Source organism: Prinia subflava, chromosome 16 (genome assembly GCF_021018805.1).
Source record: "Prinia subflava isolate CZ2003 ecotype Zambia chromosome 16, Cam_Psub_1.2, whole genome shotgun sequence".
Classification (NCBI taxonomy): domain Eukaryota; kingdom Metazoa; phylum Chordata; class Aves; order Passeriformes; family Cisticolidae; genus Prinia; species Prinia subflava.
Window position 1 is genome coordinate 11,618,266 of NC_086262.1, and position 276,453 is coordinate 11,894,718.

Genomic DNA, 276,453 nt, shown 5'->3' on the forward strand with positions numbered 1-276,453 from the left:
GGGGTACCTGTAGACTCATTGCTTGGAGAGGCTGTAGCTGGATAACAGAAGCTTCACCCTGAAACAGCAGAATTTGAGATAGCTCAGCTGATGTTGAACTTCCCCATCAGCCCCAGCTCTGAGCCTAGTCCTGTCCCTCTGTGCAGTGTGAACAGCAGGAGCATCCCCTTGGCATGGCACCAGGCTGGGCAGTGCCAGCACATACCCTGCCCAGGACTGGCATGGGGCTGTGGGATGCTGCTCTCCTGGAAGGGATGCTCTGCACCAGAGTATGGAGCTGCCAGCTTGGGTTCAGGTGCTGCAGGACATCCTTCAGCACCCAAAAGAGTCCTGGACCTCCTGATTTATAGGTTTTCCCAAATAACTCCCCTTGCTGCCAACAGAACCTGTTGCTCATGTAAAATTGCTTATTTCTGTCTTTGCAGGTTTGAGCTGCAAATGCAGATTTCGGAGCCGAAGGAGGAGTGGCACTATTTTTCCACGCTCTGCACTAATCCATCAATCCAAGAAGAAAATTCTAATACAGATGGGGATGTCCTTGTCATGGCCGTTTCACTTTCTGGGACATCAACTACAAAGTCTAAAACTAGCAGAGAGTGGCAGTCATTTCCCAGTGAACACGTCTCCCTTCTGGGGATTGAAAACTCACACCCGAGCGTCCCCTGGTCTCGGATTCCTGTTTCAGTGCTCCTGGCATCTCCTTCCTTTCAGCACTCACTTCAGCTGGCAATGTAATGTTTTTCTTTCTTTTTTTAGCATATCCCTCTCGGGAGGCTCCAAGCTCTGGGCTGGGAACGCTGTGTTTGGAGAGTTTGATTATGCACTGGGGAGGTGAAGGATAACAGGGATTGAGAAGGGTTTGACTCAAAGCACATGGATTAGGTCCAAAACTCTTCATCATTCTCTGCTCCGTGCAGTAAATGTGTATTCTTGGAGATGGGTGTCAGAGGAGCTGTTTGGCCTTGCAGGAGGAGGGGGATGAAGTGGGCAGTGCAGTGGGTCTGGCTGCTGGGGAGCTTCCCTGGGGTGTCAGCAAAACACGAGGGGAAGGGGAAGCAACTGCTGGTCCCAGTGTCAGTCCCTTGTGTCGGCTCTCCAGATGCAGGCAGGGAAATTCCACAGGGGACAAGAAGCTTTGCATTTTGATTTCCCTGTATCACTTTGGTTTGAATGCAAATGCACTCTGAGGACTTTGATTCCTCTGGATCCTGCGCTCCTGGAGTCTCTCCTGGAGGGTCCTGTGGCTCTCCCTGAGCAGTGCCCAGCTCAGGAGAGGGACAGAGGGGTGAATTGGGGTTGATCTTTTCCATGTGCTGACCTGGACAAGCCCCAGGTGAAGGACTCTATCGGGGTGAGGATGGGGTAGCTTGAAGCCAGCCCTCCCCACTGCCCTTGGCATCTCTGGTCAGGAAGGAGTGGGGTGCTGCTGGTCCAGGAGAAATCCCCAGGCTCCCCATGTCCCCAAAAGCAGGCTGAATCCCAGGAGGCTTTTCTTCTGTGGGGTCCTGCCAGCTCTTTCCTGCACTGAGACCAGGAGGGGGAAGGAGTGGAAAGGGATTGCTGTAAACAGAAATAAAAGAGTGAAAGAAGAAGGGATGAGGTAAAGCAGCATCACTGCTAATGGATATTACACTTCCCTCCGTGACCTCAGCTGCAGGGACATGATTTAGAGGCCTCGGTTAGAAAGGCGAGCAGGAAATGAAGCAATGCTCTGAGATATGGTATCTTTGGATAAATAGCTGCAGGAGGAAGGTGACCAGAGGTGGCCATTATTTGCCAATCTTTTCTTCCCAGTCCCAAATGATATTGCTGTTTTGCTAAAGCCAGAGCCTTCACGGCTTTGGAGCCTCTGAAGTTGTCTGACTATGAACTGGCAGCCAGGTCCAGGTAAAAGCCCTGTAGAGATGGCAAGAGGTGTTGAGCAGGTTCAAACCACCCTAATCATGCCATGAAAGGACCCAGGTGAAGTGAGGGCAGCAGTCTGAAGGTTTGTGTCATTTTTCCCCTCATGTATCCAGGAGAAGGTCTGGTGATCAGCATGGACAAATCCATCTCCTACTACATGAAGGGAGGGAAAAAAGGTCTGAAACAGGCAAAGGAGGGTGAACATGGTCTAATCATGGGGGTTTTTTCCCCCAGGGAAGCGCAAATAACTCAATCTCAGGGGACCAGTTTCATATGCCACTGAACTTCTCAGCCCAGTCTCCCTCCCCAGGACTCCTTGTGTGAACCATCATGAGCAGGCCTGTCAGGCAGTCTGTCCTGCCCTGTGAGATTCTCCATGCCACCCCTCTGGGCAGCCAAGAATCCATCACATTTGCATTCCACCAGCATCCTTCAGCTCCCCACACCCAGGCGCCAAAACCAGGAGATTTCTGCAAATATTAACATTTCTGGCTGCCTCTTGTTTGCCTGTTTACTCTGAGCTGTGCATGAAACCTCTCTGATACTCCACACGCAGCATGGGCTTGGCCAGAACAGCTTTGTCCTCTCAGCCTGCCCTGTGATGGGTTGTGTGTCAGCCCCCAGCCCACGCACTGGTCACTGCATGCAGGATGCCCAGAATGCTCTTCTCCTTCACTTGGATCTCTGTTTCAGGGTGCTGAGCATTCATAGATGTGCTAAGCTGCCCCTTCAGAGCCTGAAGCATTTGCAGGTTTTGATTTTTAATGGGTTTTTTTACGTTTCTGACCTCAGCTCTCTATAGGAGGGGTGTGGGAAAGGTCTTCGTGACCTCATCTTACAAAAGCAGGCTGGGAAGGCTTGGCTGCTCAGGATGCTGGAGTCTTGTCCATTAGCATCCACATTCCAGGGTCAGAACACAGTAGCCATGAAATCCACGCCTGTGGTCACATCACATACCCAGATTGTTTTCTCCTGGGCTGAGGCTGTTTGCTGTATTCATTACTTGCTTTAGAGACATTTACAGAGCCCAGTTCTCTCCCCGATGTCATATAGGAAAGTCTTCAGTCCATTCAGTGGAAACAGAGAGAATTTATTTACCATCACACAGACTTCAAAAGCCAAGGGACGTTTCTGCAGAAGATTTCACAAGAACAGTATTTCTCAGTCGAGCATTTCACACACAGCACCGGTTATTGGCATAAATGTCCCCCCTTGCTATTTATTTTGCATTTTTCTATCTGAGAAAGATGCAGATGTGCTCCAAAATCTCATTCATTTTGGAGAAACTCTGACTCCACACTGCCTGCAGCTCAGCAACCTCAGCCTGGAGGCACCTCCTGTGTTCTCGAGAGGATTTAAAAACAGCTTTTTACAACCTGGCTCTACTTCTCCCCCTTCCACTTTCTTACAGCTACTCACGGAAAGCCAGAGCCTGAGAATCACCAAAGTGGTCACCAGAAACAAAAGAAATTCAGTTGCTGTTGAACGAGACAACTGACTCCCTTAAAGAAAATAATTAAAGTGTCTGTACCTGAGTTAAAAAATCTGAAAGATCTTCAAAAAGATTTTCCTTCTGGAGCTGTCACCATAACAACGAATGTTTGCAAAGGATGCAATGGGGAGGGAGCAGGGAGAGATGTGCCCTTGGTAAGAACAGAGTGCCCTGCTTGGCCACGCAGCTGATGGCTGCAGGTGATGCCAAGGATGAGGGATAGGTCAAACCAATGTAGTCCTGGGAATGCTGCAAAAACCTGAGCTGTTCCCAGTGTTTGTACTGGTGAGGTTGTGGCAGTGCTTGGTTGGGCAGCTCATTCCCCCTCAAACCATGTGTCAGAGCTGCCCTGAACAGTCCTGGGGCCAGGGCTGCCACAGGAGCCAGGGGTAGGTGGTGGCCTTCAGGAGGCTGCAGCTCCTGCCTCTGGTTTTGGCAGTACAGTAAATGCTGAGAGAGATGATCTTACCACAGGAATGAATTGATCTTTTTCAGAGTCCTGCCCTTTGCTTCTCATCCGAAGCTCACAAATGGATTTATTTCTAATAGGAAATGAGGAGGCTCCTTCCTACTCCTTTTTCGGGGCAATAAGCTTGGGTACTGCCTTGCCCAGAACAGTTATCAAAAGAAGGAATAACCAAATAACTCCATCCTGGAGACACAGCACTAGGGCCCCTGCTACCTTTCCCCTTTCTCCAGCTACTTGGGCTGGCTGTGCTCCTCTGCTTTACTCTGCAAAATAACAGTGCACACTCTCTGGTCCTGCATCTTATGCCCAGAGTGAATGTCACCCTGAAGGAGCATGGTTTTCCCCACGGGAAGCTGAGCATTACAAGCAGCACCATTCAAAGGCACTGAGTGCTCCCAGAGGTAATGCTGTGCAAAGCCGTATTTCCCCTGATACCTTAAATGTCTTAAATGCCTGGGGAGAAGTAAGTCTCTTCTCTCTTCAGCACAAAATGGTTTTCCAAGTAGATTTGCAGGCTCCAGACTCACCTCCCTCGTGTCTGGTGTGAGCTCTTCAGTGAAGGCAGAGAGGAAACTGCTCATCGAATAATAAATTGCAGGCACGCGCTCCCCCGAGCAGTTGTTTGGAAAGTGTCCCATATGCCTTGTGCCAAATTTTCTGGCCAGGGAAGCTCAGTGGTATTAGCATGTTCCAGCTAATTAGGGCTGCGAGTCGTCCTTTTCATCGCCTGAAGAGCTGAGAGAAGGACAAAGGCAGAGCACTGCCTTTATAAGGCTTTGTGCTTTCCAGCAAGGTCTCTGCTCAGCTCTGGCGCGCTCTGCTCATACCCTGGGGACACAGCTTTTCCCCATGGGGCACTCGGTGTCATACCCATCTCTCAGTGTCAGACACAGGCTTGTGAGTCATTTTTCTGGGGAACAGAATCAAATCGATTTTCAGCCAAATCCCTGGGTTTATCTCAGGAGTGGATCTGACCCTCCTGTGCTCAGACACTGCTGTCAGCCCAGCACTGAGCAGGGCATGAGTAACCTGCTCCCTGCCCACAGCTGATGTGGGTCCCCACAGGATCAGAAAAGATGGAATGAGGCAGTGAAACAGCAAACATGATCCTGCTGCTACTACAGTGGTGCTGAGCACTGGATCCCAGCTCCTGGATACCTGGTGCCTTTTGGCAACACGCAGCCCATAGAAGACAAATCATGCTCATTTTCCAGCCACTTGCATCACTTTCAGTCTTGACACTTTGGAAGAGTTTAGGCTGGGGCTGCCATCAGCCCATCCAGCTCTGCCTGTTCTCATCACACAATCCAGCATTTGTAGAGCTGTTTGTCATCTCAGGAGTGACAGCTTGGGGAAAAATTTCTTTGTGGGCCTGTGAAGCAGGAGTATCCAGTCTGGGAGAGCAAGACCCTGATGACAGAACACGCTGCCTCAATGAGATGGGCAACTTAGAAAGAAATCCCATAGGGCAAAGTGGGAAAGCAGCTGCCACTGCTGCACATCCAAGCACCAGGTCCTCTGCTCCAGGGGTAAGTTTGCCAGAGTGAAGCATTTTTATCACCTTTTTTATGTACAGAGAACTGAGATACATCAAATGATTTGCCCAAAGGCAGACAGGGAGTCTGTGATAGATGGGAGAAACATGTTCCAACCCAAAAACTCATCCATGTTTCTATTTTACCCAGACAACTGCTGGTCTACATCATATTGTATTTTTGCAATCCCAGCTCTGAAGAGCTTATCTGACTGCAATTATCCTCTTATGCAGAAGCTGTTTTCTACCTGGTTCAGTACATAAACAACAAGCAACCCTCTAATAAATTAACAAAGCTTTGAGTGCAGTGACTTGCAGAAATGGCAGCTAAATGCTGGGGCCAGTTGTGGGCTCAGCAGTGCTGATGTCTGCCTGGAGATACTGCCTGGAGTCCTTCTGTCCAGATGTGAGGATAATCAAGGGGATTTTGTGTGTCAGAGTGAGATCCATGGGTGGGAAGGGGATGGAAGGGGTAAACCTTCCTAGGCATTAATTGACTTAAAGGAGCCCAGTGGGTTTGCGTCTAGTGGGACAGGAGCTGAAGAGTGGTGATGTGTTCAGGAGAACAAATCCCATTAATCTTTTTCTATATGATCATCTCCTTCCTGAGTCACTGACCCTCATCCTGCAGACATATTCAGCATCCCTGACTCCTGCCTGCCCTGAAGGTGAGCAGAGCTGTGGCAGACCCAGGTCAATCCCAGGCCAGCCCACAGTTCACCTCTCCTCCTGTTTCTCCAGTGCCTCTCACTGACACTCGCTATTAGTGTCAGATAGTTCAGATATTTTAGTCAAACCTTGTCCTTAATGGTTGCTCTGCTCCTTCACTAATTCTGGGAATGTTCACATGGGGACAAAAAGCTGTTACGAAATGAGAATCTGTTTTTAAATTCAGAGAGGGTACAGACAGCTTTCTATCCGCCCTCCCACCCCTGAGTCTCTTTGTGGCTAATTTAGTTCCCAGATGCATCAGACTCCCAAATCCACTGCATCCGTGAACTCCGGGGTTCAAATGGAAAAGGGGCTTTTGTGTTACCAAAACTTGCTGATGCTATGGAGGCTGCTCAGGAAAACACAGGCATAACACCTCAGGAAGGAGCAGTGGAAATATTTTGGTTACATGCAGGTGGAATTAAACAGATGTTTAAAAAAATGAAAAGCTGCATTTAAAAGTATGTTACTGTTTCTGCTCCAGATGAAGCACGATGAACTGGAGCATCTGGAAGCCTTGGTAACAGTTTTCTTAGAGATTCCTCCCAGGGAGTGAACAGATCATCCACCTTCCTTTTTCTGACAGAAGTTAAGCTACAGCAGATGGCTTACAGCTGCAACATGGTCAGACTGAGGACTTGCCTGCTCACTGAGGCAGAGCAGATTACAGGCCAAAAGACAGCCCTCTTCTCCACCCCATTTCTCAGCCTTTTGACATCATTTTTGCTGCCTGCAGTACAAAATTCATTGTTGTATTTCTCAGAAGCACGGGTGAGCAGACTCGCTTTTGCCTAATGAAAGCCCAACCACTGGGAAAGGCTTTTGAGCTGCAAAGATCCTTTGAATGATCCCATCATGTCTGGAAGGACATGAGGCTCCTGGGACACCTGTGCAGGTGTGGGTATCCAGGTTGTGTGTGAAAATACCCCAGGCCTGAGGTTACAACAGGGCATGCCATGGGCCCTGGCATCTCTGCTCAGGGCTGCACAGCCTTCCACACCCCAGGACAATGCAAGGCACCATCTTTGTATTCACCCATCCCCTCCTTCAGAGTGTTGCTGGTTGGGGCTTGGAAGACCCTCAGCTGCTTTGGGATCTGTAAGCTGTGTGGGGAGGTTGTTTTGCACCTTGGTGTTCTGGCTGCTGCAGTTTGTGCCACGACTGCTCCTCTGAACCCACCAGGAGTGTGAGGGGTCTGGCACTGCAGCCCCCAGGTGCCCCTTCCCTGGGAGAAGCCAATGCTGCTCCTGCTGCTGGCTGTAATTCTGGTGTAGCTGGGTGAGATTAGGCAGACTGGTGGGCAGCCCGTGTCTGTGGCACTGTGAGAAGAGTCTGACCCTCAGGGACAGGGCTGGGGAGCACCCAGGGGACCAAACTCCAGATTTGGGGGTGCCATTTGGGATGACAGTCCAGGGGTGCTGAGAGCTCAACTGCACCTTTTTGCACTGCTGTGTCTGGTCAAAGAGCTGAGGTGATGTTTTGGAACACAGCAGGTTTTGGTGCTCCACTAGACCCCTTAGACCATGGGAGAGGACATGTTGGGGACTTGCACTGACTAATCCATGATTTAAGAGTTTTCATTTTCAGCAAAAACCATGTGCCAAAAATGTCTGGAATTCACCCCATGGTCCTGATGAAGGTTCACAGCTTCAGGCTGCACAAATTTCTCTCCTGTCAATCACTGCCTTCTCCCCAGGCATCTTATTTCAGCTCTGGGAAGAGAAGAGTGGGGAGTGATAGCAGAGGAATCCGGGGAGGAAGCAAGAAAAATCTCACACAGAAGAGAAAGGAGGAAAAACATAATCTTGAGCTGAAATCAGCTATCCACTGCTGAGGACCCTGGAGAGGAGGAGCATCCATCCACTGGGAACAGGGAGAATAACATGCACCACTCACTTCACCTTAGCTGCTCTTTGCCTCTCTCTGCAAACCACTGGGAGACAGCAATGGCTCCTTCCAAGCAGTTTTGTCTTGTCCTGCTTCCCTCCACTCCCAGTTTTCCTGAGCAGCTAAATCAACAGCCTTGGGGAAAATGAAGGGGGAGAAGACATGAAACTCCCACAAAAAGTCAAGTTAGCACAGCTGGTGGATTTTTTGCCTAGTCCTTTCCTTTTTGAAGGGGAGACAGAGAGAGGAGGGGGAAGGATGGGACTTATGAGGACTCTTGTCCAAGTCTTGGGTTCAAGTGTCACTTTCCATGTGATTTCAGGAATGTTCTCATTCCTCTTTTTCTGCTGAGCCATTAGAGTGTTTTCTTTTTCCTGATGTATTATGACTTTTTTGCACAAAGGAGTGGTTGAAAAGTCTCCCTGTTTCCTTTCTCACAAAGAAAAGGAGACCAAAGTTTACTGTGGGGGTAAAGAGAAAGACTTCTCTGATAAAATTCCAACTGTAGATACTCAAAGTCAAGGATAGGTGTCCTCCCTCTCGGCCTGTGGGAGCATCTCCTGGCCCAGGTGAGCTGCAAATTCACACACAAATTGCTTGAGTTGCAAATCCTACATTAAGAATACACGACTTCTCCTTGAGGGCAAAATCTTTGAACAGGTAGTGCTTATCTGTGCTTATCTGCTTCCTTGTGTTGCCTTTAGAGTGCTTTCCTGGGCTCCAGCAAGCTTGGATTTTGCAGATTTGGACATAAGGGTGCTGCTTTTCTGTCTCTCCCTCTTTCTTGCTTCAGGTGTGTGGACAGTGCTGAGCATCCTAAAATTGAAAGTCACTCAGTTTCCATGTCCACAATGAATCTAGCTCTGGAGCAGACCACACCACTGCCAAGTGGCTAAACCTTTTCAGCATAACTTCTGTTTGTATCTCAGGAGTCCCTGAAGTCCCGTGCCACAGCTGCAGATTGCTCTGTGCACTGTGCAAACACTGAGACAGAGGAGGGTGGAGGCAGGTCTGTGAAAGCTCTGCTGAGCTGCAGGACCTGCAGAGCTCTTGCTGCAGGGGAGATCCCCCTCTGGACATGACTGTGCCAGTCCCAATGAGTTTAAAGGAGATGGGAGAGCTGTGGAGTGAGGGCAGATAACACTTGCCCACGTCTGTGGTATGGACAGGGAGCCTGCAGAGCTCCAGCTACCAGCACTTCTCCCTGGAGAGGAAACTGGATGTGGTAGAAAAGCTTCTCTCTGCTCGATGCAAGAAGCCCCTCAGTGGCTGAACACTGTATAAACAGCAGCAGCAGCAGGCTCCCCCCCTTTCCATTTCTGTTTGTTAAACACATGCTCTCTGCCTTTCTCTCATTCAGGAGCAAAGACAGCATCCAGCTTCGTGAGACAGGGCTGTCAGCCACCCTGTGAGAGGGGGCTCTCCGGGTGCTCAGGGAGGGGTTCCAGAGCTACTCCTGGTGATGAAACACTCTCCAGCAGCCCAGATCCTCACCTGACTTCCTCTCTTCTCCGAGGACAGTTGCAGAAAAGTGCTTTCCACTCCTTTGCCACAGGTTGACTTCCAGAGAGTGGAGAGGACCAAGCGCTCCGTCCTGGGCAGCGATGAGACAGTGACTGGAGGTGAGTGGCTCGGTTCCTGGAGCAGGAGGATGCTCTGGCCTTTGCAGGTGGGTCAGGGAGGGCTCATCTGAGCAGCAGGGCTGAGATGGGGCCAGGTCTTGTCCATGCCACATGGTTCAGGCAAAAAAAGGTCCAAGCATCTTTGGGAAACTGGATTTGGGGACTGACAGCCCTGAGAGCTGGAATAGAGAAAGCAAACGAGATCCTGTCAGGAGAGTTTGGAAAGGTCCCTGAGCAGAAGCAGGGAGTGTGGGAAGCAGCATGCTGAGTGAGAGCAGTCGGGAGAGCAGGTTGCTCCAGGGTGTTGCAGAACCCGGGCACATACAGCTCCAGAGGTGCAGGTGTGGGGCTAAGGTACGCAGCTGTCTGAGAAATCCTGATCTCTCCTGCAGTCTGCCTCCCCGTGGCTTGGTACAAACCTCCATCAGCTCCTCTGTGCTGGGAGCACACACTGCTGGCACTCAGCTCTCTGCCACAGATCAGTGTCCTCGCAGAGGGAGAGGGATATGGGATACAGGAGGAAAATCAGTACTTGCTTTCTCTTAGCACCCAACTGCATGTTAGCCCTTGAACAGAGAAATCCTCTTACAGTCCTGCTGCAGATGCATTTCACCTACAGAGTTTCTGGTCTGTCCCAAAGCAGGATACTGCATTTTCTCCCTGTTTGTTCTGTCAGTGAGTTGTTGTTTCCCTCTGCTCCTCTGTCTCACCTATCCCAGACTCCGTAAATTTCAGGAGGTAACAGATTCCCCAGGTTAACCAGGATCCATCCACCACACTGTCTCTTCCTTTCTGCAGCCCCAGCAACTGGTGACCCATTGATCCTTATGTCCCAGCCAGCCTTGCTGTGCTCCCATGGCACATCCCACAGGGCAGAGGGCCCTGCACTGCTCCCCCCTGCTCTCTGTAGGATAAATTCCCATGACAAAGCATGTATCCTTGCCAAAGAGATCTCTTCTCACCACCTCCTTTTTCATCCTGTCCTGAGCTGGGTGATTACAGCACCCTCATTGCCTCATCTCCTTCAGAGTCTTCCATGGCTCCAGCCTAGGCAGGGACACAAAAATATTTAGTGTGAGAAACCATAAGAAATCCCTGGTGAATCTCCTCATCCTTGTGTTTTGTCTCCCAGTGCTAGTTCTATGCTGGGGTCCCCCAGGAGCAGTGTTAGGTGGCAATGAGTGTCTGGTGCCATGAGGTTTCTGCACCAGTGGCCCTGGGCTGGATAGATAACTTACACTGCAGCTGCAGCAGATGGTGGGCAGGTCAGAGGGTCTTTGCTTTTGCTGCAGTATCATAGCAAGGCAATCACCCCTTCACTGGAGATGGAAGGAGCTGGGATAATTTCTGTCTGTTCTTTGGCTTCAGGAAATCATTGAGAGCTGATGTTTGTCCTGAAACCTGCCCCTTGCACAGAGAAGACAAAATTTGTTCCCCACCATCAGTCAACATTTTGAATTTTCATGCAGTTCCTGAGATCTGTGTTCAGGTTTGGTGCTGAGATGCAGAGTCCTTTCTGGTGGTGCATACATGAGGCTGGAGTTAGAGAACTTGGGCTCTGCCCAAGCCCTGCCATGGATGTGCTGTGTGGTCTCTGGCAGGCTGGTTAACCTCCACATCCCCGTTTATTCTGTTGTCCTCCCTTAAGTGCTGTGCTGTGGGGTGCAGGGACAGTGAACGCTGCTGCCTCTTGAGTGTTGGAAGGGAACATGAAGGTGGTAGAAGGTGGGTTGTCCCAGGGTGACCACCAGCCTCTTGTGATGAGGGATGGTCTCAGACCTCCTTGTCATGGACATCTGTCTGGATATGGGTCTGGGGATGAGATGAGTCAGTGCTCCTAACTGGGCTGCTGGAGATTAAGGGATTTGGTGGAGTTGAGCTGCTTTGGAGGAAGAACAAGCATGGAATAAATCAGTGAGCCAAGCCATGGAAATATCCATCAGCCTCAGCCCTCACACTCCAGCACTGCTGTAGAAAGAGTTTGTCATTAACCAAAGAGCAGAGACTGGCACAAGTCCCTTCACTGCCTCCTTTTGATTCCATGGACTCCAGTCTCACTGCTTGGACAAAAAGACAAATTCCAATTAACAAGCTCTGTTTTCTCCAGCCCTCTGCCCACCCCTCCAGCCCTGCTTTCTGAACCCTGCCAGGCTTTACAGATTTCTCTTCCAGGTCTGGATGTGCCTCTTCCAGTCTGGCTGAATGCCTGGGGCTGCAGCAGGGACATGGAGGGAGCTGGGGCACCCCAGGAAGCAGAGGTGGATGAGTCCCAGGGCACCTGGCCTAGGCCCTCTGTAGGAATGGATTTTGGAGCTGTCACTTTGGTCACTGTCCCAGTCATTGTCAGCAGTGTGCTGAGTGAAGAGCTCCTCTGTGCTTCCCCACTTCCCAAACGCTGAAGCCTGCTGGCACAGGCTGGGAGCCATCCCTGGGTCCCAGCCCTGCCTCAGGCTGAACCTCAGCTGGAACAGAGGGTGAGGTTTGTTTTATCTTGACACAAGCATTGCACCATTTCTGCATCCCTTCATGACAACTCAGCACAGAGGAAAGGACCTGGATAGTATTTCTCCCTCCTCCTGATCTCTCCTGCTGCTTTCTTGTCCCAAAAGCAGTTGGCTCTCAGCTCCAAGGATTTTTTCAATCTAGTCTGGCAGGCCCGTTAGGCACGGGGCCTGACAGCAGCCTACACATATGCCAGCACTTCCATTACTTGCTGGAACAGACCTTAGTCCACTTCTAGCAGCATCCCAGCGACCTCCAGGGAGCCCCTGGAGTGGGAACATTTATTATAATAATTTTGTCTCTTAATTAAAATGTCTTAATTGATTTGTAATTGTTCCTCTTTGGAGAAAAAACAAAACAAACAAAATCAAATAGTAACTCCATTAAGGCCATTTTGTTAGGAAGTGGATCAGCTCCAGTAACCATGATGTTCCTGGCTCCTCTCAGATGGTGGGTAGCTGCCAGTCTCCAGCAAAAGGAAACAGGCTGAGATGTGAGCATGGCAACTGGCAGCCAGTTGTTGGATGAGATGGAGAAAAAGAGAAGGGAGTGTCCACTGGTGTGGTGCCAGGACTTGGATACTGAAGATAAATGGAACAGGCAAGCCACAGAAAACACGATAAACAGTGATAAAGTAATGCTGGACAATCCAGAAGGTTTAAATCCCAGATGGGTGGCAAGCAGGGAAAGTACAGTCACTGAGAGTGTCCCTAGCACTTGCTCTGTTTCCTTGGCTGACCTTGCTCTCCTGGCAGTGGGGTTTGCTCAGGGCCAGCTGCAGCACAGGTGCCTGCCAGGGGGTCAGGCTCTGCCAAAGAGGCTGTGGCTGTGCCACCTTCCCAGGGCCCTGCCTGTCCCCCTGCTCTGCTTTCCACTGCACCCACTCTATGGCATGGCTCTGAGCTCCTCTCTCCCATCTTAGAAACTGGAGCTTCTCCTTGGCTGGGGCAGGGGTGTTGTGGAGGTCTGAGATCTCCCTTAAACAAACCCTGACCCTAGCAGATCCACCTATTTTTTCCTCTGCTTCCTACCCTTCTAGCAGTAGCTGCATGGTGTCCACTAGCTCACAGTGTCTGAGCTCAACAACCTCATTTACAGGAACCACTGACATAAATCAGTCTGCAGAGTGAGATGTTACACAGGCAATTGGACGTGGAGAGGGAAAGAGAAAGGGTTCCAGCAAGGGTGGTTTTACTGCAGCCAGCTCTTCTGCTGGGCCTCTGCAGGGTCCTGGCTTTGCAGCCAGCCAGGCAGATTCCTGGGAGCAGCTCCTGGGGGGGAATCACAACCCTTGCTCTGAAGAAGGAATGACAGGACAAGCAGCCATTTTCGTTTAGGTTGCAATATAATTGTAATTGTAATATAACTGTAATTCCCCCTTCCCAGAGGAGAGGCTGTCCTTAAACCTTTGGCTTGCATGGGATTTGCAGGGAGTCCCCCAGCACCCAGTCAGCAGTGCTCACATCTTTTCTGGGGCAAACCTAGTTCCTTCCCCGAGGAGCCTGGGAAGATACCAAGCAGCCTGCCTCTAATTCCCACTTCATTTCAGCCCTTTGCCTCCCTCCCTTAGTGAAAGGGCATTTCCCCCCCTCCCTGCAGGTCAGAGAAAACAGTGCTTTGCAGACCTCCCTGCCTGGGCAGTGATGGCTTTTGCTCACTTATTTAAGTCTGCAGTGGGAGAGGGGATATGTGAGGGACCGTGTCCACCCCTCTCCACATAGCCCACAGCAATTCTGAGCCACGGAGGCTGAGGAGGAGCCAGTGACAGAGCTGGCTTTTCTCCTGCCGTGTTTGGATTCAGTGAAAACCCTGCTGTGACAACACTCTGCTGTTCCAGTGGCACCGAATGCCAGCCAGGGGTTCCAGGCTGCGTCAGCTCTGGCCTCTCGGGGTCCCTGCTCCCAAAACCATCCCACGCAGGCATTTGAGCACCACAGCAGGAGGAGGATGGATACTGGGGCTCTGGCTCTCAGCCTGTCTGTGCCTGGATGCTCAGCAGCAGCTCCATGTTCACAGCTTCAGTGGTTTGTGCCCTGCACATGCATGTCCCTGTAGGAGCTCCCTCCTCTGCTAAGCCGGCAGATGTCTGGGTGTCACCAACACTGAGAGGACAGAGAGGTTCTTTTAGGGATCCTTGGCAGAATGAAGATGGCACTAAATCATGGTGACAGTTAAAGCTTTGTTTCTTTATCAGGGTATTATGATTAGTGTAAAACAGAATGTATGATAGAAACAGCACAGGACTTCTACAAGCAGAATCAACATAGTATAATCTACAAACAGCAAAATACAGAAGTTATAAATAATTTATGATTTCTAATCACTTAAGCAATACAGAATTTATAATACAACTTAAAATTTATAATCACCTGGACCCTCTTCAGATTGGGCCACATCCTAATACAAGGTTTGTTGTATCATTGTAACAATCATAATCTAGACTCAAAAATCCTATAAAAGAAAATGAGCCACTCACTGAATTCTTGGAGAAGGCAGAGGATTGTGGAGGTGTCTCCTGGTCATAGGGTTCATGGGTCTCACTGTTCAATAGTTCCTTACTTGGGACTAGTGACTGTGCTCTGTGTGCTGTCACACTTCCCTCTCCTGTGATGGGGACACAACACCTGCCTGGCTGAGTGCCTGTGACCTTCAAAGCCACCAGCTGCCTGATACCTGGGAACCCTGAGACTGGCAGGGGAAGGAAGAAGAAAACTGGTTTGTCTGGTTGGTTCACAGGACCTTGAGGGCCTGATAATGAGGGCCAGGGAATGACTATACAACCCATTTGATCAAAGAGAGTGGCTCATAAAATGGCATTAGTTGTGCTACCCACATTACTGGGAGGGAGAGCAGACAGCACTGGGTGGAATGGGTGGTAGCATCACTAGCAGGAGCAGTGGCAGAGACTTATGCAGGGACAGGGGAACAGAAATTTTCACCTGGAGAGGTGAAAAATAAGAAACAGAAAAAACCTGGTGCACAATCTGGAAATAAATAAATAAATTGTTTTGGGGAGGTGGAGAAGACCTTGAACACTATGACAGTGCCTTGTTTCTCTCCTTTCCTAGTTCTTAAGGTGTTAGGTAATTTTTATAGGTGAGTAAATCTCATCAAAGATGAGTGTAACCTGTGCTCTCACTTCTGCTATGTCTGTGTTCCAGACTTCCTTCTCCTCCTTATCCAAAGTCTCAGACCAGACATGGGACCATTGGAGGGAGCCAACAGCACATTCACTGTGGAGAAGAAGGCATTAGATGAGAAGCTGCCACACAGCTGGCATGCCAAGGACTTTGTCACTCCTACTCAGGATTTCTCTGGGTCCCACAGTGTCATGATGGACAGCACCAAGATCTTGGGGGTCCAGGTCATCCTGATTGCTGCCTACTCCCTCATCATCCTGCTGGGCTTCATTGGAAACTCCCTGGTCATCTACATCATAGTGAAGTACAAGACCATGAGGACTGTCACCAACTTCTTCATAGCTAACCTGGCTCTGGCAGACCTGATGGTGGACACACTCTGTCTGCCTTTCACCCTAGTGTACACCCTGCTGGACGAGTGGAAGTTTGGAGCTGTCCTTTGTCACCTGGTTCCTTATGCTCAAGCTCTGAGTGTCCACGTGTCCACTCTCACCCTGACTGTGATTGCCCTGGACAGGTACCGCTGTATTGTTTTCCACCTGGACAGCAGGATTTCTAAGAGGCTCAGCTTCACCATCATAGCTGTCATGTGGCTGGCAGCAGCTGTCCTGGCAGGGCCTCTGGCCATCTTCAGGGAGTACCGATACGAGGAAATCCCATCCATCAACCTCAAAATGGCTGTTTGCTCAGAAAAATGGCCCTCTGCTAACAACAGAGATGCCACCATCTACAGTCTGTCCATGCTCCTCCTGCAGTATGTTCTTCCTCTTGCAATTATTTGTTATGCCTACACCAGGATCTGGTTCAAGCTGAAAAACCATGTCAGTCCCACTTCTAGGAACGAAAACCAGTACCGGAGGAGGAAGACAACCAAAATGCTTGTGATGGTAGTTGTGGTATTTGCAGTCTGTTGGCTCCCCTTCCACATATTCCAGCTTGCCATTGATCTTGATCTGGTCCTTATCTTCCATGAGTACAAACTCCTGTACACTGTCTTCCATGTCGGGGCCATGTGCTCCACATTTGTCAACCCCCTGCTCTACGGATGGATGAACAAGAACTACAGGAATGGCTTCCTTATGTTCTTCCGTTGCCAGAACAAGCCCGAAAGCATCCACACTGAAGGCTCAGTTCGAGGGAGGTCTTACATCTTCAGGGCCAACACCCTAAATGGAAGCATCAAGCAGACTCCTGGCAATGGAGCACTGCCCACGGAGGTTTAGGGATGGGACATCCACCTCCAGGATTGAGGCTGGCTGGGCCCAGAGACATTCTTGGGCAAATGCCTTTTTTTGACAGAACATTGTGCTGCCAATTATAGCTACAGCAGCCATGCAGAAATACAAAATACCCCCTGTATCGTTCAGAAACAATAAATCTGGTGTATTTTTTGTGTGACCAAAGAAATTAATTTTTCCTTTTGCTGCATTCAAGTTATGCATAGAACATGACACATCAAAAACATAACACACAGAGAAGGCTTTAATTTAGCCAGAAAAATACACCCTTCTAGCTATTTCCATTTGCCAAAGTGGGTTGCTCAATCTTTTACCCCCTGACACATTTCACATTACAAATATGGAGCTGTGTATGATTGTTTATCTGTATGTCTCCTACCCCAAAGCCTTAATGATCCATCTTTAGCTAATGCTTCCAAGGGAAGGGAGACCTGCCCTTTGCTCTGCAAACACCTGCTTGTTAGTGCCATCACTCCTCTGACGTGGGGAGAGAGCGGGCTGGCACAGATTGAAGCTGGGCAATCCATGATCTCTTGCCCAACATTTGCATAAATCTGCATTTGCAACCCACGGGATGTGCTCGGGTCCTCAGAAAGCCCAGGAGGTGGCAGTGGCACCACTTACCACAGTCTGCTTTACAAATGCAGAAGCAGGGCTTTGGGAATGCCTCAATAGCCAGGACTTGTGTGCTAGCACCCTGGAATTAGCAGGGAGGAGAGGAGGAAGGGAAGCAGACAGGTTCAGTTTCAGTCCTGTTGATCAGCTGCCCCCAGCTCTTTCCTTTCCTAAGGGATTGGCAAAGGCAAGCTGCTAAAGACCCTAAGATGTGGCTCCTGCCATGCAATACCTTGACATATGCCAACATGACCAGAGGGGCAAAAAACTGCCAATGAAACCATTCTCCAAGGCACTCTGAGGGTTTAAAGCTTTCCCCTTGCTGGGGCTGCAGGTACTATGGGTCTGTATATGGGTGCTTCATTTCAGAAGACAGCTGTAACCTGCTTGCATGGTTGTCACAGATGAGGTGTCCTCTCAGAGAAGACATGGAGACTAAGGAAGATGTGTTCTGTCCTCTCAGAGAAGACATGGAGACTAAGGAAGATGAACTCTTTCAAATCAAACTCTATGTTCTCCTCCTGAAGGCTTGTGTCAGCTGGGGAGCATATTTTTAGCTCTGCCATCAAAGAAGCCTTGATTGCTACTGTGATCTTGGTGTCATCTCTAAAAGTCTGTGTTAAAACTCAGATTGGAAAGTAACTCCCAGATGCAGGAAAGAGACTCAACAGACCACTTAATTAAAAATAAAATGAAAAGAAAAACTTAGATTTGTAGGTCTTCACAGAAGAAAGGGCAAGAGGTAAGAGGACCTGCAGTGCTGAGTACACTGGCCTGGATCAGGATGCTGGGCTGTCAAGGATCTCAAGATCAAGGTCCTCAAGAGATCAATTGCCAAAGGGCTTATTTGAAATTCTGCCTCCTCTCCAGCTTGAGCTGCCTCTGGCCCTCATTCTCCAACTCAGCTTCTAACTCCCACACTGAATTTTAGGCTCTTTGTTTATTTCTGCTCTCTGATCTTCCATTTTCCTAAATAAGTATGAGAAAGTTGTTTCTGGTTCCTTCCCAAGAGACATCAGAACCGGGCAGGGGCTGCAGACCACACTTCACACTTGGAAACATGGGCCTGTTGATGCCTAATAACCTCCTCAGCACCTGATCCTGCAGATCACAGCCTGGATTTCTATCCAGGGAGATTCAGGGTCTAATGAAGATCCTGTCAGGAAGTCACTGGTGTTCCAGTAAATGGATTATCTGCTTCCTGACAGGCCAGGACATGATGGGAGAACAAGACACAAGTTAACCTTCCTCATGTGAGTCCTGTGGAGAGGCAGTGGGAGTTTGCTGTTTCATCCTGATGGAAGGAGGAGAATATTCTCCTCCACAGCACAAGTAAATTCTGTCCCTACTTAATGAGCTGGTCATTTCTACAATTCATCCTCCTGAGGAACTCTCCCCACCTTTCCATCATGTTCCAAGATACAAGGAAATGTTTATGTTTCAAAAGTAGCTCAAATGGGTGGAAAGAATTCAACTATTACCAATAAACATTTCAGAAAGTGATTTAACACTCAATAATATAAGTCAGAGTAAAATAACAAACTTAGCAGTGCAAGCTTGGAAGCCAATTGTGCTGCCAGGCAAGATGGATGAGGAGCTAAATTGCTCTTCTAGAGGCCTTGCCAAAGGTTTTGTCCTGTGACACCACACACGGCATCTAACTGCAGAGCAAGGCAGATAATGACATTATGAATGGCTGTTTAATTTTGAGCCCAGACTTTTAAACTAAATATGGATAAATAAATAAATAGATCCAAGTCCTTCAAAAATAAATACTGCCAGTGGCATGTACAGGGCAGAGGGATTTTTATGCTGGAGCAAACTGAGAAAGGGAAACTATTTACTTGAAAGGTAAAAAGCAAAGTTCTTGTATGCTCTGTTTAGTACACTTGTGCAGCTTCACTGATAGATTTGTGCCAGTGAGCTCGCTGTTTTTTCCTTGCCATTTGAAAATGTTACAACCTTCCATACCCACTGCTGGCAAGGAAACCAGCTCTCAGCTGTGTATACATGTTCCCATGGAGAACTATGATGCCTCTATTGAGGGAAAATGGCCTTAGTGTCCAAAATCAAACAGAACAAGAGCAGGTGGGGAGAAAGGAAGCAAAGCTTCTTAACAAAGGGTGATTAAAGAAGATAAAGAGTATGTTTTGACTATTGTGACTGCATAGAAGACAAGAATTAATTTCCACAGAACAGAACTCTCTTGGAGATGAAGGTTCCCCAAATATTAACACTCTGCTAAAGATGCCCTTACTGCCATGATCAGCTCTGTGAAACCAAAGACCAGCAGCTTTTTAAGCTTTTGAGCTATTTAGAGCTCAGGACAGGGTATGAACCTGCTCTGTGGGTGTCTAAAAGGGCATATCTTATAGTAGTTACAAATAATCTTGGAGTCATCTTCCCACTGCCTATTCCCTGCCAAAGGCACACCTGTGACTGCCTGACCAGCCAGGTTCCTCTCTGCAGGGCTGGCCCTGGTGTTACTGATGCAGGATGGAATCACTCCTGTCACTGGCACAACAGCTGAGAGGAATGAGGGATTCCATTACAGAGCTGGAAGCATGGTGACAGAAATGAAAATGAGCAAGTGTTTCATCAAAGCTTTCTGGAAGACAGTGTTGTACCTGGTGGCCAAACAAATTTCCTCTAAGGCTCTTCCTGGTTCTCACTCACATCCTTCTCAATATGCTGCTTCTCTGAACTGACCTGAGGATATTTCACAGCTTTTATGAGAGAGGTTCTGAATTTCTTTAGAAACATCCTATTTCTTATGCCAGGATGCTCCTTCTGGTCACATCATACAAATCTTGTATTATAAAATGTACCACTGAACAGTTCTTAATTGCCTAGAAAATTATTAACTTTGAATAGACACAACAGGTGGCAATGCCTCTAGCTATTCCATGCAACCATTCCTCACATGCCAGTCAAATCCAAGAACAACTGAGATGTGACAACTTCTTAGTTTAAAACCAGCAGCATCAATAATTGTTGTTCCCTAGAACAGGATGCTCTAAGAGCTCTTGAGAACCAGAGTCTCTCATCAAACTTCCAGCCTTGACAAAGCACATGGAAATTTGCAGAGCAAGGCTGTGCTTTGGACACAGGAGCCTTTCTGAACACTAGAAATTTTGCCTCTAAAACACTTAGCTTGTTCTGAAAATCCCTTCCCATTTAATTTCCAAAGCATACACGTCTGTAACGAGGTAATGCATGTACAGAGAGCAAAGGTTTGGGCTTTTTACTTTTCTTTGTCTTAAGGCAATATATACAGCTGGCACTTCAATCAATGCAGGGTGAGCTGGGTTCTTTGGTTAGGGCTCTCTCAGAGTCAAAAATGTGACGTGCTCCCACATTTGCCTGTGCTTCCTCCTGCTCCTGGAAAGGCCAGATTCAGCCTCTCATGGCCCTATGCCCTTCAGTAGTAGGTGCCCTCTCCCATTTTCCATGGAAGCCCAAGCAAACAATGTCAAATGGCACATGTTTTATTCAACATACCCACAAATATATCAGCAGACACACCGCTCTATGCTTTGCACAAAGACTCTATAGGGAAATACATACTAGTCCTGGAAAGAGGTGATCCCTCTTACATATGCTAATATGCCAGAGGGGTTGGACCGAGTTCTGTTCTGCTGGAGGAGGTCTCAGACAGTTCAGCCTTTCCCTTGATATCAGGTGTTAATCTTATCATTGTTACAGCTAACATGGTCCAAAACCAAATTAGCCTTTGGGCAGGAGCTGGGGAGTTGGCGCTGTCTTCTCATGCCTTTGTCTTTCAGTTCTGCTATTGTGTGATTCCACCAGGGTCTTTGAATGTGCTGGGGTTTTGATAAGGCCCCATAATCAGCTACTCTAGTGAAATCAGGGAATTACTGCAATAACCTGGAAAAAAAGACAGGATTCCGGATTCATATGGGTGAGCAGAATTTGGTCCCTTGCATTTGAAAAATCCAGAGCTTTGTTTTCCTTTCAGTTTTCCCTTATCTAGTTTGAGATTCTTCATCTGCCAAAAATAATATTGCATATTACTGCCAGAACATTTATCTTCGTTTTGAGCACATTTCAGAGACAGGACTTGTTCAGAAGAGCCTGGGAGGGGACAAAGGCTAGGGTTTTAAAGCTCATCCTTATCTCTAGTCTCAGTGTTTTTTAAGTGAAAAGACAAATCAGAAAAAGACAAAGTCACTCACACCGAGGGAGGTACAAATTTATCTTCAGACAACACAACCTCTATTTAATTTTCCATCCAGACACCCCATCACCCTTTGCCAAAGTGTTGTATGTGCATGGGGCTGGATGAGGTTGGGGGAGGAAAGCATTTATCTGCTGCTAATAGCAATACCTTAGTGTCACTCATGATTTATAGCCAGCAAAGAATGCGTTTTCTGATCTATGTTCTGTTCACTGTAATGAGTTCAGAAGGAATAGTGCAGATGCCTCATGGAGCTCACAGGAGGAAATCTTCATTAGTCCAGTCCTCTCCAGTGTGGTAGCAAGGACTGGGAACATTAGAGGAGAAACCCTCTTGTTTATAACTAGCTTATTGAAGTGCACAGGCATGGAATTGTCACTGTGTTGCTCTGCTAATGTGTCACAAACTTTCAGACACTGCTCATCTTCAAGATTCACCAGCAGCTCAGCCACATGGTGCTTCTTGCTGGTGTGTGGAAGGAAGAAGGAAATCAGGGGACAGAACAAGATTTCAAGATATTAAAGAGAAGATGAACCCTTGGATGAAATCTGGAGGTTATATGGTTCTTATGTAACCTGGAGATTCTTGGCTCTGCTAGGAGCAGGATCAATGGGGAATGAACTCTGCCATGGTGCAGGAAGAACAGAGACTCAATCAAACTAGAGACAAGTAAGAAATAACAGCAAACCTGGATCCATCATGTCCAGTACTCTGTTGTAGATTGAGGCAATAAAAGATGCTATTTAAGGAAAGCACACTTGCTTGGCCACTTTAGTGGTCCATTCCCTCATTCCTCTAACAACAGCCACAATGGTTGTATCAGCTATGTTAAAGTGGACATCCCTGCCTAGGCCATTTAGTGTCCATGTCTAGACCTTTTGTTTGTGCTTTTATCTAATTGCTGCCTGATTCTGACAATTCTGTCTGCTTCCCAGGACAGCCAGTTCCAGAAGTTCGCTTGCACAGTGTAAAAAAGCACTTCCTTTTATCTGTTAAAACCAACCCCTTATTAGATTCAGCAAACCCTCGCTGGTTCTAGAACTTCCTGAACAGCAGCTGAACCAGAGCTTACTAGGGATTTCGTCATTTTAGAAATCTTGGTGCTGTCCTCATTTTTCAGCATTCTTCTCTCCCGGTTCAATTCACGTCTCCTAAGACAGTTTCCTCATCCCTCATCACCTTGTTTGCCCTTCTGTGGACCTCCTTTAGTCCCACAAATACTACAATGAGCTGAATTCTGCTCCTAATTCCTGTGTAGTGGGATGGATCAGCTTTGTTCTGACCTTGCTTGGGATCAACCATGAGTGCTTTTCAGTAGGTGAGGAGGAAGGACACTGCTTGAAAAAAATGTCAAGCTGCCTCTCCTTGGCTGCAGTGTCACTGTATTCTTAATGAAATCTCATTATACTGGTCCCAGAATCAGTTCAGTGAATCGTGAAATGCATCCCCAGTTTTGTTTTTGAAGATGAGAGACAAAAGGGCAGTCAGATCCCTTCCTCGCCCTGAACTCTGTATCCAATAGATTTATCCAGCAGCAAGACTGGAGTGGAAATGATCCTGATGCTGAACAAGTGTCATGGATCACAGCTTCATCTGTCCATTCCACGAAACTAAGAAATGAGGAATTATGTATTTCAGGAAAAGAGTGATGAGGTTTTGTTACTTGGCAACTGTAGCTCCCACATATTTTGGAAAAAACTGAGAACATCCTGTACCTCATAGAAATCAACCAGCTTAGGTGAGGAGGAAGGGAGCTGGCAGCAGATCTCCAAAACTTTGAGCTGGAAAGATCTCGTGGGGCTTGTGGAAGCAAAAATTGCTTTATGTCTTCATGCTCCTCAGCTTGTCTCCTCAACGTGACTGTCTGCATCAGTTTCTGGGCTCTTCATGGTGAAATAATCCATTGTTCTGCCATTCCTGTCTCGCAGAGGAATTTCACAGCCATTTGAACGGGCTCTAATCCACCTGCCAGCTGCAATCAGCACACAGCATGGCTGCACTCCTGTCAGCCAAGATTTGAGCACCAGAAACAAAAATCTTCAAAAGAGGAATCAGCAAGAGATGTGCATGTGAAAACTGGGGAGGGGGCAATCAAACCTGAGGGCCTGGTGAGTGTACACACAGGGATAGCAAGCCCAGGCAATGAGGCCAGGATAAAGTTTGACTTGCCCTCTGCAGTGGCAGTTGACTTCAGACAAGAATTCAGACATGATTATTAAAATAATAATTTTAGGGCTTCAGTTGCTGGAAGCCAATCTCCAAGGCTGTGCTCAGCAGACGGGTGTGTTGCTGGACACCAGATAATGCATTTATGCATTTTTGGTCCAGTTTTGTTACTGACTACTTTGCTGTGTGAAATCCTATTTCTCTTTCCTAGGTTGCATATAAGAATCCAGTGGTTTCAAAGAGCTGATCTTAAGTCTCCAAGACAACCCCGCAATAACCAATTAGGTAAAAGTAAGATAACAAAACTACCATGGCAAGAACAGATTGAAACGGTCTGCTGCTTCAAGGAGCACAGAAACACAAGATTGCTACAGTGGCAAAGATGTCTTATTGTGGTCTTTGTAAGGTCTGCCTGACACTGCAGTCTGTTATGTGAAATTCCAGTTGGCTTCATGTAAAACCAATGATAGTTGGGTTGTTAATAACCAATAGTTCATTTGGAATCCTTGTTTTCTAATTATGTCATTAAAAGGAAATGAGCTAATTTCACTGCAACCTAAGCAGCTAGAACAGCCTGGCAAGAGCCTGTCTCTGAGACACAGCTATTAAAGCATTGCTCACAGGTCTCCCAGAGAGTGGGGAGAGGTTCTGGGGTATTTTCATCATGTGCATAGTGTAGGAAAAGATCATACGAAATAAATGTGAGGGAGATGGAACTTCTTTGGCTAAACCATTCCTGATCACAGGGTGTCTCACCTCTTCCAAAGCTCCTGTGGTGGTGGTTTCATCTCCTCCCCACACAGTCTAATGTAAGCCCTTCCTAATTGTAATAAATCTCCCTTACTGCAACCTATCACTTCTTGTCTTCTGGCAGACACAGATAATAGTTTATTACCTTCTATACTGCACTGTTACCTATTTGAGGGGTATTATCATGAATCTCTTCCACTTCCCCCAGACTAAATCAAGTAATTTTTTTCTGTACCACCTTGCAGGGGTCATTTGCTGTACCTCTGTTTGTTCTTGCTGCTGTCCTCTGGACTCTCTGTGTTCAATAGCCAGAAGTCAGGGGCCAGGCAGTGTGCTGCCACAAGGAGCACAGAGAAAGGGGATGTGCAGGTACTGCGTGCAGAGTTTGTGTTGGGAGACACACAAGTGTCTGTTTTCACAGGATTTGCCTACCAGCAAATCCTCCACCATCTTCCAGCACTACCAGAAGGGACAGTGTGCACACAGTGCTTGGTACAGGTGTGATCTGGTGAGGCAGCTCACAGCCCCGGGGTGAGCCCCAGCCACTGTGCAGCCCTGGCAGTTCCCAACAGCCCCCGAGCGTGGTCCCACCACCACACAGAGCAAGCAGAGTAAGAGGATGCTCAGGGACAGAAATCTGTGTGTCTTGGCTGAAGAGCAGCAGAAGTCCAGTGCCCTCAGAGTTGTGCTGTGCTGCACTGACAAAAATAACAGTCTAGAAGTGAAGCCCCATTACTACTTGGAAGCAATGTGCAGTGGACTGGAAGATCTGTTTGCTGGGAGCTCCTGTGGTGACAGGGAGAGCTGTGTCCATACATGGTGGAGGGAATGTGGCAATTGGGAGAGTGCTGCCTGTACCTCCACGAGGTCATGGGTGAGATATGTGGGCTGCAAGTGCTTCACCCTTTCAACCAAGAACAGAGGAAGGCTCTCAAGATGATGTGCATGGCAATATTTGAGCTTGATATGGAGAAGGCCTTTGCTTTCCAGGCCAGTCAGGTCAAGGTGTGCAGCATCTGTATTGTGCTGTGTGAGAAACCACCAGCCTCTGAGAGAAGGATTTGGATCCTTTCCAACTGCAACTACACATACTTCTTGTCCTGCATCTGGCACTGGAGATATGCCAAGTAGTTCAAGAAATCCATCATCAAGTCCTGTCCAGAGTGCCAAATAATATTCAGCTTTGTCATTCCCAATGTGTACTGGGTAAAAAAGCAGAAGAAAAATGAGCTGATTAAAGAATTTTAGCAGAGTGAGGAAAAAGCGCTGCAAGTATTTTGAAAAAGGGAAAGTAATGTGCCAGTTTGGATGAAAGTGTCTTTGGAAGGAAGTTTTGCAGGGAACAAAAGAGCTGAAGGAGGTAACAAGGCTATGTTAGGTTCCCTGAGCAATTGCTCTGAATACTGGAATGCACAATGGGGAACTACTCTTTTCCAAGCACACTGACTGCCTCTACACTATGGCAGGAGACCAGGGTCTTTGTTTCCCTGTCAGCTGAGCTATTTCCATGTTCTGACTCATCCACGGCTCTTTCTACACTGGTAAAAGCAGCAGCATTTGCAGCATTGTTTCACTCACAGGTGAAAACAATTATGAGGCAAAAGTTTCCCTACAAGTTGCATCAGCCATGTGGAGTTTTTCACTTTTCCTTTTGTGGGTGTTGTCTCATGTGTGCAGCTGGGTATGTTCACAGCATGACCATGGTTCTCTAGGACAGAGGGACACAAGTGACAGGAGGCCACAGTGATCATGTCCAAACCTGCCTTTCCTTAGGAACCTGGTGCCTCACAAATTGTCTCTGAGTCAGCCTCAGGACTATTTCTTGTGCTGCCTTCACCTTTCTGCACTCCCTGTCCCTGTTGTGAGTGCAGCAGTCACTTCTTTCTTACTGTCCTCTGTAGCTCCAGTTCAGGCAACCTTTAATTGCTACTTCTTTCACCTTCCCTTGAAGAACAGCACTTACATTATATTTCTGTGTGGATAGAAAGTATAATTGTTTTCAGCTAGTTCTCTCTTTCAGTTTAGTTAAATCCCTGATGAGTTGATCTTAGACGGCTGAACCTTGCTTTCCTCTTCTATGAGACAGGACAAGTGCAGCACCCAGAGGCTTTTAAATCCTGTCATCTGTGCTGCTGCAGCAAAAAGCATTGTCACTGAACACATCTTACAATGATTGTGTTGCCATCAGCTGGGGATCTAGGAGGCAGATCTTACTGAAAGTGCTGCTAAATACCCAGAGAAAAGCAAATTTTGAATTCTCAGAGGTAAATATTTATTCCAGACTCTCAAAAAAGCAATGATTTGTGAATACAGGTGTGGGAGGGTTTTTAGTGATGACAGTGCCTGGAATTTTTCAGCAGCTTTTTTTTCTCTTGTTGAGACTTCTCATTAACAAGCACTAATGGTCATGGCAGCAGCTACACGGGTGTCCTATTAAACAGAAGAGCTGGGGCAGAAAATCTTTGTGCCCTCCAGTGCACTCATTACTGTTTTGTCTCTTCAGGTTCTGTTTCATGTCATGGATTCCTCTTGGATCCTTATGGGACCATTTCATGGATGAATGAGCAGCTGCTTTCTGATTCTCAGCACATATTTCCCCTTTGTTACAGTGTTCTCATCAGGTCTGGTCACACTCCCACGTATTCTGATATTTCTGGTACCCTGCACCATCTTAGGAGAAATAAATGAATAAACTTCCTTGCATGCACACCTTTTCCTGTGCCCACTTAAAAATCAGTCCTGTGGCAAAAATTCTTCAGTTCTGCATTCAGATAACTGGTGATCTATGAAAGCAAGTTACAAATGAGGTTCCTAAACAGAATTTAATATAACATTGTTGTTGCAGTGACTGTAAAGCAGTGCAGATTTGATGTTTTCAATCCAGAGTTACAAGGGCATGCACTCTTATCAGTCTATTTGATTATAAAATCCTTATCTCTGTTGTACTGTAGGCATTTGTGGGGTAGCTCAATTTTCTGGTTAATAAACTCTCTTGGATGTCTATAGCCCTTTTATAACCTCTAGGACTTCTTGAGTTTCATGGTTACCACAATGCTATATAGAGCTCATTCCTTCTATTCACAGGACATTGTGCTAATAAATATGAGATAGATGCCTTTGGGCATTAAAAAACAGGTGCAGCCCTACAGTGTGACAAGGAAATTATTTTGGCTGGGACTTTCCAACAGTATATTATCAGAGGGGACTGAATAAACAAGTCAGTGCTTGTTGGAAGGAAGCACAGGTATGGGACTTCATTCCTGGCTGTCATCCTACTTCACCATCCACAAAACCTCTCTAAGACAGTGCATCTCTGGAGGCTGAGGCAGCTTGCCTGTGTCTCTCTGTGCAAACTGTGCTACTGAGGGTCTGTTCAGGGACCCTCCAGAGTGATGAATATGCCAAGTCACTCCAAGGTATTATATGAAAAGAGACCCTGGCACCAAGTTCTGCTTGCAGAGACTTGCAGACATTTAGAAATGCCGTCATGCAAGCCAAGATACAGCTCCAAGTTCTTTTAATTCCTGCAATGATCAGACAACTGCTGAATGTGATAAGGCAGGGATTTCAGCTCAAAATGGACTAGGGAACAGGGAGGGGAGAGGAGAGAGTCAGTAGACAGATACCAGGTAGGAGGTGCAGATGTTAAATCTTTGATGTTCTCCCCTTCAGCGGAAAGAGTGGAGCCAAGATTAGCAGCATTGTGCTCAGTCATGGCATTATCCTGCTCAAAACACTGGGAGATGCAGTTGTTCTGAATGTCACTGTGTCAGGGTTCTTGATCCTCCACTTGGTTTGCTCTTTTTAAAACCAGATTAATATCTGAGACCAGGATTTCACCTTTTATACTTGACAGTTGGAGCTCATTATTGTTTTCAAGCAAAATGCCTCCTTGCTGGAGTGGCATTCCAGTACTTGTTCCAGAGCAGTAGTGTGGTGTAAGCCAGCAGCTTCCACTGAAAGAGAAGCTGGACCATTTATCTCCTACCTGTGCTCTGACAGCCCTGGTGCAACACTGTCAGCATTCCAGATATACCTCAGATGGTACTGGGCACCACATCTGAGCCTCCTTGTTTTCATGGACACGGCAGAGCAGGAGAATGAGCAAGACTCTGGAGGGACTCAGATGTGTTCTGTATATCCCAGACCAGCTCTAGTGGTATATGAGCTCTTCCCAACATAGCACTCAGTGATTCACATCTCTCCTGTTGCTCATTGCATCTCCAGGGGAAGATGTTACTGCAAGGAGGGGCTTGTTCTGGTGGCTATCTCTAAAAAATATGTATTTAATTATCTTGTAGAAGGCAAGATTGAAAAAACAGTCTCACTGCTCTGGGACCAGAAATCAGTGGAATTTATGATGGATCCCAGGTCCTAGGATCCTGTTCATTTTGCATTTTGAGATAGCTTTGAGAAGACAGCAGTCTTCTTAAGGATGACTACCCAGTCATACTCTACCATTATTGTGACAGTGAGCTGTGCTGTGCCAGGACAGAAGCTATTGACTCTTGCTTTCACCCCTTGCACTGTGCTGCCCTTTGCTGCTGCCCTAAGTTTGTGTCCATAACTTCTGCCAGCCTTTTGAGGAAGCTTTAATCAGGGAGGGGTGAGGACCAGCACTGCTGGGATGTGGTGAGGCTCAGCCTTCCTGAGGAACCTTATCCTGTTCTCCCAGAGGTTCTTGTGCTGCAGCTACACAGTGACCAAATCCCTACCTGTGCCAGGTAATGTACAGCCGTGTGTGTGATGTGTGGGCCTCCTGTGTGCACTGTAGGGCAGAGACTTCACATAGTGTCAGCCAGAGAATATGGGCTGAGACCTTGACTTGAAGATTCCCTTTCCTTGCTGGCTCTACATTCCTGAGAAAAAATTAAGTTATGGTGTGGGGTCACCTTGGAACCCTGCTGTTTTGGTGACAGCTGTGGGGCAGCTGTGCTGGAAGATGAAGTTTCAGAGCGACAGGAATAGATGTTTATCTCAATCCAGTTCACTGGTCTTGGGTTGAAAATATTCTAGGGCACCCCAGAAGTCATGCCTGAGTGTTCTGAATTTTCAGAGACACTGAGCAGTGAGTGACTCTACTGGGTTTGGGAGATATCCATCCTTAGGTATTCTTTTTAATCTCTTTATACCTCATTTTTTTAATCATTCAGGTGAGGAGTGAGAAGTAGCCTTTACCTGCCTCCCATCACATAACATATGAACTGTTGTTGAGGAGGCTTCACTGCTGCTGCTGCAGTCTCAGATCAGAGCTGCATCCTCAACTGCCAGAGCTTTGTGTAGCTTTTCCTTCACAAACCACATAGATCAAATCAGGCTTGTCATAGTGAACAGGCTCAGCACAAAGCTCACTCTAATTCCATCTGGTGATGCCTTCATAAGGGGCAGCTCCTTATTAGTGAATGAATTTCCCATTCAGTGAAACATTTCTATACTTCACAAGTTGTAAAGGGATCTGAGGAAACACACTGTACTGGAAACAGCGAAAAACACCCCACATGGATCAAAAGCACCAACATGCTCATCAAAGGAAAGAGGGATTTATCATGACAGACCATGCTCAGGGCTCCACAGGGGTTTGTGCAAGTAAATAGAGAACACAACTTACAAACAGTGGGAGAAAATCAGAATCTGTTTCTTGAGGCAAGACCATTTTTCTGGCTCACTGGGGAGAGCTCCAGCTTCACTGGGGATAATGACACATTATTCCTGATGTTCCTGAGGAAAGAAATGAGTAGGAGTGAAATATATTAGTTAAACAAAATATATTCCGGATCCTATGAAGAGTCAGACTTCATCAAGACTTTGCCTTTAACAGCCACCAGCACTGTATCCAATCCTAATACACTCTTAGGGCCTTGGGGAACTTTTCCTGGTCTTTTAAACAGTGATGAATTTATTCTTTAGATGGGAAGTTGTTCAGCTTCTATGTTTTTTTTTTTAATCTTGACACAGTTTTTTAGATGGGTACATGATCCATGGGAAGTTTTAGTGGGTTTTGAATAGTTGTGGAAATCCTATGCTGCTCTGTGATCAACTGGCAGTAAAGCTGGAGGTATTTCTTCCTCTGAGCTTTGAATGGTTATGTTTCCATTTCATTTTCCAAATCTGAACAAAATTAGAATTTCCAGTTTCAAAAGCTCTCCCCTTTCCTTTATCAGCAATAAAGAAGAAACAGGAACACTTGCCTGGCCTGTTCTGCACTGCTCATTATTTTACACAAATGTATCACTAGGTTTCTCTTCTTCATAAAGTCTCTACAGACAGGCTTTTAAACTGTGCTTCTTGTGGTAGCTTTCATTATTTTCAACACCTAACATATAATACTTTTATGTCTCATTTAGTAGAAAACTATAAAGATCAAATTTCCGTTTAAAATATGAAGCCTTGTTAACAGTTTTTTTGAAACAACCAAAATAGAGAAGTCATATGAATCATTGCTTCTCTTTTATTACTTAGGGGAAAAAAAAGAATAAATGTCTAGAAAATGTTTTCTGTAACCTTTTTGAAACAAACATATTTCATTGACTGTAAAATATGTGCTTGTTTGCCTGCTGAGGAAAAGATTGGTTGGATGGTGACTCAGGAGCCAAAGCAATTTCAAAGAAGAGAGGTGGGTTCTGTTGTATAAACACAGAAATCCCAAGTGCTGTGTGTGACTAGAACCGTCTCACAGAGAAATTGAAATTTTTATGATCCTAGAAGATTAAATGAGAGATTGGTGCAATAATTCTATTGATTTAATGTATGCTTTGTTTTGGACAACATAGGAAGAGATCTTTTCGTGCCTAAATAGAATGTAATACTTTTGGTCCCTTTTCTTGCTGATTTTGTGCTGTGAGTTGAGTAACAGCCTAAGTTTTGTTTTGTTACTCCCACCCTCCCCCAAACCTGTGTATATAACCAGAAACTCTGAAAATGTTAACATTTCTGAGATCCTTAATGTTTGTTCTTGCAAAGAGCTCCCAAACAGACCAGAATTCATCAGAAATACAACAAAACCCTTTGTTGCTTTTCCACTGGTGCCATTTTAAAAATAGTAACATCTTTATTGCAACACTTGTGAGGGAAAGGGGCTCCTTTACCCTTCAGCAGTCAGACAGACGCTCCTTCTGTGTCTCCAGTCCTTTGGCTGCTGCTCTCACACCGTGCAGTCACTGTCAGCACAAAGCCCAAGGATAGCATGATGACATGGGAGCTCTAGCAGATGTGTGCATAGAGAGAAGGACAGGTTCTGTGGGGTTTTACTCTCAAAGGAAAGTCCCCACAGTCACCAGTGCAGTGTCAGAGCAAGTCTCAGGGAGGTTTAAAGCAGCTTAGGACTCAAAGAAACTGTTCCTGGTGACTACAGCTGCCAGCAGCTCCTGGTACTCCTCAATCCCCTACCACACCCCCTTTACCACAGCAGGTCCCATGGGGGTTTAAGCTCTCCACTTCCACGGGGAACATGATCCCCCAAAGCCCTTGGCAGTGTTTTTCTCCTTGCTGCCAAGCTGTCTCGATCTCATTTGGCTTTTGTTTCAGGGGATGGGGTCATGAAAGCCTCCTGGAAACTGGTGCTGTTCGAGGGCTGACACAGAGATTATGTCAAATCATGCTCCTAAGAGGATGCCTCTGCCCCGCAGCACTCACACAGCAACATTGTGGAGACTGAACTGGAGCAGGGATGGAGCCTTGGAAGGCTTGCAGGGGGAACTGGTGCTGGACGACCTATTACTGATAGCTGAATAATCTGTTACAATTTCTCGTCTATTTAATCAGACCCTGAAGTCACCTCTTCAGAAGTAAAGGCTGGTACCTGCTGCAGTTCTGTGTGCTTGCCTGTCTTTTGAACTCCTTCAAAGAGGCTCTTGTCCTTTGTCAGGAAAATGAAGAGGGAGATTCCTGTGTAATCTCCATCAATACCTTTCATTTCCCGAGATAATGATGCATGAAGTGTCCTGGGGAGAGAGGCCTTTCCCCTCCTGACACAGCGGGGGCTCCACCCCAACACAGCTGCTTCCCCTGCTCCTCCAAGTGCTATCACAGTGTAGTTAAAATAATTTATGTGTTGTTAATGTATTTTTTTTCTGAGATATAGCCACGCAAATGCCCATGGAAGAGTCAAAATGCCCAATTTAGGAAAGACTTTGAGTTTCTACTGCCATTGACAGCATGCACGTTGTCAGAACTCCTCCATGAGCAATGACAGAAACACAGCTGCATTCCTTCAAGTGGTTTTCTTTTAAATTATGACTTTCATTTGTTCATTAGTCCTATAAAAGTCAACCAGCCATTTTGTTCCAAATATTTGGCTAGGTAATAATTCCAAGAAAATTCTAGTCGTGTATTGATCCAAATAAAAGTATGGAGCTTTGGAAAAGTAGAGGGGTTGGATGGAGTGTTTGATGCAGAACAGACAGCTTGCCTGCAATTATCACAAATAAACACTAACAGAGCACAGAAACGGCTGTAGGACTTCAGGAGAATATATAACCATTTGCAGATTGAATACTGGCTGTGGTATCACTGCCTTGTGGGGTTTATTAATGACTGGCTCGGCGAGAAGAGCCCTTTTTCTGCTCCTCCACAATCAGAGGAGGCACGAGATAGATGTGGTTTACATTCATCCAAAGTTAGAAGTCATGATGTAAACCGCAGAAATAGACATGAATACAGAAAAAATCAAAAATGTGTAATTTGAAAAACGTGTTCCATCACTGGCTGTGCGATATCCCACTTCCCAAAAGGTTCAAAGAGGGGTATGGGTAGAGAGCATAACGGGGCTGTTTGTTTCCTGGGGAGCAAAGGACTAAGTTTTAATGTTCATAAAACTGAGAAGACAATTACTTTGTTGTGTATGGAAACTTCTAGCCTTCAGAATTCAGAGAGAGATGCTGACTCTGGGCCCCTCAGTTCAAGAAGGACATGAGGGGCTGGAGCATATCTGGAAAAGGGAATGGAGCTGAGGAATGGTCTGGAGCACAGGTCCTGTTAGGAAGCACAGGCAGCACAGGTCCTGTTAGGAGCAACTGAGGGAGCTGGGTGTGTTTAGTCCAGAAAAAAGGAGGCTTGGGGTGACCTTATCTCTGCAAGTCCCTGAAAAAAGGCTGTAGCCAGGTGGGGGGGTCAGCCTCTGTTCCCAGGTAACTGTTGGAAATGATGGAACCAATTAATTGTTTTGATTAAGTTCTCTTATTTATTTTTAAAATCACACATATATACTATAAATTATGTAAATTTTATAATAATTTTAAATAATTATTTATAAATATTACAGTCATTTAAAAAGAATTATTTAAAAAATTACATATATATGTATTACAGTGACATCATCAGCAACGCGATAAAAGGACTTAGTCTTAAGCTGCACCAGGGGAGGTTTAGGTTGAAAAACAAGAGGAATTTCTTCACAAATTTAGCAGTTAATTCTTCTCACCCTTTTCTAGCTTCTAATTTTTAAGTTTATTGTTTCTGCCTTACCAGTAAGGTTTCAGCTGTATTCTTACTGGTTCTGCTGCTTTTGATTTCCCTGGAAAACTATTTTATGAATAGCTCTGAGATCTTACTACCCTGTATTGATTAGTATGTGGCTTCTTTACCAGTAGGAGTATTATACTGTGACACACATTCCCATAGTGATCCATGTTGAATAAGTTATTTTCATTAAAAAAGGTGATTAGACATTGGAATGGGCAGCTCAAGGTGGTGTCACAGTCCCCAGAGGTGTTTAAGGAAAGACTGGACGTGGCATGCGGGAAGTTTGAGATGGTGGTGTTGGGTCATAAGTTGGACTCGATGATCTCAGAGGTCTATTCCAACCTACATGATTCTGTGATTGCTGGGTCGACACTGTTATAAATGCCACTACGATATTCCAATTAAAATAATGATTTGGTTTATTAATAAAGATCGAATTACAGAATTTCAATAACCCACCAACAGCGGAGAAACTTGACAGTTTTCCCGGGAAATGCCAAGGGTGAACCGTGAGATACAGGGTCTGGCAGCCTGCTATCTTCCCCAATGGTTCACAAATTCGCCCGGTTCGGGGCTTGGGTTTTATACACTCTATTCTGCCCTCGGCAATATTTCCCCATATTTCCCATTGTTTCCCGACTAGCTATACAAATTCAGGAGTTTCCCTGACCAGGCAGAAAAGAGTTCTTTTCTCAGTTCATATGTTAATGTCCAATTTCTATAGATCCTTATGGTTGATGAATGATCGAGATATAGATGATGTTGCTTGAGGATCTGTGAAGGTGGCACCCAAGGTGTGAGTTGCTGTGCCACCTTATCTTGATAGGTCTCCTCCCGGTACTTGAGAAGGCTGCAAGCTTTCCCGGAAAATCCTTTGTTCTTTTCTGAATGGAGGGTTGTTAGTTTCACCATCTACTGCAAGGTCTCCTAAAACATAGACTTTTACCCAATACAACTTTATACAATTTTATAGTTTTCCAGTTTACCATAAGAACATGAATTAATCATTTCACATTTTTCACAACACCACCACCGGAGCCTGGAGCAGCGCTCTGCCCCGGCGCTGCTGTGGGGAAGGGCCAGGCCTGGACCGCTGCTCCAAGGCGCGCAGGAGGGAGGAACGCGTGAACGCAGCACACGCACTGATGAACCGCAGAACTCGATGCTGTTCGTGCCGAACGCACTCGCACTGCCGCGACCCGAGCCCTTTGCTAACTAAGCGCTAATTAAGCACAAACTGCGCCGCCACTGCCCTGCCCCATCCTCGCGCGCCGCCCTCACGAAAAACGGCGGGAACGTCGTTTCTTTCCTGGCCGCGCACGCGCGAGTCCTGACCCTTCCCGGCCACCGTCCCGCCCCGCCGTGCCCCGGACGCCGTCGCCGCGGTCACTTCCGGCGGCGGCCCCGGCGCGGAGGTGCCGGTGCAGCCCCGCTCCGCCCGGGCCCGGCCCGCAGCCGGCGCAGCATGCCGGGGCGGCCCGCCCCGCACAGCCCGCCCGCCCCGCTCCGCCCGCACGCACGCTCCCCACTGCGCGGCCGGCCCGTGGCCCCGGTGCTGCCTCCTCCACGCCGCCGCTCCCCCGCGGGGACGTGACCACAGCTCGCTGCCTGTCCGCCCGCGCGGCCGCGGAGCTGTCCGGTGAGTGGGGACACCTGGGAGAGGGCCGCGGAAGCGTTTAGCAGGACCGGAGAGTGTCGCGCTGCTCCTCTTGGCCTCGGGCGGTGTGCAGGAGACGGGGCGCGGGGTAATGGCCCGGGGCTCGCCCGGGATCACCGAGGTGCGGGCCGTGCCGGGGCCGCGCCTGCCGTAGGTCGTGCTGCCTTTATCTCGTGTGTCCTCCCCGCCTCCCAGCGCCCCGGGGACTGGGGCCGTCCGTCATCGCCTCCCAGCGCCCCGGGGGCTGGGGCCGTCCGTCATCGCCTCCCAGAGCCCCGGAGAGCAGGCGGTGGGTGAGGGGATTTAGAGGCTTCCTGCTTGCTCAGACTCTGGTCCCGCTGTCGTAGCGGGTTGCGATATGACAGCCTGTCGCCAGACAGCTGCTGGCTGAGAGTACGGCTCCCTCTGGGTCACCAAACTTACCCCAGAGCTCCCCGTGGAATTGCAGCTCTGGAAACGCGGATGCAGTGTATCTGCACTGAACCGGTGGTATTGAGGTTATAGAAATAGAAGTTTCCTTCTAAAACTAGATAGAGCTCACATAGTCATCTTGATTTAATTAGAGTCAAACTTAGGTGCCAACAGTCCTGTCAGTTTAATAAAGTGATTGAAAGTGCTATTTGTTGGAAGAAACCTTGTATAACTTAGAGCATAACACACAATGTGTGTTTTAGCCATGGAGGCTCCCTTTGAAGGCACTGAGGTAACTGTGGTGATGGAGGAGATAGAGAGCACTTACACTTACACGTCACCGGTGCCATCCAAGAAGAAGAAAAAACATAAAAGTACTGCTGATCATGGAGAAAAAGCCAAGAAACCTCGGTAAGTTCTTTCTGCCTTCACTGAGTTCCTTTGTAGGGTGTGGGAGCAGTTTTCCTTGTTTCTGACATGAGTGAACTCTGCAGTGCACTTGGAATACTTTATAGTGTAAAACATTGTGTATGAAATATCAGCTTGACACTTTGGGCCTGCTCAGACATTCTTTACAGGTGCCACTGTTGTTTAGTTTAGAGTTTGTTTACTCCAGAATAATTTGCCTTAGGCTGTTCCCCAGAGGTTCTCTTTTTTCTTCAAATGTTCTGCATTTACAATTAAAATTTAATGTAACTTGCTTGTCACATGACCTTGGGAAAAACCTAAACCTTGTGGATTTATTTTTCCCCAAGGAATTTACGTAGAATGACCTCAATGTTTCAATTTCTGGTTGTGTTTCAGATCTGCTTACCTTCTCTACTATTATGATATTTACTTGAAAGTACAGCAAGAGCTTCCACACCTCCCTCAATCTGAAATCAACAAAAAGATCAGCGAGAGCTGGAGGTTGCTTAGTGTGACTGAAAAGAGCTACTACTTGGAGAAAGCCAAGCTAGAGAAAGAGGGTCTGGACCCGGTGAGTTGTCTTTCTGCAAGTTCTTCGGCTGCTGAAGAGAGAGGCAGTTACCTGCTCACATAGCACTGTGTGGGAGAGTTGTTTAATTGGAGATTTCAGTGTGTATCCTTGCTCAGGGCAGCCTTTAAAGAAGCGGGGTGAGGCCACTACCCTTTGCCTTTGCCTTCTGTTCAGTCAAGGAAGGATGTTTTGTTATCTAAGGTGGATATGTCTGGTACCTGATCACAGCAGTTATTTTTGTGTCCTCTCATCAGAGTGAGTGTTGGTAAAGTAGGTGATAAAACCAGGACTGAGAGGGATTCTGTAGGCTCTGTCATATGGAGAAATTCCCAGCAAAATACTTCAGGAAACTGTTTGAACCTTAGGCACTAAAATAGCAGGACTGAGAACTGAATCTCTTCCTTTTCTCATAATCATTTATTCCATCCTTTGGTTTTGCCCACAGAACTCCAAGGCATCCACTCGAGCTGCAGTAGTCCCTGACATTCCAGGCTTTCGGAAGATCCTTCCTCGCTCCGATTATATAATTATTCCCAAAACCACTCTTCAGGAAGACAGGAGCAGGCAGTCTCTGGAGCTGTGTGTGACACAGAGCCCGGCAGCACCCGAGGGCTTGGCAGCTCCCAGGAATGTCACCGGCGTGTCCCGTGAGGCCGTGCAGAACGTCCTCTCCCTGGACTCGGGCCAGGCTGGCGGCTCGGAGCACTGCATTGCCATCGAGGGGCTGCCAGAGGACACGGCAGCCTTTGCACAGCCCGAGGCTGCTGAGGAAGCAGTTGCCTCAGAGGTTCTCTCTCATTATGTTGGGCCTGTGACAGAGAAAGTGGCTGGAGATATCCTCTTGGATGAGGCTTCTTTGGAAATAGAGGGACAGCCATACCAGACAGCCCGTGTGGTTATTGAGGAGACTCTGGTTAGCAGCTCCACAGACATCCCCAACGGCAGCGTCGCCGTGGCCCGTCCCCAGGTGCCTGAGGGAGTGTCCGTGGTCACTGTGGTGACTGGGAGGGTAAGTTCTTCCAGTGACACTCAGACTCCTGCCAGATCTCACCTGAAACATCTGAGTGCTGTTTTACCCATTTTACCTGGGATCCTCCGTGGGTGCAGGAGATCTGATTGCCCACTGATGCTCAGTGCTGGGAGAAACAGAAACTGTTGTAATCAATGGTACAAAAGTAACTCCTTGACTAAGTTGTGTCTGGTTGCAGATTGACTTAGCCATGTGCTGGTATCAATTGTGTCTTAATATGGCTGAGTTCATTTAATTGTTTGTTATAACAATATTTGAGAGGATTGCAGTGCCAGTAATTGGGTCCTGCAGTTGCAGTGCAAGATTGGGTTCTGCAGTTGCAGGGCAAGAAAAAATGCTACTGCTGTGCTCCTGATAGGTGTTTTCCGGGTTGCAGAGAGGTAGAAGGGAGTCCTCTTAAGCTGTCATAGAAAACCTTAGTCTGTGAAGAGTTGGATTCTCTGTTTTTAAAGTGTGTGGAGTTTGGTAATTTCCAGAGTACATCTGGTAAGGCCATTGCTTTTGAAATGGTATTCGGATCTCATCAGTCCTTTAAACACATTAATGTTCCTGAGAGGGAGGGGTATGATCACCATGTCTTTTGTTTTCTGCATGTATTTTCCCATTGGCTTCATTTTAGGATACTGAAGAGAGTAGCTCCTCCACACCTGCAACGCAGTTTATCATGTTACCTTTGCCAGCTCATTCTGTTGTGGAGAACCCAGCATCAATTAAATTGGTAAGAAATTCAGAGTCTTGTATGGTATGTTAAGGTTGGGATGTATTGTCATAGATTTGTCTTAAAGGTGTTAGATTGGGAGGGATTTGCTCACAGTTCAGTTTTTAAAGATAATCCAACTTGGAGTTGCTGTATCAGTTGATGTATTTTCTGTTCCTTGTGTTATGTCTTGCATAGGCTAAGAGGGTCTCTGACTTCCTACAGTGTCTTACAGGGCCCATTTCTTCTGCCTTCTTCCTCAGGGAATTCTTGGAAACAGATGGAGTAGATAAAGCTATCTGGCCAACAGCAATTTCTGTGTAACCATCTACATCCACTACTTGGATGCATATTTCTCTTCATAAAAAGCCAGTGTCCATCCCTTTAAGGGCAAGGATCTGCTCCTATGACAGGAAAACATGAACTCCAAAGCTCTTGCTTTGGCCACATGGCAGGAGGGGAGCAATGACCTGAGGTTTAGAGAAGCCATATAAAAGGCTGTGTGGCGTGTTGCATGAGGAAGAATTGCTAATCTAACCACTCCAGCCACCTGTGTTTTTGTAGCCATTTTGGGAGTTCATCGTACAGTCAGTACTGCAGCTCCTTCTGTTATATAAGCTAGCATCAAATCCTGTTTTCCAGGTTCTCTGTTCTTCCAGCTGATGGAACTGCAGATATTTATAGTGGTGCACAGTGTGATGCTCTTCCAGTTGTCTCAGGGAGAATGGAAATACCTCAGGTTTTTGTTCCTGAGAAGGATCTGGTTTAAATTGACTCATTTCTTTGACAGCAGCACTTGCATTTCTAGAAAAAAATCTCTACCTAGTTAGGGAGTTACAGTGCAACAGCTCCCTGAAGAGTGTTGAGAACAGGATATTGGGAAGTGCTGTGCTGACAAAAACTCAAATGTGTGGATGCAGTTGTCCTGGCAAAGATGACAAGTTCTAATTTGGCTGTTGGTATAAATAGTGCCTGGTGCTGCTGCTCGTGTTTCAGTAGTTCATAGCAAGTTACAGTGAAGGACCAGGGAACACTTGACCATCCCATACAGCAACAAATTACTCACAAAACTTTGCATCATGAGTGCTTGTCTTCAAGTCTTTTTGCTGTGTTGTTATGAGTGTTAATCACATCTTGTCTTACTGTGGATTGCTGTTAGAAGCATTTTAATGCCATCTTACTATGACTTTTTCATGTTCAAAAAGAACTGTTACATCACTGTAAATGCACGATTAGCTTCTCCAGGAGATTATGTGCATTGTTCATCTCTGCTCTGCAGGTTGATCTAAATTCTGGTAATAGCAGAGGCTGTTTTGTAGACTGAGCATTTAGACTCGCAGTAGTTATGGTGCTGACTCACCCTGACCCAGCTGTGTGGCTTTTGTTCAGTAAAATGAATAATAGTGGAAGGCTGGTGATTTGCCAGTTAACATTTGTAAAATGCTTATGAGGAAAAAAGGAAGTGATCAGCATAGCTTTGTGGTTTTCAGGTCTGTAGACAAATTCTTGACAATTCTTGTTTCAGACAACCACCTATACTCGCAGGGGGCATGGAAACTGCACCAATCCTGGCTGTTCCTTCACTTATGTCACCAGGCATAAACCACCAAAATGCCCAACGTGTGGGAACTTCCTGGGAGGGAAATGGATCCCAAAGGTAAAGTTGTCTTTCCTTTCCTGACTTTGAGACAAAAAATGCTGGTTTTGTGAATGCCTGTGATACTTCTAGACCTGTACATTTAGCACAGGAGGTCAGATACACCAGAAATGATCCCTGCACTTGTGTTCCTGTGCATGTGCTGGAGCAAGTCACCATTGTAAGGACACTTGGCCAGGGTGAGACCTGGAACCACCACACCTTAGGTAAAGATGCTGCTGTATCTGTTAGAATAGATAGGGCTGCATTTGCTAACTCTCATTGAGAGGATACACATTCTTCTGGCCCTCTGCTTGCACAGTTCCTGTGACTGGAGGGCATTGCCTGTTCTCCCTCTGCTACAGCTCCAACTAAGCTCGGGAAGTTGTTTTGTGGTAATTAATATCAGCATTTGAAGTTCTTCTACTAATTCAATTTTTTGTGGTCTTTCAACATTGTTTTTCAACAAAGAGGAGGAACAACTCTCAACTATAGGAGGTGTATGATCCTTTAGGAGCTTGTTAATAAAGTTGATCTTGTGGAAGCTGAAGTGCTGTTGGGTATTGTTGTCTCATGGCCATGTGTCTGATCATGATGTTCTGACCTCTGACTGGAAAGAAATTTCCAGGTCTTGGTGGAGTTGTGAAGCTTATGTGAGTGGAAAAGTCTTTCTCCATATGATGCCTACTCTGCTTAAGTTATTGGCATCTCTACTAGCTGTGTACAGAAAAACCCTCTTGATCATTAAACCTTGGCACTATGCTGGTAATTCACAGCTCTGAACAGATGTGCATTTCTGTCTGAAGCAAGACTCCTCAGGCACAATTTAAAGGACTCCTCAGTGTGAAAATTGGCATTGACATTCAGTGGCTTTGTATGGATTTGTTCTGATCCTCCTTTGTTTTGTGTCTGGATGCATTAAACATTCAGGAATGAGAACTCTTTGGGCAGCTTGCAGCCTCTGCGGTGTCTGAGCAGAAGGCTGAGCTTCCTGTGTGGTAGGGTACAAATAGTGATGGTGACATCTTCGCTTTTGTTTGGTAAACTTGCTGAGGTGGAGACATGGCTGAATGCAAAAAGTATTTCTGGATTCTGCCTGAATATAGCATGTCTGCTGCTGTTCAATCCTACCCTGGTTAGGACTGAAAGGTTTTAGAGGAAGTTTTCCTTTTTGTCTTTCAGACTTACTCTGATCTACTGGATTCCATTTCTGATATATTTTTCCATATTCCAATTCAGTGTTCGTTGTACCTTTGTTGACTCCAGTACAATGATTTCTGTAGCCTTAGTCTTGGAAGTAACATTTTTCTTAAAGTCAAAAAAATCTTCCTAAGTAATCCTGTTTTCTGGTTGGCTCACATGCTTGCTTTTCTGAAAGGATGTATCCAAAAGATGCAAATTCTGTCTAAACTCCCTTTGATTGCTCAATGATGTGGAAGAACAGACAGCATCAGAGAGGGGAAGCCATGAAAGAGGAGTGTAGGAAGTGGGCTCTTGCTACAGAGAGTGCTGGGTGACTTTGTGGTGTTGATGCTAATGGTGATATTTAAGGGGGTTTAAGAAAAATTGATTCATCAAAGTAAACAGTGTCTAAAAATAATACATGAAGGGCCAAGAAGCCAGATACAGTGTTAGCAGGGCCTTGGCTGTTGTAGGAGATGCTGTCTGTTTACTCCCATAACATTCACTGCTTAAACACTTAGGATTTTGCTGTTTTGATCCAGCATTAAATAGGCCAAGGGAAACATGGCCTATGTGCAGGGGTCTTGCTTATCTGTGAAACCCAGAAGCTCTGAAATGTGACTCTCTCCTTGTTTCCAGGAAAAGCAACCAAAAAGCAAATCTGAGCCAAATTCAGGCACTTCTCTTAAACCTCCAGCAGCTAAAAGAGGTCAGCAGTCAGCCCTCCCAGAACCCACGGCCGCCAGCGAGGGTTCCTCCAGGTCTGCCTTGGAGAGCTCCGAGGCTGTCAGCCAGCTGCTGAATGCTGTGCCTGTCGGAGGGCAGCTGCCTGAGATGGAGTGGGAGGAAGTGATCATCTCTGAGGCCCACTTTCTCCCAAATGATGTGCTTGCTGAAGACAGGAGTGCTGCTGGAGTGGTGCTGGGCCAAGAGAGCCAGCGGCAAGCAGACACATCGGAGCAGGCAGAGAAAGGAAGCGTAGGGCTGGGGATGTCGACGTCTTCTGAAGTGTTGAGTCCAAATGCCTCTGTGAAAAAGCCAGTGGTGGGGTGAGTCAGTTTTCCATGTGTTATGGGAGCATATGATGTCTATTGTGTGCTCATGGGACTAGTCCAAGAAGTTGAAGGCTGTTGGCAGTGCTTCCTGTAAGACTTACTGTGTTTGCTGTCCATTTTGTGCCAGTTCAGGATTGTTCCTTTGAGTCTTTGTCCACCAGAACTAATATTTTTTTAAGTGACAGATTGTAGTCACGGTGCAGATGCAGCCTAAGCACTGTCTCTCTTCAATAGCTGTGATTAGTGTGCTATCAAAGCACAATTCAGAGAAAAGAGGAAAATTGAAGCTGAGGGGAAATCAATGGAATATTTTTCCACTTGTAGCTCTTGTTTTTCAGAACTGATGCAACAGCTGCTGCACACAAGGGACAAGAAGTAAAAAGTAAACCAAGACCCAAGCCCTCCTTGCTGGCTGCAGCCAGACCCATGCGAGCCATTCTGCCTGCTCCAGCCAGCATGGGGAGAGAAGGCAGCGCAGAGCAGCCCAGCAGCAGGCAGGCCTTTGCAAGTACTGGTAAAAGCAGCATTTTCTGTGTGCTTTGGGAGCTGTTGTCTCTCCTCACCATGCTCGTGTGGTGTCTGCCAATAATAAGATAGGTTTCAAGGGAGGTTTGTCTCTGCCTGAGTGCAGTAAGTGGGCCATGGAACACCTGCTTGGGTTATTTCAAGCTCAGAGGAAAGATCTCACATGATTTTTACCAAAGTGACATTTACCAAAGATGTCAGAAAGAAGCAGAACCTGTTTTCTCACATTTAACCTGGTGCATCTCTTTCCTCCTTCTAGAGCATTCTCCTGTGAGAACATCAGGCTTGAAGCCCAGTACACTGAAACAGTTGGGGCAGTCAGTTCTGCAGCCACCAGCTGCTGAGGAGCGAAAGGTTGTTCTTCAAATGCAAATTATTTTCCTTGATTTTTTGGGGGGAGGGTTTTGTTTGTGGTTTTGGTTTGGTTGTTGGGGTTTTTTTTGCCTCCCAGGTGAGTGCTATGACCTGAATGAGAAATAGAACAAAAAATGCAGCAGCCTTCTGATGAAAGATCTGTGACTGGCTGTTTTTATTATTTGGCTCAGTAGCAGAATGATTGCTTGGTGGTTGAGTGTGGGAACTGAGCTGAGAGGTGCTGTTGGGCAGTCCTGCTGTTGGTTACTTTGGGAACCTCCCAGCTACTTCCAGAAGATGTTTTAAGGACCTGCTGGTGCTTTGATAATCTGACATGCAATATTGAATACTGAGCTTTTCACCTGTAAAATATGACTGAGTATGCCAAGGTGCTGAAATGAATCTGTGAACTGTAATGCCTTTACATGCAAAATAGTGTCTTATGGTATTATGGATATTAAATGAACATTAATTAATCTCTTGGAGGCAGGAATGCTAATAGATACTGATTACTGATGCATGTATGTATTTAGTAGTGGATGTCTGATGGGTATTGTTTTTTCTGCTTTCAATCTCTAGCTCCACAGTTCTGTGACAAGCAAGGCATCTCAGGTTAAAGTTGTGGAGGTGAAACCAGACATATTCCCATCCTACAAGTACAGTTGCACCGTAACTTTGGTGAGAATTTTTCAAATAGTGTGACTTCTGCCATGGGGAGTGTCCTCTGTGGCATGAGAATGTTCTGGGACTTCTGTTTTACTGACTTGCACAAATACATCTCATTTTTAACGTGAAATAATCTGTACTTTGTGTCATCTCTAGACCTAGGGTGACCATGCTCTGCTTTGCAGTTATGTTTGGGGCCTTGTTAAGAAATGGATTTTCACTCATGTCCCCATGCATAATCCCCATCCCCTCCTCAAGTTCAGCAGGGAGGATCAGGGGTTTCTGAATGAATTTAATGTACTTCTGGTCTGGAGAACTGGCCCAGAGTGTTCAAGTGCCACTTGAAGGATTCTGTGCAAAGTGACAGGGCTTGCTATTGATGTTTAAACAAGATGTTATAAAGTGGAGATAAAACATACAGTAATTTTTTTTAGAATCTGGTTGGCTTAGAATTCAGGCTGGGAAAGACCTTTAAGATTATGGAGTCCAACTATTAAAAGTGAAGGTCAGCCGACATCTCTTTTGTGTCATTCAGGATTTGGGATTAGCAACATCACGTGGCAGAGGGAAATGCAAGAACCCCTCCTGCAGTTACGTGTATACAAACAGGCACAAGCCACGCGTCTGTCCAAGCTGTGGATACAACCTTGCCAAAGACAGGACTGAGAAAACAGCAAAATCCCTGGTAAGGTTCAAGCTGGCTTGTTTTGTCTATTGTGAGCTGTGCAGAGAAGTTTAGTTTGCAAGTCCCTGTGGAAACATGGTTTGAGGGTTTTCTTTTCATTGTGATAACTTTTCTGTCAGGATGGTTCCTGTTTAAAATATCTGTGATGATGTTTGTTGAACTGTTGCAGAGGTGCTTCAGGCTGAGGGTGAGTCTGAGCACACCCAGTGCTACCACTGGGTGTCTCCTCAACTTAAAAATGCTTCTGTTGTGTCAGTACATGCTGGGAAAATCCACCCTGCAGTCACAGCATTGCTGTGTCAGCTTTGTTGAACTTCAGACTTCATCAAGAAACTCCCAAGTATGCTCTGCTTTGTGAGCAGTTTGGGGCTAGTGTCAGTTAAGTTAGTACATCTTGTATTAGAGCTTCCTGTTTTTAAGGGTTTGTAGAGCAACTTTACTTCCAACCTGAATTTATTTCTGGATGTAGGGGTTTTTTTCTGATGCATAAATATGTTTTCAGCTGTCTGCTGTTCTATGTGGATGTAATTAATTCTGGAGTTGGGGGTTTTTTGTCTTTGCAGTCTCAAAGGTTAGCTTTTTGCATACTGAATAACAATACTGAAAAACAATAAAGGAAAAAAGGAGCTTTTCTGCTCTTGGCTGAAATGCCTACTCAGCAAATAGACAGAATTTTAGTCTGTGTAGTAATGACTCATCCACTTACCTTTTTTTTTCTTTATTTTGAAGAACGTAACTTTGTTTAGTGGTTTTGTTTTTTCTTTAAAAACACAAACAAACAGAGATGGCCTGTGTGAAACACACAAACAGCTGTGTAAGGAACAGCAGTGTGCTTAGCTCAGCTTGCATTCTGAGAGGCATGTGGCTTGTCTCTTCCTCATTTCGTTTTTTTTCTTTTTTTTCTGGTTGTAGATCTGTTTAACATTCCTGTCACACAGTTCATTGTTGTCTCTGGGCTTTTGACTGATCATTTATCTTATTGCTAGACTAGTCAGAAAACCAGATTGAAATGTTGACAGAAGAATTTCAGTGATTAAACAGATCAGCCTGTTTGTGTTCTCTCTATTCTCCTGGGACAACCTGGAGTTTGGTTCTACTGTGTTTGTGCATTTTGTTGAGATGGTATTTGTGTGTTGGAGAAGGGTAGACTGTAGCTGATCAATTGTTATTGATTAGTGTGTTCTGTATATGAGGGAGTTTTTTGTTAGTGCTTGGTTCCTCCAGCTTCTGGAGAGCTGTGCAAGCTGCCCTGAGCCTGTGCCTGGTAACCTGTGGAGAAAGACACTGGTGCTTGGGGGTTCATCTGATGAGGGTTATTGAAGTGTTTATGTATCTGTTGGTGGTTATCTTCACCTTCTGGGTCCCCAATCCCTGCACTTAACAGTTTAATGGCCAATCTGTGATGGTCTGGCAGTGCAGGAGCTCCTGAGGGGCTGGGATGTAATAAACTCTTCTTGTTAAAGCAGTTTGGGCTTGAAGCTCCTGTGTGGAGTCAATGGTTCAGCAGTAGAGTAGGTGTCAAGTTTACTGAGTGCAAAGGTTACTGTGTTTCTGCTGCCTTTTATGACATTTTTGGGTTTAATATTTCATCCCCATGCTTGCCTAGTTGGATGTGTTGCTTTCTAGGAGGTGAGTCCAGGTCAGTCGGACGTGCTGAACCCCAGCGAGCCGCTGACGCCGTCGCAGAGGGAAACCCAGCGTCAGTCCACGCTGCAGCTGCTGCGCAAGGTGATGCAGATCCCCGAGAACGAGTCGGAGCTGGCAGAGATCTTCACCCTCATCCACGAGCTCAACAGCTCCCGCCTCATCCTGTCCAACGTGAGCGAGGAGACCGTGACCATCGAGCAGACCTCCTGGTCCAACTACTACGAGTCTCCGTGTGTGCAGTGCCTCCTCTGTAACAGCCCCTTGTTCAAAGGGGGACACAAGTAAGATTCTGCTTTGCATTTTGACTCTTTCAAGCTCATGCTAATTTTTCTTTGTTCTGAGTCTGCCTGAAATAATATTTGCTTTAGCCCCTGGTAGTGAAGCTGGTGAAAGTGGCACTGAATAAGCTAAATGTGTGTGGAAGGGGTTTAGCAGAATCAAAGAGTGACTGCAAAGTCTAGCTGTAACATTTTTCTTACCAAAACAGAGTATTTTCATTAGTCATCCCCTCTTCATTTTGCATTCTGATGCTTTGAGGCTGAGAGAGGAAAACTTTTGTGTTTACAGATGTGAATTGTGTGATTTCCTTTTTCTCTCTCTCCCTAATCTGAATGTTTCCTATGTGGATCTTTTTGCTTATGATATTTTCATTCCTTTCATTTGTTAGTGTGTGCTTGAGTGAATGCTTTTTTGGAACAAATAGCCAAATTGAAACCTGGAGGACTTTCAGAAACTTTAGTACATAGGCTAGAGTGCCTTAACTAGATTTGTATGAAAGCCTGTAGGATATTTCCTCCCTGAGTCTGCCAGACATCCTCCTGTTTCTGAAAATGTGATCTAAAATTTTTCCTACAGCATAATGTCACGACATTTAATGTTGTGTTTCTTTCTTCCACAAAAAAATTCTTCATCCAGGTGATGGGTATTTGCTTTGGTCAGGCTAACACTGAGATCTTACCAGAAGAGATACTTTTTATGCTCTGTATTTTTTTCAGAACAAAGCAATCTCACACCCTGTCCCTCACCTTGGGTCTTACCAACCTGTGCATTGGAAATCCTTGTCTATGCCTGGCTGCTTTGCAATGCCCTGCATGTGGGACCCGCCCATGTGCCTGCACAGCCTCTAATTGAAGCCCTGCCAGTGGGAAGGAGGTGACTTTGGCTTTGATTGCTGTTTTCTCAGGTGGACAGCAGTATTTCAGCCACTGTCACTCTCCTGTCTGAACTTCCCCCTTGGCAGTTACACTGTAGAGGAGCAGACCTTTCTGAATCTCTGTGCAGGGAGAGGCTGTTGGGTGGAATGTGTTGCTCATCACCACAGCTATGGTACAGACACTTCTCCCAGGGCAGCTGGGGCCAGAGGTTTTTTCCACTTCTCCAATAGTAGGTGCCCAATGTATGAAGCCCAAGGTATGCTCTAGTGCTGTTCAAAAGAATGTGAGCAGTGACCTGACTCTGCCTGGGAAATCTTTTAAAATGTAACTTTTCTTGATGCGATATGCTGTGGTGAGCTGGTTTAGATTTACATAATAATGAACTCTTATCAACTAGAATGTCAGAAGTTACTGCAGGGCTGGACTAAGAGACCCATTGGCTTCACTCAGAGTGGTTTTTCTGTTGTGTGTTGCAGTTCCCTTGCTGGTCCTCAGGAGTGCTGGCTTCTGACAGCCAATCGGTTACAGGTGGTTACAGCTCAGGTCAAAGTGTGCTTGAACCTGCAGTGTCTGGCCCTCCATAGCTTCACTGACATCTACACAGGTAGGAAAGATGTGAGCATATAGCACGACTACAGTCTGAACCCTTTGGAAGCCTTGGGATTGTATCAGGACATTGTCCAGGCACAGAAAAGCTTGTTCCCTTCCCCAGTGTACTAAATTTGAATTATTTTTTAATTGCTTCTGCATATTCTGCAAGTAAATCTAAATTTTGATCCAAAACACATAAATGTTCTGGTGAGGAAGACCTTGCCTTGATTCACTGATGTAGATCTTGGTATGAATGTTGAGTTCTGCAAGGCAACCCCCATAGTCAGAGACATCTCTGGAGAGTGCTGTTTCATGACATTGGCTAGTGAGATGGATTGGCAGCTGTTCCTTGTAGCTTTTTAAACCAATAGACAAGTCTGTGAAAGGAGCTAACTTTTCAGCAGGGAACTCTGCATTTCAGAGGTGCAGAAGCACTGTTTGTGTTTCCATTATCCTCTGAACTGTACTCATGTGAGTGCATTGTGTATCAGTAAGGAATATATTTCTTTCTGAGGAAGATCTGGAACCCTGCAGGCAATAACTGTCTTGTTTTAACTGCAGGCCTTTTCAATGTGGGTAACAAATTGTTGGTGAGCTTGGATCTTCTGTTTGCAATCCGAAACCACATTAAACTTGGAGAGGATCCCAGAGTGGCTGTTGGCAATATCCTTGACTCTGTTCAGGAGCAAACTGGTGGGTTTTCCTTCTTGCTTTTTACCATAACATACCAAACGTGACCTGATGATGATTGTTAGGTTATAAAAAGGCAAACCTCATCTATTTTAGTATGGTGTGTTTTATTAAATCACTTCCTAAACCAAACAGTACCTCAATTACCAGTTTTTTGTGACAATTCTCTGGAGGGCAGGTTTGGGTTTATCCTGCTTAGGAGAGCCCTACTACCACTCCACTGGCTTCAGGATGTGAAAACTGTAACAGTGGCATGTTCTCTTTTCAGACAAAAGCCTGAGCCCTGATGAGCAGGGTCAGCTCCAGGAGCTGCTGTGCAATGGCTACTGGGCTTTTGAATGTCTGACAGTCCGGGATTACAATGATATGATCTGTGGAATCTGTGGCATAACCCCCAAGGTGGAAATAGCCCAGAGGAATACAGAAAATGTCCTAGCACTGAAAAATATAGAGGTAGGTTTTTCCCACAGCTTACATCCTGTTCGTGTTCAAAGCAGACCATAACAATTTTTTGCTGACTCCGGTCTTCATGATGCACAATAAATACACAAGACCTTTGTGAGTGGTTTTCTGCTGATGCCTGACAAGAGGATGTGGCTGGAGCAGCAATGCCTGTGCTTCCTCTTAGAGGTGTTGATGTGTAGTTCAGGGAAAACAAGATCCTTTGTCCCTGGACCACAGCTTTTGTCCCGCAGCCTTGGGCAGTAGGAACCTTGGATGGAAGTTGTTGAATTTGATCTTCTTCTTTTGACATGAACACAATCTTTTTTTCCTCAAGTTTCCCTAGGGCGCTGTCTTTAATGGGGAAAAAAGCCCTAGTAGGAGAAGGTAGCATGTCTGGCTTTAATGTCAAATATGTCAAATTTTGAGTCTTACCCAATGCAAAGTGGTTGTGAGAAGCTTTAGGAGACTGATCTTATTATATTTGGGCTGAGTACTCTCCTGGATAGTCCTCATGCCATGAGTGAGAGTGACACAAAACTGTCAAATGAACTGTGGTTATTTGTATTTCAGCAGTGTTTCTTTCTCTCTGTAGTTTACTTGGCCAGAATACTTGCCATCAAGTGAAGTGAATGTAGAAGACTTTTGGTCCACGATGGAGACGGAGGTGATTGAGCAGGTGGCTTTTCCTTCTAGCATCCCCATCACAAAGTTTGATGCCTCTATTGTTGCTCCTTTCTTCCCTCCACTCATGAGAGGAGCAGTGGTGATCAATACAGAGAAGGACAAGAACCTGCATGCACAGCCAGTGCCAGGTAATGGCTCAGGTTGTGCTTATTAAGGGAGTGCTTCATGTGTTGGTGACTTCAGTCCTGGTAATGTTTAGCATTAAGAATTGCTGATTGCATGACACTTGAAAAGTTATGTGTGCTGAGAAAAGACAGGAGCATTGGGGTGATTTCAGCTGTTCTCAGGCTACCTTGCTGCTTGAGGCTTGGCTTTTCCTGTGAAGTTTTGATGCACTGGTGGGCTCTGATTTGAGACATGGGGGACATGAGAGCATTGACCCCAGGTGAGATAGTCTGATTGCAGAGGGATGCATGCACATCTTGAATCCCAGTCAGTGTTTATTTCATGTTAGACTGGTACTTGGAGTGTGGAAGTTACAGGTAGTGCTTGGTATCTCAGTGTTACAATCTCAATAAAGGGTGAATAAGATTTTACAGAACTTGTGAAAAAAATAGGAGAGTGGTGTGCTAGTCTTGATCAGAGTTGCCAACATTCAGTACACCCACTGCATATTGACTGCATGGAACAAGAAACAGTGAGAGGAATAATCTCAGATCTGACAGCTAAGATCCGTTAGCACACTGTTCCCCTAAGAATTTAGGTATTGGGTATAAGAAGGAAAACTGACTTTGTAAGCTTAACAAGTGTGTGAGTTGGTTTTGCAGAAAGGGCTACAGCTGCTTCAGAGTTGAGCTGCAGAAGAGCTGTGTGGGCTTTTGTGGAAGTGGAGCTCCAGAGAAAGAACCAGGGAGATGTGAAGGCTGAGCCTGGAGCTGTTCAGTCCAAAGGCTGCAGTAACATTTATCTCTGCTCCTTTTCACTTGGTTATCCTCACATCAGTCATTTAAAGGTTACAAATGACAGGATAGATATGTGTTTATGGAGTCTGCAGCTATGCTGGGCTCAGCCTGGTGACCTCAGCAGTGAAGGGCTCAAGACAAGTGTGGGCTGTGACATGCTTTGCAAGTAGGATTGTTCACAGCTTTCTCTTGCTGGCTGTGGGTTGTACAATCTCTGCTTCCGTAGTCTTCGTAAGAAATTATTTTGGTAAGTTCCCTTCCTGAGAATGAGTGCTGAGAGCTGTTTCCTGCCTTTGCAGGTAATGGGAGTGCCTTGGTGAGGCTCCTTCAGGAAGAGGTCTTCAGGCCTGAGCTGATAAACTCTTACAGTGAGGAAGAGCTGCAGAGCTTTCTGACACAGTGTGGCATCCCCTGGGAGGCATCACATACAAAGGTAATGGCTTGTTTGCCCACACACAACCCTACAGAAGTGGAGCTGTTCTTCACTGTCTTCTCCTCATCCACTCTTGCCATCCTAGACAATTAATTTCTCATCTGACTGCACTAAGGGCAGGGATGGGTGCCAGCAGGTTATAGGATAATTTACACATGGTGAAATAAATTGAACCTTTGTGGGCTAGAAGAAAGGAAGCCTGTAATTACCTTGTCACCGGCTCAGCATTGTGTAATTGCTTGTCATCCTCACAGTGCTGAGTGTGGGATTAGGAAGTTGTTGGATGAAGTGCAAATCAGGATTTGGGAGGCCTTGCATGCTGCCTTTTCCCTCTCTGCAGGAGTCTTTACAGGAGTCTGAAATCTCACTTTCTCTGTGGCCCATCTTTTCTAGGATGAGCTCTGCTACTCTCTCCTGGCTCTCTATGAGTTTGTACAGAATGGGACAAGCATTGCACCACCTTCTGCTCATCACACAGGAGGGAAAGTTTACAAAGTGTGTCCACATCAGGTAAGGAACACTGGAGCCACAATACTTTTTTTCTTCCTTGGCTAGTCATTATTTGACTTTACAGCATGGAGCTTCCTTACTGAATAAAAGCAATGGGATGAGCTTCTCTGAGCCTTGGGAATGAAACACATTCCTCAGGGCGTGGAAAATTCCCCAAAACAAGGTGAATGTGTATGAGGAGGAAACCAAGTATCTTTAGAGAAAGTAGCTGTCTGGTTACTGTATAGTCTGGAATACCTGAAAGGAAGCTGAATTTTTTGTAAGACCTGATTTTTTTCTGTAAGTTTTCAGTTTTATTGTTCTGCTGATGTTAATCCTTTTTTCTAGGTTGTGTGTGGCTCGAAGTACATAGTAAGAGGAGAAAATGCTCGGGATCATGTGGACTTGTTGGTATCCTCACGTCACTGGCCTCCAGTTTATGTTGTTGATACAGCCTCTTCAGTGGCACTATGTGCAGACCTCTGCTGGCCTGACCTAACTTCCCAGATGTGGGGGAAGAACCAGGGCTGCTTCTCTGACCCCATGGAACCTCCAACGGTTAGTTGTGTCTTTGCTCTCCGCTTTGCCAGGCCAGCATGGAAAAATTGCAAGGGAGATTAAAATTAACTCCCTGCCCATATGTAACCTGCATTGTGGCTCAAGATAATTTCATAGAATCACAGAATGGTTGGGTTGGAAGGGACATTAAAGCTGATCCAGTTCACCCCCCTGCCTCAGGCAGGGTCACCTTCCACTAGGCCAGGTTGCTGCTCACAGCCCCATCCAGCCTGGTCTTGAACACTGCCAGGGGTGAATTTGACCTGATTAATATCTCCTGATTTAAGCTTTGCCAGTGCAGCACTCCTAAGCATAGCAGAATGTATTAGGTGTTGCCTGGGGATTGTGTCTAATTAATTGTCCTTAATAGGAAGAGCTGTGCTGGGAGTGCATTGTAACAGTTCAGATCATGAACTTTTGACACAGCAAGTCACTTCTTTCAAACTACTGCTATTCCTTGAGAAGTGGAAGAGGAAGAGGGTTCCTAGTGCCTTGGGACTATCTGAGGGCATGCAAGTGAGGAGGGAGTGTACACGCCATCTTTGTGGCGTGTAGGGGAAGCCTGGATCATTTAGCTCTCCCTCTCTCCTGGGTTGTAGTGCTGGTTGGAGTTTGGTCAGCCTGTAATTTTGTCTTCTCAGCCGTGGGGAAGTTATTTGTTGTTCTACCTGGTGTTGGGTCTCTCTCCCCCAGTACGTGTCCTGCCCTGAACTGCTGGACCAGCACTACAGCGTGGACATGACGGTGTCTGAGCACTCCCTCCAGCACCCCATCACCAAGTCCTCGGCACGCCGGGTGGTGCACACGGGCTCGGAGCAGAGCAGCCCCTGGGAGCCCACGGCTCGGCACCGCTGCATCTCCCTGTGCCGCGAGCTGGAGCCGTATGGTGCCATCATCACCGCCATCAACGACAGCAGAACCAGCAACGTGCGCCAAAGGCCCATCACCTTCGAGAACCCCACGCACTATTACCTCTACAACCGCCTCATGGACTTCCTCACCAGCAGGGAAATCGTCAACAGGCAGATCCAGGAGGTCGTGCAGAGCTGCCAGCCGGGGGAGGTGGTGATCCGGGACGCACTCTACCGGCTCGGCGTGGCCCAGATCAAAACAGAAACAGAAGAGGATGAAGAGGGGAAGCAGGAGGAGGATAGAGGTTGCTGAGTAACAAAACAGCTGGTTGGTTTCTCTCGCTGGTCGCATGGATGGGTGGGCTGAGCCAGCTTTTGCAGCTGTCTGGCTTGAGAGTTTATTTTTACAGGTTGGAGATGTGATGCTGGTGGCTTTGACTGCTACTGACCAAAGAGCTCTGTGCTTCCATAGCATCGTGATAGCTGCTGCGAGCATGGGTCTGTCACCCCCTTGCAGAAGGCTGCAACTGCCTCCAAGGCATGTGATGGATTTGCTGTTCAGGGCTGTGGGATGTTGCCCTCCCTGCAGCTGGAGAGGAGAGAGGAGTTGCTGGTAGCAGGGAGTGTGCGTGGTCAAGCACACACAGTTTTTTTAATTCTGAATCTTGCTTGCTGGCTTCTTTGTGCTTATTGGTGGCAGGGCTGGGGATGTGGGACCAGGCATAAAAGGCAGATGGCTACAACGATTTCCCCCAAAATATTCTGAATAGGTGAATTCAAGATACTGACTCCTGCTTGGTCATCTTGCAGGGCTCTCATTGGCATTGGCTGCAAGGAGTCTTGAGGAGGAGGAGCTGTACTGCTTTAACGTGCTGTATCTGGGGAGCCTCCCTGGAGGCTGCACTCCTGGTCCAGGATTGTGGGTGCTTTGGCTGCAGGGAGTTTCTAGAATTGTTTGTCCCTTCACATGAGCACTAATAACTTAGAAGCCAAAAGGTGCAGTGAGAGGAGTGTGTTCTGTATGGTAAGGTTAAGAACCGAGCCCCAGGGCAGCCAAGGGGTTGGAGGATGGTTTAAATGCTGTGCAAGGGGTGGCTGTGGAGAGGGGAGGGACACTCAAGCACTGTCTATGGGATCAAGGAGGAATGATGAATGCAGTGTCACCAGAGCGAGCAGGGTTCTGTATTCCACCCTTGTGGACTGGGAGAGCTGCACCCATGTGTGCAACCTCATCACTTTGTCAGGAGTCACACCTGCCCTGCCCATGTTCTCATAGTGCTTGGGGGGTTAGAGGAGTCCCCTGCTGCCCAGGTTGCTTTGTCAGCCCCTTGAGAGGAATCAGGATAAGGCCTCTGCCTCTGCAGCACACCTGGAGAGCACCTGGGGCTGTGGGTGCAAAGCTGTGCTGTCATTGCTGCAGCTCTTTGGCCACGTCTGGTGGTGAAGGTGTTTGGTGTTTGCTGTGGCCTGCAGAGGAGACAAGCAGGATGCCAGACTGCTAGGTTGCCATCTTGGGGGTTTATTTTGTCTGAGTGAGCAGTGGGGAAGATTCTGAGGCTTGCAGTGTTGTTGAAAACTCCCTTCTGTGAAGGGGAACCTATTGAGTACCGTACTGTTAAAGTAAATGTATTAAGTCTGAGCAAATGCAGTAATCATGGCTTGGGGTTTTTCTGTTAAGAACATTAACTTATTATAAGAGACATTAGTGACTTTTTTCAGTCAGTGATAAAGTTTAATAAATTATCTCCAATTTTGGGGGTGAAACTGTGGTCAAGTTACTTGGGTTTGGTTGGTTTTTTTGTATACAAGACCTGAATGGCTTCAGGAGAAAGGCACAAACCCTGCTGGATCTCTTCTGCACTTGCCCCAGAGACTGCTGCCATGTGCCACATGGTGACTTGTCAGATGAACCATCATCACAATTGAAATTATATTCCATTATATCCATGCACAGGAACTACTTCAGAGTTTTAAAACCTTGCTTTTAATAAGTTCTTGCATTACACAAGAATGAGTGGTTTTGAGAACTGGTACTGAGGAACAGAGTTGCAGGGTGAGTGGGTAGGGCAGTGCATCACCCATGCTCTGAGCTGTTCCCCTCTGAGAACAGTCCTTAGAGCCCTAGAAGAGACTCATTTTGTTAAACATCTTATTTTATTTTTTATAATGCTGACAGACTGAGTTACATTAGCTTTTCATTTAGTAAGGAGGAATGAATCACTTGGTGTTAGCATAAAACTGAGTCTAATAGAAACAGAAGTGGCCCACAATAAAATTGCTCAGAGTGTGACAAAGGCCACCCTCAGTGCAGCTGTAGTTTGCCTGAGCCCTGTCAGTTGCAGTTTGCCTGTACCTGGAATAGAGATCCTTTACCCACCAAGTCAGGTGGAGCTAAGAAGGTTCTTTAGCTACTTCTGATAGGTACACAGGACTGAGGGGCCGGGGCAGTGGTAACCCTGAGCAAGAGCTAGCTGAGAATAGAGAAGGGCATTAGACCCTAGCTTATGAAAAAAATCACCTGAGTTGCACTATTAAAAGTACATTTAGAAAATTTAGTACAAGTCTGTAATAGTAACAAAGGCAGTGATTGCTACATGCTCAGTAACTCACAAGTTCTGTAGGATATGTGTAATGTTGATAATTTTTAGACCTCTTTAAGCTGCCATTCTTTCCTGGATTTGGGTTGTGTTCAGTGCTCTCATGGAAGAGCACTGTTTTCTGCTGTGTTTTACCTGAGAAAGAACTGTCCCTCTGTCCTGTTAGTGAGGCACAAGTTCACATAACCCTGGGGTTGGCTCTGTGGCTCACTTCACCCAAACACTCCCTGTAGAAGCATCAGCTGCAAAGAGGTGGATTGTACGAGGAAGTGCAGAGGTTAATGCACATTTAATGCTATGTGGAAGCTTTATCTATGTCTAAACACTGCAATGTCCAGGGTCAGACTGACAAAGGGAAAAGAGCAGGACATCAAGAGAGTGTGTGGAGTAGTTCCAGTGCCAAGACATATTTCAAGATGTGCTTATAAAACACAAGCGTTCAGTAATGTGAGTGACACTTGGAAATGTCTTACTTGGCTGTGACTAGTATTTTTTAAAAAACTTACAAACCTGAACTCCCACAGCCTTCTCTGGGGCATGGGGAGGGAGGTGATGGGGACCTCTGTGTACCTTGTAGAAATGGAGCCTTTTACCACCCCAAGAGCTCTATGCTATGTGTGAGGTAAGATTTCAGAGACCCCACGGTGACTCCTTCGCTCTCCTTCTGGTGAGAGAGTCCGTAACGCACTTCAGAGAGCACAGAGAAGGCCAAAGCAGAAGGTCTCTGTCCTAGGCTGAGCTCTGTGGAGCCAGGACAAGGATCAACCCCAGGGTGAAGGTCCCACCTAACAGAACTGGTAGTTGTTGCCCTTGAGAAGGGGCTGCCCACTCTCCTCTTGCTCGCAGGACTCCTCACAGCAGCCGGTGTCACAGCCACTGTCTTCCTCAGCACTGGAGGGGAGGTTGGTGTAGTCCTTGAAAGAAAAGGAAGAAATGTGTTTTGGTCCCTTTGACTGTGTGTGACACCTGTTCCCGTGTGGGTGATGTGCTCACTCCACATTACCACCCTTTGCTGTGCCCACAGGGCATGACTAACAGGCAGGGCAGGCGTGTGCCTGTGCTTTTGTGGACACCTAGTCCAGAGAGAATGCACAGTAAGTCCAGGGGAATGGGCAGGGTGCTGTGCTGGGAGTGTGTGACTGCCTGTCACAGAGAGGTTTCTGCCAAGAAGCTGTGCTCCCTTGTACAGCCCTCTTTGGCCATGGTGGGGAATGACCTAACCCTTCAGCTGGATGCTTCTCTGCACTTCCCACCAACACTGCACTGCTCCCTTCAGCTATTGGTAAGGCATATCACAGAAAACGTGTCCAGAAGCTGTGTTCATGTAGGGGGAAAGACATCCTCCCCCTTCTCTCCAGAGGTCCTCACCTGTTCCTTGTGCACCTCCAGCTCTTTTTGGATGAAGCAGCCAATCTGGTCGAAGGTGGGTCTCCGTGTGGGCTCCAGGCTCCAGCACGCCTGCATGATGCTGTACCTGCAGGGCCAGACAGGGACAGGGAGGTTGCATGGTGCTGCTGGAGGGTCTGCAGCCCCAGGTTCTTCCCTGCAGCACTCTATGTCAGGGACTCCGCACTGAGCAGCCCCTTGCCTTCCATAAAACCCATGGTGAGTGCATGGGCAGTGCTCCAGGGAATGGTGAGCACTGGAGTGGATGGAGCAAACTTCAACGAGAAGATTTATGCCACCAAGACTTCAGGCTTACATTCATTACCCTCCTGTAGCCCAGTCAGGCTTGTCTTCTCATAATCATAGTCAAAAGAAGCTAACTAAAAAAAGAGAAAACCCCACCAAGTTCAGGAATGTAGACATGTAATGTGAGTGTTCTCATCCTCCTGTCCCTAAACAGGAAATGCTGCATAGACTACCCCAGGCCTTGTTTTCCTGCAGGGCCAAGGAGCAGCCTGGTAGGATCCATCCTTAACCTCGAGGCAGACACCTGGGAGCAGCAGGCAGAGCTGTGGACAAGGTCTCTGTGCCATGTCCCTGCCTGTTGCCATGAGGCAGCTCCAGCCCTCCTGTGGCTGCTGTGTGAATCTCAGTGCATCCACTCACATTTCCAAGGGAGCAAAGTCAGGCCTGGCCATCTGGTATCCCTGCTTCACCATGCTGTAGAACTTGCTGTTCACCACCATGCCGGGATAGGGGCTCTTCCCTGTGACAATAAAAGGAGCAGAGGTGGCCCTCAGACCAGAGTGTTCAATACTCCAGCCTTGAGGGATGGGAAGAGGCAGCCTGGAGCATTGCCTGAGCCAGTGCTACCCAGGGAGGTCAGAGTTAGAGAAAATGATGTGAAATTCTTTGGTTTGAATGGTTCTTCTGGGAAATAACACAGTGTTTTATAGCCCTGATAAACCTAGATTTTTGTCAACCTTCCTCCTTTCTTGGAAATTTTTCTGCAGATACATAAGGTTAGTAGTGAGCCATGGAAAACAAAAGAGGTTTGCAAGCTTGCTTCTTTCTTACCAAGGGAGAAGATCTCCCAGAGCAGGATGCCATAAGACCACACATCACTCTGCACTGTGTAAATACAGTCAAAGATGCTCTCTGGGGCCATCCATTTCACGGGCAGGCGGGCCTGGAAGAGCAGAGAGTCCTGCAGACTGGGACAAGCTGGCAGCTTGTGCTACACCCTGTCTGTCCATGCTCCAGCCCCACCCTACCCTTGTGCCTTCTCTTGTGCCCACTTCTATTACTTACATTGCCTTTCACAACATAATTGGAGTCATTCATGATGTCCCGGGCCAGGCCGAAGTCGCAGATCTTGGCTACCCGTCCATCTGATATGAGCACATTCCTGGCTGCTAAGTCACGGTGGATGCACTGGGGAGAGGAGACCACAACTGAGACCCACTCACTGACTCCCAGCAGTCCCAAAAATTCCTACAGCCTAGGCCTGCCACAAAACAATGCTTGTAGGGGCAAGGGAAACGTGCATGAAGAGCCCCTGTCTGAGGCACCATGTCATGTACAAACTACATTTGTGGCTCTCTTTCAAGCACTTCATTTGCAATGTTAAGACACCGTGGCATTTCATGCTCTGTTCTTTAACCACTCATGGGGCTGTCATCTTCCCCACAGGGGGAGGCTCAGAACCAGGGGCTCTTAACACTGTCCTCATCTCTGAAACAGTCACAGGGTGACTCTGACACTTGGAGCCAGCTCTGGCAGTCAGCTCAACAGCCACTTTCAGTTCCCTGTCCCTGGAGTAGTAGAGACGTTGCCAAAGTGAAAAAGCTTCACAACAAAGTTCCTGACCTTGTGCAAAAACGGGAGAAAATGTTGAGACCAGCATGATGCACGGCCCTGGGTTCCCCCTGTCACTGCTCTGCCATGATGGCCATGGGAGACAAAGGCTCTGGAGGGAACACCAGGGCCCAGCCTGTCTGAACCCAGCAGACAGAGCAGAGAGGCTCATTGCCAGCAGCAGCTCCCTTGAGCTAGGCTACCCCATCCAAAGACACCCCAAGCCTCCTGCAGCCAGGATGGGTGGCTCCTGCTTGGCTGGACTTGGTTTCCCACTCGGTGTGCTGGGAGCAGTGGTCCCATTGGCACTCACGTTCTTTGATGCGAGGAATGCCATGCCCTGGGCCACCTGGCTGGAGAACTGTAGCAGGTCAGAGAGATTGAGGGGACGTAGATCCTCCCTGGCTTCACCTTCTTCCTCCAGGCTTCTCCCTGAAATTAAGAGATTTAGATTTGCTGTAAAGCTGGTGAGTAACTCAAACTGTGGCATGTTGTGGTTCCCAGAGTTAAACCAGACAGGATGGGCAAAAGAAAGAAATCACGAAATCACAGAAAGGAGCCTTTGACTCACCCCTGACTTGCCCAGAATCTGATGCTGCTGAAGATGATGATGACGACACAGGCCTCATTTCAACATATGTTTCCAAACCCTGGCTTGAAAAGCCACTGTCACTGAGTAAGAAGCAACAGAGGGGGGGGATGCTGTTAGAACCCTCCAGCAGTACCTTCTGCCCTGTTCCATATCCACCAAGAGGAGAAACCACATGCCTGCCTGCAGAATGTGACTTAGAGAAAGGCAAAGGCAAACTTGAAGCTGATTCAGAAGAGAGACCTGGGCCATCTGTGTTGTGGGGCTCCAGGAACTGTTCTCCCTTCTTTAAGCTCTTGGCTGATGGGGAGAAGTCAGCTTCATCCTACCAAACCCAGGTGTCCAATAGTGCAGGAAGCCAGAAAGTTTTGTTTCTGAATTATGGAAGGACAGAGAGGGCTGGAACCTGGATTTATTGTGGGATATTCAATGACTGCTCTCAAAGTCTTTGAAAAACTTGGAACTATGACCAGGTCTAAACACATCCAACCCCGGTGGCTTTTCCATCCTGGTATCCTGCCAGTCCCCAGCCCTTTGACCCTGATCCCTCTCCAGCACAGTGCTCTTCACACTCCTCCCAATGAGCACCCAGGCCCTGCACTGCTCAGCCCTGCAGCCACCCCAGCTCTGCTCCTACCTGCGGATGTATTTTTTCTCTAGCTCAATGTTTTTGTAATCAGCAGCACTGTCTAAAGAGGTGTCCAGGGCAGAATCCTGGATAATGATGGATTCAGCCTTCTTCCGCAGGAAGTTCAGCAGATCTCCATAGCGACAGTACTCAGTGATGACAAGGATTGGGCCTGGGGGAGCAGAGAAAAGCTTCATTAAGGAATGAGGTTGCTGTGACCTGCCCTGAGGATTGCTTTCCCTGAGAGGGCAGCAGAATCCACACAGCCCATCAGCTCATGCTGTGCCTCACAGGAGGGGCTCTGCCAGGGTCTGTGGGGGCAGTAGGGCTGGGGGTCCTACCTCCACAGGTACATGCCCCCAGCAGGTTGACAATGTTCTCGTGGTGCCCCAAGTGACTCAGGATCTTCAGCTCAGACATGAGAGCCTCCTGCTCATCCGTGTCTGCTGATGCTGTGAGGTCAGAGAAGCACTGCGTGAAGGAGTGAGGGAGGGACAAGGGGGAGATTAAGGAGAGGACAGAAAAAGGTGTTGACAGTTATGGAATAAAAGGAGGAGACACACTCAGAGTGAAAACTGTGTCCTCTAACTGTGCCTCTGGCCTGCCCTGTCCACAAAAAAGGCAGTAGTGTGATTCCAGCATCTGGTACTTGGCACAGAAACAACTTTTAAAAGTAGATCTTGCAGCCTGTGAGCACCAACATCTGGTGAACACACACTGCATCCTACCCAAAGGAGCTTGGAGGATTTCAGCCCTTGCAAGTTGCTCTGTGCTCACCCTTTAGCATCTTCACAGCCACTTTGAGCACCGAATCTTCTTTGCCCAGCCCAAAAGCTGTGGCTTCTACCACTTTTCCAAAGGCTCCTGCTCCAAGAGTTTTTCCTGCAGAGAGAAAAAAAATGAACTTTTAAGACATTTTATGGAGAAAAATTGAGCACTTGTCCTGCACACAGCCTTGAGGAGGATGTCTGGTGGATGAGGATTCCTGCTGGGCTCACACAAGATGATACATCCCTTAGTCAGGAGCTGGAAAACATCTGTGGGGAACTCTACTGTGAGCAAAGATGGTGTGAAAGAGGCCATTTCCAAACTGTGCCTTAGGAATGACCTCACATGCAAGAGGAGGGATGTTATCCCTGCAGTCTTCCTTGGAGCCAAGCAGGGAGGGGAGGTTGCACCCTACCTCTTCCCACCCTGTGTGGAAGAGAGCAGCAAGGCGTGGTTAAGGATGCTGCTGGAATGTCTGGATGCAGCTTTGGGTATCACCCATAGCTTTGGCTCTGACTCTTGGAACATTTCAGCTCTCTGATGAGCATCATGCCACCAGGCAAGTAGCAGGGAAGGTTTCTTACCAAACTGGAGGTTGTTCCTTGGAAACTCCCATTTCTCATTGTATGGCAGCTGAGTGGGGTCGATAAAGATGTAATTATTGCCTTCACAGGCCTCAATGATCTTCCACCGCACCTGGTACTTGGGTTTCTGTAAGGAAGAGACTCCAGTTGCTCAGAGATTCCCAGGCTGGGAGGGTTCCCCAGCCTCAGCACCCACTCAAGCTCACTCTGCAGGTGCAGAGGGAAGATACAGATTTCAGCCCATCAAATATCTTCTGAACCTGGACTGAGAGAGGTTTTTTCTGGACAGCCTGGGCTCTTTGCAGTTATGAAGTCCCCCCAAGTCATCACCTGTGACTGAGAGAGGCTCTATTGCCACTGGAAGCAGCCTGTTGCCATCACTTGGGATGGCAGAGCTGGGACATCCAGCGTGTCCCACCAGAGCAGGGGCTGACAGTGCCCAGCTGGTGCTGGAGGGAGATGTCCCCTCTGTGTCTCCTTCCTTGGACCCCTGGTTGCTGAGCACAGCAGAACAGTGGAGCCAGCCCAGCCCCACTTCCCTTACAAGGGTAAAATAAAAAAGGAGAAAGAGAAGTAAGAATTTCTCTTTTCCAAGAATGTCATGGCAGAAGTAACCAGGCAGGGCAGAGAAGCAATGCTGGAGCCTTGAGCAGAGAAGGCTGGTACCTGTCTGAGATAGGTAACCACTTATTTATAGACACATCCTGCTTCTCTTGGGCTGGCAAGCCCTTCCAAAAAGCTGTGTATTTCAGATCTGTGCTTACACATTGATCCATCTTTCTCTTTCTCTGGACTACTGTTCAAAGGCAGCTCTGCCTGCTAAGCTGTAGGTGCTTGTCTGAGAGAGGGCTCTGATGGATCTTCTGACAACCAGCACCAGAACTTTGCTGCAAAATTTTTAGCCTTGATGTGCTGTCAAAGGAAGGGTGTCAAAAGGAAGAGATGAAAACCAGGAGATTTTCACCCACTGATGAAGCAGAGGTGGCTACTGATTGGTTCAGTTTGTGGAAAAAACAGAGAAGGAATCCAAATGCTGGAAATGAGCCTTGCAAAGAAAATGGGGCAAGTTCTTATATAAAAATAGTGACCAAGCCTTCCTGGAAACAATCTTCTTTTAACATCATCCTGTTTCTCCACAAAAACAGTTTTTTATAAAGCAGTGAGCAGAATAAAAAGTAGATGCAAAGTGCAAACCTCTTTTTTTTTTCTCCCTTAATTCAGTCCAAGGATTTATGGGGACCAGAGCAAAACCAGGGGCAACTGACAGCACAGAGTGAGCACCTTTGTCTAACACCAAACAATAACCACACAGACCTCTGGGCTACAAGACTGAAGGACCAGGGCAGGGGAGGGATTAATACACTGGGTTGGGTGCATGAGCTTTGTCCTGCAGCAGAAAACTCCAGGGGGAAGCTGAGAGGCAGGGGAGGGGAAGGAGGCAGCATCCTGGTACCTCCAAGCTGAATGGTCCCTCCCTGGCTGCCAGCAGAGGCTCTGTGGCCTCTGAGTGTGGGCAGCCCTCGCAGCCCTTGCCCTGGAACAGGGATTCTGACCTGGTTGTACTTGTAGAGCAGGAAGAGGAGGAGGAGCAGCAGCAGCACCAATGCCCCTATGCAGGAGGAGAGGACAGGGCTGAAGAGCTTGTTTGGAAGGGCCATGACGCTCCCTGGAAGAGGAAAAAAAGGAGAATGAGTCAACACTCTTCTTTCAATCCCAACTCTGGGAGCATTTTGCCCAGCTATTCACTTTGGATTCCTCTGTATGCCACACACCCAGCACTGCTCTCAGTGCCCCCTTTTGGGAGCTGCTGGGAGCTGAGGGAAGGTCTTGATGCCAAACTCTAGGGTGCAATGGTTCTCCTCATGCCCCCCTATTTCCACACAAACAGCACGAGGTGCAGGTCAGACTGACTGGGGACCAAGATCTGTGTGGCGAGAACAGCCCCACCAAAAGATGGAGCCCCAGTATTTTTGTGGGCTGAGAAAATGCTGGATGCACCATGCCCTGGAGCTGAGTCCTGCAGATGTAAGATGCTCATGGTGTGGCTCAGCCTTTCAGGCTATAACCCAGCCAGAAATTCCCACAGAGCTCTTGGGACTGGCAAACACCAAAGTCTCACACATGTGAGGGTAAAGGGCTTGTGGAATCTGCTCCAGCTCTCTTGCAAGACAGTGGGGATATACATAAAGGATGTAATCTCAAAGCCCCCAGATTCCCTCCCACTCTACCAAGCTGATGGTTTGTATCTTACTGGTGATGGTGAGCGAGTGGAACATGTCAGAGGCATTCCCTTCCCCATTAATGGCCACGCAGCAGAAGGTGAAATTGTCACCCAGCTCCTGGAAGAGGATGATGCTCTCCACCTCCACCTCTTGGAAGGGTAACATATTCACCACCTGGGGTCTGGAGTCATTCTGTATCAGTCTGTAGTCCTCACTGTACCTGCAGGGATGGCAAGAGGAGACAGTGAGTGCTCTGCAGCTCACAGCTGAGTGTGGGCCTGTGTCAGACTAGAGATGAGACAAAGGGAATTAGGGTTGCAGCTCTATGAGATGTGTTACTCTATGCTCAGTTAAAGACCTCTCCCTGAACACCAGAGCCCTGTATAGACAGAGCTATGACTGCCTTATGTGGCTCAGCACACATAATTAACACTTTTTGTGTTCTGCCATCAGTCCCTTCAGTGGGGCTGGTCCTGAGACACAACAGCTCTCTCCAGGCAGCTGCAGTTTCTTCCCTGTAGCTCAGTAAACCCATGACTGTGTAGCTCAGTAAACCCATGCTCTACAGAGCCTCAGACCCGTGGAAGTCCCAAAAAGATGACTGGGCCAGCCAGGATGTACCTCTACAGCAACATACACCAGGGCACTTCCCCAAGGGATCCATGTGTTCCTTGAAAAAGCATGGGGAGAACGTGAATCACAGGTGGACAATCTCTTCAAGCTCAGGACTTTAGGAATAGAAAGTGCCCCCTCTTCTCAGGCAGACCCCAAGAACCTCTTTTTCCAGCAGAGCAACATCCCTGTTGCTGTTACTGGACAGGCTCTGCTGTGTTGCCTGCCCGGGGGCCCAGCTGGTGCTGCTCAGAGAATTCCAGCATGGCAAGGGCAGGGCAGTCCCTGGGCAGTCCCTGGGCAGTCCCTACCTGTCCGAGTGCAGGGGGCACTGGTACCACTCGATGCGGGGGGCAGGGTACCCGATGGCCGTGCACTGAAGGATGTTGGGGTCATCCGCTGGCACCTTGATTTTGCAGACCCTTGGAGAAGCTGTTGGGGAAGTCACATAGACAGTGAATGCTGTGACCAGAGGAAAAGCACATTCCCCATACCCTGGTTTCCTTTCCATGTGTGCAATAAACCAGAAGGAACCCCTGTGCTACACAGAGGCAGGTTTGGGCTGGGTCTGTGTGTCGTGTGGGTGCTGAGCTGGAAGCAACCTGGTACCCCAGTCAACTTTCTTTCTAACTAGGAAGCAGTCCCACGGGCAAGCAGGGTGAAAGAATGGACAAGCACTTACATTTCAGAGAGATACTGAAGGTAACTGAAGCATTGGTCACATTGTTGAGGGCATAAAACATGTAGAAGCCTCCCTCTCCTTCCTGCAGGCGGTTCAGGACGAGTGTGTTGTTGTACCTGCTCACAGAGAGAAAAACACTGTCAGGAGCACAGGCCTTGCTCAGTGAGATGCTGCTGTTTCCTGTGCTCTGGAGCAGGGAACACTTCCAGCATTAATCCCTGCCTGTTGCTTCTTTGGGGGAAGTAGGGAAGGACTGATCTTCCTTAGAGCAAATACCTTCTGCCACAAAGTGCACTTCAACACTTCTGAAAGGCTACAGGTGGGTGAAGGCTCAGAAATAATTTAACATCCAAATCTTGCCTTTCAAGGGTCATGGGATGCTGGTCCTCTTGCCTTTGGCAGAATGAGTTTCTCCATGAAGTTGTGCTCCCTAGGTGCCCACTCCCCTCTGCTCCTAGCTCATTTCTCAGCCCCCAGTGCAAGAAAGAGTTCACCCTAAATTTTTGCCAAGTGGTAAAGTTCCTCTTGTGGATTGTTTTTTGTTTCTAAGAAAAAGAAAGGGGAATTGCCCAAAACCCCAACAAATGGAATGATTTTCTGTCAGTCTCCCCTTGGTCTCAGTTGGCTGTAGGCTTTGGAAGAGCAGACCTGTGCTCTCTGTTAGATCATATTCACATAACAATGTTTGTGACTTCTCTTGACACTGGGCTCTCAGTGCACACTCTTTTGACCTCAGAGCAGGGGATGGGTCCAAGGACCAGTGAGGGAATTAAGCTTTTTATTCTATTCATCCACTCCTGCAATTTCTTCTGGCAAGGAGAACGCAGAACTGAACAAGCAGATCACAAACGTGATACTGACTTCCACAAGGCTTTCTAAAGAGAAGGCTGCCAATTTAGAGAAGGGTGGTGTCCTCCTTGATCTGATCATACTGTGGCTTGCTAATAATACTGGAGAGAGAAAACAGAAATGCAGAACAGTTTCCCTCTTTAAAACCAGAGAGTTTTCTGTAGAATGGGGCCTGCCTGTCTCAAGGAAAGCTCTTTTGGAAACATGCCATAGCCAGTGCAGAAGACAAAGAGCACGTACCAGTTGTTCCCAGAGATCATTTGGCCCTCGAATGTGGTGGTTTTAGAGTTCCTTAAGGGATTCGTGTGTTCCCAGGCCCACTGGAGAAGTTCTGGGTAAGCCTTAATGTGGACCTGCAGCTTCACACTCTCTCCCAGAGCAACCTCCTGGCTGGTGGCTTGCCCTGGGGTCAGGTGCACGTAACCTCTCTCTGCAGAGTGGAGGAGAGCACGACTGTCAGCAGGCATGTCCAGAGACCTGGAATAACCCTTACACCAGCTCCATAAATGGATCATTATTGGAAAGAGCAGCCTCAGCTGGGAGACTGCAGGAGGGAATGAAACATTACACAGGTATGTTGCCAAAAGAGTGCTCTTAAATTACTTCTTTGTCATGGCACCTTGGACTACACTGCCTGAGGAGAGCTAGAAAATCTTAGTGAAGTCTCATGCGGAAAGGAGCTTTACATGCTGTATCCTAAGAAGTGATGAGGCTAAAACAGTATCTCATAATTGTTTGTAGAAGCTCTTTAGCTAAAATCTTGGCTTCTCACTAGGAAATTACTCAGATTGAGCCTTCTTTCTGAGCTGTGGTATGCAGCAGCTTTGGATCATCCAGCCTGTGAGCTGTGAGGATGAATTTTCCATCTTGATATACAAACAAGTGTGTAACAGACCTGAACCCCCTTGTGTGGATCTGTGACTGGAAGAGACAAAGATCCATACTCTGCTCATATGGCTCACCCTTCCTTCTAACCAGCCTTTCCTGGTCTTCCAGCACTACCTCACCCCATTCCCTTTTTACTGTTTCAAAGCTGTTTATGAATGCACAGAGACTGAGAAGAGCACTCCAATGTTTCATCCAGAGCCCAAGACATGCCCTCTGTCCCCTCAAGATACAAAGGGAACACCAGTTCCTTTCCTAACAGCTCCGTAGCTCTCACATAAGCCCTCAGGCACAAGTGAGAATTATGTTTTCAGCAACAAATCTAGGAAGAGAATGGAGGCAGAAGCAGCTCATACTCAAGGCTACACATGATTCAGCCCTACTGGCTTTTTGGGGAAGTACTCACCTACGACCTGAAGCATTGTTGAGGCATTCCTGAATCCTACTGAATTGTTAGCTATACAGATGTACTTCCCACTGTCTTCCATGGTCACTGCTGCAACGGACAGGGTGTCATTGATGAAGTAGTTACCATTTTCAAAGTCAGCTTTGTTAGTGTTCATGACCTGTCAGGCAGAGAGGGAACAGCACACATAGGAAGGGCAGAGCAAACACACCTCGCCTGCTCTGGGCTAGAGAGCTCATCACAGAGAGCAGCCTGTGTGGAGACCCAGAGACACAGTAAACCCCAGGATCCAGGGCAGATATTCCACAGCAGTTAGGTTATAGCTATTGTCAGCCTTCTGACTGCAACCTGGCCTTACACTGTGTGATCCCAACATACTTTGTGTGTTGTTTCATCTCCTTAACAAAGGCATCAGTAATAAGGATTTCTAGCAAACCTCATCTAACCATCTATCAGTTAGAAGTCAGCATCACAGAGATTTTGAAATGTATTCCTTTTCTTCACACATATCTTTTCTCTGGAGAACTCTGTCCTGAAAATATTTGCTGCTTTATAAGCCCTGGCAAGGCTAGGTGGAGAAATGTTGTTTTAATAGGTACTGTGGCTCCTGTCCAATAAACTCAGCTGAAACAACACACTCTTCCCTCTTGCAGCATGATTCTGAAAATAGGCAGGTGTTTTTTAATCCTATGTCATCCCAAAGAAAGGATATTCAAATTTCTCCAGCTTGAACAGGTGCTTTGGTTGGGTAGTTCAAGGCTTTGCTGTGGGTCTGGGCAGTTGTTCCTACCCTGTGTCCCCCAGTTTCCAGGAATGCCTCACACCCCAACTTACTGTCTTTGCTGCTGTCACCCATCTGATGTCGTACTTGTGGGAAGGAGCAATCACTCTGCAGGTGACTTGGAAAGGTTCTCCCACGATTCGCACATGCTCTGCAGGGTCCATCATCACCGACACAGGTTTCTCCAGTGCTGCACAAAGGCAAGCAGGGAAAGATCCAGGGTCAGCCTGTCCAGGGAGTCCATGAGCTTTGGAGACACCCCAGGACCTGGCTACCTTGGCTGGTGAGGCACTGGCACAGGTTGCCCAGAGAAGTTGTGGATGCCCCATCCTGAAGTGTTCAAGGCCAGGTTAGGTGGGGCCTGAACAACCTGACCCAGCAAGTAGCATCCCTGCCTGTGGCAGTGAGCTTGGAACGAGATGATTTTCAAGTCTCTTCCCACCCAAACTATTCTGTGACTCCATTCTATGATTCTACCTCCTCCTTGCCATCCTCTTTAGCCTCTTGACCCCTGCCTTCCCCTTCCCTATTGATCACCAGTCCCTTTTGAGCACATGTCTGTGGGAAGCAGTACAGGGGGGAGAACACAGCAGTCGGGACTGTGGGTTGAAAGGGAAGGAGAAGCTTCTGCCCTGGCTACAGATGGAGATCAGGGACCAAGGACTTGCAGAACATTGGAGAGATTGGTGGACACTTTCCTGTGGTCTGTGACAGTGCCTGCAAAGATTTGAAGACTGCTGAACCCATGCAAACTTATCTGAAGGAACCAATTTGCCAGAGGCTGATGGAATTTGGCCTTCATTAAATAACCTTAAGAAACTGCAGGTTCAGAAGGTTTTTCCTCCCACTGGCAAGGAGCTTTTCCTTGATTATCTACTATGGCCAGCTTAGCTATTTGTGGCCCTTAGGACAGCAACAACTCCAGTTCTTTACCTTCTTCTATAACCAGTCTTATTCTTGATGAACTCTTTATTTTTCCATTTATCTGTGCTTGGCATCGGTAAAAACCTTTATGCTTGCTTTGCACATTGTACAATCTTATTCCTTTCTCAGGACTGAAGGAGTAGTTGGTCCCAGGTGGGAGAGGAGAGGCATCATCCATTATCAGAGTCACGTTGGATCCGTACTCCGGGGCCGTGATGAGACAGGGGAGATCGGCATTCCCACCTTCGACTCCCCGGGTCCGGAAATAGGGGATGTACCACACGTTATCAGGGTCTGCAGAGGAGGCAGGACAGCTAGTGAGGGGGGTGAGAAAATGCACTGAGGCTGAGAAACACATTCCAGCAAAGGCAGGTCTCCAGCACTGCTGCCCAGAGGGAGTTCGGTGCTGGGGCAGCCCTGCTCAGCCCGCCTGACTCAGCCTCCAAACACTCACATGACAGACCCAGTTCCAGCTAAGGCATTTGAGGGGATCACAGCAACCAGCTCACAAATGTCCACGGATAAGGGAGGCTGGAAAGGATGCATACCTCTAATTACATTTTTCATGGTGGCGCTAGTTTTACTTGTGAGACCTCAGCTTCCCTGCTCAGGGCAGCACCTCTGGTACAAGGGAAGGGGTGAAGGCAAGTGGTAGAGCTACCACAGCACAGCTCCTTTTGGGATAAAAGAATATTTGGGGTTCATGTTGTGAGGATGTAATTCACTCCCTTATCTGAGGTACTGGCAATACAGTTCTCTGATTTGCAAATCTCAGCACTCATTACAACATAAACAGACTTACATCCCTGTTTTTTCAAGAAGGGAAGCCACAGAGGAAGGAGGGAGAGATCCAGGAGAGATCCACACATATATGAGATGTAGCTCTGTAGTTTATCCCAGTGCTTTAACCACGGGCTCGATTTTATGTGGACTCACACTGTTGTGGCTCCACCAGGAGCCTGCAGTGCTCCCCAAGCACACACACAAGAACAGCACAGCAGAAAGGACCTGCCAGTGGCTCCCTGGAAGGAGGCACACACACACAAGCACAGCACAGCAGAAAGGACCTGTCAGGGCTCCCTGGAAGGAGGCTGTTCTGTCAGTGGCTGTAGGAAGAGAGAAGCAGGGTTACCTCTCACAAACAGGTGGATGGCTGCCGTGCCCTTGTTGCTGCTGTTGACATAAGCACAAGTATAGGTGCCTGTATTCCTGTAAATGGCCTTGGGAATACTGAGCGTGCTGATGGTGTGGTTACTGAAGACATTCTTTTTGCTATTCCATGCAACCTCAGACTCTCCTGAGCACTGCAAGAGGACTGGATCACCAGTGTTGACAACCAGAGCAGGGAGGTCAGGGCTGATCACTGGAGATGCTGAGCCTGCAAGGGAAAGAGAGAGTGAGAATGCAGAAATGATCCCTAGAGAGTCTCTGTTGGAGTTCACACTGCTGAGAATAGAGTAGCTCAGCATTAGGAAAAGGCTGAGCTTGGGATTCAGACTGGATTTTTGGCTCACATCACTCCACCCATTCTTTGTCCCACCAGACCCTTATGGCCTGATACTCCAAAGAATGAATTTCAGGGAAGCAACACCACTCCTCCACAAATCCCTCTTCCCTGTCATTTGAACAAATAGAGCACTGGGACAGGAAAAACAATCATCTGGAGCTGATTAGGGCAAATGCCAGCTTGGCAATTGTTCCTGCTGATTTTTGCCTCTTCTTACAGCAGTTTTCCTTTTGTGGCAGAGCTGGAGCTGCTCTATGAGCTGGGTTAGCCCATAGCAACATTTGGTGGAGTTTAAGCCAAGTTTGGTGCATGGGGCTCTGTGTTGCATTGGTGCTGAGATGAGCTAGAACAGACCTGGAAGGTTCCTGCAGAGCAGGAGGTCAGTGCATATAAATTTGGGAAGACTGGCTTTTTGTTACCAAATACTGGATTTTGAAGGACACCTCCTCATGGGTATTGTGGAGTCACACACTGCATTCTCCTCACAGACACCAGCAAAACATTATTAAATGAGACAGCATTGTTATTCCTATTTGGGAGAGGAAGCTGAGGCATGAAAAAGCTAAACAGCTCATGAAAGCCCTTAGCTGCAGTTGTTCACAGAACACATCAGTCCTGCAGACACTGGCATCACAACCAGCCAGAGTTCTGATACATCTCTGCTTTGAAGATGCCTGCTCTGCTGGCTGAATAAAGGGGAACCAGGGTCCTACTCCAGCCTTAGTGTCAGAGGGAAATATTTTTCCCTTTTTTGCCCTGTCAGCGAGTTCTTTGAGTTACCACCTATATTTAGTGTGGGGGGAAGTGCAAAATGAATCAGTGCCACGGGGTTGGGGAAGAAGTGGTGCAGCCACCCCACGCCAGCCCCTCAGGGAGGACAGGAAACACATTGCAAATGGCTATCTGTGCCTGAGGGGCTCTGCACCCCCTTCCAGCCCCTATCCAGGGCTATTCTCCCACTTCTGCTTTCCTTCCCAGTCGCTAACCCAACCTCACATCTTAAGGGGACACACACCCTCATTCAAATAATACTAATCACAGAGGGAGCTGTGCAATTTATCAGTTCATTGCTGTGCAGGCAGTGATCCTCCTGCCATGGATACTGTCCCTGGAACAGCCAGCAGAAATGCATCCCCATCCTCATCCAGCCCTGATCTCAGCTGTTTTGGGGAGGAAAAGTACCTGGTGCCTAAGGTACAACTGTGTGTCCTGGGCTACCAGCTGTGCTCAGGGCTGTGCCATCCAAAGAGCAGCATTTGAGCCATCTTGGGCTGATGACTCCTTCATGCAACAAAGGGCTGAGAATATGAGACTCAAAACTCTGGAGAGCATTGCTGGTGTGTGTCAATGGCACAGCTGCCATGGGGGAAGCTCAGACAAGGCCTAGATCAAACTCACTGGTCCTGCGGGTAGAAGCAGAGGACAAGGATCTTTGGAGCATGGAATATTTGACATTTTATCTCCCTGATCTACTTCCTTTTTTTTTTTTTTTTTTTAATGCTTTTATCTTCCTGTGGAAAGAGGAGGAGCCCAGAGCAGAGAAAAACATATCCCAGAATAATCTACAAAGCTACATTTTCCACATATCTGAGGCAAAACATTCCTGCCTTTTTGCTAGGCTGTGCTTTCTAGTGGGGCTTGATATTTCTGTTGCTTTAACTCTTTGTCACTGGATCCTTTTCCCTCACCTACTCTTTGCTTTGGCTGTCCATCCACATCCAGGGCTTTGGCACTGTTTCATGGGGAGCCAAGTTCTTTTGACTCAGAGTTGTATTCAAACTAGTTCAGAGAAAGACCATGTTGTCACTTGTCCTTGGTTTGACCACAGCAGGAGGACAAGGAAAGAAAACAAAACAAACAGGAGTGATCTCACTGTGCATCTTTCTTGTCACCAGCTTACAGGTACTACTGAGATGGCCAGAAAAGGCTCTGGATAGCTGCTCTCCAGAACAGGGAGGGAAAAACCCTTCAGGCTGTCTCTAGAGACTCACATCAACAATATAAGCACCACACAAGTGGAGTGAGGACAGACAAGACAGACACTAAATGCAGGACAAGACTAGGCGAAGGTCACCCAAGCACCCATTCCTTCATGTGTGCTGGGGGATGAGTCAGAGCAGTGGGTCCTTTTCCAGAATGGGGAAGCAGGGCTGCTGGGGAGGCTCTCTGCCTGCTGACCACTGTGCAATCTTGCACGAAGCCCAAGGATGTCTCTCTTCTGCTCTCCAGCAGCTTCCGCAGCACTGCCAGTAACTGCTGGCCAGAGGTTTTGCCACACTTGGGTTGTGTAACCATGACCTCTCCTTACAGCTGCACACTCTGTCCCTGCCTCTCCTCTGCCAGCCAAAACACTGCTTTCCTCTGCTGAGCATTTGGTGAGTAAGGAGAAGTGAAGGCTGGTGTGACAGAAGTGCCCAAGATCCTTACAGAAGCCACCAGGATCTTGAGTTAGTCCTGGGGAGTAACTAGGATAAGGTCTGACCATACCAGACCTGAGCTCCCTTTGTCCCACCCTCAGTGATAGCAGGGGAAAGTTTAATTTCTGACGACCCCTTTCCCAGAGTCACCTACAGTATTTGGGTACTGGGGATGGAGAAAAGTGTGCTCATGGCAGCTCTGCTTGGGACTTCGACCTTAGAGGTTTAGATTACCCACAATAAGAAAACAAAACCCCCAGGAATACACCTCAAGATGGCCAAGATGCAAGATTTAAAACATTTTCTTTGCTTGGCCTGAGCTCCTTACTCTCCCTCAGCAAGAGCCCAGATCACAACAATCACATCAGCCCTGGTCCTCATGGAAGATGCACGTGCAATCCAAGAGGTAGGAGAAGGAAATCAGGCTCCAGCTGAAGGCTATGACTTTGTAGAACTTTGGCATGGTGCAGCTTTGTGCTGCAAATGGCCAGCAGTGCTGGTACTCACACAAATGTGTGTTCTACAGCCTGACATGGCAGACAGTGCCTCATGAAATGTCACAGCTGGTGATCTGCACTGGCCAGTGGCTCAGGAACCTTTGGAGAGATCCTGAGAGCTATTGTTATGATCTCTCACAGACCTGTATTACTCCTGCCTAGTCCCTCTTATGGTAGAAAACCACAAGAAATTAAAAACCCTGCAGCCTTCACAGTCCAGTTCCCAGCACAGCAGACCTAGAAAATTCTGCCTAACATGTTGTAAATTTCACTTAAAGTGAAAAACAAGTGAGAGGGATGCAAATCTCCTGGGCTGAAAACACAAGCACTGCAGTGGCCCAAGAAGGATTTGCTGCCTACCTGCCACATGCTAATAAATGCTTTCCCCACAGGCTGTCCCCTTACAAGGATGACTTCACACCACAGTGTCACTGTGTCCTCAAGCAAGCTCAAGAGGAATATTAAGGTGAGTGCCACACAGGACCTGAGAGGTTCCCAGCACTTTAAATTGCAAGAGTAGTAATGCTGGTTTCCACCTCTTTGGTTGTAAACCTCAAAACAGGCTTAGTGACTCTTTTTTGAGGTTGGTGGATTATCACCTCCTGGCCATCTCTGCAGCCTTAAAAAAACAGGCGTTTTCACCTTTCCCTCCTTGGCTGGCTGAGTTCTGTTTCCATCACATCCTGGCTCTACAGCCCTGTTGTGTGTGCCACCACCACCAGAAACCAGCAATCCTCAGACACTCCAGCTGGGCATGAGGTGCTTTGGAAGGTGCCAATGCAGCTGATTTTCCTGACTCCTTCACCTACAGACCAAACATCTCCAACTCCTTCCCTATTTGAGCAAATTGTTACTTCGGGAAGAGCTTCCCTCAGGACACAGTTGCTGCTGAACCATTCCTTCATCTTAAACCCTGTCCAGACCCATAGAGAGGGAAGTTTTCCTCTCCTACCTGCCCCCAGCCAAGGCTCTGCACATGCACCTCTCCATCCTCCTTGGCCTCACCTTGGCAGGGCTGCAGGTATCCAGGAGCAAGCCAGGCTCCAGAGCCAACACAGAGCAGCAACACACCCTCTTTCCACCACTGCCCTCCCTCTCTAATTGCAGCCAGCTCTGGATGACCTTCAGGAAGCTGCTACAGCCAAGTCTGCACTGAATTCCAGCGCTGGTGTCTCTTCCCTGCAGTGCCACATTCCACCTGCCCATGCCAAGGATCCCTGAACCTGCTCACAGCAGTGTCCCCTTCTGCAGCAGCCCCCAGAAACAGGGACCATCCCAGCCCACAGCAGCTTTTTGGGACACATGACTGGGAGCCCAGCTTCACCCTCCACCTGCAGGAATGCAGCACTCACACCTGACACCCAGGAAACCCTCACCACATCCCAAAACTCCCCTGGAGTGACGTGAGGCTTTGGGAGTCAGTGCACTTACCTTGCCAGAAGGCAGCTGTGGTGAGCAGCAGGAGGAGAGCAGGACCCATGTCCCCAGGGACCGTGGTGTCCCCAGCGTGGAGCCAATGCTGCTGAAGGATCCTCTCAAGCAGTGGGTGCCTCTTCTCGTGGGCACCGTCCCCAGCGCTCCCTTGTTGGGAGCTTCTCCTTTCTGAGCTGACCACAAGTTAACAAATTCCCTATTTTGTTTGTTTTTGAAACAGGGGAAAAAAAACCCAGGCCGTGCTTTGTCACGTCACCAGTGACAAAGCCCACGGCAGAGGTGGGGCCACGTGCACGCCCTGCTGCAGGGTCCCCCTGCTGTTGGGGGTCCCCCTTAGGTCTCAGAGAGGAGTCCACCCCCAGGGCTGGCAGGGGCCACTGCACCATGCTGGGGTTTGGGATAATCCTGATGTTCTTTGGCTTCTGCCACTCCAGTCCCCAGGGACATTTGCACACTTTTGCCTTTCATAGGGACATAAAGTGTCCCTACACTTGCAGGCAGCAGATTCCATTTTATTTCAGCAGGACAAGTTTCACCTCAGTCCCAGTGGCTCTTGCTGGCTTTGGGACCTGAGGACCTTCACAGGACATGGCAAGCTCCCTCACAAAGCCAATTCAGCCTGGGGCAGCTCCCAGGTGGGCAAAAGCCTGTGAAGATGCCAAATTATTTTTTGTTAAGCAGAAGTGTGATTCCTGGTGCAGAGAGGCGTCCTGTGGCCACACAGGATCACCCCCAAGCCCCATGCCAGCTTCACCACCCTCCCTGGCAGGGAGACGTGCTGGAGTCCAGCATGCAGACCCCTTCTGGCTCCTGGCTGGGTTGGGGGGCACAGGGCCCCCCTGCTCTTTCCTGTCCCAGTACCTCCCAGCCTGGGGCTCAGGGTGCCTGTCACCACCAGGCAGCTGCAGGGCTCAAGCACAGACCCTTCCTCCCTGCCTGCCTGCTGGGGAGGCTGTTTACAGCTGTTCTGTAATTGACAACCTGGCAGGCACCTTGAAGCACTAATTAAATAGTTAGCTAATTAGCAGTGTTAGTAATTAATAAATCAGACACTTTGTTAACCCTCCATTGGACTGTGGGTCTTCCAAAACAGGTGTGAGGGAAGGTTTGAAGTAAGGCAGCTCTCCCAGGGACACCCAAGTCAGCAGGATTGGTGGATCCTGTCAGACACGGGGTGTCTCTTGCCCTCTGCTCTGTCTCTGGGTAACCTCACATTGCAGCAGAAGTTCAGAACTGTTCACAGCAGCTCTGGGGTGGGAAGTGACAGCCACCACCTCCAGTGCTGGGAAGGAAGCACAGGGGAGGAAGGTCCAGCCAGGGGCTCTGCCAGCTGCCCCAGCTGCAGCCCCAACAGCAGAGGGGTGACAGGAACACCACGACAAACCATGGGCAGAAAGGGAAGAGCTGTCCAAAATATCTGCACAGAGGTGGCTGTTGAATCTGCACCTGCAGTGCCCTGAAAGCCTCCACAGCCTGGAGGGGAATGGGCTTCTCCAGAGGGGGCAGTTAGAGAGGTACCAGAAAGAAAAGCTCCTGGGGCCAAGAGATGAGAGCACGGCTGACTGTGCTGGAGATGACTAAGAGTCATGGGAACATGGAGAGCTCTTGGTTTTGGCCAGAAGGATGGCTGGACAGAGTGAAGGAGTCCAGAGAGAAGGAAAGGCAGCTTTTGGCCAAAGAACGTTTCCCCTCAGCAGATTTTCCTGGCAGGGTGCAGGGAAGAAGAACCTGAATTAGAGGCAGCCTGGTGCTCTGGGGGACTCCTGCCCAGAGCTGGAGAGGCTGTCAAGCAGCTGGGCCACAGGAGATGTCTGCTTGATTATTCTTTCCTCCTTTTGAGCCAAAGGGGCTTTTTAAAGGATGTTTGTTTCCCTCCTTCTTCTTTTTAAGTCTTTTTTTTTTTCCAGGAGTGAATGCCAGCTCAGAGAGAACTGACTCACCAATGTGAATAAGTATTAAACCAGACAGGTTTAACAGAGAGAAGGGAAACAATCTCTCAGCCTTCCTTCTTCTGTGAGGGGGCCCCTTGCAGAGCATCTCTGATGGCAGGGATCCCCAGGTGACAGCCTGGACACAGGAGTCCCCAGCCTGGACCTGGGGATGCTCACTGGGACAAGCTTGGGCTCCCTCCCTCTTTTGTGTCCCTCTCTTCCCCCTGCAGGCTGCACCCCAAATCTTATGTGCAAGCAGCAGCTCAGCCCCAGGAGTGCTGCTGGAACTGACGTGCCCAGGCAGCTCTGAACACAGGGCAGGGATGCTGTCAGAGCAGCTGCAACCTTGCTTTGAACAACGTGAAGGCCAGGAATATCTGTGGAGGCCCTGATGGTTGTGGAAGATGGGATGAGACCTGCTCAGGGCGTGATAGGCTGGCTGTGGAAGGGGGAATGGAGGCTGCTGTGAGCCCTGGTTGGGAGCACTGGGAGCTCAGGCTTGTTTCCCAGGCTGGGAGCCCTGTGGGACCCCAGCATTGGGCACAGCTGGCCTTGGTGCCATGCCTGCCTGAACTGCCCTGCAGCAGCCTGGGGACACACGTGCAACACCTGTGTCCTGTTGGTACTGAGCTGTTGGTACCCCCACAGCTACAAGGTTTGTCACTGCAGCCTCTCTGCTTCCCTGAGCTCTTCCATGGGGTGTCTATCTCATCACTGGAGAGGACACTTGTTTTGGGGTGGGGAAAATGCCCTTCTGGGGGTCCCTTTCTGGAGGCCTACACATTTTCAGTCCCATGACCCATCTCCAGGAGATCCTGACATGCAAAAGATCTGCTAGGTAGGGAGCAGTGGGAGCCTGCAGGGTTCAGGGCTGAGGTCTGTCAATTGCCCCTCTCTGCTTCCCCCCAAGCCTTTGATGCAGCCTCTCTGGACAAAAGGGGATTTTTTTTTTTTCCTCCCTGCTGATTCAGCTTCTGGAGAAAAATGCCCTGACTGAGCTGTGCCAGGTGACTCAGAGCATATCTGGGGACAATCAGCCTGAGCTGGTCAGGGAGACTGCAAACCTCCACCCTGGAAAAATGAGCAAAGGCAGGAACCCAGGACAGGCTGTGCTGGAAAGGGGAGCCTTGCTGGAACCTGGACCTGCTTGTTGCTGCCCTCCATGCCTTGGACCTCTGGGAACACAGGGAGCTTCCAGGACCTGAGGAAGGCACAACTGTTGCCAGTGGGGGCTGCATCATGCAGCAGAAAACAGGGTCAACACTGATATGTTTGAACCAAAAACTCCTCTTTGCAGCCACCCCGGGCTTTCCAAGCACCTGGCTCAGAGCAGATGCAAACATCTCTGCTTTGCAGCTTGAGATGGATTTTGGAGGAGCAGTTAAATTTGAGCTAGGAAAGGGAGAAAACTTTGGGCAAGACTCACAAGGTGCCTGTCTCTCATGTGTCTGGGGGACCTCAGAGCCTCTGGAGAGGTGATTGGGGAAAGGTGAGAGGAGCAGAGTGACCTGTGGATCTGAGGGAGTGGTGGTGTGGGGAGCCAGGATTTTGGAGCTGCATCTTTTGAGGGTATCAGCAAATTCCTCATCCTAGAGGGAAGGGAGGAGAGCTGCACATGGGGAGCCCCATGTGCTGCAGTGGGGCTCCTGCCCTATTGCTGTCTCCAGGCCCTTCCACTGCCTTGACCTATTAAACTATGTGGAAAAATAAGTGCTGTGGTATCTGTCACCTCCTTCCACCTAGCCCCTGCTCAGCCTGTCATTTCTCCTGCATCCCCACCCTGACCTAAGCACAGACCCAACCCAGGGAGCCAAGTCCTCAGCTGGGACTGCTGGCCCAAACCCCAGGCAGTGGGGAGACACATGGGAACAATTCCTGGTTATCCTCCCCTCTACCCACCTGCCACATGGCCCACAGGCTGCACAGCTACCAGAGAGATGGGGCAGATCCTGCCCCTTTTCCTTACCCTGTCTCTGGGCTCAGCTGCTCCTTGTAGTGCCTCTCCCTGCCTGGCTCCCAGCTTGGCTCTCACTAAGCACTGGGGTCATGCACAGAGTATTAACATGCTTAGCCTTCACCCACCACAGGGTTAAGCTGTATTCCCAGCCCCATCTGAGTGGGAGCAACCAAAAGCGGGAAAATAAAGGAAGAGATGGGACTCTGCAAAATGAAAAACACCTTTATTTTTAAACTCTTTCTTTAAAAATGTATTTGTAAAAGTTTACAGCATAAAAATAATATCTCATGGCTATAAATGTGACATAGTACAAATCCTACAAATACAACTGTAAACCTAGAAAAATGTTAACTCTTTGGTACCTTAGTCTGAACTCTGTTTTTTCCTTCACCCCCATGCTGATTTTGACAGAGAGCATGGAGATAGGTGCTGCTGCTGCTCAGAAAGGCTGCAGAGGAACAGTGTGATGTCAGCACAGCAGGATGGGGAGAGGGCACACTTTGGGCAAGGTTTGCAGCTCTGCTGCAATCAGTCCATGAAGGAGGAAAGAAGAGGAATGATGGGACACTGAAGGTTTCCCAGCACAAGCTGGCTTCCCTGTCTCCTCCCACCTCAGGCAAGAGTCATCTCTCCAAAGTGCTGCTGGAGCAGTTCCCCTGCCTTTGCCAAAGCCAGCTAGACCCACCTTGGCATTTCCCAGAGGCCTCAGGTCTCCGGGTGAAACATAGGAGCTGTGCTGGTGGCCCAGCAAGCCGTGTGCTGGCCTATGAAAAATTATTCTTAGCAATATCTGCCCTGCTTTGGGCAAGTCCTGCAGATGACACGGTGCCTCCACTGTCACAGCCAGCACTGGGCACTCAGCACCAGGCAGGGCTGCAGGAATCACCTGTGGGGCCCTGCAGCTGCCCTGGCTGCTCTCTGCCTGGGCAACCACCCCAGGCAAAGGATGCCAAAAGGTTATTGAGGACCACCCAAGGGCAACCTTTGTGTTCTCCAAGTGGGAGCACAACCAGGCTGCATCCAGGCTCCCTGCTCATCCTGGAAGCACTGAGGCCAGCCAGGAATCTTCCTTGCACTTGTGCGTTGGAACAGGGGGGCTGTCTCCTTAGCACCCTGTGAAATCCCCTTCTCCAGATCTGCCAGCTTTGCACAGACCTTGGGCTTCCTCACAGGCAAACCATAAGTGCTGGTGCCCTTTATTTGTGGTGCTGTCTCCCCCTCAGCCCAGAGCCCTGACTGGGAAGAAAGAGAAGAGAAGAGCTGCTTCTCCCTTCTGGCTGACTTCCCCTGGCTGCACATCTGCCCCCGTGGGACCCTGCACAGTCCTCTTGGCAGGTGAACAGAGACAATTTAGTCACAAGTAAAGTCCGCTGTGCTCTAGATTTCTTAACACAACACAAACAAACACTAAACGTGACACTCGCACTTAAGAAAATAACACACTCAAACTGAGAAGGACAAAAGGATTAAACACCTGTGCACACATCAGTCTGAGGAACACCTTAAATGTGGAAAGAGACACCAGAGTGCTGCATTAGTTTCTGGGATACATGTATGAAATAGTGACTGGCAGTAGGATTATGCATATACTGGTTCTGATAACAATGTAACGGCTGTAGAGTAAAATATAATCTACAAATAAAAAGATATTGCACTAGAGATGGGCCCAAGCTGTGGCATGTGTTCCTTCATGAGAGGCTCAGTTTGGGCCCACCTCTAAACACAAAAACACACCCAAACAAAAACACTGATCATCAAAAGAGAAAACCCAGTGGGACCAGTTCCCTTCAGAGTCTCACTGGAGAAATGATGGCTACAAAACCGAGGGCCCAGAACAGCCAAACATTTCTCCTGGCCCTCACCTGCCAGGCCACGCAGGGACTGGAATGGTGGCAGCAGAGAGAGGGGCTGGATCTGTCATTCCCAGCTCTGCCAAGCCCTCTCTTTGAGGGACGCTTAGCAAAATATGTTGGCTTTGTCCAGCTGCCAGCTTGTCCCTGGCTGAGAAGGTCTGGTCACTGCAACTTGCTAAAGGTGCTGTGAAAGGTTGAGTAAGGACAGGAAAATACCACAAAGTGCAAGACTCAGCCCTTAAAATTACAAGGCCAAGGGCAAGTATTTGGCCATATTCCTCTGGAGTGCAGAATGGTACCATTTTGCAGAGTCTGGTGTACCTACTTTAAGAAAAAATAGGGAGGTGGGGATAGCATCCCATCAGCAGCCAGAACAGATTTTGATGCAAATAATAATTGCAGTAAATCTACAAATGGAACAAAAATGCAATAGGCATTCAAATGTAGCAAATGCCCAGCTAATAGGACAGGATACCTGAACTTCCTCAGCAGGGAGATCTCCCCTTTCAGGACTGTGGAAACTATTTGATAGTGGGAAATTAGTAAGCTCATTAGCAATTAAATCTGTACAAGATGAAGTTTAGAATGGGAGTTTTGAAATAAGCAGATGGCCAAAGGGAAAGTGAGAAGATGTTAACTGATGGGGAAATCTTTGGGCTGGAGGGAGGTAGTAAAAGTAGCTCTCTCAGATTGTTCTTGTTGCGAGAAGTATCTAATATTTTTATTAGTCAGTCCAGCTCAAAAATAACAGTTTGTTAACGAAATTGCTGATGACCCAATGTCTGGAACAGCAGGGAGTAGCTTGGTTAGAAATGCTGGAAGTGTAGAAAGACGTAGGTGCCTAGACTGGTCAGATGATGACTCCAAGCTCTCAGTATGTTGTGGCTGGGAAAAAGCCAATATTATCCAAAGCTACACTAGGCAAGTTGAGACCAGCACAGACCAGAACTATTAATGCCCTATGTGAGGTCTAGGTTTGACCTCACCTGGAGTACTGGGTATTTCTGGTCACCTTTGACAGATGAGATTGAATTAAAAATGGAGCTGGTGCAGACAGGGGCTATTAGGATAATCTGATGTGCCATCCCATGGGCTCAAGTTGCAGTGACACAGATCCTACCAAGCACCTTACACGTTAAAAAAAAAATCAAGTGATCTGTCCCAAAGGATCTCATAAATTGCAGCTTCTCTGCAGTGAGGATCATTTAATGAACTGTGGCCATAGGAGACGTCTCCCTCATTACAAGCAGGAGGAACAGAGGATGGAAAAACAGTTGTCATTCACAGTATGTTTCCTATGGATGGTGGGGAATCTGACCACATAGGCTGAAAATATCCTTTGCTGGCTGCCAATAAAAGTGCTATTTCTTATGTTCACATTTTACCAAGGACATCAGCCCACAAAACACCTACTCCTCCTTTAGCCTCATAAATGGCAGCACTGGAATGGTAGAAAACTTAAAACAGAAGCTGTTTTGCTGGAGATTTCTGGCAGAAGTTTCATATTTTGAAAAAAAAAAATGAAATTCTTAGTGGCTCTGAGGTGGCAGAAGCCTTGCAAGACGCTGATTTGAATTTCTGGTTTTGTAAATGTGCCTGTGCAGTTCCTGTAGGATGCACAGAGAGATGTGCATGAGTAGGACAATGAAGAGTTAACAGGAGCAGGGGACAGGCAGTGAACAGAGCTCTGTGTGAAGTGAAACTCATTTCAGAGAAAAATCTGCTGTCTTCTGTGGTGTCAGACCTGTGATTTTGGGGGTCCAGCTTTCATCTCTGCAGAGGTGGGGTTCACAACTGGTTTCCAAAGCCTGCTGTTCCTCCTGCTTTGAGCCTGCTCATCCAAGTGCCAGCAGAGAGCACAAGAAGCCCCTGACCCATCTCTGAGGAGTGGGGAAGGAAGTGAGAAACAGGGGGAAGGTCTGGGCCCATTTAGTTTTTAAAATACTCTCCAAGAGAGAGGAATCCTCCCTGATTCCTCTTGCCCTGCTTGGCTCCCTGTGATATTTCACAGCCCTGGCAGGCTGAAGTGGCTCTGCCTGACCCCAGAAGGTGGCAGGGTGTGAGATACAGTTCAACTGGGACCAAGGAGCTTCCCAGCCTCTCTCCCTCTCTTTCTTTGGACCTACCCCTGGGTTGGTGGTCTGGCATCCTTATTTCTGCCCATAATCTTGCTGTGACTCAGGAGGGATCAGTGAGCCCTCCCATCCCGAGAAAGGGTGTTTGGGTGAACAGTTTTTCAAAGGTGAGCCTTTGCTTCCCAAAGGAAAGGCACAAGGATTCTGCAGCTGGCGTGGTTATATGATTTCCCAGCAGAGGAGCTGGGTGTAGTGGCAGTAGATTAATGAATAACCATATTGCTTCCTTATACTGGCCCTGGCTAGTGGATTAATATATTTGTTCCCTTTAAATCTTCAATGGAGAATAATTAGCTTAGTGTCCACACAGACAACATGAACAACAGTGGCTGCCCTCTTTGCTTCTATAAACAAGTCTTTGTGAGGGCATTTGGAGCTCCTGGCACGCCCCTGGGGCTCCTGGTGCCATGCTGGGCGCAAAAGGGTGTGACAGCCTCTGACAGGTGGATGCAGAGCTGTGTCCCAGAGCTGTGAATACCTGTAGTGCTTGTGATGCTCTATCCACCTCAGAACGCTGTCAAGTGAGGAAAATGGTGATTCCATACCTCCCAGACACTGGCTGGCCTCTTCAGGACTTGACTGTGCTTGGAGGAGAATCCAATGTACTCCTGACCTCCAGCAGCTGAAGGTTGGTGTTGCAGGTTCTCCACATCCCAGCAAGGGGCTCCAGGTGGATTATCTGTCCCAGTGGCTTTTCACAGAACCATGGTGTGGCTGATGCTGAGACCATCAGAGAAGTGCTGGTGCAGAGAAGATGAAGCTCCTTGCCATGGGGGAGGGAGAGGCTGGAGTATCATCCTAGCAATGCAGAAAGTGGCGTCTCGTGGAGATCCAACCCACGTCTTCCACTTGTGAAGATGAGGGTCTGTGAGATGTCTCCCTCCTGCAGTGGTTTGATCACTGAGGAGGACGTGGCAGTGATCTAGAGGGCTTCTGGCACTGAGTCACCTCTTTTTAAGGGAGAAGGGGATGGCAATGGGGAAAAGTCTTTAATTCCCCACCCAGAGACACGAGTGAAGGAGAAATGCTGGGACAGGAGGGGATGTCCTGATGTACAAGGGCAAGCACGGCTCTCTGTGACATCTGGGTCAGCCCCTCAGCTGGCCTCTCCATAAGGAGATGCAAAGTCAGCCCAGCTCTGACTACAGGAAACTCTCCTCCACCTCTTGGTGTCCTGTGGTTGGCTCCTGGCAGCCTGGTTGTGGGTCGGATTCCTGCTCCTCGTCCTGCCGGAGGCCCAGAGGGCTGTCACAGGATATTGTGGATGATGTGTTGGCCTCGTTCAGCATAGAGCTGAAGGGAGACAAGAGGGAGAGAGAAATGAGTGTCTTGTCCCAGGTCTCCTGGTGGGAGAGGCTTTCCAGAAACTGAGAAGTGTGTTGAGTTCCCAGCAGCCCCATGCTATCTGAGCAGCTCCCCACTGTGGAACAGACCATGGCAGGCAGGTCTATCCAGCCTTCAAACACAACACACGGCTGCTTGGGTTCTACAGAACAGGGTTCCCTATGTGCTCTCCTTCCTGTGAGTGGGGTTGCTTGTCCTCAGCTGAGCTGGCTGACGTGCAGGGCTGTGACATTGTGTCCTATCTTAGCTCATATCCCAGCTCCTCTGGTTCATCTCCATCCCTGTGGGCTCATGGAGGTCACAGCACCTCAGATGAGGCGACACTGCCCTCCTTCTTTCCCAGTACACCCACCCCTAGTCTGTGCCTCAACAGAGCATCCCCACTTTCTCTTGAGGTCCCTGTTTCAGATTTGGACAGCTGAGGGAAACACCAACACTCAGAAGCAACGTTTTTACCTGGCCCTGCTGATGGAGGCCTCCTGAGGGAGGTCACAGTTCCCCTCAGGTTTGGGGTCGGGGAGAGGGATGATGTAGTCGTTCTCGCCCCCGCCCTGGTGCACGGCAGTGTAGAGGATGCTGCTGGGGGAGCTGGCAGCAAGGCGGGCGTTGTTCAGCACAGGAATCGTGGGCCTTGTGCGGACAACAGCAGGGTGGTCACTCTTCATGAACTCCTCATCCACCTGCTGGTACCTCTGCTCTCACAGGGCAGGGTACCAAAGAAAGGGAAAGGTCTTGTGAGTGGGGAGAATGCACTTGTGTCATGTTTCCTTTTCCTGCCTGCCAGGGTTTTCCTAGAGGGGCTGGCATCTTCTACTGGGTTCAGCTGCCTTTACTCCAACAAAGATAGGCCATGAACCTTTCCTAAGGGAGAGATCAGTGGCACAACTACACAGCTCCAACATACCAAACAGTTGGAGGCAGGATTTTGATCTCCTGCCAGTTCTGATTCCTGCAGTTGCTGAGATGCCAGCTGCCTGTCTGGCGATGCAGTTGCCTCTGCAAAGTTCCTGGGATGTCCAAACCACATTCACTGGCTGCTCCAACTAATGCAGCCTTGGTCACAGCAAAATCCTCTGGCACTGCAGCACTGAACGCTGGTCTCCAAACCCCGACTGAAGGCCCTCAGCAAGGCACTGACCCTCTTTTGGACATACCTTTCTGTAGCAATCCACCAGGAGGTCTCCCATAAGCACCACCAGCTGTGAGAAGGATGGCCTGATCTCAAACTTCTCCTCCCAGCACTTCTGCATGATGTTGTAGCTGCCAAGAGGGAAGGGAGAGCACTGAGTGAGCAGGGAAGGAAAACAGGTAGAAATGCTTCTGAAGTGTGTAGAGCACATCCAGGGCAAGCACACGTTGACAGCACTTACATTTCATCAGAGGCATGGGTGGGTTTGGACATCCGATAGCCACGTTTGATGGCGTTGTAGAACTGCTCATTCATGGGCAGCTCAGGGTATGGAGTCCCTCCTGGGGGTACAGGGAGAGCAGGAATTAGGCTGGAGGATTACCTGCCACCCTCCAGCCAACAAGGTTTTCTTGTTTCTTTACCTTTCCTGTTTCATTTCACTTCCAAATGCAACGTGAGCATGGGGAAGAAGGAGACAGGGAATTAAGTGCTCTGACTGGTAAAGTAGGGATTTGGGGGTTACAACTGCATTTTTTGTTGTTTTTGAAGGGATCCTGCTAACATGTTATCAGAACTACAGACACCATCATGATCTCCAGGGTACTTACCTAGAGTGAAAATCTCCCAAAGAAGAATCCCAAAAGACCACACATCACTCAGGGTGGTGTAGAGGTTGTTGAAGATGCTCTCTGGAGCCATCCACTTAAGGGGCAAGAAGGTCTAAGAGAGAATCAAAAATTAAACAAGAAGAGAGTCAGCTGTACCCACAGCACTTGTTTCAACAGATAAGAGCCTGACACCCAAATTACAAGCAAAGACCTTTCAGATCTGCCTGTGAGTCCAACACATCTGTTGACATCTGCTGTCAGTCGGTTCTGGGAGGGACCAGTTGCCTCTTTCCTTGTGCAGAACAGACCCAGCAGGCAGGAGGAAAGAATGAGTATGCTGTATCCATTTCCATCACAGCCTGCCATGATGAATGCACACACGTCACAGTGTGTGTTCTCTGTTCCCTTGCTCTTGAGGAAGCCACTGACTTGCACACCCTGACCAAAGACTCCCGAAGAAAGTCCAGGCCTATCTGACTTTGGAAACATGAGACCAGGCTGGAGGAGGCTAAGGGATGACCAGAAAGGAGCCAAAGGATACATCCAGCCTTTTTTCTGTTCTTACTTATGCGAAGTAATAAAAAAGAAAGCCTCATTTGACCAGCTTGTAGGCACCACTGGCTATGCTGCTCCTGGGATTTGCTTGCACAATGAATACCAAAATAATCTCCAGGAAGGATTGCAAAGGGGCTCAGTTTCATTTCCCATTTTGGACAGGAAACCAGCTATGTCAAGGCTGGACTGAAAACCCCAACCCTTCTGGGAGAGGGTCCCCCTGACCAAGCTCTGAGTACCTGTTTGACAGCACATAGGAGAAAGCGTGAGAGAAGTAGTTTGTAAATTAGATAAAGATTGGGGTTTAAGGCGTCTGTCTCTATTCTCAGCTCCTCCAGCCTCAGTTTCTCTGGAATTATGTGGCCTGCTTTGCTTGGGATTGGAGATTCACCAATGCCTCAGGGTTGGAGTGGATAAGTTGTTGTTGAAATCACAGGGAAATGCTTTCTGGCAAAGCTCAATTACAGCCTTATCCTGTCCTGCCTGAAAGATTTGAGACATTTCTCTGGAAAGGAGCTGCTTGCAAGGAGACACTTCTTAACTTGTGGTCTAGTGGTCAGAGCAGAATCCTGTGAATCTCTTCCCAGAGTGGTCAGTGAGTCACTACAGCCCTGCCGAGCTGCCCAACCTTGCCCTCCTCCTGCCTGAAGCTCAGGACCACACACTGCAGGCAGGATGCAGCACTGCTGCCGTGATGAGGACAGTCCTGAGTTTTGCTACTGCTCAGGTTCTTCTGTAAAGAGCCAGGAGATGTGGGCATGCAATTCTGCTACTTCACAGTGTGCAGAGCAAAGTGAAGGATGGTTGGCTGTTGACATCATCTCCTGGGAATCCTGCCCTGTCACCACCTCTGGACACTGATGGACCCACAGAGGGCTATGTAGGGGGCTGCCAGGCCCACAGCCCTGGGAAGAGGGAGCTTGCAAGGCTGCTGGTACTCACACTGCCTTTGGAGATATAGTTGGAATCCCTCATGATGTCCCTTGCCAGGCCAAAGTCACAGATCTTCACCAGCTTCCCCTCACAGATGAGGACATTCCTGGCAGCCAGGTCACGGTGCACACACTGCAGGGGGGAGACAGAGCACTGTCACTGTGAGAGGCCTTCAGACAGCCTGAGAACACAGCTCCAGCACTAACCCACTCCTGGGGCTGCAGGAGTCACCTCACATCATTTCAGGCATCTCCTTCACCTCTAGGGACAATCGTGGCTCAACCACTAGCAGAGCTGCCACATTTTTGCTTTTTGCCTGGACTGCTTCCTCCGGGACAGCAACAGCCACACAGATCCAGCAGGGGATTCTGAACAACCCAGCAGAGAGGGAACTGCCAGGGCTGGACCAAGCGAGGGGACTTGGTGGGATGGAAGGAGGGGGCGTCTCCAGCTCTCTTTGGACAAGCCAACCCAGCAGCCTGAAGAATCAGAGTTACACCAGCCTGGCTTGTGTCTCCTAGTTTGCCAGCATGTTGGATGTTTTCTGTATTAACAACCCTGACATTTGCTGCGAGAGCACTGACCATGCACTTTCAGAGATCAGACTGTCTGGCTGGGGACAGAGAGCCAGGAATTTCTCTCTGCATTGATGCCATTGACGCCTTCTGTTAGCCCTGCCCTGTGTGATACTTCACACAATCCAGCTATATTACTGCCTGCCCTGGGCTAAGCCAGACTTTAGGAAATCCCAGAGCCTAGTCCTCCATAGTAGATTAATTTCCACTAAACAAGCACTTCTGATGAGTCCTGGGGTGCTCAGAGCAGGCAGTGCAAGAAGGGTGTCTAGGAAGAGGAGGTGCTCTGCTGCAGTGCCTTGTGCTTTACTGCCTGTACACTGTTTGGTCATCCCAGTAAATAGAGATGATATAATGCCACAGCTGTGCTGAACACAGCTCAGGAGGAGCACAGAGTCAGGGAATTTGAGGTCTGAAGCTCAGTGTGAGCCAGGGTTAGCTGTCACATGCAAATATAGTCATGCTGATCTCCAGGACTGTGTTTGCAAAGGGAAGTGGTCAGAATCTCTTCAATTGCACGGCCACCTATCCCACAAGGAGTTTGGCACAGACAGAGGGACAGTGGGAGGACGCTGACCACAGGACATGGCAGAAAACTCACTGCTGGCCACCACCACTACAGACTCCACAGACCAGCCAGCATACGTACATTTTTGGAAGCCAGGAACTCCATCCCATTGGCCACCTGGAAGCTGAAGCCCACCAAGTCCATGTAGCTGAGGAGTGGAGACTCATTTATCAGTGTCACCCGGTCTGTCCTTTCAGGAGCTGGAGGATAAGCAGAGATGGATGTTGGTGTTACCCAGCACACTGATGAGCCTCCCACTATGGAAGGACACACTGGGGAATGCTCTGCCTCCAGCAACAGAGGGACAGAGCTGAGAGCTCTCATTGTGAGGACATCTAGCACTGCTGCTGGACGAGTCCCAGGAGTGACCTTTGCAAGCAAAGACATCCAGCACCCAAAGTACAAGCACCTCTCCCTCCTGCTGTGTCCAAGCTGTTACCTGATGGGGAGTAGCTGTCCAGCTCATAGGGGGTGCCATAGTTAGAGGACTCGATGTCAGCGTACTTGACTTCACCCTTCATGTCAGACATGGGCACGTAGTCCAGGGAGTCATCCTTGCTCATGTCCATGTAGCCCCCATCACTCTCGACAGACATGGAGAGGTGGCTGTGGGGGGAAGAGAAGAGGCTGCTCAGACCCAGAGGAGAGCAGGAGACATGAGGGCTGGGGGAGATGATTTGTGAGTCTGAAATTCCCAAACCCTCAGCCCCAGCACTGCAATGTCCCACACAGCCATGAAACAAGCCCTGAATCATGGATTAAGTGGTGTGCAAAAGGCACAGTGCTTAGGAAGATCCCAGCTGCCTTCAGACAGAAAGGGCAGGAGGGAGCTGTAACACTGCTCTATTTTACTATTGTTTTGGCGTGCTGGAAGGAAATGCTGCTTTCTAACTTCCCAGGGGACCATTTCTCTGTGCTGCTGTGCCTGCATCCCTTACAGCTGGCAACCAGATAAAAGATCATTTCCCTTTCCTTGTGCACCTCTTGTGCAATTGCCCTCCTTGTAGCACTTCTCCCTTAGGCTCAGTAGCAACTCAACCTGCCCTGGAAATGCAGAGCTGAGATCTCCAGTGGTTATGACATACTGGAAAACCCTGTGCCTCTGTACTCAGTGCATGGCTATGGTTATGCATGCAAATAAGGTTAACGATGCCAGGAAATATTCCCAACTGGCATGGAGCAGCTGGCATGTGTGCCAGCAAACCCAGGCTCCAGGACACAGAGTTTGCTAACTCCTCGCTGTCAGGAGCTGCTTGGAGGCCACTGGTTGGCACATGGGCTGGTCTCACCAGGTAACAGAGGAGCCAGCTGTGTCCCAGTGCCGGGCCAGTGTTTATTTCACTGCCTCGAGAAATGTAAGATCCTTCCTGGGAGTACCAGCCTCCCTCCCTGACGGGGCTGGGATGGGGCAGGCAGCAGGGAGGAGGAGGAGGGAGCTGCTCTCCCGGTACCTGTGCAGATGCTCCTCCTTGGGGGTGTTCCCGTAGAGCTCCGCCTCTCGCCGCGCCTTGTCCCCGCAGGACTGCAGGAAGGTGTGCTTGTTGCGGTGCAGGTAATCCACCAGGTCCCCGTAGCGGCAGTACTCGGTGATGATGTAGATGGGTCCTGGTGGCACACAACACCCGCATCAGCCCTGCCTTGGCCACCGTGGCCGTGAATTTCATCGCACAAGGATATTAGCAGATCACAGGAAGTCCAAGCAGGACCAAAGGGAAAAGCTGCCTTCCTGGCACTGAGCATTTTTTGGCATTTGGAATTTGTGTTTGTGAAGGGAGGTGGGGGTTAACAGACACGTGCCTTCCCAGTTTCAATCAGGTTGGAAGAAAGGTGTTCAGAGTCCCACAAGGCCTTCTTAGGAGAAGGTTGAATCATTTGGAACCAGAAAACAGGAATTATCCTATCTAAGGACAGTTGTCCACCCAAGCACAGCCCAGGGAAGCAGAGAGAGGAGACAGAGTGCTCAGGGCTCATCTACCTCCTTTGGTGCAGGCCCCCAGCAAGTTGACGATGTTGAGGTGAGGTCCCAGGTGGCTCATGATCTTCAGCTCGGACATGAGGGCTTGCTTCTCACTACTGCGGGCTGTGGCTGTTGGGAGAGCCAGTGTGAGCAGCAGGGCAAGGAGGGGAGAGTGTGGCACTCACTGGTCTTGTGGCTTCAGAGTGGGGAAAGGGGCAGAACTCACACTTGAGCATTTTGACTGCCACTTTCATGGTGGAGCGTGAATGGCTCAGGCCGTGGGCTGTTGCCTCCACCACACGACCAAAGGCACCGGAGCCGAGAGTGCGTCCTGCAAAGAAACAGCCAGGAGGGAAAGTTGGCAGTGCTCCAGAGGAGAGGTGGGGAGAGGAGCCTGGAAAATACAAGCTGCTCCTCTGAAACCACACCAGCCTTGCTGCAGTCACTCGGGTGGGCATGGACATGGCCATGAGCTATGATGTTTGGGGTTGGGGCTGGTTTACAGAACTGCCAGCTACAAGGTGGGGATAGCCAGGAATAACACAGTGCTTAATGCCAAAGGGGGCAGCTGGCCTCCCACCATGGTCCTAGATGATTCCCTGTTCCAGGATCATATCTCCAGGGAGATATGTGTCTGTTCTGGGTTGGTCTCTTTTGGAGATCTCAGCCCCAAACTTATCCCCCCCCAGACAGCCAGGACCTCAGGAATCCATCAGTAGGACCTGCAGAGCCTTTACCTAACACCAGCTTGTCCCTGGGCACCTCCCAGGTGGAGTCATAAGGCAGCTGCATGGGATCCACATAGATGTACTCGTGCCCATCAGAGCTTACTGACTCAATCACCTTCCAGCGGATTTCATAACGAGGTTTCTGGAAAAGGGAGCAGAGGGAAAAGAGACATCTGAGAGGCTGGGAGTCAGAGAGGGTGTGGGGGATGTGTCCAGACTTTGGTCCCTACAGGGGAGCCTTTGGTCCCTACAGCCATTGTCTCATTCCCCATCTCCCCAGTGATGCCAGGGGCATGCAGGAGCTGATGGAGGCTCACAGATCCTGGTGCAGCTGGGATATCATCAGACCCCACCACCCTAACCTGGGGTACCCCTGTGTCAGCCTGGGAACACTCCCCTCTTTTACCTTCTGCCACAGCACGATCAGGATGATCAGGGAGATCACAGTGAGGACCAGCAAGGCCAGGATGACAGAAATGATGACCACCTTGAACGGCAAGGCTACAAAGATAACAGGGACAGCAGTCAGACCTCTACACCACTGCACAGCCTGAGCACCCAGGGAAAGGAGGTGAGAGCAGTGCAGAGAGGTCCCCACACACTCCTCCCCTAGACATTGACCCTGAGCTGTTCTCTGGGTAGGGACAGTCTTGTCCTGGGCAGATTTTCCCAGCACTTGCAGAGCCAGCCCCCAGGGATGAAGGGCTGATGGGCTGTTAATGGCTTCTGCCTCAGGAAAGGTTTGGCCACAGGAGGATGAAAAGATCTAGAGGGGCTGTTTTTCTTGGGGGAGAGCTGGCAGCCCTGGGCCTGCGCTTAGACCATCCGTCCTCATATTTGGGATGTTCAGCATATGGATGTTCAAGTCCGTGGCACCATCTAGTGACCCATGGGCTAACAACAAGACACTGGGGACCCGCTCAGGCACTCTTGTCTTGCCTCCCTGGAGGGCTGACCCTGCCAGTAGTGGGAAGAGCATATCCACGGCCACTGGACATAAGGGCTCCACACTCCAACTGGAACAATCTTTTCTGTGCAACCCAAAGAAAGCTTCATTTGGGGCAGAAACACCCAGGCTGGAGACATAGAAAGGTCTCTCTCCCCACTGCTGGCTCAAAACTTATCTCAGCCCTCACCATGCGGGACCAGAGTGATGTCCTGTGAGTTGGTGCCCAGGAAGTTGTGCACGGTGCACCTGAGGAGCAGGGGCTCGTGCAGCCTGTGCAGCTGCAGGGTGCTGTTGACGCGGTACAGCTGCCGCTCGGCGTGGTACGAGGCGTTGGTCTGCACGCCCATCTCGGCAGACTCGTTCCCCAGCAGCCGCCTGGGCTGTCCCTTGGTGCTGCACCTGGGAGGAGAGGACAAAGGCACCTGAGAGGCAGCGGGGACCACGCGCCACCGTGGGATGCCCAGGGGTGTGTGTCAGCAGAATAAAATTAAATAACAGCCTGTTACTGTAATAAATAGAAGTCCAGGTGTTCTCATGGCCTCCATCCCTCCACTCACCATTTGATGTCGCTGCAAGTAGACCAGCTGATCTCGGGCTGGGGCATGCCTTCAGCAGAGCATGTCACAGTCTGCTCCCCGCTGCTGGCACTGCTGTTCTCCTTGAGATCCACCACCTTAGCTGGCACTGAAACCAAAAGACAGTGATGGGAATTAATCTCCCTCTCTGACTGCAGGATGGAAGGGGAACATGATTCCTCAGGGGAATGTGAGTCTACTGTATCCCTACCTAGCCTAGGGATGAGGTAGGACTCACTATGTCCATTGTGTTTTATTTTTGAAAGGGAACAGCAAAAAGAGTAAGGTTTGAGGGGGTTATGGAGGACATCTGCCCCCATGTAGCTTGACTGGAGAGCAGGGTGAGCATAGGGGAAAGTCCTGGGCATCACAACTGTACAATAATGTCTACATCTACCACCTTGGGCCAAGCTGATGGTGTCTGTGCTGCCTCCCTGTCCCTCATGCTCTGAGGCCAAGAGTGAGATACTTCCCCCAAGTGTGTTTCTTGCTTGAATGCTGTTTCCTTAAGCAAGACCACTCTGGAGCTGTGGCCATAGGAGTAAGGGCTTCATTCTGAGGGTTCTGCAGCAAAGGATGGTGCCACCCCCTTGAGGCCACTCCTGCTCTCTTCAGCCATGTGTGTGCATGCCCATCCTCACCATTTATCTGCAGATGGAAGGAGATCTCCTGCTCATCATCCTCATTGGAAGCCCGAATGGTGTAAAATCCTCCTTCTTCCTGCTTCACCCGCACCAGCACCAGAGCTGTCTGGTACCTGGGGGAGACACAGTCCCAGAGTCATGGCTGTGGGAAGGTACCCAGGGACTGATAATGCTTGATAATCCAGCTCCCACCCACCTGAGGAGCGCTCAAAATCCACTCACAGAAAACTATTCAATCCACCAACTATGCCCAGCCAGCAAATTGGAGATTCCTTTGTGAATTACCCCCTCTCTGCACCTTAGTGAGGAAAGATGGGCCCATACCTGGTTTCTGATAGGTTCCTGGTGGTGATGGTGAACTCACTGCTGCTCTCCATGGTCAATGTCTTGTTATTCTTCAGCCACACAATGCTGGGTTGGGGATAAGCCTCCACTTCCACCTGGATAGTGTGGCTCTTGTGGACCTCGGCATACACGGTGCTGGGCAGGTGGGTGTGGAAGTGCACAAAGCCACGCTCTGAGGCAAGAGGAAGAGGGGGGTCAGAGAGGGTAACAACCCTCTCCCTGGACCTTTAGATAAACTTGGATCTGGAACAAAACTCTCTGAACACCCAGAAGTGGTGGGGCAGCTCCAGATCCATCCCTCAAGACCTCAGGCTTGTGTCTGAGGGGAGAGTGGATGCAGAGCCACACTGGAGCAGGGGAGCTCACAGGGCAGACATGTGTGGCTGTTATCATGTGGAGATAATGGAGATGGGGCAGTTTCCCTCAAATTACATGAAAGAACATCAGATGCAGATGGAAGAACATGTCTTCACATTCCCTTGGCACTGCACAGTGCAGAGGAGCTCTTACCAATACCCTCAATAGTCTTAAAGGGTCACAAAAGCCATGAAGGGAAATTTGGGATGTTTTGAAGCCAAGAAGCGGGCAGGGGTGACATGGGGTGAGGTTTGGCTCATTGTCATGGTTACTTAGAGCACAAGTGAGGAGGAGAAAAGCTGCAGGCTGTGAGAGAGAAGTCACTCTGGGACATCCTGCCTGGACGCCCACACGGTTTGCTGGCTCTGGGTGTGTGGGCAGCAACTCACCAATCACTTGGATGGTGATGTCCTTGAGGTCTGTTTTCTCATGGTAGCCCTCAGAGACATTGCAGACATAGGTGCCACTGTCCTCCAGCTCTGCATTCTGGATGATGAGGATGGAGCGGATCTCATGACTGGATCCAGGGAGGAAGTCAGTCACTGGCTCCACAGCCTTCCCTGCCTGCAAAACGGGGACAGGAGGCACGGTCTCAGGAACCAAAAACACATTCTGCCATTGGGCTCACAGGGAGGGGGGAGAGGATCCCAGTCTGGCTGCCACAGGACAGGGAACACACACTGATCAGAGACCCCAGAGACAGACAGTCTCAATCCAAGCATTTCCCCATCAGACCTCCCTCTGTGCCAGCAGCATCCCATAACTTCTGCCATGGGATATTGATGAGTGATTGCTATGGCACATCTGGGCAGAGGCTGGAGTTGCTGCCCAGAGCCTGTGGGTGTGGAACACTCACCTGCTTGCGGGGATAATCCCAGTTGAAGTTGACCAGCTCGTTGCCGCTCACGGTGCACATCACGGTGACGTTTTCTCCCTGGCGCACCATGGTCTGCACTGCGCTGATGGAGACGTTCACAGATGACACTGTGGGAAAGGTGGAAGAAAGGAATGAATTATGGAGGGGTAAGTCCATTTACCCTGGGTGGACTGATCCACTGGAAACTGTCTTCCCTAAGGGATGGAGCTGACTTGTAGGAAAAACCCATTCTTTAATGGAGATGGGACTAAATCCAGCCTCCAAATTGATCATCACTGAGGAGACAGGGAGAGCTTTGGTGTCTCCTGCCACAGCAGGTGTACAGGTGTGCTAAGACAATGTCAGCTCACCCTGGATCCTGTAGACGTAGAAAGTGTCTGAATCCACCTCCTGGTCATCCACAAATGTCCGGCAGAAATAGGTCTTATCCTCAAAGAAGCCTCTAAATCCCTGTTGTGGATCATATGGAGCTGGGATGGGGTTCTCCACCTTCTTCTCATAGAGGGTGACCTGCATCTGTGGGTTGGTCACACGGCACGGGATGACAGCCTCTGTGTAGCCCGTGATGAAGATGAAGACCTCTTCAGAGGTGACTGCAGGGAGGAAAACCAGGGAGGGATCTGTGGGAGAGAGGGAACATTGCTTAGAGAAAGCTGCTTGGAAGTTTAACCAGGGCAACTTTGTGCTCCTCCAGGAATACTCCACCACAGGGCCCTGACTCCATGTTAGTGGGATGCTTCCTCCCATACCTCCCTTGGGACAGTAGAGCTGCATGTCCTGTGCTTGTCAAATGTCTCCTGGGACAGTGAGAGAGACCCAGCACCACCAAGCACCACTGCTCCCCCACCACTCTCCCAGCACACCACACTCTCCATAAGCTGGCACACCAGAGACATGCCACAGCCAGAGAGACCTGCCATGAGGGCTCTCCTGCTATTGCAGAAGGGATCTGAGGAGGCCAGGTTCTTGGAGACAGAACAATAAGTCAAAGCCCTCTTTTTTCTGGTTGCTAAACCCCATGGAAACCCCCAGGCAAGGACATGCTGTCCCCTACCTGGAACGTAGATGTAGAGGGCTCTCCTCTCTGCTGGCTCTGCAGCCTGCTCGGGGCTGTAGGTGCACATGTACTCCCCGGTGTGATGGCCTGTCACGTTCCTGAGGGTGAGATTGCTGACAAAGGCGCCGTCCCTGTGCTCCAGCGAGGCAGCCAGGGGCTGCCCCTCCCGCTCCCAGACCAGCTCCCTGTCCCCATAGCACAGCAGGGAGAAGGTGCTGTGGAGGCTGAGGACAAGCTCAGGGTCTCTGGGTTCGATGTGCAGCCTGCTGTCCCCAAACGTTGCCTCCAGCAGACCTGAGAGAGGAGTGACATGAGACCAAACTGAATTCCTCTGAAATCCACAGAGGAGCACAACTCATGGCAATGTGTTTGCTTTGTAGTGTCAGCCTTTACATTGAAAAACAATTTCCCTGGGTTTGCCTTCCCTAGTGCAAGTACCACTGACAAATCCATGGTCTTCTTAAAAATGTCCTGCCAGTCCAGACCTTGGTGGGTCACCCTTCATTCCCTGTACCTCCTGCACCCCTTACTGGAGACCAAATCAGACATCACAGGATTTAGCAGTGTTCAATGCAGCTCGTGCTGTCTATGGCAATATTGGGTAGAGAACCCCCAAGGAGGATAGCAGGCAATTCCTGCTCTTCTGTGGGCTGCCTGTCCACATGGACAGTGTCACACAGGACACAGACGAGGCTGAAACAATGTCAGTTTACAAGAAAGTGAAAAAGGAATGAAAGCAAAACCTTGCAGGAAATCCTTTGGAAGCAATAGAGCAGGCAAGGTCTTCCTGAATGGCTCCCCATGTCTCTCCCAGCTTCCCTGCTTCACCATTTGCCCAGATGTCCCAACGGGACTGTGACATGCTCCTCTCTGGTGTCCCCACAGGTGGGCAGGACAGCTGGCAACAGCTCCAGGGGCTTGCAGCAGTGCTGTGAACAGCCCAGGTGCAGCCAGGAGCCCTGGTGCCTTGCTGAGGGAGGTTGTAGGATATATGGGATCTCAGCAAATCCCTCCTGCTGTGGGGTGTCCAGCTAATGTGGGTTCTAGGGTGTCTGCCAAGGAAGGTCTGAGCACCCCTGGCACTGCTGCCTATGGAAAGGTGTCCCTCTCCCACCGTGCTGTGCATCACCACAGAGCAGGTGGGGACTTTACACCCACCCTGCCACAGGACTGAGGATCTGAGCAGGGATGGAAGTGCCTGGAGCAGGCTGTGCACCCCAGTGCTTCCCCACAGCACTGCCCCTGTCCTCCCCTCCCCTGCCCCGGGATCACACACCCCTGCCCAGCCACAGCACTCACCGGTGAGGATGAGGAGCCAGAGACACTTCTTGAGAGTGGGGCACAGCATGCTGGGCTCTGGGCTGGGAGTCTGAGGCCTGCCAAGAGCAAAGTGACATGAGCATAGCCCTCAGCAGAGGAGGGGTCCCTCAGCTGCCCTGGGCAGGGGTCCCTGAGCCCCCACCCAAGTCCTGGCCTCACTTCTCCGCCTCAGGAATCTTCTATCTATCCAGTTTTCTGCCTTTCCCTCCTGGGGGAGTGGTGCTTCCCCTCATGCTGGATCTGCAGTTTCTAAAACTTCTCCCAGTGGTAAACAAGGATTTTGCTGCAGGCTCCAGCAGTTGTGTCAACTTTTGCTCATCTCAGCTGGAAATTCCTCTCCCCCCTTGGCAGAGCCCTGCCTTCCTCCCTCCCTCCCTCTGCTTTACCACTTGCCTTTTTTCCTTAGTTTTTCTTCCCTCAGTCACAGTGAGATAAAACTTGCTAGAAAACAGATCCCCCTCCAACCCTCCCACATTGTTTGCTCTTTCCAATGAAATAAAAGAAGCCTTCTCATGGCACTTGGTTGCTGGCTGGGGTTAAACCACAACAAGCCTGAAGAAACTCCACCAAAAAAGAGTTTCTTGTATTTAACTTTTAAATACATAAATTTAAGAGAACATCTAAGAGAGTTTTTTAGTTTAAAATCCTTCTGATCAACATCTCTTGAGAAATCTTTTCCACAAAGGTTTTTTAGCTGTCCCTGGTGCAAACCAGGAGCCAAAGGAGATGAGGCCAGAGATCCCTAAGAGCAGACAGGTACCTCCCCCCTCCCATGGTGCCTGCAGGGGTGGGAACCAGGATTTCTGAAAAGCAAAATGAACACACCTACAAGAGGAAGAGCAAGGGAAAAGGCTTTCTCTGTGCCTGGGCAAAGCCTGGGGGAAATGAATTCACTGGGGAACTTGGGGATGCTCCTGCACAGAGCTGAACCTCACAGCTCAGCCAGGCTGCAGCCCGGGGCTGAGCTCCTGCCCTGCCCCTGGGCCATCTCCCAGGGCACACCCCGAGGAGAAGCCCCTGTGATGCTGGCAGTGCTCTGGGAAGTTCTGGCCAGGCTCAAGGGGGGCTAGTGGCAATCTGGAGTTGCTGACCCAGCCCCAAGCCCTGTCTCTTACTGAGCTCTCCACTGCCTCTGGCCCCGGAGCGGCCTCCCGGTCTGCTTGATGTTAAGGAGGAAATGGTTTTTAAATGACGTGCTCTTGTCAGATGTTTTTATTATTCTCTTGCTTTGGCTCAACAGAAGTCTGATCTACCACAAATCCTTCCAGGTCTCCAGCTTATTCAGCAGCATCCATCTCCCTCCTCCCGGAAAAAAATCTCTATAACTCTTTCTCTCTCTTCGCTTGCCAGAGGGGATAAGAGCACTTAGGGCAAGAGATGGGGGTGGGTAGGATGAAAGGACCGAGGTGAAATTCAGGCTGTAAATGAATGTGACCTCCCTGCACCCACCCTCAGAGCTGCAGGAGAGAGAAGGAAGGACAACCAAATCTCTGCCCCTCAAGGCACTGCCATGAGAACAATTACCTTGGCTTCCCCATTCTCCTTTACAGAGGTGTGTGATTCATCCATTATTCAATGTTCAAGGTTGCAAGGACAGCTGAGATCCTCTCACCCCTCCCTGCCTGCTTGCACAAGCCAGGTTGCATTCAGCACCCCAGCCCCCCAGGTACCTGCCTGGAAGCGGCCAAGATGCTCCTGCATTCACGGCCAGCTTTTATCTGCCTGCCCAGCTCCATGGCTGTCACTGCCAGCCCTGCTGCAGCCCAGATCTTACCTTCTGTCCCCACAGACAGCTCCCTGACCCCAGCAGCGATCTCTGCAGGGTCACTGATGGGCAAAGCCCTGCCCTGCCAGGTCAGGGAGCCGGGCACGGGTTTGTGCCGGCGCTGGGGTAGCAGGGGTGCTGCTGCAGCGAGAGCCCCACAGCCCCCGCCTGCCGCCTGCGCTGCGTTCAGAGCTGGTTTTAATAAAGCTGCTGGTTTTGCAGAAAGGCATTTCTCTTGGACATGCTTCCCAAGCAGAGGGGGAGGGTGGCAGCGTCTCGCAAAGTGGTGACCTCTCCCTTGTTTGTCTGCTCTGGCCGGGCAAGAGGCACGCTCAGAGAGGCTGAGCTCTGCCCGTCCTGGGGAGGCACAGGGACACGTGTGCTTGCACATGTGGGTGTGCACAGGCATTTCACAGGGGATGCAAATGCACTCAGCTCACTGCCAGCCTTCAGAGCGCTTGTTTCTCTCCTCAGTCCCAGCTTTTGCTCTTAGCAGGAACTGTGAGTGCCACTGAGAGTGCCAGACGAGGAGGAGCGAGCCCACTCAGGGATACAAAAGCAGGCACCCAGACGTCATCCCACCCAGGGACCCAAACACAGGCACCTACACGATGCTCAGCTGCCTTGGATGATCTCCTCTCATCCCTGTGGGTTAGCAGGGTGCCACACACCCCTCAGACTCCTACATCCTTCCCACAAGCCAGGACCTGAGTATTTTCAAGCCATCCAAGATCATTTGCATTCACCCATCCAGGAGCAGTGATGGAGGCCAGGGAGCTCCTGCACCCTTCACTCAGCCCTGCAGCTCCGTGGCAGCCTCCCACCCTGCAGCCACCAAGGTGCTGTCCCAGCTCTCCACCCCCATGTCACACCCTCATCATTCCCTCCCCGCCAGCACCGGTACAGACCTTCCCTCTGCCCCTCTCCAGCTCCTCGATGGGAAGGCAAACCAGTCCTGGCCAGGCAGGGAAAGGAGCTTTTCTCTTGAGCCACACTGTTTGTTATTCTAAAGGAGGAATTTGGCTGGGAGAGGAGACAGAAGGTCGGCTGGCTCGCAGGGCAGCGGCGCTGGCTGGGTGACACAGCCCCACTCCACATTCAGCCCCACATGCTTTTAGGGTGGCTGTGCTCCCCAGGGGCTCAGGTCCTGGGAGGGCTCAGGTCCTGGGGGCCACGCTGGGGCTTGGCCAAATGCTGTGGGGGAGGCTGGTCCCCAAGAGTTGGCACGTCCCTGCTCACCCCCACACTACACCCAGTGAGGCCAGAGCTGGGCACTGCTGGACTGAGAGTGTCTGGGAGGGTCTGGAGTCCAAACAAGACAGATACAGGCAACTGTCCCTGACTGGTGACACAGACACTGCATGTCCTTATCTCCCCTCTGTAATCACAGCAGCCTGGCAGAGCAGAGAGCGGAGTTTGCAGCAGAGATGAGGAGAGCTGAGCCAGCCCTGGGGTTGCTGGCTTTCCCAGCTAGCAAAGGAGAGTGCCTCAGGGCTGGCTGAGGTCAGGCACCACTGGAATCCTGTTTGAGCATCTCAAGCTCTGAGCTCTTGCAGGGGGTTTCTGAGGGACAGAATAAAAAGGGTCACCCCAACATCCCAGCTGCAGCACTGAGCACAGGGCTCTGGTGGCCTGTGATCCCACAGACAGGACCCAGCCTGTGATCCCACAGACAGGACCCGGGCCAGAGGGCCAGAGCAGAGGTCACACAGCACGGCCAGGGCCACGGCTGCGCCAGGACCGGGATTCCAGTCTCATGATTCCCCATCTCATGACTGCACAGCCTTTCCAGAGCAGCCTGCTCCCATTTCTCCTGCATCCCAAATCTGCTGACAGCTGGGCTTCCTCCTGCGCTGCTCTCCCACTCCCTCGCACGAGCGGCCGGGGGCTGATGCCTCTGTGGCTGATGAACTTGGACAGGAATTTCTGCAGCAGGAGCAGGACAACACCCAGGAGTTTGGGCACAAGGAAGAGCTGTATCCAGCCTCTGCTGGGGACAGTACCACCTTAACTTACAGAGCCACCTGTACTACTCCTTGCACCTCAGAGTGCCTTGCTGAGCAGCTCAAGCATCACCAAACCTTACTGATTCATTAATGTTCCCCCACTCCAGACCTCTCTCTTGTTTAAGAATGCTAGTAAGCCTAAGATGCCTTTGCTAATGCCCAAAATATGCTGTGTGGGTTCAGTCTTCACTCTTCTTGGGTAACAAGGCAAGAATTCCCTCTGATTTTGCTCTGTGTGCCCTGCCATACCCCAAGCCCCCTTCCCTCTGCACTTGCTCCCTGCATCCTGGCAGAACACACATGGCAGCCACTGCTGGCACGGACACTGCATGGCACTGCCCATCCCCAGACATGGATCATGAGGGACAGGGTCATTTCCAGCCCTGGAAACATCAGAAACCATGGGAGAGGATGGGTTAGGAACACCAAGGACGTCCTCCCAATCCACTGCCCTCCTCCCAGCCTGCCTAGACCATGTTTCTTGCCTCTCCACAACCAGTGCCCTCTGCAGAACCAGTGTGTGGGTTCCACAAGCAACCCCAGAGCTGTGGGAGCTAATAACCAGCCTGCAGAAGTGGTGCACAGGGAGGGGGATGCTGGGGAGTGGGAGAGCAGCCACAGCCACCCTGACAGCCACCTTGGCAGGAGCTCTGGTCCCTACAGACCATTAAGGGAATGCACGGTTCACTGGAAATCGAGGTGCACAGCCCTCTCTCAGCAAATGCTGTTTTATATTTCCAGGGGCAATTCCTGCATCCATTGCCCACATTGCTCTTCTCTCTGGCCATGCTCTCCTTGCCCTCATCACTGCTCCTGTGGTGTTGGGCAGAGGTGCTGGATGCTGGCCCTGCCCACGAGGGCATCTCATCTGACTGGAAAGGAGCTCTCACACAGCTGCCAATCCTTTCCCTTTCTCTGGATTTCTATTTCTAGCCCTTTTTCTTGCCGGGCTGTGCTTTCAGGCGCTCCCACAATGCTTGATGGGCAAGGCAAGGGACATCTGGTGCAAATTAGCGGGAAGTCAAATATACTTTATTTCTTCTTTGTCTAAGTGCATCTGAGTCATTAAGTGAGATCATGGGTGCCCATATGCAATAGAAAATTCCCTGTATGGATCCCATGATCAATACTGCTCACAGCCAGGGAGCAAAGGCATTCCTGGCAGGGGGAGGAGGACACCATCCCTCGCTTTTGAAGGCAAAAGACTCCCCGAGCAAAGGCTGGTGACCCCTGAAACCCAAACCTTGCTTGTCCAGCAGTGAAACTCCTTGGCTTGTCCTGTTTTCCTCTGCCACTCTCCCTCTGGCTTCTGCAACTGCTTCTTTCCCACCCTTTAATCTAAATAAAACTGAGTGGTTTTTTGGTTGGTTATTTTTTTTCTTTCTCTTGGCTCGAATTGTCCGGAGTTGCAACATCTCTCCTCTGGGGTCCCTTGGCTCCCATGACACCGTGTTTACTCACAGGCCAGATTATCATCACAGAGCCCTTTTTCTTTTTCCCAGCAAAAGGCTAGAATTAAGCAGGGCACACACATGGGGAGCTTGTCATTCCAAGGCCCATAAACGGCTGCTGATAAAACACAGAGGTAGGAAATCTGAAACCAGCCTGAGGAGCAGCCGGGCTGGGCAGTCCCTGTGTCCCACAGACCATCCCTGCCCCGAGATGAACACCTGGGTGCAAAGCCCTCCTCACCTGGCCATCTGCCAGTGCCAAGGGGGTCCCCAAGCTTTACCCAGACACTGTGAGACCGGGGGACACTGAGAGCCTGGGTACCTGTTGGCAATGTGCTGAATCTGGGGGTGTTTCAGTCTGGGAGAGGTGAAGTTTTGCAAGCACAGGCGGTGTCATTAATGCCAAAACCCTCTGAGTGGTTTTGTGAGAGCTTCTTGGCTGTGAAGATGTGACCAAAGCCACAGCCTTGGTATGGACTGAGCTCTCTAGGAGACGAGAAAAGCATGGGCAGATGCCACCTCTGGGGGTGAGCCAAGGGATAAGCCCAGGAACACTGTGCCCACAGGAGGGGACGGCTCTCCTGCCGACCTCTGCATCAGGGAACAGATCTGACATGACCAAAGCCCCTGCCCAGGACTCCAGATTCTGGTCCCCAGCCCCAGTGGCACCTGGAGAATGTGTGGTCATGAGGGTCCTGCAGTAGATGTCACACGAGGTGGCACACCCAGCCTCCTCTAGGCCAGCCTGCCACAGGCTTTGACAGCATCCAACAGGAAGCTGAAAATGAGGACTGTGACCCTGAAGCAGGGGAGGGAGACTGCCAGGGGAGATGACAAGTCCACACTGAGCCCCAGCAGTGTGATTCAGCTGCCCTGGGGTCAGCCACGAGAGGAATGGGGTGGGGAGGCGAGCCCCACACAGCCCTGTCTGACCATGGCCACCCTCCCTCTCCGAGCAAGGGGGAAGCTCAGTCTCCACACACAGACTCCAGCAAATCTCCAGCCACAGCTCTCCACAGCACATCGCCATGAGGAGCCAGCACAGAGGGACGTGGGACCAGGGCGAGCCCTGCACTCTCACCCACATCCCCTCCTCTTTCCCCCTCTGTTTTAAGCCCATGGGATACAGGGGAAACGAGTGACCCATTTAGTGCAAGTTCAGAATAAAAAGAAACATCTGTTTGGAGAGGTGCCAGTGTTATAAATAATCCCCCAGCCCCGAGTGATGGTATTCATGGCCCTTTCGGCTGCGCATGCTCCCCTGCTTCCGCTTCCCGAGGAAAGGCCAGACCCTGCAGGCGCTCCCCGGAGCCTGCAAGCTTGGCCTGGACTGTGGGAAAACCCTGGGTGAGGACCAGGGTTCACCTGGGCCTGGGGAAGGAGGGAGGGGGTGTTGGGAGGAACGGCTGCCACGTGCCGGGCGATGCCTGCTGCTTCCCCTGCTTCTGGCCCTGGTCAAATCCTGCCCATCTCGGTCTCCCTGGGGCACACAATGTGTGCCAGGGCCATGGTGGTGCTGGGACTGGTCTGGGGTGGTGCTGGAGGCTGGCCAGCGTTTTGGAGCACAGCCCTAAGTCTGGCATTGTGCATGTGTCACCGGGAGTGGGGAACAGCCCTGTGCAGACTCAGGGCTCGCCCCTTGCAGTGCAGTGACCCCCCCAGGGAGGCACAGATGTGCCCCTTGGGAGTATTTCAGCCTTCCCAGTGCTCTTTTCCAATAGGATGCTCTAAAATATCCAACACAGCCCAGCCAGGGCCATTCATGACTGTCCCCTAATTTCTCCATTACCCCTGACAGCAAAGGCGTTTTGGGGAGAAAAGCATGTGAGCAATAATGCCAATTATGAACATGGCTGCAGGGACCCAAACCAGGACCCACACACCTCCCTGCATCCCACTGGCCCCTCCAGCTGGGTAGCAAAGCCTTGGAGCTGGCTGTGTGTCTCAGAGCTCTCCTACCCCTCCTCCCCAAACTGGCAAATTTAGGGGTCCCAGCTCCTGGGCATGTCAGAGTGGATGGGGATTGCCTACCCTGAGCAGAGTCCACCTGCTTACCTGCTGTTCTCCCCACCAGAGCAGAGAATGAGGGAAGCAGGGGACATGGAACCAAGATCAGGACTATCTTGGCTTCTCATCCCTTGTCCTGGCATCTCCAGGGCTTTCCTCATTCTTGTTCCAGGGCCAGAAAGCCATGCCTGCCTTCCCATGGTGATTCAAGGGAAGCTCTCTGCTGATGTCTGCACAGGGAGGAGAACAAGTCAGCACCTCCATCACCTGCTCACAGCCATTGATCCAGGGGAGCTGCTCTGGTGGGGCCAGGGCTGGAGCCAAAGGTCCTAGCCGGCTCTAATTAACTACTAATAAGCAGTGAGGGGAGGGCAATGGAGGCAGGATAAGAAAAAAGAACCATCCTAACTCCCAGTAGGATGCAGGGGCTTTGCAAAGCCCCAGGAGCAGGCAGAATGTTGTGGTCTTAACCAGTCCAACATCCCAGCAAAGGCTGAGCAACCTGATCTTCTTGTGAGCATTTCCCTGAGATCTGCGGAGGAGGGGGAGATAATCTCCCTGGATGCATCAACTCCTCTCAGCTGCCTCTCAGGGACACGAGCTTAATTGTTTTGTTCTGGGGTTTTAGGCTCTCGTGGCTGGGATTAGGCACTCACCATCTCTGTGGTCAGGGCACCCTTTGCCTATCTGCAGGAACTGGAGAGGAGCCTGGCACTGTGGCCAGGGTGGGAGAGGATGGAGCCAGCCAGTGCTGGGTGTGAAGGGCAGAGGCTGCCTTCAGAGGGGTTGTTTGGCCCTATTACTTCTGGATTTCTGAGAGGGATCAAAATGCAACTTCGGGTGCAACTGTTGGTGCTGTGAGCTGATTCTGCCCCCTCCTGCATAGGCTCATGTGGGGCAGAAGACCAGGATGGTAGCACTTGGCACCAGGACTGCAGAGATGGATAATCTCCTCCTGCATGCTCTGCCCAGGCAGCATAAGCCATTCTTGCCAGCCTCCACGCAGGGCTCTTTATAACTTCTCCTCTCAGTCACAAATCAGAAATCAGCTCCCCTCTGCACCCATGCTCTGCAAACAGCCCCTACCCCAAAACCTGACAGAACCTCCAGAGGAGAAGCTGAGGCAGGACTTGGCACCAGCAGCTGCCAGCAACCCCTGCCCTCCCCCTGAGTGCAGCTTATAAATGGGCACTGAGTCCTGTTCCTGAATCAGACCATATTCTCCCAAACAGCTCCCAGGCTGCAGAAGGAAACTTGGCAGCTGCCTGCGGGGAGAGAAGAGGGGACCCCTCCCGTGGTGCCTGCAGCGCCTGGCCCCGAGGAAAGCAGTGTTCTGTTCTGCCACCATTGCTTGGCAGAGGCTGAAACCAAGGTGACTTCCAGTTTGGAAGAGGAGAACGAGCTTGCAGAGCACAGGGCTTGAAATGGTGTATTTTCTGCTGGCACCGGTTCAGACAAACCCACAAGCAAACATATTTTTTGTATAAATAAGACAGTGTGTCTCGCCAGTTAAAGCAATTCAAACATGAATGTAGCAATTTAATTGGTGCCAATTGCTGGGTCTTGGTAGCATTAAGATTTCAGTCACAGACTCTTTTGCATGGTAGCTGGGCCGGAAGAGGGGAGGCAGAGGGCCTGGCAGGATGGGGCTGAGGAGCAGGATTGCCCATCTCCTGCTGCTTCAGGAGCATCACCCCTGTGCTGCCCATGGAGACCTGCCAACCAGCCCCTTCCACAGCAGGGAGAAGGTGCTCCATCTGTCTCCTGGTGGATTTCCAGGGGTTGGCAATCAGTGCAGTGCCCTGATATATCCCTGCATTCTCCAACCCTTCCCTGCTCCTGTTCCTGCACCCCACAGCTTCCCACCAGCTCTGTCACACACTGGCTCTTAGTGGGCCCAAGGAAGAGTGTAAGGATGGGTGAATTCCTGGATGGATAAGCAGGTGCCCCTGCAGGCATGGCCTGGAGAGGATGAGTCCATCCAGGGGTGCAGGATAAACACCACACACTGCACCACCCTGGCTCTCCTGACACCAGCCTTTCCGTGGAGTTTTGTGAGCTCCCTGCTCCCTGCATAGGCTCCAACACCACGGTCCTCTGCTTCTGCAGGTTGCTGGTTGCCAGGGAAGGTTACACACGCAGACCAGGGTATGCCACAGCCTGGGATACTGGAAAAGCAGGGTGTGAGGGGCAGTACATCACTGTACAGCTCCTGTTGCCAGTCTGGGGGACAATGGACCCCTGGAACCCCCTTGCTCAGCACATGACCCATGCCAGCACCCCTCTGTGCATCCCCAGCAAGTGTTGTGACAGCTGTGTCCCTGTCACAACTGGGTCAGCTCTGTGTTCCCCGTGGTGCTGGAACGTGCTGCCCTTCCAGGAGGAGGTGTCTCAGTGGCAGCAGAACAGGACAGAGGTGAGCTTAGCTTGGGAACCCTAATTAGGCAATGGGGGAGAGGAGGAGGGGGAACAACCACCCCTCAAACAAGCCTCGTTATGTCCAATTTGCCTGGTGGAGCGGAAGGAGCCTCCTGGAGCTGCTCCAGCCCCTCAGGAAACAATACCCAGCCTATGCCCTCCCCCTGCAGCTCCTCTCCAGGGGATTTCTTTCCCTTGGTTAAAGTACAAACAAACAAACTCCAATGAGGTTCAGCTCCAATCCTCCCTTGCAGGGATAGGATACATCCAGCCAAGCCCACATGGTCCCCAGCTCCTTCCAGCTCTGGGCCAAAGGCAGCCCCAGCTGCCAGCGCCGGCGGCTCCCACAGGATTCAGCCACCACACGGCTCCTCTGCTCCTGCCCTTTGCCACTCCATCCCAGCAAGATGCTTTGCTGGAGCCTGACACTATGGACAGCACTGCAATCCCATCCCACTTCCCATCAGACACTGAGGCCAAAGGAACCTTGAGGACCAGGCAGATAAGTCCCTGCCTGGAGCCTCTGGCAGCAGCTGGACATTTGGCCAAAGCCACATCCAGCCAATGTGGTCTCTTTTTGCACAGCATCACTCCCACAGCTAGAGAGCATTTCTTAATCTCAGCTTTCCTCTGAGACAATCCTGTCTTGCTCTCCTCCTGCAGACAGGCCCAGTGCTCTCCTCTCCCTGAGAGTTATTCTGAATGCCTTGGAAATCCTGTCACAGACCCATCAAAAATGAGCCTGAAAGAGATCATGGCATCATTGTCCTTCCCAGCTAGAGCTTTCCCTGACATGTACTTTGAGACTTGTGAGGCTGAAGGAACTCAGCCTTCTGTCTTTAGGCCTACAGATATTTTCCCTAAAAGCTCTTCTCGCTCTGTGATGACTTTTCCTATGCGTGACAACTGTGTGTCACCTACCCATAACACCCAGTGACCAACAAGTGACACATCAATCCCTCTCCCAGTCCTTTGCAGCTTCTTCTGGACTTCTCATTATCCTCACTGCTGTCCCTGAGCCTCTCCACTCCGTGTCTGTCCCTGCTGAAGCACCGTGTCACCTGCTGGGGAGGACCCCTTCCCTCCACCCTGCCTCTCTGAGCTGCCTCCAGCTATGCATCTTTCAGCACATCCCTCAGGAAGAGCTGGGGTTTCCTGGCACCATGCTGCAATCTGGTTTGTGTCCTTTATAGCCACTCTGGTTGGGTCTGGACTCTGCTGGAGCTCCTGGGATGCTCCCACACTCCCATGCACACTGGCTGCCCACCCAGCTTGGTGCCATCCCAGGGTGCAGGATGTGTGCTCAGCCACCTCCCAGCTGGGGATTGCAGAGGATCAAGCCCAGGCCACAGCCCTGCAGCACACCACAAGATATGCCCAGGACTGTGGACAATAAGCCATGGCTAACTTCTCCCTGACTGCAGACCTGCAGCTGGCCATGCTTGTGCTCACACTGACCACAGGAAACACTACACTCCCAGTCCTGTGCAGGGATGCAGGAGGTGATCCAGGGACAGGGAATTGAGTGGCTGTTGTCTCCTTGCCTGCTCCCTCTGTGAGGACCCTCCATGCTCTTGAGCTGGAGGAAGAGACAGCCAGCTTTAGGAAGAGAGAAAAGCCCCGTGCAATTGGGTTGCTGTGACTTGGTGCTTGCCCAAAACACCAATCCCTCCTGAAGCACAAGCTGATCTAGGGGTGTTTCCTGGGCTCAGGGACATTGCCCAGGGTTGGTGGCTGCCACAGCAGCCAGAGCACATCCAAGCTTGGGTGACATCCCTGTCAAGGAGTTATTCCAAGCCTCATGTCAGACCTTGGCCAGGGATGCCAACCAGGGCAGTGCCTGGCAGCTCCCCCTCCAAGCCAGCCTGGCCTGTGCCCTCTGCCAGGCAGAGCCATGTCCTTGACACTGGCTCACGGTGACCACACAAAACTCACTCAACTCCTTTCCCAAGAGCATGGCAGGCACAGGCACCTTGTCCTGCAGGGTGCTGAGGGGGAAATGATCCTCCCACCCACCCCTCCATAGTCCCTGGGAAGCACTGAGTCTCAACGTTGCTAATCCTTGTCATCAATGGGAGACCCTCTGAAAAGATTTGGGAATGCCAAGCCTCTGCCAACACAGGGTTTGCACACCAGACCAACTACTCCAAGCTATTTGCCCCATGCTTCAGCATAAACCCCACTTGCTCTGGGACCAGGATAGAGGAGCACAACATCCCTTTCCACCACAAATCCTGTTCTGAATGACTCCCAGTTGGCAGGTGAGTGCAGGAGCTGGATACTCTGAGCCACAGAGGTGCCACTGTGAGCACCAAAGCCCCTCAGGTCATGCTAACCCCCGGGCTGTCAGAGCTTCACTCCAGCTCTGCCCTGCTGGAGGCCCTCAGCTCTCATGCTTTCAGGACAGCAGAGTAGCTGCTCACATCGTGCCTAGCAGGGTTTTACCAAGCTCTGCCCTCTCCAGCACTCCCAGGCACAGACCCTGGGCAGGGCTTGCAGATGTCCCTCTCCATGGCCCACAGGCACAGGAGCCCTGCCATGGCCACAGACAGAGGTGACACAGTCCTTGGAGCAGCCACAGACAGAGGTGACAAAGTCCTTAGAGCAGTCTGCATTTAGGGGGGGGGCATGGATGTGTTTGGGGAGGCTGGCAGGGGGGTGACACTGCTGTGCAGCAGGGCACACACACCTAAAGTACATCTTGCTGGGCATGGTGAGAGCTCATTCTCCAGCCCTCCCACAGCCACCAGCCTGCAGAGCCAGGGCAAGCCCCCGATCCCGGGAGAAGCAGAGAACTCCTGGGCCCTATTCCTGCTGCAGGGGGGTCCCCCCTTCCTGTCCTACAAACACAGCATCCCCTTGGCTCCTCTCAGCCATCCCAGTCCAGGACCTGCTCAGAGCTGATGGGGTGGTTTTTCCAGGGGATGCCACAGAATTCGGCTGCTTTCCACCAAACACCACCTCCCCGGAGCTTGGTGGGGCGTTTTGGGCTGCCAACGCCTCGGAAGGGAGCAAAGCCCCTTTCAGAGCAACCGGGCTGGCTGAGGGGTAGGAGGATCCTTAGGGACTGTACCAGCTCCAGAGCTGAGCAGGAGGGCGAGTCAGCCCCCGGGTGGGCGAGTCAGCCCCCGGGTGGGCGAGTCGAGAGCTTACCTTGGGCAGGGTCCCACCAGCCGAGTGCCTGCGCCGCACGTCCCACCGCCGAAATTCCTTCCTCTCCTCCTCCACACTCTCTATCTGCTGCCTGCTGAGGCTCTCCCTGCCCTCCCAGCCTTCCCCAGCTGGCAAAGCTTTTCCACTTAAAGGCGAAAGAGAGGGAAAGAAATGAAGTGGAGGGGAGGAGGGAGGAAAAAAAATAAAAATAAAATCAAGAGGAGAGAGGCAAGGCTGTGCCAGGGCTGGGCTGCAGCCAAGCCCCTGCTCTGCTCCTCTAGTGCATCTCAGCAGTGCCCTGTGCAGCCCCCAGCCCAGCTGGGAGGGGGTTCAGCCTGCTCGGACCCGAGTGTGAAGCAAATGCCGGGGCCGAGGGATGTGCACGCGTGTGTGTGTGCGTGTATAAATAAAAGAGACCTCGGGAGGAGGAGAAGGGGGGAGGCTGTTTCGCCAATGAGGAGCGGAGCTGCTCCGACTTCCTCCCTCCACCCTCTGTGGGGACCCTTTGCAGAGCAGAACTTGCGATTAGCGCCCGGCGGACGAGTTCGATGGGCGAAAAAAAAAATCAGAAGGAGGAAAGGCAAAGTGGCTGCAAGGAGAGGGGAGTTCTGCTGCGATGGGGCGAGTGGTGAGGGCCCGGCTAGCGGGGAACAAAAAGAGCCCGGCCCGGCCCGACTATAGCCTCCTTAAACCGGAGGGAAGGAGCTGCTCTCTCCCTGTGTCTGCTTTCAATTCTGGCCTTTTCCCCTGTTTTCTTTTTCTTTTATTTTCTTTCTCTTTTTTTTCCCCTCAAGCCCCCCCTCTCGTTTTCTTTTTTTTTTTTTTTTCCCTCTTTCTCAGGATATGAGGGGATGTTTAGAAAATCCACTGCCCACGCCAGCAGCTGACTCATGTTTTTATTAAAGAAGGCCTGTACTGAACCGACTCCGTGTATTCCCCCCAGATGTCTCCCTGTGCTGTGCTGTGCTGCCACTGCAGCTCCTGGCCCCTGACCCCTGACTGGCCACTGCCCCTTGGGGACCACCAACACACCCTGACAACTCTTCTTCTTTTTCAGAAAGGGGATAAAAGGTCTTTGCAGCTGGGATGCTGCAGCAGAGGGTGGGTTTAGCTGGGGATTTGGGGCTGCCGAGGGCACAGAGCTGGAGAGGTAGCAGGAGTGATCACCTCAGCCGTGCTGTCGTCTCAGATGTTCTACACCCCTACTGCCCAGGGGGGATGGAATCCAGGTGATGAACTGGCTTTAAATTCTCCCAGCATCTTAATCAGTTCAAGTCAAGTTTCTGAGAAACTTTCACTTAGGCAGAGGATTATCATGTGTCCAGAAGGGCATTCTTTTTTCAATTTGTTTTAGCACTGTAACAAGGGACAGGTCATCTTTGGATGAAAATTGCCTTTTAGCCCATCAGTTCTTGCCACCATTTTCATCTTGGGGATGCTTAAGGGTGGTCAGGCTGTGAAGGGAAGTGGTGGAATCACCATCCCTGTAACTGTTAAAAAATGTCTAGATGTGGCACTTGGGGACATGGTTTAGTGGTGAAGATGGCAGTGGTGGGTTGGACTCGTTGATTTTAGAGGTCCTTTTTAACCTTAACCATTCTGTATTTCTCTCTGATCCAAATAAGACAAACTGTAACATTGCACTGACTATCCTAAAGAGATACCTGTCCATCTTTCTTTAATTTTCCTTTCTAAGAATTAAAAAGAAGTCCTCCCCATAATGATGACACTGCTGAAATCTGTGTTTCTGCCTTTTTTGCAAGGCAGACTCATCCCCTCCTGCCAAGCTAGTAGACGCCTACACAACGGCCACAGGGACTGATTCCCTGGCTGGGCCAGCCCAAGAGATTTGCTGCTTATCTCTCATTATCTCCATGTTTTCTTTGTATCTATGGAAAACCAAAGAGGAGATGTTTATTCTGTGGAGGGTGAGGAGAGCCAGGCTGCAGCACCCAGGTTATCCCTGTGTGGCACTCATGGCAAGGGGCTGGTGTGCCAGCTCCGTGCCTGGCAGCGCCTGGCACCAGGACAGCTGCAGGAGGAAGGCAGCCCTGGCTCAGAGGGATTCCAGACCTGGTGGTGCCCCTGTGTCAGGGGCTCTGTCACCCCCCTGGGCTGGGACAGGCTGCTGTGCAGAGAGGGAGCTGGCGAGCGTGAGAGCAGCTCGTGTGGGAGGCAGGCCGTAAGGGGATGTGCTGTGCACATGGCTCTTCCCAACGCTTTTCCCAAGGGACAAAGATGTGTCTGGTGGGTCCATGTGTGAGGACCTAAGGGCTGCTGGGAATTGCTCAGCAGAGCTTTTTCCGGGCAGTGTCCCCGCTCCAAGGACATGACTGTTCTAGACTGAGTGGGAGAGGGAGAAACCCACTGGTGCAATCTTGCTGGGCCCCTTGCACTGAGGATGGGATACCTGGAATGAACAGGGGGTGGAAAAGGTGATACGGACCATGCTTGAGGGCAGAGCATCCTAAGCCTGAAGTGGGACATATTTCCCCCTCTGTCCTTTCCAAACAGATGGCACCAACACCCACTCCAGGCTGGGACCAGGAAGAATCTGGCAAACAAAACCTCCCAAAGTCTGCAAAGGCCAGGATTCATTGTTTGGGGATGCTGAGAGAGCCCTGGGGAGCCCAAAGCATCCCGGCAAGCACACGTCAGCCCACTCTGTACATCCCCAGGGAGCATCCACAGCCGCACACTTTGTTTAGGAACAGCACGTTGGGGTTACGGCAGCTCCTGGGAAAGGCCAGCTCAGAGGAAGCACCAAAGCCAGAGGAACTCGCCTGTGCAAGTGTGTGGGTGGAGGGCAGCAGCTCTGCTACTTTGGCCCTTCATTGCTCACCTCTATTTTTGGTGCCTGCACTCCCCTTCGTGGTGCTGCAGGACCCAGGGGTCCCCCTGGGGCTGGGACAGCTGCAGTGGGGGATGCCAGACCCCTCTCAGCTGAGATTTCCAGCCTCAATAAGCATCGTTAAGTGCTAATGGGGGTTTGGGGTCATGTAGTGCAGCATCTGTATTGGGCAAATCAACCACTAAGAATCAGGACATTCCAGAGTCTTTGGTCTGCTCTGGCATCATGTGGATCCAAGCAGCTCTCTGAACTCCTGCCCCATCCCAGGCAGAGCTGGGACCACAGAGAAAAGCCCATATCCCACACCTGGCACAGAGGAGAGAGACCAGAGCCAAGGTGACCCCAATGGTGAGAACAGCCATGCTGGGGTCAGCAACAGGTACCATGTGCCAGCAGGTGACAGGCAGGTACAAAAGAAGCAGCAGATGTTGGCCTACCCCACTCCTCTGAAGGTTTGATGAGGGCCAGATTTGCTCCAGCTTCAGTTTTTCAGAGCCTCTATCAACTCCAAGTCAGCCCAGGAATTTCAGCATTGCTCTGAAGTGGTGTCAAGCCACACACCACAAGAGAGGAGTGGTGGGTGCCAGAGAGAACAGCACCACATCTGGGCAGCCCATCTGGTGTGGCAGCTGCCAGCACCTGCTTCTGGCTGGATCCAGCTCTTGAGCCCTGCAGGGAGCTGCACTGAGGCTTCATTCAGCATCTCTAAAGCTCTGCCCTGGTGTCCAGAGGAGCCTGTACCCCGTGTGGTTTGTGGTCCTGCTTTGACTGGGTGGGTGACAGCAGTGCCCAGGGAGGAAGGGGAGGTAGAAAGTGCTGGACTTCTTCCAAAGTGAGCATATGCCCAAGCATAACATGAGGGGGAGCATCCTGGGGAGTGTCCTGCAGCATTCCCCAGCACTGGGAACACTGGCCATGGACACCACAGGGTGCCAGCGGTGTCAGGAGGCCGCCCTGGGCCATATGCACATGTGGTGCTGAGTCCTTATGGATGCTGGCCCCTGGGCTGGCCCTGTCCTTATGGATCCCCTGGGCTGGGGCACTTGGAGGAGGCAGCAGCCAGCAGACGATGTTCTCCCGCTGCCTTTCTCCGCCCTGGGGCCTTTCCCACCCCGTCCCATGCACTCTGCCTAACCCCCACCACGAACCCGGGTATTAAATGTGCTCGGCAGAGCCCCGGGAGGCAGTGACAGGCTCCTGGGTGAATACTAATAACGATGGCCCAGACTTTCCCACACATCTGCAGCCACTTACTGTGGGAATCGTTAACCCTCTGCTTGCTCCGTGCCTGAAACACAGCCAGGGAGAGAAACCAGGACAATCCCCACCAGTGCAGGGGGAATCACATCCCCAGCCCACTGGGAGCAGGGCCCACACATGCTGGGAAGTGATGAGGGATGCCAGCATGTGTCCCCATCCCCAGTGCCCTCTTGAGGGTAGTCACAATATTTGTGGCCTTTGCATTTGCCAAGAAAGCTGATCCAGATCCCAAAGAGGATCACTGAGCCCTGGGTGTGGAGAGGGAGCTGACTGGCAGCACTGGTGGCACATCCATTCAGGCTGTCCCAGTCCAGCACTCAGCTCTCTGGGGACCAGCTCTGCAGAATCTCCTCAGCATGGGGACACAAGTGACAACACAGGGGTAGTTCAGGCATCTGGGGAGAGCCAAAGGCCACAGGAGTCTGCAGTGAGACTGGAGATGAATCAGGGAGTTGTCCTCTACAAGAGGGTTGCACTGATGTATCCATTGCCAGAGAGGAGGGGTTATTCTTGGGGCATTTGGGAGCTGGGGAATGACTGCAAGGTCCTGGCTGGGCTGGGACCAGTGAGTGGGGCCATGCAGCTCTGGGATATGCTGAAGCCACAGGTTTGCCTTTGGGAGCAATAGGAGCTGGAGAGAGTGTGGAGGTGCTAGGGCAGGAGGCTGTGGGGGAAAAGGGAAGCAAAGGGAGGCACCTACTTGACTCTCTCTGGGCATCTCCCTCTCCATGGAAACCATGGGGGGGTTCAGAGCAAGCTGTGGGACAAGGAAGGACTTGATTTCCCACACTGAGTGCCTCCTTCACGGGAGCAGGAGCTGATGGGATGGTGTCCCTGCTCCGTCTGTGACAGCTGCGTGCAGCCTGGCCCTAGGGACCTCCCAGCCCTCCTCCTTCCAGGAGATGGCATCACTCGATCACGGATAGCAGCACGGAGCCCCAGGGCGCATCGAGGGAGCCCTGACTGCTTTCCCTCTCTGCTGCATCTGCCTGGTTTCCACCAGGAATACCAGGCTGAAGGACATGGGTGGTCTCCAGGTTGGGTGCATTTCTGAGGGTCTCTAGGATGGATGGAGGGGGTACTGGCACCTGCTCTCACCCAGCTGGGGACCCCCAGGGGCTCTGTCACTCCCTGATCCTCTCACCCATGGGACCCCAGTGCAAGGTACATCCTGGGACACCGAAGGTCCCCCTCAGGACGTTTCAGCCCCAGTTGAGCAGCTAAGATGCTCCTTGGGGAGCCCATGAAGGGCTCCTCATCTGGCTCCTCCCCAGCATAAACCTCACCATCAGTAATAAACAGGTCAAAGAAAAGAAGAAGGAGGTTATTGTTGGTAGATCTTTATGGCCCAGTTGTCCTCCCCTGTCCCCTTTGCCCACACTGAGGGACATCATGCTCAGCTGCCAGTGGGCACCTGGCCATGCTGTGCCCTGCCAAGCCTGTCACCTGCTCCCCTGGGGAGGATGCAGGTGTGGGTTGCTGCCCCAGACCCCTGAGCCCCAGTCCCCAGAAACTGCCTGAGCCCTTGGCATTGGCTCCACAGACTGGAAAAGGTAAAGGGGGCCTGGGCTCCCTGTCACTGCCTGTGAGAAACAGCAGTGGCAGGAATAACCCCAGTCCCTAAAATGCAGCCAACCCCCACGATGGGACCGAACAGCCACCTGTGTTCCTCTGTACCTCCCACCATCTGCTCAGGGGGAATTTTCTTCTTTTTTTTCTCCCACTCCCTGAGCCTCTTTGCTGATGGCAGGAAGAGGAAGAGTAGGGTGGCCTTGACTGTCTAGTTTACACAAAGGCATGGCTGTACTGAGATCTTGGGAAAAATCCAGGATAGATGGATTTTATAGATGGGTTATAGATAGATGGGTTATATGGCACATCAAGCAATCTGAGCTGAGTGGTGAGCTGAGATCATCACTGGGTGGGACGGTCATGACAGTCACCTTTGTCACAAGGGAGGGATCTGGGACAAGGCTGAGCAAAGAGCTGGGGACCCTGGGGGCCCAGAGGGGATGCTGCAAAGCACTCACCTCTCCTGGTGCCTTCAGCCATGCTAGGTTTGGGAAGGCAGGTGATTCCCCTTTGCTGGGGGTTTACCCTTCATAAAACAGACCCCTCGCCTCCTACCCATCTCCTCCCCATCTCATCCTGGCACCCAGCTCCTTGCAGGAAGTGGATGTAGCACAGGGGAATATGTGCACCCAGTTTCAGGTAGAACTGGGGCTAGATCAATTGGATGAGGTTCTTGGGACTGACACAGACCACTGAGAGTCCAGAGCTCCATGACAGAGGTTTCAACCTCTCCTCTCAATGTCATCCTTACCTTTTTTTTTCCCCTCCCCTTTCCCCCCCCCCCCCCCCCCCTTCTATTTCCTATTATCAAATTCCAGGCTGTTTTGGTCCCAAGAGGGCAAGGATCGTCCTTGCCCTGCTCACATTTCTTGCAGGGAAGGGGCTGGTGCAGAGAAAAGGACAGAGGCAACCTTGAGGAAGAGGTAAAACACCCTCCTGGAGCCTCTGTGGACTCTGCTTCTGACTGAGGAGAAAAAGCCAGCCTGCAAATGACAGCCTGGCTGCAGTGGTGGCCGGTGCAGCTGGAGTGTGACACTGGCAGGGAGGGGTACATCAGTGTGCTGAGGTTCCTGGCTGCCCTGGTGGGGGTTTCTGGGCAGTGTGTCACTCCTTCCCTCGTTCCCCTGTGGAGAGCAGTGTGTCTGACCTGACAGGGCCATCTCTGCTGGGGTGTTTGGGGCTGGCACCTCCCACCTTGCAGGCAGACAGGGCTCCAGGGCTTTTCTGCTTGATTTTTCCTATCACCAGCATATGGGGGTGGCTTTGCTTTCTTAAGAGAGAAAACAGGAGAGAAACTCCTCTTGCTGCAGGGCTGTGAGCCCCCTGGAGATGTGTCAGCCCAGGCAGCCCCAGCAGAGTCCACGGTGGGGACATTCTCCCTGCACACAGTCTGCCCGTCTGTCCTGTTCTCTGAGGCTGGGCTGAGCTTTGCTGCCAGGATTGGAGGGGTGGGTTTGCCCTGGGATGAAGGAAATGCAGACCCAGGGCCTCCACCAGCCTCTCTTTTCCAAAGAGCCAAATGCTGCCGCTGGGCACAGGAAAATGCCATTCAGAGCAAGAATTTGTTGTCCCCCAAAGTGGGGACAGGGCAGGTGACAGACACACACACAGGCCAGCTTGTCCCCTGCGTGCAGCTGCCTTTTAATCCAGAGGTTCATGCCAAGGCACTCTGTTCTTGGGGTGTGGATGGTGGTGGGGTCCCTTGGGGCACCCTCAGAGGACCCCTGCGGCACCCTAATGTCCCCAAAGCCAGCTGCTACAGAGGGACCACGTCCGGTGATGTGGGCACGGTTGTGGGGTAGTGACAGAGGGGCTGGGGGGTCCTCGGTGCTCCCTGGGGTCACCCCCGACCTGCACTCCTCGCAGTCGGAGTGGGAAGTTCAAACTCGTCCCCTTCACCCGCTGGGGTTTCTGCACTTTGAAATGCAAACCTGCCTTTCAATGCAAATGCTGCGAGAGGTTGGGCCCAATAAAAGCCCGTGGGCAGGGAGGTGCCTGGCCCCAGGACAGGCTCCCCAAGGCGCCCAGGTGAGTGGTGGCGAAGGAGGGGCGGCCGCCTCCCCGCCAAAGCCCAGCGGCCGCAGCCGCGGCTCGGAGCGCAGCATGAGCGCGGGGACGGCCCGGGAAGATGTATGTAGGATATCTTGTGGATAAGGACACCAACATGTATCCCAGCCCGGTCCGGCACCCCAGCCTCAACCTCAACCCCCAGAACTACGTGCCGGGGCCACCGCAGTACTCGGACTTCGCCAGCTACCACCATGTGCCGGGGATTAACAACGACCTGCACCACGGGCAGCCGGCGGCAGCCTGGGGCTCTCCCTACACCCCTGCCAAGGAGGACTGGCATTCCTATGGCACCGCTGCGACGCCTTCCACCGCCAGCCCGGGCCAGTTTGGATTCAGCCCCCCAGACTTTAACCCCATTCAGCCTCCGGGCTCTGGACTCCTGCCTCCACCCATCAGCAGCTCGGTCCCCCAGCTCTCCCCTAATGCCCAGAGGCGCACCCCGTATGAGTGGATGAGGCGCAGCATTCCCAGCACCAGCAACAACGGTAAGGAAACTCCCAGTCCTGCACCCCTGCGCCGTCCCCAGAGCGGAGGATCCCTGGGCCTGGAGTTCTGCAGGGCTGGATCCTGCTCTGTGGCTCTCCCTGCATGGGGACAGCCAGAGGGACAGCTTGGCCTGCCCTTGGCACCCAGTCCTCAAAGAGCAGGGGAGCTCTGAGGTGGCAGGGGCTGAGGATGGGCAGGGAGGGTGCTGTCCTTTCACACTGGCAGCTGGGCTTCCATGGCTGGAAAATCCTTTCTTCCGACCAGTGCCATTGCCTGTGGCCACCGCGTAAGATGGGAAGAGCCAGAGGCCTCCAGGACCCTGGGAGAGTGTTGGATGAGGGGTCTCAAAAGTGCAAGGGTGAGAGTGTGGGGCTGTGGCTGTACATGAGTGTGAGCTGGCCCTGTGAGAGCCTGTGGGTGGTGGGTGTGCACGTGTGTGTGTGTGTGCAAGGTGCCCAAGGCTGTGTGCAGGGAAGGGGCTGTGTGTACATCCATGCTGTGTATGTGCATGTGCATAAGGTGGATTCAGTGGGGTGCTGCAGGCTCTGTGTGAGTGTGCAGGGCACCATGAGGAGTGTGTGTGTACAGGCAGTGCCACCGGGTGTGTCTGTGGGAGGTGACACACTCAGTGTGTGTGTGCAGGGTGCTGTGAGGAGTTGTGCACGGTGTGTGTGTGTGTGTGAGGGGCACTGTGTGTGTGTTGGGGACAGTGCCACGTGGAGGGTGGCTGTGGGTGCTGGGCTCTGCAGGGAAGGGTTCCCTGGTTCCTGTGGTTACCTCTGGCCTGGGCACCGAGTGGTCGTGCTGTCCCCAGGGTCCTGTCCCCGCTGAACTCCTGACCTGGGGGAAGCGTCTGGGTGACCCCAGCCCCCTACCCGCCCTGCTGCCCACTTCAAAGGCAGTGGGCAGATCCCCCTTGGGGCCAGCCCAAATTGACAAGGACTTCTCTTTGTCATGGAGATGGTGGCCGGCTCCTTTGGCAGTGAGGTGAGGTGCGGGCCCTTTGTCCTGACCTACCCTCAGCCTTTCATCTTCCCAGCCTGGACCCTTCCCAGCAGGACCCATGGGGCTTGCCTGAACCTGCCACTCCTCTCCCTCTCCTGTGCTGGCCATGAGCTCCCCAGAGCACTGCTGGGGCCAAACTCACTGCAGGAGTGGCTGTGGGCATCTCTCAGGGGCGAGTTTCCTTTGAGTTACTGCTGCCCCATATCCCTGGAATCAGGGCCTGGGCTCTCTGTTTGCAAAGTGCCTCCAGTTTTTGGTGTGTTTTTGGCTCTACACTATTCCCAGTAGCCAAGAGCCATGTAAGGGTCTTCTTTAGAGGTGCCTGGGATCTTCCAGCATGGAAAATACCTACTCGTGTTCCCAGAATCCGTGTGGCAGGGATAGGCAGCAGTGTCTGCAGTGGAGCAGGCAGAGCATCCTGATAAATGGAAAAATACCCAGCCCCAGTCTGGAAAGAGGAGGGAGAGGCAGGCTGGTATTTCCTGTCCCATTTCAAGCACTGAATGTAACTATTTAGGAAAAATGCTTCCCCCCAGATGCAGTGATGGAGACCCACAGGCATGCCAGGGCTGAGGGCTTCCCTCTGCCCAGGGTGGAAAGGGAAATGTGATGTGCAGCCCTCCCCTGCAGCAGGGACCCTGCCACTCCTGCAGGTTTTGTAGGTCTGAACATCTTGGTTTCCTCTGAGAAGAGAGGTGGGAGGGAAGATGAATGGGGGAGAAAAGCCATCAGCACACCTCTCCTCTGGATCAAGGCCATGGGTTTACACCCAGCAGTGGGGCCAAGATGAAACAGGAGCTTGAAAGTGCCTCTGATTGAGTTAGACAGCAATTGAGTTGATTGAATTCTGGAAAAATATCATTAGTTGCTTAGTTTGTATCTCTTAGATCAAATACATACAAAGGAACAAATAAACCAGCCTTGTTCCTGTCACACACAGAGGAGCTGCCCCAGCTCCACCACAGCAATGCGGGGGTGAAAGGCCCTTTCTTGGGGTGGTTTCCATAGGATGGATGACCAGTAAGTTCCTTTTCTAAATCACCCACAGATTAATGACCTGTCCTTGCATCTCTGCTGGGTCCAAGCCCAATGCTGCTGCTGCCAAGCAACTGCAGGACTTGGCTGTGGTGGGACCGTGAGCTGGGAGGTGCAGTTGGTGTTTTCCAGCGCTGCCCTTTAAATAAAAGTCTTCATTAAGCTTGAAAGAGAGTAGGCCAGAGATGGATTTGACATAGATAAGGGTGAAATTCTTAGATGAATCATTTTATTGAAATCAATAAACTGGAGTTTAATCAATCTGGATTGATAAACTCCTCATCTCACCGCAGTGGGAATAGGAAATGAATACACAGAGTTTTTTGCTATAAATATCAACAGTTTCATTGTGAATGCTATAAATCATAATACTTCAGAGGGTTGTAAATTAATGTTCTCTTTCTGTCTTGGCTCGTACGAACAGCTCCTGGCCATAGTTTGAAAGCTTTTGGGGAAGAGCTACGTGGTAGTAAAATAAAATGTTGTGCTGGGAATATGAGTGTGTTGGGCACTTCTGCAAATGTGATCCAGAGCTTGAGAAAAATCAATGAGAAATCTCCTAAGTGACTCACTGCAGAGTCAGGCTTAACAGGGGGGTGATCTTCTGTACCTGTTGCCACATTCATGCATGCTTCACCTGGCTGAGCTGAGATAACCCAGCAGCAGAAGGGATTGCAATGCCAGTCACCAGGAATTGGGAGTTACAGGAAACCCAGCTGGAAGATGCCCCCAGGCCTCATTTCTCTCTCCAATGTCACCTCCTTTTCTGCTCATAAAATCTTCACTAGCAGCATGTCAGAGCCTCATGCTTCCTCCTTATTCACAATTATTTGCAAACTTCCCTGTGAATTGCACCCAGGGTTTATAAAAAGCTCAGGAAGGTGGCTGGAAGCGGGGCTGGCTGAACTTTGAAATTCACCCTCTGCTTGTTAGTCATGCAAATCCTCAGATACTGCCTCGGGTCTGGCTTTTAGGTCACTAATTGAGCAGGGGCTGCAGTGCTAAATATTGCAAGTGAAAGTGCAGTTGGAGCATTCCTTGCAGAGGCAAATGTGCTCAGGGCTTTCTGTGATACCAATGCCCATGGTGCCCAAGCAGGTTTTGGGGTGATGGAGAGAGAGCAAGCAGTGATGCTCTGAGCATGTGGTGATTTGCTGGGTGTGCAGTTTTCCATCTCAGTTTTATTATTTCTTGGTCAGTTTTCCAGCTCTGTTTATTTTCCTAGTGGGGCCCATGAACACTGGGGAAAGAGTAAAAATCCCAGCAATGAGACAGAAATGTTTCCCCTGGTCTGCTGGGATTCATGCCGTGCTTGGTATGTTTTGGGATGATAGTGCTGGCTGGAGGACAGTGCATTTCCCTGGTCAGTCCCTGCATGGGGAGCCTCTCTTTAGGACATGCTCATTCCCTGTGAGACCCTTTCCTTCACTGGGACACTCAGGGGTGTGTGTTAGGCCCCATCAGTCTTCTCCGCTTGAATTATTAACCCACAACCTGCTCCTGGCCCCAGCTGGGGTTTGTTCACTGCTTAGCCTACTGGCCAAGGTACAGACATCTCAAACTTTCCTGGAATTGACTTTCCTTGAACAAAAAGGGCTTCCCTGGAGCACTGGCAGTACCTACGTGATGGGCTTGGCTGGCTAATACCCTGGGATTAGCAGAGGGACACCTTAAACCCCTGGCCAATGACAGATGTTTCCTACAGGGGACCTTTCAAGGACACCACTCCAGACCTGTTAGCTTTGTGATTTCTGGGATAAGGGGCTGGATCCTTCCCCCATGCTGCCCCATGGCAAGGATGGGCCAAATCCTACAGGGATTTCTGCAAAGGGGCAGAAGAATCCTGGTGTCCACATGGGACCCCCACTGCCTTGCTGTCCTCCTCCTCCTACTGCAGACGAGCCACATCCAGCCAGGTGGCAGGCAGGGATGGGCTGGATCAGGGCTGGAATGAGGTGACATTCTGGATGGGGCTGTGTCCACCCCACAGGTGCCAGCAGCCCATGTGTCACCCCGGCGCTCCCTGTCCTCCTGTGCTGCTGTGGTCTTTGACCCAGCACAGGAGCCAGGCTGGCACCACTCAGCTCAGCACTCATAAAACATGGGAACAACTGAAGGAATTTGCCAGTTGCCAAAATAAAGGATTGAATCACTGCAGGGCTGGGAAAGGCTTGCCCCGACACACAACTTCATGCTGCTGCCCCTGGGGGTGAAGGGCCTCTGGTTGTGTTTGTCTGTGTCCAAGAACATGGGGTTGTGATGGGGAATCACCAGCTCACTGCAAGCACGAGGCATCTGCTCTTCATCTCCGTGGGGTCTGCACCTCGTGGGAGGAGGATGAGGCTGGCAGGAGGGGTGTGCTACCAGTGTGTGTGAATGTGGGTGCACCTCTGTCCCTGTCCCACCGTGCTGGCTGTGCAAAACCCAGCCAGGCTCAGCCTGTGCTCCTGTGCATTGGTCTGCACTCTCCAAATCCAGCTCTTTGACCAGGTGTTTCTGCCCTTTCCTGGCAGCAGAGGTGCCCTGCCTAGCCTGGGCTCTGCCTCGAGCTCTGCCAGGCCACAACCCCTGAGCATGCATTCCCCAGCTACACACACTTAGAGCGAAGCTGTTTAGGGAGCACAGAGCTTGTTCCTCAGTGAGCAGGAGACCAGGAAGCCATTGGGCCAAGCGGTGCAGTTTGGCAAGGGAAGTGTTTCCAGTGCTCACCACACCAAGCTGAACCAGGTTTTATTGCTGCCTGGTGCACATGGGAGAATTGCAGTTTGCTCTGAAGCCTTTGGCACCAGGAAGAAATATTCAGGTTGTGTGAGGTGAATCACCATGGAGAGAGCTGGGTGTAGGAGCATTGCTGGGCTCCCTGGAGGAACCTTCAGCCTCAACCCTGATGTACCAAGTGCCCATTTTCCCAGCCCAGGGTAGAGATGGGGGAGCTTTGGCAGAGTCCATTCAGTGAGGATTCATTCCCTCCCTCCACAGCACTGAGACACTAAATACGTACAGAGAGGATGTGTGGTTCCTCTCACTCAGTTTTTGACACGCAGCCTTGTCTAAACGCGATGCATTCCGGCAGAGGAGCGATGTCAGGCAGGGATCTCGGGAGGGATTGCCCTGCAGAGGGGTCGTTCCTCCCTGGCTCTGATGAAGCAGACCACATGGCTCCGGTCCCTCGCCCCATGCCGATCGTCCCATCCATCACTCCTCTGCTTCCTGCGGCGGAGGAGAAATAGCTGAGGATGTTGAAGTATGCAAGGGAAGGGGAAGGCTTGTGAAAACCGCGAGCTGCTGGTTCCCAGCGCTCAGGGAGTGTGAGGGGCTCGGGTTTATCCCCCCTCCCGGGCCTCAGAGAAGCGTGGGTGTTTTGGAGGGGAGGGAGAGCTGGAGGGGAAAGGAGGGGAAGAAATGAGTGTGGGGAGGGGGTGACCACGGAGGGCATCAGAGGCTCAGTCCTTGCCACCACCAGTGCGGACTTTGGGGTTCCCTTTCCAGGGGGTTTAGGGATGGTGAAATGAGCTGGGCTGTCTGTCCTAAGCCTCAGCACCAGCGCTGTGCAGGGCGGCTCCATCGAGGCTGCTCGGCAGAGGGAGCATCGTCCCCTCTGCACACAGGCAGCTGGAGCACATCTGGCTGCCAGATGAGGGTGGCTCCAGCCAGCCTGGAGGCTGCTGAGCTTCAGGAGCCGAGCTCAGCCCTTTCCTGGGCCTGGGGTCTCTGTCATGGGGCATTTCTCTGCTGGCTGTCCTCAGTTTTGTGGGGTTGTGGGGGGGTTTCCCCCCATGGAGCTGCAGAAGGGCTGGGGATTAAGCTGTCCAGGTAATCTCATGGCTCTGACCCTGGGACTGTGTGCCTCAGTTTCTCCAGCTGTTGCATTGCCTAAGCTCTGTTGGAGATGAGGGAACTTTTCCTTGATCTTTTCCCTGGGGAGAAATGCCAGGTCTTGATGGAGCACTGATTCTGGGATGGGAGGATTTTATCCTCTTTGCAAGGGGATTTTATCCTCTTTGCTCATTCAGAACGGAGCAGCTTTGTCGTGGAGAGGAAGCACCCACACGGAGGGGACAGCCTTGTGTCCTGTCTTGCTGCCTTTACCTCTGGTGTGGACCAGTCCTTTCCCAGGTGCTCTGTGGTGACAGGACTTTTTACACTTGATGTTTTTTAGCATTATGACATTGTAATACCATCAGATAGAGTGGGACCAGGCCCCCAGCACAGACATATGGAGCCAGTGCAGGGCCAGAGCACAGGCAGGAAGATGGGATCAAGCAGGAAGGCTCTGGGAGTACAAGGAGCCAGCTCAGAGCAAGGCATGAGAGCTGCTGAGGCAGCCTGGCAGCGATGCCTCCATCCCCTCTGCAAGCACCTCCTCTACACAGCAACATCCATTGTGTCCCCAGGCCTTGGGGACCTCTGCTGTGGGGTGCAACAGCTGTCACTACCATGGGCTCTCATCTCAGTGTCTCCAGCCAGTGGGTCAGGGCTGCTGCACCCCAGCTTCCCTCACCAGAGCCCTGATGGCTGCACAGCAGCTTCCCACAGAGCCAGAGTTTGTGGTTGTGGTAATTTTGAGCTGCTTTGGCCTGTGAAATAGGGACTTTTAGAAAAGTGTTGCAGTTTATGCTCCTGGCTGCTGGCAGCTGTGCTGCTCCTGCTGTGGCTGGGAGAAATGTGTTCCATGGATGGGGATCTTCCATTTGGAGCTGGGATGATCCTCTCATAACATGCCAGTTTTCCACCTTCACCCAAGGTGCCACTGCCACCCCATGGTCTCTTTCCTCTCTGGTTTGAACCAGGCCTTTCTCGGCTGTTCTTAGAGCTGCTCAGCACCACTCTCACCGTGTCCATATTCTCAGTCTGTTAGGGTTTTCAGGACACAGCTTTTTACTTAAAGCTGTCCTGTGGGCAGGCCAGGACTGGGGATGGTGAAATATCCCCTTCCTGGCAGCCTCCACTGTGGCTATGAGGGGAGAGAGCTTGGATGGTGGGCACAGGATCCACTTTGATCTTCCCTTACCCTGCCAGGCTCCTGATGCAGCCCAGGGCAGGAGCTCTGGTATCCCTGCCTCGGGGCAGGGTTGCTGTGGGGCGTGAATCCAGGCTGGGGTCAGGGCTCCATCCCCCCGGGTGTGTGCGTGCACACTCGGGAGCGCGTCCCTTGGGGTTTGCACAGCACATTAAAGCTATTCCCTTATCTAATCGTGGCTCAGGTGAGTGCTATTAGGGTTATACATTAACAGGGGTAACGATCCCCTCTCCCCACGCTGTCACTGGCCCTGCCTTGATCCCAAAGCCGAAACCATTCCCACTGGCCCCACGGATGGCTCCCTTTGCCTGTCCAAGCAGTTCCTTTGACTGGTCTTTTGGGGACAAGCAGGAGGAGCTGTAAATGCATAGCAGGGTTGGAAGGGGCTAATAAATGTGCAAGAGACATCACTGGCATCCCATCCACACTCCCTCCTGGGGCAGCAGCCCCAGCTCCAAGTTATCCAAGCCATGGGACAGCTGTTTCAGCTTTGCCAGGCTTGGCTGGAGGTGCAGGAGCAGTTTCCCTCTGTTTGGCCATAGGCATGGGGGCTCCCCATAAGGAACCGGATTGGCTTGTCCCGAATTTCCTCTTTCTTTTCACAGAGCCATAAAAAGTCTCCAGGAGAGAGTTAAGTGTAACCCAGCATTCATATTCAAGGTAGTTGAATTATTCATTGTCAATAGTATTTCTTGCAAATCCTTTTCTTTTCCTTGTGAATCACCCACAGTACATCCCTGAATTCAGCAAACATCCGAAACCAGCAATTAGTGGAGGTGAATAACTTTCCATCTCTGGCTTGGTCGTCAGCCCTCTGTTTTGAGTCTTTTCTACCTGATACTGAGCAGCAAGTGATGATATTGATACTGATATTGAGCCTGGTGCCCAGCTCATCCTTAGCCCTCAGACAAAGCCCAGCCTCCATCCAGGATGAAGGATGAAGAAGGAATAACAAAGAGCAGGCTGTGATGGATCTATTTACAGCTGCAGCAGGAAATAATAATTCCTACTGAAATTCATGGCATATGTGATATTCACAAACCGCCTTATTCTTTAGTCTTCAGTTTATTTTTTTTACTCTATCTGTCAACTCATTCACTTTTGAGGTGTTCCTTTTTTCCAAACAGTGGTATTCAAATGAAAACATTGCAAGTAAGACCATTTTAAAGTTATTATCTCTTTAGAGAGGCTTTTGCTTTCAAATGAAAAAAAAGAAAAAGAAAGATAAATCTATGAGAAATAAAAATCTTGCAGGAGCCAAATAGGAGACAAGAGCCTGGCAAAGCTTCCATAGGCCCCTTGCACATGGAATCTCTGCCTGTCTCTGCAGACATTCCACAAACACCTTGCTCAATCAAATGAACCTTTTTTACCCTTTTTAACCCACAGAGTCACCCTGTGAGGTATGTGCGGGTCTGACCTGATGGTGATGAGGAGGGAGTAGGTGTTTGTTTCTGACCAGCCCTGGGATGAGCTGGGCTCCTCACTCTGAAACACTCACTGAATTCATCACATCCCTCAAATATGAGTTAGTGGCTGAAGTCCTGCCCTGGTGCTGGAACACTGGTTCTATTCCTGATCATGTTGCAGCCTTGTTGGGCTCCTTCCCTCTTCCATGGATCGCTGGAGAGCTTTAATGTTTCTTGGGGACTGTGCTGGGACCCTCAGCCAGCACCCTGCTCACATGGAGCCCATGCCATCACCACCAGCAGCAGTGGCAGGAGGACACAGACAGTGGCATAGTCATGGAAACTGGGTGCTAACCTGAACTGAGTGTCTGGGAGTGCTGCTTGTGTGCCTGGGAGTGTCAGCATCAAGCCCCAGCAGGGCGAGATGCCTTCCATGCCCATCCCAGGTCTCCTTTACTTTCAGTTTTAGCATAAGAAGTGGCTTGGGAATGTCTCCATCTCCTTGCAGAATGTCTTCCGTCTCAGAAGAGAGATGCTGTCAAAAAGAAAATCAAGGTTTTATTGGAGCCTGAAGGTTGGGGTTTTGCTCTGTGGATGTTCTCTGATGTCTTATTAGGGTGTCTAGAGCCCAGTTTTCCTCTGCTCCACCTAAACACCCGCTTCCACTCGGTGTCAGAATTTAATGGTATTGCTGAGACTGCATAATGTCCAATTGATTTGCCCCAAATAGGTAGATGTGCAAAGGACTTGTTAGGGAAAGCAGATTAACAGGATGGCAGGCACACAAAGATCCCCTTTCCTGGCTGGAAAGCAAGGTTACATAGATTGCTGGGTCACTAGAAATCCCTTTCTGCACATCTGCAGCAGTGGTGTGCCGTATCTTATCCGTGCTGATACACCCAGGGCAGCCCCAGGGAAATGCATGGAGCTGTTCCCACTCCTTCCCTCAGCAGCATTGCTCTCAGCATCAGAAATTCAGGAGAAGGTGGGCAAACACGTCTGCCAGGCAAACAAATAGCCAGGCATCATCCCTCTTGGCTCCCTGAAACAGGATTTTGTAATTTTGGGTGGAGAAGCAAATATTCACAGCTGTGTTTATTCCCTGCCTATGGGCTCTTCTGCAGAAGAAAACACCAGGAACTTGTCAGCAAACTGCCAGGCATGGGTGTCCTCCCTCAGAGTGCCACCTGCCCCTCACAGCCCAGGCAGAGTTCCACAGCTCACCCTGTGTGCCTGTAGAGTAACAAAGGAACTTAGGAAGAGACAGCTGGGCTACCTTTGACTGTATTTTTCTGCTAGAAAGCAGCAGGTGCTGTTTGCAGACCCATGGATGTGCATCTGTGTGCACAGACGTGGATCCTGATGGCCCCAAGCTCTGTCCATATCTGGGGGGACCAAGGAGAGATTCAGGCTGCCTTTGGCCAAACACCCCTGGCCCATGGAGCCAGTCCCCAAGAGTGCTTAGGCATCATGTGAGCTTTCTCCAGTGCATCTTTAAAGACTGCTCCTAGAGCACTGCCCTCTGTCTTAGCTCAGCACATGGAGAAAGGAGAGCAACCCTCTGGGTGGCAGAGAAATTGGCAGTGGTCATTATAGAGTGCACATTCAAGTGATGGCACCTTGGCTTGGGGCTTCCTGGAAAAAGAGCTGGGCTTTCCTTAGCCCTGCTGGGCAGCCTGTCCTCAGCCCACCACAGGACCTGTGGCTCTGCTCCTCTCAGGGACCATGTGTCACTACACAGGGGATTTATGGTCCATCTTCCTGGGGTGCCTCTAAATCCCCCCCACCTCTTTCCAATTCTACCGAAGCCCAGGTACTTCCCAACAAGAAGGAACTCTCTGGTGTGAAACAGGAAGGATGTTAAAGCCAGTAGGAGCCTCCTGACTTTCTTTCTCACTGGTCCCCAGGGCAATGCCATGTTTCTCCTGAGCTCTCCATGGGCAGTTTGGTGTCTCCTCTGTGCCCTTGGGGATTCTCCTTCCATTCCACTGCTCCCCTCCTTCCCCTGTTGGCTCACCCCCACTCTTCTCTCTCTGCCAGGCAAGACCAGGACGAAAGACAAGTACCGGGTGGTGTACACGGACCACCAGCGCCTGGAGCTGGAGAAGGAGTTCCACTACAGCCGCTACATCACCATCCGCCGCAAGGCCGAGCTGGCCGTGGCCCTGGGGCTGACCGAGCGCCAGGTCAGTGCTGCAGCGTCCCAGAAAAACCACGGCCTGCGTGGAGATGGCCATGGGGAAGGGCTTTAGCCCAAGCAGTCAGAGGAGGCTCCACCTTGCTGCACAGATATCCCTTCCCTTCCAAACTTTGGGATGCCTTCCCTGCCACATGGGGACCGGGGGTTGTCATCCTTGCCTGTGTCCATGCTCACCTCTTCTTTGCCATCCTTTTCTTTCTGCAGGTGAAAATCTGGTTTCAGAATCGGAGGGCGAAGGAGAGGAAGGTGAACAAGAAGAAGCTGCAGCAGCAGAGCCAGCCTGCCAGCACCACCACGCCGACCCCACCAGCTGTCAGCACCCTGGGGCCCATCGGAGGCCTCTGCAGCAGCAATGCCCCCAACCTCGTCTCCTCATCGCCCCTCACGATCAAGGAAGAATTCATGCCTTAACCCTCTTCACCAGCTACAGACCCCAAGAGAAAAGCACTATGCAGCAGAGCCCCACCAGCCCACGTGCTCTGAAGGGTGACAGCCTCTTCCCAAAGACATGACTGTCCCTGGCTGAAGCAATGGGGCAGACAGCGAGGCTGGGCCAGGTGGCACTGGGCCCTTCCCAAGGGGCTGTGGGCTCTCTCCTGTGTAAAAGACATGGGTTAGGTACTGCTCTCCTGGTGGAACCACACACTGGTTTGGTCTCTGGTCTTTGTAGCCCACAGCAAGGTCCTGATGTCAGCAGAAGGAAGGGGGTGATAGTGGAGGAGGGCTTTCCTGTGGGGCTCCAGGTGCTTCCTTTGGTGTTCCTGGCAATCCAGCTGCCTGGTGTTTGGGGACAGTTTGAACAAGACTGAAATAGAAAAAGGACCTGGCTGGACTCAAGGCAAAATGAATTTCTGCTGAGCTGGTCTCCAGGGAAGTGAGGTGAGGAGGGCAGAGCAAGTTGGGCTCTGGGAACCAGGCAAGACCCTCGGCTGTAGGACATGACATAGGAGCCCTTCAAACCACAGTGATGGGGAAAGCTGGAGCACATCCTTGACAAGAGTACCTGAACATCCCCTCTCTTGTCCCCAGTGATGATGGCAGTGCCCAACCCTGCATCCCCAGCCCTGCCCCTGCAGCCACACGGAGCCATGTGAAGGCATCTCCAGCAGCCCTGGTTCCCCTGGCTGTGCCATGGCAAGGTGGCACTGCAGCCATCCTCCACCTGGAGCACAGGGAGAGGGCCAGCACAGGCAGATTTGGGGCAGACCACCCTGCTGAGCCCATCCATGGGGAAGGGAAGGAGAACGGAAGATTTTCCATCGGGACAGGGTCCGAGAACCAGCCCCAGGCTGTCCAGAAGGGCCAATACTGGGAGACCTTTGGGTGCTGGTCCGAGGGAGCACAGTAAGTGCAGGCACCAGGAGCTGCTGCCAGGTGGGCAGGGGCCTCCTCAGGAATGCAAGGAATGACTGGCACGTGTGCTGGTGTTAGGTGATGGAGAGGGGATTTTCAAAAAACAGAGAATAATTTCTTTCCCTATTTTCTTTAAAACTACAGATTACCAGACTACAGATTTTGTCCTCCCTGTCTCCCTGCTCCTCCATGCACTGCACTCCCTCTCATCCACTGTGTTCCCTAGGCCAGTTAGCTAAACCCCATCCATTCCTACCAGTGAACTGCAGCTGAGAAATCCCTTCATCCTGCTGAGACTTGACCATTGTCCAGGCCCAGGTTAATGTACAGCCCAGTTTCAGCAACCCCAAAGGCCAGTGGGGCACAGCTGGGGCACAGCTGGGACACATCTGGGCCACAGGAGGGTCTGTGGCTCCTTCTCAGGGCTGCACCATGTGCTCCTCAGCTGCAGTTCTGAAGACCAAGACAGGGATGAGGGAGCATGAGCCTTGCATGGTGGCTTGTGTGACATTTCTCAGCATTTTCTCTCCAAGCTCTGGGAAAATAGAGCAGCAGACATGTCCCTGCTGTCTGAAGACCACCCAGTCAAACCCTCACATCCCACCTGACACTGCTTGTGCCTCACATCCCTTGGCCACTCTGTCCACTGCCAGCCCCCACCACTCCCATTCCCCAGAACACAAAGTCCTCAGGTGTGCTGTGGCTTTTACAAGTGGGTCCCTGTTATCCCACTGTCTCCACTGCTCTGCTCCAGCCCTCAAAGGTTTTGGGTCTCCCTCCTGCCAGTGACACTTCCCACGGCCACTGTTACCAGGTGTGCTTGGGGATCAGGACAAATGTTTGCATCAACTCAGGACTTCAGCTCAGTTTTTATGTATATAAAGCAGAACTGGTTTTCCTTTTTATTTTTTAGGCATCAGTGAAAATAAAAACAGGGATCCTGTGTGACACAGGTTTGTTGCTGTCATTCCTGGCCCGTGGTGCTGTGGCAGGGGAGGGTGTTGGCTTCAGGGCCGCACTGGTGCCCATCTCCTGGGCACAGCCAGGGTTGGGAAGGGTTTCTTGAGGCAGCAGCCCTGTCCTTGTAGCACAGTGTGCCTGTCCCACAGGGGCACTGCTGGCAGTGGCATGGCTCATATCATGGCATGGCACTGCCACGTCTCATTCCTTTGGCACCAAGAGGGATGGCACACGATGGCTGCAAACTCGCAGCACTGGAGACAGAGGGGAGAGGGTGAGGCCCCTGTTGGGCTGGCAGAGGCCAAAGAACAAGGCCAGCTGCCCAGGGATGTGCCTGCCTCCCATTGGCGCCTCCTGGTCTCTAATCTCATTTTATGGCTGTCGATGGGCTGAATATCCTCCTTGTCCAAGATGAATAAACAGAGAATGAGGATGTGAATTAGTGCCTGGGACAGCTGGCATTGGTGCCTGCCACTCTCCCCTCTCCATCCCATCAGTGTTCTCCTCACTTAGCAGAACACTGAGCAAGGGGCTGCCCTCAAATCACTGCCCGAAATGGAAACCCCAAAGCTCCTCCAGCCCCAAAGCTCTTCCCAGTGCCAAGCGTTGCATGGGGTGTGTTGAGGTGCCAGGGCAGGGCAGCTGGCTGTGGAGGGACACCTGAAGAGCATAAAGTCCTCATGGGTGGAGGAGATGGAGGAGTGGGAACAGGATGAGGTGGCATTGCTGAGAGAGGGACAGAGCAAAGTGTTTGTTCCTGCAATTGCAACAGAGGCTGCACCTACTGCTGCACCTAGTGCTGCACCCTGGTGACCCTGCACTCACCAGCATGGTGCCAGGCTGCCCATGGCACAGGAGAACCACCTCATGCACCCCTGCAAGGAAACGTGAGGAATCAGGAACTAAAACAGGCAGGGGGATGCAAATGTGGAGCTGGTGCCATATAGGAAAGAGATGAGACTGAATCAGGCCCCTGCCTGAAGAGCTGGGCTGGACTGGGGAAACTGGAGCTGCTTCTGTGTGCACACTCCAGCGTGGTCCCCATGGTGGGGGCTGCCTCCCCCACACTCATCCTCCCTCGCTGGGCTTTGGATGCCTTTAATGTCCAATTTTGCCATTGCCGTGTGGAGAGCAGCAGTGGGATCCTGCCCGGCAGGGGATGGGGTGGTGGCAGCCCAGCACTGGGCATCGCTATTGTCGGCAAGGGGGAGCCCGCAGACAGCAGTGGGAGGGGAACAGAGCCCTGGCGGGGGCGAGATGTGCATCTCCCGAACTGACCTGCGGGGCAGGGAGACGAGGGGCTGGGACAGAGGGAGGATGCTCCACTGCCCGCCCAGAGAGGCTGCGGGTGCCGTTGACAGGATGAAATTCCAACTGATACCCTAATCTGGCGCCTGCCTGTTTGCACAGCAGGGTAAAAGTCCAGGGAGCCGTGGGCTGTGCCCTTGGGTCCCTGCCACCCGTGTGTGCACAGGGAGCCGGCGCTGGCGGGAAGAGGCAATAAATGCGCCCACACACCCAGCCACCCCTTCCCCCTGCACACACACACGCCCCTTGACCGGGTGACGAAATGCATCTGCTCCGTTCCCCCTCCCGCGTCCTCCCCTGCGCCCTGCACCTGCCGCTTGGGCAGGGATGGGTGAACCCTGCAGGGCCCTCCCTGTGCCAGGAAAGGGGCTGCTGGACACCATGTCCCCGCCAGCCTTGGAACCTTTGGTTCAAACCTCCTGGACACGTGTCACCTTGACGGTTTCCCCCCTGGCAGGTGATGAACAGCTGGTTTTAGCACCCGCAGCAGCTCCCGAGTCACACGTCCCACATGGAACCTGGCCCTTATGGGGACAGCCTGCCCTCACAGCCACGGGACCCTGGGGGCTGTCCTCGACAAGTTTCTCCCTGCTCCTCCCTCTGCTCTTTCCATCAGCTCCCACTGCCCAGCTTTACCCCTCCTTGGAGAAATCTCAAAACCATCATCAAAATAAGGCCAGGCACAGCAGGTGGCCGAGCATGCCGGTCCTGCCGGCAGCCTCCAGCATGGCACACTTCCCAGCAGTGACTAACCACACCACCCCTGCCTTGTCGCCTTCCTCGTGTCTGCGGCGCAGATCTGGGCACGGTCCCATCCTGCTGCCAGCCACCTTCTCACTCCTCCCCAGGTGGCTGCCACCCGGATATTTGTGGGCTGCCTGGGCAGGGTGGGCACGGGTGTTTCCCCAGCCTGTGTTCTGCCCTCTCCTTGCCCTCCAGTGTCACAAAGAGCAGGCAGTGCCAATGTCTGTCAGTGCTGGATTGGGGTGGAGGATGTGTGTTGTGTTTTGGCCCATGAGAAGGGAAAGGTTTATTTGGTGTCCCAGGGGGTGGCTCAGAGGTGAAGTGGGAAAAACAAAACTTGCTAGAAAGTGCTTGCAAGCCCTGTGTGTGCTACCTAGTGTCAGTTCCTTGGAGATTGGGGCATGGGGATAGTTCTGCACACCCCTGTCCACTCCTGGGGTTTTTGGGGTCCCTAGATTGCACTGCTCCTTCTGGCTATTACTGCCTCTGGTGTGTGCTGCTCCATGAAATGCATTTCTGGCCAGCTCCAGGGCAATGCAAGACTTGGTCCAGTCCAGCCCTGCAAAGATAAACTGGAAATCCCAGGTGCCTGAGGTGAGACATCTACTCCCTGGTGATCCCAGGCAATGAAGAGCCGCTGGTGTTACCAGAGCAGCACCAGAAAAGCGAGTTCCAGGTACAGAGCATCCCAGAAGAAGTGGTATAAACATGGTCATATCAGAGCACCATCATCCCTGGGTGCCTCATGAAAAATACTGCCCTGGACACAAGAAGATGAGGCCGTGAAGTCTGCCCAGGAACGCTGAATGGTTTGCATAGAGATCAGTCTGTGCTGGTGACATGGGGCTGGGACAGCTGTAATAAGGTGGCACCAGGCTCTCCCCTCCCATGGCATGGAAAATCTGTTTAGGTGGATCAAAAGGGAAAGTCTAAAAGGGCTGATTCAGATTGCACTGGCATGAAAGGCAAACAAAGGAGGTAGGAATAGTGCTTTATGCAGCCCTTGCCATCAGCCTGGCCAGCCTCAAGCTCAGCATTCCCAGCCAGCATCTGGGAGAGGGAAAAGCGGTGGGCAAGTCCAAGGCGGGTAAAACCAGCCTGAGTGAAGTCCCAAAGATACTTTTATTTTTGAGGAAGCTGTGAGTGTGTGAAAAGAGATGTTTGTTGGGTTATATGGCTTTGCTCTTTCTTCTTTCCCTGGGAAATCCAGGTAAATATTAGCTCTGAAAGACCCATTGTGCAAATGCTGAGCCATTTCATCATGTTGGACTCCTGCAGAAATGTGTCTTTATGCTGAGGACATTTTTCCTTTCAGGGAAAATTTTCAGAAATGCTTTGAGGGCTGTAGGAGCACAGCTGCCATTAGATGTCCTGGAGATTTGCTTTTACATCAGGCAGGCTGGGTTCTCTCTGTTCCAGCCCTGTCATTGTCCTTCTCATTCCCAGTGCTGCCCACTCACCTTCAACCTCAGTAAAGCATCTGGGCACAGCTCTGGCTCTGGAGCCTGTAGGGCACTTGCAAGGAAAAGGGACACATCCAGGTCAAAGCACTGGGCATAGTCCAGGGATGAAGTGATGGATCAGTGGATATTGTCATGGGAAAGAGGTACCACTGTGAGTGTGCAGCTGTCCTGGTCCCTTTCTCCCAGACACACAGGAGACATTTCCACAATGAAAGTGGGAGGAGAAGGCACAGACCAGCTCAGGCATCTCACTGGGAATTTGACTGAATATGAGGGTGAAAAGCCAGCATCTCCCTGGACGCTGGGGCTCCAGTATCCTAATGCTGACACAAAAAGGGACATCTGGACCCTGGAGGTGTGACCTGTGCTCTAGCATACGCTGGGCTCATGTGCTCACCCTGGGGACTGCCCAGGCTGCTCTTGCTCTTGTCCTGAGAGTGGTGGGATGTGTTGGTCTCACCCAAAGGGACTGATGGCTGTGCAGCATCCCCCTCCCCTGGACTGAGGGCTGGGCTCAGGCGTCATGGGGAACAATCATTTCTGATCTGCTGAAGCTCCAGCTGTGACCTGCCACAGGAAAATCATCTCAGAGCCAGCCAGGAAGGTGCTGTGAGCTTCTGGCATCCGCTGCCATCACTACCTGGGGTGCTCAGTGACAGAGTGACCCCAAAGTCAGGTCCTTCTCCAGGGACACCTGATGCATTTGTGGCGTGAGTGAGGCAGCAGCTGTTCTCCCTCGTTGCCCGGGTTGGGGGGCTGAGGTCCCGGAGCCCCCCTTTCCCCATCAGGAGTGCTTTTGACAGACAGACCTCCCTCCTCCCTCCCTGCTCCGCACGCAGCCATCCTCCACTCAAGGCAAACCTTTCCTTCAGCCTCTCTCCTCACGTCCCCAGCTCTCCCCGGCAGCAGGTGGGTGCCCACCCCTCCGTGCCGGCCATCGTTTCCCCGCTCCCCCTTCGCCCTCCCCGGCGCCGGAGACAGCGCGACCGAAAGTGTCGGAGCGGGGAGCGCATAGCAACAGGCTCTGGGATGAAGCAGGTTCGGCAGCAGCATCTCCGGAAGGTGAGAGCCGGGAGCGGGGATGTCCCAGGGGTAAGAGCAGGGTAGCGGGGGTACCCCCGGCAGGTGACAGCCAGAGCGAGGGTACCCCAGGGTGGGAGAGGGAGCGAGGATAACCCCGGGCTGGGAGCAGGGAGAGGGGGAGTCGTGCCTATCGCCCGCATCCCATCCTCGGGAGCCTTCGTGGGCAGCCAGCAGGGATTAGTGGGATGTTAGGGAATCGTGTTCGTGCGCGGGGCCAAAGCGAGATCGTGGGCAGCGGGACGGGGCATTTCGTGCCCACCGCTCCTCCTGAGCGGGAGGCACCGCTGCCCGCCCACCGCTCCCCTGGCAGCAGGTGCTGCCGGCGCTGGGTGACTCATGTTGTGTCTGGCCGGGCGTCGTGGGTGGCACCGGGGGCAGAGCCGGCTCCCCGCAGCCTGGCACCCCGGGGACGCCGCTCTCAGCAGCCCCGGGGACTGCCCGGGCTCGGGGTCCCTCCCGCGGGGTGAGCGCAGGGGGCTGCGCAGTGCCTTTCCCACCTCGGATTGCCTCCTCATCCTCCTCCGCAGGATCTAAAGGGGTTTGGGTGATGTGGGTTCAGGGCAGAGCTGGCAGAACTACACACTCTTTTTACATCCTGCTGGAAACCCTTTTAAACCCAGTTGTCAGGCTTTCCCACCCTAGGCTCCCCACTTTGCTCTTAGCAGTCTGAGTTCCCATTTCCCCCCACGGGGACTGAGTCCTTCCTCTGGAGACACGGTGGAGCAGGGTGGCAGATTGGGGACTGAGTCCTTCCTCCGGGGACACGGTGGAGCAGGGTGGGCAGATTGGGGACTGAGTCCTTCCTCCGGGGACACGGTGGAGCAGGGTGGCAGAGATGGTGTCAGCCACAACTCCACCGTGGGGATGTGCTGCTGCTGAATGGGTCAGCCCTTCCTGGAGCATCCCAGGCAGTGACCCAGGGCTGGGAGCCTCTTCAGTTACGCCCTGTGCCAAACCATGCCCATTGAACACAGGGCAGGCTGACTCTGCTGAGATGAATGAAAACCCAGGAGAGTTTCATCCGTGCCAGGAAATTCCAAGGATATTGGGAAATGACGTAAAAAACCCAGCAGTATCCTGGTGACAGCCAGCAGCCCCTGACAGCCTATTTCTCCACTCTTGTTTGGAGGCATCGTTTGGCTCTTCTCTTTCTTCCTCTTTCCTACAAATTGCTTTTCCAGATGGCTTTGTGACTGCAAGATCCATTAGAAGTGGTCTTTGCCCCTTCCAATGCCTGACTTGATGCTTGTGACCTCTTTAGCATTTATTCAGGAGTTCATTTAGTCCCATGGTGATCAGCTGGGATGGAAAGCAGATGTCTCTGGAGTTATTTTCCCCATTCCCAGTGCTGCTCAGAGCCCTCTGTCCTTCGTTACCCAAAAATACTGGTGCTGAGTTCCAGATGGAGGAGCTGGTGCTCACAGCCCCCTTGGGACCACTGTGCCCAATGCTGTTGGCTTTTTTGGGCTTGCCTGGAGTTGGTGGTGGCTGGGGAAGAGATGTGCCCATCCCCACTGCAGCACCCACCCAGGACCCTGACAGCCTCCTCTTCCTCTCATTGTGATCCACTTCCCATTGGTGAACTGGAGTTTTAAACCTTCCTATCAGACAGATTTTAGACATATGGAAACACCTCTTGATTAGAGAAGAACTTTCTCAGGCTCTAAGGATTTCAGGTTGGTTTTTGCATAATAGTATTTCCAGAAGAGCTGAGTGGTTGTTTTCATTTATTTGATTATTTTCTTTAGGGTTTATTTGGTAGAAATGGACTAAATCCCACTGCAGCCAGTGGTGGGAGCCATGGTTCCTGCTGCTCCCTCCCATACCTGGCCAGGGTGCTGAGCAGCATCTGCCTACCTGAGCCACTGCCCTCCTCTGCCTGCCACAAACGGCCTCAGAACATCCCCAGTGTTTTCAGATGAAAAACCACAAACATTTGTATTTCTGCATCCTCCTTACACTTTGGACATTGCTGTAATGAGTTTGCTTCAGCCTCAGCCATCTCCATCCTCCCTGTGCTGGCTCCATCATCACTTGCTCCCTCTCATGGCATCGGCTGTGATCTCGGGCTGGGGTCACCCAGGGTCAGTTCAGCCCTTTAAGGGGCTCTTCCTCACCATAGCAATGCTTTATTTACTTCACTTTCTAAGTGATATTTCATTTGAATTAATTTTTATGCTTTTGGAAGATTTTTTTCTCTCAGAGATTAACAAGCAATTCCAACTAATCTGAAGTGACTCACACTTTAGAGACTCTCTGTGCTCAGATCTGCAGGGGAGAAATCTGGTGCTGGGTGGCATTTCTCTTGCTCAAAGGCTGTGATCCATGCACAAAACATTGACAAAATAACCCCACAATGCCAGCTTGAATGGAGACAAAATAGGATGAAAACATACCTTTGATCTGGCTGGAGTTTTTCACTCAGATACAGCTGAGTTTTTGGTTGAAGTAAATTGGTTTAGAGAAAATAATTAGCACAGAGCCATTTACTTACAGACCTGAGCTCTTATCTTTGCAGAGACTAAAGTGCTTTTTCTTCTCGGTGACCTTTGCTTTGCTGACTTCTTTGGGAGCATCTTTTGGTGAATAATGGAAAGTGGTGCTGTGTTCAAAGAGGCTGTGGTTGCCAAGGGAGCTGTTAGTCCCCATCTGTTTATAACTGCGAGACGGGAGCCCTGCTGAAGGATGGCAGCTGACAGTGGAAAGCACTAGAGCAATACTGTAGCACTGGAGCCCTTCAGCTGCTGCTGAAAAAGAGAATTCCTGTTATGACAGAGGCTGAAAGAGAGCATTAATCCTAAAAAAAACCCCTCGAGAATCAAGCTGGTGTGTGAGATTTCCAGCAGTCAGAAGAAGGGAGGTGTGCTTCCCTCTGTGATTTGGGACAAAAATGGGTTGGAAGCCTTAAATATTGTGCTTTGTAATTAATATCAAGACAGGAAAATAGGCCAGTTTTTCTGTGAATTCTATGGAAAGGTTGGGACTTGGGGGAATTTTGAACATTGCAGTCAGGGAGCTGCCTTTGTGTGTGTTTTCTAGAAGCATCCCTGACCTATATCTCCTCATCTTGCCCAATGGGGACAACTGTCATTGTCCTTTAGGTTTATCTGACATTTGAGTGGTCTCTGCTTTCTGCTCTGGGGTCCTAAATTTGAGCTGTAGAGCTCCAGATAAAGATATTAACAAGAGGGGCAGTCATTACTGAGACACAAGTGACAAACTACATCCCATGGCCCTTGACATGGTGACTGAGATGGGGACCAGGCATTTTACAGTTTAGAAAAGGCCCCATTGGTTCCTTTCATTTCCTGTTGTTGCCTCTGTGTTGATTTCTGTGCTACATCTCGTGGACAGGCACTCGCATGTAATGAGATCTTGCAGCTCTACCTGTGCCCTCCTGCAGGTGTTTAGGATTCAGACAGAGATGCAGGAATTAGGCAACAGGATTTAATGATCTCCAGCATCCCTGCTTGCTGGTTTTCTGTGATTCAAACCTGGAAAACAAGAGCTTCCCAGCCCGTGTGATGGACTGGGGGGTATTGTTTTGCAGGGGAAGACCCAACTGTGATGGCCCCTGCCTGGCAGGGATCTTTGTGAATACAGGTTTTAGCTGCTGAAATCTTTGGGAGGGAGTGCAGAGCATCCTGTCAATCCCCTGCAAGCACAGACAGCTGTGGGTCACACACTGTGTGTGCTGGGCTAATTAGCAGGCACAGCCATGGCCTGGAGGTGTTGCTAAACCACAGAGCTGTGCTGAACAACTGCAGGAGGGCTGCCAGGTGGGGAGGGTTTTATAGCAGCACTATTACATTTGGGTCATATTTTGACTTGTCAGCCTGTGTTTTTCCAACTTTTTTCTGGCCCTTGCTTTGTGATGGTGGCATCCAGCAGGGATGGACTCTTCACAGAGGATTTTGGTGTAACAGCTTTGCTGGAGCTGTACATTTCAGGCTGGCTCTGGGAAGAGTTTGCCCTTGTGCTGTCTCTCGAGGTGTTTGTGCCCCAGGTGGGAATGGGGAGGAGTTTGTGTTTGGTGCCTTTGGGCTGTGAGCAGCGTGTCTGCAGTGCCAGCAGCTGGGGGTTTGGGGTGCACCCTGCGCGGGGTGGGAGCTGGCAGCCCTCTCCTTCAGCATCGTGGCTCGGTGTCTCCATGGGAACCAGCAGCAGGAGCATCCTCCAGTCCAGCAGGAGAGGAGAGGGAGAGGGCTGCCACCTTCCCTGAGGCCGTGAAAGGGCAGCACTGAGCTCTGATCACCAGCCAGCTCTGGCCTCCTGGGGTCTGCTGCAGGCTCTGGGCACCAGTGCACACCGGTACAGGAGACCTGCAACTCCTGCTGGCTGATCCCCCCAAACCTGGGGCCCTCTCCCTCAACCACACACCATGAGTTTGTTCCCTATGAGTATGAACAAGGACAGGGAGATGGCTGCTTTTTTTCTTCAGAGGGCCCAAGAAGGGAAGGTTTCCAAGTGGGCTCGTCCTGCCCAGGTCCTTGTACCTTGTCAGCAGGGACACCAGAATCCTCCTGTGCCTCAATACAAACATGATCAACTCCCATGCCAGGGAACAGCAACACAAGGTGGCACAGGGACAGGATCCTCATTCCACCTCTTTGTGCTGCCTGGTTTTGCTGTGGGTTTCTCTGTGATGGGATTTCAGCTCTTGAGTCAGTGGGGATGCCTTTCCTGCTCTCCTGAGGTAAGAAAATTAGGGAAATTCAGACTGGAAACCCCACTGCAAACCCAAATGGGTTGCAGGACTCGCACTTCCACTTGCAGAGCTGAGATAGTGGGGAGGAAAGGAATGGGTTAATGCCCTGCCTGTGCTGCATTGATCCAGAGCACATTAGGAATTCTGGAAGGAGGTTTCTCATCTCTCAGCAAGGACAACTGGGAGTATCACTAAATTCCCACAGTGCAGGCTTTTGGCAGTTGGAAAAGTGTGAAAAATGCACAGAGCCATTAATGGCAGCCGGCCGAGTGCCTGGCATGGCAGCACACACAGGGCTGGGTGTCACGCTCCCTGGCATGCCTCAGTGGTTCTCCTGCTGTCCTCATGCCCACATTCTGCAGGAGATCCAGAAAGTTTATTGTGGCCCCCTGAAAGGATGTCTTTGGAACCTGGGTTTGTGAGTTGGGTCCTGGTGAACCTTCCCAGAAAGAACTGGGGCAACCCTACCTTTCCCAGGGGAGCTCTGGCCGTGTGGGATTGCTTTTATCCCTTTGATTTGCTCAGGAGCAGAGCAGGGCATTGGCTGAGGTGGGGAACAGAGAGCTGCTGGGACAGTGTTCCCAAGGGAGAAGTGTCAGTGCTGTGGCTTGGGGTCGGAAATTCACTTGTGAATTCTTGGCACTTCTTCCCTCTTTCCCATTCTTCATTCTCTGCTTTTATTCCTTGCTCAACCCCTTTCTACCCTCTCCCATACCCTGGCCCCTCACTCAGCCAGTGACACCAGATCTCCTGGTAAGCCCCAGCAGCCAGGATGGGGACCTGGGCTCCGAGTGCCCAGAAGACAGAGGGAACTGGACAGGGCGCCTGGATTTCCTCCTCTCCTGCATCGGATACTGCGTGGGCCTCGGAAACGTCTGGAGGTTCCCCTACAGGGCTTACACCAATGGAGGAGGTACTTGGGCATCCTTTGGAGCAGTCAGTCTCCCACCCACTGACTTGGCCTGATAGAATATCCCTGAAGAAACATCCCCTCCCATTCCTGGGGCTGGAAAGTAGCACTTGTTGTGGGGTGAAACCTCCTGCTGCCCTCCCCATGTTTGTTTAGGGCTTTGACCACCTGTGTCCATGAGTGGGAAGGACTTGCAAGCCCATCTCTGTGTTCCTGGCCTTGGACAAACCCCCGTCTCCATGGTGAACCAAACACCAGCTCTCCTGGTGTCCACTTCCTTCTCGGTCTGGTGTCCTCCAGGACTCAGCAGGGTCATTGAACACTTCCCAGCTGTAAAAATGAACCTTTTGCAATGCAAGAGCCCCAAATGTTGGCTCAACTCCTCCCAGAGCAATAATAACTGGAGAATTTCATGGTGATGTGAAAGATTCAAAGTGAAAAGAGGGTTGGGAGCAGAGGGGAAGCACAGCACCAGGTGAATCACAGCCCCTTTCTCCTGCACTAACAGTGAGCTGTTGCTCCTCCCTGTCTTCCTGATTTTGATGTAGATCCCTCAGAGCCACACATATTGAATGAGCTTTATTCCGTGTCACAGTTGGGCTTTAGGTGTTTGTTCTGTATTACTTCCAGGATATATTTTTTTCTTCTTCTTGCAGGAGCTTTTTTGGTTCCTTACTTCATCATGCTGGCCATCTGTGGGATCCCCATCTTCTTCATGGAGCTGTCACTTGGCCAGTTCTCCAGCCTAGGGCCACTTGCTGTCTGGAAGATAAGCCCTCTCTTTAAAGGTGCGTGAGTGAAGTCCAGAGCCTCTGAGGGACCCCTGCAAGAGCTCTCTGATGAGGACATGCACCACCAGCAGCATCCCATGATCCTCAAAGCTCTTGTTAGAATCAAGAGAAGCTGGGGGAAAATGTGGCAGGCTGGAATTTTGAGTTAGCTGTTTTAGTAGCTGCAGGATATGCATGAGATTGGTCAGTCTTTGAGAGCTCTGGATGGCATGACCAGCATTAGAAATGGTATGAAGATTATTAAGCCATCTATTGTACAAAATAGAGCATGAAAGCTAAGCAATACCTGTTAAAAACAGAGGTAAGAATAAAGTATTAATAAAAAAAAAAGTTCAAATCAAATACTTTTATTCTTAACATTAAGCTGATGTAAGTTTTTTGTATGAGGCAATAGATCATCAATACAGAGAAGGCATGTCCAGATGTTATAATGGCAATAAGAGGCTCCCCCAGCAGGTGAACCTTGGACTGGTTGATCATTAGGCTGCTGAGGTGCAGTGTCTGACCCTCCTTTTGGATGTGCTTTGCTCTGCTCCAGCTCACTCCTTCTTTACCCTCTCCTTCCTTCAGGCGTTGGCATGGGCACGATCCTCATCGTCTCCTTGGTGGCCATTTACTACAATATGATCATTGCTTACGTTCTCTTCTACCTCTTTGCATCCCTCACAAGCGACTTGCCCTGGCAGCACTGTGGCAACTGGTGGAACACCGACCTGTGCCTGGACCACCACGTCATCAAGGCGGGGAACAGCACCCTGCCCGCCAACATCAGCAACACCGTCAGCCCCAGCGAGGAGTACTGGAGGTAACCAGGCCAGCCCGGGCGTGGGGAGGTGGTTGGTGCCTCCTCAGAGAGAGGGTGGGGATGGCATGAGGGGTGAAGGATCTGCATGTCTCACAGCACAGATGCTGCAGGTATCACTCATGGTTGGGGGTGTGGGCTCGTGTGCTCAGCTCTGGGTGACAACTCAGTTTAGCCACTGGGATGTGGGAGGTGTCCGTGTTCCAGCACTGCTTTGTTGGCCTGGAGATATGCTAGACTAAAATGCATCCCACGTCTGGAATGGCTGGGAAATTGCTCTCAAGATACTGGGCACCTCTTCTAGGCTCTTTAATACATGGTGGAGAAAACACCCCAACTGTTCCTGCTTGCTTGGCAAGGAGCTGCCAGTGCCTGTGATTGTTGATGAGGTTATTTTGCAGCAGAGGCATTTCTAAGGTCAGAGGGCCTGTGGAAGAAGGCAGCCCATGGCTGCTCACCAGCGGCTCTCCTTCCTCCCTAGCCGGTATGTCCTGCACATCCAAGGAAGCTCGGGGATTGGGGATCCTGGGAGGATCCGCTGGAACCTGTGTCTGTGCCTGCTCCTTTCCTGGACTATTGTTTATCTGTGCATCCTTAAGGGAGTCAAATCCTCTGGCAAGGTAAGGGCTGGCTGCACTCCTCTCGGGGGGAACTACAGCAATGCTCACCAGTGCATGTGACTGCACCTCTGGGAAAGTGAGACCCACAAACACAATCCACTGGGTGTAAGATATTTTGGGGATGTCTTGCACACTCAGAAACTAGCAAGGCTGGCACTGCTGCAGCCCAAGGACCCCAGGGTGATGTGTCCCACCCTAGGGACAGGGCATGGGGGCAGCGCTCATATTCTCATTCCCAGCTCTCCCAGCTGGCTCTGCTCTCCCACAGGTTGTGTACTTCACTGCCACCTTCCCATACCTCATCCTGGTGATGCTTCTCATTCGTGGCGTGACGCTGGAGGGGGCCTGGAAGGGGATCCAGTTTTACCTCACACCACAGTTTGATCACTTGCTGTCTTCCAAGATGAGTAGAATGTTGTGCAATTTGTTCAAGACATAAAAATGAACCTTCCCCTGCCACCTCCTAAATCCAACAGAGGCAGTTCCTTTGCTCAGGTGTCTTTTCTGGCCACACCCTAACCTAAAGCTCTCTTGGTTGCTCCTAGACCAAAAATCTTTGTCCCACACCTTGTCTGGGCCACTATTCCCATGTGTCTCCACCCCACACGTGTGTTTATGGCTCTGCATGGGTGGGATGGTCCCCTGAGTACCAGTACCATGGGCAGGAACATCCCAGCCCCTGTGATGGGCTGATGGGTGCCCGTGGTGGATTTGACTGTTTATTGTTCTCAAGGAATCCCAGCATGTGGAGTGGTCAGCAGTGGTGGTCATCAAGAGACCATCCAGTTTTACAAGGGCGTTTAATGCCACATTGGGCTGGCCCTAAAACATTCCTATTAACCCTTCCATTAATCAGCTGATCCACTGAGTGGTGACTGTTAACAAGGCTGTTAACAAATTGGCTGTGCCTGCTTGGAGTGCTGGGGTAGTTGTGCCCAGGGCTCTGGGGAAGCAGATTTAGAATGCCATATTCTTCTTGTGGAGGTTTCCAAACCTCTGCTTCTTCCCCCAGGTGTGGATCGAGGCAGCCCTGCAGATTTTCTACTCCCTTGGGGTGGGCTTTGGAGGCCTCCTTACCTTTGCCTCGTACAACACCTTCCATCAGAATATCTACAGGTGGGAATCAGCTGCTGTCTTGTAAAAATTATGGGGTGGAGGGAGCCATGAAAACCTGAGCTGGTGGGTTCAAAGCCAGCAGAAGCACATGGTGCAGCACAGTCACCTTGCTCTGGTCCTTGCACTGAGGGGATACGTGGCAGTCTGTACAGACTTGAGAGGAATAGAGGGATCTGTGGGAAAAGAAATCTCCTAAGCACCAAGGCAGAGCACCAAACACAGAAGTTTTGGGCAGTAGGTGAAGAAAGCTGAGGGTATTTGGGGCTGGAGTTGTGCATGTGTGCCCTGTTCCCAGCATCCAGTGTAGTTCACCGAAAGCGATGGGTGTAGGATGTTTGGTCTGATCCCATCCACAGGGGACAGAAAGCTTAGGAGGAATCCCAGTAATGTCCATGAAATATAGACTCCTTTTGACCCTGGAAAGCACTTGCCATGAGAGGCCCTGAAGGGCAGTCCCTGGGTCACCTTACTGTGGTACCGGGGCTGGCAATGCCACCGTGCACTGGTGTGGGAAGGAACGAGCGTGCTCAGAGCATCTTCTTCCTTCTCTGTAGGGACACCTTCATAGTGACCCTGGGCAATGCCATCACCAGCATCCTGGCAGGGTTTGCCATCTTCTCCGTTTTGGGATACATGTCCCAGGAGCTTGGGGTCCCTGTTAACCAAGTAGCAAAAGCAGGTGAGGCCAAATGAAGATGTTTTCCCCTTCCCCCTCTGCCTCTGCATGCTGAGGAGCAATCCCTTCCAGGATGGAAGGCACCTGATGGGGTCAGCATGAGGGATGAAGGTGGATGCTTAGATGGCCAGGGGGAGGGAAGGGGGCAGACAAATTCCTGTGGTGTAAATATTGAATAACAAACGATGTCTGATGAAGGTCTGAGCAAGGAGCTGGCTGTTTCTCCACCCTCTGCCCCAGGACCTGTCTTGCCAGAGTCCTGGCAAGTCTCTGCCATGGTGCTGCTCTGCTGAGCTCTCCTCTCTTCCATCCCCCCATGCCCAGCTCTGTCACCACCTTTTCACCCTGCTGTCCTTTGCCTCCCCTAGGTCCTGGTCTGGCATTTGTGGTGTACCCCCAGGCCATGACAATGCTCCCCCTTTCTCCATTCTGGTCATTCCTGTTCTTCTTCATGCTGTTAACCTTGGGCCTGGACAGCCAGGTAAGGACAGAGCCCACGGAGACAGCCATGGACTCCAGGCAGCCTGAGGGCTCAGGGGACCCTCTCCTCCTGTGCATGCAGTTTGCATTTATGGAGACCATCGTTACGGCAGTGACAGATGAGTTCCCCTACTACCTGCGGCCAAAGAAAGCTTCCTTCTCAGCTGTCATCTGCATCGCCCTCTTCCTGATGGGGCTCATCCTCACAACAGAGGTATGGGTGTGGGAGGGATGGATCCATTGTGAGGACCAACCAGGGACTCATTTTAGAGAGAACTTAGGTCAGGGGCCAAGTTTTCACATGTGTATTCATGTCAGATAACCAGGTGAAATAGAGACTAGTCTGGGCTTCCAGAAGGTGTGAGGAACAGTGTTATTCCCATCCCTACACCAACCCCATAAGGAGACTGATGTCTCTTGAGGCTGCTGACTGCTGTCCTGCCCAGGGTCCCCAAAAGTCACGGGTGGAGGTTTATTGGGATGGTCTTGGAGATGCTGGCCTCTGTGCTTTGTCTCCACAGGGTGGGATGTACTGGCTGGTCCTACTGGATGACTACAGTGCTGGCTTTGGTCTCATGGTGGTGGTGATCACTACCTGCCTTGTGGTGACACGTGTCTATGGTAAGGGTCTCCACAGGGGCACAGGGAAGGATGTGCTGTCTGTATGAAGAGGGGGATTTAAAGGGAGCAGTAGGGAAACCAACAGCCTCACAGTGGAGCATGGGACTCCACTCCCAGAACCTTTTTCTTCCTGGCTATCACTTGATTCACCTCTCCAAAGACACATTATGGTGCTGAGCCTGGGTCCCACTCCTGCATCTCCCAGATGGGTGGGGAGACACTGCTGCCAAGGATACAGACTGCTGCTTGTGATCAGGGCAGGGCAGCCTGGTACAGGCACAGGGCTCTGGGGGAGGGATCAAAACTTCTGAGTCTCTCTCCCTCCTGCAGGAATGAAGAGGTTCTGTCGAGATATCCACATGATGCTGGGATTCAAACCAGGGCCCTATTTCAGAGCTTGCTGGATGATCCTATCCCCGGCAACAATGATGGTAACTGCTCAGCTTGAGCTGCTGGATGGTGCTGGAAAACCATGGTGGTGCCAGCATCCCTGGGTGACCTCCCAGCATGATAAGTTACTCTGCTGCCATCTCCTGCCCCAGAGACCATCCTTCTGCTGGGAGGTGTCCATCATCTCCAGGCCTTTTTTGATCATGACACCTCTGGGATGACCTCACTTTCTTCCCATCCCACAGGCTCTGCTGGTGTATAACATTGTCAAGTACCAGCCTTCTGAGTATGGCAATTACCGCTTCCCCACCTGGGCAGAGGTCTTGGGCATCCTCATGGGAGTGCTCTCCTGCCTGATGATCCCCATGGGCATGGTGGTGGCTGTGCTTCAAGAAGAAGGGACGCTGTGGGAGGTAGGAGGAGCTGGGGCCTGACACCGCTGGGGAGCACCCCAGAAATATGCAGCAGTGAGCACAAGTCCCTGCCTAGTCAGTATTCTCTGGAACTTTCTGTGTCCTCTCTCCTGGAAGTGTGTGTCCCCATTCCATCTCGCTGCCCGTGGGGCGTAAGAGATGGCACATCCCAAAATATTTCCAGCAGTGCTGCTTCCCATGATGCCAGGCAGGTACTGAGTAAAACTGCCCAAGGGGCAGCCCAGTGTGCATTCACACTCCAAAACAAGCCTGCTGTGCCCTGTGAGGAAGCACATTGTCCCCAGCATGGGGCGGCCACGGGCACCTGGGACTTTGCACCCACTTGGCAAGAGCAATGACACAGCAAGGCAGGCAGCTGCCAGACTGTGCAGGCAGCCCAGATGGGATCCCTGCACTGAAAGGCTCCTCTCAGGAGTGAGTTACAGAGCTGCTGGCTGCTCACAGCTTTCCCAGCCCTTCACTGCTCTCACCAGGCTGTTAAAAGCAGAGGAGCAGAGCTTGATGCCCTCTCCAGGTAGCAATCCTCTGCTGTAGCACTTGATGGCTGTGACCTGGCTTGACACAGCATGGCCAGGAGCCACCTTGGCCAAGGCTAACCCTTGTCTGAGTGGCTCTAACCCCACAGCACAGGGCTGTAGCCCTGCAATAGCCCCTCGCTCCTGCAAGCCCTCACCACCAACTCCCACAGCCCATGACACCTCCCCACCCCACAGCAAGACACTTATACAAAACCACCTTCCCAAAAGGTTTTAGGATGAGCATTTGACCCCATCCCATCCCCACTGGGTTTTTTTCAGTCCCTGGGGGCCAGCAGGGCACTGGGGGCGGTGGGTGAGCTGCAGGGTGGGGTGCTGCCTGGGGAGGGTGCAGGGTGCTCCCTCTGGCTGTCCCTCACAGCGAGTGCAGCAAGCCAGCCGGCCGGCCATGGACTGGGGCCCGTCCCTGGAGGAGAACCGCACCGGCGTGTACGTGGCCAGCTTGGCTGGCAGCCAGTCCCCCAAGCCCCTGATGGTCCACATGAGGAAATACGGGGGCATCACCAGCTACGAGAACACGGCCATCGAGGTGGACCGGGAGATGGAGGAGGAGGACGAGGAAGAGTCCATGATATGAGGGGACCCAGTGTCTCATGGGCTGGGTGGGAGCTCACCTCCCGTTTTGCACAGGTTGCACTGCAGCACTTCAGGACAGCTTGGTGGAGTCTTTCAAGGAGTAGTCAGGAGCTGCTGACCCTGCCAGGTTCCTCATCAGCACCCTGGCCCTGCCAGGACAGAGCTGCTGCCTGTCCTGGTGCCCCTGATGTGTTTCTGTTCCGTGTGACAAACTGTGTGCTGCGTCCATGTGTTTGTGTGACAGTGTCTGGTTGAAGTATCAGGGCTGTTCCCCTCCCACCCACAACCCCAGCCCTGCTGTCGCCTCTCAGGGATGTCCACGGTGGAGGGATGTCCAGGCTGCAGGAGGTGCGGAGGAGGAGAAGGAGCTCTTGTGTATTGATCTGTTCTCTGTTTGTCTGTATTTGACTCCAATAACCCATAAACACATGTGAGAGAATCTGTAACAGCCTCCATGCCCCAAGGACAGCGTGTGCCAGAGTGCTCTGATCCCGCAGAGGTATTTCAGCAAAACCAGCACAAATCAGTGTCCTCCTAATTTAACTGAATAAATAAGCAGTTAAAAACAAGTAGAAGAATAAAAGAAAAGGCTTTATAAACCAACCAGGCTGTAGATCCCCCAAGGACCTTCGTGGGTCAGGGTGGCTCTTCCCTGCAGTGCCTGGGAAGTGTTAGGGTGACTTGAATGAAGAGATGGTGTAACCTCTCCCTCATGTGTGCAGGAGGTCAGGGACAGGTTTCAGCTTTACCCAGTGTCCAAGGAGGACCTGTGACTATTGCCAAGGGACATCCAAGGTGTGGCCCCAGCCCTGAGTGCTGCTTTTTCCTGTTTCAGTGTCTATGTGTGATTTTGGAGTAGATCAGCCCATGCCCCACCTCCTGCTGATGCTGCTGGCCTGAAGGTCTTGGTAAACTCCTGGATGGGGCAGTTTGGACCTGATGCTGCCAGTCTCCATTATCCCAGTGTCATGTGTGCCTTCTGCCATGTGACACCATGTTACCAGTAACAGTGCTGTGTGACACAGTCCCTGCCTGGGTTATCTGGGTTATCTGTCTTCAGCATGTAAGAAAGACACACCTAGGGGAGCTTCCAGGGCTTCCCAAGAACATCTAGAGGGGCACAGCTCCTCCTGGTCTTTTTTCTGCTATATCTTTGTCCTGGTAAAAGACAAGACCATAGGACAAACAGAAAAATTAGGGTCTACGTCTGGATTGTGGATGTGCTCCTGGTGCACTGGGTCCAGCACTGTGGCCTGAGACTTCAGGATGAATTCTGTCAGGAGGCTGCAGTCTTCCTCTTTCCCTGCAGTACAGGAGATTTAATTATTGCCTTTACCCCTCCAAGAGCGTAGGATCAGCTGCTACACCTTCTCCTCCTGCCTGCTCACCTCCTCTTGCCCAGGGATGCTGAGCTCATTTCTGGATGGCTGTGCCCTTCCTCCCTCCTGCAGGACCACTGATGGCTCTCCCCATCCTCCCCACTGTACCCCACCCTGGCTGCAGCCCGTGGGGTCCCCCAGCTCCAGCTCCCCCGGGTGTGTGGGGCTGTGGCAGCACTGCCATGGAGCGCCTCCGGCCGCGGGCCCGGGTTAATCATTAGAGCCCGGCCATAAAAGCCTGGCTGATGGAAAGTGCAGGCCACGGCGGCTGGGGAGCGGGGAGGGCCTGCCATAAACATTTATGGCCCCAATGAATCCCTCGCTCTAACCTTGACACTATTTGCTGAGCAGGAGGCCTCAGCAGGTCACGGTGTTGCCCAGCCATGGCTGTGGGTGCTGGCCTGGGAGCCCCGGCTGGGCTGGCCCCTGGAGGGGCACACAGGGCTCTCTGTGGGGTGATGGACTCCAGGGTTTCACCATGTCACTGCCAGCCACAAAGGGCCAGAAGAACCAGGAGAACCGGACGCCTTCCCACAGCGTGGAGTTGAAGCTGCTCTGGGCTGACCAAGATGGCCCAGTCTCTGCATGTTTCTCAGCTTTTCCTGCCTGCGTGGGGTCCCACCATATTCCCCAAATCTCCATTGTGATCCCGGGATCCTCAGGACTCTCCCGTGGGAGCTGCCATCAACCAGCTGCAGAGCGATGGGAGGGATGGAGCCCAGGCTCTGCCAGGGATGTGGTTGGGAGGCAAAAGCTGGCTCTGAGAGAGGACACCAAGGGCAAAAGGCAGTGAGGCAGTGGCACATCCAGAGGACACGTGTCCTGCACCCTGCGTGGCTGCCCAGGGCTGGGGGAGGGACGCAGCAGCGGGAACATTCCAGTGCTGACACCTGCCGGGGCCGGGGCAGATGGCAGGGACAGGGGGCACAGGGGCACCCCAGGGCCTGGGGTGGAGCAGGAACAGGGAGTGTGGCAGCCTGACTCCAGCACCCCTGAGGTACCAGCCCACCTCCATGAGCAAAGCCCAGCAGGTGTCCCTGGGAGCCCCCCAAACCCTCTTTGGACTTGGCTGGAGGTCCTGTGCCCCTCAGCCTGCAGCATCAGCTTCCTCTAAACCCCCCAGAGTGCCCAGTGGGCACCCCCACCCCCCATCTAGCTTGAACACCCTCGGGGGCTCCCAGACACCGGCAGCCCCCAGAGCCCTGTGCCTGGGAAGAGGGCTGGATTGCACTGAGCAGGGTCTGGGCACGACACTGAGCTCCCTGAAGCCCCAGAGATGCTGGAGACCAGGGGTGAGCAGTGTCCAGAGCACCAGCATCCTGCAGGCAGCAGGATACCTGCAGCCCCTGCCCAGGGCCTGGTCCCAGCCTTGATGCTTTCGAGGACAGGAATGCGGTGATGGAGGGACAAGGGGGTGGCAGACGGTCTGAGTCACTGCAGTGACGGAGAATCATCCGTTTCCATGCTCAGAAGTTGGTAGCTATTTATTGCACTTGAACACCAAGAATAAAACTGACACTCGCCCTCCCTCCCACACCCACCCTGCTCCCCCCACTGCCCTCCCCAAACAGAGCATCCGATTTGAGCAGTGATCATTCTGTTCACAGCCGCAGGTTCAAAAAAGACAAAGGAAAAGGAAACAAAATCAATCCTCCCCTCCCACCCCCCCCTCCCCAAGTTCCCACTGAATCCAACACGGTCACACTGCTCAACAGTTCGAGTGCACTTACAAAAAGAGAAGAGAAAGGCTTCAGCTGCAACCGTACGGACAAACAGACACGAGGGGACAGGCAGCTACCCCTCCCCGGGGCTTGATTTTTTGTTACGTGACAAAGCTCAGTATACTCTTAATTATAATATATTTTTTGCAATCATCTTAAATAAATATTTCCATAGAGATTTCCTGTAAGTATATATATTTTTTATATATATATAATATATAAGAGAGAGAGATAGATCTCATTTTTTTTCCTTAAACCACTGTTAACATATTTTCCCTGCTTGTCCAAAAAATGTTACAAAAGCCCTAAAATTGTGCAACAGTTAGAAAAAAGGGACAACAATCCAAAGAAGGAAGGAGCCACTCGATACAGTCCCCTCCACTGCTCCCTCTCTCCCAGCTCCCTGTTGATGACCTGCAGGAGGGAAGGAGATTCAGATGAATCTGGTGGCAAAGTGGCCACCAGCCCCTGCTCTGGTGTCCCCACAGCCTGCTCATGCCTGGGTTTCCCTGTCTGATATGGATGGGACCTGCACCTTGGGACATGGGCAAGGTCTCTGCTGGCTGGAGGATCTGTGCAGCATCAAGAGCGTGGGGTACACCATAACCCGTCCTGTGGTGGGGAAGAAGGGTCAGACTGTCTCCTGGGGTTCTCAGAGGAGGTTTTGTGATCTCCTGCTGGCAGACACCTCTTGGTCCATGGGGCTGTGTGGCTGCCCTCTCACACAATCACTGCAATCCCACCACAGGCTGTAGAGCCCACTGGGAGCTCCAAGTGGGAGTGGGTGACTGCTGCCTGCTCCAGCTTCTGGGGATCCATGGGGGCATCCATGGGAGGAGAGGCAGGTTTTTGGGTCAGACAAGGATTTGGTGCCTGGCAGAAGGGGCATTTCATGTGGGTTTGGGAAGCGAAAGACAACTCTCCCAGCTGTGACTGGCTGGGGTGAGGAGGAGGGTGCCTGTTCCTCCAGCAAAGAGCAGAGGCCCAGGAGTGGCCTCTTTGTCTTCCAGAGAGGATGAATCAGCAAGATGTGAGAAATTATGATATTGCCAGTGGACCTTGACAGTCAGCAAGGGAAAACAGGCAGCTCCCAAGCCTACCTGTGGAGCTGGGAGCTCGACACCACTACAGCAAGCTCTTCCCTTTAGACATCCCCTGTGGTCTGGGAGAGATGGAAGAGAGGGTAAGTTTGGAGGACTTTTGAGTTTGGTTTGACCCAGGCACCAGGAGACCAGAGGAGAGGAATTCTGTCTGTGCCAGGAAATTAAATGTGCCATAGCCTGATCTCCAGCCTTGAGGCTGGTGTGACAGGAGGTCCATAGTGGTAAACTCTATCCCAACAAGGTGGCCCTGTCCACATTGCTTATTAGGAATATCCCTGGACATTGTCATTCCCAGAACCATGGTGGGCCTGTTGGGGCAATGCCCGATTGCATGTGTCAGGGACAGTGTCAATAGCTTAAAAGTAGAGATGTAACAGCAGCATCTCTGGCTCTTCCAGACAAAGAAGGATGGTGGAAACTTATTTATATAGCTTTCCTGCAAGTTTAGGAGAAATCAGCAAATGTGAAGGAAGACAGAAACAGATGTTTTCCACAGATACTGAAAGAACAGGTGGTGGTCCATCAGAGCTTGCTGAGATGCTCTGGAGATACAGGAACCCACTCTGGAGAAGAGGCGAAGGTGGGGCAGAGACATCAAGCAGGACAGACCCCTAAAGTGCAGGTGCTTAATGTTGCCAGCATGGGCATGTTGGGAAGCTGGGTCTTCCTTGGTCAGGCTGCAGCTTGACTGGAAGACTAGAATGAGTTTAAACTTCAGACTCTGCTTCCCTTGGAAAGGAGTGTTGCAAGGACATCCAGCTGCCTCCCGGGGAGATGACCTTAGGGAAACCTCAAGAAGGAGAAACTCCCTCCAAGAAGACACCTCAAAGCCTTCCTGGGAGCCAAGATGCTTCTCCCTAGAAGTGACTGTGGGTTCTCAGTGAAAGGAGATTGTATCTACACCAACATCTCATCTGTTATTCCCAGCAAATCCCACCAGACCCCCAGTCCTTTCTCCAGTAGCAGCTGCTGGAGCAGCTTCACCCTCACAGCCCATCCAAGGTCCACAGCTATCAGCAGCTTCAAAACCAGGCTGAGATGGCATGTGCCCTTCAGCCCCCATGCAGAGCCCTGATATGATGTCCTTCTTCATCATCATCCACCTTCTACCAATACCCAAAAATCCTCTTGACACCTGGAGAGCTTGGACATCAGAAGGTGGACGACACTGACTACAGCTGGCTTCAGAGCCAGCTCTGGAGAGGGAGAGAGAGAACTGTGAAAGAGCTGAGTCCTTCCTTTAAAAATTAAAAAAACTTCAGCACTACATGACTACAGGAAGAAAAAACAGATCTGTAAAAACAGCCAAACTCTACCTTAAAAGCTAATCTTTTCCCTGTGTGGATTTCCCTGCTTTGAGGAACTCTTGCAAGCCTGTGGTGCACAGGTCCACCAAAGGCATGGGGAACCCCATGGGCACCCATGGATCAGCTCTGTTATTTGCCCCCAAAAAGGCATCTCCTACATAAATCACCAGCAGCCATCTCACTGCTGGCCCAGAGGAACACACCAAAACACTTTTCAGGGCCTGTCCATGCCCCAGCAGTTTAGATTTCTTCCCCTCCATCCAGTGGGAAAATAGATTTGCAGTCTGCAAGGATGCAGCTGCGTTTGGCATGGTGGCCATCCCTGCCTCAACAGAGAGCAAAGCATTCAAAACCACAGAAAATGCAAAATACACGCTCAGAATTTACATGGAGGAAATATTTCCTCTTTTTTTTCCTTTTTTTTTTTCCTTTTTCTTTTTTTTTTTTTTGTTAGGTCCAAAACAAGCAGTTTTTGTTCATTTCTTTGTTTTTCAACACACGCACCGTCAAGAAAGTTAAACACCATGCAGACGAAGAGAGTGGAGCTAGAAAGTACCCCGGGGCAGCAGTGCTGCAGAAGCCTCACTTCAGTGAGCGAGGAGGCTCCAGTCGGAAAAAAGAGAATGTGAAATGGAAGATTTGCCAGCAAAACACCCACCCTCGGACCTCTACCTGATGGCAAAGAGGTGAGACCAACGCTCCCCTTCCTGGCCATGTCTTCTGTCCTGAAAGCCACGTGTTGGTGGCACTCACAGAGCCACTGCTGTGGTTTGCCCTGCAGGAAGACCCAAGGGGTGCAGGAAGGCGCCATGGCCATGTGGGTGCCCCTGGAGGTGGGTGCCCCTGGAGGTGGGTGCCCCTGGAGGTGGGTGCCTTTGCCACCCGACGCTGCGGGACAGAACGGGACAAGCCACCACGGTGTGAGGAGGGGGCTGGCAGCCGTGGGACCCCTGGCAGGAGCATCGTGGCAGAACAACCCCACTTCAAATGTAAACGCAATGAAAAACAGCAACCCCTGAAAATCCCCCCTCCCTCCCCACTTAAACAGTTGAATGTTTCTAGTTATTACATAAAGATCCATTTCAGCAAATACTCAAAATCAAGTTACGAAATACACGGTAGGTTGGTTTCTTTTCCCTATAAAAAGGCATGCGCTCAAAGGAGAAGACAGCGAAAGGCTTGTTTGTTTTTGTTGAAGCACAATCAGATTCTGCAGTTTGTCACTAAAGCTTGCATTCCTTGTTGTCGCTGGAAGGAGTCACGTGGGCCATGGAGGTTTGTGCCCCAAGCCAACAGCCAGCTTGGCTGCCCCCATCCCATCCTGGGAGCCGGGAGCAAGGGAATGCCAGTGCTGTATGTGGGGGGCAGGGGTGGGTGCTGGGGTGAAGGATCCGGGCTGGGTGGTGGGTGAGGAGGAGGGTGCAGGGGCGATGCCACCGCCCAGACATGGATGGGAGAGCCCCAGCTCCCGTCTGTGCTGACGTGGTACTGGGAAGCAGTCATCATCCTCCTCTCTTCTCCCAGCATCGCCAGTCTGCTCCCAAGGGAGAAGGGAGGAAGAAGGGAGACCATCCTTCTTGGCACAGCAGTTGCCTGGAGCCAGGGTGCAAACCTACGTGCTCTCCTCGGAAGGAGCCAGCCTGCGCTGGGAAGGGAAAATGAACAGATAGTCTTTACTCACCCATCCAAACATGGCCCTCCTTGCACAGGTACGCATGAAAAATGGACTTGGCAAATGGATTGAGTTGCAGTTCCCTGGACGAGGCTGCTGGGAAGCAGGAACTCAGGTTGGGAGCAGGCGGGAATCATGGCAGCAGACGGGGATCTTGATAGCAGCAAAGCAAAATCCACCAGCACGCAGGGAGGATGCAGCAGAGAGCAGCTCGAAACTGCCCCCCTCTTCCTCGGAGGGCTTCCAGCAGAGGTCGGGATGGAGATGGATGATGAGTCTGAGCCCAGTTCAGGAGATGTGCTGGGTAATGAGGAGGCCCATCAGCACTGTGCAGCTGATGAGTGGGGCCTGTACACCGGCCAGATGCTTGGGTTTAAGTTCATGGTTTCTATTTTTCTGGTTCATGCAGAGGGAGGGGCCCAGCGCCATGACCCCGGCAGGGTGGGGGGTTTGATGGGATACTTGTGCTGCACTGGCGGGGCTGTCGTGTGTGTGCGGTGAGAAGCGAGGGGTTATTCCAGCGGGAACCAAGCAGCAGAGCCAACAGCCAAAGTCCCGTAGGTGAACATGTCGGAGGGGGTCTCCCCTTGGTAGTCAGTCAGTGACAAACCCAACACGGGCAGGGCCACGCTTCAGCTGCAAAACACAAACCAGGAAGAGCCGGGATTTGCTTTGACCATCCCTTTGGAAGAGCATCCTTCTCCCCGTTGCTATCTCACAGCAATCAGCCACCTCCCCACCACAGACCCTCAGGACAGGATCCCACATCCCTTGTGCCCCAGCCCTCCCCGTCCCTCGTGCCCCAGGCCTGGATGCTCACAGGGATTACTGCGGTAGGACCGAGGGCGCGCCAGATCTGTGGAAGTGCACAATCTGCCATTTGCCATCGCGGCGGTGCCAGATGCGGGTCTCCTCGGACTGGGCAGTGCGGGGGATCCCTCCAGAGTCCACGTACTGCGTGATGCGGATGTAGGCAATGCAGGCAGACTCATCTCCCATCAGGTGGATGTGGGGGTTCAGGATCGTCGTGTGCACGGGCTTGCTGTTCCGGGACCACACTGGAGAGGGGACAAGCACAAGTGGATTTAGGCAGGGGAAGGAGTTTGGGTGGCTCTTGCTCAGGTTGGCAGCAATGTGGGAAGAGGAGATGCTTGTGTTAAGCTCTCTGTTTGATGGGGCTGTGTAAATGCTGTACAGGTGGATTCAGACTGGTTCCATCTAGAAAAGAGCTAACCCAACAACTCCTCTACAGACACCTGGCCCCAGGTGACCTAACACCTCCTGCTGGGATCTTCCAGATCACCCAGAGATGCTCCCACAGCAACCCTAACCCTATTCCCTCCAGCAAACTGATGGAGGTCAGGACAGGCACGTGGGAGGTGGGAGGGGTCCCTCAGAAAGCAAGTGAGCTGCTTACGGTTTTCAAAGTAGAATCGGTGGAAATCCAGGCCTTCCACAAGGTTGCCCAGAGCCTCAGGCTCAAAAGCAGTCATTCCAGGGTCACACATCTTCCTGGGGAGCCAGGACGGGGAGAGAAAAGGGAGAGGTTATCTCACCACTTCTGGCATGAGAGCCTGAAGAACCCGAACACCTCCTGCTCGGGATGTCTTCCTCAGCCTGAGGCTGAGGAGTGCCTGCAGTATGGAGTAATTCTTGCAAAAATCTGACCTCAACTCTGCATTCTGCCCAACCCACCTCCCCTCCTGCCCTCTGCCTGTAGCCACGACCCCACCAAAACAGGATAACTTCTCTATCAGTCACCCTCTGCCAGTAAACCTCCTCAAACATTGTCATCCTCTTTACAAGAAAGGAAGACATCAGAGAAAAAACTCCTATTATCTGCTCTGTGTCAAAATATCCCTGCTGCGATCCTCTGAGGCAGGGAGGATGACCTGCACTCACTCAGACATCACTAATTAAATCAGCCTTGGACACAGAAAAAGTGTACTCTGAACAGCATCAGCTCAGCAAGCAGAAATCATCTACGCTTCAGAGCAGCCTGTGGCAATCTGGATATAATGGATTCCATGGATACAAACACTTCTTTCACCGTAAGTCATGTTTACAATTATTACTCTTTCTGCAAACCAAAAATTGGGCTCATCTGTGACAGTAAGACCAGAGAACTGTGGTCAGCTGAGCATGAGAGCATCAGGCTGGGAAACTGATGTCTCCTTCTTCTCTTGGATGGTCTCCACTCTTCCCCACCACATCAACCTGGTCACCCTGCCCTGGGCAGCAGTAAAATCTCCTGGGCAGCACTGTAAGGGTGAGAGAACCCTATCTGGGAGGCTGAGCCCTCACCCAGCCCAAACCCACCCTGGGCACACTCACGTGTAGGACTCGAAGTCACCATTGCTTATTGCTTCAATCAGCTGCTCTGTGACTTTAATGATTTCTTGCTTCCGTACTGTGGGTTTAAAGAGAAAAGGGAAATAAAAGGATAAAACAAACCAGAAATAGGCATTGGTGTTACCATATTGGTGAGAGATCTTTATCTCATCAGGAACAGACCACAAGATGTGGGGGGACTTTGGAAACTGTACAGGGAAAAAGCAGGAAAGCGACTGGGGAGACAGAGGTGGAAAAGGGCTCTTCATCTCCAGATTTTCAAAGGGCAAAACTGAAAGTGCATGTAATTTCCTAAAGAGCCAAAAGGTTAATCACCAAGTGGGAAGCTACTTTCAGCCCAAAAGTTGGGACAGGCTGGTCTTGGCTGAAAAGCCTTGCTAAGCTGGGACCCTCTGCCCCAGGAACTCACAGCTGCGGCCAGCTAGGGCAAGTTGGACCAAGGATGCTCTCACCGCCCTCTGAAATGGGAGGAGAGGGTGTCAGAAAGGAGGAGAAGAGATGAGTGACATGCACAGCCACCCCAGAAGACACAAGAAGGGATCCTGCAAACAGCACAGAACTGCTGCCAGAGATTCCAGGCACTGCCAGTTCATCTGGGAAGGGCTGGGCTGCAAGAGCAGTTTTGGGGCTCCCAGGGATGCACGAAGAGCTGTCAGAGGTAACCCTGGGCTTATTAACAAGGTTCTGCTTCAAATGCAAATCGGCTTCATGCTTGACTTTTTTTTTTTTCCTTTGCATTGTGACTAATGAAAGGAGAGGAAGTTTGTCCCTAGGAGTTGTTCAGAAAGGCGAGGGAATCCCATCACTTCCTGAGCACCACCTGCCTCCACACCCAGGCTCGAGGAGCCCCTCTCCAGGAGGAAAAGTAGCTCTCATGTCAGGCCAAAGTCCATCTTGCTTTGTGCTGAGATCACTTCATCGAGAGACTTTACAAATTAACACCGATAAATTATTCCCTGGGTTATTCTTAGAAAGCTGCCTCTGGCAGGCAGGCGGGGTGGCAGACAGGAATTTCCCCTGGAGGCTTTTCCCAAAGGGATGCTTCTTTTCAAAGAGCAGCCAGGCTGCTATCCCTGCAGATTTCTGCCATTTCCACACCTGCTTTCAGGGAACTTCCCTGTTCATGGGAGCACCTCACTCCTCACCAGCAGTGCCCCAGCTGCTCAGTGTGAGCAATCCAGCAGTGAAACCACCTGAGGAGTTAAAGCAACTTCTGACAGGCCCTGAGGCAGCTTGATGGTGGGTTTTGCTGTGGCAAATATCTCGTGAGGGGTGGCCAGACCCATGGGCATCCCTCCAAAACAACCTGCCCACCTTCCCACTTGCCCCCAGTGGTACCTTTGGTGTCTTCGTCCTCGATGGTGGTGTTGGTGCTCTCCGATGATTCCTGAGCAAAGAACAGAAAGGAGACACGGGGTGGTGAGCGGAGTCTTCTCCCCATGCCAGATTGTGCTCGTGTGTTCGACAGCCCCCCGAGTCTGACCCCACAGCGCTCAACTGTGCCAACAGACAGAAACCAAGGAAAACGCCAGCAGGTCCAACCTGTCCTCAACCACAGCTCTAGGGCAGCACTGGCAGAGCCCTCCCTGACCTCCACTCCTTGTCGCCAAGGGCACAAGAGGTGGGCTGTGGAGGGTCTCGTAGGAACGGCGCTGCCTTTCCTACCGACACCTGTGGGGACAGAGATGGGGGCAGGTCCAGGGGCCATGTGGTGGGTTCCTAGGAGCGTTGCCGGAGGGGCAGGGAGAGGGGCTGTGCAGGGGTGGAAGACACCATGTTGACTGTACAATAAAGAGAGAGATGTACAAATTAACAGCGAGGAGGAGCTGGGATGAGAAAGAGGGGACTGTGCAGGAGTGAGAGAGACCACACTGACCGCAGAGTAGGGAGAGAAATGTACAATAAAACAGTGCTTCCAAGACCCACATGGACCACTGAAGGCTGAGACACAGCTCTTTCAAGAAACAGCTGAGCACTAGACAGATTTGGGGGGAGAGGGGTACTGACCCCCTGTCTCTCTCCAGGAGCCTCATCAAGGCAACTCTGCTAGCGGAGCTAGAGCAATGGCTCTGCTAGCTCTTCCCAGCAGAGCCTTGCTTGTGTATTACCCAGAAGACCCCGATGTAGGTTGGCAAGGTGTCCCATGACCATACAGTCCCCGCAGAGGCATGGAAGGTGTTTCTCCAAGGCTCCTTGGACCGATGCAGCCTGCAGACCTGAGTCAGGAGAACTGGGAGAAACGGCATGAGAACCCATCAGCAAGAACCAGGGCTGGCTTCCCACCAGCTGGTGGCCAGCAAGTGCCTGCACCAACCCTGTTAATGGGGTTTGTGGGTGATACGGCTTTGAGGATGTTCCCTCCAACCCCGCTGTCCCTTCTTCCCTACCCCGAGGTAACTTGCAAAAACGGGGGAAGCTGGAACATGAGGAGAGGCCCAGCAATATTGGCATTCAGGAAGACGAAGGACACTCACCATTAACTGAACGCTGGAACTGGACTTTCTTTTCTGGAAAAACAAGGAGAAGAGATGGAACAGGAAGAGACACAGAGTGAGAAAGGCTGAGAGCAGCACATGAAAGGCAGCAGCTCCTGAGCCACCCTTCTTGGTCCTCATGGGTGCAGAGGGACTCATTGCTCCTGTGGGGATGTTGGCTGCAGTGTTGGTGGTGACTTGCCAGCTCCCTCCCCACATTCCTGACAGCACATTTCTCACCTGACCTGCCACATGCCACATGCCATGGCTGCTCATGCCAAGGACCTGGCTAGTCCAAAAGGGAATCCCCTAGGAGTCAATGACCACTCTGGTGGCCTGTGACCACAGTGATACTCATATCACTCTGAAAAGTGATCAGGGATACTGATATCAGGGATACTGAAGAGCTAAGGCAGCTTCACCACAGCCCTGTGCCCAGTGTGAATGCTGTACTGACTTCTCTGGATCTGCTCTGGGTCTATCTGCTGATGGCACTGACTGGTGTGGAGACACTCATTTAGCTTTGAAATTAGACCAGTCCTAAGCTGGCTGGTTTAAGGCCAGCAAGGCATTAAAGCCTCGAGGCAGGCCCACAGTGTGGGAAGCAGTCCTGAGCACAGCTCCAGTACTTTAAATCAGGACTCCAAAGAGAAGACCTGCACATTTATCTCCATCTTTGACCACTACCACTAAGGTTTTTGGGTTGGATGACCCCATATCCACTCTTCTACTTGCAATCCCAGACTACTTCTGGACTCTCCTTCCTTACTCTGCTCCCCATCTCCATCTTTAATTTAGCTAGGGGACAGAGGGACATGCATGATGACCTCATACCCCTTCTGCACCTCTGGCTCCCAGGGAATGAATCCCAGTGTGTGTCAGGGAATACCAACGTGCAGAAATCAGAATCTGCAGTGCCAAGTAACAAAGTGCTGTACCAGCATATTTAACAAGGCACCAGCTGTGCCTGCTCTGCAGAGGGAAAAGCAGCACACACTGTGCAAATCTCTTGGAAAAGTCCATGGAGTGACCCCTTAGGGTGCATGGGCTACAGAATAAAAAATGATGATATCCATTCCCCCTCATTTCTCCTTTCACATCCTAACTGGCTCCCACAAGCATCCTCAGTGAGTTTCCCCATCTACTACTGCTGCTCTCTCCTTCTTTGCTAGATGGTGGAATCATGGAATCACAGAAGGGTTTGGATTGGAAGTGACCTTGAAGATCATCCAGTTCCCAGACCAGGTGGCTCAGAGCCCCATCTAACCTGGCCTTGAACATTTCCAGCGATGGGACACCCACAGCTACTCTGAGCAATCTGTTCCAGTGCCTCAACACTCTCACAATAAATAATTTCCTCCTTATATCCAATCTAAACCTGCCCTCTATCTGTGTGAAGCCATTCCCCCTTGTTCTATCACTCCATGCCCTTGTCCAAAGTCTCTCTCCAGCACTCCTGTAACCCCTTTAGGTACCGGGTCATCTGTCAGCTCTTGCCCTTCCTTCACCAAAAAACACGTCCTAAAGGGCAGAGTGAGCTGTGGTATTCTGTCAGGAACCTCACGGAGAAAGGGAGCCACTGGAGCTGGGCTGTTGCAGGAAGGACTGACAGCTTCTGCTACCCAAGGACATGAGACGGGGCAGCAAACTGGAGAAATTTCAGACGCAACACAGAAATTTCAGAATGCAACACAAAGCAGTGACCGCGTCTGGACATACAGGAACAGGATGTGACACGGGGCAGTGAGCTCACCAGCTCAGGACGGGACAGGATGTGACATGGGGCAGTGATTCCATTCGTTACAATGGCACGAGATGTGACACTACACAGGGCACTGAAAGATCACAGCTGCTGGGACCAGAGGACCTCCCACGGATCCCAGAGCAGGGCTCAAGGGGGATTTCTGGTCCCAGGAACGCTTTTAGTAGGCGAGGAACCTCCTCAGGAGGGTGAGTTTGGAGCCCTCTGAGCCTGGGCTGGCACCGTGCTGGTGTTGGAGGGCTGTGCAGACAGGCCAGAGGGCAGCTCCAGCTGCCTGCTGCCCACCAGCACATCTTTGGGCAGAAAAGGCAGGGGTGGCTGCCTGGGATCTGCCTGCTCTCCTGGGGATAGCCAGTCCAGCACGTTACTCCAAGTGGGGACACAACTCTTCTGACACTGAACCACACCATGTGGTCTGCTCTGAGCAGGCAGAACCATTCCCTTCCCACCGTGCCAAGCACTCAAGGCAGGCTTCCAGGTTCCTACCTTGCTTTTCCAGCCAGTTAAAGAAGTTAACACTGCTCAGCAGTGTCCTGACATCTGCTGGTTGCCCAGTGGGCCATTAGAGCTTCAGCCACAACACCCAGCCTCCCCGTGCCCCCCTGAATGAGTTATGCTGCAGGTCCCCTGGGCTGAGCGTGGGAATGAGAGGTGGGGATGGTTATGCTGAAGGTGGATAATGCAAGGAAGCTGTTGGGAGTGAGCTTGTCTCTACCTTGTCTTCTCCTCCTGCACCTTCCTGGCCATCTAGCCAAGCTGTCTCCCCTTTACTTGTTGAAAAGGGGGCAATAAAAATAGCAAATTCATTCTCAGAGCTTGTCCACACACTTCAGATGAGTGCTGGTGGGTAGATTGCACTTGGAATGAAGCCTCATGATCTGCTCCCTTCTCACCAGCAAGGGCTGAGGGCTGGGGATGCAAACCAACCTCTCTGATCCTGCTCTGAAAGCAGACTCTCCTCACTGAGTTTCAGTGAAGAGCTAGAAGGCTGTTCACCCAAAGAAGCTGTTTTGCTGCAATAGGAAGCACCTCTTTTCCCAGGATAATGTCTGCCCTCAAAGCTCCTTTGAAGTCCAAGAGGGAGCATCATTAGCAAGTTAGGCTGGCAAATGGTTGTCTACCACAACACAGAAATTCAAAGCTGTCACTTTCTGCTGGAAAATTAGATTCAGGACTGTGCCTGATGAAGCCTCTTCATCCAGCAATCTCTCCTTTATTAGCTTAAAAATGCATTTTCTGTTTGGTTTCACCTGTGCTCCAGCAACCTGTACCAAGTGAGCTCTGCCTGTGGTGTCACATCTTAGGTGACTCTCAGAAGCAACCAGGACTTCAGAGCAGCAGAGGACAGGCCAGCAGAGGCACATGGGGTGTTGTGACTACCATGGAATCTGCCAACACCAGCCCTATTAATTCTGTCCTGGGAGTCTCATGACAGCCCAAAGTAATGTCCTTTCAGACCCATCCAGGCCATCAGCTTCATGCTGCAGAATAACACTGCATGGCCAGAATGGCCTCTTGTGGAGCTGAGCCCAGGTTTGGAAGGTTGTGCATGGTCTCAGTCCTTGCAGGCTTCTCCTATCCCAGCTGCTGGGTCTGGGAAGAGTGAGAGAAACACACACCACCCCTACACCTCCAGCTTCACCAAGCATTCATACTGAGGAAGGAAGAAGCTGGCTGAGGGCTCTACTCTTCCAAAACCCTGCACCCATCACAGCCCAACAGCTGGGTCCCTGCCAAAGGGCAGGAGAAGGTTCTGTAGGTTCTCCCAACAAAGGACCTCTATGGAGGAAGGAGAGGGGCCACACTGCAATCAGCCTCCCAGAGCTCTGCCTGATGATGGAGGATGTCACCACGATGGAGGATGTCACCACACCAGCTCTCCCTTGCTGAGTGATCCATTGTATTCATGAAGGGAACAGGTAAGGAGAGAAAGACCCTTGCATGGACCATTCCTTCCTGCAGGAGGAGTTTGACAGAGCTCAATAACCACTGCTATCCACCACATCTCCATGTCACCAGAAACAGCAGAATTTTACTGCCTCTTGGAGCTGCCTTGTCCTGGAGCAGAGCTGCGGCCCCACCTCGGAGGGGCTGATGAACCTGCAGGCTCTGCAGCCCAAGAAACAAGACCCACCAAGCGCCAGCTTGTTTTAAGAGCATCACCAAGCCATTTGCTCTGTCAAAGCATCACCATGTTTCTTTGCTGTCTGCACTGGGCACAAGGGAAAAGCAGCACTGCCAAGGGGGTTAAAAGCACCCATGTGTCACCCAGCAGCACAGGATGGGACAGGATGGGACAGGAATTGGGACCAGTCTCACCAGCTGCAGCAGGACCCCCATGCTGAGTGAGCAGGAGTTGAGGCTACCCATCCCGCAAGACAGCTGCTGCTGGAGCCATGGTTCTGGGCTGCAAAGCTGCCTCCTCCTGTCCCCCATCCTGGTCCAGCCTCTGCCTCTCCCCCCTCCTGGGGGCAGCGAGGGCCAAGTGCATCTTGCCGGCAATGAAACAGCAGCGAGTTCCCGCCGTGCACCCTCCAGCACCAGCCCGCTCCCCTCGCCCGCTGCGCTGCAAAGCCTCCTGTGCACTGCCTGTGCTGGCAGGAGCCCAGCCGTGGCACGGGGACACACCGGGACAGCCGAGCCAACTCAACAGCTGCCCTTTAAAGTGCAGGGTGTCACAGGCAGGGACTGCCGGAGACCACGGGCACAGCACGGAGACCCCCACGGCCAGCAGGGCACGGAAAGCCTCACCGCCAGCACGGCACAGAGACCCCCAGCAGCAGAGGGGTGGGCAGCGCAGGGCACTGGGGCTCAGCTTACCTTCACGCCGTCATTCTTCTTGTTGCCACCACTTTTGCCTCCTGGAGAGAGGAGGAAGGAGATTAGCAGAGCCAGGCAGGGCACGATGACCAGCAGGGCGAGGATCAGCAGCATGGTGCCGGGTGCCAGGGTGACAGGACCCCCAGGCCGGGCTGCCGGGGTCCGTCTTCTCTCCAGCAATCACCGGTGCAACCCGTGGCAGCTCAGGGGCGACCTTGGCAGCACCGTCCTGTCCTGCCCCAGTGGCTCTTGGCCAGGGGCATGACCCGTGCCCTAACGTCACGCCAAGTCCCTGGGGCGGCTGGAGGGGGCCGGCAGGGCTGCCCGGCAGAGGCGGCCTCCGGCCGGGCGGTGCTGTTTGACCCGCCGCGGTGCAGTGGGGAGGGATGGGCTGCCCGCCTGCCGCCCTCTAATTTTAGCCCCATGCTGCCGGGATCATGTGCTGCCGGCCCGCCGGCCCGACAGCTGCGAGCCCGCATTTTGACAAGGATGAAAAGCAGGCGCCTCGCCCTGTGCCCACCCGCCGCTGCCGGCACTGCCGCAGCCCCCCCGGCCGCACAAAGCCGCCCCCAGCGCTGGAGCCCGGTGCCTGCGGCCCCCAGCCCTGCCGTGCTCCCGGGCAGGGAGGTGCGGAGCCCTCGGGCCGTGCGGGGGACGGGCGGCGCTGGCAGAGATGCTTTGGAAGTTCCTGCCTTTTGATGCTTCCTGTCCGCCTCTCCCGGCGTGGGGCCTGACACCGGATCCCCCCAGCTGCTGGACTCCTCCAGCGCCCGCCACGAGTGCTAAATGTGTCAGCACGATCCCGCCACGACAGATGCAGATACCAGCCCTGGCCACTGCCTTCTGCCCTGGCACCCCTGCCCACCTGCTACACCTGACACTCGGGGAGCCTCTGCAAAGCACCCTGGAACACCCAATGAACCCCGAGCAGCTGCCACCAGCGGGCTCGGCAGCGTGCAGGGCTCGGCTGGTGTGTCCCAGCCCCCAGCACCGCTGCAGGGCCATCCCAGCACCGGGGAGCGCTGGAGGTGACAGCGGGTGCAGGAGCTCTGCAGTCACACGGCTCCGTTTGGTTCCACGCCTGGGGAATCGCCTGGGAAATCCCGTATGCAGTGAGGTGTCCCCAGAGGGAACAGCTCTCAGGGAGGAGCAGAGCGGCTTCTGGCTGCACTGAGACTTCTCCAGTGCACAGGCTGGGCTGCCGTGCTCGGTCCTGTCGCCATGGCAGCCCTCGGGAAGGAGGGAGGCAGGAAGAGAGTGGGGAATCCTGCAAGGATTAGCATCCACCTGCCTGGGGAGAGACCTGTGAGATCCTGCTGCCATCTGCCTGCAGTGGCACCAGGGGTCTTTCCCTGCTCTTGATGCAGAGCATGCTCTCCCTGAGCCACAAACATCTCCAGGACACAAAACCAGCTGCTTGAGCTCTGGCTGCCCCCAGCACCCACATCCCCATCCCTGCACAAGCCAGGTGGTTGGGTGCATACAAACCCCAAAACCCTAAAGCATTGTGGATCACTGAGCATCAACCACACACTTTTTCTCTTGCATCCCAAGCCAGGAGCCAGGCTGGAGGTGCCAGGTGACCTCTCCTGGAGAAGCACCCAAAGCCACACATCCCCAGAGGCACCAGGCTGCAACCTCAGCCTCTCTGTGACACATGAGGCAAAGCCAGCTCTCCAGGGACCCTGCAGGTTTGCCCTGGGTATCCTGTAAGACAAGGAGATGAGTCCCAGAGACAGCACCTACCGGAGAAATTCCTGGTGGCCAGCATGGTGGTGAGGATGGCTCCCTGAAAGACAAGGAAGGCAGAAGGAAAGGGTGTGCTGGACCCTGGCCCCCTGCACCCTGCTGCTCCCCCCATCTCTGGGGGAGGAGAGCCCAGCACCTGTCCCCCAGCCCCTGGAAGGAAGGAAGGAAACTGGCCCACGGACTGATATTCTCCTCCTGCCATCAAAAGCAGCTCTCAATACCTGACTCCATATCCCCAGTGCCATGGCATTGGGTTGCATTCTCCAAAACTGCCTTCCCTCCAAGATTAAAGGGATATTAAATATCTGCAGGGCACTTTCCAGTCTCACACTACCCTGTCCTAGATGAAGCAGAACCCCACTGACTGGGGCCAGCAGCTGGCAACAAGGGGACCCACTGGGAGTGGAACCGGATTTAATTGTGATTAAAGCTGTGCCAGCTCAGAGCAGCAGGGCAGGGATTGCTCACGGGAGCCACACAAAGATCACCACCACAAAACAACATTTGTAAAAATGCTTCCCCTTTTCCAGCTGAGTCTACTAACTAGTTGCTGAGTGTATAATGAGATTACTTTGGACTAATTGCTTACAGTAATGGATTACTATTTTGAAGCGCATGCCTGAACTAATTTGATTACTTGTCTAGCTGAAAAGTAATAATAGTTTATAGCCAGTTTCTTTGCTTGATAATCTTGTTAGTAGCCTGCAGCTGCATTGCTCTGTGCCACGCTGTGTTCAGGCCTGGAGCGCTGATGGCTGCGGCTGTGGCACAGAGCAGCCTCACCCCACCCTGCAGGAGACATTGTGATTTCCAGAGCCTGATTTCCTCAGCACCCTGCTGCCAGCCGAGGCTGAGCAGCATCCAGGAGATGGGTGCCTCAGGGATGTGTTCAGGCTGGAGATGGTGATTTCAGAGGGGTCCAGGCTGTGGCGCATGGCAGCAGCCGAGAAGGAAAAGGCTGTGGGGCTGCTGGGTTGGGTGAGTTTTTTGTCTGTCTGGGGATCACTTTATTTCTTGGCTGCAAAGAGTCTTGGCCATCAGGCAAAGGGTCTCACTGTGCCTCTCAGGCCTGTGTCCAGCCACAGAAAGAAGCTACCTTGACACTGGCTCCAGTGGAAAAGTGCTCACCCCAGGGTCCAGTGTGACTCAGTGCTTTCCTTCAACATGGCTTTCTTTAAGCAGTTGGAAACCCCAGCCAGATGAAGCTGTCCCCCCACTCAGTCTCTTTCCCCTTCTTCACAACGAGGGTCCCCAAATGCCTGTCACACCCACACCACTGCCCATGGACACCACCCTGTCGTTTCCCACCCAGGGAAGAAGCCCAACAAAGACCTGATTGTGCATTTAGCAGCCAGCTTGGACAGAGTTACCTTCAGCTTCCTCCGGGCATTGAACTTCTTCAGGCAGTCCACCGTCTCCTGCCTGTGCATGCATGATGCCACGGTGGCACGGTGCTGGGGGGAGAGAGACCTGGCTCAGAGCAGTGCTGGAGGGAAAGGGCTCCCCAGCCCGGCTCTCACATGCTCAAACACGTGTATGATCTCCCATGGCCGAGGCACGGGCCAGAGCTGCCTGCAGCAGCAGCAGCAGATAAAAGTTTAATGGGCAGTGGGAGATCGAAGCTTTGGAGTCAGCAGGATCTGCTCTGGTGGTGGAGGTGTGTGGAGAACTGGCTGCCCCCTGAGTTAACCCCTTGACTGACCAGCCATGTTTAACAATGTGCTCAGGGTTTGCACTTGTGTGGTTAAGCCCACAGAGTCCTCCTGCCTTTAGGATCTGATTCAGAGTGAGAACCAGCAACTGAAACAGTGGGATGCATCAAAGGGTGGAGGGATTACTGCTGGGGTGGATGGATGGATAAACACGAGCCTACTCCCATTGCCTCTGAAGAAAAACCCCCCAGCACAGCGTGACACTGAGAAATCAGCCTGTCCCCACCAGGGCAGGGAGCATGTGTGTCTCTCCCATCACCAGGTCCCCCAGGAACGTGCTGTTTGCATTCACAACCTTTTTTCTGCTGTAAAACCTCAGGGGAAATGCTGCTGTGAGAGCACTGGGTGGAACCATGCCAGGAAACCATCTTCCCAGAATGGAGAAAAGAGCTGGCAGCACATCTGATAACAAGTGATCCCCAGTGAGATGTTCCCCACTTGTGAATCCCCACATCTCTCTCCCTTTGGCCCCAACTCACCGATATCCAGGGGTGCTTCAGAGCCTCTGCTGCCGTGATGCGCTTGGAGGGGTTTATGGTCAACATCTTGTTGATGAGATCTTTCGCTTCAGGAGTGACCGTGTCCCACTCAGGGGAGGGGAACTGTCAAAGCAAAGGGACCAGGGTGAGAGATGGCAGAGAGCCCCTCTGCACTTGGGTTGCTTCTCCTGCAGCTTGGGACAGGTTGGAAAAGTGGTAGCCGCTGGGAAGAACTGCCAGGTAGAAAACTGAAGAGCAGGGGTGGAGAAGGAAGTTGGAAGGCTCAGGACAAGACCTGTGTCTCCCACAGAGTGGCCCTGAAATATGTGCATGTGTGCACCTGGCAACAAGGCCAACACTCTGTGACCAGGGCAGAGGAAACAAGAAAGTACTTGTTCCCATCTGTCTGAACTTGTCTTGGTTGCTCTTGTAGAGCAGCAGGCTGTGAGGCAGGGACAGCAGGAAAGAGAGGAGACTTTGAAGGGGGCAGCAAGACAAACCCACTCACATCATAAGCTCCAGCCTTGATCTGCTGGTAGAGTCGGTGTTGGTCTTCATCCCAAAAGGGTGGGTACCCAACCAGCAGGATGTAGAGGATGACACCTGTCCAGGAGACGAGATGAGATCAGTGGGAGAGAATTCATTGCTGGAGGCAGGAGCACACATAGACTGAGGACTGGTCAAACTCAACAGAGAAACAGAAATTAGGGCAACATGAAGATTTGCTCACTGTTTAAAGAGCAAAAGGCTTGTTGGTGGGTCCAGTTCAGCACCTGGGGAGGTTCAAGGCTCTGGCAGCCACCATCCAGAGCCCAAAGTGGGTGCCCTGGCAGGGGTGGGTGATGCCTCCTCCCCATCATGGATGGGAAAAGGCTCCTCTGTGGCTGCAACTGCACGGAGGCATTGCCTAACTCCACCAGCACCCCAGGGAAAAGAGGCAGGATCTCGCCTGAATGGGAACTTTGGGTACATAACAAGGGGGGGGGGGGGGGGGTGATCCTTCAGAGAGGGGTGCCACTGGACTGGGAGAGAATGTGTTGCCCAGGATAATGTGCCACCTCCTGGGTAAATCCTCCACCCTGACTTTCCTGAGATGTGACTGGCACTGCAATTTGGGACATGCTGGATGAACACCCTGCCTCATCCAGCCCAGCCCCAGCCCAGCCCAGCCCTGCCCAGCCCAGCCCAGCCCAGCCCAGCCCAGCCCAGCCCAGCCCGCTCCCGGCATTCCAGCCCCGATGTGACTTACCGCAAGCCCACAGATCCACGGCTTTGCCATAAGGGTCCTTCCGGAGCACCTCGGGGGAGAGATATCCCGGTGTGCCGGCGAAACCTGGGACAGACAGCCCGTCACGCCCGCTGCCAGGCAGCCCCGTCCCCGCACAGCTCCCCAGCCCCGCGGCCGGGCAGAGCGAGAGCCCAGAGTGCTGGCACATCCCGAGCCGGTGGGACAGACACCCCCCCTTCCAGAAACCTCTGTGACTCCCGAGGGCAGAGCAAACTCTGTTTTTCTGCCGCTGCCAAACCCCAGATGGTGCCTAAGGCTGGAGGGCTCTGCGGTGTGCTTGCAGTGCTTGGAAGAGGTTTTCCTCCTCCTGCTCTGCCCCTGTTGCCGGCTTGTCCATCCCACCAGGACACCTCGGTGACTCACAGAGTCCCTGTGGAGCTGTTTGCTCATCCACAGTGCTTCCTGGGCTGGTGCTGCTGGGACCCTCCCCTAACCCTGGGCTCGGGGTCCTGGAGCCCCCCTGAACTAAGACACCAAGGAGGGCTGGAGGTGACCCCACCTCAGGCCAGTCCCACTCACCAAACCAGGCTTGCTGGTCCCCCTCCACCTCGATGGCGAGGCCAAAGTCAGCCAGCTTGACGGCAGCACCCTTCAGCTTGGATGCCAACAGCAGGTTCTCAGGCTGCAGGAGGAGATGGGGTTGGAGAGGAGTGAAAACCCCTCAGGCTCCACTTTTGGCAGGGGGAGCCTCCCAGCACAGCACGGAGGAAGCTCTGGATGTGTCCCCCAACTGCTTTGTCCTGCTCTTTGTTCCTTTGTCCCTGGAACCCTAGGGTGGGATCATAGGCTGCAAAGACCTCCCTACCCCATCTCCCTTGTGCCGTTTCGCTCTGAAGCTGGTCTTTGCTCTGTGGTTTTCCCGCAGCCCTACACGTGTTCCTCCCTGCTGTTTCAGCAGCCCTGAAGGACTCTGGGCATTGTTCCACAGTGTTTTGCATCACTGATGGGGTCCCCTGTCCTCCCACAGGCATTCTCCCTGCAGCTCCTACCTTCAGATCCCGGTGAACCACCCCCATCTGGTGGCAGTGCAGGACGGCCTCCAGGATCTGCTGAATGCAGTGGCTGTGGGAGACAAGGAGAAAGCTCACACAAGTGGCCAGTGAGGCAGAGTTTTGTCAGACACTTCTGTTCTGCTGCATTTCAGCCCTCTCCCCCTCTCCCCATCATGCTTCCCATCAGCAGCCCTGCAGCACAGCTCAGCATCCCCCTCCACCAAACCCACACACCTGTGGAAAACAGTTCTAACCCAGTAAGAACCCAACAGAGCTACTGGACACCAAGTAATGGTAAGCAGGAGCTTAGGGGACACAGCTGAGCCCATGGGGACCCTACAGGAGCAACACTGGAGGTGGGCAGCTGGAGACCAACAGTGGAACCACAACACCAGCAAAGATTTGGTCTCCAAACCCAGGCAGAGCAGATGTGCTCTGTGCAACCTTTGCTCCAGCCCCATTTCCCTGCCCTCCTCTGGTGCAGGTGGCTCTGCTGTGTCTGCTTGCTTTATATCTAGTTCATTACATTCCAGCTCTGCTGTGTGCGTGAGACAGGAAGGGAAAAAGACAGAGGCGCTGATCGCTTCTGCTCCAAAGCAGCTCGTGTGCAAGGCAGAAGGTCTTTATTTACATGTATTTTATTTTATTTGTATGACACTAATAAGTGGATGGGCTGTAAGTGGATCCAGTGCAGGCAGCCCATTAAAGGAGATTGTTTTCTGCCTAGAAATAAAGGATATTTCCGTGCAGAGAGGTAGGGTAGAGTTTTCACCCCCTTGGACATACATACAGGCTATGCTTAGCCTGGGGGCAAAGCCAAGATGCACAGTGATATCTGGATATTGGAGAGGGCCAGATCATGTCCCCTCAAAAGGATGAGACTAATACTGTCCCCTGGATGAACAGCAGGGACCAGAGGGGTGGCTGACATGGCTCAGCAGAAGGTACCTGGAAAGTGCCAGTGGGAGTATGGGAGGGAGCAGAGCTCCAGCACAGCCTGTCTCGACTGCTCCTCCTCAGTGCTTTCAAGTGGCAAATGCCAGAGAAACACTTGCAGATGGCTGGAATGCAGCTCCAAGGGGAGGGAGTGACATCCACAGGGTGTCTGTGCTATCATGGCCCTGACTGGCCACCAGCCTGGTGTTGGGTTTCCTCCCTGCCAGCCTGGGGAGCCCTGATGCCCCCAGACCAGGCAGTCCTGATGCCCCCAGACCAGACAGTCCTGATGTCCCCAGACCAGGCAGCTTCCAACACCCTGTTCATTTACAGTGAGGTCAGATCTTGGCTATCCCAACATCCTGAGGAATGAGGATGCTGTGGGCAGTGGCTGGGAGCCATCTGATTCAAAGTAGAAACCAGTCCTTTGGCAGCACATGCACTTCTTGGCACAGGAGTTGAGCAAGTTGGAAAAAGCATTTTGGGTGGGTTGTTTTGGGTTTTTTCTTTTTTTGCACCACAGTTTTGGTCTATGAGTATGTGTTGCAGAGTGGCTGTAAAACACCTCCCAGCACAGAACGAGCTGGTGCTGCAGGAAGCCAGTCATGTAGGACCCTGGGAGGGAGCAGCTTGTGGGAGAAGGGGACACCTCCTGTCCCCTCCACAGCCTGGCTCACCTGGCATCTGCTTCACTGTAGTACTCCCTGGCCACGATGTCCTCAAACAGCTCCCCACCGGTGACCCTGCAAGAGAACAGGGGGAGCTGGGCCGACTGAGAGACACTCAGCCCTTAAAATCCCCCCAAAAATGTCACTGCACCATGCATGGCAGGAGAACCAGGGCTGCAGCACAGGGACCTGCCCTCTGCCCGGCTTGGGGGACCCGAGTTTGGGTCAAACTCAGCCTGAGGGAAGGGCTCGGGTGAGGTGGAGGTTGTGTCAACCTGGGGGAAGCACGGAGCTGCCCCTGGGTTAGGGGATGCACTGAACCATTACTCACAGGTCAAATATCAGGTAGTGGTGGCCCTCTTCGGAGATGCTGTCATGGAGCCTCACTGCAGCAGAGACAGAAGGGTTATGGGGTACACCTGGCTCCCACCCCGCTCTCTGGGAATGCCTTTGCTCCCCTTTGGGCACAAGCAGGAGCTGGGGAAGGGCACAGCAAGGCTATTCCTCTTCTATTGCCACTGGCTGGCTGGGGGTCCCAGCTCATTAGGGGACCCCAGCCATGGCCCCAGCCTGGGGCAGTCGTGCAACTGCTCAAAGGTCACATCCAAATCGGGGACTGCCCCGGGGCTGCACCTGGCCAGGGTTCCAGGCAGCTGCTGGGCTATCTTGGGCACTGGGCAGGCTGCAGGCATGGGTGTCCCCAGTCCCATCAGGAGAGGTGCCCAAGCAGAGGGAGAGCTCAGCAGGGAGCTGAGCTGACAACTCTGGCACCCACAGGGCTTTTTTATTTTCTGCTCATGACCTTCCTTTTCTCCTTGGGAATCCCCAGAGGATGAATTTCCCCATCTCCTGGCACCCTCTGCCTTTGGGCACAGCCCTTGCCAGGTACAAACCTGTCACCCTGCAGCTGCGTGCTGGTTATTCAGGCTCAGATCCCTGCTCACACCTAGCAGGCAGGTGTGCAGCAAGGGGACAGGTACAGAAACAGGTAAGGTGGATAAACAGAGACTTGTCCAGCATCCTCTGTCCCCCACCTCGTATTTTGTTTGATTCTCTTGAGACTATGAATATTTAATGTTTCCTCTCTCTCACCTGGTTTCAGCCTGATACAACTTTCAACGTATTTGAGAATGCTGGGAATCAAGGAGGAAAAAAAGAGACATTCAGGTGAGAGATTTTGTGGGAGTTTTTACTCCTAGCCCTTTTACTGCATCTAAATCAGCTGAGCCCTATATGGAAACATCCTCCAGACTCAGTGTGAGCCAGAGGAGATAACAACCCCAGCACTGAGCGCAGACTCTGCACTGTGTCACTCTTATCTGCCAGGCCAGCAAACACCACTTCACCAGTCCTTTTCCTGTCTCCAAGCTCTGTGGGCCAATCCAGCAGCTGCCAAGAGCGTGTTGCCAGCAGTGTCACCTCACCTGGCCAGGGCACAGAGCAAATGAGGTCTGATGGGCTGGTCAGCATCTTTTCTGTCTGTCTCTCTTGTGGTCTTGACTACTGACACAGCTTGATCATCTTATTCCCCAATTGTCCCTCCCCACTGCTGGCCTCTGCAGATATCCCTTGTGCTCTGACATCTGTGTCTACTCTGTTTTTCTCTGTCATACATCCCCAGCTTTTCTGCCTTCCTCTGCTGGAAGAAACATATTTCCTCCCTTTTCATCTTGCCCGGGAGGGATTTGGGGGTATCACTGCAGTGATCCCACAGAAGCCAAAGTATTCTCAGGGGGATTAGGTGGGTTTGGTGAGGATAGGACCATCATAAGCATAAGCACATGGTCTGGATATGTTCCCTGCTTGGGGGAGTCCCAAAGCCTGTGGCTGCCAGGAGCCAAGAAGGTATAAGAGGGAGCAGCTGCTCTAAATATAGCCTGATCCTACAAGTATCTGTTACTGACCATAGTCAGAGAGAGCTGCGCTGGCCAAGCCACTCCACTCAGAGCTGAGAGCCAAGACAGGAGCAGGACTCAGCTTCAGAAATGAGAGTCAAAGTACCTGGAGTTCAAACTCCAGGGCAAGGTGCAGCCAAAGTTTTCCCAATAAAGCAAGACTCCCATGAAGTCTTGCTACTAAGGCTCTCCTTAGTATATCAGCCAGTGCTGTGAGGACCTGGGGACCTGGGCCTGCCCTTGACCGCCCATGCACAGCTTTCCATGTGAGGCTCTCCAGCAGGCACGGCACAGAGCACAGGTTGGTTCCTCCAGGAACTGCAGCACGGCATTCTCATGGGAGATGGAAGGACCCCACCTCGCTGCAGGGAACAAGGGGACAGCAAAGCCCTTGGCAGCTGGGGTGCTTCCCCCCCGGGCAGGGCTGGACAGGGCTGTTGTGCCTCATCCAGCAGCAGTGCCTCCTCGTCCTCAGGCCAGGCTGCTCTGCAGCGGCACCACTCGCTCCAGCTCCTGTGTGGGTAAGGAGCCGCCTTTGCTGCACGGAAGGGAAGCTGCGAGCCCAAGTTTCCAGGCAGCAGGAGCAGTGGAGGGGGGTGAAAGGAAAGAGGGTGTGGGGTGGGGGGTGGAGAAGAGCCTCCTGGGTATAAATAGCAGCACATTGGGCTTGTTAGCATCTCATGCTCTTAACCCCTTCCAGCCTTTGCAGCTCTGAACCTGCCGGGTTGCAGCCGAACAGCGAGGGGTAGTGGAGGGATGGGGGACAAGGACAGGGACGGGTGAGGTGTTTCAGTCCTTGGAGACCTTGCCAGCCCCACGGGGAGGTGGTGGAGAGGGAAGGGTGGAAGACACTGGTGGGAAAGAGCTGTGGCCAAGCTGGGAACCTGGGGATCCTGGGAACCTGGGGATCCTGCAGGTGCTATCCTGCAGGTCTCATGTGGTGAGTCCCTCTGGGTTCAGTATTTCTTCCTATTCAAACACTTTGCAGTGGGTTTCCTTCGGGTCCCGGCAATCCCCGCATGTATTTTGGTGCAAAGAGGAGGCAGGACGCTCCAGAGGGACCCCTGCAGGACAGCTCCTGGTCCTGCGGGAGCAGAAACTGGGGAACGCTGCAGGGTCCGGCACCCCGGCAATGAAGGGGAGACCTGCCACGCAGCCCTGTGCCCGAGGCAGATGGAGGCTGACAGTCTTTTTTGGAACTGAAATATTTATGGGACAGGAGCCACATGGCTCGTCCCAATGGCCCCGGATCTAGCTCCCTGGATCTGCTGCAGCAGCTCCTGGGGAAGGATGGATCCAGGTCACCGGAGCAGTGAGGGGGCCAGGGAGGAGCTCAGCCACAGGGGAACCCTCCCAGCTCCCGACTGTGGGTTGAGAGGACTGCAGAAACCACCAAATACTTTCCCAGCAGGATCTCACTGGGGTTGGTACATCCTGGGGTGCAGCAGAGGGAAGAGGGGGTTCATCCAGACTATCCACAGGGATCGAGAACCTGCATCAGCATCACTTCCAGGATGGAGTTTGGGATTTTTTATTTTTCACTGCAGTTTTTTCCCCTCCCCTCTCTCTCTCTCTCTCTCCTTCTGGCCTATTTTTGTCTTTTGCAGGGGCTCAGGAGTTTTCCTGAAACAGCTTTTCCGAAGGAGGCTACTTTCAGATGGACGGTCGGTGGGAAAGTCTTCGCTTCCCCCCCGCCATCGCTCCTCCCACACGCCCCGCGCTGCTGCTGCTGCTCCGAGCTGCAGCCGCTTTTTGGAGCATGCAGAGGAATACGGCACCCGAGCCAGGGGAGAGCAGTAAAAATAGCCTCTTGCAGCCTCCTGGGGCTCCTCTTCTCCCGGAGGGAGCTATGGCCAAGTGGGTTAGTCCGGACCTACATCAGTCCCCCTATGCCCAGTGGGGGCCTTTTTATCCATGACCCCGTTTGAAGATGGTGTTTCCCGTGAGGAAGAGGAGGGATGGCTCTGCAGATCAATCAGGCAGGACGACACCGAGCCCTTCTCAGCCTCTGGGACAAACAGAGGCTGCAGACAGGGCTGGAGTGTGGATGGAGACCCCCCCAGCCCTGGCTGGGACATGGGAGGGCAAGAGGGAGCAGAGCAGGAATGGAGCACCAGCAGTGGAGGTGCAGGGTGCACTTACCAATGTTGGGGTGCTTCAGGAGACGGCAGATCCGGGCTTCTCGTTCCAGCTTCTGGTGATCTGAAAGAGGCAACGGCCCTAAATTAGAATCTGAGGAAGGGAATCAATTATTCTCAGTGGAGGTGTTGGCACAGGAAACCTGGGGGGACAGAGCTGCTTTTTTGCTAAAGCCCCTCAGGCACTGATGCTGTGGGCAGTCTTGGGTTTGGAACGATCCCTTGCTCTCCCCTCTCCCTTCTCTTCGCTGAACAATTGATCACCTCTCAAATACCCTGGATTTGTCTGGGTTATCCTTGCTGGCAGCGCTGTTCCTTTTTCTCCTATTCATCCTGGCACAGGCAATCAGCCAGGACATTTCTGGCCCCACATTGTACAATTTGAGCAACTGAAGGCAGAGTGAACCAGTGAGAGGTGTCAGGATGAAATGAGGCTATGGGCTTCACTCCCCCTCCTCATCGTCAGCCATTCCACACCAGGGCTTTGCTCTCCTACACTGCAGAACCCTATCTCAGAACCAGTGCCTGTCTCCAAACAGGAAGCACAGGTCCCACTCCCCAGCTTTCAGCAGGCTTGGGGATGTGAGACAACAGAGCTCTGGGCAAAGCAGAGCTGAGCCAAAAAATCCTCCGCCTTGGGACAGCTCAGAATCAATCTGCAAATCATTTTCTTTCTTCCTCTGCGCTTCTCTCCTTGCTCACACCTGACCCAGCCACCCTGCATGGAGGTGCCTGACTGGAGGCATTTTGTGCAGGAACTCAGCAGCCAGGACAAGCGAGGATATAATTAGGGCTGCTGTCTCTCAGTGCTATCACTGCTACCTTGCAGGTTCACACCCTGGAGTCTCGCTCTGCATCAAACCAAACCTGGGTCTCTCCGACCGATGAGACATGAGAGTGACACAGCCCCTTCTCTGTGGGGCTGCAGCCTTCCCCAGGGCCCAGCATCCTGTCCAAGAGGCACCCTGGGGCTTGGGGTGAGTTTTGCAGCCTGTACTCTGTGAGCTGAAGGCTGAGATAACCTTGGTGACCTCATTCAGCTCCCCACATTTCCTTCCCAGGGTGGGACAGTGTGACAAGGAGAGGTTGGAGTTCAAGCTGTCCTCACAACTAAAGTCCATTGTGGGGTGGATGACAGGGATGGGATGGAGCATTTCTCTGGGGAGGTGGGTCAGAGCCTCTCCTACCAGACCCAGCTCCTGCACACACCCAAACCCCATTTTTCCTCTAAAAACTCCACCATCTCTCCTCCTGGCCCCTCTGTGCTGGCAGCCAGGAGGATGTCTAAAGAAGCAGACCATGACTGGGGATGTTTTGCAGCTTCTTTCACCTTCTCCCCACTTCTCTCCTTCCTGCCCTTTGTGTCTGGGGAAGCTCCATCCTCCCTGCCAGCACTGCAGAAATGGGGAGTTCCAGACCATTAGCCAAAGTCACTGGTGATTCTAGCTGGTAGAGCAGGGAAAATAATCCCAGTGAAACTTCTCCAGGGGACTGCTGGGCACTGCAGGGACAGCACAAACCCCAGGAGAGAAAGGAGAGGGGCAAACTGCTGGAGGAGGTGAGCGGAGGCAGAAAGGAGCAAAGGGAGGGTGGCTCAATCTGCTGCTCCAGGCAGCCCTGAAAACTGGGAGGCGTTTGCCAGCTGGGGTACACGGGCAGGAGCCAAGGGCTGAGCCCAGCACTGCACACCCTGCCCAGAGCCCAGCCTTTGGCTTTGAAGGAAGAAAATGGTCTACATCTCTGAAGAGGGGCAGGGGTCAGTGCTGGAGGACCTGAGGGGCTCAGTGCCGGTGCTGAGGTACAGAGCACTCCCTTTTTGTGGGAGAGGTACTGCGACATACTGGTTTAATTCCAGGTCAGAAAGGAGCTCGTCACTCTTTTCTGCATTTCAGTTTTGCCTTCGGAGGTCAGCAGTGGAATTGGGAGAGACACCGAGGGAGGTTAATTAAACCCTCCTGGCAGGGTGCTTCCTCCCAGCACACATCCTGCATTCCCGACAGCCAGGGAGGAGCCGGAGCGGGGACACGGCATCTGCTGCCTCATCCTTTCAATCCACCTCATCACAGCTCCTCTGCCAGGTGCCTGGGGGCACAGGGGTCCCTGGCTTGGGGCAAGGGCTGGTTGATGACTTCTGTGCTGGCTCATCTCAGCCTCGCTCTGAGGAGCAGCTGGGATAGAGCCACCAGGACAGAGCCACCAGCACCTCTTCCAGCAGCAAACAGCAGATGTGCTCACCAGAGCAGATGGCAGCGAGGGGTGAGGGCCCATTTCCAGGTAGAAATGAAGTCAAACCCTCACCTGAAGGGATGTTCCCCTTTCATTGCTGTCGGTATATGAGTAAAAAAACTTACAGACCCCAGAGCAGGGATGGGGTGTCAGCAGGGGCCCTCTCAGAAGGGCCAAAATAGCTGTGCTACCCTGTGCCCAAAGCTGGCAGTGGTCTGCCTTGTTGCAAGGCTGTAACCATCATTTTGCTGCAATGTGTGCAGGGTGGTGGGGGTGTCACAGGGACAGGAATGGGCTCCTCTGGCTCCTGAGGCAGATTGGGGTCTGGGAGTTCCCTTGAGCCTTGGCACAGCCAGGCTGTGGATGCATCCCTGTGATCAGATGGATGTGGTGAGCAGCCACCAGGACACCTCCTTGGGACATTCACCCCATCCATCGAGGAGCTCAGTGTGTACCACAGCCAGGACAGGGTGGGATGGGGGGGTCTCCATTGCAATCAAAGACCCCCTCACCTCATTGCACATCATCCCAGCACCATGCAGAGGGGACAAATCCCCCACTACATGAGCCCTGCTCACCTCGTGCCTTCCCCAAAACGCCCTCAGTGCTTACCTCGGGCAGAGAGCTTCTTGGTATTGATGATCTTGGCCGCATACTCCTGTCCTGCCAACACCTTCACGCATCTCCGGACGATGGAGAAAGCGCCCCTGGGAACAGAAGAAGCCAGAGGTGAGCGGGCACAGCTCAGCCCTCAGGTGGCTGTGGGGTGGGGACAGCCACAGCATGGGGACAAGGATGGGGATGGTGATAGGCACTGACTGGGGCAGGGACTTGGGCAAAACATGGAGGGATCTCAGCTGGCTTCCTGCATCACTGTCCTTGAGGCATGATGAGAGGAGGCACATGCAGACCTTTTCCTCCTCTTCCTCCTGGCTTTGCCCTACCTGTTGCCAGGAGGGAAGGGGCAGTGATTTACCGGGAGCGCTGGTTCCCAAGGGAAACCACAATGGCTGCAGCTGCCACGTAGCTCTCGGCAACTTCAGTCTGTGTGGCTCTGCCTGTTCTAGACCTTTCAGTCACAGCAGGACTTGGAGCTGTGAACAGTGCCAGATCCCCCTCCCTGCAAAACTGTCACCCAGGCAGGGACAGCCCAGGGGACCCTGTGAGGATGGAGCTGGACAGGAATGGATGCTGTTGCACGTTGCACACGCACGAGCCAATGTGCAAAGCTCTCCTGGGGTCTGGCAGGCGAGCAAGCACGAGTGCTTGGGACACTCCAAAGACTCCTGTCTGCCCTGGTACCCCAACCCCCAAGTCCTGCCAGCTCGTGGCACTGCCAGTGCCGGCGCAGTGCTGGGAGCTGCAGCACTGCAATCACACACACATGCACGCTCCAGCCCTGCTGAGCACAACCTTTGTGCCAGGTTCCCTTTCCTGCCAAACCTCTCCAATCGCTAAAATAACAACTATCAAAAGTAATCCCACCTCCTGCCCCACCTTCCCCCACTCCCCTTCACCCCACTCCAACTCCCTGCCGAGGAATAAAAGGCCGCGGGCTGGCGAGAGCGGCGGATAATTGATTTTAGCGGCGGGGGTGGGTGGAGACAGGCAATTTGGGTTTGAATGTGATTTTTAGGAGAGCAGGCGAGCAGCGGGTGTGGAGGGATGGGGATGGAGCCCCAGCAGAGCTGGCAGCCCACGCACCCAGTGCTGCCACGCAGAGCATCGCTCACGGCACGTGCCAGGCAGGAGCTGGGGGAAAACATCCTGGTGCTTCCCAGCTTCCCCGTCCTGCCATTTAATCCTGGCTGCTGAAAGAGCTGAGCTGTTAATATCCCTGAATCCTGGGGAAGAATTAACTGGAAAGGGTGGGCGAAATATTTCATATCCAGCTTGCCTTAGGTAGGCAGCCCAGAGCTATTGGCAGTTCTGTGGTCTCGCTCTCTTCATCCTGCTGGGAACCCCATACTGAGGAGAGTTTGTGGGCTCTTGTGGATCCCTGGGACTCATCTTCTTTATTTTTTTTCCTGAAGACTTATGTGATGTTTCTACAGGTCAATCTGCAGCAGAGAATGCAGCAAGCAGGGCTGTCCCTCTGCCCCAGCTCGGGGTTTCACTGCAGGACCCAGCATGAGACTGGAGGGCTGTAGGTGTCCCAGATCCACGGGAGGCTGGGAACCAATGGTCACTCCTGGTCCCAGTGTCCACAGCCACTTGCTCATCTATTTATTTGAATTGAACAGCAAAAAAAAAAAAAAAAAAAATGGGGAGCCACGGGAAGCGGCTGCTTCACTCCCCCAGCTGCATTCCTGGCTTTTGGCTTCTCTAGACCTTCCTAACAGAAACCAAATGTCTATTTGTGGTCTATAAAGCATAAGCAAAACGCTGTGTGCCTGGAGGGTGGGTGGAACATGGAACACTGGATGCAGGTGCAGGATACCCAGGGGTAAAGCATGCTTGCCATACCCCCATCCTTGTTCCAGTTGGGTCCTTCAGTGGGTCTGCATTAGCCAGGAACCCTCCACACTGAGAGTTTGACCCCCAGCCAGGCTCTACTCCCTGTTCCACTCAGTCCCATGTAGGATTTTTCCAGCCTAGAGGGAAAAAAGATCCCCTTTTCTCCATCTAAATACAGCATCTTCATGGGAAAGGCAGCATCCCCTTCCACGCCAGGGGCTCATGGAGCACTGCAGGCAGTGCTGGGAGTGCCAGGCAGGGAACTCAGCCCCCCTGAGATGCAAGAAATCCCTCTGGAAGGAAGAAATCATCCTGTTCCCTGGCCATGGGCAGCAGCATGTCCCTTTGCTCCCAGCATGCTGGATTTTTGGATGGGGACCACCCCAACCCTGGTGACAGCTGAAGACCCCATCCCTGCCTGGCTTGCACAAGACAGTGTGTCCCAGTCTGAGCAGGGGACGGGTACATCACCTGCAGGACCATGGCCACAGACCGTGTTCTTGTCTGGCTGCCAGCACAGGGTGATGTTGGACCCACAGCCCAGCTCAAGCCCTGTCCCTGCAGCCCCAAGCCCTGGCACTGCTGAGCCCCAGCCCTGCAGCCTCTGTCCCTGGGTCCCTAGGCCAGCCATGACCCCACGCCTTGTCCCCAGGGCCTTCCCCACCAGCTCAGGCAGTGGCTCTGCCACCAGGATGCTCCGCTTCTCCCTTTTTCACACCTTCCCTGCCAGCGCCCGGCTGTGCTGCTGCCGCCCTCCCTCTCTTCAACACCTCCTCCTCCTCCGAGGCATTTTATCTCCTTTCTAGAGAGAAGAGTGTGGGCTGGGGATTTTTTGTTCCTCCATTTTTTTTTTTCCTTTTTAATAAGCCCCCTCTCCTGCAGCTCCGGGAGCGGAGGGGCTGATCCTACGGCTCGGCACGGTAATTGTCTCCAGCCTCTCCCTGAACCTGCTGCGGGGGCGGATTTGGAGGCGCCGATGGAGCTGCACTTCATGTTTGTCCTACTCCGGGGGGCCGTGGGCAGGATCCTCTCCCTGTCCCCCCCGCTGCCCCCCGCCCTCCGCCTGATTCCCTCCTGCAAGCGTGGGGGATCGGAGCAGCCCTGCACTCGCTCAGCTTTGCGGGGGCTGCCGCAGGAGTGGGTTTTCCCCAGCTCCGTGTCCCCCGCTCGGGACAGATGTCCTCCCATGCTTGCGAGGTGCAGGGATGTGCCAAGGGCTTGTGCCTCGCTGGGCACACTCTGCAGATCCCCCTCGCCATCTCTGCCTGCTCCCAAAGCCGCACCATTAGGTGTGTGGCATCTCAAACCCCCACCTGCCCGGCTGTCAGCAGAGAAGCAGGGTGGGTGCAGCAGCCTGGCACCCAGACCTGCCGCCCTGCCAGCCGGGCTGGGGACACACTGTGTTCCCCCCAAAAGATCGCCCCAGTCCCTTGGGGACAGCAAACTCAAGATGGACCCTCTCTGCTCCGAATCCTTGCAGGACGCTGCTCCGAACCTGGGTCTTGTGTGGGGAGAGCTGCTCTGCCCAGCCCTGCCAGGACAGACCCACCCCGACCGGCACCCGGAGCCTCTCTCCGGAGGAGACGGCACTTCCCAGCGCCAGCAGCTGCCGCAGCAGAGCAGAGGTGCAGCACTTCGTCCTCATTTCCCTCTCTAAGCCCATGAAGCAGAAATTTCCCCATGGGAAACCGCTGATTTTTGAATGTGCCAGGATGTGCTGGAAACCATCCCAGTGGAAAATCCCCAACCAGCCCCACATCACCTTGGCTAAGCTGGTGAAGCCCCTAACTCGGCAACACCTCAGTGCTGCTGTTGTACCTGCCCTCTTGAGTGCATTGAAAAGCTGTGGGATGCACTGAGCTGGGGCTGCTGCCCCTGCATCACCCCAGAACTGGGGTGGTCGGGGGTGATGCTCTCAGGGGCTGGTGAGCTGCTGCGCCAGCTTTGCGCCTTTATTCCTGTTAAAATGCATCTGTCCAGGTGGTTTTACACCACGGTGCTGGGCAACGCAGGCAGCCCCTGAGCCTGGGTGCTCAGCCCTCCAGTCAGCACCCGCCCAGCAAAGCCTCGCAGCCCAGATACCTTCAGGAGCCCTCCTGATCCTCCCCCATCACCCCCGGCCTGTGAACTCCCCATCACATCCCCACAGCCACCTCTGCACAGCCAGAGCCCCACAGCCTCAGCACAGGCACGGAGCAGCCACTGCCTCACCTGCCCCCCTCTGCCACCACCACAAAGCCCTAGAGCCCCGAAAAGCTGAGAAAAGGCTGGAAAAAGCAGGTCCCACATCCCACCTTGCCATCAGCTCCCCAGTGCGTGCCCATCCCCCTGCCTGCAGTGCCAGCTGGGGCTGTCCCCGCCACAGGGACCCACTCCCCAACCCAATCCCCTGCTGTCCACCAGCCCCTCTCTGTCACCCTGATGCCACAGGGATGGATGTGAGTGTCCCAGGATGGGTGGGGGTCCATTTGCCTCCACGGAGCTTCACTTTGTAGCAGCACCCCGGTGCCACAGTTTGGCTGGGGAATGTGAGCAGCATTCAGCCAAGCCAGTACAAAGTCCTCCTGTCTCAGGCTCTCCATTTCCCCATCTCTGCCCTCTCCCTTCTCCCTCACCCCCATTTCACTCGCCCACGTGCATGTGGGCACACTCTCAGGCACAGGCTGCTCTGTGCCCGGGCGATGCAGGGCTGTGGGGTTGGAGCATCCCTGTGCCTGTGGATGGACAAAGCTTCCCCTGTGGGCACCCTGAGCCCTCCACCACGCTGCCAGCCACTCCGAAGGGACGGCAGCCACACGGCCCAGATTTACACACCAGCTCCAAAAAAAGGCACAGAAACCAAAACAGAGGCACATGTCTGCTCACTCCTGCGCCCGTCTTACAGCCACACGCTGGGCGGGACGGGGAGCATCCCTCCACACGGGGAACCTGGCATCCCCTGCTCCACCCTGGGGTGCTCAGTGCTCCCCAGGATCCCCTCGCTGTGCAGAAGCAGTTCTGTTTGCACACACACACACACACACACACACACACACACACACTCACACACGCACTGATCAAGGCACACACACACACACCTGGACCAGGGGAGCTGAGCCCTCCCTCGCAGGAAAGCAGGGTCAGACAGGGCTATGGCTCACCTGCACTGGGACAGGGCTGGGGAATATCCTGGATCTTTCCAAAAGCCACCAAGAGTCTCTGGGGACTGCCAGGCAGACTGGGTCTCCTGCAGGTCTAGTCAAGCCCCGGTGAATCCACACAGAGAAATTCCCAAAAAAAGTGTGAGGGGTGCCCACTGGTTTAGCTTTCCTCCTCAGCTGTCCTGCCCCTCTGCCCGGCTGGAGAACTTCCCAAGGGAGCTCACAGCCTTCTTTTCTGGGATCAGCTTTTCCATGAGAGGGGCAGCCGAGCCCTTCCTAGGCAACTCCAGACCTCTGGGGTGTCCCAAGCCCCCAGCCAAACCCCCATCTGCAGCCCCTGAACTCAGGCAGGGACAGAGAAGCAGGTCTGGGGCTGGGAACCCCCATCCTCACTCGCGTGCCCTCTCCGATTCCCACTGCATTCTCTCCATCTCCTTTCCCTCACCTCCAGCAGTTCCCAGCACCGCTGAGTCTCTCTCCCAGCCAGGGCACAGCCCCGCTCTGAGCATCCCAGCCCCATCTCCAACTTACTTGCCCAGTTCCTCAAAGAGCTGGTACTCCTCAGTGAAGCGATTGCAGGTGATGGTGGCCATCCCGAGGGGCTGGAAATGCTCCCTCCCGGTGCGGAATTTGGGGCAAGCAGCTCTCCTCTCGCTCCCTCCCTCTCCGTGTGCTCCCGGGGCTCTCTCCTCGCTGAGGTAAATAAGGGAATATATTTGATTGACAAGCCCAGAGATAATGATGAGGGCAATTTGTCTTCTCAGCTTCACAAGCCTTCGTCAGCATCCCCGTCCCCATGGTGACCACCGCTGCCAGAAACGCCCTGTTTCTGTTGCCGGGGCAACTGCTTCCCAAACCCGCCGCCCTCCGTGGGGACCAGGGCCCTGCTGGGGACCCGGCCCGGGGGCTGCCAGGGGTCACCCACCTGCTGCAGAAAGGGGGGATGTCTAAAATGCAACTATTAAAGGCAAATTAAAAGCTTTGGAAGTGGTAAAATAACTGGGGCAAAAAAGGTTTCCATGGAAACTGTGGTTTCCATGTTGCAGGAGGATGCTGTCACCCCAGCAACTGTTTATCCCCCCCCCCCAAAAAAAAAAAAAAGAAATACAGGCCCTGCTGGTACCTGCAGCAGCATTCCTGGGGGCTGGGGGCTGTGGGATGGGGACACGCTGTGGCAGGAGGGAGCAGAAGTGTGTCAGGAGAAGCTGGAGAAACCATGGCAGGTCCCCAGGTCCCCACACCATCCCGCCTTCAGCCAGGGTCCCCAGAGGGGCTGGCCCTGCTCACACTGCAGGAGGGGCTGGCTGCTCCCCACTCCCCCCTTTGCCACTGCATTCCCCAAGGGCCCTGGGGTTCCCATGGAGTAGCTCCTGAGGGTCCCCCCAGAGAGGGTTGAGCAGCCTGGCCTGAAGAACAGCTAGAGGGGACCAAAAAAGGCTGTGTCTCTGTGGTGCCCAAGCCAGGGTAGAAAGGGGGAAGTTTCAAAGTGGGAATAGGAGGAAGGTCTGGCCCCCCCAGTCCTTGGACTTTTTTTGTTGCTGAGTTGCCTCTCTACTATGCTGAACATAAGAAAGCACAAAAAGCACAAGACAAGTGGAGTTGTGAGGTCCAAAACCTCAGGGAAGGAGTTTCCCTCTGGGTCCCCACCAGCCCTCACTAGGGATCCAGCACCACCCCCTCTGTCTACATCACCCCTTGCACTTTCCACCTGCTGACTTCCCCCAGAAGAGCTTTCTGCTAAGCTTTTGTCCCGTTTCTGGATGATTTTGCAGCAGCAGGACCCTCATCACAACAAGAGAAGGGACTCCCTGTGCTGGCTGGGAAGGCATTGCCTTTGGCAGCTGAGATGGATTGAGTTCCCTTTCAGGCTGCCATAGAAGGGTTAAAAGGAAAAAAAAAGGTTCTAACCAGACAAAAATAGTGAGAAATCTTTGAGAGGGGAGAGAGGAGGAGCAGAGAGGGAGAGAAGAAAGGAGGTGGAAGTGGAGGAGGACAGCAAGTGGTGGAGTGAGGAAGAGGAGGGGGAGGAGGAGAAAGGTCTAATGGCTTTTCCATTAATTGCACCATTACCCACCTTCATCCCCACCTTGCATCCCTGCATCCCCCCTCCTGTCTGGTCCCATCCAGGGGACCCTGGTGGCAGAGCAGGGACTGATTCCCAGCCATGGATGGGCACAGGGATTGGGCCACGGTCCCCAAGGGTTGGTGACTTCCAGACCCACCCTGGCCATGCCCTGGCATGGGCAGAGCACACCAGGCACCCTCACTTGGGGTACAGGCAATGCATATGTGCCATCTGTGCCCTGGGGACATGACAGTCCCCAGAAAATGCCTCCAGGCACCTGCACAGCTCCTCCCCATGTTGCTCCCACAAAAAAGGGGGTTTCATTCCCCCGCCAGGGCTGTGCAGGGAGGCAGGGGGCTGCTGTGGGGGCCGGTGCATCCGTATGTTTGTGGGAGTGCTCTCCTCCTGCAGCGTTTTGCTGCCAGCGCTCAGCAGCCCCTTGGTACCCCAGAGGCAAGAGCAAGAGCCCCCCACTCCCAAGCCCCCATGGGCGCCTGTGGGCAGCTCTGTGCCCCTGCCTCACTCCCACCTCCCTCCCACCCGCGCTGATGTTCGTGTCCCCGTGAGCTCCGCAATGTGACCTGCCCCCTCCCCGTGCCCACCCCCACGCTGCCACACGTGCTCAACCCCACACGCGTGACTCTGCGTGCTCCCGCAGCCAGGGGGAGGGATCTGCCCCTGCTGCACCCCTGACACTCCAATCCCTCATCCGGGCAGGGAGTGATGGCAAACCCCTCCATGAGGACCCTGCCTCCCCAGGGTTCTCCTGCCTGGCAGAGACACAGCTCTCCAGGAAAAGTTTCTCCCTCTCTGCTCTTCTCTCTCTTCAGGTTTTGTTGGTTTTTTTTTTTTTCCTCGACATTTTTCCTTCTGAGGGTAAGGGGGTGTCAGACTTCTGCATGCTGAACAAGCTCTGCTTTGCTGATAATGTATTCCCAAGCAGGAGCTGCTGCGTGGTCCCAATCCTGGGTGCCTGGGGACAATCTGAGGGAAGCAGGAGCTCTGGGTGGAACCTTCCACCTCTGGGCTGGGGGCTCCCCTGTAGAGAGGAGTAGCACCAGCCCTCTCCCAGAGGCCTCAGGATATTCCTAGGATGTGTCTGTTCTCAGCCAGCCCAAAATTTGCTCCTGCAGGACTTTGGGAGCCATGCTGCTCTCTTGCTGCCGTGCTCGGGTCTGGCCACCTGATGGAGACCTTCATCCCCAGTGCTCCCCTCCATCACTAGGCTGCCTCTCCAAAAATCCATCCTGCCCTCCACACTCTGCTCCAGCTCTGCCTGCAGAGCTTTGGTCTCTGCATCCCAGCACGAGGCTGCCCCAGGGTGGGCACTCAAGGTTGGATGCTGAACCCCAAACACCCTGGATGGGCAGCTCAGGAAGGATCCACGGGTCCTGGGGGGCTGCAGCAGGTGCCCTGGCTCTAAGGGGATGGGGCTTGCAGCAGTGCCTCGCACACCAAACCAGCCAGGCTGCCAATTACATATTGCAGAGATCCCAAAATTACTGGGACAGTTTCACATGCAAGCTGGGGTCTGGGGGATGTTTAGTTGCTGTCCTCTGGGAAGCTGAATTTGGGGTTATTTTTAGATAAGATTATAAATACCGTGGTGAGGAGAGCTGATTTACATTTAGGGCTGTGTTTGCAAACGTGCCCTGTCCCTACAGGCCCAGCACTTGCTCCTGCAACCACAGGAGCTGCTTTTGGCTGAGACAGGGTGTCCTCAGTGCCACCCACTCCCTGACAGCAGGGTTCATGGGCAAAGACCCTCCTGTGGACACATCCATGATACTTGGGGACACTCAGCAGGTGCCATGTGGCTCCCTGGAACCATCGTGCACTGGATCTGAGTGGGGGGAACTTGCAAAACAACACGTCCTCAGATCACTGGCATGAGAAAGAACACAAGTGGCCCTGAAGCAGAACTCCTGAGGTGCTCAGGGTGCTCTGCCCCTCTCACCTGGAGCAGTTTGCTGGGATGCCCATCCCCTGTCCTGATACTGGGCTTCCCTCTCTCGGGTGGGAGTTGCCAGTGGTTCTGGAGAGGCTCTGACGCACCCCCAGTCCTGCCTGACACATCCCATCCCTATTCCATCCCCGTCCTATCCCACTCCCCTCCTCTTCCCAGCCTAGCCCAGTCCAGCCCAGCCCAGCCCCACCCTCCTCTCATCCTCCTCCCCATCTCTATCCCAGCTCCATTCACTCCCAGCCCATCCCCTTCCCACTCGCTCCAGCCAGCAGGATGGAAACAGCCAGGGTGGAGACAGCCCGTCCCCGCCGGCAGAGGCAGCCACCACCCCTCCATCCCTGACGGCCCGGGAGCATCCCCCTGCCCCATCCCTCCAGGCCCTCATCCTGCGGATCCTTTGGAGCTGCCTGGGGCTTGCCAGGTGCTTTGAAGGGAGGTTGGGAAGAGGGGAGCCTCAGCCTGTCTGTGAAAGCACATCTCCCGGGAGCGGGGAACTCCACCGCCTGAGCATCTCTCCAGCTGCTTTAACTCCTTGGCAGCCAGAGCACACACGCGGTCCCAGGGGATTTCAGCTCTCTGAAAACACGGGATTTTGGCACATAGCTGCATTTTTCACAGCACAGACCATTAATACACATTGCTGTGATGAGGAGAACACGTGGCAGAAGCTGCATGTGCTTTCCCAGCCCAGTGTTCAGACACAGCACAGCTGGAATCAGTGGTGAAGGACAACTGCTGTCCTCGGGCTGGCGGCTTTGCTCTCTCCAAGCACCCAGAGATGCTCCTGACTACTCCTCCTCCTTGTTTTCAAGAACTAAGATATTCCTTCAGCTGTTTCCCCTTGCAAAGATTCAGAATCCAACTCTTTTTAATTAAAATACAGATGACAGCAGATCCACCACTGTGGCCAGGCTGACTGCAAACCCAGCATCAGCCCAGCAGATCCAAACCTAGAAAGAGGAAGTGAGACCAGATGAACATTTTCTTGGGGATGTTAGTAAAAGGGAAGGGAGAAAAATCAAGCCTGTTTTCATGGAAATTTCCATTTTTGAAGAAAAAAAAAAATAAAAGAAAGACTAAACTTGGATGCATTTATATAAATATGGAAATGAAAGCCATTTCCCAAGCCTTGTCACCACCCCACATCCAGCCTTGGTGTCCCTTTTTCTTCAGCACCAACTCTCCCTTAGCCAATATTTGTTCCCAAACCCCTGCAGCATCACCCCCTGCTCTCCCCTGGCTTTGGCTCTGCCTGCAGCAGCCTCCTCTTCTTCAGCAAAGTGTTGCTTTTATTTTCAGCAACTGGTTGGCTTTGCCAAACGGCAGCCAGTGCCGCAGCCCCGCCGGTGGTGCACATCCCCAGGGACCGGGCTGGCTGGTTTGAGGTAGTTTGAGGATGTGGAGCATCCTCTTGGCTCTCACCTCCACCCAGGTGATGCCATGGGAACCAGTCCTCTTGGATCAACGTGCCAAGGGAGCAGGGATGGAGTGGGGCTGATAGAGGGGCTGAGTCCCCTCTGAAAGCTGTCCTGTGTGCCTGCAGGGATGCAGGGAGCCAGCAGGGTGGGGTGGCACAGTGATGGGCGTGCACGGAGCAGCAGGGACTGGCACACACACCGCCACACTCCAGCTTTTCAAACTCCTTCCCAGCTCTACAAGAAGAGGCCTCCTCTCTTCTGCCTTGCCGTCAGCTGTTTTTTTTCCTTTGTTTCTGTAGAAAATCCCAATACCCCCAAATAATCCAGCTAAGAGTAAGAAAAAAAATACAAACATGTCATTGCATTTTCTTCCCATCCTCATCCCTCTCTCACACACAGGGCTTGAAAGCGCACAGAAAGGTATTCAGTGTGCACGCTGCCAATTGTCACATCTTTCAATGACAGATCTTAAATGAATGTTATTTTGCAAGGGAGAAAGAGAAGGGGGGAAAAGGAAAAAAAAAAAAAAAAGAAAGCCCACACTGCTCATCCAAGAGCTGACAAGTCCTAACGGGCCTCATTTTCCAGAGACAAAAATAACTATTTTCAAAATTCACAGCAGGGCCTTCGCCTACACACGCTGCACCAAGAGAAACCTGTGGGGAGAAATGTAAAACACATTGTGTAAATGGAAATGCACCATGCATCCAAAACGATTTTAAAGCTATTTACCCCCTTCCATCCTTGCCAGCTCTCCTGTGAGCACCCGTATGCGGGCTCACACCCTGCTGGAGGCACGGGGGCCCAGAGCTTTGCTGGCTTTCCCTGGCCCCTGGCGATAGGATGGGCTGGCTCCCCACAGCAGCGGGTGATGGGGAGGTGTTTTCCTCCCCACACGTGTGCTGCTGGAAGGGCAGTGCCCATCTGCAGCGAGGGGACGCGGCGCGGTGTCGACAGGCAGGATGTCCCCATCACCCCGTCCTCCACTGTGGCTTCAAAGTCCTGCAGCTACAAAACAGCAGATCAGCTTCTGCAGAGACCTTCTTGAGATCTTCCCTCTGCCCAAGGTTCAGCAATGGGATGTGGGGACAGGGACAGCTCCAGCACTGGGAAAGGGCAGACGTGCCAAGCGGTCGGCACACTGGATGTGTAGGACTGATAGGGAGGAACAAGAGGCTTGCACATGAGGGGGCTGTCCAGGCAAATTTTGGGTGAAAGGCTCTGCTGGGTGGCTGACCCATGTGGAGTCCACGACTAGAGCCTAGGGCCTGCCTCCCAAATGTGAGGCCAAAGAGAACCACCTGTCCTCTGAGAGCATCCTCCATGGGCCACAGCTCCTCATCAGGGCTGCTCCCGGCTCCCCCAGCCAGTGGACAGGGGAAGCCACAGCCCCACGAGGTCACTGTGGCAGCATGACAGTCCATGACGTTGGTCTCAGGTCTGACATCCATGGTCAAGAATCCATCCCTCCACAAAAAAGCAATGTGGCCTTAGGTTTGGGGGAGGCCCTCGAGTTCCCAGAGCAAGAGCAAAGGTTGCAGCTGCTCGGCAGCAGGCTGAGAGCCAGGAGTAAATAGAGGGAAATGACAAGGGTTAACGTGAAGGCAGAGCCCCCCATGCTTCCTCCTGCCCTTGTGATGGCCAACATTTAAAGTTTATGATTGGCTGCAGAATCCTTGAGGAAAGGGTCTCTCTCTTTGGAAGCAACTGTGCCGGGCCAGCCCAGCTCAGCACAGTCATTCACTACCACCAAGCACCGCACCAGAGACCATATCAACCTTCCTTATGCACTGGGAGCAATTCCCTGTGGCCACCACTCCAGCCAGGGAGGAGAAGTGTTTTGGAGTGAACCCTGGAGCAAGGGAGAGCAAGGGAGCACTGGCCACCTCCACACATGTCCTTCTCCCTCGCTCCCACCCCATGGCACTGCAGTCCAGATGGGTGCATGCTGGGGCAGTGTCCTGTCAGATGCGGTTGGACATGAGCCTGGTGTTCAGCTTGCGGAAGAAGGAGCGCAGCTTGCAGATCTTGCATTTCTTCTTCTTGTTCCTGCTTTTTAGGGGCTCCCGGCCGCCTTCCCACTCCTCCCCATCATCCTCACTGGCCCAAGGTCCCCAGGCACCGCCGTTGAAGTCTGGGTGAGCCCGGGGGTTCTCCGCAGGGTACCGCACTGGGATGGCCGTCCGGTTATAGTGCACCAACCTCATCAGGAGGCTCCTGACCACATCTGGGCGCTGCTCTGAGAGGTCGTAGCGCTCGTAGGGGTCGGCCGTGATGTTGAAGAGCCACACGGACTTCCTCAGGCCATCAGTGAGACGCTCCAGGTTCCACCAGCTCCCTGGGAAGTTGGTCAGGGTCTGTGGGGGTATCCAGTCGCTGTACCCTGGGTCACCAGTGAGGAGCTTCCACTCCCCAACCCGGATAGAAGCTTGCACAGCCGTGTTCCAGATGCCAAAGCCGTCCTCCAAGGAGCCGTACTTGGCGTGGTTGTACAAGGGGTCGATGTTGTGCAGGATTTCGGTGCGTGGCGACTCCTTGCCCTCACTGATAGCAGGCCAGACATCATAGCCATCCAAGCCTTGGACATTGCTCAGGTTGCCCCTGGCCAGGCTGACCAGAGTCGGATACCAGTCTGTAATGTGAACCAGTGCCCAGCTTGTCCGACGCTTGTGCTTGATCAGGGGACTGTGGACAAAACCAATGCCACGCACTCCCCCTTCCCAGTACGTCCCTTTGCGGCCCCGTAGCGGCCAGTTGCTTCCCCCGGAGAAGGTCTGCCCACCATTGTCCGTGGAGAACACGATCACACTGTTGTCATAATAACCATACTTCTTGAGGGCCCAGGTGATGTTCTTCACCGCCTCGTCCATGCAGGTCACCATGGCCGCGTACTTGCGGCGGGCGACGTTGCCCATGGAGCGGTAGCGGTAGATGTACTCCTTGGGGGACTGCAGGGGCGTGTGGACCGCTTGGAAGGCCACGTAGATGAAGATGGGCTCCTTGGGGCTGTGGGATGCCAGGATCTTGCTGACACGCTGGGCATAGAGGAAGGTGGAATACTTCCCGCTCTGGTCCCAAGCCACGTCCTCCCCTTCGTGCAGGTCGTAGCCGCAGACGCCCGGCCCGTCGCAGTTGTCGTAGGTGTAGTAATCCACGTTGCCTGTCAGGGAGCCCAGGAATGTGTCGAAGCCCCGGCGAGTGGGCAGGCACTCCTTCTTGTAGAAGCCAAGGTGCCACTTGCCCACCATGTGTGTGGAGTAGCCGGCTTCCTGCAGCTTCTGTGGCAGGGTGACCTGGTCGAGGGGCAGGCAGTTGGGCTGACGAGGGCGGATGATGGAGTGCTGCAGTCCTGTGTGGATCTGGTACCTGCCAGGAAGAAGAGCCAGAGCAAAGCAATGGTGATGAGGAGCAGCTGTCATCACTGGGTGAGGACATGGTGGCACTTTATATGTTAGAAACCCAAAACAAATGCAGATCTCCATGTGACCCCACCTAAACCAATGAAGCAAGCTCCAGCCAGGGACAGGGAGCTCCTCATCCATCCATAAGAACCAAAATCAGATGCAAAGGACACAGAGAGAGGCTCAGTAAGGATCTCACAAAAATGCCACCAGCATTTGTCCCCACTGCTGCCAGCCTGGGGAGGTGGCTGGGCTGTGTCAGGGCTGGGCAGCACAAGCAAGTGGGTTCATAATGCCCCATCTGAATGTCCCCACCCTCCCTGTCCTCCCCTGCTTTGCACACCACAAAGATGTCTGGGACCCCTCAAGAACCATCAGGAGAGAAGGGAGGCCTTTGCTTGGACCCTGGTGGGCTCCACCACCCTGGGCAGTAGGTGACCACATCCACAGACACCTCCCTGGGGCCCACTCCTCAGCAGGAGGTGGACTGGTGGGATCTGCCTCCTACCTACTCCTGCCAGTGAGTGCTGACCACACAGCAGTGCTCCAGAGAAAGCCCCACCTATCCTAGAAGGCAGAATGGGCCAGGATAAGGGGACATCTGACTGCTCTGCCGTGGGAGAGGGAAATGGAGCAACATCCAGCCTGTACTGGCCAGTGTGGCACTGAACACGCATGCAGAGAAAGCACAGACCAAGGGCCTCACAGCAAATCTCCAAGGGCCAGTGTGTCAGGGACTACCTGGGGACACAGCTCTTTGCCCAGTACCAAAAACCTCCTAACTAGAGACCACCCTCTCCCAAAGAGACATCCATTACCCAGCAGCATGCACATTTTGCTCTTGCCATGTGCCACTATTTATCCTGTGTGGAAATCAGCTGTTCACCCAGGAAGCTTTCTAGAGAAATCCAGGTCTGCTGGAGGATCTCTGTCCTCTGCCAATACACCAGGGCATCAGCCTAGCAGCAAGCTGGGGTTAAGCCCCTCAGACCTACAGAAGGGACAAAAGGGGGGCATGAGGAGGTTGTGAGCAGGCGCTGGCTTACCTGCCAGTTATCAGCTGGCTGCGGGATGGGGTGCAGATGGGCTGGATGTAGTAGTTCTCCAGCTTCACCCCCTCTGCTGCCAGCCTGTCCAGCGTGGGCGTCTGGATATCTGAGCCGTGATAGCCGACGTCGTGGTAGCCCTGGTCATCGGTCAGAATGAAGATGATGTGGGGTGGCCTGGTGAAGGTGGGGGGCAGTGGTTTCTCCATTGGGTCTGTGGCCACGTCGGCCACCAAACTGGGCTTCATCCAGTCCCAAGATAAATAGCCAAAGCTGAGCAGGCTGACGAGCGAGAAACCCGTGAGGGCATGGACGGCCATCCCGAAGCACCGTGCTGCCTGCCGAGGGAGTTACTGTCCCAGCATCGCCTCACAGCCACGAAAACAGGAGGGCTCCCCCTCCTCCAGGAGGGCTGCCTGACCTAGGGGATGCTCCCTGCAGCCCCCGCAGCTGGTTTTGCGGGAGCAGCTTCCATCAAGGCACACTCGAGTGCACACAAAGAGCTTAATCCGGCGGGGCTGGGTTGCCTTCAGTCAAAGGAAAATAAGCCTCGCTGTGCTCCAATCGCGCACATCTGCACGGCAGGACGGGCTCCTCGCAGGCACTGGCGGCGGCCCGGAGCGGCTCGCCAGCGTCCCGAGCGTTGGAAACACTTCCTGGCTGCCTGGGGCTTTTCTCCCTGGTGTTATTTCTTTATGAAGAGCTGCACAAAGTCCTCGTCAGAGAAAGTTGCTGGCTTCTCGTCCGCTCCAGTCCTGCGCCTGCCCTGCTGTCCAGACTCGGGATACGACGATCCCTGTCTTTAAACTCCTGCGGAAGAGGGTGCTAAAGTTCAAGCCCAGGGGTGCCGCGCTCTCCTCCCCGCTCTCCGGGCAAGAGCCGCCCTCTGCTTTTCCCAAGCTCCGCTCCAAGGCAGAGTCCCAACATCTGTCCAGGAGTTGGGCTAAGCCGCCAGGTTTATGGGGAGCTGCCGGCTTGGCCCCTCCCAGCTCAGCAGCTCCAGTAAAAAGCTGGGAAGCCCCAGAGCAAGCAGGGTCCGAAGCGTGGCATTCCCTGAGCCACCAATGCTCCCCTCCCTGCTTGCACAGAGGCGTGTGACACACGGACCAGGGCCCTCGGTGGGATGCTCAGCTGAAGGCCCCGCAGCATCCAGCCCGGGAGGGCAGCAGGAAGGGCTGGATCTCTGGGAGGGATTGCTGGGGGAGCTGCTCACACTGACAGGATCACTATCCAAATAAATCCTGAAGGAGGAGAAGCTGAAAAAACTTGTTTGAACATCCCAAGTGTTAATAAAACCACCCAGGGACTCGCAGAGCACTACGGAGTGGTGGGTGCTGCTGCACCCATTTTTCCAAGTGGGAAGGGCCATTGTCACAGCCAGACAGGGGCGAGGTTTGGTGCAATCCAGGGGTCCTGATCTGAGCTTGGGGTCCTGGGATAAGGAGCCAGTGCCCTGGTGCTTCAGGGGGCATTTTGGCAGAGATGAGGGATGTCCCTGTGCAATTCCTTCCGCAGGGCCAGCATTCATCAGGCATAGGGAAGCCCTCATGCCTGGTGTGCATCTTGTCCCCCTCCACTTTCCCAGCAAAGGACATGGCCCAGGAAGGGGGATTTTGGTAGCACGAAAGTTCACCCACCCCTGTCAGAGCTGGGAGCTGAGTCCTGTGGCTGTTTGCAGTCCCAAAATGATGGGGACCTGAGGGGTCCCAGTACACTGTGGTGGGGGCTCACTGGGGGTCTGGGAGGGCTCTGCCTCCAGAACTGGCTCAGAAGAGCAGATGAGACAGATGGCTCCAGGACCCCTACATGTCCCCCTCCCAGATCCCTTCCTCTGGGTCCCCTCCCTGGGCTCCTCCCACACTCCTTGTCCTTCCACTGACCCTTCAGTCCCCAGGTGTCCCCCCTGTCCCATGCCAGCCTGCTCCCTAGGGCCCTGGACACCATGGAGGAATGGGGAGGAGGGATCACAAGGCTCCACACTCCCAGGGACTTCAAGGAACAGCAAAGGGAGGATGGACTTCTCCCTCCTAGCTTTAGACACAGGCAGCGAGGATGGGGTCAAGGACAGGGGCCAGAACAGAGCCAGTTTCAGCCAGGGCTCAGGGGCTTGCACAGGGAGGGGTGCAGGGGATGGGAGCAGGAGGCAGGGATGGATAACTGTGTTCTGTGCTTTTCCCTGCTGGCAGGAACCCCTGCTCACTTGACAGCTCAGAAGGGCTGGGCTAAGCCCTTCAGTGAGATTTGATTAATCCCCAGGGGTGCATCTCTTATTTCTTCCACCCTCTTCTCTTTTCCCTTTCCCTCGCTCCTTCCCACCACTTGTCTCCCTTTTCTTCCCCAACACCTTCAGTTTTGAACAATATCCTCCTCTTGTAAAAACCTGGACCTGACTGAAGGGACATGGAGGCGGGGGATCCCTGTCTCCTGGGTCCTGTGTTCTCCTGTACACACGGCTCTGTACACACCCCGAACCAGACACAGAGTTATCGCCAGGGGCTGTAAACACAGCTCTTTCCAAATAATAAATAATGGTCCATTTGGGTGAGTATTACAGATGAGAGAGGAAATTGAAGATGTCAGGCCTGAGACATGGCAGAGAAACTGTGTTCAAGGCAACACAGATCACTGATAAACTATGTCTTGCTTGGGGCCAGAGGATGAGCGGGAGGGAGGTGCAGAAGGGGGCAGCAGAAGGGATGTGTGGCCACAGGAGTGGGTCTGGAGCCCACCTACGAGGAACAGGGCTGGATCCCACCTCAGAGGAGCAAGAGCAGAGCCAAGCAGCTCCTGGGTGCATGGATTTGCTGCTCCACAGCCGTGTGGTGGGGTCACATCCAGCTCACACCCTTAGGATGAGGAGGCACAGGCTGGGAGAGTCATGCTGAGTTTAAGCTGCTGTCAGTGGCCAAAGCTCAGAGGGTTGAAAGGAGGGAAGGAGTGGCAGCAGGGATGTAGGCACATGCTGACAAGGGGAGGGAACCTTCTGTGACAGCCAGGGCAGCTAGCTCAGTTAAATCAATGATGGGTCCTAGTTGGCCCCAGGTCTGGGGAGGAAACAACGGAGTTAATTCAGCGGAGGGAGCTTTTCCAAGAGCCAAAGGGTGAATAAATGGTGAATTTGTTGGCAGTGACCCTGCTCAGAAGGTTCAGGGACAGCTGGCTGGGTCTCCGCAGCACATGGACACCTTCTGGGTGCCCCTCCAAGAAATGATAAAAGAGTGAAAAGCAGCAAGAAGTACAGTGAAAACACTAGAATCCCAGGAAATGGGGTGCAGTGGGACCCTGCAACCAGCCCCAGTGGTTTCATGACAGGAGGCAGGAGGAGGGAGCGGCTAGCAGGGAGGAGGAGAAGAAATGACAAGTCTGGAGTTTTGGGGTCAGGACGATTTAAGCTGTCTGCACAGCTGCTCTGGGAGTGATTAATGCATCACAAGGTCTAGGCATGGAAAAAGTACTCAGGGCCTGCAGGCAACCCCTCAACCATTCTTAATTCAAGGCAGTGACTCGTCCAGCCTCACTCAAAGATGTCTCAAGAGCCAGGAGCTTCCTTGGAGAGCTCCAGCATGTTGCACAATGGGGAGATTTCCTCTGGCAGCCGGCCCAGCCATGAATGCTGAGCCAGCCAGCAGATCCTGCCTGCTTTGGTCCTGCATCTGCCCTGGCAAGGACAGCCCTGCTCCTCCCTGTCGCATCAGCTGCTGTGACAAAAGCCACTACATCTCCCTCCCAGCCTGGTCTGCAGTGGCATTATCAGTTCAGGGTGGTGGGGAGGCGCATCAGGTGAGCTGGTGCTGGATGTGGGGCTGGCACAGCTCTGTGGGCAGAGCATCACCCACCCGCACCCCAGCCCAGCCCTTCCAGGTGCCTGCAGACCCTTCCCGGCTGGAACCAAGCTCCCCATGCTGAGGAATCACTCAGCAGCCAGGGTAAAGTCACCAGCCAAATCCCAAAATGCTCCTTTTTGGTGCTTTTACACCCAGGAAAACGACCTGCCAGGCATCAAACCCTACCCAGTGCCTGGACCAAGTCCCTCCACGTCCTTGCAGCTGGCACAGCTCCTCACATTTGCACAGCTGGTTCTCTGACCAAATATTTAATCATTACTTTTTTTAATTTTTTTTCATTATTAATTTTACGTGGCCTGGGGCAAGAATGAAAATAAACACAGCCCTTCCTGCTTTTTTTCCCCACTGCCCCCCGGGCTCCGGCCGCACTTGAGTTTTGGCTCCGAAAGCGCTCACTGCAAATGGGGTTATGCAAACAGGCTCCACAGATTTCTCTGCGCCTGCATCTGCCACGAGGGCCACACAGCAGAGTTTAAAACTGAGCCTCAAATCTTTCTTTTTTTTTTTTACTTTTTTCCCCCCTTTTCTTTATTTTTTAACCCTTCCTGGGGCCATAGCTGTTTCAGCCCTCAATACTGCCTTTCTCTCGCCATCAATGGGGCATTATGGCAGGGGATTTATTGGAAGCAGAACTCCCAGGCTTTACAATGGGAGCTCTGTGCAAGGCAAATATTGCACAATCTGCACGCCGTCAGCTCACTGCCCTTCCCCTTCGACAGCCCCACTCACGCCTCGGCCTCCGGCCTGCTGAAACAGGACCTTAAAAATCAGAAAAATGAAAGGCTTTTAATAAGTCCCCTCTCTCCTGCTTCAGAGCAAGACATTTGACCTAACAGGGCATCAGGGAGCCTCGAAAAAACACCTCTTGTCGCTCTCGCCTCTTAGATGTTTAAGGGTTTCCACTCTCCCTGGCCAACGTGTGATGCATTTGCTCTTTTATTGGCATGATGAAAGGGCCTAGGCAAGTCTGGAGAAGAAGGGAGCACTCCCAGGAATGGGGAAAGGTTGTTTTGTCTAGAAAGGGGGGAAAAGGCTGACAGAAGGGGTTGGCCAGGTAATTTGTAGTGAAGGAAAGAGGCTGGAGGCATTGCCAGTCCCAAGCCCAGGAGAGGATGGGGCTGGAGGTGCGCACCTCTCCATTGACTTTGGGAGCCTCCAGGTGGTCCTAGACATCATGCCCTCAACCTGGTGAATAGTTCTGTTCTGGACTTCTCCCTGTCATGAGCACTCTTTGCTCCCCAGTGTTTTATCCTCCAGGGATATCCCCAAGGGCCATCTTCCCTCCCTGGTGCATTGCAGGCATTCCTGCCAGGCAGTGCCAGGACCTGCCTCCTCCCCACCAACCCTCCATATTATTTCCCCACCCTAGGACCTCATTTTTCCCACACAGAGCCCAGCACCTCTCTGCCTCTGTGGATACAAACCAAATTTCTAGGGACAATCGCTGCGGCGAGACTTCGACCAGATTACAGGGATATGGTTTGGGTTGGGGGAACTTAGAGGTTTTTGAACACGCCATAATTCACTCTCTGGGAGCTGGAGCCAGAGGAGGAGAAAACAGCAAATCTGCATCAGTTCCTGGTTATGCAACCCTGATCGTTGCTGAAAGGACGAGGAGTGGTGCAGCAGCCGCCGTGGCACAGGATGCCAAAGCCACCAGGGTAGCACGTTATGGAGCAGAGAGGAGAGCATCAGCTGTCCCTCTGACAGGGGCTCTGGATTTTTTCTGGAAGCCAAATGGTCTTTTTTTTTTTTTTTTTTTTTTAATTCTCTGCCTGTATTTCACACCATTTGAGCAGCTGAAAATAATCATCACCATCAAAATGCACTTGGATGCCGTAGCACAGTATTAGAGTCTTTTCTAATGTAAACCATAGCCTCTAACAACACATGCTGAGCTCGGCCAGGGTTTGTTCCCCATCAAAACACTGCTGCTCCCCTTCCTCCTCTCCAGGTCCTGTAGTACCAGCAAAATAGGAAATAAAAGCTCTGAATAAGAAAGGTTCCTCTTAGGGTAAGGAATTTTTCTTCTGGTTTTGGTCACTGTGATGATGCATCTCAATGATTCTGCAAATCCTCCTGTGAAATGACTTCTACGCCTTCCTGCTCATGTTTGTTTTCTTCCTTCCCTTTCATTCAGGAGACTTCAGTCCATCAGCTTTCTTCCTTCACATAATATTCTTTCCCTTGCCTTTCTCCGCCCTCTGGGAATCTGCAGCTCACCGCCTTCTCCTCTCCTCTCTCTAACGACTTGCTTTGAAGAGCTGGAGAGGAGCCCATGGGTTTGGCACCGCTCCCTCCTTCCCATGCCTTATGGCAAGCTTTCCACATCGCTTGGGTGCTCTCCCTCCTCGTCCTGCTCCCTCTTCTGTAGCCCAAAATCCAGCTCTCCCCTGAAGCGAGGTGCTCCCCACTGGAGCTGTGCAGCAGAGCCCCAGGGCTCGTGTTGTGGCTTGGCAGTCTGGATGGAGAATTCCCTTTGCTGTGCAGCAGGGATGTGTTGAGATTGGATCCCCACGTTTGGGAGAGGGTGACAGGAAGCAACTCAAGTCTGGCTTTGCAGGCAGGACAGGCTGGATATGAGGGACTTGCCCAGGTGTGGCAGTGTTTGATGGAAGATACAGAGCATGTGGGCACGTGGGCACAGCCTGGTCCTGTCAGGCTCTCGTGGCTCAGGCTCCTGGAGAGGACTTTACTTTGCCCCCAACACACTTACCTTCCAGAAGGACTGAGCCTTGCTAAAAAAAAATGTAGAAAAAAAGAGTCAGCAGTTCCCTGGCCTCCGAGGGCTCTCTTTGAAGCAGAGAAGGTCCCAAGGCAGCGGAAGGAAGGATTTAAGCATTTAGCATAGCTGCTTTCTGGCAGCACTGCCATGTGACCCTGACACTGGCTTCCCCAGCTTATTGATTTTGGACTCCCCCACCTTCATTCCTGACATGATTTGTCATGGGAGACACAGCAACTCCTCAATCCTCAAAGTATGCAAGATGCTGGCATCACTTTCAGCCTCACCTGGGCTGGGAAAGAAAGAGCAATTCTTCCCAGCACCGTGGTAAATGTCTCCCCATCCCAAAGCCATTCCAGGCTGCAAGCTGGCACCTTTGGTGGAGCCCCTGGAGCAGCCATGGCCAGCAGGTTTGCAGGGACCCAGCAAACTCCTGGGTCCATGGGAGCAGCCCCAGCCCCTCCATGTCCTCCTAATACCCCACCAGGGTCCTGGCTCTCCTCCCAAGCCACAGCAGAGCAAGGGACTGGCCATCCTCTCCCCAGGGCTGGGCAGCCTCCTGGCTCCTGCCTGCCCTTAAATTCCACCTCCCCTTTCAGGTGCAACCTCTTCAAAGGCAGCCGGTGGGTTTGGGCTGGCAGGAGATGCGACGGCTGGCGGGCAGGGTGCCCACCCGGGCTCTGCTTGCTGCCCCGAGCCAAGGCATGGAGCACGAGCAGGATGAAGCCCAGCACTCCCTGGCTTGGCTCAGGTGCCTGCCCCAGACAAGGAGCCCTTTCTTACCGCTGAGCTCACAGCAGGGCAGGGCAGGATGGCCTCAGCCCCCCGCTTGTTTATAACCCCGCTTCAGTGCAAGGAAAACACACCTGCCTGTGCCAGCAGGGCTCGCACCTGTGCCCCCTTTGGGCACATGGACTCCTGTTTATCCAGGACGTGCTTCCTCAGCACCCTGGGGGACCATGGCAGAGATGCTTCTCCTCCCCAGCACCGAGGCTTGTTTTCCATCCTGGCAGGAGACAAAGTCGGCAAGCTCAGGAGGGGCATTTCAAAGAGTTTTACATCAAGGCTGCCCACAACTGCGCTGCTGGAGCAGGAAGAAGGCAGGGAGCACGTCCAGCCAGACCCCGCAGCTCCCCTCTCTCCACCCCACCCCTGCAGGCAGCAGCAAGCCCTGGGCACAGGCGGTGGAAGCTCCCACTCCCCCCCTTTCAAAAGGTCTCTGTGCTGTTGAGTGCTGTCTGGGGAGTGGTTCAGAACAGGCAAAGAGCCCAATTAGACACTGCATTGCTTAATACAAAAGGTATCAATAATCCAGCAGGGGATGAGAGCTCTTTCTCGCCCAGGATGCCAACAGCACAAATTGCCGTCTTGTAAGAGAAAGGCTTAATTTCCATAGAACATGACAGATTAAAGTACAAGTGGGTGGGTCCACTCTATTATTCATCAGTCTTCAGTGCTAACAGAAGAGTGTGTGCTGTCTCCTTTAAAGTTTCTTCGAAGGCCCAGGGTGCCCACAGACACTTTAGCAGGGTGGAAAGCAAGATATGAGGGAATGGAGCTTTGAATGCTTAGCACCCACGTTTTCCTTTGCCCTGGGTTTGTAGCACAGCAGCCTTGTTACTGCTATTGCTTCCCAAGAGTCAAACCAGAAGGTCCTGGTTTAAACCCAGACACCCTCTGGACCTTAAACTAGCAGAAAAGAGGTCCAGGACAACCATGATGCTGTACCAGCCATTCCAAAAGCCAAGCAGATCTTCCTTTCCTGGCTGGGCAGTGAGCTCTGTCAGCAGAGAAATCTAGGATTAAACTTTGGAGCTTGTATTCCTCCCTCCTGAATGGGAAACAGAGCAGAATAATGAGAAAAAACCCCAGTTTCTCTCAGCTGAATTTACTGAGAAGAACACTCGAGCATTTCACTTGAACAGCAAACTCCAGGAGTGATTCCTCAGAGGCAGCACATGGCATTTGCAGACAAACTCTGCAGGGTGAGATTGTGCCAGGGGAGGTTTACATTGGATGTTGAGAAAAATTTCTTCACTGAAAGGGTAGTCAAGCATTGAAACAGGCTGCCCAGGGAAGTGGTGGAATCACCATCCCTGGAAGTGTTGAAACAACATGTAGATTTTGTGCTTAGAGATATGGCTTAGGAGTGAAACTGTCAGTTCTGGGTTAATGGTTGATGATCTTAGATGGCTTTTCCAATCTTAATGATTCTAAGGTTTTATGATGGGTGCAAGTAAAGTCATTCCAAAGCAGAGGAGTCTGGAGCAGCCTCCTCCTGAAGCCATGGGTCAGGGTGAGCTGTGTGCACTCCAGTGCAGGCAGCTGCCCACCAAGCACCAGTAAAACCACCACATCAAGCAAAGAGATGCAGTTTCCTAAACAGAGAGAACCAAACCCAGCACTGGGAGAGCATGTAAGGCAACATGGGCACCAAGCAGGACAAATGTAGAGAAGGGATTGGAAGGGGCTGGAAGCAAAGTCCCAGGCTGGAACTGGGAGCTGGAGCTGAACCACAGCATGTGTACCAGGACTCCTGCCATGCTCAAGGATGTCGGAGAAAGGTGCTCTGCAGACACTGGATCTGGAGCACCATCCCCATATTCCAGTCCCACCCATTACCAGCGAGGGTTTTCTGCTTGTAATCGCAGGCATAACTTACAGGGTGGTTGTTGGGAGGCTTAGAGTACCTATATCAATACTGCAGAGGGTGATTCATGATTATCTGCAGTAATCCAGAAGCTATACAAAAAATTGCTAATAATAGGTCTTCAAAACCGACATTTTAGTCAAGATAAAAAATGACTGGAACAAAATCCAATCATGCTTTGCTAAAACTATAAATGGAATGGTATAACCCATATTCAGCTCCCCTAAACACCAAGCTAAATGAAAACAGGGGATGTAGCTCAGTCCCATGATCCAAGTCAAGACAGGGTTGGGATCCCGCCCCGGGAGAAGTTGATTCTCAAAAATGCTGAAAGCGACTCCCAGTGTGCCAGGTGCCACAGGACCAGCTTAAATCCGGGACGATGGAGAGGATTTGGGAAGGGGAAAGCATGAGCACGGATTATGGAGCTGCCCTGGCAGCACATGACAGACTGTGTGCTGGCGACTGCAGAGCTGCCAGAGCCGGGGCTGCAGCAGTGGAGATGCGGATGTGGGGCCCGGCAGGGTTCAGGGTCCTGCTGAACACCATTTATTTAAGGCTGCAGTGCGATCTGATGCACAGTTGCTAGGTGACCAGAGCCCAGGGATGCGAGGATAACGTGGGAACGGCTGCGCAGGTCAGCCCTGGTCCAGCTCCTCAGCACCACATCTCCAGGACGGTCTCTGGGATGCATCAGGGTGTGCCTCCAGCACGAGGAGTGGGATAAATACAGAGCTTGTGCAAGGGGTGCCACAGACATTGTCCTGCCCCTCAGCCCGAGCTCTCTGCTGGGAGAAGGGAACAGAGCCTTCCCCAGCCCCAGGTCCCAAACCTTCCTCTCCCTGCAGTTCCCACACTCCTCCTGTCTCCAACTGCCTGCTTACCCTGTTGGGAAATCGCTTCTCACCCCGCCTGACTTGCACTGTTTCATCTGCCTACGGATCGGATAAGCTGATAAAATGTGCTGCAGGCACCAAACGGAGCCCGCTCCCTCCATCCTCCCCGCCGCCGGCGCATCCAAACCAGCGCCGCCGCGTCCGAGGCCCCGAAAATCTCTCTTGCCATTAACACTGTAACAGAGCACGGCGTCTGCAGGGCCAAAGTAAACACAAAATCCGCAGGGATTTCTGTGGTATTGAGGACAACTTAACGACTGGAGCCTGAGGCAGATTTATTGTCACAATTTTCACTGAGGTCGGTAAAATCCAGCGTGTTGCAAGCCGGTCGTTAACATTGGCTTTAGGCTTTAACAGTTCTGCCTTGGGGAGTGGCAGAAAATGTCCCTGTATGTTGCTGTGGCACTGAAGGTAAGCATGGGATCAGCTGTTCCTCACAGAAAAACCCTGGCCCCGTTTGTTTTTGCATAACCAGCCTCTCTTCCACCTTCCCCACCCTTCTCAAGGGAGAAAATGTTCTCTCCCACCTCCCTCTTGGAGGACTTCACAGTCCCAGAGGGGTGAGGAAAGGTGGACTTTAACCCCGTGGCAGCTCCTGAGAGCCTAAAAGAGCCTTTCTTACTTTTTTTGCTACCAAACCATCAGGCATTTCATACCAACCACTTAAATGAAACCAGACTGCTTAGTCCAAGCAATTACTCATAAGCAGCTTCTAATTACTTCTAGTATTTAAAGAGAACAGGGAAGAATCTCCTTGGAGTGTAAACTCAGTGAAGAAGTTGCAGCTGCAACAAAAAGCCCGTGTTACCCAGGCACACACCCTCCTCCATATCACCCCATGTCCCTACCCACAAGCAGCTACTGGAGCACCTAGGGGGCAATCAGCCCTTTGTGCCCTTGTCTTTTTACCAATAACAGCAGAAACAACAGTTAGGAATGAGGGGGTTTGAAAAAATACATCCCAATATACCATATCCATATGTGCACTCCAGCAAAAGCGTGAAGGGAAAAACAAAATCCACACTCCATGGGAAAACATTGCCCAGCTCTCCGGCCAGGCAGCCCGACCTTCCCGGGAGGCAGGGCCAGCCCCCAGCAGCCACTCTCAGCAGCAGATAAGATCAGGGGTTGGCAGAGCCACCCTCCTGTCTGCTGCACTGCGGGCTCTTCCCATCCCAGCCCAGATGAAGTTGGAAGGGAGCTGGCAGCCGCTCCAGGCCGGAGATGCTGTCGAGCCCACACCCGCTGCCCCAGCCTCCTGAGACAGAGAGAGGATGAGACTCTGGCTTGGGAACCTCCCAGAGCTCTTCCATCTCCTGCCTTGGACAGTGCCCCAGGCAGCTGATCAGAAGCACGGGTTGTTGTTCTTCCAGCAGCAGAATTGCAAAGATCATCCGGCAGGAAGCTCCCTGGTCCCTGACCACACTGCACCACAGGCGATGCTACCGTCTCAGAAGGAGACAGAAGAGGCAGAAGGAGCCACTGCTTCTCCCCAGGGAAGGCCACAAGGATTGGGATCTGCAACAGAGTCCCCATAGGGCCAAAAGGCACCAGCAATGCATGGCCATGGACATACAGAAGGCTGCAGCCTGTGAGGTGTGACATGTTCAGGGTGACCACACACTGGCACCTTAGGGACATCCCAGGCAGAAAGAAGGAGCATCTCTCATTCTCAGTATCACTTCAGGAGGCACAGATGCTCCTGGAGCCTCTTTTCTAGTGGCACCAAGCTGTCTCCATCCCAACCTTGTCTGATTTCAGGCAGCTCCTCCACCAATCCATGTCTCCAAGCCCCAGCATGTTTGGAGCACTGGGAGGTACAGGTTTGGCTGGCCACAAGCTCTCCATGAGCACAAAAGACAGACAGGAACAGCTCTCTGTTTTTCCAAAATTACTATAAAACATGGGTTTCACATTAGACCACCAAGGGGGAGCAAGGGCAAGGTTTCTCTCCCTGTCTGTTACAGCAATTTTGGGGAGTTCTCCCCCCTTTTGGCAACAAATATGGTTTGCTAATGCCAGAACTGACACTAACTAAAGCTAGGTGGAATAAAAAGTCCCCAGCTCCTCAGTACCAGCATCCCATTTCCAGCCAGCACTCTCTCCCATCCAGGACTTCATCAAGGACTTTCCAAGAGTCTCTGGTTGCCCTCCCAAGGGGATTGCTGTCCTCTGCCAGCCCGGGACACCTTTGGGTTTGTCCGGGGCCACCACAGCACAGGATGGCACTTTGTCACCCTCTTGTGGCTGGCAGGCTTGCTGTGGCTTTGAGGTGGCCACATCCAGGACCCCTGGCCCAGGGAAGGCAGGGGAGTGCCTTCAGCATCCTCCTTATTCCAGCATCCCTGATTTGGCCTTTTGCTCCCGGGGATTAGGAGAGGCTCTCCACCCTTGGAGGATTGGCTCTCCCAGCTCTCCTGCCCCATGAGTCAGGAGTCCCCAAGGCAATTTCGAGTTCAAGGAAGAGCTTCCCTCAACCAAGACATCCCTGCTCACCCCATGCTCCTGGCAAGCCATGGAGAGTTCCTGCGAGTCATTCAGATTGGATTGCTTTAAGGCACTCCCTCCTTCCCGGTTTAGGTGGCTGAAAATCTCCTACCCAATTCCCAACCCACCCAAATCTCAGCTAGGAAATTAAGCTGCCTCAGCCTCTGAGAGAGAGAGAGAGAGATTCATTCAGCTTTATCTGAAAGCCATTTCAAGTATGTCCAGATTCCTAATGAAACTTGGATAAAGCCCCAGAGATTAATAACAGTGCAGGGCTTTTTCAGATAATGGTTTTCTTCTGTTTCCAAGAGAAACATATATATATGTGCTTTGGTGGAATCTCTGCATACATTTTTTGGCAGAAAAGCCAAAATAAATCCTTGTACTGCAACAACCCTCGAGCAAGATAAGGGAAAATTCTGTTTTCAATTCTTGTGTACTGTTGTCATACACAGATAAACAGGCATCTTTGGCCATCCTGTCCCCTCAGCAAGGCAGGGACAACAAGGTCTAATGTTGCTACAGAAGCCCATTTTGGCTGTCCCCATCAGTGCAGGTCCAAATCTGGTCCCCCCACATGTTGCTTCTTCACAAGCACAAATGCACATGTTCCTCCTGCCTTAAAACTTGCATTTTTTTGGTACATCAAAGTTACATCAATCTGGAGAATGTGCTTGGAGCCAGTCTGGTGTTGTGTCCCACCTGAGCGGAGGTAAAGTTCCTCACAGTTCACCTGGGGAGGCCAGGAGCAGACAGGTTTGGGTACCAGGAGCACGAGCTTTCCATCCTGCCCACCTTCTTGTCTGGCAGAGAACAGGCAGAGCTTGTGCTGACAGAGAGCAGAGGCTGTGCTGGGTGACCCACCCACCCTTCTGTGGCTGCCTGGGCAGGGTCCGAGGGTTTGGGCTGCAGCCAGTCAGGCTGGCTCAGCACTCACACTTTTAGAGGATGAGGATGCTGTGAGCAGGACCACTGCCCTGTCCATCCCTGGCTGCTCATGCCACAAGCATCAGGAAGGGCTGGCAGCACTGTGAGCTGCAGGTTCATGTTGGAAGTGCTCACACAAGTCTCCCCGCCTTCAGACTGAGCCCTGCCAGGGCAGGGTAGACCCTTGCAGGGTGTCACGTCCCTTGTGGGGTCCCCCTTCAACCCACAGCCGCTTGGTCAATGAGTGCAGGTCCTGGGGAAGCCGTGCTCTTCTCAACTCTCCTCCTCCTGAGGCAAAACTCCTAAGGAAGGAGCCCTCCATGACTGCCCAGAGCACTAATGCATCTGGCATCTGTCCACCCTTAACCACGGTGGCTTTTTCCATCTTCATAAGCAGGGAAAGCAATCAGCGTAATGAACGTCTCTGAGGCTCTCACCAGGGCTCTCAGGATGTGCTAAATGAAATAAACACACATCAAGAGCCCATTAATGGCACTCTCTCGTGCCCAGCAGCCACATTTAGGCACAAGGGAACCAGGAAGGGAGCTAATGTACAAAGCAGAAATCCTCAGAAAGAGAGACCTAAATTCTTACTTTTTTTTTTCTCTCTCTTTTTTACCCTGTTTTCAGATTGCTGCATCCCCACTGCTGGCACAAGGCTGTGCCCCACCAGGATGGTGCCACAGGGAGGGTGGTGGGCCATGCTGCTGCACAGTGATGCTCCTCACAGTGATCTTCCCTGGGTGACCCATCCTTCTGAGCCTTCCCAGCTTCCCAAATTCTACACAGGAGAAAATTCAGAGCAAATCAGCTGGCCACAGGTGGTGGTTATGGTCAGGGATTGTGGGACAGAGACTGCCAGGCTGGGGGAACAAATGCTGCTGGTCTGGAGGGAGCACAACAAGAGCCAACTGTCCTGAGGCGAAGTACTAGGATACAGCCACAGTAGTGGGGCAGCTCACTGCTGAAAAACCAGGGGTTTTCCCTCCTTTCTCAGTCTCATATTGTGGCACTTAACCAGGAGCAAGAGTATGGCTCTGGTCAGAATGGAGCTGAGGAAGCGCAGGATGCTGGAAGGACACAAAGCACAGCCCAGGTCCACAGCATGACCCCGGCACAAGCAGCCCCTGCCTCCCCCTGCTGCCTCCTTCCCCTCCTTTTCCTGCCACATGCCTTTTGACTCCAGTTGGATGCCTGATGGGAGAAAAATAATACCCCAGATCCCTGGCTTCATGAAGGCAAACAGAGCCCCTTCCCTCTCCTCCCAGGTAGAGCTGCTGAGTCCTGGATCAACACAGCAGAGCTGTTGTGGCTGTTGGTGTTGGCCGTGCTGCATGCGAGGCTGCCAGGCCTTTTAACAGGGATAGGCTTACAAAGGAGAGCAAGAGCCTGCAGGAAAGCAGGGCTGGGCTGGGGGCTGATTAATAATAACAGCCCTTCTGCTCACTGCATCGATGTATATTGGATCTACTTCCCAAAAAAATGAGAAATTAAATGGCTTAATGCTACTTGATGTTCAGTGCCAGCACTGAATATCTGCCACGCCAGCAGACACACAGACAGTGAGACACAGCCAGAGAGACACTTCCAATCGAGGTTGTTAAGCATATTGCAACAAAATGTTAATGTCACGTCTTCTGCTCGTTGGAGTTCTCAAATCTGTTCTTTCAGCTACCAAATTTAAAAGACTGCTTTATATTCCACAGGCTTAGAGGTGACTTTTTCCCCCTCAAATTAATTAGTTTGAAACTAAAAGGGCTGGGTCGCTCTGAGTTCCAGTTGGGGCTGTTGGGATATGTGTATGTATATATTTTTTAATATTTTTCTTTTCACTTCTGAGCTGCTCCTTCTCATCTGGCAGCAAGCTGCCAGAGAGTGAGTCAATATTATTTGATGCCTGCCTCATAGCTCAGGGGAAATGATCTGATCACCCCAAGCAAATCCTCAACAGCAAGTGGCCACATCACAGCCCTCAGGTTTGGCTCTGTGAGTCCATCCTGGCTGTGGGGCCAAGCAGGAGGCAGGTGTGAGGACACAGCTTTCCAGAGGGGCCAAGGGGTAAGCTGGAGGTGCTGTGGGGGGCTGTGATTCACCAGATCAAGCTCTCTTGATCTCGTTCTTCCACCTTGTGCAAAAATCCTATGAACATAACATGAGAACTGAGTATCATTTATAACCCCCGATGTCCCCAAAGGCAATGTGGAGTAGATCTTTCAAAACTAAATGCTGGTTTCACCACTGGCAAAGTGTCAAGAGCTTGGTTTGGCCTCCAGAAATGTGTCTGGTAAAATTAATGAAATTAATGAAATTACTTGGACATCCAGGTCGAGGAGGACACCTGCCACCAGGCTGGTGGGGATGCCTGATCAATCCTCAGTGTATTGCAAAGCTGGAGGGAGAAAGCTGCCTATGCGAGGCCAGGCAGCAGCAGCAGGGCCGTGTGCACAAAACAATGCCATGATTCATCCGAGATTGCCATAACCCATCGCATTTCATCAGGATGCTGTGGCATTTAAAATGGCATTTCCTCCCATCTGCTGTGCATTAGCAGACAAAGAAAAAGGAGGAGGGGGGAGAGAACAGCAAAACAAAGGGGGGGAGAATAAAACGGGATTCCTGAGTCAGAGTGTTCCCAAGGCAGCTCCTTGTCCTTGCAAAGCCTGAGCCCACCGGCTGGGCAGAGTTCAGCGGCACTGGGCACTGGATGTGGGCAATTTTGCCTCCGGTGCTTCCCGGCTGCAGCCCAGGACATTTCCCAGACGTGGTGAGATCTCCTGTGACTCAAATCCTTGCCGAGCAGCACCTGGCAACCCCCTCCACACCCAGAGCTGCCCAACCAGGGGCCTCACTGAGCAAATCCCCCCAGGCTAATTTCGTCATTTCCTCTGCTTCTCCATCCCTCCTCAGATTTTCCTTTGCTTCCTACCTCCCTTCCCTGACTCATCTTCCCTTGGAAATAAGAACCCCTTTCTCCGTCCCTTCACTGCTCCCTCTTTGCCTCTCTCTGCCCATGCTCCCACATTCTCTCCTCACTGTCCCTTAACACCTTTTGTCTCCATCCACCTCTTGCACCTTGTCCTGCCCCATCTCCATCTCCTTCATATTCCTGTCTCTGCTCGGGCCAGGTGGTGTCCCCAGGGCTCTTTCCAGGAGGCAGAGGGCTTGAAGCTCTTTTGACAGCCTGTGGCAGGGAAATTCAGCTCAGCTTCTGAACTGGCCGTGAAGATTATCCTTCTAAACGTGACTTGCACTTTCAGCCAATGCTCTGACCCATGAGACACATCACAAGGATCCCAAGGGTCCTGTCCCTGGCCACACATCCCACCCTGCTCTGGAGCTGAGGCAGAAGGAGCATCATGCCTGCAGCTCTGGATGGAATCAGCAGCCATGAAGCATGTCAGGCGAGGAGCTGCCGCAGCTGAGGAGCAACCAGAGCACCTTTCCTCTTGTCCCTGCCTCACCACTGTGGTGTAAACACCAGCAGCCAGAGTCAGAAACTTCTTTGGGCAAGCAGCCTGTGACCTTCCCATATTTAGACCCTACACATGCTGTGTACCACCCTGCCTTGTGGTCCCTATGGATCAGTCCCTTCATTCTGCAAGCCCTCAACAGGTATGAGCAACCCCACGTGCACCAAAGAAAAGGCAAGACCTCGACAGGACACTGTTCCACACTGCCACAACACAACATACCAGGTGGACAAAGACATTAACCTGAAGCTTGGAGAGCAGCAAAGCCCAAGGGTCCTGCAGACGTGCCTGGGGGCTGTCAGCTCCCGCTGGGAAAAATGCAGGAAGGACAGAGCTTCCCAGCCTGCAGGCACGCTCCCTGAGCCAGCCTTGGCTGGGACACAAGCGGCCATTCAGAAAGGAATAGGTGTGGACAAGTCTGAGCCCAAGCAATAACCAGGGAGCCCGTGAAAGTGGCAGCAAGCAAAGACCTTGCTTGAAGGCTGAGGGCAGGGAAGGGCTGTGTGGTTATTAGCAGACGAAGCTGAGCTGGCTCCTCAATTACAGCTGTTTTATCCCCTGCCTGGACTTCCAACAGCTTCCTCCGATCTCTTCGTGACTCAGTGTCTTGGCATGGAGAACACATACCCGAGAGGCTGGCTTTTGAAATCCACCAGGGATATTTCACCTTCCTAAAATAAAGAGTGGGTAAAATATTTTCAACCTCCTTCCAAAAAATGCGCGCACAAAAAAAATACCACTCCTTAATAAGCGCATGTTGTTGGGTCTCAGCTGGTTTTGGGCTGGGGTAGATTTTCCTGGTTATAATCATACGGCTGTTTGCTGACTGAATAGCTGTATTTATTTTCTGACATGTTTACTAACCACCTCAAATACCTTCTCTACCTGTAATTGTGGTGCAGCGTACATATCTTTTTTTTTCAGATTTCTTCATTCAAGTGGGTTCTGTTATTCCCAGGTTCTGTGCTGTGGTTTGTGGAGCGTATTCGTGGTTTGAGGGTATGAAGCTTTGGACTCAGGTGACCCTGAACTACGGCAGATCGGTGAAGAGATATTTGGTGGGGGCAGGGGGAAGATGGAGTCAATTTTCTGAGCCATTTGTGCATGGGTGCTCAGAGCTTTAACATCCTCTATTTGCCTTTCTCAAGCAGTCTCTCCTGAAAGCGTTTCCTCCCATCTGTGCCCATCTATCTTCCTCCCTTCTATGCTTTATTGAGGTTGGTCAAAGCCAAACCCTTTATGCTTTCTAGTGTATGTGTGCCCTGAGCTACGGGAGAAGAGGAGGCCTGAAAATGCAGCAGAGCAGGGAACTGTTGCATCCCCGGCACCCAAATGCAGGGCTGCTTTCCCCAGACACCCTGCAAGGAATCCCTCAGCACGGAGATTAGAAGCTTCCAGAAAAGCTCGGCTGGCAGAACACCTCCAACTCCGCCCTGCAGGGCTGTGCCCCTCTCTCCTGGCCTGAGGGTCTCCTTGCATTGCCCCACCCCTGCAGGTTAGCAGGATGTGCTCCCCTCCTTTGTCTCTCTGCTGGCATCTTGATGACTTGCTAATCTGGTCGCCTGCCACCCTCCCTGCCTCAATGTCCCATCCACCCTCCCCCCAGACCTCTCCAAACAGTGCTTTTGCAATTCCCTGCACCACACAAGCCTCCATTAATAGTCTGACATTTGTTTCAAGATGTTTGGAGAGCTTTGCTGCCCAGGAGAGACCCTGAACTCGGGGCAGCAGCTCCTCTAATCACCAGGCTGCTGGTGGGAGCTGGGTTAGCGTTCGGATTTGGGTTTTTTTTCTTTAAATGAACAACACAAACTGAGCAATTTCTGGAGGTATAAAGCCATTCCAGACCATACCAAAGTAGGTCCAAAGCTGTTCATCCATATCCCTGCAGCAGACAGAGCTTGTTGGGCTCCAGGGGCTCAATCTGCGCCCAGCCTCACTTTCAGAGGCCATGAACAGCATCTTCAGGCTGCCTCTGTCTGCTCAATCCCGTCCACAGGAGACACCCCTTCTCTGCTCTCTGCCCTGGGATGCTTCCTCTGACTTTTCCTCTCCAGGCAGGAGAACCAGGGCTGCAAACCAGGCCACCGGCTGAGATTTTGTGCCTCAGGTCGCCTCAGAGCAGCCACCCTTGTGCTGTGACACCATCGTGTCCAGCCACCCCACCATAGGGAGTGCTGAGGCCACATTTACACCAGGCTGCAGTAGCCACTTGAGCAGGAGGAGGTTGGCCCCAGAAAGGGCTGTCCAGGTCTGTGATTCATTTTCAGGAGCTGTAAAACTGCCTCCTGGACCGTGGCTTTACAGCCTTGGACGATGCTGGTGTCAAAGACGTTTGGTGCGAGAGCCAGCTGGAGGCAGGCCAGTTTTATATTTAATCCTGCCTATGGATACAAATAAAGGGTCTGTATTTTGAATGAGCGACAGGCGCACCACGGACATTATTAAACCTTCCAAAAATAAACCCCTGCCAAAGTGATGGGAGCCAGATTTTTCCTGGAAAGTATCAGCACGGGGTGGGGGGTGGTAATGGGGCAGCCCCTCCACCACAGGCCCCTCTCCAACAGCTGCTCTGCATCAGGAGCAGCTTCTTCCCTCTGGCCCTTTGCTTATTTAAGCCCCCAAAACGCCAGACTGGCTCTTCCAAGCAGCTCAGAGTCCACTCAGCACTAAATCAGCTCTGAGGATTCGGCTTCAGAGCGCTGTGGATGAATCTCACGGAAGGCTGTTCTGAAATATACAGAATTACACACGGTGTCGCTGAAGCAGCCCCCACCGTGCCTCCCCCGCTGCCGGGTGCCCCATCCTTCCCCTCCGTTCGCCCCATCCTTCCCCTCCGTTCGCTCCATCTCTGCCCAGGGGCCGTGAGGGGCCCAGCTCCGGCCATGGGGTGTCCCCCCCGCTTCCCCTTCTCCCCCATCCCCGCCAGGGCGGTGCAGGGAGCCGCCACGGGCTGACCGCCCTGTCCCTGCTCGCCCATCCCCACCCAGAGCCATGTGCGAGACCACCCTGAAGTGTCCCCCGCTCTTCTTTGTCCCCCATCCCCAGCCCAAATGGGTGTGAGAGAACCTCATGGGGTGAACCCCCCCCTCTGCCCTTCCGTTCTCCCCATCTCCCACGGGGCGGTATGGGAGACCCACGGGGTGATCCCCTTCTCCTTTCCCCCGGTGGCGGTGTGAGAGGCCCCCATGGGGTGACAAACTCCGGCACCCCCCAGGAGGTGACAACCTCCGGCACCCCCCAGGAGGTGACAACCTCCTCCTCGCCGCCTCCCCCCACGCGGCGGCCCCCGGCCACTCCCGGAACTACATTTCCCATGGGGCCGCGCGGCGGAAGCGGAAGTGGCGTCTCTCGGCGCGGCACGCGGGCCGCGCCATGGCCGCCGACGGCGGCGGCGGGCGGGAGCTGCTCGCCCTCATCCACCAGCACCTGCTCCGCGGCGGCTTCGCGCGGGCCGCCCGGGAGCTGCAGGCGCAGAGCGGGCAGGTAACGGGCGGCCGGGCCCGGGCCGCGGGGGAGGCAGCGGGGGCGCTGGGGGGGCGGGCGGTCCCGGAGCGCGGGCCTCAGCGGGGCCGCAGGGCCCGGTCCCCCTTCGCGCCCTCCTCCACCACCGGAGGGCCGTGTGGGCGCCGGGCGCGCCGCGGGCCCGCGGCTCCACGCCGGCCGCAGGTCTGTGCTGGACCCACGTGGTGTCCCGGCACCCAGCAGGTGCTCCCGGTGCCCGCGGGCCGTCCCGTCCCCGAACCGGGCGGGGAGAAGGCTGGCAGCCCGCCCGGTGGAGCGTCCCGTACTGGGGGCTGCTGCTTTCCGAACACGTGCTGCTCCGGGAGAAGTCTCCCGGGGAACACGCGGCCCTGGCTGCAGCAGGGCGGGGAGTGGGAGGGATTCACCGGGAGGTGTGTGCGGGGAGACACGGTCCCGTTTTCCGGGGGAGGCTTGGCTGGGCCCCCGCGGTCGCTGCTTCTGCCTGGTGGTCACATCCCGAAACGGGGCCGGTGCCTGACTGGTGTTCACTCTGCTTTCACAGAAATTGCTCCCTTCCCTCTCGACCTCTCTCGAGGACATCTTTACTCACTGGGAAAAGTAAGTCAAAGGACGGAGTGAGTATCAAATAGATTCCAGACTGTGCTGATGTCTAGGCTGCATGGCATGTGCGATTTTTATTTGCTGGAATTCCGTGTTGTCAGAGGATTTCCGGAGATAACTGTGCTCAGCAGAGTTTTCTCCTAACCTCTGGTTTCAGAGCAATTCATTTCAGATGTTCAGGATTATGCTGGTTTAAAATTTCCTGAGCTTGGAGATAAGTTGTTAGTTTAGTTTTGAGCAGCTGATGGTGTTTGTGCTGGTTGATGCTGGAGTGTTGTGGAGCTCAGTCATACTTTACTGTAAGAAATCTGTTCCCCAGTTCTGTTTCACTTTCTGTTTAAAGCCACGTGCTTTGCAGGATTATTAACCCGAGAACATAGAAGTTGAGCAGATGCTGAAATGCCAAAGCTCTTACAGGGACTTAAACCTTGGCATAGATCACAGATGATCTGACTCAGAGGAAAGCTCTTGGTTTCAGCCTGTCCTTTCAAGTCCTTACATGTTCCAAACGCCTTCCTGCTTTGTTATCCCCCTTCTGAAGGTCTGCAGGAGGGAGCCTTCCCATCTGTGATATTCGCACCCACCCTGTGCTTGCCTGGGGTGAATGTTGGAGTGCAGCACTGCAGAGGCCTGTGGCAGCCTCAGTGCTGGGTTATCTCTGAATCCGTGGAGTTGAGAGCACTGGAGTGAGGATCTCCTTAGCATGGCCATGCCAGCAGCCTTGGGAAGTGTTTTCTCAAAGGTGTTTTGTGCTCTATGCCTTGTTCTTGTCCTCCATACCTGTGCAGGAGAAAGGCTGGATCTAGATGAGGATGCAGCAGCGTAGAAATAGGTTTGCAGTTCCTCCCTCCAACTGTTTGTTGCTCTCATGGGTGCTGATGGTGACCTTCCCACGTGCTGGTTATCCTGCCTGCTGCAGCAAACCCTCCCAGACACTGTTGCTTTTAAACTTGAGGGGCAACAGAGCATTTGCATCAGGTTTAATTCCTTTTTCTTCAGTGTCACCCTTCGGTTCTGCTCCTGCTCCACAAAGACATCTGACCATTATTCCTGGTCTGTCTGAGTTCTGCCTGGTTGGGAGTCAAAATGAGGGATGTGTTGGCCAGTAGTTATCTTTATCCTGGAGTGCTCCTGTGAGTGAGCTGTCTATCACATCCTGTTGCTTCACAGGTTTTTGGCCCAAAAATGTTCTTCCTTAATCTACCCTGTGGCTCTTGCCCTTCTCACCAAGGCCATCCTTTGCTGCTGTTCTCCAGAAACTCTTCCAGACTCATCCTGAAGCTGAGACTTGCAGTTCCAGGGGTGGCCTCCCTCCAGAGTTGCATTTACTCTTGGAGGATGCAGAGAAGGGGGTGGGAGGGTGACTGGGAGCTGGGGAGAGCTGGACCAGCTCAGCTCTAGGAGCAGCCTGAGCCCTGCAGCCCTCAGATGTTTGGGAATGCCACAGGGACAGTGCTAGCAGACACCATGTCTTGCCCTCACAGGGTATCCCTGAGCTCCTGGTCACTCACAACAAATTCTCACATCAGTCTGTGTTGTGCTGTCAGCTGCCACTGGATCAGGATGATGTTGCAGGATCAGAGCTGCCTGTGTGGGCTGCCCTGTTGCTTTATTAACAGGATTATTGGAGTAGTTATAGGACTTTCTAAGCCTTTGGCATAGCCTGCTTGCACAAAACTCGCTGTTACTGCTGTGCTGCCAGAACATCTGACACCAAGCACAATCTCTACTCATCAAATTGTTAAACTAATCTTGTTTTTAAAACAAATGAACAAATAAAATGAGCTAAACTGGCCCAGAAGTGAGGATATTTGCTTCTGATGACTGTGTGTCCCAGGGCATAGAAGCATTGCATATGTGAATCACACCAGTATGTGCCCAGTGTTACCCTTGTAATAAAGCAGATGTATTGTCTTTAATTCTCAAATGGAAGTATGGGTAACTTTAGCCACATCATCTGTTCTGGTACAGGTAGGATTTTAAGCCTGGAGAAATCTTTCTCCAGCTTAGTGTTTTAACCCAATTGAGCAGCTTAAGTGTTTAGTGCTTATGTGGCCTCTTCCTCCTCTTTTTTCTAACATATTTTCTGTAGGTCCAGCCACTTCCTTTCTTAAACCTCTTTACAAGTTGACTTGGGAGCCCAAGTTCAAATGGCTTTTGTGCCCTTTAGGTTGGCTTCTCCTGGCCCTGTGGAATACCAGGACCTGGTATTTTGGATATCTGCCCTAACCCTGAGGCTACAGTTACTCTGAGGCTGTAGCTGCCTCCTGGAAACAGAATTTGTTCTGTAGGTTGCCTTCTATTGAGCACCAGCCTGACTGTGTATGTTTTTATTTCCCTGCTAAAGTGAGAAAGAGACTGCCTAGGGCACAGAAAAATCATTTAGGTTCAGTATTTCTCCTGAGTGTTGCAGGAATATGTTGCTCTTGGAAGTTTGCTGAGGACTGGAGATGTCCCTTGGAGGTTAGAGAAGCATTTCCCACCTCTTTAGGAATGCCTCTGTAGAGAAATTACATTGCCTATTCTTAGGCTGGAGCTTGATCTGAGAGTGAATGAATAATTATATTCTAATTTGTTCAAGATATTTTTTCCCCATTTTGACACTCATTGTCTTCCCTCAGAACTCCACCAAATTCCAAGAGAAGAAACGTGAGTGATGAGGAGGCAGCCATCCCAGAAAAGATCAGAGTTCCTGATCCCGTGAGCAGCTCTGAGAGCTCAGAGAAAGAAGAGGATGAGAAAGAGAAGGCAAAAGCTGCAAATGGTAGGAGCCTTTTATCTCCCTGGAGCTGACAGAGTAGGACTGGAGACTTATGAGGGAGCAGCCCAGCTTGCTTAGCTGGAGAAAATGCTTGTAAAGTGATGGCTATTTGTTTGTGCTCATAGAAAAATAGGACAACTAATTTAGCACCCCTTCTCATGTGGAGTTTCTGAGGAGCACAGATGTCTGCTGAAGCTAGAAAAAACCTGTTATGATTCATTGGGGAGGGATGGGTGTTGTTGCTCAGATGAAGCTTTGGGAACCTCTTGCTGCCCGCTCTGGGGCACCTTCTGGTTGGTCCCAGGTGTGTGTTGGGGCAGCAAAGGCAGGCCTGTTTCATGGGTCAGGGAAGGTCTTGTTGGTTGGTCTGGAAAGTCTTTGCCCTCTGTCTGAGGTGGGGATAGATCTCGAGTGCAGCTGATGTGGGAGGTGTTGGCTTGTGGAGTCTAACAAAAACTCGTGTCTGATACATTTTGTCTCAGTCTGATCTGTTGTAGACCAGCCTTTAGAAAACTGCAGATCTGGACAGATTCCCTGTCTTGGTGGCTGGGAGAGGGATGGGGTGGAGGAGCAAAGCACTTGTCTGTCACAGGGGCACCAGTGATGATGGTCTTGGGTCAGGCGTGGAGATGGGACCCTGCCCTGCTGCTGGGGCCCTCCTGCGAACCAGAGCCTGTGTTGGTGTGAGAAACACACTCACACAGGTGCTCTATGGCTCTCTCCTGTGCAGCAGCAGCCAGCCTTTCTCTGCCCACGAACTTGGTAGTGAATCTAGAAAGCAGTGAGGAAGATGAGTCCTCGTCGGAAGAGGAGGCTGTGGCGGGGAAAGGTGCAGTGACGGTAAGGCAACGCTCCTGGCTTTGAAGGCTGGTGGTACTCTGAGGCCAGGACTGTCCCAGACTCCTCAGCACGTGTAGAATTGTGTCCTGGGGTGGAAATCATGTTTAAATGACCTTCCTATGCTGCCATAAGCCTTCTCTTAGATACCTGTCCCCCAAACGCTGCCTTGAAGAGCTCTATGGCTTACCTTGCTACCACATTGCTGTTGCAGGTACATTGTCTCCAGTTTAGCTCCTCATCTGTGTGTAGCCTTCTAATTTCCTTTATTTCCCGTAGGTGACAGCAGCTGTGGTGGGTGGCAAAGCTGCCAACTCCCTGCATTCTCCTCCCAAGCCCGCTGCCCCAGCAGGCAGAGCAGTGGGGCTCCCTGCTGCTGGCAGAACTGTGCTCTCTAACAAGCAGCAGCCCAATGTCCCGGCTGCAGCTCCAGCCCCAGCCAAGGCCCAGAAACTGCCCGGTCCTGGGAAGCCTGGACATGCCACAGCAGCTGTGGCCAAAGTAGGGCAAAGCAAAGCACCAGTAACGACCAAAGCTCCGGAAAGTTCCAGCAGCAGCAGCAGCTCCTCATCCGAGAGCGAGGAGGAAGAGGAGACGCCGACTGCGAAGGCCCCAGCCCCCAAAGCGGGTAAGGAGCCTGCAGGGTGGTGTAGATGTGTGCGAGCTCCAGCTCTGCTGCAGATTGGATCTGAGACGTGCCTTCAGCATGTTCCTTTCAGCTCTCTTGCTGGAAAGCTGAGAGTGATGCTTGTTCCTTGGGGAGGCTGCTAGAACACTGCAAAGCAGCCAGCTCCAGAGCTCCGTGGGATGAATCCAGCGTGCTCGCTCCCATTTCGAGCAGCAGATCCTGTGCTAAGATGTCTGGCAGCACGCAGCACATACCCAGGGCTTGGGGCTAACAGTGTAGCATGTCCGGAGGAGGTGCAGTACTAATACTGCTGATACTTTCAGCTTTATGGAAAGGCACCACGGTGTTTTCTCTGTATTCCCAATTGCAAAGTGATTAGTTTGGGGGGTTGAAGTCTTCTGGGAAATCTGTAAATGCTTTGAAGTGTGTCTGTGTGTGCTGGGGGAGGTGGGTGAGAAATAGATCATTACATGATCCTCCTTGGCTCTTGTCCAGAAGGGGCCCAGCCAGGCTGGGTGCCCCTGCAGGGAGCTGTGTGTGGCTGGGCAGCACCCTGTAGGGTCAGAGGGTGGCCAGGAAGCATTCCTCATCTCTGCCTGCACTTAAGGAGAGGTGTTTGTGGGCCAGCATTTTCTGGAAAAGCTTTTCCCAGCAGGCCATTGATGTTTTCTGCAAGGCTAGGTCCTCTTCCCTGCAAATCCCTTTAGCCCTCTCTGTGGCTTGTTTTGCTTCCCTGACTTCAAAAGCCACATTAGCATCCTGCTCTGGGGACTCAGAGCAAGCAGGAGCTGTGACATCTCCTCGCTTGTGTTTCAGAGCCGGTAGCTGGGGCTGAGAGCAGCAGTGAGGAATCAAGTGAGGACACATCCTCTGAGGAGGAGCTGGCAACTCCAGCCATCCAGGTAACCTCTCCAACATGGACTCCTTTTCCCTCGGAAATCACTTCCCTTCTTTTGAAGAAGAGAGGAAACGCTGCAGTGCCATATTCTGGCAGCACTCCGTACCTTGGGTGTGTGAGATCCCCAAACCCAAGACCAGAGCACAGCCTATGTGGCTGAGAGCACCACTGAGCCCTGCTGACATCAACCATTCTGTTCCAGTTTCTGCTAGTGCCTCAAACTGAGGGAGATCCTTGGATCTGTGGGAGGTGATTAGTGTGCAATTTGATGGGTATAGTCAGGCAGTCCATGAAGAAAATGACTTGTTTCAGCTATTCCACAGCTCATGGGTCTGAAAAAGACTGTCCTGGTCAAAATTAGCAAGGTAGCTTGCTTTAAAACAGATTCCATGCAGTTAGAGCTTTCAAGCATTTTCTTCCAATGTGTTACTTGATTCTCCTATTCCCTTTTGTTCCCTGTTTGAAGGCCAAGCCAGCTGTGAAAACAGTGCAGTCTAACACAGCACCTGTGAAAAGTGCACCTGCTGCTCCAGTGTCTCTTAAGAATGCAGTGAAGCAAACAGCAGTGGCAGCAAGCGAGGCCAAACCTGCATCAACAACGGTTCCTGGGGCTGCACAGCCCAATGACACATCAGAGAGCTGCAGCTCGTCGGACAGTGAAGATGAGGAACATCCATTAATGACCCAAGTGCGTATCTCTGAGGTCCTCCCTCTCCTTGCATGCCTCTCAGGGCTAGGAACTGCAGTGAAAAGTAAATTTTGTAAATGCAAGTAGTGTGTAGCAAAGTCATGTTGGAGGTGGGAGGAAGGAGGCGTGAGGTGTTAAAAGGCACCTCCGTGTCTTTGCTCTGAGCTTTAATCAACCCATTGTGCCTTTCTTAGAAAAATCCATCAGTACTTTTAAATGAAAAAAAAAACCCTGGTGTTTCTTTTCCCACCTGAAGAGGCAAATTATCATGGTGGAATTTGCTTCTCAGGTATAAATCACAATAAATAGTGTCTAATTTGTCAAAGTGTAGTGCAACTCAGCTTCCCTGCTGTGGAGAGTGCAGAGTGCAGCCTTGTACCTCACTGGAGGGGTCTGGTAGTAGCAGCAGGGTGATGAAGAAAGCTAGATGAAAGAATTCCTTCTGTCCTGCCAACCAATCTCCCTTTGGGGTTTGCCTTTCCCAGGGGGCTTTGAAATTTCTTCCCTTGATTACAGTCTGAGCACATGAATTATGCTGCTGTGGGATTTGCCTTATTTCACTCTGTTCATCTCTTGTCCAGACAAAGCCACCTCCAAAACCCTCCCAGGCCGTCCCATCCCCAGTGAAACCTACACCAGCAGGATCACTCTCTGTCAAAGCAGCTCCAGCAAAAACACTTCCATTGTCCCAAGGGAAGACAGCACCAAAACCAACAGTGCCAAAGCAGGCTAAAAGCTCACTGGGAAGGACTGCTGCTCCCACGAAGCCTGCTGAAAGTATAAAGCCAGTGGAGAGCACTGCCTCGTCAGCCAGTGAAGAGGAGGATCCCCCTGTGCCCATCAGCCAGAAGGTAGGTGCTGCATTTAGTCCAATGCCAAGGGATGGGATATGTAAGACAAGTGTTTATCCCTTAAATGCTGCCACTGATCTCCTTGAAACACCAGGAGTATCTTGTTTCTCAATCCCTTAGAGAAGATCTTTCTGTTTGGAAGCAAGTACAGCCTCACTCTTCTGACACAGTTGTACCAGAGGAGGTGGGAGGGAAATGGTTTAATACCAGCTCTTTACTCGTGCCCTGCCCCTCTGGAGTGGCCTTGTGTGCAGGGTCACAAGGTAGGTGGGACTTGGGTCTCCTGTGAGAGTTTGGTCAGAGTTCTCTAACCAAAGAAGGATTGGAAGCTCTCACTTGACTCGGGTTACTAAACTCAAAGGGGTGCAGATCCCTTCCTGAGAGCATCCCTAGGCACTTGTACTGAGACCTTCTGCCTCAAGTCTGAGCTGCAGGGCCCTTCAGAAAGTGCCCTGAAAGCAGTGTTTTGGTGATGCAGCCTCACTGTCTGTAAGGGGAGAAGGGAAACTGGAGGTAGTGTCTCACGTGTCCTTGCAGGGAGGCTCTTTGTCAACACGTCCTTTGACTTGACAGGCAGGAGCCAACGAGGCTCTGCATTTTTGTCTTCAAAGCCTTGGTCTGCTAAGGTGGGTGGAGGGGGATGTTTCTCTCACAATTGGCTCTGTGCTGCTCTCTTCCTGCATGATTGATTATATGTGAGGATTCAGCTCTAGGTGACAGGAACAGCTATTTGATAGCTGTGCCATGAGGTCCCACTGTAAAACCATCACGATTTGTCCATTTTAGCAGGGTTTATGTGCTGGGGTAGGTTTGTGTCCTCCAGTGTTGATTCTGTGAAGCTTTCAACAGCAAATTTTATCTGCTGACTTAACCACTTCAGCATCTTCTCTCTTGCAAACTGACATTTACCCCTCAACAGCCAGAGTCAGCAAGGAAGAGCTTGTCATCAAGGGAGCTCTATTTTTGCCAAACAGGCTGTTCCTTCTCATCTTAGTAGCCTACAGGCAGAGAGCACGAGTGAAGCCTCAAGATAAAACACTGGGCTTAGCTGTGTCCACAGTCCTGTCCTCCCAGTCAAACTCTTCTTAGCTCATCCCTTACCATCTGCTACTTGGGCATATGCTAACCACTGACTTACTGTATCCTGCAACTTCCTCTGGCTTCTGTGCAAGATCCAAACAGATACAGAGCGTTGGAAGCTGCTTCATCTTTCCCTGTGGGGGTGGATTAGCACAATTAAAATGAACATCATGCCTAAATTGAACTGCTTAATTGGTATGTTTACCCCTGAAGACTCAGGAGTATTTAGTCAAAGAAGTTGACAAGATGTTTGCATATTTTGGGGGGAAAGGATGGTGGTGGGGGACAATCTGACCTTACAGATGCTGTGAGCTTCTTTTCTTTTGGAACTGCTAATTTTGCTCTGCTGCTTCTTTCCTGAGTGTTTTGAGCCAAAGGTGGCACTTGAGCCCTCTATAGACAGGCTTTGGCTCCTGTTTACAAGGAGTGGGTGTGAGATACACGTGCGTCCATGTGTTGGGAACCCGTGTCTTCCTTCAGCATCCCAGGAAAACCCGTGTGGGTTGTGCTGACAGAAGTTGTGCCAGCAACTTTTAATCTTGGACTACAGGCTGTGTGGGGAGAGGCCAAGTCTCCCAAGAGGTGGAGGGCCTTGAATGCTGTTCCCCCTCCAGTGCAGGTGGCAGTTGCCCCTTGGCTGGGCTGTGGGACGGCTGAGGTGCAGGTCCCCGGTGCCGGTCCCCGGTGCCGGTCCCGGTGCTGGTCCCGGTGCTCCCGCGGCACACAGGCAGTGTGGAGTGTGTTTTTACAACGTGCGCCCAGCACGTGGCTCGGTGTTGTTCCCCCTCTTGTCATGCAGCGCTGCAGGATGCAAATGGACCCAGCGAGTGGCAGATGGGTTGTGCGGGAGCTGAGTCATCACACGCTGAGCCACAGGCAGCTCCTGCTTTGGGGGCTGGAGAGGGAGCAGGAAAAATGATTTCCTCTTGAGTTATTTTCCTCCTCTCTGAGTTACTTCAGTACCTGTGACTGTCAGGCTGTCAGGAACTCTCTGCCTGTGTTACCTGCTCCCTGGATGTAACTTGGCTGTGCTGTTGGCCAGATCCCACCTGAGGCTGTCATCCATCTGATGCGAATGGATGGACCTTGGCTGCCTCCCAGGAATATCTGAGGCTGTGTAAATCTTATGGTGGTTTCTATGTGGATGCTGTGATGTTCTTTCTGTGTTATGATGCCCCTGCATGGCAGCTCTTTGCCACTCCATTGCAAAGTTAGGAAATGGAGCAGCCCTGTGCTGTGCGTCCACATAGAGAGAGAAGCCAGACCATTGCTATGAAGGGCTTTAAACTGAGTGAGTTTAAAACTCAGTGGGCTCTGATCCTGGTAAGTTCTTTCCTTGCACATTAGTGTTCAGAACAGCAGAGAGGAGTTAGCACGTTCAGAGCAGGGTGTCTGAATTCTTCTGGCTGCTTCAAGTACTTGTGTCTCTTCAGCATTGCAAAGCTGGCCTCTCTTCTGGAGATTGTGACTCACTGGTATCAAAACAAAACAGAGAAGTGAGGTTTGTGGTCCCCCCTCCCCAAGCACTTGTGGAGGTTTCTGTTTCTCTAAGCAGAGTCAAAATGTGCTTGGCTCGTTCAGAGAGCTGTTCTGTAATGGGATAAACATGCAGATGCTGTTGTCTGTTTAGTGTTTGGCTTGGAGATGATAAACAGTGCCCCAGTGGCAGCCCATGGCAGGGCTGTGCCAGGAAGCACAGGAGGATTGGTCCTCCCGAAAGGCTGCTATGCTGGTGCTCTCTGCTGTGGGCAGTGGGGGTATCACTGCATTAGCAGCATAGCAGGGATGGTGCAGCCGGGCTGGAATCTCTCATGGAGCACCAAAGCAGGCTGGCATCACATGCAGGGTGCACAGGGCCTGCCTGCCCTGGCAAACACGATGTACTCCTTGGCAGAGCAGCCCGGAGATGAGCCATGAGTGGAGTAAATGAGTGCATGCAGAGCACTGCCAGCCTGGGGAATATCTGCAGGGGAGGAAATTCCCAGATCATTCCACAAGTGCTTCCTCTCCTCTGCCACCACTAACCTTCAGTGTACAGGAGGGGGATCTGCAGCCCTTGGAGAGGGGCCAGGAAGAGAGAGGGAGTCTCACCTGGCAGTTGTGTATCTGAGGCACAGGTGACTGTGGCTTCCTAGTGCTGACACAGCAGGGAAGGTGGCAGAAAGACACAGTCCAAGTGAGTGTCAGAGGTGTTTTGTCTGGAGATGTCTAAATTCTTAGACCTGTTGACAAATCTGCTTCTAAGTTGAGTCACACTGTCTCTGCCTGCCCTGTGTTCTCAACTGTTGTGTCAGCCCTGTGTCTGCACTGAGCTCTCTAGCAGCTCTAGGCTGTAGCTGCTCTAATGCTGTCTCTTAATCTTGCAAGTGTTATGGCACCAGGCTTCCCAACTCCTACTGATTCCCTGAACTGTGGGTAGGTCGTGTTTAAATGGCTTCCTTGGAGTGGGAGTCTTGGGGTTGCAGTGCTTCTCCTGTCCTCAGCCAGTGTCTCTGTCTCAAGAAGGAATTGCTGTTAAAAGCTTAAAAGCACTATTAGCCTGTGTGCTCATGTAAAACATACTTGGGTTTTCTGTCAGAAGGAAATTGCTGAATTCAGAGGGATGTGTCTACAGCAGCTCAGCCCAGGCAGTGACTGAAGCCCCTTCCACTCATAACATACCAAAGATGGTGTGAGTGTTAGTAACAGCTCTGCTAGGGTAAAACAAAACCCAACCTGAGCTGAAACTGCACTTAAACTCTTAAACGACGCCTGTACTAATATTGCATTTCTGGGCCTGTGTTTCTTTTTTGTTAAGAGGTTATCAGACCAGCCCAGGCCTATTCCCAACCTGAGCCAGGCTGCTAAAGCTGGGCAGCCTGAAAAAGCAGTGGTAAGCACCTTGAAAAGCCAGGTTTCAGAAAGCGGGAGCAGTGACTCGTCTGACAGCGAAGAGGAGTCTCCTGCAGCACAGAGACAGCCTCCACAAACTGGTAAGGATCCCTCACCTGCATCCTTATGGGTTTCTTGTTCTCCCCTCCACATGGAGCAGCTCCTGCTCTGGACAGCCATAGAGAGCAATTCTTTCTCACAGTGACAATCCCTTATGTTTTTCCTGCAGTGAAAACCAATTCTGTGCCCCAACCAACAAACGTGAAAAAGGCACCGGCTTCGGCACCAGCCACAGCCCCTGCAGCTGTGGACAGCAGTGATGATTCCAGTGAGGAGTCAGATTCAGAGGATGAAATAATCCCCCCTTCCCAGGTGAGGAGCTGCTGACCCACTGGCTCTTTAGACTTTAGTGCTGCACCTTGAGGAGGTCTCAGGAGTTGGAAGGTGGGGATTGTGCAGGTGATGAGCAGTGCAGAGGGGCCTCCCGTTGGCTGGATCAGGTTTTCTTGGACCCCGTGTCCATGGGTCTGGCTGAGCCCGGCTCTGGGTGCACATCTCAGCCACAGCAATCTTGCAGTGAGTGAGAGCAGTGGAGTGTGAGTGCTTTGACAAGAACGTGAGTAGACACACAAGGCCAGACCTTCCCTGGGACTCTGTCCCCTCTGCTCTACTCCAGGAATTTAGGCTGGAAAAGCAGCCAAATCCTTACAGGAATAATCTTTCCATGACTCGTGTAGCTCCAAGGCAACCCATTGCCTGGTTCCTCACAGACCTCTGAAGTTCTTTGGTTTTCTTCTCCACAAGCCTTGGGAGGAGGGCAGGATCTGCCCTGAAGGGTAGCACAGTGGTCCTGCCTTTCAGCTGGAGGAGCCAGGCCCCTGCCTTGGAGAAGGGAAGTGACCCCATATCTGTGATGGGAGCACCCCTGAATGTCATGGAGCTGATCCCAGCTCTCCCACTGGATTCTCTTTGTGTCTCTGTGCCAGTCCTGCAAAGCTGTGGCTGAGCTCCCTGGGGCCAGAGCTGCCTTGGTGTGAAGTTGTCTTGGTGTCTGCACTTGTGCTGCAGTTTGAGCCCAAGAAACCACATAAAAAACTCCACTGACTGTGGAACATGGCTGCTCTTCCACATGTTGGTGGCCTGGCTGGTGCTCTGAGCCCAGCACTTGGTGGCCAAGCACATTTTTTATCCCACACATGCCTTTGCTGGGAGGAGGACATTATCAGCACTCAATAAACCCTTCCCCATGTTGGCCTGAGGCTGTGGCCAGGGGAAAAGGCTCTCTCCCTCCAGCTGATGGGCAGGCAGCCATCCTGAGCAGCCCTTGAGTAAAGCATGTTTATATTACTGAGATTGTATAAAATAATGCAGTTGCTGTAACTTGAGCTTTGTGTGAGAGGGCCGAGAGCTCATGTTGGGCTGGCGGCTCTGCACGGCAGAACGGGGCCTTTTCCTTTCCCAAGGCCAGATGATGTGTGAGGGAAATGTCAGCACACAAAGGCCCAGCTTGTCAGAGATCTGGAGAGGGAGAGCTGCTCACGTGGCCTTGCTGCTAACACAAACCAGGAGGCTGAGTGCTCCTTCGTGGCTCCTTCCCCCTCCTCTGCTGGCATTTGTGTCATGGACCTGTCCTAAGCGCCTGCTTTCCATGCCCCTGGCCTTTCTATTTTTAACCCCTCTTATGTTAAGTTTGATGGGAGGTTTCAAATGTGAGACAACAAAATTACTCTTGTTAATTTGACCCCTAATCTGTTTTTGGCTTGTGAACCTGGAGGCAGATTTTCCCTGTGGTTGGTGTCTTTGTTTATATGTGTTGCAAATTAACTCTTGGTGTGTGATGTACCCACTCTGCAAAGGTTTACAACTGCAGTCTTGCTGATGCTGCAGTGGGTACTGATTCACAGGCTGCAAGCACAGCACATTTCCCCTGCCTGCCCTCAGGATAGGAGCCTTTGGGGCACTGAGCTAATGCTTTTGGTACTCTTGGGGTGCTGACCCGCATTTCTGCTCTTGGCTGTGTCAGAGGCCTTGCTCAGAAGCTCATGGGAGGCAGAACTGGTTTGTAAAGGAGAGAATTAAAAAACAAAAAGTCTTGGTGCTGTGCTGAAAATGATGGAAAGGCTTAGGAGTTAGTACTGGATTGGTATATGCATCTGTATCTTTTCACTCCCAAGTTTGCTCTGTCCTGATTTTCTTTCTCATCTCTTTCAGAGTCTGCCCCAGCAGAACGTCCAAGTAACTGCAGTTTCGAGCATGGTGGCTGCCAAGGCAAATGCCACCCTGCCTTCAGGGAAGAGGACAAAAACTCCTGCTGTCCCTGCAGTGAGCAGAGTGTCTGAGAGCTTGAGCAGTGATGCCTCAGATTACAACGTGCTGGCAGGGAAGGTAATGATGGAGGAGACTAAGGTGGGGAGGTTTCCTGGGGAGAGGGAGAAGATGGATCTGCTGAGCTCTAGGGCTGCTGCCATGTCCCGAGCTGAGGGATGAATGTGTTCATGAAGCCAGGAGAGGGGGGCTGCTCTATCCTGATCACAGTTATCATGCCATGAGATGAGGCACAGGAGCAGAGGGCAGCCCTGATACCTTTGCTGTTCCTGGCTCCCAGCTGGCTGGCTGCTTTTTTCCTTTTGTGATAGCAATTGTCTGCTTGGCCTCAGCTGCTCGCTTCCCTCGTGGGCTGGGGCAAGCTGGGCCCTGTGAGAGGTTCTTGGGCTGACTGTGACACGAACTGGAGCAGTACAGCTGAAGAAGGGCCAGGGTGGTCCAAGCCCATCTACTCTGGGCTGCTGCTTACAGTACATGGATGTGAGCAGTTAGTTATTCCTCCTTCCAGATCCATTTCATCTCCCTCTCCCTAGGTCCCCGCTGCTTCTAGCCAAAAGCAAATGGTTCCTGTGGGAAAAGCTCCTCCTGCCAACACTGCCACCCCAGGAAGTTCCTCTGCCAAGGCAAGGAAGCCAGTCCTGCAGCCAAGACAGGACACCCACCCAAGCCCGGCCATGCCACCCACCCATGCAGAGGACACCTCAGAGAGCAGCAGTTCCTCCGACAGTGACGAGGAGGAGGCACCCAAGCAGCCTTCCAAACCTGGTCAGTTCTCTCCAGAAGATGCTCTCAGTGCTGCTGGGACAGGGACAGCCTTTTATTGTACCCTGTGGCAGGTTTGCAGTGGCTGGAGAGGCATTCCTCCTCTCCAGCCTGGCAGAGCACTCCCCTTTTTTTTGAGGCAGAAGAGCTTTCTGATGGCAGTGCCTGTGCTGGGAGGGTGAGCTCAGCCCCAGGCAGCAGGGGTTTAACAGGAGGAACTCTGCTCTTCCAGGCTCCCTACAGAAACCAGGAGTGACCCAGCCTTCCCACAACTCCTCCTCGGAGTCCAGTGAGGAGGAGGAGGATGCAGCATCGCAGGTATGTGTGGTACTTGAGCAGTCTGGATCCTCTCAGGTCTTGCAGCTGGCTCCTAAATAGGACTGAGAGACTCAATCCTCAGCTGTACCAGATGGGGTGCTGGGTGGGTTTGCCAGCAGGGAAGTGGGGGTTCCCCAATGCAGTGGTGTGAGCAAGACCTTTTGGTGGAGGCAGAGAGAGAGAATCTTTTGAACCTGGAATGCTTCCCCAGGCAGCCAGGCCTTGGTTCCTGGGTTCGTGGTGCCTTCCCTGGGAGAAGAGACAGGAGGATGTGGTACCTTGCAAGGGTTAAACCAGGGGAACTGGTGCACAGTGCCAATAGCAGCAGGGATTTTTTTCCCCCACTTTAGTTTGTAACTTAAGCCGTGTCCAAGACACTAAATTCCCTTTGTAAGTAACGTGCAGGGCGTGCAGCACATCTGCAGTACATTAAGTGTAGGTGGGTGCACGCTGATGGCCAGGAGCCTCCCCCAAGCCTGCCTTGCTGGGCGAGAACAAAGGAGAACCTCTGGCTGCCAGCTCTCGAGGCTGTCAGCTCAGCTGGTGTCTGTCAGTGCTGGCCCCTGTCCTGGTAGCCCTGGACTCTCAGAGCTGGCTCCACAGGTGGCCAAAGGTGGGCCCTTCACTTGAAGTATGAGGAGAATAGCAGCAGAGACAGAGGTGCATGTCTGGTGTGTGGAAGGCTGCTCTGCTGTGACTCCTCACTGTGTCTGTGCTGTTCAGTCCCTCCTCACAGGCTACCCAGTCCTCTCCAAGACCCCAGTAACACCCCAGGCACCAAAGACGGTTCCCCCCCAGCCTGGAGGTGAGGTGGGGCCAGGGAGGGCAGCTGGGAGTGCTGCAAACTCCCTCGCCAAGGGCTCCCTGAAGGCAGCCCCGGCCGACAGCTTGAGCAGCGACAGCAGTGACTCCGACACAGATGACAACCAGGTGGCTGCAAACCACAAAGCAGGTGGGTCTCCTTTGGCAAGGTGGGGAATTTGCTTGGCCCAGGAGCAAAGCCGTGCTGGCACAGGAGGGTGACACTGGGACGGGCCGTGTTCCCAGTGTGTCTCTGCCATGGAACCCCAGCATGGAGTGCTGCTGCCGTCTGCTGGCTTCCCTGCCACAGCACAGCCTTCTCCCCCAGCAGCCTGCTTGTGCTGGCTGCCTCCAAGGCCTTTGCCTCTTCCAATATGTGCTTTAACCACAGTAATTAACAGGAGCAGGTAGAGCTCTCCCTGGAGCCGGTGCACACTGCATTGCTGGCTTCTGTGGAAGGTTCAAACACTGCCTGAAGAACATCTGCTGCACAGTGCTGGTATTCAAGCCTCCCCTTGGGCTGTGTGGGCTCTGCTGCATGGAGAGCAGAGGAGGGGAAGCAAGTCAGACTTATGGAGACACAAAATATCCCACCATTTCCCTGGTTTGTTGACAAATTATAAAACTTGGAACTGGAAGCTGCTTCTGCTCTGGTGTGACCCCGGCACCTTCAGATGAACTCTGGCCTGCTCTAGAAGTTCAGATGGGTCTGTTGGTCTCTTGGGCACATCACGAAATTGTGCAAAGGGCTGTTGAGGAAGTCAGAACTATCTGTATATGGGTTTAAGAGGGCCCAGGGGCTCTGGGCTTGGCCATTGGTGGTGATTACACATGGCAATGTGGAGACCCCCACCACCTTGGGGTGTCCCCAGCTTACTGGGGATGGTGTCATGGGGAAGGACTGCTAAACATGGGTGAAATAGGCTCACCCATCTTGTCAAACAGGCAAAGCTGTTGTGGCTGTTGTCACCCCTTTGAGGCTGAGGCATTTTTCTCTGACTCTGCTACAGATGCCAATAAGTTTAGCTTTTCTGGGGGGGAAGAACTGGTGCTCCTCTTCAAATTCATCTTTCCATTCTCCTTTGACAGGTCTGTGTAGTGAATGCTCCCTGAGCTGTCTTCCCTCTTTTGTCTGTTTCTGCAGAAAACAACCCCCCTTCAGGACAGGAAGCTGCAGAAGCCTCCAACAAAGAGAAGGTGGCAGGAAAAACAGAGCCAGGTCATGCCAGCCTCAAAGCTTCCTCACTGAAGAAAACCCTGGCAATGAAAGAGAACAATGTTGGTGCAACAGGGGTGCAAGTGACCTCAGCATCGTCACACGCCCTGGTCTTCGTCCCACAGTCACAGCAGCCAAGCTCAGGGAGTGACACTGAGGTCGCCACTGCTGCCAGTGGCCCTGCAGTGCAGACAGTGGAGGGGTTGGAAGTGAAGAAGAAGAAGAAGAAAAAAAAGGAGAAAAAGGAGAAAAAAGAAAAGGAGAAAAAGAAACCATCCTCCACAGCAGACAAGGCTGTGAAAACACCCAAGAGCAAAGACAAAGAGAACAAGAAGCAGAAAACGTCTCAGAAGCGGAAGCTGACAGGAGAGGATGGGGCTGTGGGGCAGCCCAAGGAGAAGAAACGGAAAAGGCAAGCTAATGAAGAAGTACCCAAAAAGAAAAAGAAGAAAGCAGATGGTGACCTGGAGAAGGTGACAGGCAGCAAGGAAAAGAAAACAACTAAAAGTAAGCATCCTACACTTGGGGTGTAGTTTGTAATAGGTACTTGCAGCTGATGCACCTTCAGCCTCTGGTCCAGGGCCTGGTAAATGGCACCCACTTTCCTATTTGCCTCCTGCCTGGCTGCTTCCCTCGTGGAATCACAGTCATGTGGCTTGAAAAAGGCCTCTAAGATTATCAAGTCCAACCATTTACCCAGGCCCATCCCCAAACCATGTCCCCATATACCATATCTACACATCTTTTAAATGTCTCCAAGGTTGGTGACCACACTGGTGCCCTGGACAGCCTGTTCCAGTGTTTGAGTGCCCTTTCAGTGAAGAAATTTTTCCTAATATTCAACCTTAACTTCCCCTAGCTCAACTTGAGGCTATTTCCTCATGTCCTGTCACTTTTGACTCTTCTGCAGCTTGTTCTGTAGTGCCCTGCTCTCTGCCCTAATCCAAAAGCCTTTTTTTTTCTTTGCAGTGCAGCTGGTACTTGCAAATCAGAGCAGGTTTTGTGCTGGATCTGGTAGGCTTTAAAGAAAAAGGTGGGGAAGGGATGTGGATTGGCTGGGCCAGATCTGATGGTGTTTCTGTTCTGCTGAAATGTAACCCTTATTTTTGGAGGAGACAGATTTATCTACTGGCCCCTGTGTGAGCTGTTTAACAGGGATGAGTGGAGCCTCTTGTGCAGTTGTGCTGAGCTGAACCTCCTGTCCACCCTGTGTTAGCAGCTCCCCTGGCTCTCATTTCTGGCATGTGCCCATCTACTCCAGCCCTGAAGCAGTTCCTTGGAGCAGGTGGGGAGCATGAGGTGGAAAGAAGGGAATTCTATGTAATTCCAGCCATGTGTGTGTACAGATGGTGGGATCAAGCTGCTCTGGCTCAGGGATATTAGGGAAACATCCCTGGGTGCAGCTGCCTGTGGGCAGAGCTCTGCTTTCACCCAGTTCCTACTCTGGAAATCTTGCTCAGGTTTGAATGTGATCAAAAACTTACTGGAGATGCCTATACCAGTCTGTGCTCCCCCTCAGAGGCTGACAATACCAAAGTCCCTCTCTTAGTTGGCTTTTCTTTCCCACTCCTAGAAAAGAAGACTGAAAAAGAAAAAAAGAAGACTGAAAAAGAAAAGAAGACTGAAAAAGAAAAGAAGAAGAGCAAAAAGGCATCTTTGGAAGAGGCGCCTGTAGCAGATGGCCCTGCTGAGGTTCACAAGAAGAAGAAGGTATGTACCACACCCGGGGCTGTGGTGCTCATCCCAGCAGGAGAAGTGCCAGGCTGGAGAAGGAGCAGAGCCATATGCTGGCCTTGCTAGCAGTACAGGGAAGCCTGCAAATCACTGTGGCCAGTCCTAAGACACCCTGACCTTTGGTTGGGAGTAGGGTGACTCAAAGGGCTGGTTCCTGTGTTGCTGCCCTAGGAGATTCCCTTCCCTGGAATGCTCAGACCCAGGGACCCTTTTGGTGGCAAAGGACTTTGTCCTGTCTGAGGAGTCAGTGCTGCTCTCCAGCTGAGTGTTCATCTCATTGTCAGCAGAAGCTGCAGTTCCTGAGGGCTTGGCAGCCTTCTGCATCCCAACCCAAGGGCTTGAAGGGGTGACAGAGGGAGACTACAGGATGTTCCTTGTGGTGGCTGCCACCTCTACAGGGACATATGCAGGAAGCTTCTGTGGCTTTGCTGGACCCTTCCTGTCTGTGGTGCAAATTACACTGATGTATTTTTCCTCTTTCCATTTTAGAAGAAGAAAGGAGCTGAGCCTGAAGGATTGTGAGAAGGTACATGGCCTGTGGGGACTGGCCATTGGTACCCTGAGCGGCGTAACCTTGGCCACATCCAGAACTGCTGGGCCAGTTTTGGGATGCCAGTGTGCCCTCTAAGAGCTCACTGAGCCAGGCTGGCCTGGGATCAGAGGGCCAGGGAGTGGCGCAGTGTGAGGAATGTCGTGCAGCCCTGTGCTGGCTTCTCTGGATGTGTCTGACCTCAACTCTTTAGCTGCTGAGCACCGGATGTCCAGCCTGGGTGTTGCTGACCTCTGTCACCAGCAGAGCTGAGCGGCCTCTGGCAATGTCTGTCTGTCCCTGCTGACCACAGGGAGCTTGGAAGAGTGATGGGGATTAGATGGTGATGTTGTGGCCACCTGGAAGAGGACCAGATGCCTCTGCCCATGCTCTGCTCAGCTGTAAGGCTGTTCTCCTCCTCCCCATCCCTAACTTTTAACTCCTCTCCCCAAAGGTACCGCATTCCTGTGATTAAAGATTTATGGGTGAAGATCAAACAGAAGAGAGGAAAAGGAAGCTCACCTGAAGAATTCCAACTTGTTTTTAAACAATAATTTATAAGTTCCTTAAACTGTGAGTTTTAGAGCAGAGCTGTGTAACTTTCTGCCTCCTCCTGCCCTGCCGAGGCCCAGAGATGTTTTTGTACTCCCTCCAGATGGAGTGGAACTGGAGGAGGCAGTTTGACCAGAGCAGAGCATAAACTGCTTTTCCTTTTGTTGATACCCAGCCATCCCTTTCACTTACCACAGAGCTATATTTTTGAGAAGAACTTTTACCTTTTTTCTCCTCCTCCTGTGACTTGTGGTGTCAGTCCTTTTGCTACTACAAAGAAAGGTCTCGGGTTTCCTTTTTATTCTAACACTGACAGTGGTGATTATCATGTCCCTGGAGTTGCACTGAACTGTTGTGTCCAGCAGCTGCTCTCAGCCAAGGCAGAGTCAGTTTTTGTGTTGTTTTTTTATGAAATACAAAATAAAAAACAACAGACATATTTTACTTCAGCTGCTTTCAGGGGAGGCCAAGGCTGGCTGGCTCTGGATGATGGCAGGGAGGGGAGGGAGAGCAGAGCCCAGTGTCTGGGGCAGGGGGACCCCAGGGTACAAGTGAAATCAAACAAGGGATGGGACAAGGAACACAGCCAGTCCTGGGTGGAGATAGAGCTGTCCAAGTGCCTGCAGAGATTTTTCCTTATCTCTTTTTTGTTAAGTTTCATTTATTTATAACCTCAGACAGCTGCAAACAGCACATGGAGCCCTGCTGGAGTTGCTTACAAGGCTTTCTTATTCAAAAGTTTATTTGAGATTATTAGCTTGTGAGATCATGTATAAGGAACAATCAGATATATTCAGGAAAATTAGAAGCCCCTCTGCCCATGGTTACCCACTGCTGAGGCTGTGGGCGAATCTCTATGTACAAATCTGAGCACTCCACAATAAAAACCCTTTACTCCAGAAATCTAACAGGGCTTCAGCCTACAGGGATCAGTTAAGAAGCTGGTAGGGGTTATTTTGCTGCTTTTATTCTTCGTTCATGTAAGGAAGCTTAAGTTCTTCAGCAGGGGTGAGCTGCACTGCTGCCTGGGTGCTATTGGAGGTCGAGCCAAAGAGAACAGGATTTATGGATCTGACGTTGAAATAATTTTCCAGCCTGCTCTACCCACCTTCTGAGGGGACTTTGGTGGTGGTGGCAGCTCAGCCCTGGCTGATGCTCTGCAGCAGGGTAAGGGTGCCAAGGGATGCCCACTGTTAACTACATTGGAAAAGCAATGTAAGAGCAGAAAAGAAATAAAAAAAAATAGGAGCTGAAGGGGCAGGGATGCTGAAGGCAACTGCTGGCATCCTCTTCTACTCTCCTGTGGGGGAACAAGAGTTAGTCAGTAAAACAGCTCAAGGACTTCCCAAAACCCCTGTCCCTCGCAACCTCCCCCTCCCCAGCTGTCCGCAGGACCCTGGGGACACTTGGACACCCACCTTTGCCTGAGTTCAGCTTAAGCATGTCCACCCCAGAGAAGATCATCTCCTCTGGGTCTGCGGTGGAAGTGGCAGCGCTGGGAGCAGCAGTGCCTGCAAAGGGGGAGGGCAGGATGTGGGTGCTGGACCCCAGGGCTGCCCCATCATCCACCCCCATCCCTCTGCAGGGGAGAGCCTGCACCTACTGCTGAGCGGAGGGCAGGGGGGCTCATGGAAAACCCTGACTGCACACCTCAGCTCCAGCTACCTGGGCGGGGCTGTGGAGTTTGGGGTCCTCTCCAGCCTTAACATACTGGCACTCGATGGGTGAGGGGTGTTTCCTGCAGCCTAGACCCTCTCCTCTCCGTCCATGCACACTGCTCCTTCCTCTCCATCCCCTCCCTGGCCACCTACCGGGGCAGTCCAGCTTTCCCCGAGTCACAGTGCCCTCAATCTTGGTGCCGTTTTTGTAGGAGCACCAGCAGAAGCCAGTGGAGAAATGGCACTGCTTGGGCCGGTAGTCGCCGTTCTCATCGCACTGAGGGCGGAAGCCGCCCAGCAGATCATTCCCAAAAGTGGCCTCTGCTTGGCACTTAGTTTGCACTAGGGCAATAGAAACAGAGGGGACACTCTGTCAGCCCTCCAGGCCCTTCCCCTCAGCAGGAGATTCTATCCAGAAACAGTTAAAGGTGAACAAGCCCCTGACCTTTCTGAAGCTCTTGGGCTAACCAGGGATGGAGGGTTTGGGGTGGGGCTCCAGCTGTTCAGCTTTTTTTTCACCCCAAATGCCCCCACAGAAATGCTCTGTGATGTCCTAACACCCACGAAATGGGCTCCCCACAGAACAAATAGGGCAATGACTGGAGGGAGGGCTCGGTTCCCTGTGAGTTGCCCGATGCCAAGACCTCCCTGACCCTCCCCAGCCCAGCAGTCCCATCCCCAATACCTTTCTCTGCTGGGATTGCCTTGCGCTCCTCCGAGTTGGCGTTCTTGGCCATCTCAAACAGCAGCCACTTGTGCATCCAGGACTCAAAGGACTGCAATGAGAGGGTTCAGGGAATGGGAATGGGGGGAGTTCACCCCAGGGGAGCCATGTCATGAGCTCTGGCTTGGACAGCCAAGGTGGTGAACACCATCCCCTCCCTTGAGGAGGGACCATGCCAAGTGTGGCTAAAGCCCTAAAGCCAGACTTTGTTTATCCTGGTGGGAATACTCCAGAAAAGCACTCCTGGACAGAAGGCAGGTGGGACAGCATGACAAGCACTGACCTTCCAGTCCCCGTGAGTCATGGTGTTCCTCAGCCTCTTCAGGTTGTCCATCAGGTTGTCCTTCAGCTCCGGGAACATCTTGCTGGGGTCTGCTTGCTGCAGAGCAACCACCACAGTGAGGGCAAAGAGAAATGAGGTGGGAGGTGGGGGCTGGAGCTCTGCTGCTATCAGCCAGACATGCTACAGGAGGTCAGGAGCTCCCACGAGTTCTGAGCACCCCAAGAGACCCCAGACCAGTGCAGAAGGCAGCTGTGGGGTGGGGGTGGAGCAGGGGACCTTACCAGGAGCAGGTGCTTCACTTGGTCCTCGGTTTTGTTGCTAGCAGGGCCCTTGACCTCAAGAGAAAAGGCAAAGGGGCAGCGTGAGCATGGCAGCAAGGCCCGAGGGCAGCGGGCAGTGCCGAGCAGGGGTGGGTCTCTCTTACCGGAAAGTCTTCAAAGGGTGCAGGATGCAGGACACTCATGATCATAGGTGGGTTTGCCTTGGCCATCTTCAACTTATTCACTGGTTTGGCACCTGCCGAGGAAGGAGAACTGTGAGGGGCACCAGCCGGGTCGGGTAGTCCAGGAGGGTCCAGGAGAGATTCATCCCTTCTCCCCCTCCCCCTCCCACCACTCTGGTGCCCATGGGACTACTGACTGGCAGGCAGCTTCATCTTCAGAGCCTCCAGCTGCAGGTTCTGGGAGGTCTTGGTCAGCCTGCTGATCTGCTCGCTCTGCTGGTACACGAAGTAGACGGTGACGGCCTGGCCGGCGATGAGCAGGGCCACCAGGATGGAGAGGGTGGAGAAGGCGGCTTTGCGCCTCAGGTCAGCCCTGCGGGACACGGACAGGGAGCTCAGCCAAACACTGGCTACAGGAGGTGACATCCTGCTGTCACCCTCTCCCGGTCCCAGACGCTTCTGTCCCGGCAGTTTGCAGACAAATGCAAATTCCCTCATGGCAGAGAGCAGAAGTGAAACCTCAGCAGGAGCCTCACGCCCCCACCCCGGGAACCGAAACCCGCTGTGGGGGCGGGGGGGATGGGGCCACGGGAGGGGGACCGAAGGGCACGTAGGCGGGGACTGGGCGCTGCCAGGGGGAATTTTGGGGAACAGCATCACCCTGGGCATCGCCTTTTGCGGGATGTTGAAGCCACTTGGAATCTCGCTCACGAGAGGACACGACTCATGGGATGCTGGACTGCACTTAATTTTGAAAATGCTGTGCCAGATGCCGCCCCGCTGGGTGAAAGCGGCGCTGCCGAGGTGCGGCGCTGCCCGGGGAGGAGCGGCCCCTGCCCGGCCACGGGACAAGTCCCGAACGGGGCGCGCTGCGCGGGGAGTCTGCCTAGTGACTGCTGACGTCACGGCTACAGGGCACTCGATTGGCTGAAAGTTTCGGGTGGGAGTGTCCCCCCGTGGGGTTGGGACACAGGGACGAGTTGGGACATGGGGGGACAGTCCCACAAAGCCGCTTGGGTCCAGGGTCCGATCCTGCCCCATGGCTGCATCATCAGCAGGCCTGTCCCACAGCTTCTTTCCCACAAAGCTGCTTCCCCCGGAGCTTCATGCCATGGCTCTCTGCCCCACCCTGTGCGCCCTTGTCTCCGGCGGCCCAGACATGCAGTGACCCCTTTCATCCCGCTGCCACTCCGTGCCCTCTAATCCCACAGCCACCCAATTCCCCCATCCCACAGCCACCCCATGCCTCCCATCCCACAGCCACCCAATTCCCCCTTATCCCACAGCCACACCGTGCCCTGCTTTGCCTCACACATATGTTCTGGCCCTCTTAGCTCCACAATGTCCCAATCCCACAACCTGCACCCCATCTACTGCCTCATAGTCACTCTGTGCCCCCTTGACCCGACTTTATCCCCTTCCATCCCACAAGCACGCAATAGCCCCCTGCTCCACATCCCTTTTGTGCCCATTTCACCCTCCCCATGTGCCCCATCCCCGTGTCCCCAGCAGTGGCACCTCTGGGTGTCCCCAAGACTGAGCACACCGCTGGCGCGGTCAGAGATGAGGTCCCGCTGCTCCTCAGCCATGGCTCCGTTGGGCTTCCCGAAGACAATGAGCACCCCGAGTGAGGCTTCTGGAAATACCCTCGGGTCCCCACCCTGCCCTGACACCCGGGGGGGGAAGCAAAAAAAAAAGTCCTATTGGCTGCTGGCACTTGCATCACTCGTCGTCAGGCAGACCTGTGCTCCAGAGGTCTCCAGTTCAGAAATGATGCTGGACACAGCGCTGAGCTCCACCGCCGCTCAGTGGGGCTTCACTGCCCACACCACGCCACGGGCAGGTCACGGTGCCCAGCCTGGTGACACCGGTGCCATGGGCCCAGAGGCTCTGGTAGCCCTGGGGGGGCAGGAGGTGAGAAAAAAGAGGTGGCAGTGGGGGAGGTGAGAGGAAATGTGTGAGGAAGGAAGTGGGGTGCAGAGCTGAGACACCATGGGGAGGACCCCCCCACCAAAAGCTGAGCAGGACCTTCCGTGGGGGCACAGTGCCAGGGTACACCCCTCCTCCCTGGCCTCCTTCCCTGCTGCTGGGGAAAAGCTGCACTTGGGCTCAAGCCCCTCCTTGAGGGTCACTTTGGACCCTCCCTGTGTGGGGGTTCTTGGCCAGCACTTCTCAGGATGAGGGGGCGATGACTCAGGATCAAGAACTGATCAAGAGACCCTGATCAAAGGACCAAGGGCTTTCAAGCCCTCCTTCCTTCTGGCACTACCCTCTTTGCTTTGCCTGCAGCAGCTTCCAGGGGCTGAACCCCCAAAGCCAAGAGAGGAGGAACAGCCCCTTGAGTGACCCCAAAGCACCAGCGGGAATGAGGGTCACCAGCCCTCCCCCAGCCCTGCAAGTGCTGCATGGGCAGGGGCAGCCATCCACCCCATAATGCTGGTTTTGGTGGTTTTACACAATGTCCTAGAGCAGCCCAGGGGTAACACACCCCGATGGGACAAGGGTCACACTGAGCCCACCACCAAACTGGCTTCACTGTCAGGACTCAGCACGGCCATGGCCAGAGTTCAGCCAAAAGTGAAACTGCAAATGTACAATTAAAAGCCCTACCTAACCCTACCCAACCAGGCACTGGGGTGAGCAGGGACATGTTGTTTCACTGACTCCATTTCTTTTCCTGGTTCAGTCCTGAGCCTCCCAGCCGCCAGGGCAAAGGAATCATTCTGGAGCACTTACAGGAAATAGGGCAGGGTCTCCTGGCAGATGCTGCTCCTGGAGGAAATGTGGTGGGACGATGCTCCTGCTTTCTGGGTGGGAAACTGCAGCCCCACCCAGGGGAATGGTTCTGGTACCTGGGGTCTGGTCCCAGCCCTGCAGCCTAGCTGGGAAAGGCCTGGGCACCCAGGGGTTCACACAGCCCTGGCCCAGGGGTGTCCATCAGCCTCACCCCAGGTCTGTAACAAAGCTGTATTTAGAAACCATCAGAGGAGTTTGAAAAGAAAATAAAAAGGGAGAGGAAATTGAGAGAAAAGGGAAGAAAGAGAAGTAAAAAAAAGGGGAAGAAAAAAGGGGGAAAAAAGGAAAGAACACAAAAGCCTTCCATGCAATTTTTGTCTCTCCCCTCCTGGGCATTGGGACTTCTGGGGGACACACAGGTTTTCCTCACAGCCCCACCCCCCACTCAGCTCCTCATTTTGGGGCCACAATCCCTGCCTCGAGGCCATGCTCCTGGAGCATTCAGTGAGCCTCAGCCATAAGGGGAACCAGAGAAAGTCTGAACAGGAACTTCTCAAATGAAACCCCAGTGATTCCATTGAACCAGGCTGCCTCTGCAAACCACAAACATGGATGATAACCTGGGGGTGGGGAACAGCCCCCTTCCCAGGCAGGCTGAGCCCCTCGAGCCCCAGCCTGGAGGAGGACTGTCAGCCCTAAGTCAGCCCCTGCTCCACACACAGACATTCCCAGTAAGCTCTTCAGTGCTTCACACACGACTTTCTGCCCAGGGCTGTGACACCCAGTGTGTTCTCAGTCTGTGAATTGATTTTCCAGGGCAGACACAGACACTTTCAGAGAGCAGCTTCCACCCTGTCTGACCCTCCTCACTCTCCCATGGCCTGAGGCTGGCCATGAATCGTCACCACCCTGTTATCCCAAGGCTTTGTATTTGGTGCTGCCCATCAAAAACTTCACAAGTCTGTTTGGGGATAAAAAGCCACCTGGAGCAAGGAGAGATTTCAGGACTCTGATGAGGACCAGGCAGTGAAGTGGAATAACCCATCATTCACAGGAATTCACAGGAAGCCCTTCATCACCAGCTGGGCCTTGTCTCGCAGCCCTCAGTCTCCAGCCCCTGCACAAAGGTTTGAGGAACAGACCCACATTTCCCACCAACCCTGAGGTGACACCCTCAACAGCACAAGACCAGCCTGGGCAAATCTGAGGGAAAGGCTGAGCCACAGGGCTCACCGGTGACCACTGACTGTGTCTGGGGATGGAGCACAGCCCCAGAACAGCCCCATGCCCTCCACAGGATGAGCATCCCTGCCAGGGTGACACAGGGTGGGCAGGCACAGGGTCCCCCACCCATGCAGCCCAGAAGCCAACACCCAGCTACAGCTACAGGGGGGTGCAGGCAATCCAGTTCCTTTGCCACTCTGATGGAGGGACTTTCCCTCCAGAAAGCCCCAGGACATGGGCCAGGAACCCACCCTGTGCTGGGGCTTTGGTTTCTCTTCCTCATTCATCATTTCCTCTTTGTGGTTATGCATCAACACAGGAAGCTGCTTCAAAGACATCAGGTTGGCTGAGAAATCAAAGCAATTTTTGCCTTTAATTGTGCAGCAAGCCCAGGCACCAGCCTGCCATGGCACAGCACTGCCAGGGCAGCAGGTGGCACAGTCTAAGTGTAGAGTGATTCAGCTCAGCCCTGTGAGGACCTGCACGGCTCCAGCTTCCAAGGATTAAGGGTTAATAGAGTAAATCCACCTTCCCATGGAGCAGACACCTTTGCCTTTTTACATCTGCTCTATAAACCAGCAGGGCTGAACCAGCCTGGACCAGGGTGGGCAGCAGAGGGAGTGACTGGAAACATCTCCCCCTGCACCAAGGGATGAGCAGAGTCTGCTGAGTTTTTGCCCAGCAAAGGTCCTGTGTTGGATTTTTGCTGTAGAGCTCTCCCCAGATGCGCCCCATGAATCAGCCACAGTGATGTCCCCTGAACAGAGTAACTCACACAGAACACAGAGAATACAGAATCACTAGTTGAGAGAGAACTTTAAGATCATTGAGTCCAACCCAGCCCTAACACCTCAACTAAACGATGGCACCAGTGCCACATACAAATTTTTTTTAAACACATCCAGTGATGCTGACTCCACCACTCCTTCTTCAAAAGATGATACATCCTCTTTTTATTACCAAGTCCCTTTGAAAACTCATTGCCCATCCAGGCTGGACATTTGCCTCATGGACTCATCTTTTGGCACACAGGGACAGTCTGTTACTGTGCCCTCAAGATCTCTGCTTTGAAGCACGCCCACCTTTCCTAGTCCTTTGTTTTTAAGGGCTGCTTCCCAAGGAACTCTCTGCCTAAGTCTCCTAAATAGGCCAAAGTCTGCCCTCCTGAAATCCAATGTAAAAGTCTTATTGATGTTCCTCCTGATTTCACTGAATATCATGAACTCTGTAATTTCATTATCATATGCCCCAAGCGGCCTCCAACCACCACATCTCCCACCAGCCCTTCTCTATTTGCAAACAACAGGTCTAACACACTCCCTCCCCTCGTGGGCTCATCAGCTGTGACAAAATGTTGTCCTCCACACACTCTAAGAACTTGCTGGACTGCCTCTTATCTGGTGTATGAAGTTCCCAGCAGATGTCTGGTAGGTTAAAGTCACCTGCAAGAACAAGGGCTGGTGGTCCTGGAACATTCTGCTTGTAGAAAGATGAACTCCACACAGAGTTCAACAACACTCTAAGTACAGGAAAACACTGATCTGAACAGCAAATGGTGCACGTTTTAGACAGTAGGGGAGGTTTATTTGAACATTTTCCATGGCCACATATAACAAATAAAACACTATGGTTGTGCCAAGGGAAATTCTGGCTTAGGAACAGATGTCCAGGCAGAGAGAGGACTTTTTCCACAGAAAGTGGAAGTGATGCATTAAGAAATATTTTGCAGAAAATCCAGCAGCAGTTGCTCACTCCCAGCCCAGCTTTCTTTTCCAGGAGATTCAAAAGGTCATGACTCATTTTGAAAGCAGCTTTTGCTATATGAAGCCCAAGACCCCTGTGGCTTTGGATCAGCCAGACTGGTTCCTCTCCAAGCCAGAGGCACAAGCCATCTGTGGATGGAATTAGACTGACACCCCTTGGCTTCTGAGCTGACCCCAGTAAGAAAACACAGAGCTAAACAGAGGTTTAAGAGAGCTTTAATAACAGAAGGTGCTGCACCAGTTACAGACGACGTCCACGGCGACCACCCTTCCTGCGAGTGCTGTCGGAGGGGATGGGGGTGACATCCTCTGCGGGGAGAAAACCCAGAACAGTTACCTTCAAAGGAACCCCAGAAAGCACCTGGGCACAGCCATCACCCAACTCCTCAGCACCAGGACACCACAGGAGCCGCACACGTGCAAAAGGAACCCTCCGTGGAGTGAAGGAATTTGGGAACTTGCACAGGCTGGGAATCCAGGGCTTTAATGCTTAGCAAGCAAAAATCCCCATCTCCCATCCCACTTAAACCACAGCATTTCAAAAGAAACGCAGGATGCTCGAAGAGTTTTAAGCACAACTACCACCACTGCATCTTGTGACTTCCCCATGAAGTTCAGGACTCTCCCTACAACAACTGGAGAACTCCATTATTACTGAATCACTGAGACCAACAAGGTATTTGTTGATCAGCTGGGTGACATCAGAGGAGCAGCAGCATCCTGCTCCAAGCTGGGGTTTGCCCCACACACAGAAACCTGGGTTCCGAGTACTGCTCTCATCACCTCTACTGGTGAATTGTCAACTTAAGGATCTGTTTACACAAAATCCTTTCACTGGTGCCATCTAGGTGACCATGAAGAACATCCCAAAGGTAAGATCAAGCAGCACAGATACCTAAAAAGCTCATTTCCCTGAATAATCCCTTTTTTGCTCACTCACCAATGCGGCCGATCTTCATTCCAGAGCGGGCCAGAGCTCTCAGGGCTGACTGAGCACCGGGTCCAGGAGTCTTGGTCCTGGAGGAGAGTCAGAAACAACAATCCCTTTAATGACCCAAAAGCTGAACTCAGTTTACAAACAGCCATCAATATGAGAGTAACACTTTCCTCATGCCAAACCACTCTCCTTGTGTTCCACACCAATTCACCATCAGCCCCCACAGCCATGTCCCCAGCAGTGTCCCAGCCTGCTGCTGTACCTGTTGCCCCCAGTTGCACGCAGCTTGATGTGCAGGGCGGTGATGCCCAGCTCCTTGCACCTCTGGGCCACGTCCTGGGCCGCCAGCATGGCTGCGTAGGGAGAGGACTCATCTCTGTCTGCCTTCACCTTCATGCCACCGGTCACACGGCAGATGGTTTCCCTACAGAACGAGAAGGTGATGTTCAAAAGAAAGCCATTCCTTGTTCCTCCCCCAAAGCAGAATGTGGGTACACTCAGAACCTATTATTTCCAGGGTTACCAGATCAAGTGTTACCACACACTACCCTGAACACCATCTTTGTCAGAAGAGCTCACCAAGCCACCCATTTCACGTACATGCACCATGCATGAAGCCTGGCAGAAACTCAAGGGTTTTGGTGGAACCTTTTGCCAAAGCCAGTTTAAACTTTCACACTCGAAGGACTTGGGTACTGCAGCGAGGTGATGCCTGTCCCATACTCACTTGCCAGACAGGTCGGTCACATGGACAAAAGTGTCATTGAAGGAGGCAAAGATGTGGCAGACGCCAAACACATTCTCTCCTTCAGCAACCTGTGGTCCCAGGCTGATGACCTGCTCTTCCTTCTTCTCCTTGCCCTTACGAGGTGCCATTTCTGAACAACAGAAGAGATGTATGAGTGTTGGTAGTTTCTCAGCATTGTTAAAGGACATCATGAAATTCCTGCTATTTCAACCTTTTATCAAGCAAGAAAAATGAGTTATCACTGGCAAAACACAGGAAAAATTCTTTTAAGCCCCAGAATCCCCAGCTTTGCTGTATCCTGGCACACAGGTCATCACCTACAGCTGTTTAGTGGAGTCTCTTCTGCCACACTTCATGGCAGCTGATGTCCCCAGACCCCACCACAGCAGTGCACAATGGAGCTCCTTTTCCTAATAACCAGCAATGCTGAGCATTTCCCCTTGTTTATGTAGGTTTATGGAAAGAAAACACCAAACCAAACAACTACTACAGACCCAGTACTATCAGCAAACCCCGAGTCTGCAAACCTTTCGAGTACAACCTTGAGTTCTTCCATGTTATTGGTCTCCCACCCACATCCTTGGGACTAGCACAGCTAAGCCTGCTGCCCCTGAGGCCCACACCCAGGGATGGGAGACAGCAGGGGCAGCACTCGGCTGTGCTCGGTTTGTTGGCCGGATCCTGTGGAGCGGAGAAGAACGGTTCCCTATTGCCCTCTCCTGCCCAACTCCCGCTACAGCCGGCGCCCTGCACCGGGGAGATGCCCGGCCACTGCACCGAGGAAACCAACCCCAACACAACCCACGCTCACCCTCGGCGGTGTCCTCTCTACCAACAGCCCTAAAACATCAATTTACATCAGTGTCTGCGCGGCCACTCCGGCAGCGCCACATCCCGTTCTCGACACATCCATGGCGCACGGGCTCCACGGACAGCGCCGTCCCCAGCCCAGCGAGGCCGACACGGCAGACGCAGCACATGCTGTACCGCCGGCATCGAGCTCCGAGCGACGAACGCGCCGCGTTTCCCCGCGGCCCCGACGGCTCAGAGACCGGGGAAGGGCCGGCCCGGGGCCCAGCACCCCCAGCCAGGCGCTCCGCTACTCCAGCCCGGGGCTCTCCCGCGGCCCATGGCCCCGCTCCGCCGAGCGCGCTTCCCCCGCGTCGAGCGCGCTGCCCCGCGCAGCCCCGGCCCCGCGAGGGCGGGCGGCGGGCGCGGAGGCCGCGGCGAGGCGCGGGCGGGCGGATGGCGGCGGATGCGGCGCGGCCCGGACTCACCTGCCCGTCTGCTCCGGCAGCTGCCGCGGAAAGGAAGCGGCGGGGTCAGGGGGCGCGGGTCACCGCCTGACCCGGAAGGGATGGCGGGAGGCGGTGTGTCCGCTGCCGCAGGCGCAGGGCTGTGTCCCGAGCCCAATCCCGATTCCTCCGGGCCGGGACAAACCGTGACCGTGTCTCCCGAGGCCAAACCGGGCCGATCTCCCCAGGATGGCGCGGCCGCCTCTCCCCTCACACAATTCTCCCGCCGGCCCGACCGCCCCAAGATGGCGCCGGCCTGCCCCCGGCTCCCTCCCCAAGATGGCGGCGGGCGTGGGTGGGTGTTCGCGCTCCAGGCAGGGCCGGCCTGGGAGGGCTTTGGAAACGAAATGGTTTAAAAAACAACTGGAGGGAAATGGGTGGAATTCCAGCAAGCATCCTGCTTCCCCCTGGCTACGCCGCTGCAGTCAGCTCTGCCCCGGTTCAGCTGGAGCCAGGTTAGGGCGCAGGCCTTTCCCCCTCCGCTGTCGGGGCTGAGCTCGGTGAGGGGCCCTGGAGGTCTCCAGGGAGCTGCTTGTCCCTGCCGTGAGCCCTGACTGCGAGGAGGTGTTTGGGAATTGACCACAAGAGAATGTATGTGGTGGTTTAACATGTGTAAGTGGTACATTTCCATCAAGGAGCTGATGGGAGAGGGTTTGGTCCCGGTGATTCTCTCAAGAGCTCTGGCACATGATGGGAGAAGCAGAGACTGCAGATGTAAACTGTGAGGGATGGTGCAGGGACACCTCCCTGATCAGGTTTGTTCGATCTCAACAAAGAGAATGTCAATTTGTAAATTTTTACATAAAGGTGGTCCAGCAAGGCAATATTTCCTATTTCCAAGTGATTTAAAAAGTGCTCAGGAGAGTAAGGATGGGGAACACAAAAAACCTTTGGAAACAGAGGCACAATTAAATTGACTTTGTATCACTGATGAGATGCTTCCTGGGCATGATCCTGCCCTGCTTCACCTAGTGCTGAGCTGCCTCTGGGAAACAGCTCTGAGCCACGTGGGGCTGGGGAGTGAGTGACAGAGCAGGAGCACCCGTGGGTCCCCACGTGGGAATGCCTGACAGACCTTCAGATCTGCGCCCATAACTGTGCTCAGGGCTGGGCTGGTGGAGGAGAAGCAGCTGGACAAGGGAGGCTCCTTATAACAGCACTGCTAGTGAGGCTGCGCAGTCCAAAGGCCTGAAAACATCTGCAGGGAGAGTCCTGCACTCTGCTTGACTCATAGTATTTGGTACTGGCCCGTCAAAACCTTCTGCCTCCCTTCTCGTGTCCATCACCTCTGCAGCTGTGGGTTGCTATGTGTTTTCAGGGTAGCATCCACTTGCCCATATTGCCCGTCCACATTTTCTGTACCTTTTCCTTTCTCTGGCCAAGCATTCCAGGATGCAAACCTCTGGGCTGCCACCAGGGAAAAGAAGTTTGATCCTTAAGGCTCCCTGTCCCCCTGCACCGCCCCCACCCGTGCTGGGATTTTAGCCTGGGAAAGCTCTCTGTGCTCAGGGATGTCACTGTAACCCCTGTCGTGACCCAGTGAACACCTTCACTTGCTCCTGTGTTTGATACACTTCTGCCACTGCAACAGGGATCTTCCTGTTTGAATATTGAAGGAGAAGCTTTTAAAATATACATTGTCAGAGCTGCTGTAATTCCAGCCGGGAGCTCCAGTGACAGCAGCTGTGGCCTGATTTGGAGGAAAGGGGAAGGAAAGAGTCAGCAGCAGGGAGTGCTGCAGAGCTCAGGCTGTGTCAGGATGTGTGTGGTGTAGGTGCCCTGTCTGAGGAGGAGGCTGGGGATGGTGAGGGGTGCACAGGCAGCCAGGCAGGGTGGGTTTGTCCCCATGGAGCCACGTGCAGTGCTGTCTGTGACAATCCTCCAAGGGGACTCTACGAGCCTGTGGATATTCCCCTGGAACAGATGCAAGCCAGAGGCAAGGAAATGGACTGGCCTCCACTTAATGGGCAACAGGCTGAAATAACCATATGAGCTGCTAAAAGAATTAACCCACTGGTTCAAAATCCTGTGCTGCCTTCAGCACCAAAGTTGCTGGGAGACAGACTGCTCCCGGTCCCTCCAACCTCTGAGCAGGATGGAGCTTTCTCCACTCCCTAGGACACATTTTTCCCTTTCACTTTGCCTTGCACTAGTTCTGGTGTGTCTGCAAGGGAGCTGCCTGTCCTGCAAACTGTTCCTGGGGCTTGAATGCCAGCTCCAGCTAGGCTATCCTGCTGCTGAGGACAGCACTGAGAGCCTTCCCTGGCTGGGATGAGAAGGGAGGCACCCAGCAGGGGCTGCAAGGATTGCATCCTCCAGCCTGGCTGGGAAGGATACTCAGGCCACTGTGGGGTCAGTGCCAGAGATGATGTGTGTTTGCTTTGAGAAATCCCCCAGATTTAGTTCCTTAATGGGTAATTAACATTCCAGCTGCTCTTTGGTAATAGCCTCTCCAGCCCATGGGAAACCCACAGACAGGGTGACGCTGCAGGCAGATTTCATAACTCAGCCGGTGACTAAACAGAAAGGCCAGGCAAATGGCAATGCTGCTCCTAACATCTCCTGCAGGGCTTTGGCCTTGGAGTAAACTAGTTCAGGCTGAGAGGGGTCAGTGGGAAGTGACTGGCCTGACATGCAAAGGCCCCAGCTCCAGGCTGTCCAGGAGAAGGAATTTTTGGTGCTCAGATATCACCATTTCCATGGCTGTGACTTGCTCCCACGAACCATAGACCAGTGGCCTTACTGGTGGCCTTGAAACGGAGACTGGAACCAAAAGAGGCCAAAATTCCCCCTGCAGCAGGCTGAACCCCAGCTGTCTGCCTGATACAGAGCAGGGTCTGCAGCTGGGGCTCTCTAATGGACCCCTCAAGATGACATCTCTCCTCTAACAGCCATGGCAGAGACATTCAGTGTCCCAAATGCACCATTCAAAGGTAAAACAACAACAACAACAAAAAACCAACCCAACTTTTCCATTTGCTTTTAAGGCCATTTTTAGTTTCAAGAAGGGCAGTTGGTGCATGCACACATGTAAAATGATGTGTCAGAAACAGGCGTAAGAAGATTAAAACAGAAATCTCCAATGCTGAAGTTAAAGCACTTAAGGAATTGGCAGAGACTTCAAGAGCGAGTTTCTGGTCCTAATGAAGTTGGTGGAAGTGCTGCCATGGACTTCAAGGGGACCATAATGTGGCTGTAACTCAGTAGGGAGCTGGAAGTGTTGATTAATAAATTGGAAACAATGTGGAGGAAAGCCACTGAACTGCTTTCTGACAGATGTGCTGAAGAAGAGCCTGTAGCTTAAAGCACACAGGAAAGGAATTGGTTTCCTTTGTATTTGCAAACAGAAGACAGGCAAGAAAAAAAGCTACCTGATACTCATGTAAAATGGCAGAGCTGGTATTAGTAAATCCCAGTGCCTTTCTGAGCAGCTGTTTCCAGTGAGTTGTTTTTCCTTAAAAAAAAAAAAAAAGTATTCACAAATGCCAGACCTAGAATTCAACAAATTCCTTTTTCTCAGAAGAAATTATTCAGTGGAAAACTTTACCGCTTGAGATTGTGGATTCTGCAGATTGTTCTTGGAGTTTGGTGTGTGCCTTTGATTACTCATTGCTGGCTTTTTGCTCAATGATTTGTGCATGAATCTCCTCTGGCAGAGGTTAGTATGGCCTCAGAATGCTGTTCCCTGGGGAGATACTTTTTTCAGGCTGAGTTTGCAAATCATTTAAGGCTGAAAAAAAAAATCCCTTTAATACCCTTTACAGCAGTTCGCTGTTGAAAAATTTGCTGCTTTCAAGTAACTTTGGCATTTGCAAAATATTCAGGTATCTTCAGAGAAAATGCTTGTGAGGGAAGTGAAATGTTTAAGGATAAGAAGTCTTTGACTTCAGTGAACACTTAGAAAACTTGCAGCCATAATAGTCTGCCATTCTTTGTGTCTCTTGCGCTACAATTTCCTTTCTTGTTTTCCTTTTGTTTGTTTATCTGCTTGCTCCATTTGATTGAAATTGCTTCCTCGACTCTTGTTCAGTCGGAAGCTCTCCCTGAGTATGCTGCCTAAACCAAACCCAGCAGACCTTCCGCCACATCTCATCCCCGTGGTCTGGACATGAAACTTGTCCCCATGGGCTGGACATGAACCCTGACAGGGCTGTCGTAATGCACCACATTCCTTCTAACATGGGCAGTGAGACAGACCTGGGCGGCTCGTGTGAGTGATTAACTCCGGACCGGAGCGTGTCTCCACATGCCGGCACAGTCCCCAGCAGCCTCCGAGGGCAGGGCAGGAGTGGAGCAGCTCATTTTCCCCCTCTCTGAGGAATGAAGGGAATTTGGTGTGTGTGCACGCAGGTTGGGGGCAGCCAGCCGGTAACTTGGACGTGGCCCTTGAGCTTATCTGGAAGTCAGGGAGGAAAAGCTGAAACAATGTGATACCAGCACGCTGAAATGACACCTGGGTTCTGCAGAAAGGGAGGAGGCTGAGGACGACCTCAGGTTTGGCTGGCTTTAAAAATCTCACACAAAGGGTGTGTGCACACTGGGGGAAGGATGAAAAGGCTCTGTGTAGGAGCCTGACACCCCAGCTACACCAAACACACAGCCTGGGCCGTACCCTTTGGACACCCCATCGTGCTCATCCCGGGAAACAGTGGGAACGTGGGGGCCTGGTGGGAGCATCGCCGAGCACGAGGAGCATCACAGGCACCCCGGGCGCGGGGATCTGAGCCCTCCCGCCGGGGGATTACCGCCCGGCTCACGGTCACCCCGGGGGCCGGAGGGGGCAGCTGGGGCGGGGGCAGCCCCGAGGTCCGCGCTGCCCCCGGCGCTGCGCTCAGCGCTGTCCCAGCCCAGCCCCGGCCCGGCCGAGGCGCGGAGCCCGCGCGGCCCCCGGGGCGGTGCTGGCGGGGGGCGGCGGGGGCGGTGCCTGCCCGGGCGGCGGGCGGGACGCGCCGAGCGGGGCCGGGCCGGCGGAGCGGGCGGCGGCGGCCTGGCACAGCGGAGCGGAGAGGAGCGGAGCGGGCCCGGCAGCGGCAGGTACGGCCCGAGCGGGGCGGCGGCGCAGACAAAGGGCGGGCGGAGGAGCGGGCGGGCGGCAGCGGGGCCGGGGCCGCCGGGCCTCGCACCGCCCCGGCCGGGCTGCGCCGGCGACCGGGCCCGGCGGCTCCTCCCGTCCCCCGGGAACGGCGGCACCCCCCGCCCGTCCCCGCGGCGGAACGGCCCGGTGCCCTCGGGAGGAGCCGGCCCGGGTGGAGCGGGGGTCCGGCGGGGAGCACCCCCCTCCGGGCCGTCCCGCGGCCCCGCCAGGCCGAGGGGTCTCGGCGCACGGGGCTCGGAGGAGGCGGCGAGGCCGCGCCGTGCCCGGGGTGCCCTGGCCCCGCCGCGCCCGGGCACCGCCGGGGAGCAACCGAGGCCAAGCTGCGGCACGGCGCCGGGCGCGGGGTGCGCGGCCTGGGGCGTCCCCGCTCCCGAGGAGTGTGAGTGGTGGTAACTAAAACCGTGCAGGACCAGAGCGGCCAGGGCACCTGGAGGTGCACACCTTGCGCATGGCACGGCTTGCCCAACCTGGCTGGCGTTCCTGTGGAGCACCTCACCACCCCTCTGGAAGAGGTCCTGGCGTTTTCTCTGCCACTGGTGAGCTGCTGGGCTTCTGGTGCATAGCTGTGTGTATTATCTCCCCAAGACTTTTGGGGTTGCCTCCACCACCGCACAGGCAAGCTGTCCCCTGCAGATGGGGGCAGCCCCTGATGCCCGGTGGCAGAGAAGCCACACCAGCTTGGGCGACCTTTGGCATCACCTGGAAGACTTTGCTTCCCATCGAGGCTGGTGCTCCCTCCCAGTACTGCAGTCATATCCCAGCACCGGGACTCCCCCATCTCGTGATCCCGGCCAGCTGCTGCCACAGCACACCATGGGGATGATTGTCTTCCCACTAAAGGTGCTTGCAGGGTTGGGAAACCGGCGACTTGCAGTGCCCCTTTGTCACCGGCAGCCTTGGAACAGCAGCTCTTCCTGCAGCAAAGCAGCATCTTTGTTACTCACATCTCGAGAGTGGTTTTTACTGGGGCTGGGCTGGTGAAGATGGGGAGATGAGCAGTCCTGTGCCTGCTCCCCTCGGCTGCACATGGGGACCACAGCTGAGGAAGCTGTCCTTTTTCCAAATAAAACAACCAGGACAAATTCAATAGGAAATAAGTTCCTCTCTTCTGAGTGAACTTGCCGTGGGTGGAGAAGAAGGAAATTAAACAATAGAAAAAACGTGCAGGGCTTGATATGGCAGGAAAATAAACCCCAGTGTTGTTGGCTTCTGCCAGAATGGCCAAGCATCTTCCCTTTGCCTGTGTCAGTGTTCATTTTGGGCAAGGACAGTGAAGGCAAAGCTCATGTTTCCCAGAGCTCCCCCATGGCTGAGGCATCCATGTGTGGGTATGGGGAAGCCAGGACCTCCCCATGCCACCCATCAGGGTCACCTTGCCCAGCCCCAGTACATACCATGACACCCCACTAGCTGCAGCCCCCAGATTTGCCCCTTCCAACCTGGAGCTGCTGGCATGGGACACTGATGCTGGTAGGGAAGCCCACACACACAAAGCCCTTCCTGCTTCCTGTGCCTTTGGGAGGCAGGTGGGTCTGCTATGATTTTGTTTAGATGGGGTTGGAAAATCCATCCCACCACCATACAGGCAAACAGACTTTTCCTGACAGGTTGTTTTTCTCCCCCCTCTCTGTCAGTACTGTAGAACAGGACATATTTAATACGCTGTTGGTGGTAATTTAAACTGAAGGAAGAAGACACCTCATAAGTCAAAAGCCAGGCTGAAATGAAGAGGGAATGATTAATATTTTCTTCAGTAGTGTGTCATGGTGAAGTATGGCACAGCCGAGTGTGTCCCTGCTGCAGAGTGTCACCATCAGCACCTGCCTGTCTCCTTCCACAGGCTTTTATAAGCAGTTTTGATTTTGGGATATCTCTGGGTGCTGGGCTGAGGATGGAGGGCTGTCTCACCATCTTAGCCAGCTTCTGATTGTATGCTGGAGAAGGAGCTGCTCTCTTGGCTCTTTGTACTCTGGGGCAGATCATGAAGGGTTTTGCTTAAAAGGTTGGGGTTTTTTTTTGTGTAATTCCACCTTCTAGATGTACCTTAATGAGTTGTGGTTTCATTTTTGGCTGTTCATGTAGAGCTTGCCAGAATAAAGTTAGGACTCAAGACAAGAGAAGCTAGATACTAAGTTCCTATGTCTTGTGTTTGCTTCATGGCTAGAGGATGGGGGCTTCCAGTCTGTCTCAGTGATGTTTCCAGCCCTTCCAACTTCAGCACCTCATGACAACCCTTGACTTCCCTGTGTGTTTTTGGCTGAGATGGTGGCACTGCTTTGTGCCATTGTCTCATGTATGTTGGTGGTATTGGAACTTGACACAGGGGCAGGAGGACCTGGGGGGAGGGAATGTGGGATGCTGCCTTCCTGGAGATCATCCTACAAACCTTGGGGGCCGTGACCAGTCTGCAGGTGCCTGTGGGAGATGGTGCCCCCATGCCCACTCTGTGCCTGTCCCCAGGTGTGGAGGAGCAGGACAGCCCTCGTGCCAGACCCCTGGAAGGGCTGGAGTCACACCTGCATATACAGAGTTGGTGGCCTGTAGCTTATGATTCATGTTGTTTTCCTGCAAAAGCCACTGACTGAAATGGCAGAGCTTGCAGAAGACTAATCAATATCGAGCTATAAATCCCTGTGTGACAGTGGCCAGGGGGCTGGGATTGGAAGCACCTTGGTTCCCACGTCCTCCCCAAAACCAGCAGGACCTTGCTGCAGCCTTTTGCCCCTGGACAGGGACAGGATCCTCTGCACTACCTTCAGGTGGCACAAGCCTTCCTAAAGGGGTTTAGGAAGGTCAAGAGATCCCTAAATGGATGGTATCCCGAGGGGAACTACCCTGGTATTTATGGTGGGCATGTCCTGAGTTCAGCCCTGCTACTGATCTGGTCAAACCTGTGGAAATGGAGATTGTCTTGGAGAGATCAAGACTCTCTTCTGGGACCTCTGCCCTGTTGTCCTGCTTCTGCCAGGGAACCACAAATATCTTGGAATTTACATTCACCGATGTAAAGCAGGGAAGAAGTGTTTCCTGTCTCAGAGCTTGGGCATGTTGAGGGTTGGATGTACAGTGAGGGATGTCCAGCTCAGCCCCCTCTGCTACACTGGGAGATGTGTGTCTCACCCCAAAGCTCTGGGTGTTTAGGAAGGATGTCAGCCCCTAGAATGTTGCTGCTCCTCGGGGTAGCCTGCTGCTCTTCTGGCTCTGCTTCCCATCTCTTGGCAAAACCTGGATACCTTCTAGCTACTTGTCAGCACCCCTCCAAGTATTCCGCTTCCTTCCCAACACTGTCTGCATCTTCACTGCCTTGTACAGCCCTGCAGCCCCAGGGCTTGGAGCTCTTAAAGAAAGGGGATGCATTAAAGTGTTAACCACACAGTCCTGGCTATGAGTGCTGTCAGTGTCTGGACACTTGGCTCAGGCCATTTTCAGTCTCCTCCATCAGCCTTGATCCATCCCTTGCTGTGCTAGTACACTGCTGGTCTCATGGATTTGCGTTGGATAGTGGGATTGAGGCCAGGAGGGAAGGAGTTGGTGCAGGTGGGGCATGACAGGTTGGTTCCCCAAGCATTTGCTTGCCTTGGAGCCCCTGCAGAGGAGAAGGAGAGGACAAGGCTGATACTGGAGCAGGTAAACCAAAGCAACATACTTCCCCTGGACATTCCATTAGGTTCCTGCAGCCTCAGACCTGGATCTGGAAATCAGGGAGGCAAGAAGCAGCTTAGATGCCAGCAGCTGTGCTTGCTGGGGCAAGTGTGGCCTTTGCCAGTGCTGTTCTAGGCAGTGAAAACAAATTTTCAAACAAATCTTGCAAATGTCCCCTGTGCTCTGTGCCTGTTCCTGCTCCCTGTGTTTTCCCTGGGCTGCTGAGCCTTGCAGCCTCTGGTACATTTTAAGGGTGACAAAGTTTACATGCAGAGGTAATGTCTTTTATTAGCCTAACTAATACCTTTAGGAAAAAACAGATGTGCTCTTGGGCCTGAGAAATGCCTGCGTGGCCAAAATGTGTCGCTTGTTCCAACTGTGTCCATTGGTCTAATAAAAGATCTGATCTCCAGCCTGTCCCGGCCATGACCTTGGAGCTTGCTGGCCCTGGAAGCGTCCTGCCTGTGCGTCAGTGTGCGTGCCCAGCCCTTCCCAAAGGACCTGCCACCCCGGGAGGGAGCACACCCACGGCACGGCAGGGGCTGCTCTGACCTCTGATTCAACACTGGCTGCCAGCACCTGGCCCTGCGGGTGCTTCGGGCTCCTGGCAGCGTCTGTCCTGGCAGACTGCAGGGAAGGGGAGGTCAGAGGCAGCTCAGCAAAGCACTGGGGCATCAGGCAGGATGGATGTGGTCTGACAGGAGCATCCCGGGGAGCTCCTGGGAGGAGGGAGCAGCTCCATCCTTGCAGGGATTTCTCTGGAATGTGGGCACTGGTTGGGGGGTCGGTTGCTCTGTGTGAGCTGGTTCATGATGTGGTTTTATGGATTCTGCTTTGCAGAAGTGCTGGTTTGGGGCCGGGTTAGCACTTGCAGGGCAGCCTGTACTCCCCAGAACAGCTGGCAGTGGCAGGATGGCTCTGCTCTCCCACCAGCTTGGGAAGCTGGCGAGCAAAGGAAGCAGCTGGACCGTCCCGTGGGGCTCACAGTGCTGCTGTGGCTGAGCACAGGGAATCACTGCTGCCTCAAGGCTCTCTGAGATCCAATGCCATCCTCACTTGTGGCAGGACCAGCATCTCTGCAGGGAAAGTCTGGCCAAGCCAAGTGTCAGAGGCAGCAAAGAGTGGCATCGAGAGGCTTTCAGTCCGTGCTTTTTTTGGATAGGAGTCCTCGTGCAACCTGCTTGTGAAGGGGGCAGGCTGCCACTCCAGTGAAATATAAAAATGCATGCGAGATTATTTTCCCCTCATCCTTTTTCTTTTTAAAATACTCAGGATTCAGACCCTGATTATCCAGAAAGGCTCTTGGGTGCTTGGAAAGCCACAGGAACCGACACGGCACATTTCGAAGCAGGAAAACCCAATTCATTGAGTGGATTTTTTCCCCCCTGTGAACCCACTTAAAATTCATGGAGAGTTTTGTCAGTAAGAACCTGTTTCAATTAACAGACAAAAGAAACTCTCCTCGTTAAGCACCTCTTTCAATTAAAGTTTGGGAGAATTCCCCAAGCTCTGCTCCGAGGCTGTTCCCAAGGATTCAAGGACAAAAAATACCCCTGAGGAGGAGTCACCTGTGAAGGGCTTCAGCTTTTTGGGGAAGGGCTGCAGTGGCACAGCCCAAACCCTAACCTGGCTGTGGGGTGTTGGGGTGTTTTGTTGGGATGGTGTTGGGGATCAATGGTGCTGAGGGATCAGCTGCCCAACCCCAGTGTCCCTGGGGCACAGGAGAACTAATGACTGCTGCTAATTGCTGGCCTAGTTTGTGGAGGAGACTGATTTCATGTGGGTTTTGGGAGATGGTGAGGTGCTCTTCCAGATCAGTATGCTGAGGGTAAGGAGGGTGGGAGCCACTGGTGCCCCAGGATCAGAAATGGGGTGACTTCTGCAGAGGGTTCCTCTGTGTAGCCTCACTGATGGGGCTGGGGAATGGGGTGGGAGTTGGGGATCAGCAGGGACAGGACCTTGGGATGTGGGTTTGAGATGGGTTTGCTAGAACTGGTCTTACAAACCCACCAGTTGGGCTTGCCAGCTGTTCTGCCATGAAAGTTTTAATCATGGGCTTCCAGAAACCTTACCCAGTTTTTTTGGGATTTAGATTTTTAAAAAATTTATTCAAGTTTTTTCTCCCCTAAAAAATCAGCATATACATGCCACACACTGAACCTTGCTTTTTCATCCCTCTGCAGGCAATGAGCTGTTCTCATGATTGTTTTTTTGAAGAAAACTTGAGAAAAACATTACTTCTATCTTTTGCGGTAAAACTGAAGTGCTAATGGGGCTTTCTGGGTGAAAAAAAATGCCTCTTCCAGAGCTGGACACTTTGAGTAAAAATAACTTTTTAAAAGTGAAAATTCTTAACCACTTTCACTGGGGTCATTGCTCATATTGGTTTCTTTCCCCCAAGAGCAGGAAGGTGGTGGGCAGGCAGAACCAGAGGTTTATTTCCAGAGGGGAGTGAGGTGTCAAGGGGAAACTTGGTTCAGCAATCCAGGTGAATGCTCCAACTGCTCACTTCTGGCCAGGCTCTATAAATCAGATCTTAACAAAAAAGAGCTGAGAAAAAGGGAGGATTTTCCTGCTGTAGGCCTCCTGCGGTGGAAATCCTCCAGACCTTATAAATCATGGATGAGTTTTCCTGATACTCCCTTGTGTTTGGTCATATCCAGCCTGTGCATGAAGGGGAGAAGCTGAGCCAGGTGGGTTTGCAGTGGGAGCAGCACCAGGGGCTACCTGTCACTGCCTGTCTCTTGTCCATTTTTAACTTGGCACCTCTTGGGCACCGTCAGAAGGCTGGTGTCCTCAGGAAAGGAGCACTGGGACTGTCCCTCTCCCAGAGCAAGGTGGTTTTCTCCCTGCTAGGTTGTAACTACTGTTTGCAAAGCACTTAAGCAGCCTATGTAATCTACCACTAAGATGCTCCTTATCTGGCATTACAAAACCTCCAGCAAGTGGGTGACTGGGACAAGCTCCTTTCTGCTCCTCTGTGTCCTTCTCTGTGTTTTCCCCTCTCTGTCTGCTCCACATCCCTCTCCCCTGTCCCTGCACCCAGGTTTTGCAGCTTGGCAGGAGGCAAAGGGATGTCCCTACAGCTCATCCCTCTGTCCAAGTCTCTTGGGCTCATCCTAAAGGCTCACTCAGGCTGTCAGGACATGGGGATCACCAGGAGAAACTCTTGGTTTTGCAGTGGCTCAAGTTTTTATGCTGGGTTTCTTTTCCTGGGCTGTGTGGCTTTGTCTCCTGTGGCACAGGGCTTGTGCCCCAGCTCCAGGAAAATCCTGATGGGATCATCACACCACCACACACCACAGTAAAGGAGATCATCTCCTGATTGTGGCCTCTCTTGGTCAGTGGTTCCAGCTGTGGCTGGGTAGGGAGGAGATGGAGACAGGGACAGACAGTGATCCTTCACCCCCTGAGACAGCTCTTTTCTCTTGCCAGTGCTTCCAGCTGTCTGCAGATATTTCCAGTCGTAGCTGGGATCACTGTAATTTAGAGCTGATAAAGGCAGCGGTGCAGAGGTGGGTGTTTAAAGGCCATTTTTTCATGCCAGTTACTTTTTCATTTTCAAAGCAACCTCCCCTGTCTTGAGCTTGCAGTTGTCTCTTGAATAATGTGATGGCATTAATCTCCTCTCTAAGGACGTGCTTAGCTCAGTGGTTTTAGATCTGTAGCCCTCTAAATATTACCAGTGAGTGAAGGGGATTCCCTCTAGAGGGAACTTAAACCTATTAATAATAATTTGGCTGCCTTTTGTGCATCTTTTACAGGTAGTGCTGATTCCCAGGGCTGCAAGGCACCACTTGGTGATTGCTGGGGATGCTGGTGGGGGTGCCTGAGGTGTGAGAGAGACAGAAGGTGGAGTTGGATGAGCACTGTGTGCCTGCTGGGGGCCTGAGTCCCAGCCTTGCCAAATTTAGACCTTCCAGTAGCCTTTGGCTTTCAAGTGGGAGATGCAGCAGATGTGTAGGTGGGGCTGATCCATCCACATTCCCTGCAGTGGTCGGTCAGGGGAAGGGAAGTGTTGGAGCGAGCAGGAGTGATTGCAAATCGCTGAGCTGTGCAATGCAATTTAGCATCCTGCCTCTAAATCCTCCTCCATCCATGCTTAACCCCCAGGGCTGGCTTACATGGAGAAGTGGAGCTGGCATGGTGGTGACGAGGTGATTACCTAGCAGTGGTGGGTCTCTCCCTGCAGCAATGAGGAGTGAGAAGCAGGGGTGCCCACCCAAAGGGTGCCAGCAGGAGAGGAGCAGGGTGACCCATCTGGCTGTGATGTTTTGGATGTGGTTTCATCTCTGTGGGTTGAATGTTGGAGATTTGGGAGCTACTAGAATTGTGGACAGTAGGTTTGTGCACAAAATCTTGGAGTGTCTTCTGCATGACAGTGGATGCCTGCTTCTCCCCTTCCACCCTTTCCAAAGTGGTGCAAGGGAAATGTGTGAGCAATTTCTTGCTCTGCCACACCCGTGGTCCCACCTCTGGGCCATGGGCTTGGGACTGTTGATTTATCCAGCAGATGGGACTTGTGAACTGCCTGATCTTCACTGCTTGCACCTGCAACCAGACCTATTCCACCCCTCCATAAATCAACCCCTGCTGTGGTTGTCTTCTGGGATCACTGACCCTTCCCTCTCCTCTGGGTCTGTTTGCACTTCCTTGCTTATATTCAATCCTTCCATTGCATCCCTGCAAAATCTCATTGGTATTTAAAGGAAGAGTGCTGTAAGCCACTAATGGAGGTGGTTTCATTCCCTCTCATCCCATCCATTGCCTCCCTGACTTTCTGGGGTGCAGTGGTTCCCCAGGCAGTATTTGAGGAAAATAACTCTGGGCAGAGGGGAACCACCATCCCCAAACTGCACCAGGGGGTGGGTTTTGAAAAGCTTCTCAAACATTTTTCCCTTCTTCCTGCAGCTCTCTTAGCTTCCAAGTGATGATAGTAAAATGCCTGTCCCCTGGTTGCACTCCCTGCCAGTCCTGGGGTCGGACCCAGCTCCACAGGGTGCTCCAGGCTCCCAGCCACACTGGGAAGCTGCTTGAATGCTGATTGTGTTTGTCAGGGCAGCCGGATTAAGAGCACAGTGGCTAAGCCTCCTCACTGAGCCTCCTCTCCAGTGGAGTCCTTGCCAGGGCATTGCTCAGAAACCCACGAGGAAAGAGCATTTTCCAGGGTTCTTTCTCCCAGGGTCGTTGATGTGCAATTGTGGCTGAGTACCCCCCTGGTGATGGGAGCCTGCCTGCACCAATTTTGGGGGCCTGAGGTCTGTGTGTGGGACTCAGGCTGACATTTCCAGTTGGTACCTTTTAAATAACCACTGTGGTTTTAAAAGGCATCTGAGCAGCATCTAAAAATCAGGTTAAAAGGAAGTTTGACCCTGGCTGTCACCTTGCTAGGTCTTGTGGTTTTTAAAATGTTACCATCTTGTTTCTGTTTTTTGTTTTAGAAAAGCTGTTGGTCTCAAGGACTTGTTTTGTGCTTTTGGGCATGAACCTGCTTTCTTGTCTGGCAGTGAGCTGTCAGCTCTCCCACCACTGCCGGGGCTGTGCAGGGCTTTGCTGGGCAGGATGCAGCCAGCACACACTTGCACTAGGAAAGCCCTGGGCAGGAGCATCCCCACCCTGCAGCATCGCCCCAAAGCCCTTGGCATCCTCCCCATGAAGGGTTTGCTCTGCAGTGAACTGGCAGAGCAGGATTCCTGCCTGCTTCCTGCCACACTGGCAGGTGCTTGGGGCATGATGCTGCCCATCCCAGTCCCAGCTCACACCTGGCTGCTCTGGGGGTCTGGTGCTGGCTGCACCCCCTGCCTGGGCAGCCTGGGAAGACTCAGCCGGCATCTGGCCAGAGATGCTGTCTCCAAAGCCTGGTCATTAAGTACCAATAATGAAAAGCTCTTGGGGAAAATGGACTAATGAAACGCCCTTGGAAATGGCAGGTGATGTAGGTGCAGAGCCCTCTTCCCTGTCCCATGGAGGATGGTGCAAGGATGGACACATGGTCCTGTCCATCAGCTGCTGGCTCCGGTGCTTGGCATCAAACCCACTGCTGCCATTTGCCTGCCCGTCACTGTGGGAATGCAGCTGCCAGCACCCACTGCTGCTGGCAGATGAAAGAAACCTGGAGAGGGAGTTGGATGGCACAGCCAGGGTGGATAATGCATTCCAAGCTCTCTGCATCCCTAGGTGGGGAGACTCCCTCTGCATAAGCACATCCCTAAAATCAACAGACCTGGAGAAGTGCCCTATCCCAAAACCCCAGCAGGGCTGTTGTCTCAGGGATGCTGGAGGGGCAGAAGGAGTGAGGTGGAACAGGCAGGACACACCTCAGGGGGGCTAAGGAGAGAAGGTGCATCTCCCTTGGTCGTGCCTGGAGATCATCCATGTGCACAAAGATAAATTACAAATCAATAAACCCAGCTGTTCCACCATGCCCAGCACAGCCAGCACAGGGAGGCTGTTGGTATGTCACGGATATGGTGAAGGAGGAGAGTGATGGAAGCTGGAAGGAGACTGGCTGCCAGCAGCACCTACGGGGCCTGGCTGAAGCAGTGCCATGTCGGCAGGGTTGGGAAGTGCTGCCTGGAGCAGGAGTTGCTGCTGGGAAGGGCAGGGATGACAGGATTACCCTGCCAAGCCCCAGCCTGTAATCCACAGTGCCGCTCAGCCGGCCACGTTTAATCCTGTTATGAGCCCGGCTGGTGTCAGCAGGGAGGGTGCTCAGCCACGGTGCTGGCAGGGCACAGGAGCTCTCCTTGAGAGGAACAGCAACTCCTGCCCTTGTCCCCAACACTGGTAGAGAGTTTGGGGACAGAGCTGTGAGTCACTTTTTTTTCCTTAAACACATTGACCTCATCAGTCTGTCCCCCAGGTGGCTTCACCTTCTGGCAAGCAGTGCTCATTGTTTCCCTTTCCTTTTTTCAAATGAGCCTTTCACAGGGAAGGCAAAAATATTCCCAAGGTCCCTTTGGCTCCACGTGGGCACTCCCGCATGCCCATCTCGGTGACCTTGGCTGGCAGCTCCTGGCTCGGCCTTGAGCTGCCCAGCTGGCAGGCTCCCCGTGTCCCTCCTGTGTCCCTCCCGTGTCCCTCCTGTGTCCCTCCCTGCCATCCGAGCTGGGCCGTGGGGGGCTCAGACCACCCCCCTTTCTCCTCGGCAGAGTGCAGCTCTTGCTGGGCACAGGGAGGAACGGGGCTGCTTCTCCAGCTGCTTGAGACACCAGAGGTTCACAGGGGGCTGGGGGCTCCCCTCCATCACACCTGGTGATGCACCTGCACTCCAGGTGCACCCACAGCTGCCATCCCATAGCACGGCTGCGTGCCACACTCCCACTACATCCCTGGTACCGCCGGGAGCTCACAGCATTCCTGTGGCAAGCCCTGGCACGCTGGCAAGCTTGTGAGGACTCTGCTGGGGCTGTCACGCTGGCAGAAATACCAGCGGCAGCCTTGGCACAGCCGGCTGTCCCTGCCTTCTCATGCCACCTCTCTCTCTCAGGGTGCCGTGTGGAGCCGGGGAAGCCGGGATTCGCCATGCCCGCACTCCCACCACCAACCACGCCGAGGCCGCCCGCCGCCCCCTCGCCCCGCTGAAGCCATGGAGCTGCTGCTGCTGCTGCTGCTGCCACCACCACAGGCATTTTGGCTCGGCAAGGGGACTCTTGGTGCCTCTGCCATGGTGACATGAAGCAGACAGCGAGGGACGCCCGACTGCTGGAGGGGAGAGAGCCTGCACAGGCGGCCTGCTAGTATTTTAATTTATTAGTAGTATTCAATTTGATTTTACCTAGTTTTTTGTTGGTTGGTTGCTTGCTTCTTCCCCTCCCCGGGGCTCGTGAGGGGAGGGGGCAGGCAGGGGAGAGGGGCCCCACCTCACCCAGCGGATGCAAGGATGACTGTGCTGGCCAGGGCCAGGCGGGGTATCTGGCAGCTCTCTCCGCAGGTGGTGTTGCTCCTACTCTTTGCCTTCTGCCTGCTCAGTGTTTTTGTCTCTGCTTATTATTTATATGGGTGGAAAAGGGGCTTGGAGCCCTCTGGGGACGTGGCGGGGCCGGACTGCGACGAGCCCAAGGTCGCCCCTTCCCGCTTGCTGCCACTGAAGACCCTCAAGGTGGCCGACTCCTCCCGCACAGACCCCTTGGTGCTGGTCTTCGTGGAGAGCCTCTACTCCCAGCTGGGCCAGGAGATTGTGGCCATTTTGGAGTCGAGTCGCTTCAAATACAGGACAGAGATTGCCCCGGGGAAGGGGGACATGCCCACACTGACCGATAAGGACCGGGGACGCTTTGCGCTCATCATCTACGAGAACATCCTCAAGTATGTCAACCTGGACGCCTGGAACCGCGAGCTGCTGGACAAGTACTGCGTGGAGTATGGCGTGGGCATCATCGGCTTCTTCAAGGTGAGGGGGTGCATGGGGCAAGCCAAGATCCCATGACCAGGCCAGATGTGAGCCCTGGTGTCCTGCTGCTCCACAGGGACTTTGCCCTCCCCATGCTTTCTGCAAGCAGTGTGAGTTGGTGTGGGGCACATTCTTGTAGCAGAGGGCACCATGTTAGCTCTCTCCCTTTGGAAGGGCTCTGTGGCCCTTGGAGATTTTGAGGGAAAAACCACACTTCTGGGATCAGTCCAGTTGCTTTTAGCACTTGTTTTCCAGCAGTGACCCTTGCTGGGATTTGCCAAAAGCGTGAACAGGTATTTTGCTCAGCAGCCCTTCTCCTGCCCAGGGCTCCTAGCCTTGGGGCACTTTGCACATAGAACATGGGCCAGATTGAGTGTGTGAGGTCTGAGGGCACCCCATGCTCCAGAGAGGAAGGGGGGAACCCAGAACCTGGATCTCTAGGGGTGGTGAGCTGTCGCTTCTGTTGCTGTGGCTGTTGGTGTTCCTTGTGAGCCCCTGCTTTGTCCCCAGTGTACCACCCCCTGTAGCTCCCATTTTCCCCATGCAGGCCAACGAGAACAGCCTTCTGAGTGCCCAGCTGAAGGGCTTCCCACTCTTCCTCCACTCCAACCTGGCACTGAAGGACTGCAGCATCAACCCCAAGTCTCCCCTGCTCTACATCACACGGCCCAGCGAGGTGGAGAAGGGTGTGCTCCCCGGGGAGGACTGGACTGTCTTCCAGTCCAACCACTCCACCTACGAGCCCGTCCTCCTGGCCAAGACCAAGTCAGCCGAGTCCATCCCGCACATGAGTGTGGACGCTGCGCTGCACACCACCGTGATGCAGGACCTGGGCCTCCACGATGGCATTCAGAGGGTGCTCTTTGGCAACAACCTCAACTTCTGGCTGCACAAGTTGGTCTTTGTGGACTCTGTCTCCTTCCTGACGGGCAAGAGGTTGTCTCTGCCCCTTGACCGCTACATCCTGGTGGACATCGATGACATCTTTGTGGGCAAGGAGGGCACACGCATGAAGGTGGAAGATGTCAAGGTGTGTCTGTGCTCTCCTGGCTGGGTGGGCAGGGCTGGACACTTGTGCTTGCTCAGAGATGCTCCAGAGATGAACTTTGCTGCCCTCAGGGCCTCCCCTGTCCCTCTGAGAGCCCTTCTGCAAAGCGCTCAGGGACATTGGTGCTTGCCTGATGTGGCAGCTGTCCCTGAGGCCACGTGCTGAGGACACCTTGCTTTCTCTCCCCTTCTCCCAGGCACTGTTTGACACACAGAACGAGCTGCGCACCCACATCCCGAACTTCACCTTCAACCTGGGATACTCAGGGAAATTCTTCCACACAGGTGAGAAGGGCAAGGGCACCACTGAGAGTCCTCAGGCATCCCACCCTATTCTTCCATCACCTGGCCACCAGGAGGGGCTACCTCTCCCTCTGCCCCAGCTGTACACACAGCTCTCTGTGTTCAGTGGTGACAGCAAGTGTCATGCCACAGGTACTGATGCTGAGGACGAAGGTGATGACCTGCTGCTGTCCTATGTGAAGGAGTTCTGGTGGTTCCCCCACATGTGGAGCCACATGCAGCCTCACCTCTTCCATAACCAGTCGGTTCTTGCCGAGCAGATGACCTTAAACAAGAAATTCGCTGTCGTGAGTAAAATGCTGCCAGTGGGGTTGCTTGTGGTGAGGGGAGGATGGTAGAAGAGGAGCAAAGAAGATTCCCAGGGAATGGCCTCTCCCTTGCTGGAGCAGAGGGATCTGGTGACATTAAGTCATGTCCCCCATATTGCAGCTGTGTGGGTAAATCCATTTATTCTGTAGTACCTAGTGCTAAAGGATTTATGTGCAGCAGCCAGCTTGTTGCTGTGGCAGTGAGCTGCCTCAGTGGCTATTAAAGGGGGGGCCCTGTCTGTGCCCTGCAGCCATGCCTGCCTGGCCTGGCACCGTGGGGTTGCAGGAATGCTCAGCCTGGCGCCGTGTGACTCTGCTGGGTGATGATGTGGGATCCTGGAGCCGTGGCTGTGCTGGGAGGCTCCGGCTGATGGAAACTCCCTCTACAGGCTGAACTGTCAGAGACATGTTTGGTTGTTAAGGCAGGCTCTGACCTTCAGCTTGGTCAGGAGTTCTCTGTCCTCTTGGGCTGTCCTTTGTGTAGCACTGACACCAGTTCATGCTGTGATTGACTGACATCTGTCTTGAATCCAAACGGGTAAAGCCAGACCTATTAATAATTGGATCCTATGGCCTAAGAGAGGGATCTTCAACCTAACTTGAATTTATTATCTGATAATTACAAGTGCTTAATTAGAGAGAGACCAGACCTTTCCTACTTAGGATGGGCAGTGTTCCAGCTCAGAATTTCCAGGCTGTTTTGTATTTACTGGTATAAACCAATCTACAGTCCTATATAGCTGTGTCTCCTCACTGTTCACACAACAGCTTGGCTGTGGCTGTTCCGTGGGTGACAGCAGGAGACAGGGATGAGGATGGTCTGAATGAAGCAGAGGAGTGGGTGTCCACCCAGCATGGCTGCTCCTCGGCTCCCTTTTGTGGAGACAGCCAAGCTTAGGAGAGGATGCAGGGGCACAGCCTTGACCTGGTTGCTCTCCAGAGGCACAACTAGACATTTTGTAACTGGGAATGGAGAGGGACTGGTTTGTGATTTTGAGGTCTCCACAGTCACCCATTCCCAGGCACTCACTTCTCTGCAGGAGCATGGCATCCCCACTGACATGGGGTACGCTGTGGCCCCCCACCACTCGGGCGTGTACCCTGTGCACGTGCAGCTGTACGAGGCTTGGAAGCAGGTCTGGTCCATCAGGGTGACGAGCACGGAGGAATATCCACACCTGAAACCCGCCCGCTACCGCCGCGGCTTCATCCACAACGGCATCATGGTGGGTGCTGGTCTCTGCTGCTTCTCTTCTCCTGCCTCCCCCACCAAAACAGAACCTCGGGAAGTGGTTTCTGTGCAGCTCCAGGGTGAGGGGGTTGTTCTCCCTTGCTCATCCTGCATGGGTGAAGCTTGTGTGAGGACAGTTTTTGGCTTTTCCATCTGTCCACTTCTGTGTGTGGATTCAAGTCAAGGGTTGTGAGGGGCAGTGGAACTAGTTCTGACCTCTGAGGTCAGGTTCCCCCTTTTTGTTGGGAAGGGAAGGAGACCCAGCTCTCAAAGCCTGAAGGAGGCCATGTGGCCATTTCATTGCCCTGGCTCTTCCACCTGTTCCATCCATGTATTTTTTCCCTCCCCAGGTACTCCCCCGGCAAACCTGTGGCCTGTTCACACACACCATTTTCTACAATGAATATCCTGGTGGCTCCAGTGAGCTGGACAAAATCATCAATGGGGGTGAATTGTTCCTGACTGTGCTCCTGAACCCTGTAAGTACTGCCCAGGGAGGGACAGGCAGGTGTCTTGCAGAGCTGTCCTGGCACTGCTGCGGAAGATGTTCCCAGTGTCCTCAGCAAGGGTGGGGCCATTTGTGGGATGGCTGCTGGGTGAGGCTGCTCCAACCCCTGCTCTGTTCTCTGGGCTTCAGATCAGCATCTTCATGACCCACCTGTCCAACTACGGCAACGACCGCCTGGGCTTGTACACCTTCAAGCACCTGGTCCGCTTCCTCAACTCCTGGACCAACCTGAAGCTGCAGACGCTGCCCCCCGTGCAGCTGGCACAGAAATACTTCCAGATCTTTTCCGAGGAGAAGGACCCACTGTGGCAGGTACCCCTGTGCCTATAGTAGGGGGAGTGACCCTGTTTATTGTGCTGGGAGAGGGTAGTGGGTATAGCTGGCCTTGCTCTGAGGCTCAGATAGCTTCCAACATGGATTTCCTTCTGAACCTGGGTAAGCAGTGTTTAACCAACCTCTGGTTGGTTCTGCAGGCATTGCCAGAATGGAGTTTGTGATAAGCCAAATCTTTGTCCTGCCTGCTGAGCAGAGTGGCCTCCCTGTGTGTGTGCTCAGGCTGGAGGGGCTGAGCAGTGGTGTGGGGTCCCATCCAGGCTGCTCTGTCCCTGACCCTCCACACTGTGTTTCAGGATCCCTGTGAAGACAAACGACACAAAGACATTTGGTCCAAAGAAAAGACCTGTGACCGATTCCCGAAGCTCCTCATCATCGGGCCTCAAAAAACAGGTGCTTCCCTTCACCCTCAGTGCTGTGAGCCTGCTGGGAGGCTTCACAGGACTCCCACACTCTCAAAGAGCCTCTGTCAGCCCTTCTGCCTTGAAGCAGAGCTCGGAGGGAGGTTTGGCCTGTGTCAACTCCCTCTTTCTGTCTGTCCAAAGGAACAACTGCTCTTTATCTCTTCCTGGGAATGCACCCAGATCTGAGCAGCAACTACCCCAGCTCAGAGACTTTTGAGGAGATACAGTTCTTCAATGGACACAACTATCACAAGGGCATCGACTGGTGGGTCTCTGGATTGTGAGGAGTATGCTGGGGGTGCCCATAAGTTTGGGCAGGGGAGCAGTGGTGCTGTGGAGCATCCCTGCTGAGTGTCTGAGATGTCACCTGTGAGGGCTGGGGCCATCTTGTGGTGCCTGTCTGCCAGCCTCACACTGTGCCTCCCCCAGGTACATGGAATTCTTCCCCATCCCCTCCAACACCACCTCTGACTTCTACTTTGAGAAAAGTGCCAACTACTTTGACTCTGAAGTGGCTCCTCGGCGAGCTGCAGCCCTGCTGTCCAAGGCCAAAATCATCACCATCCTCATCAACCCTGCAGACAGAGCCTACTCCTGGTATCAGGTGAGCCTCTGCCTCTCCCCTGGCCTGGGCAGTGCTGTGGGACAGTGGGCAGAGGCTTGGTTTGGGATGTGGGGTGACTGCAGGTGCTGTGCTAGTTGGCTGAACGTGATGCACGAGGACACATCGTGGTGGCCTGGGAGGCACTGAATCTCATGGGCAGCCCAGGATTTGGGTTACCCTGGGCACAAACCTGCCTTGTTCCTGCCTGACAGCACCAGCGAGCTCACGATGACCCGGTTGCCCTGAAGTTCACCTTCCACGAGGTGATCACAGCGGGGCCCGAGGCCGCCCCGAAGCTGCGCGCGCTGCAGAGCCGCTGCCTGGTGCCGGGCTGGTACGCCACCCACATCGAGCGCTGGCTCAACAGCTTCCACGCCAACCAGGTAGGGATGGCAGCACCCCAATCCTGCAGTGGCAGCACCCAGGGAGAGCCCTCACCCAAGCAAGGATGTGGGGGAAAGAGATCTTGGATCCAAGGTCCGCTGTGGAGTTGTTCCCATGGCAGCTGTTTTTCTTACGCCCTATAAACCACGGGGAGAGGAGTAAAAATACTTGGGGAAGGGCCAGAGGGGAGGTGCTGTGCAAGAAGGGAACCTGGTGATGGATAACACACAAAGAATGTCCTTGTGTGGATTGTCACAGCAGGGTTAAAGGGGAGTTGGGACAGAGGGCTCTGGGTGGCTCTGCGGGGTCACCCAACACTCATTGGCCATAGACCCCTGGGGCTGCCCTGTCTGGTGTCACCACAGCATTGAACAGGACAAAAATAGCAGGTGAAGCTGCCTATAGTTCAAGCTGTCTGCAGGAAAAATGGGAGCTGGATGCCAGCCCTGCTGTGACCCACACAGTGCAGCACTGCTGGAGAGTACGGGATCAATCCCTGAATGATTTTTCCACTGTTGATTAACCTTATAAAGTCTTATTAGCTGCCTGCTGCTAGTGTAATTGCTGTATTGCAATCTCAGCTGCCTGTGGGTTGGGTAGCCCTGAGCAGAAGCTCTGATGTTGTCCTAGGTGGGTCCTGGCTTTAGTTGCATTTCATTTTCCAACATCCAGTGTAAGGGAGCACTGGGGCACATTGGTATTTAGCAGGTGTCCTTGTGCAGGCTGGTGGCAGATTTAGCTCCGCGATGACCAAAGGTGTGGTAAAGGTGTCCTCTTGCCTGAGGAGAGCAGGGCTGGGAGCCAGTGGCACCTCACCACTGCCTTGCTCTCTGCAGATCCTGGTGCTGGATGGCAAGCTGCTCCGAACTGAACCCGCCAAGGTGATGGAGACGGTCCAGAAGTTCCTTGGTGTAACCAACTTCATCGATTATCACAAGACCCTGGCGTAAGTCCTTCCCCCAGCTTCTCCTTCCTCCACCCTGCCATTGCTCCCATGCAGTGGGTTGCCCTGGGGACACCCAGCACTGTCCCAGAGCTGCCCCCAGCCTTGGGCCTCTCCACAGAGCTGCTGTTGATTTTGATGAGGCTGAGCTTTTGCCTGAGACTTACCCAGACTCTACAGTGAGGTCACTGCAGGCAGCCCAAGGGCAGCCCTGGGCTCCTGGAGCAGAATTCAGGAGTGCATTTGTGACACAGATGATGGTATTGAGCCCTGGCATTCCATCTCCTCATAGATTCCTGAGAGCAGCTGCTGGCTGTGTGGCACCTCTGTAGGTGTCACCTTGCTCTGTGCTTTCCATTTAAACCCCACTGTGGGAAGGCTCAGGACTCCTAGAGAAATAATAATTTGCCTATATGTGTCCACCCAAGTGCTGTGGGGCACTTGAGGGCATCCAGGGACAAAAATGCCATTACAGAAAATGGTAACTAAACCCAGGTATACTCTGTGCTCCCTCAGGAGGGCAGTGAATGAGCCTTGGTGGACTGCTTATTGCACAGCTGCAAGGGGTTGTCTCAGAGGGTTGATGACAGGATGTTAGCTGGGTTGTGGATTTCAGAAGTGGAGAAGTGCCCTGTGCAGGGCTGGACAGCAGTGGGACCTGCTGGACAGGATGTCTGTGGGAGGTGTGAGGGGGATAAGAGGGCTGAGACAGAGCTCTTGCTTCGCAGGTTTGATCCAAAGAAAGGATTCTGGTGTCAGCTTCTGGATGGAGGGAAAACAAAATGCTTGGGAAAGAGCAAAGGGAGGAAGTACCCCGAGATGGATTCAGATGTGAGTATGCAGAGTATGCAGAAAGCCTGCTGGGCTGGTCCTGAGCTGGGCTGTGCTGGGGTGGTGGGTTCCAGGCTGCTCCCCTGATGCTCCTCTTTGCTCTCCTGTTGCAGTCACGCTCCTTCCTGCGGGACTATTACAGGGACCATAACATAGAGCTCTCCAAGCTCCTGTACAAAATGGGGCAGACATTGCCCACCTGGCTGCGGGAGGAGCTGCAGAGCACCAGGTAGCTGCTGCTGCCACCCCCAGCCACACATGAGCGGGGCTGACCCTGTGCCAGCAGGACCTTCTCAGCAATACCTGGCCTTGGAGGGGACCCCAGGAGTGCACAGCATCACTGGAGGCTTGGAGGGGACCCCCAGGAGCATATGGCTGCACCAGAGGCTTGGAGAGGACCCCTCGGAGCACAGGGCTCCACTGGAGGCTGTCTGAGCACTGATTCGACTCTGCAATCCCTGTGCTCTCACCTCTCTGCCTGCCCCCCACCTGTATCTCATTTTATTTTTCCTTTTTAATTCCCAGTCCCTTCCCACCCTGCTCTGGCGTAGGGAAGTGGCACAAATTCCCCTTTCTCTACTCAAAGAGGGTTGCAACTGCCTTGAGCCAAGGGCAGCACCAGAGCTGTCCCTCACTTCCTGGTCTGAGGGTGGAGGAGCTGTCCTGGGTGCACTGGTGGTCACTTTGCTGAGCTGGAGCAGAGGGATGGAGCTGGTGGATACCCAAAGCACAGAGGAACCCTCACCCACTCCTGCCATCAGTCCCATGGCAGGAAATAGGAGAGTTTGCTGGATTCCCCCAGCACCTACTTGGAAAAGCTAAGAACAAGGTGGACTTTTCTTTCAAATTTCTTTGTCATCTCTGTCATCATTTTCAAGTTCCTCAACCTCTGGCACCCCCTCCATGGGCAGTGTGGTGGGAATGTGGCCTGGCAGGAGAAGGGGCTAGCATGCTGGTCTGGGCATACTGGTCCCTGTATGCTCATACTGGTCCCAGTATGCTCATGGTCCCAGTTTGCTCAAGCCCATCCTGCAATCTTGTACACATGTGGTATTTCCTGTGGTAAAGCCAAGTGGTGCCCAGCACACCCTGGCATGGAGGAGAGCTCGGGGGCAGAACAGACATTGGGATAACGGCAATCAGAAGAATGCTGAGAACTTCAAACCTCTTGAATATTAAAAATGAAAGTATTTTAATAATGTTGGGTTTTACCGGGGTGGGGCGGGTGGTTGTTCATTTGGTTCGCCTTTTTGCAGGGAGGTGTTTTTCTTCAGTGCCAGAATTTGTACCTAAACCCCGAGGGTTTTGCGTGGTCTCTTTGGTTGTTAGACATGACATGGACACAGGTCAGTGGGGAAATGGGACAGTTTCCCAGAGGGAGACACATCTCTGTACCAGAGCTGCAGCCTCTCCCAAGCCCTAGGATTCGTTGGCACACGAGACTGAGCCATCAGGGGTTTACAGGGATGAGGGCCCACGTTTCCCCTTGCTTGGAGCTGCCCCGCAGGATGTGGGATGGCAGCGGTTCCGTGGGAGGGGGTGCAATGCCAGGCTGCAGCCAGAGTGGGGCAGGGCAGTGGGGTGAATGAATTCTCTGCCCGTGTGAGGGGCCCCGCTGGCAGCAGCGTTCCCACCGGGATGTTTCCCCTATAGCAGCACGTGGGGCCATGGAGGCTGTGCTGGGGGAGGCTCCCAAGCACTGGTGTAAGCTCCTGTTGAACTAACTGCTAATAAATGAGGGGCTCTGGTTTTATTTGCTGGTTGTTGCCTGTGTCTCTCCTCTGGCATGATCCAGCCCTGCCCCTGGGGGTCCTGGCTGCCTTTGGGCCTATCTTTGGGGGGGTTTAGGAAGGGGGGTGTGGGAGCAGCTCTCCATGCACGAGGTGGCAGCAGCTCTCTAGTCCTGGATCCGTCCACACTGCACAGCGCCCACAGCGCTCGCCAGGACAGCATCCAGCACCGGCTGTGTTAGCGCTGGGGAGGGATTTGGGGGGCTGGGGGGTCCCTGCTTGCCTTCTCCCCCCACCCCACTATCCAGCCTCTGCCTGCCCCAGCCTGCCCGCCTGTCTGCTGCCTCCCCGCCGCCTTCCGCTGCCCGGCCCCTGCGGAGCGCTGCAGGAAACGAAGACGGAGCCTAATTAATCCCAGCCGGGTTTGTTTGAACCTGTCGGAGTGACAAACGATGTGTGGTGCCGAAGGAGCCGCCGGATGGAGAGGGGCTACAGGGGGAGAGCTGGGGGGAACGATGGAGCTGCTTGCCCAGGAGAGGAGGCTGGTAATTCCCGGCCATGCTGCAGCACGTCTGGGCCATGCACCCACCATGGGTCCCTTCCCTGTGTCCCCAAGCCGAGGAAGGAGCAGTGTCTGGGGCTGGCCTCCAGCCACAGATGATGTGCAAGGAAACCTCATCTTGGCCCTGGGCTGCCCCAGGTGGGCCCAGCTGGTGCTCAGCTTAGTCCTGAATGAATTGCTTGTTAATTAACAGGGTCATAAGCACAGCTCAGCCCCATGCCATGGCCATAGGGTGCCCGGGAGGATGAGAAGGTCTCTGCCCTCCCACAGCCACAGGAGAGCCCTGTGTGAGGGAGGATCTGTTCCCCTTGCCTGTCACCCGCCTTGGCACCAGTGATATTTTGTAGTTTCTGCCAAAAATGTGCAAAGTTGGCAAAATCCTTTCTGGGCTGGGCAAGGGCCGGGGCCTGGCCAGCTGCAGCCAGCAGGGCCCCAGGAGCAGAAGGACCTGATCCCTGCTTGGGATGGGCTCAAACCCTCACTGCGCCTGGACTGCTTCCCTGCTGTGGCCAGGGGTTGTAGGGGCTGTCCCTGCTGCAGCCTTGTCCTGGAGCCTCCTACCAGAGACCCCAGGGCAGCCCCTGCCCAGCTCTGATCTTCCGTGAGCTGCATGGGGCAGTGGGTGGGAGTCAGCAGCTTCCTGGGGTTCCCAGAGGGACAGATGAGGATGCTCCAAGCTCTTGGCAGCCCTAGCCTGCAGGCAAGACCACGGTGGCCATGGCAAGGGCTGGCTTTCCAGCCCGCAAACCACTGTGGGGTTGGGTCCATCCCTGATGGCTGCTTTCTGCACCTTGATTCATCCTGCAGCATGCCCTGACATGTTCTGCATCCTTATCCTGACACCTCCCTGCCCCAACGTGTCCTGTATCCTCTTGGCTGTTGGGGATGTGTCAGTGAATCCCTGCTGGAAGTGTCTGCAGGAGAGAGATGAAGCCCAGCCATGCCTGGGCTGCTTGTGTGGGGTCAGGCAATGCTGGTTGTGCCACAGCCCACCCAGCTGCCAGGAGGGATGCAGGCAGGGAGAGCTGTGTGCAGGAGGGGTGCAGGGAAGGAGAGATGCTGGCAGCAGGGCACAGGGCTGGGGGCTGCTGGCTGCAGGCAGTGGGGTAACTCAGGGATGTCCACTGAATGCAGGGACCTGTGGTCCCCTAAGCCTTCCCTTGTCCCCAGCAGAGCTGTACAGACCAGGCCTGGATCCTAGCCCTAGGTGCCTCGCTTGACTGAAGAGCCCCAGCCCTGGGAAGGAGGGGTTGGAGAGAGGTTTTGCCAGGGAATGAGGTGGCAGTGCCAGCAGTTGGGGTGCACGTACACCCCCGCCAGCTCCTCCTGCCCTGCTGCCAGCAGTGCCTGGCTCCCTGCAGTTGTTGGGATGCAAACCCCTGCAAAGGGATATTGTGCCTTCCATCATCTGGTGAGCAGAGTGGGCGGGGGGACAAGAGAAAAAACTCTTGGATGACTTGGAAGCCATCTCCTGTGTTGGCTCCCCAAAGCAGATGGAGGTGGGGGTGCTCAGCAGTTTATGGGTGGGATGGGTTCCTCCTCCAAGCACTCTGTGCTGTCCCCAGCCTTCACAGCCTGCTGAGCCTCGACATTTAAATCAGGCTTTACAATGAGACTTAGTAGAATTAGAATTATTTCCATCAAAGGGTATCTATGCTGTGAATTTAGGTTGAAGGAATCTCACTGTCAGCCCCTCATCTCTGTAACCACCTCCCATCTCTGCTCCTCCAAAGAGGCACAGAGGGGCCAGAGCCCAGCAAGCACTGACCTGTCCAAGGCCTCTGAAATCCGTGGAGGAGTCAGGACACACCATGGAAACTGCTCTTTCACAGGGAGAAGCAGGCTGTGTTTGCACCCTATAAATAACAGAGATCCCTGACCATGGAGGAGCCCCCCACCCTCCTGAGAAAGGTGACCCCAGCCCAGGTGAGGGTAAAAGCAGATACTGCAAATATTTCAGTGGCAGGACTATGAACACAGCAATGGCTTCACCCTCTTCCACAGCCCTTTTCTCCAAGCTGGGGGCCTCCCAGGGGATCTTGTCATGGACAGGGAGGGGACAGAGGTGCTGCTGGTGAGGCTCTGGCTGTGGTCATGCTCCTGCTGGGATGATGGGACCCTCATGGAAGGTCAGATGTGGGGCAGTTGAAAGCCTCCTGGGGCCCCACGTGGTGTCACACAGTGCTGTGTGCTGCCAGGGGACTGTGGCCATGGCAGGCCCCGCTGGGGGTGTCCCTTTGCACCCCCCAGCACAGCTGCTGGGACGTGACCTTGGCTCTGCAGCCCTGACACTGCTGCATCCTTGTCATGGGACCTGTGACTGGAGGGGGATGATGCCTGGGAGGAGGGACAGTGCAAGGCAGCAAGTCCTTTAATAAATGCCAAACAAAATATTTCTTTTAATGCCTCTCATGATTTTGAAGTGACACATTTACATTTTGTGATAAAATAACACCAAATCCCAGTGTCTGAAAAACTCAATGTATTTCTGTTACATGTTCATCTACCCTGTGACTACAAAGCTGACATAAATGTTTTTGTAGATCTACATGTTCCTGTAAAGATTTATATCTCTTGTTTCAAAGATACAAATGTATAGAATGTCTCCTATACACGCAAAGACATTTATATATAAGCTATTTACAACGCCTAAGACTGTAAACACAAATTGCCCATTTAAATGTCACAGCCCAAATCAGAAAATGCTGGGGATGCAAAATAGACTTGAAATGTCAAAGGACAGATGACGAAAAGATGTTTCTTCCATCTGGGAAAATTCTTATAACCAATTTCCATTAATCCCAGCTTTCCGGCGCCTGCAGTTAACCCCGTTCTGTGAGTGCTGTTTTTTCAGACAGACATGGTGATGGGCAGCTGGGCCCCTCCAGCCCAACAGACCTCCTGGGCTGGTGCCTCAGCCAGCCCCTCATCCCAGCCCTGCAGCCCCCCTCCTTCCCCACCTGCCAGCCCCTCATCCTGCATCCCTCTGCCCTCCCGCAAGGCGCCTTTGTCCCTTCCTGTGCCGTTTGTTATTGAAACCAGGTGTCAAAGCAGCTCTGAGCTGGGGGGAGCAGGGGCTGCTTCCCAGGGCTCTGCAGGCAGGGAAGCTGTGGGTTGTTCCCCCCCAGAAGGGTTGCAGGGGTACGAGGGGATGAGCTGAGGGGCAGCACGGAAGGGGTGTCCCAATGTCCTCTGGCTCCTGATGGCTGGCAGAGCTAGAACCAGGCAGGCTTTGCATGAGTGGAAAAAGATAAAGGCTGATAAGGAGGATCTGGTTTAATAATGCAGGGGCCAGCTGGGAGGTAGGCTGGGGGGCAGGCTGGGGTGTCCTCTCACGTCAGGAGGCTGTGAGGGGATGCTGAGCCCTAAAGAAAAGTGAAGGCAGGCACTAAACAAGGCTCCAGACTCTGAGGGGGGCAAAGGGTGACAAGATGTGTGTGATTCTGGCTGTCCTGGCAACTTTCCCTTGAGTGAATCCAGCTTCTGGCCATGTCAATGCAGATGAAACTCGTCTGAGCTCATGGAGAGGCAAATCCCATGCTGGTGCCAGCACATTCCCACTGCCAAGGGGCTGGCACTGCTGTGTGGGCGGAACTCAGCCCACACAATCTGTAGTTTTCAACCGTTTTAATACTCCCCCATGTCATTTTAAGCCCTGTGGGGACTCGATGCTGTTTGTTTGTTGGTGCTTTCAGGTTGCTGCCTTCCCCAATGATCCCGGCACAGCCCAGAGCTGCTGGAGCATCCCCCGTGTGTCCCTGCCCTTGTTCCTCCTTGGGACAACATCAGCAGCTCCTTCTCAGGGTAATCTTGGGCGGTGAGAGAGGAGAAACTCGGGAGGCAGGGCTGTTGGATGGGCTGTCCAGCTCCAGGCGCAGAGCAGGGGAATGTTAAAGGATTCCCGCTGTTGCACA

General features: G+C 52.6%; 12 protein-coding genes and 1 pseudogene across 18 annotated transcripts; 7 read left to right on the top strand and 6 right to left on the bottom strand.

Moving 5' to 3' along the window:
- The first annotated feature begins 15,306 nt into the window (after positions 1-15,306).
- On the top strand, positions 15,307-16,485 carry LOC134558883 (neuropeptide Y receptor type 2-like). Its single transcript, XM_063413175.1, has one exon. It carries the CDS (start codon positions 15,322-15,324, stop codon positions 16,483-16,485), a length of 1,164 nt encoding a protein of 387 aa, XP_063269245.1. The 5' UTR covers positions 15,307-15,321.
- An 8,105-nt stretch (positions 16,486-24,590) lies between these two features.
- On the top strand, positions 24,591-25,607 carry LOC134559278 (E3 ubiquitin-protein ligase makorin-2-like; annotated as a pseudogene).
- Positions 25,608-35,051: 9,444 nt separating this feature from the next.
- Positions 35,052-54,786, top strand: HMGXB3 (HMG-box containing 3). Of its 3 annotated transcripts, none has more exons than XM_063413162.1 (20): positions 35,052-35,327; positions 36,020-36,167; positions 36,561-36,735; positions 37,181-37,744; positions 38,385-38,483; positions 39,988-40,119; positions 41,920-42,329; positions 42,674-42,843; positions 43,120-43,214; positions 43,794-43,892; positions 44,416-44,565; positions 46,192-46,493; positions 47,843-47,970; positions 48,519-48,650; positions 48,916-49,100; positions 49,684-49,903; positions 50,977-51,110; positions 51,504-51,620; positions 51,948-52,157; positions 52,851-54,786. In XM_063413162.1, the coding sequence occupies exons 2-20, from the start codon at positions 36,022-36,024 to the stop codon at positions 53,319-53,321; spliced, it is 3,939 nt and encodes a 1,312-aa protein (XP_063269232.1). In that variant the 5' UTR covers positions 35,052-35,327; positions 36,020-36,021; the 3' UTR covers positions 53,322-54,786. The 3 variants fall into 3 exon arrangements, with proteins under 3 accessions (XP_063269232.1, XP_063269233.1, XP_063269231.1); XM_063413161.1 differs by having other exon boundaries at positions 35,053-35,327; positions 42,674-42,849; XM_063413163.1 differs by lacking the exon at positions 39,988-40,119 and having other exon boundaries at positions 42,674-42,849.
- Positions 54,787-54,973: 187 nt separating this feature from the next.
- On the bottom strand, positions 54,974-74,826 carry CSF1R (colony stimulating factor 1 receptor). Its single transcript, XM_063413166.1, has 21 exons — positions 74,631-74,826; positions 69,911-70,156; positions 68,788-69,072; positions 67,908-68,044; positions 67,074-67,233; positions 66,023-66,212; positions 64,934-65,049; positions 64,563-64,683; positions 63,669-63,859; positions 62,971-63,083; positions 61,418-61,544; positions 60,843-60,947; positions 60,407-60,517; positions 60,075-60,237; positions 59,420-59,520; positions 59,162-59,280; positions 58,303-58,425; positions 58,069-58,180; positions 57,658-57,757; positions 56,974-57,079; positions 54,974-56,519 (listed from the first exon to the last, which is right to left on the bottom strand). Exons 1-21 carry the CDS (start codon positions 74,677-74,679, stop codon positions 56,391-56,393), a joined length of 2,904 nt encoding a protein of 967 aa, XP_063269236.1. The 5' UTR covers positions 74,680-74,826; the 3' UTR covers positions 54,974-56,390.
- Positions 74,827-78,723: 3,897 nt separating this feature from the next.
- On the bottom strand, positions 78,724-110,981 carry PDGFRB (platelet derived growth factor receptor beta). 2 transcript variants are annotated; one of them, XM_063413164.1, is made up of 23 exons: positions 109,831-110,981; positions 97,010-97,086; positions 95,708-96,004; positions 95,004-95,273; positions 94,633-94,760; positions 94,166-94,340; positions 93,399-93,591; positions 93,072-93,187; positions 92,413-92,539; positions 92,043-92,254; positions 91,313-91,407; positions 90,916-91,048; positions 90,405-90,509; positions 90,197-90,307; positions 89,673-89,826; positions 88,661-88,827; positions 88,303-88,421; positions 87,088-87,210; positions 85,591-85,702; positions 85,224-85,323; positions 85,008-85,113; positions 84,310-84,545; positions 78,724-83,802 (listed from the first exon to the last, which is right to left on the bottom strand). In XM_063413164.1, the coding sequence occupies exons 2-23, from the start codon at positions 97,056-97,058 to the stop codon at positions 83,652-83,654; spliced, it is 3,279 nt and encodes a 1,092-aa protein (XP_063269234.1). In that variant the 5' UTR covers positions 97,059-97,086; positions 109,831-110,981; the 3' UTR covers positions 78,724-83,651. The 2 variants fall into 2 exon arrangements, with proteins under 2 accessions (XP_063269234.1, XP_063269235.1); XM_063413165.1 differs by lacking the exon at positions 109,831-110,981 and adding an exon at positions 97,190-97,246.
- A 6,612-nt stretch (positions 110,982-117,593) lies between these two features.
- On the top strand, positions 117,594-129,149 carry CDX1 (caudal type homeobox 1). Its single transcript, XM_063413176.1, has 3 exons — positions 117,594-118,068; positions 128,579-128,724; positions 128,943-129,149. Exons 1-3 carry the CDS (start codon positions 117,642-117,644, stop codon positions 129,147-129,149), a joined length of 780 nt encoding a protein of 259 aa, XP_063269246.1. The 5' UTR covers positions 117,594-117,641.
- Positions 129,150-135,595: 6,446 nt separating this feature from the next.
- SLC6A7 (solute carrier family 6 member 7) lies at positions 135,596-148,310 on the top strand. Its single transcript, XM_063413167.1, has 14 exons — positions 135,596-135,628; positions 141,090-141,270; positions 141,924-142,055; positions 142,629-142,863; positions 143,342-143,480; positions 143,749-143,881; positions 144,491-144,596; positions 145,151-145,275; positions 145,641-145,753; positions 145,835-145,966; positions 146,274-146,373; positions 146,704-146,804; positions 147,009-147,176; positions 148,095-148,310. The coding sequence occupies exons 1-14, from the start codon at positions 135,596-135,598 to the stop codon at positions 148,308-148,310; spliced, it is 1,914 nt and encodes a 637-aa protein (XP_063269237.1).
- A 3,055-nt stretch (positions 148,311-151,365) lies between these two features.
- On the bottom strand, positions 151,366-186,237 carry CAMK2A (calcium/calmodulin dependent protein kinase II alpha). Its single transcript, XM_063413174.1, has 19 exons — positions 185,111-186,237; positions 179,595-179,689; positions 176,761-176,820; positions 173,055-173,109; positions 172,733-172,798; positions 171,117-171,189; positions 170,647-170,749; positions 170,089-170,172; positions 169,348-169,442; positions 168,840-168,962; positions 168,019-168,102; positions 166,646-166,688; positions 164,900-164,940; positions 160,318-160,350; positions 159,182-159,230; positions 157,826-157,901; positions 156,909-157,003; positions 156,312-156,549; positions 151,366-156,127 (listed from the first exon to the last, which is right to left on the bottom strand). The coding sequence occupies exons 1-18, from the start codon at positions 185,170-185,172 to the stop codon at positions 156,317-156,319; spliced, it is 1,470 nt and encodes a 489-aa protein (XP_063269244.1). The 5' UTR covers positions 185,173-186,237; the 3' UTR covers positions 151,366-156,127; positions 156,312-156,316.
- Positions 186,238-189,476: 3,239 nt separating this feature from the next.
- On the bottom strand, positions 189,477-195,374 carry ARSI (arylsulfatase family member I). The gene is made up of 2 exons (XM_063413699.1): positions 194,476-195,374; positions 189,477-193,394 (listed from the first exon to the last, which is right to left on the bottom strand). The coding sequence occupies exons 1-2, from the start codon at positions 194,793-194,795 to the stop codon at positions 191,993-191,995; spliced, it is 1,722 nt and encodes a 573-aa protein (XP_063269769.1). The 5' UTR covers positions 194,796-195,374; the 3' UTR covers positions 189,477-191,992.
- A 19,450-nt stretch (positions 195,375-214,824) lies between these two features.
- TCOF1 (treacle ribosome biogenesis factor 1) lies at positions 214,825-234,849 on the top strand. Of its 3 annotated transcripts, XM_063413224.1 has the most exons (18): positions 214,825-214,961; positions 215,503-215,558; positions 218,183-218,325; positions 219,053-219,162; positions 219,439-219,787; positions 220,604-220,689; positions 221,152-221,373; positions 221,955-222,224; positions 226,102-226,276; positions 226,405-226,547; positions 228,387-228,560; positions 229,034-229,265; positions 229,495-229,580; positions 230,304-230,532; positions 231,526-232,104; positions 233,171-233,307; positions 233,821-233,857; positions 234,315-234,849. In XM_063413224.1, exons 1-17 carry the CDS (start codon positions 214,851-214,853, stop codon positions 233,851-233,853), a joined length of 3,135 nt encoding a protein of 1,044 aa, XP_063269294.1. In that variant the 5' UTR covers positions 214,825-214,850; the 3' UTR covers positions 233,854-233,857; positions 234,315-234,849. The 3 variants fall into 3 exon arrangements, with proteins under 3 accessions (XP_063269294.1, XP_063269293.1, XP_063269295.1); XM_063413223.1 differs by having other exon boundaries at positions 233,821-234,849; XM_063413225.1 differs by having other exon boundaries at positions 219,056-219,162; positions 233,821-234,849.
- A 287-nt stretch (positions 234,850-235,136) lies between these two features.
- Positions 235,137-239,185, bottom strand: CD74 (CD74 molecule). Of its 2 annotated transcripts, XM_063413226.1 has the most exons (9): positions 239,038-239,185; positions 237,717-237,892; positions 237,502-237,593; positions 237,359-237,412; positions 237,078-237,173; positions 236,756-236,846; positions 236,224-236,412; positions 235,831-235,923; positions 235,137-235,712 (listed from the first exon to the last, which is right to left on the bottom strand). In XM_063413226.1, exons 1-9 carry the CDS (start codon positions 239,106-239,108, stop codon positions 235,705-235,707), a joined length of 870 nt encoding a protein of 289 aa, XP_063269296.1. In that variant the 5' UTR covers positions 239,109-239,185; the 3' UTR covers positions 235,137-235,704. The 2 variants fall into 2 exon arrangements, with proteins under 2 accessions (XP_063269296.1, XP_063269297.1); XM_063413227.1 differs by lacking the exon at positions 236,224-236,412.
- Positions 239,186-243,442: 4,257 nt separating this feature from the next.
- RPS14 (ribosomal protein S14) lies at positions 243,443-246,363 on the bottom strand. Its single transcript, XM_063413555.1, has 5 exons — positions 246,205-246,363; positions 244,907-245,057; positions 244,442-244,603; positions 244,183-244,259; positions 243,443-243,551 (listed from the first exon to the last, which is right to left on the bottom strand). Exons 2-5 carry the CDS (start codon positions 245,053-245,055, stop codon positions 243,484-243,486), a joined length of 456 nt encoding a protein of 151 aa, XP_063269625.1. The 5' UTR covers positions 245,056-245,057; positions 246,205-246,363; the 3' UTR covers positions 243,443-243,483.
- A 4,742-nt stretch (positions 246,364-251,105) lies between these two features.
- Positions 251,106-272,000, top strand: NDST1 (N-deacetylase and N-sulfotransferase 1). Its single transcript, XM_063413373.1, has 15 exons — positions 251,106-251,256; positions 262,449-263,351; positions 263,899-264,381; positions 264,596-264,683; positions 264,834-264,988; positions 266,050-266,235; positions 266,591-266,719; positions 266,878-267,060; positions 267,378-267,474; positions 267,627-267,750; positions 267,915-268,089; positions 268,302-268,472; positions 269,310-269,419; positions 270,145-270,247; positions 270,361-272,000. The coding sequence occupies exons 2-15, from the start codon at positions 262,842-262,844 to the stop codon at positions 270,478-270,480; spliced, it is 2,634 nt and encodes an 877-aa protein (XP_063269443.1). The 5' UTR covers positions 251,106-251,256; positions 262,449-262,841; the 3' UTR covers positions 270,481-272,000.
- The last annotated feature ends 4,453 nt before the right edge of the window (positions 272,001-276,453 follow it).

Coding starts and splice junctions, on each gene's coding strand:
- LOC134558883 (XM_063413175.1), top strand. CDS start 15,322: ATGGGACCATTGGAGGGAGCCAACAGCACATTCACTGTGGAGAAGAAG.
- HMGXB3 (XM_063413161.1), top strand. CDS start 36,022: ATGGAGGCTCCCTTTGAAGGCACTGAGGTAACTGTGGTGATGGAGGAG. Junction 42,850..43,119: donor GCAGGCCTTTGCAAGTACTG/GTAAAAGCAGCA, acceptor TCCTCCTTCTAG/AGCATTCTCCTGTGAGAACA. Junction 48,651..48,915: donor CTCTGTTCAGGAGCAAACTG/GTGGGTTTTCCT, acceptor TTCTCTTTTCAG/ACAAAAGCCTGAGCCCTGAT.
- CSF1R (XM_063413166.1), bottom strand. CDS start 74,679: ATGGGTCCTGCTCTCCTCCTGCTGCTCACCACAGCTGCCTTCTGGCAA. Junction 60,238..60,406: donor GGGGGCATGTACCTGTGGAG/GTAGGACCCCCA, acceptor CTGCTCCCCCAG/GCCCAATCCTTGTCATCACT. Junction 59,281..59,419: donor AGATTCTGGGCAAGTCAGGG/GTGAGTCAAAGG, acceptor TCTTAATTTCAG/GGAGAAGCCTGGAGGAAGAA.
- PDGFRB (XM_063413164.1), bottom strand. CDS start 97,058: ATGCTGTGCCCCACTCTCAAGAAGTGTCTCTGGCTCCTCATCCTCACC. Junction 91,408..92,042: donor CATCACTCTGGTCCCGCATG/GTGAGGGCTGAG, acceptor TTATCTTTGTAG/CCTTGCCGTTCAAGGTGGTC. Junction 83,803..84,309: donor GCCTCCATCAGCAGGGCCAG/GTAAAAACGTTG, acceptor GTCTCCCTTCAG/CTCTATGCTGAACGAGGCCA.
- CDX1 (XM_063413176.1), top strand. CDS start 117,642: ATGTATGTAGGATATCTTGTGGATAAGGACACCAACATGTATCCCAGC. Junction 118,069..128,578: donor TCCCAGCACCAGCAACAACG/GTAAGGAAACTC, acceptor TCTCTCTGCCAG/GCAAGACCAGGACGAAAGAC. Junction 128,725..128,942: donor TGGGGCTGACCGAGCGCCAG/GTCAGTGCTGCA, acceptor TTCTTTCTGCAG/GTGAAAATCTGGTTTCAGAA.
- SLC6A7 (XM_063413167.1), top strand. CDS start 135,596: ATGAAGCAGGTTCGGCAGCAGCATCTCCGGAAG. Junction 142,056..142,628: donor GATAAGCCCTCTCTTTAAAG/GTGCGTGAGTGA, acceptor TCCTTCCTTCAG/GCGTTGGCATGGGCACGATC. Junction 142,864..143,341: donor CCCAGCGAGGAGTACTGGAG/GTAACCAGGCCA, acceptor CTTCCTCCCTAG/CCGGTATGTCCTGCACATCC.
- CAMK2A (XM_063413174.1), bottom strand. CDS start 185,172: ATGGCCACCATCACCTGCAATCGCTTCACTGAGGAGTACCAGCTCTTT. Junction 170,173..170,646: donor GGACCAGCAAGCCTGGTTTG/GTGAGTGGGACT, acceptor TGTCTGTCCCAG/GTTTCGCCGGCACACCGGGA. Junction 164,941..166,645: donor GGCCACCAGGAATTTCTCCG/GTAGGTGCTGTC, acceptor TCCTCTCTCCAG/GAGGCAAAAGTGGTGGCAAC.
- ARSI (XM_063413699.1), bottom strand. CDS start 194,795: ATGGCCGTCCATGCCCTCACGGGTTTCTCGCTCGTCAGCCTGCTCAGC. Junction 193,395..194,475: donor AGCCAGCTGATAACTGGCAG/GTAAGCCAGCGC, acceptor TCTTCCTGGCAG/GTACCAGATCCACACAGGAC.
- TCOF1 (XM_063413223.1), top strand. CDS start 214,851: ATGGCCGCCGACGGCGGCGGCGGGCGGGAGCTGCTCGCCCTCATCCAC. Junction 218,326..219,052: donor GAAGGCAAAAGCTGCAAATG/GTAGGAGCCTTT, acceptor TCTCCTGTGCAG/CAGCAGCCAGCCTTTCTCTG. Junction 232,105..233,170: donor GGAAAAGAAAACAACTAAAA/GTAAGCATCCTA, acceptor TCCCACTCCTAG/AAAAGAAGACTGAAAAAGAA.
- CD74 (XM_063413226.1), bottom strand. CDS start 239,108: ATGGCTGAGGAGCAGCGGGACCTCATCTCTGACCGCGCCAGCGGTGTG. Junction 237,413..237,501: donor CACCCTTTGAAGACTTTCCG/GTAAGAGAGACC, acceptor TTTTCTCTTGAG/GTCAAGGGCCCTGCTAGCAA. Junction 237,174..237,358: donor AAGTGAAGCACCTGCTCCTG/GTAAGGTCCCCT, acceptor GTTGCTCTGCAG/CAAGCAGACCCCAGCAAGAT.
- RPS14 (XM_063413555.1), bottom strand. CDS start 245,055: ATGGCACCTCGTAAGGGCAAGGAGAAGAAGGAAGAGCAGGTCATCAGC. Junction 244,260..244,441: donor CGTGCAACTGGGGGCAACAG/GTACAGCAGCAG, acceptor ACTCTCCTCCAG/GACCAAGACTCCTGGACCCG. Junction 243,552..244,182: donor AATGAAGATCGGCCGCATTG/GTGAGTGAGCAA, acceptor TTCTCCCCGCAG/AGGATGTCACCCCCATCCCC.
- NDST1 (XM_063413373.1), top strand. CDS start 262,842: ATGACTGTGCTGGCCAGGGCCAGGCGGGGTATCTGGCAGCTCTCTCCG. Junction 267,061..267,377: donor AGAAGGACCCACTGTGGCAG/GTACCCCTGTGC, acceptor ACTGTGTTTCAG/GATCCCTGTGAAGACAAACG. Junction 270,248..270,360: donor ACCCCGAGATGGATTCAGAT/GTGAGTATGCAG, acceptor CTCCTGTTGCAG/TCACGCTCCTTCCTGCGGGA.